At 47.8% G+C, this 283,513-nt stretch overlaps 10 protein-coding genes across 24 annotated transcripts in view; 4 read left to right on the forward strand and 6 right to left on the reverse strand.

The window, feature by feature from the left end:
• Positions 1 to 29,425: 29,425 nt before the first annotated feature.
• CRYBB2 (crystallin beta B2) lies at positions 29,426 to 32,788 on the reverse strand. 2 transcript variants are annotated; one of them, XM_026114634.2, is made up of 5 exons: positions 32,717 to 32,788; positions 32,045 to 32,163; positions 30,776 to 30,908; positions 30,049 to 30,191; positions 29,426 to 29,697 (listed from the first exon to the last, which is right to left on the reverse strand). In XM_026114634.2, the coding sequence occupies exons 1-5, from the start codon at positions 32,768 to 32,770 to the stop codon at positions 29,529 to 29,531; spliced, it is 618 nt and encodes a 205-aa protein (XP_025970419.1). In that variant the 5' UTR covers positions 32,771 to 32,788; the 3' UTR covers positions 29,426 to 29,528. The 2 variants fall into 2 exon arrangements, with proteins under 2 accessions (XP_025970419.1, XP_025970418.1); XM_026114633.2 differs by having other exon boundaries at positions 30,734 to 30,908.
• Positions 32,789 to 36,629: 3,841 nt separating this feature from the next.
• On the reverse strand, positions 36,630 to 39,670 carry CRYBB3 (crystallin beta B3). Its single transcript, XM_064521823.1, has 5 exons — positions 39,174 to 39,670; positions 37,415 to 37,533; positions 37,171 to 37,303; positions 36,899 to 37,041; positions 36,630 to 36,795 (listed from the first exon to the last, which is right to left on the reverse strand). Exons 1-5 carry the CDS (start codon positions 39,246 to 39,248, stop codon positions 36,630 to 36,632), a joined length of 636 nt encoding a protein of 211 aa, XP_064377893.1. The 5' UTR covers positions 39,249 to 39,670.
• A 2,293-nt stretch (positions 39,671 to 41,963) lies between these two features.
• On the reverse strand, positions 41,964 to 141,875 carry KIAA1671 (KIAA1671 ortholog). 2 transcript variants are annotated; one of them, XM_064521867.1, is made up of 13 exons: positions 141,815 to 141,875; positions 111,428 to 111,559; positions 109,398 to 111,054; positions 107,538 to 107,631; positions 103,215 to 106,418; positions 102,370 to 102,492; positions 58,397 to 58,515; positions 53,042 to 53,297; positions 50,776 to 50,947; positions 49,094 to 49,221; positions 48,561 to 48,700; positions 48,337 to 48,419; positions 41,964 to 47,644 (listed from the first exon to the last, which is right to left on the reverse strand). In XM_064521867.1, the coding sequence occupies exons 3-12, from the start codon at positions 110,999 to 111,001 to the stop codon at positions 48,341 to 48,343; spliced, it is 5,919 nt and encodes a 1,972-aa protein (XP_064377937.1). In that variant the 5' UTR covers positions 111,002 to 111,054; positions 111,428 to 111,559; positions 141,815 to 141,875; the 3' UTR covers positions 41,964 to 47,644; positions 48,337 to 48,340. The 2 variants fall into 2 exon arrangements, with proteins under 2 accessions (XP_064377937.1, XP_064377936.1); XM_064521866.1 differs by lacking the exon at positions 141,815 to 141,875 and adding an exon at positions 134,870 to 135,014.
• Positions 141,876 to 143,152: 1,277 nt separating this feature from the next.
• Positions 143,153 to 194,746, reverse strand: SGSM1 (small G protein signaling modulator 1). 7 transcript variants are annotated; one of them, XR_010392016.1, is made up of 28 exons: positions 194,664 to 194,746; positions 194,532 to 194,575; positions 178,321 to 178,396; positions 169,684 to 169,846; positions 168,773 to 168,925; positions 168,129 to 168,196; positions 167,481 to 167,626; positions 166,859 to 166,990; positions 166,203 to 166,327; positions 165,101 to 165,163; positions 164,218 to 164,285; positions 163,616 to 163,779; positions 162,925 to 163,054; positions 161,676 to 161,855; positions 160,431 to 160,569; positions 159,924 to 159,988; positions 159,374 to 159,519; positions 158,606 to 158,734; positions 157,918 to 158,100; positions 155,646 to 155,717; positions 154,011 to 154,595; positions 153,680 to 153,804; positions 152,110 to 152,192; positions 151,591 to 151,700; positions 151,194 to 151,290; positions 150,601 to 150,768; positions 149,893 to 150,084; positions 143,153 to 148,774 (listed from the first exon to the last, which is right to left on the reverse strand). XR_010392016.1 is itself a non-coding variant. In XM_064521869.1 (27 exons), exons 1-27 carry the CDS (start codon positions 194,680 to 194,682, stop codon positions 149,996 to 149,998), a joined length of 3,519 nt encoding a protein of 1,172 aa, XP_064377939.1. In that variant the 5' UTR covers positions 194,683 to 194,746; the 3' UTR covers positions 143,153 to 149,995. The 7 variants fall into 7 exon arrangements, 6 of the variants coding, with proteins under 6 accessions (XP_064377939.1, XP_064377938.1, XP_064377941.1 ...); XM_064521869.1 differs by having other exon boundaries at positions 143,153 to 150,084; positions 163,616 to 163,776; XM_064521868.1 differs by having other exon boundaries at positions 143,153 to 150,084.
• An 8,696-nt stretch (positions 194,747 to 203,442) lies between these two features.
• LOC112991868 (sodium-dependent serotonin transporter-like) lies at positions 203,443 to 209,859 on the forward strand. The gene is made up of 13 exons (XM_026114667.2): positions 203,443 to 203,635; positions 205,133 to 205,267; positions 205,352 to 205,571; positions 205,853 to 205,991; positions 206,197 to 206,331; positions 206,650 to 206,753; positions 206,863 to 206,990; positions 207,168 to 207,280; positions 207,483 to 207,614; positions 207,920 to 208,019; positions 208,227 to 208,327; positions 209,268 to 209,435; positions 209,779 to 209,859. The coding sequence occupies exons 1-13, from the start codon at positions 203,443 to 203,445 to the stop codon at positions 209,857 to 209,859; spliced, it is 1,749 nt and encodes a 582-aa protein (XP_025970452.2).
• A 6,154-nt stretch (positions 209,860 to 216,013) lies between these two features.
• On the reverse strand, positions 216,014 to 231,530 carry ANKRD13A (ankyrin repeat domain 13A). Of its 2 annotated transcripts, none has more exons than XM_026114649.2 (16): positions 231,370 to 231,530; positions 230,738 to 230,845; positions 228,235 to 228,367; positions 227,974 to 228,098; positions 227,460 to 227,505; positions 226,628 to 226,771; positions 225,956 to 226,151; positions 224,741 to 224,807; positions 223,198 to 223,279; positions 222,402 to 222,460; positions 221,309 to 221,439; positions 220,714 to 220,871; positions 220,107 to 220,223; positions 219,202 to 219,353; positions 218,884 to 218,948; positions 216,014 to 218,085 (listed from the first exon to the last, which is right to left on the reverse strand). In XM_026114649.2, exons 2-16 carry the CDS (start codon positions 230,831 to 230,833, stop codon positions 217,887 to 217,889), a joined length of 1,770 nt encoding a protein of 589 aa, XP_025970434.1. In that variant the 5' UTR covers positions 230,834 to 230,845; positions 231,370 to 231,530; the 3' UTR covers positions 216,014 to 217,886. The 2 variants fall into 2 exon arrangements, with proteins under 2 accessions (XP_025970434.1, XP_064377946.1); XM_064521876.1 differs by having other exon boundaries at positions 230,738 to 230,816; positions 231,370 to 231,466.
• A 135-nt stretch (positions 231,531 to 231,665) lies between these two features.
• On the forward strand, positions 231,666 to 267,640 carry GIT2 (GIT ArfGAP 2). Of its 5 annotated transcripts, none has more exons than XM_026114460.2 (20): positions 231,666 to 232,375; positions 237,696 to 237,829; positions 238,366 to 238,478; positions 239,758 to 239,863; positions 240,239 to 240,325; positions 240,478 to 240,608; positions 241,741 to 241,835; positions 242,630 to 242,675; positions 244,263 to 244,314; positions 244,982 to 245,054; positions 245,408 to 245,505; positions 245,806 to 245,917; positions 246,972 to 247,114; positions 247,934 to 248,083; positions 251,701 to 251,949; positions 253,395 to 253,484; positions 257,287 to 257,369; positions 257,487 to 257,669; positions 262,745 to 262,808; positions 264,337 to 267,640. In XM_026114460.2, exons 1-20 carry the CDS (start codon positions 232,324 to 232,326, stop codon positions 264,547 to 264,549), a joined length of 2,274 nt encoding a protein of 757 aa, XP_025970245.1. In that variant the 5' UTR covers positions 231,666 to 232,323; the 3' UTR covers positions 264,550 to 267,640. The 5 variants fall into 5 exon arrangements, with proteins under 5 accessions (XP_025970245.1, XP_025970246.1, XP_025970248.1 ...); XM_026114461.2 differs by having other exon boundaries at positions 244,266 to 244,314; XM_026114463.2 differs by lacking the exon at positions 253,395 to 253,484.
• On the reverse strand, positions 267,548 to 274,974 carry TCHP (trichoplein keratin filament binding). Of its 2 annotated transcripts, XM_064521877.1 has the most exons (12): positions 274,736 to 274,974; positions 273,968 to 274,178; positions 273,818 to 273,874; positions 273,038 to 273,106; positions 272,000 to 272,173; positions 271,352 to 271,464; positions 270,967 to 271,033; positions 270,513 to 270,685; positions 270,298 to 270,379; positions 269,856 to 270,041; positions 269,329 to 269,472; positions 267,548 to 268,617 (listed from the first exon to the last, which is right to left on the reverse strand). In XM_064521877.1, the coding sequence occupies exons 1-12, from the start codon at positions 274,942 to 274,944 to the stop codon at positions 268,585 to 268,587; spliced, it is 1,518 nt and encodes a 505-aa protein (XP_064377947.1). In that variant the 5' UTR covers positions 274,945 to 274,974; the 3' UTR covers positions 267,548 to 268,584. The 2 variants fall into 2 exon arrangements, with proteins under 2 accessions (XP_064377947.1, XP_064377948.1); XM_064521878.1 differs by lacking the exon at positions 273,818 to 273,874.
• Positions 274,975 to 276,434: 1,460 nt separating this feature from the next.
• GLTP (glycolipid transfer protein) lies at positions 276,435 to 280,842 on the forward strand. The gene is made up of 5 exons (XM_026114616.2): positions 276,435 to 276,648; positions 278,418 to 278,479; positions 278,860 to 278,993; positions 279,740 to 279,890; positions 280,467 to 280,842. Exons 1-5 carry the CDS (start codon positions 276,546 to 276,548, stop codon positions 280,647 to 280,649), a joined length of 633 nt encoding a protein of 210 aa, XP_025970401.1. The 5' UTR covers positions 276,435 to 276,545; the 3' UTR covers positions 280,650 to 280,842.
• Positions 280,843 to 281,304: 462 nt separating this feature from the next.
• The window catches only part of TRPV4 (transient receptor potential cation channel subfamily V member 4), a 10,769-nt gene continuing 8,560 nt past the window's right edge, over positions 281,305 to 283,513 (forward strand). The window contains exon 1 of the mRNA XM_064521879.1: positions 281,305 to 281,361. The gene's annotated coding sequence lies outside the window, so the exon portion shown is untranslated. The remainder of the gene's footprint in view (positions 281,362 to 283,513) is intronic.

Raw genomic sequence — 283,513 nt, forward strand, 5'->3', positions numbered from 1 at the left:
TCTTTATGAAAGTTAATGATCTGATTAGAGCTGGGTAAAGCATACAGCCGGGAGGGTTTTGCCGTGCGGCTCGTTGTGAACTGTCTGGGAACCTGCTTTTTTTGAAAACGTCAACTGAAACCGGCATTTTTCACCAGAAGGTCTTGACTGAGGCAGGTTTCCCACGGGCAGGGCGCAGGTGATGCTCGTCCCGACGGTACCCACAGGGCCGAGCTGTCCCCCGGCCGCGGCTCTCCCTCGGCCCCGCTGCCTGTCCCCGCCAGCCCTGCCTAAAGGATCCGCTAAATCTAGATAAAACGGTGGAAGCTGCGTTTTAGGTTCATGAATTCATTGAGCTGGCGGCGAAAACTGGCTCTGGCTTGCAGGCTGTGACTTGGTTTCCATGAATCCTCAGGCTCAAAGCTCAGGCCGGACCCAGTTCTCCCAGGCTAAACTTGATCTCTGTGTCCTCAACCCTGGTTCTCCTTTTTGCAGCTCTTATAATGGGGCAGACATGACACCTGGATGCAGCTATGCCAGGTTTTTTTAAGGGTATATACCATAAGGCTCGGTCCAGAGATGCTGAACGCTTTTCCCCCCGCCTGGCCCAACACTTAACCCTCGTTTTCCTGGTGTTTTCTTTGGAATTGTTAATGCACATGAAGTTACATGTCCACATGTGCAATGTTACTGTCTAATTAGTTGTGCATATGTAAGTATATGTGGTGTGCTTTACTGTACAACACTGATCTATGACTAAGGCAAAAATAAATGGTCTGCGCCTCGTCTGTGGAGTCCTCTTATTTGATAGTTTTAGCATTTTTTAAAGTTTTGATGAGAAAGGCTGGTACTGCCTAATGCTGGGTCCAAAACTATTTGGATCCGCTGTTGTAAGGAATATTCTGGTTTTTTCGCCCGAGATTAAACATTTGTCACCCTTACCACACTTTCAGCCTGTTTACTTGACCAGCCCTGTGCGTTTTGCTGACTCTGTCAAGGGGACCCTGAAGCTGTAGCTCTTGCAGTCCCGCTGTCCTCGTTCACCGTTCGTTTAGAAAGAAACACACAGATATTTTACGGAAAGAGCGCGTTTTCGTTTCCTGAAATGGGGTCAGCGAGAGAAGCAGCAGAGCTGCAATGTGGTTGTCATAGCTGACCTGACTTGATAGTGTTGCTAAACACCAAAATCACGATGCAATCGTACAGGGGAGGAAAAAACAAATAGAAACCCATTAATGCCTGCCTAGCACTGCCTTTTTGAAGAAGGCCCTTTTGTTTTCTAAAATATTTAAATGACTTTACAATGATGGTGATTGCAGTAATGGCCAAGAAAATGCCACTTAGGATTCATAATGTTCTCCTTTTATTTCTTGACCATGTTTTTACCATTATTAGCTGGATATTATTGTAATGTACACTTCAAAGAGAGTCTTTGTGACAATTTCTAGGAAGTCATGTTTGATAATGGCTAATACTAAAACCCGGTTAAAAATTTGTTCTCCTCTTAATGCTTTTGGCTTTTTATTGATGCTAGCTCACATGTAGCAGCAGCTGGAACCAAAATATTGGTGCTGCGCCGAAAGAAACGGTGTTCTCTGCACAATTTATCCCGAAAGTGCATTTGCAATGCTGTCAGAGGTCAGTAAGAGGAAAGCTTTCCTTTTATAATTACAGAAAGGGAGAGTATTTTCTTTAAATACTCTAATTACCCTGCTTATCACATAAACCTCTTGGCTGATCTAACACAGACTGACCACGGACAGCCAACAAGAACCGCGTTTGAGCAGGTACCTGGAAACAGCAGCTGTAGTTGAAAGAAGCCAGTGGTAGGAGGGGAAACACCAGGGAGATGTGGTGATTACAGAAGCAGCACAAGCAAAGTTGCTATAGTTTTGCCCAAAGTACCTACGCTGTTCTCAAACTATTTCCCAAAAGCAAAATCTATGTTACGAAAAATAAAAAAACAGAACTATACGAGGATGTTTGCAGTCCAGAAAATCAAAATGTTATTTTCAGCCTGTGTTCTGAAAAGTATCTTTTTAAAATACCGATCTTTCCAAAAAAAAAAAAAAAGATTCAGCCTGCGAATAGCACGTCGCTGAATTAATAATTTTTGTGCAGGTTACTATTAAATAAACATAATTTCTGTTGAGGACACCACCGAGTTTGCACGTTATGAATTAGATTTCACACTCATTTCTGCGTTATTAGTGCCGCCAGCAGAGCCCGTGGGCCCGCCGGCCCTCCCGCAGGGGGAAAAGCGGGCGAGGGCATCGCCAGCCCTTCGCTATTATTTTGCGCCCCTTTCTTATCGCTGGTGACCGTTAGCTCCCTTTCAAAAGCGCCTGTAGCTTAACCTTGCAACTTCCTCAGCCGGGGAGGTAGATGCACTTCTGGTTAACAGGAGTCGGACGACGCTTTTTAACGCTAATTGGAGAAAAGCTGCTGGCGAGCAGGGGAGGGAGGAGGCAGGGAGAGTCTTTCCAGGTTTCTGCTAGAGGACCGCTGACAGACTCCTGCATTTTACCGGTTTCGTATCAAGCGGCTCTGCAGGCCGCTCGGATGGGCGTTTTTGTTAAGGAGTGGAAGTGAAGCCGAACCTTTCCGAGCTGAAAGAGCAGCAGCGCCGGGCAGCGCCGTCAGGGGCCCGAAGCATTTGTGTATCCCGGTCTGAGCGTCTGCGTGTGCTGTATGTTGGGGTTTGCATTTCTGTGGCGTTCTACGTACGGTATGTTGGTTTTAGGAGGTGTGGGTTGTAGCTGTGCGTGTGGTTAGAACGGCGCCTAGCTGGGCTTGAGTGCAGGATTTCCCGTGCACCGTCGTAGGAGCCAAGAAGTCCTGCGTGCTGCCTGGTTCGCATTCCCGTGGGAGCACGGCTTTCTCCTGCCATTCGTACGCGATTTCAAGGATTAATTTTGCGCTGGAGATGCTCTGCTCCAGGGACTGGCAGGCGGTATTAAGAGAGTAACAGGTCAGAAGTGGATTTATAAGTGCTGCCTATACTAACACCGTCACATCAAGATAATGATGCAAAAGAGGACTGAGACATACTCTCTCTGCTGCCTTTACACTTGTGGAAAATCTGATATCGAACACAATCTCTGCTGCGACGTGTGGCTAACGTTAACTGTCCCACTTGAGGGAAAAGGTCATGTTAAAATTATTGAATTTAAAAAATATATGTTTGTAATATTAATATTGCCATAGATAGGTGTAGTTTTGAGATGAAGACTATTAAGAATATCAGGCAGTGGTTACCTTTAATTCCCTCCATGCGGTGCTGCTATCTCCAGCGAGAGCGAGCAGACGACCAGCAACCTCCTTTAGCCCTGGCTCTTTTCAGCAGCGCTGTTAGGGTAAAATACATTTACAGGTGATGGATCCAGATGGGTTCTGATTCTCAGCGGTTTGTGAGTGCAATAGCCAAGCAAAGAGCTTGCATTTTGCTGCTTTCTCTACTTCTGGCAGTATTATCTTATCTGGAGTGCAATTGCTCGCATGACTGAAAGTGAAATAGGAGAACCGTGTTCGCCGTGCAGCGCTCATCGAGCTCTGCTCTCCCCAGTGCCTCAAAGCGGTTTCCTACCGAGGGGTTACCCTGAGAAAAAACAAGGGCAGTAGCTGCTCCTTGGGGAGTTTTGGGGAGGATTCATTAGCTAACAGCGGTAAAGTGCCCAAAGGACCGTAAGAGATAAATAAATGCAAACTGTTCTTACTTAATTATCAAAAACAGGAAACTTAGAAGAGGAGGAAGCTCTCCCAACACTGACCTCACCATTACCAGACCAAACTCTGATCGTTCTTATCGCCGTTGGGAGAAAAGGACCTTGTAAGAGCTTCCCACACCTCTTCAGGAGCAGATTCAGGTTTCCCGGGGTACCGAGGCGGCTTTAGCCTCTCCCCACCCGCACACGGCGCGGACCAGCGCGAGAGGCACGGGCCGAGCAGAGAGCATCCCCGCGCGGCATCCGCGCCGAGGCCGAGGCTGCGTCCGACCTCCTGCGTGCGCTTCATCAAGCTACGCTAACACGCAGGGAGAGGCAACTCTGAGAACAAATAGAATAATTCATGGGCCTCGCTGCTGCCGCCGCCTTTATTCACTGACTGTTCCAAAAGGAGCGATTTTGCGGACGGCAGCTCTGCCTTCCCAGTGCCGTTGCATCAGGCACCCGGAGGGGCCCGAGCGCCGCAGGTCTGAACTCCTGGGGAGGCTCTGGGGCACCTCTGCATCGCTGCACATCCACCCACCTTCCTCCTGAATACTCTCAACGAAGACTTCAACCCCTTCTAGGTAAAGCACTTAATGCAATTTATCATCCTCACGTTCCTTTCTGCAACTAGCTGACACTATGATGAGGCTAAGTTTTAATTAGGAAATAAAAGGTAATTAAATTATGAAAATATTATTCACCACCAAACATTCGTGCTTTAATAGGCTGACTCGTAATAACGTCCTCTGGGGATGGGGATGAGAACTGAGCTGAAAGTCGTGCAATTTCTGAAGTCTTGTGGGAGGAAACGCAAGGGAGGGAAGTGAGGGTCCGGCAGTTCTCAGCTGTGTCGCATCGCTTCTCCTACTACTATCATAAAAGCAGCTTTCAAGCATTTTCCTCTCCAGATTTTCTTAAACCAACATGCCACATAAAAATGTCCTGTTTTCTGTCTTTATCCTTCCTCGGTCAATTCTTCATCATTTTAGCCGAGGCCGGTCTTTTCCCCGAGCAGCAGCGCGGAGCGGAGCCGCTGCGCCCCAGGTGTGTGCCGCGACCCTCCTGCGCTTGGGCCGTCCGGCTCTTAAACTCCCAAACGCTCCGAACGGGGCAATTTGGGAGGGTCTGATCGTCTCTCGCTGGAGCGGCAATCACGGAGGCTCTGCTGAGGCCGGCAGGAAATCCAGTGCCGCTGCTGTGCCTGGCGGCAACGCCTGGCTGCACTCCTGGCTCTGCTTAATGCTCCAGGAGGAAATACTTCTTCTTTGAAATTGACTGAGATGGTTTAAGCAGTATTCTTTAATCAAAATAAATTCTAAAGAAATAATGAATCTAATTCAGATGATGGCAACATCAGGACGTATTCTTCTGGCCCCTCGCTAATTCGATTGCCGACCTCGCAGGACATTCACCAGTACAGATCCTGTCGTAAGAACCGGGGCCCAAATCCCCAGCAGATGTTGGTTTATACGGCTCCGTCGGCGTTAGGGGCTGGTCCCGACGCGCGCGTCCCAGACGCCCGGCCCAGCGTTTCTCCCGGAGCTCGTGCCGCTCCGTTCGCGTGGGCTCTCCGACAACGGCGAAGAATGTCCTTGTCCAGGATCTGCCAGGCTGCTCTGGATCTACCGTGGGCCTGATCCCACTCACCTTGAAACCTGTGGGAGCCTCCAGCCTGGCTCCACGGGGCTGCCAAAACTGTGCTCACATGCGTAACGTAGGTACCCACCCTGCCTGAGCTCCGGCCCGGAGGGCGTTTGTTTCTTGCAAGCATTTTCAGTGGACTAAAAAGCCAAACATGTCATGTTTGTCCAAACTGTGAAGTGAGACAGGAGAAAGAAAAGAAACATCTTCTGAAGCTGCCGAACTGCCCGGCTCTGCGTGCATCCCGCACCGCCCGTATTCTGCCAGGCGCTCGGAGGGGCCTTGCGCGAGAGCACAGCTGGACACCGGGGACGACCACTCAGATTTGTTGCTCCGCACGTTCACTGGGGACTAAAATGGAGCAGGAAACCGTCACCTGCACATTTCTTTTTTTCCCCTCTGAAAAGAATGGTCTATGTCCATCAGCACTAATTATAGTAATAATCCTCTTCTTTAACAGGCCAGCAGCTACTAGTGTCATGTACCGTCCGCAGCCCAAGATATATTAGGTTCTACATCTGTCATAGATGGATGGCCTGGCTTTTGAACTGGAGAAGACCAACACTAAGAAATGCTACGATTTAGCCTCTCCGAGTGAACAGAAAAAAGTTGCATTGAATTATTACTACTGTAGCCATGAGAACATTAGTAGAGCTACCCGCTCCAAAGCCCACAGGGTCCATCCCACACCAGAGGAGCAAGGGCTTTTCTTCCAACCTCCTTTTCTTTCCTTTGCTGCGTCAGCCTCCTAAAATCTTATACCCCCACTAAAGGGGGAACCGATGCTTGCTCACAGATCCTTGGTTCAAGATATAGTACCCTCCCCAGAGACAACACCTGCTACTCCTGCATAATATTCAGGCACGGGAGCAATGGGACCTCCCACAGCCCCAGATGCTTTTTCCCAAGTGGTGCATCTGTAGCGTATTCATGCTCTACGGACCCAGCCTGCACGACCCCAGCCAAGGAGCTGGTCGCCTCCCAGGAGCTGAGCTGGCGGTTTGGTCGGACTGGTCTCATTCTTAGTTACTGGTGGTCATTAAGAGCAGTAGTAAGCATTTATTTTGTGATCGAGTTTAAATGCCCCACAGGGAAAAGCTGCCACGCTGATGGTTTGTGTACCAGCATTTATCACAACGTGGGGCTCATGACACACCTGGAGTCCTAGAAGATTTTAACCTGGTCTGTGCGTTAGGCAGAGTCCTAACGCAACGACACAAAACCACGAGGAATCCCGGTCAGGTCCATCGCTTTCTAGTCTCCCCAGTCTCTCCCAGCTCGCTAGAAACAAACTGAAACCATCCTGCATGCTCCTAACCCGAGCTGCCATGACGTGAAAAGCTCGAGGTGAGCCTGTCCTGGCTGTTCCATCATCCCTGCCTTGGGGAAGAATTTTGCTTTGAGGGATAGTCACAGAAACAGTGTTTTCAGGACTCTTCATACAGACCGAATTCGTCTTGCAGACTATCGCACATTGCAGCTTTTCTCCGGGCGTTTGGCTAACCAGGCAATCAGACTGAGCCATCTAGATGTTGCAGCTCAAGTGTTAGATGCTGGAACCCCGAACAATTAATTTCACGCAGTTAATCTGCATGTCCAAAAATTATGTACACAAATCATTTCTTAATTTTGAATGGTAAAAAGTCCCAATCCCAGAGTAAGCCAGTGGGCAACTCAGGGCCGGCAGGAGGTAAAACACTCAGTGAATTAAGTTTTCAGCCATCTTCTACTCCATACAGAGTTTTAAAAATGAACTTTCTAAAAAGCATAAGTAAATTGCCATGTGACACAGGAATTCCTGCATTATGAAGATATTTTGAAAAATGGCTGAACACAAAGTGGCCAAATTTAAGCAGCTCAAACTTACAAAGAGACATTTTTAAAAAAAGAAGGGCTCTCTTTCTCTCTTTAAATAAGCATACTGTTCCTTCCTTTGGAAGGACTCTCGATTTTTAAGACAGTCTCTACTATTTATTTCCCTTGACTTCCTTTCAGTGAAGGGATGGAATGAGACATGAATGAAAACTCAGAATGTTGGGAAGAAAATATAGAGTTTTTAAAGGCAAAAAAATTGATAGGAAATGGCTTTTTGTGGACACTGATTTTCCTTGCAGGAGCACGCCCGCTGAACGGCAAGGGCCGTGCAGACTCAGGTGAAAATCAAGAGCGAAGTGGTACAGAAGGAACCTGGGCTCATCTTTCCCCGCCTGCCTCTGCTTCGGCTTCCTCCTCTCTTTAATTCCGACCAGGAACCAGAATGCAGTTTCTCACCGCTCACACAAGTGTCTCAGCGACTAATGAAATCAGCCCTTCCTCCACCTCGCAAGTAGAGCGGAACAGCTCCAACGAGACGCAGAGAAAGACCAAAACACCAGGCACATCCGAGCAGCAGTAACATGGTATGTAGCCTTCCTGGTTTTTTTTGTGAATTCTTGGATTTTTTTTTTTTTGTGTGTGTGAATAATTTCAACACATTTTGGTTTTGTCCTCCAGCTGAATGGTAAAAAACCCAATCATCTTAAAAAGTCAAAGGGCTCGGAAAGCTAGCTCTGCCTCATCTCTAAAAACGCAGATGACTCTACTTTCCCCAGGATGCGATGCTGGTCGTGAGGCACGTTGGCATAAACCTGTCCGTGAAAGGCTGTGACATGATCGGAGCCAAGCGCCAAACCAATTTGCATGGACTAATGGCCCCAGCTCTTAATCACAGCACTTGCACGTGCCGCCTTCTCCTCGGCGACACATCACGGTTCTTTGCCCATATTCAGAACCAGAAGGTCTCTGGGGGGTTTTCCTGGTGCAGAGTTCAACAGCATCCGTTCAAAATCCAAGCATTAGGGGCTCAGCCACGTAACTTCGTGGCAAGAACAGTAATTAAACACTATTTATTTATTTATAACTGAGTTGTAAAACGAGAGTTAACAGACATTTGTGCCCTGCAAGGTGCCCTCACTGGAGACTGCCCACAGAGTTCAATTGTAAAAACATTCTTGGTATCTGAATGACCATTGCCAGCACCACATGCATGGTAAAAAACAGAGTTTTCCTTGAAAAAATGAGTGCCAGACAATCTCTCCCTCCCTCCCAGCTGTGATGTGCACCCAGTGCTGCGTAAAGCCATCGTTTCTTTCCCATAGGTTTGTTTTTGCTTTGTCTCTTTGCAGCCTGTAGCCCAACGCTCTCACTCCCTTCCCTGCATGTAGCCTGAGCGGAGCGTAACCTCTTAGCAACACACGCAGGAATGTTACTAAAACTGACCACGGTGATGAATCAGCTTTCTTCCCCACCATACACACATCTAAAAAAAGAAACGTGCCTCTGACCTGGCCGGCGGACGCTCAAGGGAAAAGGCAGGAGCAGAGTCTCCAGAGCGGTGCGGCCGTGAAGGAGCGAGGTCTGCAGAGCCGACCTGACCGCGCCAAGGAGCTCCTGCCTGGCCCGAGGGCAAGCGGCTGAGACGCCGGTCCACAAACACCCACTGTTCCTGCTGCAGGAGAAGGGCTGGCACGGGGCTTCGTTAGCTCTGCTAGCACCCAGCCATGCTTTCTGCCCTTCGTGCAGCATCACCTGGCACCAATTACACCCACCCCGGGCTGCTCTGCGGGAGGGACTGCCCTGCACCAGCTGCCACGGGGCAGCAGAAGACCGGGAGAACTTCAAGCCCATTTTACAACTAAATCTCCACCCAGATTCCCCGCACAGCACTGTAACACAGGCGCATCATCTTGCTCAGCTCTTGCCGGGGGGTTTCCTCACGCCGCTGCCCGCAGTGTTAAACGTGCCTGAAGAGCCAGGAGCGATGTGACATCGCCCTTCCTAGGAAACGCCTTGCTGGGGTTGCAGAGGACCCACCTCGAGCTCCCCTCTCCACTCCTGTGTTTCTTTACCCAGCTCAGAACTGACTTCAAGAACTGCATAACTTAACAGAAAATGTTACGATTTAGAGCAAGTAAAACCAATGATGAGCAAAACAGCAAAATCTTAAAACCCTAAAAAGAAAACTCCCTTAAGCATTATATGAGAGAGCTAATCTCAGCTGACATTAAAGCAGCTTTTTTGCTGTACAGACTGATTAGACAAACAGATGTCAGGAGGGAACCATAGAGCATTCGCTGTTCCACAGCCTGGCTTGAATGTAACTTGATATAGAAAAAAAAATCAATAATTGACTAATTTAGCTATAAATTTTGAGGGATAGAAGAAGAAAAACTGACAATCGTGCAGATATTGAAATGGCACAAGTTAATTTTGATGCTGTCACAACATCTCATGAAAGGTAAATCATGCAATGCTGAAAATAAAAGACATTATCTCTAGGGTGATTTTGCTGCCGATTGCCAGAGTATATCATCAGGATGCGATTAGCTCGGGCAGCCAGTGGAAGGGCGCAGGGACTCCGCTCGGCGAGGGAGCCCCGAGGGGCTGCGGGACGCCCCAGGAGCGGGAGAGGGGGCTGGCAGCCAGCCGCACGGGGGGTCCAGCACTGGTTCACCGAAAACCTCCCAGGGTGCCAGCACGCCTGCCTCCGACAAGCCCGGATTCGGCGGCACGGCAGCAGCCAAGCCAGCCTACTAGAAAACCTTTAAAATGCGCTCCTTGGAAACAATTCCAGTTACGTGTGAAATGCTTTCTAGTTATTTCTTTTCCCTGGCTTTTTATGCTCTATTTGCACACAAATAGGCATTTACCACCCTGGCTGATTATTCACCTGAATCCAATATTCCACATCTGGTCTCAGAACTGTCCCTGGATGCCTGATATCACTCACAGATGACAGCAATATTAGCTGGAAGATAAATAGTTGAAGCAGCCAAAGTCCAGGCTGAGGGGAGCGCAGAGCATATTGCGGTGCTCGGTGGCACAGCATCGCAGAGCTGTCCCTGCAGACGCGTCTCTCGTGCGCTGGGGAGACCTGGGCAGGGCTGCTGAGCTCTGAAATCCAGAAATCAATGAAGCACCAAAAGCCAGGCCCTCTGCGGAGCACTGACTCCGGTTGGTACGAACAGCACGCAGGTTTACGGCAGGTCTTTGGCACAGCGAGTCTCGCTACCCGGGCTTTGCTGCTTGCAAAGAGGGATCTCCTGCCTTAGGTCTTCTATCCACAGAGCGGCCGGGCCCAGGAAAGGCCAGGCTGGGTTTGTAACCTCGCAGTGAAAGCAGCACTGGGAGCCGCAGGAATAATGTCACCTTTTCTCCCGCCTGGCAGCTTAGTCTTGGTCTGGACAGAGCTGACGCTGGAAGTGTATCTCAGCATCCCCGGGCGCGTCTGCGAGCGCAGGCAGCCACGGGATGAGGCTGCCTTGTCCCTGCCCAGCAGCTGGTCTCTGCTTTGCCGCTGACGTCTTGCTGGAGAAAAGAGCCTCCCGTCAAACTGAAAGGAATGCTTTTCCCTTCAGCACCAGCCACCGCTTGCAAAGGCTGACGCGGTGCGAAGGGAGGCTCGCTTCCAGCGACCGAGGGCAGAGGCAGCAAAACGAGAGGAGGACAGCCACGCTGTCGCAGCCTCCTGCGCCTCGCTGCCGATTTCCCAGCCCTCCTGTCCTCCTGCCTGGGCTTCGTATTTAAAATTTACACGGGAAAAGTTCTTTCTCTGTGACTGCTCGCGAAGCAAGGAGGAAAGTGGAGCTATCCTGCCTGCCGGAGAGCCAGCCGTTGCGCTGCTGATTTTTCTACTTGGCTGCACCACTGCCTATTCCAGTGAAAGAAAGCAGTCCTCCCTCTGAAACGAAACCTGGGGCTTTCCATGTCTTTTCAAAGTGCTGTGACGTCCTACTTGCCCCAGCCTGCTCCTCCCGTTGCGTTACCCGTTCTCCAGGGCACACCGGGTGCCAGGGATCCTCGCCTTCGCACAGGCAAATCCCGCAAGAAACGCGGAGTAAAGACTGCAGGAATTCACTGGCAGCTTGGGAACAAAATGGCATCTAGTTTATTTGTATTTTCGTTACATCAAAGGGGCCCTTGTTTGAATTCTCCCTTTAGCCTAGAGGAGGAGAAGGGGAAAGATTGGTTCCTATTAATAGCCTCACATCCCACAAGATCTAAGCCTTGCAAGAAGCCATGGAAGACTGCGGCATCTGATTCTTTGAATAAATGAGGTAATTTTGGGAGAAGTGTGTGCTCAGCAGCCTTAATTACTGCCTTTTCCAGTTTGGTGCTAGATGACAGTGATAACTTACTTCTGTGTCAGTAGCAGCCAGGTCCTAGAAGAGATGCACAGGACCATGATGCCCGGAGAGCCACCAGCACCGGGGCAGGTACTTCCTTCCCCCAAAACTGCCTGATCTGAGAACAAACATCCCCAGAACTGACCAGACGTGAGGGGAAGGAGTGCAACAGCAGGCTGATGGCCAGGGGGAAGGGGAGGCACTCCTTGCTGGCGAGCCTCTTGGTGGCAAGGGCCTGTTGCTGCTCCTGGGGCAAAAGGATGCTTGGGAAATTGCACATACCAAGGAAAAAGAGTTGACAAGAAGCAAAAATATGTCATGGTGTGGTCTCACCTTCCACATCCACCGGGGACTGACAAGGCAGAGCAGCCCAGGGACCTCCCTGCTAAGGGGGCGAAGGGGCCGGTGGCTGCAGACAGTCCGGCCTGCTGACGTTTCAGGGACATCTGTCACCCATCTGCAGACCCTCAAAGTCATCTCATAAGAGCGGTACCAAGAGGCATCCCTCTCCATTAGCTGCAGGTAATAGCTTACAGGCAGACAGCCCTTGACGCCCACGCCTGGTTTACCAAGAGAGCACTACGGGCTCTGAATTCTCCCTGCAGCTTGTGTCCTGGAAACGTACGGAATTATGTCAGCTTTCCTTTAAGAAGATTTTCAGTATCTAGGTGCAAGGTTTAATCCAGACACCAAAGGTATATTTGGCCGCTGATTCCTCCACAGGGTAATGACAGCTGCATCACAACTCCACGCACTGACGCCAGAGGCTGAGGTTGTCTTTGCGGATGAGGCGTGAGGAAGCCAGATCCACTTAATGTGCCATCCCTGAGATGCTGCTTCTGTTCACTGTCTTCGAGCATGTTGAAGAGGGTTAAATCGATCCTCAGCTTTCTTTAAAAAACCACCTTGGTAGCTAAACTAAGCCATCTCCTGGCCAGGAAGATGCCACCCCGTGAGCCCCCAGCTGTCCTGCACTGCTCAGATGGATCCCCCCCAAAGCCGAGCAACACCGGAGCTGCCTGCACCACGCACGGCTGAGAATCAGAAGCCATGAGAGGAATTACCAGCATGAGGAGATCATGTCTGGATTAAGGGGTTGCCCTGTTGCACTCGTGGTGGGCACCCAAATCCATGACACTGCACTCAGCAGTAGTGAGGTTGCAAAAAAGGCACCTAGAGGACTCAGGGCCTTATTTGGAGTAAGGAGCCCCTGCAATCTCCATGGAGTAAAGCAGTGCTACTACTGCAATATGAATAATAACAAAGCAGAAGGATTTGCATGGACATAACCAGTCCTATCTGTGGTTCCCCATATGCCAAACAATTAATCTACCCTCCGTGTCCTTGTAAAGCAAACCAGTAAATTATCTTCATTTCACAGCTGAGGAAACTCGGTTCCAAAGAGGCCAACTTGCCCAAGGGCACACGGGAAGTCGGTGGCAGGACTCGTCATGTGGCTGGGGTTTAATTTGGAGCATTCTGACAGAGAGCTGCAGCATCCCGAAGAAAGCCGGCTCTGCGAGAAAAGGGACCATTCACAGAAAGATTTACATTTCCAAAAAACACAGGGAATAAACCATCAGTGGCCTCAAAAGCATCTTTTTTTCTAAAATGTGTTTGGCATCTTCTCATGCTAAGACCAGAGTGGGCATTTCATGTGGATTTAGCATCTTTAGCTCAGCTTGACTCATGGCCCTGTTAAAAAGCACCTCCTTTACAGGACAATTCGGAATAGTTTGTCCTCTAAAAGAAGCAACCATTACCATGCACTATCCTAGGAGCAAATCAAAACCAGACGGGATGTTGAAAAGGTGCTTGCTTCTGTATTAAGCAGTGAAAGCAACACGCTCCTTTCTGCTTGTGTAGGGCAGAGGAGGACTAAATGCCTCTAAGCCACGCACAGGAGAGTGCAAGGTGTCAGTTACTGTTGTTGCGTAGGCACATGCACCACGAACTCAGCAAATAACACCTTTCATACTGCTTTCTCCGTGCGAGAGCTACGGTGTGGTGTGTGCACCGCACACAACAGGTGCACAGAGTCTTAAACGAAGCATCCGAATCACACATGCTTACATTTCTCATGCAACAAGGGTGCTCGTTATACAAGACTTGCTGAATCAGGCCTAACTCAGGTACAAAAACCATTACTGTGTAGTTCAAAGAACTGAGCATGATCCAGAATGAAAGACGACTGAGGCATCTCTAAAGTCAATAAAGCTGATAAAGTTAAAAATGCCTTACACAGAGACAGCAGCGGGAAGTTACACTGCTCATATCACATATGTTTGCATTACGTTAATTAGCTGCAAGGTTGTGTTGCCTGCTTTGCAGAACCGGAGACTCAGATTGGAGTTATTCCCATGCCCCTCTCATGCTCCTGTCCCCTAATGCCACTGCTGTCCCCCAGGTATCTCAGCACTCCTGCAGACTGCCCGATTCCCTGGAGCAGACTGTGGAGCAAATCCCAGGCCCTTCTAGAGGTCTCCGATCAATGCGAACTGTTCCCAGATACATCAGACATAGCAGAAATAGCAGTAGAAATGGTGCCTGGTCCTGGTGCCTAGCCTGAGGGGTCTGTGTGCCCCAGCAGTCAGGAATGAACTAAACCATTGAGAATTCCCTCTTCACCCCCGCTGCCAGCCGGTCCTCGGTCCCCATCTACGGCCTCCCTCCCGTGGGGTGGGCCCTCCACGTGCTCAGAAACCTGGAGGGAAAGCACAGTTATCGCGACGCCGAGCATCACAGTCCTCTGTGGGCAGCAGGGCAAGCCAGGGTAGTGGGGCCGAGGGGAAAAGAGAGCGTGCAGAGACTTCCTACAGTCCCTGTGCAGAAGATTTTGCAGGGCTCAGTATCTAAGCAGGAGGAGAGCACTGTCCTTTGAGACACTGATGTGTTTCAGAAGAGTTTAAGAGTTAAAACATCATATTTCCCCTGTTCGCTATAGCCTCTTCCTTCAGAGCTCTTCTAGTCAGATAATGGACTTTGCCTTCTGACTTAATCTTCTGTAAATCTCTCTCTCTCAACCGCTTATCATCCGGAAACATCAGGTTAAGCCAGGAGAAACGCTTCTCTCCCCATGTGATGCGGCGGTCCTCGGCCAGCCGTGCCACGGCCCCGCAGCCAGCGCCCGCCCCGCCGCACCTCCGCGCACGCTGCGGCAGCGGCCGGCTGCACCTCGCCGCTGCTGGAGGCGGAGGGCGAGGGCCGGGCTCGGCGCCTGGCCGAGACGTCTGGAAGATGCAGCTGCAGAAGGGACAGTCCCTAGAAAGCCGGGGTCAGTTTTCGAGCTGTTTCTCTGAAGACTCTTTCATGAAGAAAATGCCAAGAGGACTTTATAGCTGCATTTCCCATAAACGATGCTGCTGAGTTTGCCATTAGCTATGTTAATGTTGTCAGGCAGCTGCACTAAAGTCTTAGCGATTCTCAGCCTAAATCGAAACTGCAGCTCTCCCTGTCAGTCTGGTAGCGTTCCCAAAACAAAGGCGATTCTGTAGCAAATGGCGAGCGTGCGGTTCCTCCTGGGCTCCTCAGGAGCCCCGACACCGCCGTGCTATTCTTCTAATAACCTTTCAGAATCATCGTTAAGTAACAGCATTACTGACTTCAAGTGGATTGTGGGAGCCTGCTGAAAAACACCACCTGAGGCAGGAAACATAAATGAGACAGACTGCTTCTGCACTTTCTTTCTGTTTTTCTGCCAGTTCAAAGCAGGCTGTTTCTGTAAATGTCACCCGAATGCAAAGCGTGAGGAGCCGGGCACTTCGTCCGGGCAAGGGCACGTCCTCCAGCGAGCACACGGAGCGGTGCCCCCAGCCCGCACCCGCTCTGAGCCCTCGCCTCAGCCCACAAACCTGCAACACTCACGTAGCCCAAGCCCCAGGCAAAGCCCTCCCGCGCGACCTGCAATGGCCCTTTTCCTTCCAGGCCTCATGTGTGCACGCGCTCGTTCACGGCTCTGCCAGGAACCTAAATCCCGACCTGGAGCTGCCTCGGTTACATCCACCGTGTCCTGACCCGCATCTCTGACAGCACGACCGCCTCCGAGCCCCTTGTGCTATCCTAGGCTCCGGCGATGGCCACGGCTCTCCTGCGCCTGGAGCCTGGCTGCTGGCGCCTGGCCTGCCCCTTCCAGCGGCCCAACTGGAGCAGCGGGAGGGAGGTTTGAGGTAGCTTGATCAGCTTAGGGCATCCGAGGACCTTTAAACATTTAAGAAAGAGTGAATGATGGGACAAAGCATAGCTGCAAGCCAGGGAAGTGGCAATGCAGCCACAAACCGAATAGTTGCGCAGAGGAAAGATGAGGTTGGTCAGCACGGGCTCCATTTCTTCCTTCGCACCGCGGCTCATGCAAAGCGCTCTATGCCCCAACCTCTTTTTATCTGTAAAAGAGCAGAGGAAATAGTTAAGAAGGCACTGCACAAATTTCCTGGTGTAAATCAGAAGCCACAAGAACCCAGACTGGCTCTTGTAGCACAAAGGTTATGTGGGGTCTAACTCAGGGCACAATCCAGAATCAAGAATTTGATTTCAGTAGGAGCTCGTGTGTCTTTAAATTAAAGACTTCTTTTAAGACGGCAGTGAGCCGCATTCTGTTTTCATGCATGTCTGAGGAGAAATCCTGTCCCTCAGATGGAAGATATCATGTGATGGGGAGGTTGCTAAGCGAACGGTTCCGTTCTTATGATGCACGACTTCATTACTAGACTCCCAAAATGGATGTTACATATAAATGACATTTGCCTTAGAGCATATGAGCATCCCGAAATAGGGCGCATTTCTGTTTTATTTGTACGGTTTTCTGAAGAATGTCCCTATTGTCTGTTCAGTTCACAGTATGTGACGACTAGAAATCTTTGCTTGCTGCTGTGCAAAACTCTCTTGTGGTGGGTCAGCTGCAGTGTGGGACGGTCTGGGAACCGTTAATCAGTCGAGCTGCTCTCATCTTGGTTCTCCATCCCAGGAGGGCCCCAGGGTGGCAATGCCGCACAGAGGGACAGGACGGGCTGGCTCATGCTCTCGTTATGAGCTGTAGAAAAGCCTTGCAAGCGAAATGAGATTCAAAGACTGAACAAAGCAGGTTTCTCTCTTGCTCTGATAATTTTTGCCTCCCTGCCTTGTATTTCCTCTTTCTTCATGCTTCACTCGATGTTTTTCCACAGGCCAAATTTTAAGAATGGAGGACAAACACCTGTGAGAAAAGCCCTCTCACTCCACCCCCAGGGAAGCTGCACAGAACCGATACCCACAGATACCTCCTCCTCCTCCTGCATGTCTGCACACACTTCCCCACAGTTGTTTGGCTAATGACTTGAAGTAAAAGGCACTGCTTTACCCCAGCAACCCAAATTCTGCTCGCACTGCACCTTCCGAACCCACCAACGTGAGCAGAGGCAGCGCAGATGTGGCACAGGGGAGACAGCCACCACCTCGCTACCCTCCAGACACCTGGATAAAGCCAGTTCACCAGGGCTGCAACCTCCTGCTGCTCAGCCACAGGCTGTGCAAACAGCACCCGAGGCATGGAAGCGGCTAGCTTTTCATGTGGCAATTTCATCTAAAATTGTCTAAATTCAACTCAGCACGTACCGTCTTTCTAGATGAACTGAACCATATGGAGAAAAGGTATGGCACTAGCTTCTGCATGTTACATAAGATACAAATTAAGAAATACAAGAGGGCTATGTCCATTCTGAAGAGAGAAATTTGTTTTTCATTTTCTCATTGATTTCGTAAGAACATCTACAGCAGCTGATCTTTGCAGTACTAACATAATCCGGTGATATATTTTAATCCCATTATGTTGCCATGTGGTTACTTGTAGTCCTCCTGGACTATGAGGAACAGATGTTTCTTAATTGGCACTTCTGCTGCCCAGGAGTTTACATCACTGAAAATAGTTTCTTTGCCTTTCATGCTGACATTCAAAGTGAGACCCTGCTATTCATTTTTACAGCCTAAAATTATATAATGGTATTGGCTGCTCATATTCCAATTACCCACCTCGAACTGCTATTTTCTCTACAAAGGCAGCAGTGCTAATATTAGGTCAGAGTGCTTTAGTACAATGGATAGGTCATTCCGAGTTTGCTGGCGATAGTTAGGGTTTAATTGCCTGCTGTAGGAGGATAAGGAAGCAATCCATGCTGCCCTGGCCACTTGCCCAGAGAGAAAGACAACATTTTCTTTTTTCAGATAAGTTTGGGTAAAGACGTTTGCTGTAAAGTCTCATCTAACAGCAGAAGGTAGCATCATTCAAAGGTGCCTGAAGGACTTTGCTGTCCCTGTTCCTGGGTTTTGGCCCCTGGATCCCAAGGTTCTCTGAAAAGCCAGTGAGCTATAAACAACGATTTTCCAACAAGGGAGCTCAGACACAACTCCTGGCATTCAGCCTGACTTAGTTTCCGTCTGCTACCTCCAGAACCTGGGCTGACAGGTCCCTGTGCCACTGGCCTGAGCTTGACTCAGACAATGAGGCCAGGGTAGCTCCCAGCAGCCGGCCTGGCCTCCCCGAGGCACGTGAAGGTGGCCCAGCACGTCCCAGGCAAGGCCAGCCAGGAGCATGGTGGTACCATGCCCACTGCTCCCGCTCAGCCCAGGAACGGGGACGCAGCTGCAGAAAGTTCATGGGAATGGCAGCATTCCTCCTCATCTCCCGGCATCGTACCCACCACTTCCAGCTGGGGCAGCTCCAAAGCCAATCCCACGGGCTTCATCTGTTGGTTGGCCCCACAGGTGCTCCTGAGCTCCTCATGCAGTTACTGTCACCGAAGAAGATTTTTGCTGCATTCCCAGCTGCTGGCTCTCACGATGCCTTTGTCAGCTAAGGTTTCATCACTGTGTTTCACATCACTTTTCCTTGCTGTGAAGGGGAGGAAGTTTCATGCAATGTGTGGTTCTTTCCCATGCATGACTCCAGACACACCTCGGAGGCAACCGCTCACTGCACCGCGTGCTGCTGCACTGGTGATGGTCTTTGGCAGACTGAGCACGTCCAGCTGCAGGTCATGCACAGGAGGCTCTTCGCTGCTAGGTGTTCGAGCACAGCCTGTTCATTATTTCCCAGTGCATACCACTGGCTTTTCAGATTATTAAAGCATTTTGTTTTTGTCCTGACTGTTGCATAATCACACCCTGGGAAAAGCGCACTGAAGGACTGACGATAGTGCATGGGGCGGGAGCAGCTCTGCTAAATCCTTACTACTGTTATAATCCCTTGATACGTTTTAATCCCATTATGTCTCCATGTGGCTGTTTCCAATTCTGGCCTTTGAAGAAATGATGTTTCTTAATTAGCATTTCTACTGGACAGGAGTTTTATTTGCTAAGAAAAGGCTAGGAAGCGGTAAAGATGTTTTTCTTCCCTTTTCCTCCCTCTTTGTACTAACATTAGGAGTAAAAAGGAGCAGAAAGATAGCACACGAGAACCTGACAGCCTGGACTACAGCGTGCATCAGTTCTGGTCATCCGCTCCCTTGTCGTGGCAGCTAAGCACTGCGTACCAAGGTGTGGTCAGGACATGTTTGTCTCACCAGTTCTGATGCTGGCCAGAACTTAATAATATCTCAATCTATAAATATAAGACATATCCTCTGCTGACCAGCACAGCCCCCTGCAAGACAGGAGAAATCGTACCTTGGGCTGGCACTAAATCCAAAGAAGCTAATAGGTTCTGTACCAATGTCTAGCAGTGATTAGTCACGGCTTACTTCCTTTCATTTTTAATCCTATGTTTTGGCTGCAGCATTCAAAGCCTGAAATGGAAAAATTATTTGAAAAAACAATTTTCACACGTGAGTATTAAAAAACTATAGCTGCAAACAAACATAGTTTTATAAAAATAAACCAACGTGAATTTCTGCTCACCGGGGCTGCACGGTCCTCTGTCCTGGTTGTCACAAGTGTCCCACACTCCTCCTGCCTTTCCGCTCCTGCGGGAACACCAGAGCTGCGTTTGACTGACACTGTCGCACTGTTTGTTGAGGAACTTCGACACAGCAGGTTCTCCCGCATGGTCTCAGGAGCTGCTTTTTCTTCCCAGCTGTTTACGCTAACCAACAGAGGGAAAAACAAGCCAACAGCCAGGAAGCGGCCCTGGTCCGATCTCAGGGAGCAGCAGCCAGCTCCGCTGTTCCGTCGTCTCACTCGGGTGATAACCTGGAAGAAAGCACCGTCTTTATCCAAGAAATATCGGCCTGCGGCTCTGGGGGCGGCACGGCACAGACAGGCAAAAACCCTTTCAGCGGCGCACCGTGCAGCCGGGGCACCTTGTCCGTGCCAGTGCCTCTGCCGTCCGGGACCCAGAGCCTCTCGGAAGGGAGCAGAGGGTCCTCCCTGATCTGGAGAAATAAAACCAGGTTACTTCATTCTTGTGCCAGTTTTACATTAATCAGAGGTGAGAGACAACATTTTCCTGTTCCACATACCTGATCCAATACTGCCAAAGCTGAGCATGGAAAAAATAAAACATCTGGCTGGAAAATGACAAACTTCTAATAATATATGCTGTGTTCTTTCTTATTTTACTTTTGTTTCCTAGGTCTTTGGGGTTTGGAGGCTTTCATCTGCACATACGTGAGGCCAGAAGCTCAATTTAATTTAAAAAATTCAAAGCTAAGAGTCTCATGTAATCACTTGGCTCCAGAAGCTGGATAATTAAAAAAATAATAATAATTTTAAAAAGACAAAATCTGTATAACCTGCAGTAAAACTCTAAAAGCTGGCAAGGTGCATTCAATACCCAAAGTATCCAGACAGCAGATAAGATAAAAATCCCCCCACTATGGTTAAGAATAAATATTTCATATTTGCAAGACTATTGTTTTTTTAGACAGTTATTTTTCTGACCTTGGCATGTCTCCCAGATCCTTAACACAACATGGCACAAAGGAAGATCACACAGCTGCAGTTGCTGAGGCTCGGTAGGCACAGAACTGCATTCGTGGAAGACAATAGAAAGGCAGATGAAAGCTAATGTGAATACACTGGTATTTTCATATTTCTTTTCATTATCCTTGCTACTTCACTAAGAGCCAACCCACTCTGCGTCTGATATGATCCCACAGGAGTGCACATTTCAAGGACAGGCAATGGCCAGTGCTCAAGTTGAAAAGTAAGAGGAAATAGGGAAAGCAGGGAACTGGGTTCGTCCCCATGCAGGCACAATTGTTTCCGTCTGTTGTGCATGGCTCTGTTATATCTTTTTGCCTGTTGCGCTGCCTTTCAAGAACAGAGATTCCTGGATCACTGAAGGTTGCGCTAGTTCCTAGGCACATTTCTGCTAGCTCTCCAAGGCAATGTTCTTCACAGAACTGGATTCCTAGTGCTCTGATACATGTAAAAGAGATGTCCTGGCAGGGAGCGACTGCTATAGGAAAAGGCATTTAGATCTGATGTGATTTAGCCATGCTTTTGCATTATTTTTATTCTCACATGAATTTCTCTGTGACAAATCACTGCTGCACTTTCCTTTTTTGGCTGACAGCATCCATTCCTGCATCCCAGCCCTCAGACACAACTCCAGGACCCTGGCACTTAGCTGAGGTTAATCTGCACAGGAGAAGCAGGTCACAGGAGGATCACCAGCTCTGGATGACACCATCACACACATCTGCAGCTCCTGCAAGGATTGGAGATGCCTAAATGACCACAGGAGTCTTTAAGGCTAGCTGAAGAGGAAGCTGCCATCTGAGGGGGAAGAAACCAACTGCGGATGATGGCAGTTGGGTTTGCAGCTCCCTATACTATTTGCCTGGTGCAAAGAATAGTTTGACAGTCTGGAGAACAGCTTTAGCTCTCTAGTCTATTGGCATAATAGCAAAACCACCCACTAGCAGGGAGAGCTGTGGGACTGCTGAAATATCACCAGCTACTACCACCGACGAGCGCTTGTTGTTCTCACAGCAGCTCTGTGGCACTGCTGGTCAGTGATGTCCGGGTAGGCAGAGGAAAGGATGAAGGTCAGAGAGACACAGCTTGGGGCATCCATGGGGCAGGATCCTAGCCCAAGCCATCGCAAGGCAGGTATCCTTGCAGGGGAGGAGAAGCAGGAAGCGAGCGGCAGGGAGAACAGAGCCAGATGGCACCTTCGCAGCTAGTGTGGGATGGAGGCGATCTTGTGCTTTTGAATAAAATTCCCCCCTCCCCCAGAAAAACCCTCACATTTCCCTCCAACCCAGCGACAGTGTCTGTTCAGCTGTGCTCTGAGGAGCTGCTCTTCAAACGACTACATCTCCTCATGCTTCTAGAGCATCTAAATAACATGGACCTAACTGCACTGTGCTCACCATATGCTGCGAAAGCAGAAGCAGGCAGCATGGGCTAGCTGCCAGCCTCAAAACCTTTGTCTGCACAGCCTCAGGTGCTACCCACCTTCTTCAGCTGACACCTAGGACACCAGTTTGAAACCATTTCTTCTCCAGCTGGTTGTTTCCTGGTTTGCCCTGTCACTTCCCTGTGACTCTCCCAAATGAACTAATGTAGAGCTCACAGGTTGAGTAATGCCAGTGCCCCCCTCATCCCCTTCCAGCTTGTTCAGTGTCGGGAAGGGGACCAGCCATAGGAAAGGTTTCCAGTTTCCATACACTGATACACAGCAGTTATGGCCAGAAGCTACAGATGTGACAGTTCAGCTATCAGCAAGACTGGTTACAGTGCATAGGTGATTCATGCTGGATTTGAGCAGATCGTTTAGAGAAATACTCGGTTCGATGGTAAAGGTTCCAACGGTGACAAATCCACCAGAAGCCGAGGGTGGTTTTTCCAAAGAATTGCCTTCACCATTCAAACCCAGCACTTATTTCTCATCTCAGTTTGTTTAGCTTCAACTGCCAGCCAGTGGATCCTGCTGTTTTGCTGTCTGTTGCATTAAAAAGCCTTCTAGTCTCATGTTTCTGTTCCCCATCTGGATTGTAAGATTTCTACAGTTTCACCAAGAGAAAAAGAGACAGGGGAATTTGGAGGAGCAAAGGAAGAAAGCATCCCAGAGGAAAACACAGAACTAGAACATACAGCCCACACTTACTTTTCCAACCCCACGCTCTTTGTATGGTAGATCAAAAAGTTTGGAAAAGTTATAAGCAGCTGAAAAACAATCCTTGCAAGAGGAATGCCAGGAGATTTCTGCAGCTAATAGCATTTCCTGTTAATTTGAGAGCTGAATCCTGGCATTCCCTGCTCCCACTGCACAGCCACGCTATAGCTAGCGGCAGGGGCTAGGGGGGCTAGTCTGGTCTCTGGACCCTCCAACTCTTACTGTCCATGCAGGGGAAGGAGAGGGTGAGTGCTGTAGCCCAGGGACTGCTCACAGAGGATGCTGTGACTGTCCTTGCCATCACCTCCTGTGCTTTTTGAACAGTTTCAGCAGGAGCAGAACATGCTGGGTCACAGCCAGAGTCCCAGCAGGTCCTGACCAGTCATCTGCTTGTAACGACTTCTTTCTTTGCATTTAGTAGCAAGAGAGATGCAAAAACCCCATGCAGCCATCCAGTTGCCCCATCCTGTGCTGGACGCATCTGCAGGAAGCGCACAGTCCCCAGTGCTTTGCGAGTTCCTAGCACCTTCGATTCAATTAAGCTGCGCACACCAGCTAAACAGGAGCTAGTAACCTGCAGTGAGCCAAGAAGGGGAGCCCTGGGCTGCGAACACTGCTGTTTTGCAGCAGGGCAGAGGAGGTATGGGCTGGAGGCACCACACTGCAGTGAGAGAGGGAGGATCCTTTTCAGTTAGCGCTTTTAAGAAAGATCACCATTTCCTTTTAAACCTGTGATCTACTTCAGAAGAGAAACCTCCAGATAGCAGAAGAAAACAAGGTGGGGCCTCAATGAGCAAACAGGACCAGCCCTGCCAAGCAGAAATAAAAAGATTGGACGTCATGTAAAGTGGGAGGGAGAGATGCTAACAATCAACCCACAGAACACTCTTCAGAAAGAAAACCTTCAAAAACAGCTCACCAAAGAGACATCCAGAGAACCATCTGCAGCAGAAATTCAGGAGGGGTACCGTCACACACTCTGGAGGACTGCTCAGCATGGAAAAAATGCATCTTTCTCTGCTTTCCAAGGACACTGGTTTCATGTGAGCTCACATGTAGGACTGCTGAGGAGGAGTAGGTGTCACTGGTAACCATTCAAGTTTTTCACATCACACAGGAGATTCAGGCAATGGGCTCCTGTCCCAGTACTTCCAGTGCATACACTGGCATGTCCTCCTTCAGGTCTGCCTCGGGGAGGATCCAGGATGGAGATGGTACCTGCGCTGCCCAACCCTTCTCCTCCAGCCCCAGGACCAACACAAAGCATTTAATGCACCTCTTCAATACGAAGATGAGGTCTGCATTCATTTCAGCCTGGGACAGAAAGCTCACTGTCTTCTTGCTCCTGGCAGTGTCATCAGAGCTACATGGCAAATCCCAGGCTCCAGTGAATATGCACCACTACAGGGCCACAGAGCAACACAGCTATTTTGTTCCTCCTTCCCCTTCCTCTCCAGCCCAAATTTGTCTCCTGCAAAGAAAACACAGATGGATTGGGCCTTTAAGGAGGAGTTTAATAATTAGAGTGCAAGCCTGCATCTGTTTGCAGAGCCTTCAGAAGACCTCAAAGATGTGAGCTGTGAAACCTTTTTAATGTACATTATGGAAACAAAAAGGAACAGCCACTTTCCATGGGAGAGACATGTTTCAGTGCTAGAGAAAAAACAGGTGCCTTTTCTCTGTTCAGACTGCCTGCGGTGATGACAGGAATTTCCTCTTCCTGAATGTCTGCAGTCTCTTGCACCACAGGGCTCTGTCGTTGGTCAAAGCCTCTGGTTGCTGATGGGCAAAATGTCCATACCTGAGATACACCATCAGCGGGCAGGGAGGAGGGATGCCTGGTTGTAACCTGGGGAGTCATCCACCGACCTGTGGAGTGCAGAGACAGGAGTGTCACAGAGTGGTGAGTCCTTTTCTACTCTCTCAGAGCCAACCAGGTCTGGATTTTGCCTCTTTCATCCGAGTCTATGCCTCTAGGAAGACTGGGAGATCTGCCCATTCTGCATGGGTTTCCTGCATTACAGGGCAGATGGCTTAACATTTGTTATCTTCGTCTGCTCAAAAATCCAACCAGATGGATGAAGTGGATCTCTCTAGAGCTATTCTTACTCACGGCAGTCAAAAACAGCACTGATACTATGAGACTGACCAGGGAATAATGCCAGTCCCACCTGACAAGAGAGCTGGGGACCTGTCAGCAGGAGCAGTACATCTTTGCTCCTCATCCTTTGCTCCAGAGGCAACTGGAACACCCTGACACCAGCGTGGATATGGGGAAGTGACGGAGCCAGGCAAGCAGGAGTCTCACAGGGAAGGCTGGCTACAATCCATGGAGATCAAGCCTTCTCCAGGGGAATGAGGCAGGGAACTGGGAACAAATGGTGCTCTAGTACCTGCATAGCACTTTTCTTGGCAGCAGGGTCCTGCCTGTCCATCCTCTCTAGTGAGACTGGTCAAGAGTGGCGAGACCATGCCTCATCTCACAAGAACTGGCTCAGCAGGGAGGATTTAATTACAGGGGTATTATCCCCATTTTAAATATACTCTGTCTTCCTGCTCCTCTTCAAAGCTCACTCCAACCAGGTAACTGTAAGGCAGCGACTTGGAATTAAACACGGACTGGAGGGACCAAGCTGGGAATAAAAGACTTGATCTGTTACCTTGAATGATGGGGGAAAAAGCACAACAATTACAAACCACAGACTGTTGCATGGCCACGACACCATTGTCACAAATACAGCTGTAGAGTCAATGTGCTTGAATTCTCTGGGCCTGAAGAGGAAGGAGCAAGCACAGCTGGCTCTCAGGTGTGCATCTGAGTGGCTCTGTGCAGGTGGGGAAGGAGAAAGCTGCGGCATGTAGCCCAGTGAAGCAGAAAAGGCATCGTCAGTGAGAGAGGGGGTTCCCCACCCACGCTGCACATGCCTGCCAGGCTGTGCCAGCGATGACAACACACTAGCACAGTTCTCAGAATGGGATTTTACTTCCTTTGGCAAATACAGGTTTAAGGGCTGGGGTTACTGGTGAACAAATGTGAGTCAAAACAGGAGCAACTGCAAAATAACAGAACCACTTGCTCAGCGCATTACACTTAGAGTCAGGAAAACACATCTCCTCCTACATTAGCCCCTGCAGAAGCCATCAGCTCTGCAGCGCTGATGCACCCACCCGCTGCTCCTCTGCGAGGGGGGGACAGCCCACCCTGCCAACGCAAAACAGCACGTGGCGTGGTCAGAGCGGGACTAGGCTGCGAGTAGGCAAGGGAGCTGAGCTCCTGCCATCACCACGGCAGGTCCACTTCCTCCTGTCTCTCACTCAGGCCAGAAGAACTCAGGCCAGTGACCAGGACACACATCCAGAAAAGGTGATGGCACATCCCCGGGTTCCTGGCACGGCACAAGTCAGGATATCTCCCTCAGCCCCAGCGTAGGGTCAGGGCATAGCTGATTCCTCTTACCTGCTAGTGTCCCTTGGGACAGTTCATCCCAGCCCACCTCAGGAGATTCCTGATGTCTGGGAGAAGACCCCAGGAGCTGCCTGTAACCAGATCCATCTCCCTATCCCTCCCTGAGCTGGGGCCAGCTCCCTGGCATCAGCAATGAGAACTGATAGCTTCACTCTGGCAGGCTGATCCCGGTGGTGTCACCTGGCCCAGGCTGGAGAGGCGGCAAGCAGAAACGAAGAGCCTGGGCTTGAGCCCATCACCACCCTGCGCAGACAGCACACGCAAGACCCACAAGACCCAACAGGAATCAGCAGCAGGGTGCCCAGGAGGAGGGGAATACTCCACCCAAAAAGCTTCGCTTGGCATGATAATTAAAAAACAAGGACACCTGCTGTGATTACAAACTACTCCTGGTCTGTTTGGCAGCAGAAAAGCTAGCAACTAATTAGCTCTGTCTCGGCACTGTCATTGATTCAATAACTCAGGAGGAGCAGGGAGAGGCGGCTGTGACAGCACACATGGTAGCTGCGAGGAGCCGGGCAGGCACTCAGCCCCAAGAAAAGCCGTGTCAAAACCGGGTCTTCTCCACGTTGGGGTGGATGAGAGCAGGGGGCAGTGGGAAAACCAAACTCAGCAGAGTAGAAGTTGCATCAGTGGGGCCAGTCTCAGCTGCCATTGCCTCCTAAGGGGATCGACCCGGATGCGAAGGAGGCTGCAGATGTGGAAATCCCTCTGGCAGGTCACAGACGCATTGCCTCTAAGCTCGTTGATGTTGTCCTCTTCTGCTCTGGTTGCTTTTCACCCTCACATCCTCTTATTCTGATAGCGAACGGGGGCTCTCCATGCCTGTCCTCCTGGTAGCTGCTCCCATCTCCAGACCAACAGGTCTCTGCTCCCTGGCATATATCTTATTTTACCAGTTTGCACCCACAGAAGACAGTGTTTGCTACCAATTCAGACCCAAAAGCCAAGAGGAGCTAATGTTCTCCTATCACCACTAGAAAGGTCTGTGTCACTATTTTTGTTAAAATCACGTTTTTCACAGCTATTCTTAGGCAGAGATTTTCAGGTCTGAGATCATTCTGAATTTTCCCTTTGAGAAAAACGGACAGATTTTCACAGGAAACCGGCTCCGTTAAGCCGGCGCGGTAGAGAACTGCCGAAGCACGACTCGAAGAGCAGCTGACATTTCAGAGTAACATTTGGCAAATGATTAATTCAGACTATCACCCGGCTGCGCGAGGCCTTTCCAAAGCGGGTGACTCGCGCGGGGGAGAGTCACTCCGAGCACGGCGGAAAAGGCCGCGAGACGCGGCGAATTCTCGGGGCGAAAAGCCGGGCGTTGGGGGCCGTGGCCGGCAGCGGCATGGCGGGGCTCTGTGCTCCTCCCTCCCAAACCCGGAGCTGCTGTCCCAGGCCGAAGGGGTGGCTGGCTCCTTCCGCAGGAAAGCTGTCCCCATGCGGGCGGCCAGGCCCTGCCGGGGCCCTTCAGGGCCTCCTGAGCACGCCGGGACCCCCAGCCCGGCTCCGGGGCACGTCTCCATGGCAACCACCCGGCCGCCATCTTGTCCCGCGGCTGACAGGCCTGAGGCCCATCTCCTCCCTTCGCCCGTGTCCCAAAGCTGGGGGTCTGTCCCCCGGCGGCCTGGGCTGGGCCGAGGTGGGTGCCAGGGCAGCTGGGCGCCATTCGCACCCACCGCCCGGCCCGGTGAGCAGGCCGTGAGCGAGCCGCCCACCCGGCCGCCCCGGGGATTTTCGCGCCTGGGCCAGCCCAGCGGGGCTCTCCCCGCTGCCGTTGCAGCGCGCTTTTGTTTTCACTCATGAAAATAACGCGATGACACAGTCGGAGAGAAGCAGGCACCCAAGCGCAAGCGCGGAGGCTGGCGAGGAGCGCGGTGTTTGCCCTCCCAGCACCTGGCTCCGGGTGAAATCCCGCGAGCGGCACGCGCCGGGGCCCTTCCCTCCCGCGAGGTCGCGGCTGGGGGCTCGGCGTGGGCGGCCGGGGTGTTTGCCACCAGCGGGTGCGTAGGAGTGGGGGAACCACCCGGGCCGGCACGGAGAGCGGTGCCGCGACGCGCAGCGGGTGACTGCCCTGGCACCGGTGTGGCCAGGACCAGGGCGGCAGCACCCATCCCCGTGTCTGCACATCTGCCTCGCACACACGCTGCTGGGGGCAAGCGGCATGCTGCAGGGGACCTGTGTTTCCCTGGGCAGCAGCAACCACCCTAACCCTCGTGGTGCACGAGCCACCGGCCACGGCTGAGCCCTCGGAGGAGCCACACTGCTCCCGGCAGCCGGCACCTCCGGCCACGCGGCAGCCGCGCATCGCTGCAGCCTCCCCGCGCGCGTTGGGCAAAGCTGCAGTGACACACAGTGGCTGCCTGCGATCCGGCAGAGCCGGCCTGGTCTGCACCGGCCGGAGGGATCCGCACCCCACCGTGTCTGTGGGTGCACGTCGCAGGCGGCCAGCGCAGAGCCGCCGAGCCAGCATCCTGCAGTGGCCAAGGTCAGCGTCAGGGCAGGAGCCCGTCAGCACCCCGGGGCTCTGCAGCCCGCGCTGGCACTGCTTCGCAGTGGTTGCTGCTGGCTATGAAAATCCTGGCAGAGCTGTAGAAATAATTCATAGCAATAGATAGATAAGGGGCACCACGGCCTCCTCGGTGATGCCCATTATACCAGCAGGACATAAGCAAGCAGGAGTCTTACACAAAGCACAGGCACTCAAGAGAAAGCCATGCTTTTCTCTGCTAGAGCCAGAATGGAACAGCTTCATTTGCTCAACTTACAGATAATAATTAAAGCAATTATTCATTTAGCTGAAAGGCTTCCTGGCTGCGAGGGCAAAACCACCAGCCCTCGCAAGTGTGTCTGCGCAGCCATCACGGCAGTTTGGGGACATCTTCGCCAGCTCCCCAGACACCGTCACCATCTGGCAGCAGGACGCCAGGCTGGAGAGGAGGCCTTCGTCCCGTGCTGCCTCTTCCTCCCGGGGGACGCCGGTCCCGGGTGCGGGGCGCGGCGCTGAGGCCCCGGCCCCATGGGAACAGCCTGGCACTGGCAGTGAAGGCGGTGACGGGCTTCTGTCCTTCCTGTTGAACTCAGCAGCTCAGCTCCCTCCCGAGGGAGAAGCTCTTTGCGCTGCGGTTTCGTATTTTATCAGCGCTGGCTGGTGGCTGCCGCGAGGATGCTGATGCTGACTGTTTTGCAGGGAGGCTGGTGGGAAGCAGGGTCACCGCTACGTGCGTTAGCTGGGGGGGGTGCAGTGACAGGCCCCTTCGCCACGTGCTAATGCTGTGCCCCAGGAGCGTGGGGGGGTCAGGAATGGCTGCCGGCTCCTCCGCCCTGCTAGCACAGACCCTGGTGCGTCTGCCCTCCTCCCCCTGCCCGCGGGGAAGAAAGGGGCCAGACCAGAGGGTTTGAAACTCAAAGCTTTATTCGGTGGCTTCAGCGGCAGCGTTAATCACACGGTGGGAGCGCGGGGCCATTGGAAAACAGCGGCGGGTCATGGGAAAGCTTGTTCCGGCTTCCTTGCTCCGCGGGGCGCGGGGACCGGCCGGGCTCTAGTTGGTGGGGTGGTAGGCACCGCGCTGATGCCACTGCATGTCCCGGATGCGCCTGACCGACTGGATCTGGGGCTGCTGGGCACCGAACTCTGCGCTGTCTTTGTAATCCCCCTTCTCAAACAGGTACTGGTAACCTCTGTAGCCTGGGTACTGGTAGCCCACCCACCTGCCAAGGCAAGCACAGCGGAGTTGGGCACCGAAAGGCACCACGCAGCAGAGAAACCCCTGCCCCAGCACCAGCCCCAGCCAGAGCCCAGGGCTCAAAGAGCCAGCGAAGCGTTGCAGAGCCCCAGGGCCTCCCGCATGGGCACTGCAGTCCCTGGGCTCAGCTAACCGCTTTCCTGCTCCACCAGAGCAGCCTGGCCACCAAGCAGGGATGCTGCTGCAGGGATACCAGGTAGCTGAGACTGTTCAGCCTCCAGCTTTTGCCCCAGGGTTTCTCATCACAGGGGCAGGGAGCCGCAGACGCATTGCCCAGGTCCCAATACATGGGGCAGACCCAACCCCGAAGTCTTACGTTCCGCTTTGCACCCGCACAGACGATACTTTCTCCTGGTAGCCATGAGCGTGGAAGCTGGGCACATCATCATCTATTATTTCAATTTTCTTGCCAGTGAAACCTGGGTTTTCGTAGAGAACAATCTTGTGCTCCTGGCTGTCCTGCACAGGTGAGACCAGAAGCAGGGGTCAGTGATTGCAACGACCCAGGGCTGGGCAGAGGGGAGGCAAAGCACTTTACAGCGAGCCCAGGGTTATGGGGAAACTGAGGCGAGGGACTGGGGCCGGAGCAGGACCTAGCAGGCTGGGACCGCATGCAGTGGCTCTTGCTGGTGCCAGAGGCACTCTGCATCCTCCCAGCTCCAAGACCTGGCTGTGTGCACAGGTACTGTGGGCACTGTTAGACTTACCAACAAGCATCCTCTGCTGTCAGGTTGTCCTGTCACCGCCCACTGTCCCTGCACTTCCCTCTGAAAGCTACACCCCGAGACTGCTCCCCGACCTAGACGTTGCCCCGTGCGTCCCCCTGTGAGCCAAGGCTACGTGTGATGCTCTGATGGAGACCTGTGCCTGCATCCGTGCCCTGGAGGACACTGGCAGGGGGGCCACGGAGGACTCAAGCAAATGGTGCAGGGGAGTTTGCTCCTCCACCTGTGAGGCTAGGGAAGGCTGGGGAAGGCTGGGGAAGACTTCTTACTGCAGACCTTGGCCTGATGGGTGGGTAGTGGCTGTCTGGGTGCTCTCACCACTTTGATGGGTCTCAGGGAAGTGATGCTGTCGCTTCTCCGGCTGTTGGTCCAGGAATCCCAGCGGGGGTACTCCCCCTTCTCAAACACAAACTGCTCTCCTTTGCAGCTTGCCTGCTCATAGCCCACCCAGCTGGAACAGAACAGAGGCTGAGCTTCAGACGGGGGCAGAGGAGCAGAAACCAGCACCCCCGACCACTGTGCTTCCCGGCAGGGAGCCCACGAAACACCTTCTCCTCTGGCCCTCGGTGTCCTCACCCCCGCGGCCCGGACGGGCGCCGCGCTCCTGCCAGAGCCGCCCTGCAGCTGCTTCCCCTGGGATGGAGGGTGCTGCTTGTCACAAGGGCAGGGAATCAGCTCCGGGGCTTTGGGAGCTGGTTTTAAGGAATTCCTCATGCACAGAGCCCCCCCCCCGCCCCCGGCTCCGGGGAGCAAACGTGCTCCGTGCTGGGAGCACACGCAGAGCCGTCGAAGGATGAACAGGGAAAGGCGGCGATGCCGGCAGAGCTTGCACAGCGGAGCGGCAGGAACTGCCTGTGCCTATCCCGACTCCAGAAAGGAAGGAAGGCAAACTGGGGGTGGCGGGGAGGTGATTAGCGGAGCAGTTAGTGCCAGAGCCTTCCTATTCCTCTTCCCACCAAGCAGGGGGGTGGGAGCACCACAGGATTCACCCTGCAGCACAGGAAATCCTGGACACGACAGGCTGAACTTCCCAGCCACGACCGGCCTCACCGTCACGGCAGAAAGCACCCGGGAGGGCTGGACACCAGGACGGGGGCGGTTCTTATTAGCTACGGCTCCCCAAAGCTAGGGGAGGGGCAGGCTGAGCCCAGGAGACCTGGTTAAGTTGTGCTCCCGCTTGCACATCTGGTGGCACCACATGTTACACATGGGACAACGGGGGCACTCGGCACAGAGCGAAGTGGGAAACGAGCCGTGCGGGGGGCTGGCGGGCGCAGAGAGGGGGCCAGCCCCAGCACAGAGCGACCGTCACGCTGCTGCGGCGGGGCCAAAGCCGGCCCGGCCGAGCGGAGAGCCAGACGCCTGCAGCCTCCAAACAGCTGGGCTGTTAACATCTTCAAGACAAGCGCTGCCCCGGGCCTGAGACGGGCAGGAAAACCGCCTCCGCCCTGCGGAAGCTGCAAAGTCTGGGGTGCTGGATCCCACCAGCAGCTCGGACCCTGCCTGCCCGGCCGCGGCTCGGCGCTCCCCCGGGACACCCCGCAAGCCTGGTCCCTTTCCTCCCCGCTCCCCCGTGCCGATACGTACGGTCCCGAGTGCACGAGGATGGAGCCCACTTTCTCCACGCCGGCTTCCTTCAGGTTGGGGCAGGCACCGTTCAGTTCATGGCAGCGGCCTTGGAAATTCTCCTGCTCGAAGATGGCGATCTAAACACAGGAGAGACGGAAGAGCAGCAGCGCATTGGCTTCAACACGAGCGCACGGGTCAGCAGAGCTGCGGGAGGCAAACGCGTTGCGTCTGCGGAGATTAGGAGTCGCCCCGTTCCCACGGGGTCACCGGGATGCCCCCGGCAAGGGGTGGCACCGATGGCTTGGGCTGTGGGAAGGGCAGAGCCCCGGCCGGAGGGGACATGACGGACAAAGCCACTGCACGGGCAAGCCCTGCTCTCCAGGCAGGCGTCAGGCTTTCCCTCCCGCTGCCAACCCCGTCACCCGCCTGACACCGGGGTGATTCCCAGGGTTTAGCCTGCTCCCTCCTCCCACCCGGCTCCTTCCCGAAATAAGTCCGTGCCAAATACCCATCTGCTAAACGGGGAGGAGGGAGCAGCTCCCAGAGGACGGGAGCAGCCCAGGCTGCAGCTCCCTGGGGAGCCCCGACCCTGGGGGAGATGCTCCGGGGAGGGGACGAGGGGCTGCGAGGGAGCTGCCGAGCCCCGGCCCAGCTGCTGCGGTGGCCCCGGGGCGGAAACCGCGCACTGACCTTGGAGCTGACTTGCTGCTGCTTGGAGGCTGGCATCTGGTGTTCGGAAGCCATGGCGAGGCGGAGGGGCTGTTCCTCTGCGGAGCAACGCGGCAGGTTAGGAGCTGCCTTGGGGGACAAGGCATCCCGCAGCGCCTGGGATGCTCCCACGGCCGTCCCCTCGCCCCACGCTCCCACAGCCATCCCCTCGCCCCGTGCTCCGCTGCTCCCTGCTCCCGCGTTGCTGAACTGTGCAAAACCGCCTGAACGGTGCAGCGGGGTCCCACCGGCGCGGGGCACGGCAGCTCTCCCCGCACGGCCCTTCCCGGGGCCGGGGCCACCAGCGAGCACCGGGGTTTGTGGCGCCTCGGAGCACGCGGAGCCGCGGTCACCGGCAAGCCGTGCAGCACTACGGGGAGCAGGGCCCTCGCGCTACGGGGACCAGGGGTGGGAGGAGGCGCAGATGCCTCGCGGAGGGCGGCCTGGGCTGAATCCCGGCTCAGGGCTTCCCACGGCCCCAGCGCGGGACCGCCCGGGGTTGGACCCAGCGAGGGGGCTCCAGCACGGGGCACACGTGAGCCCGGCGGGGACCCCGGGATGCTCGCGGCTGCTCAGCTCGGGACCTTTCCCACTGATCCTTCCCGGGAACGGCACGCCGGGAGAGGAGCTGTGCCTGGCCGCCTGCGTGCGTGCGCACGGCCCGGGGCTGCAGCGAGCTGGGGCACCGGCCGCCCTGCCCAGCCTCCCCCGGCGAGCACGCTCGCCCCCAGCCCCGCCGGACCTGCCGGGCCCGAGGGGCCGAAAACGGGCCAGTCCCGAGGAACCGGGCACAAACCGTGGCCAGGCCGGCCGCCGCTCGAGCTCGGCACTGAGGTTTCGGCTGCGGGACGCACCGGTCCCTCGGGTCACCTCACTGTGTCTATGCACCGACCTGCCACCGCCACGTCTCCTTGCGGTGCCGCGGGTGGGAGCTACTCAGCTTGGGTTGGAGTGGGAACGAAAACAAAAAAAAGAGGACAATAAATAGAAAATTCTTACCAGTAATACCAGTACCCGCTTGAGCCAGTGAAGTGCTGGGGCTGAGAGGTGGAATTTATACTGAGCCGCGGAAGAGTGGTGCCAAAACTATTTACAAAATAGTTAACGCATGATTCAAAGCAAGAATGCTGGATTAAAACTCAATGAAAACCAAGGTCAGCTGATCCGCAGCGGCCATTGTCTCCCTAAACACCAAGTCGTGGAATTATTTCATTAGCTTTCACATTCGCATCGCCCGCTTTGTTGGGTTTGTTGGCAAGGAGATTTGGAGTTTGCATGCATCAGCCGAATGCATGCCAAGACCCAGACCATCTCTTTCAAACAAAGCACCAGCCAGCCCTGCTTCAGGATTTTTGGAGCCAAAGACTTTATCCCTCTAACAAACCCACGAGCTGCCCCACAGCTCGATGCACAAAAAATTGCTGAGGTTGGCTGTTTTTGCGCACATCAGAACTGGAGCTTTCAAATACCTGGTGAATGTCTGTTTACACCCGTCTTTTCTCCCAGGGGGAAGAGAAGCCGCATGCGCTGTGCCTGGCTGAAGCGCGGCGGTGCCTCTGCCCCGTGCACGAGGCAGGGAGCACCCGAGGGTGCTTGCAAGGGTCCTGGGCGTGGGGAGAAAGCAAGGAGCAAATACGCACGGTCCTGCCCCGCTCCGCTTCCCTGCAGCCAGCCCAGGGCTCCGGGCAGGGGCAGCCCCTGACCCCCCTGCACCGACAGCGCCGTCGCTCGCGGGGCCCCACGGGGAGGGACCCAGCGGCGGAGGCTGCCGCGGCCCCGTTGGGGCAGTGCGTGGGGGCTGCTCCTGCACGGGGAGCGCGGCACCGGCCCGGCGGCCCCGGGGAGCCCGGCGTCCATGCGGTGCAGGCACCGGGTGATGGTCACCCCCTCCGAGTGGCCTCCCTCGCTCGGGGCCGGCTGCGGGCCGTGGGAAGGAGCCCTGCGACACCGAAAGCCAAGATCAACAGCGGCGTGTCCGGCTCCCGGCCCCCAGGGCCTGGCAGCACCGCGGTGCCAACGCCGGCTGTTACGGGAGCCGCGGTGCCCTGTGCTGATGGATGGACACTGCGGGGGCTCGGCGGGAGTTTCTCCTCTGTGGGCCAGGCCGAGCCCCCCGCACCGAAACCCCGGCGAGGGGCGAGCACCGGGGATGCTCCCAGCTGGCGGCAGCACCCTCGTGCCAGGGAGACGCCGAAGCCGAAGCGCGGCACCTTAACGCCTTCACTCGCCATATGCTGCTGCCGAACCTGGCAGCCGGCTCCATCCTGCATGTTTATTTCTGCTGCAGCAAAGTGGGATTTTCCCTGGGGGCTGCGGCCCCTTGCTGTGGCCGCCCCGGCAGAGCGGGGTCCTCCCGACACCCCAGCAGTGACGTGCCGCAAACCGGCCTCGTTCAGCACGGATCTGCTTTGGGATCGTGCAGTGGATGTGCCATGGGCACGGGCACCCCCCCCGCGAGGCACTCCCCCCTCCTCCAGCAAGCCCGGCCGGCGGCTCGGCTGCTTCTCCGCCCCGGGAGCCCCGCCATGGGGTATCCCCGTCCCATGCATGTTTCTTCAGCCCCTGCTCTGATCTCGCCAGGCCCAACCATGGTGACATGTGGCACAGCAGGACTTTGTGGCCAGCAGCCATCCCCCGGTGCATGGCACGGGGACCTGGCAGCCCCGCAGTGACCCCCTGGCTCCAGGGGAAAACATTTCACAGCCTCAACTTCCTCTTTCTTTGCAGCTTTAGTTTGCAAGCGAGAGCCTGCAACGGCTCCCCGTCCCGTCCCGCCGAGATCCCCGTCCCCCGACGCCCCCGGCAGCCACGGGCTCGGAGGCAGCCGGTGCCTCCGCAGGGCCAACGCGTGATCCCAGCTGCCGCAGGCACCGCGCCAGCCCTGCTCCCCCCGGGGCCAAGCCCCCGTGAGAGCCGCCCCAGGGCTGCTCTGACCACCGCGACGGCAGCCAGCACCACCCGACGCGTCCCCGGGAGCCAGCAAAAGCGGCCGCGGGCGGGAAGCTGTTAAAGGCTCCTGGAACGTGTTTGGGTCCACGCTGCACCCCCCATGTGCCCAGACCTCCTGCATTAAGGGTGCTGCCAGGCACAGCCCCAGCCCCCATGGGGTGAGGGGCCCGGGAGCCCCTGCTGCCCCCGGGGGAGAACCGAAGGGCTCAGGGGCTGCTGCTGCGGCCACGGCAGGGGAGATGCTCCCACCCCCTCTGCTCCCTGCACCCTCTCAGCACCGACCCTCCCAGCCCGGTAAAGCCGCCCCGGCTGCCCCTTGCAGCGCGGGAGCCCTGGCCCTGTGCAGGGCTGCACTATGGCCCCCGCGGCCACGAGCCCAGCGCAGCCCCGGGCCGGTGGCTGGAGAAGGGGCAGAACCGCAGCACCGGATCCTCCAGCCCCCGCGACGTCCCCGGGGCTCAGCACAGGCGGTGCAAGCACGGAGCCACAGCCAGCAAGTGCACGGCGGGTTAAAGGGATGCAGCCTCCAGGCAACACTGCTTGGTGCCTGGCTCTGCTCTGCACGGGGGATGCTGTGCATGGCAAGGGGGGGCTCTGGCATGGCCCCCTGTCGCCGCCCCGCTGCCGCGGCACCTTCCTGCTCACAGTGCCAGGCCCGGGGAGTTAAACCCGCGCCTTGGCCCTGCTCACGTGTCAGCGGGCGACACAGGGACCGCGGGAGGCTTCACACTGCCCCGGCAGCACCGGGCCGGGGGGCAGCTCCCGCACCCCCCTGCACGGCCCCAGCACCAGGCAGGCCCCAGGCAGCCTCTAGCTCAGAGCTTTATTGAGGTTTTGCACAAAAAAAAAGAAAGAAAAACAAAAAAGAACAAGGTCACGGTGTCAGCCCGCAAGGTCACTTCAGGTGCCTGCCCGCGGCGGAGGGGGCGGCGGCGGGGGGGGGCCCTCAGCTGTTCTCGAAGGCCCCGCGCTGGTGCCACTGCTGGTCGCGGATGCGCCGCACCGACTGGATCAGGGGCTGGCTGGCGTCCCACTCGTTCCAGTGCCGGTACTCGCCCTTCTCCAAGACGTACTGGCGGCCCCGGTAGCCGGGGTACTCGTAGCCCACCCACCTGCGCCGGAGAGAGCGAGCGGTGGGCGCCGGGGCCGGGGCCGGGGCCGGGGCCGGGGCCGAGCCCCCACGGCGGCGGCGGTGCCCGCGGCGGCCGCCCTTACGTTCCGTTGAGGGCCCTGGCGCTGGCCACGCGGTCCTGGAAGCCGTGGGCCCACAGGCTGGGCACGTCGTCGTCCACGATCTCCATCTTGCGCCCGGCGAAGCCCGCGTTCTCAAAGAGGTGCAGCTTGTGGTCGGGGCTGTCCTGGGGGGGCGGGGGGGGGGGGTCAGGCCGTGGGTCGGGGGGCAGCGTCCCCGCGCCCCGCTTGCCGCGGCGGGGAGGGGGGAGGCGCGTGGGGGCAGGGCCGCCCGCGCCCCCGGGGGGGCAACTCACGATCTGGATGGGGCGGATGGACATGAGGCTGTCGCTGCTGCGGCTGCTGGACCAGGAGTCCCAGCGCGGGTAGTCGCCCTTCTCCAGCACGAACTGCTCCCCGGCGAAGGCCTGCCGCTCGAAGCCCAGCCACCTGCGGGGACAAGCGAGGCGGCGGGCGGGCGGCCGGGCCGCGGACCGGCCCCGCGGCGGCGGGGGGTGGGGTGGGGGGGGCACCCCGGGCCCGGCGTCTCCCCGCACTTACGGGCCAGACTCCACCTGGATGGACCCGACCTTCTCCAGCGCCTTCTCGGCGATGTTGGGGAGCTCCTCCGTCAGCTCGCACTTCTTGCCCTGGAAGTTCTCCATCTCGTAGATGGTGATCTGAGCGGGGAGAGGCGGCGTCGCGGGGCCGCGGACACGGCCCGGGGGGGCCGGGGCTCCCCGAGGAGCGGGGACGTGCCGTGGCCGAGCAGCGGCAAAGCAAAGCCGAGGCTCCCTTCCACCCTGCGCAGAGCCGCTGCCGGCCCCGGCAGGGAGAGGGGCTGAGGCCCGTCCTCGCCGTCACACGGCTCTGCCCGGGCGGACGGCTCCCACCTCTACCTTAGCAGCCGAGCACTGACCACAAACATTGCTCTGTGAAACGGGCCGATGTTTCATCGGCAAGAGGCTGAAAGCAAGTTCACCCCTTCAAAGGCAGCATCCAAATTGCACCAGGTTTGTGTCAAGAGCCCCCGGGGACCCGTGTCGGCGCTTTCCTGCCCCAGGACCCCCTTCGCAGCCGATCGTTCCCTCTAGGTCCAAGAGCTCCTCGGCCTGGCCTGGCCCTCGGGGCAAACTCGGTCCCTGGCGTTTTGACCTAGAGCCTGCCGGGTGCAGACACCGCAAAACCTCGCCCAGAGCCGCCCCGGGATGGCGGCCGAGGCCTCCCCCAGACCCCGTCGCCCCGTCCCAGGGCTCCAAGGAAGGAGACGGCACCCGCCATCCCCAGGGGCTTCCCTGCAGCCCAAACCAGCGACAGACCACGCTCCCAGTGTCCCTCTGCCATCCGAGGCCTTTCAGGAGGCCGAGCCCAGGCTGCAGGATTCGCTCTCGTCTCTGTCCTTCCCCGGCCAAGACCAGAGCCTGCCGCTTTGCCCCCCTATTTCCCAGCTGCGGGACGGGCTGGGGCCGTTGCAAAACTCGTAGCTGATCTACCGCTCTCCCAGGCACCAGGTATTTCCTACTGACAGCTGTCACACAGCAAACAGCACTGCCCTCAAACGCAAGTAAGTAACTGCTTTAGGACCTGCTCGAGCCCTCCAAGCCCCCGCGCGCAGCGTTTTGCCTGCCGCAGCGCGGCACGGCCCCGCAGAGCTGCTGGACGTGCCCGGGGCCGGCGCGGCCGGCTCAGCACCAGGACCCGCGCCGCTGCTCTGCTCCTCCGGACAGGGCAAAGCAGGAACGCAAAGGCAGCGTCAAACCAAATGCCAGGCGCGGAGGGGTTGTCCTACGTCCACGAGGGCCGGCAAAGCCTCCTCCCTGCCGCCTCTGCCTGGGGAGGGAGCGACCCCCCACCACAAATACTGCTGGAAACGCAGCTTTTCACAGCTATAGCCCAGAATTACAACCTAAAAAACTTGGGGCATTTCACTGCTCTAACCCACAGTCTCTGCTGTGACAAAACACTTGATCTCCTGGATTAAAAAGCTGTGCAGCTGCCCGTGTCACGGACTGCCAGGCGGAATTATTTGGAGGCAACAGATGCCCAGAGAAGCTTCTCCTGCTCTCAGGCAGCAGTAAATCACCCAAGCAGAGCACCTCTCCCCAGCCCGGGGACACCACCACGCTCGGCCGCCTGGACAAGGAGCCCGTCCATCCAAGCAGCGACACCAGCGCACTGCCGCACGCGCAGAGCTATCGGCTGCCGCCTCTGCAAACACGGACCGCAGCAGTCGGAGAGACGGATTTACGCGCACGCTCCAGCGCAAGGTGACCTCCAGCCCCACGCAACGCTGCTCCGCAGCCGGCCCCTGCCAGGGTACCTTGTAATTGCCACCTCGCTCGCCAGCACCCTCCCCGGTCGCCATCTGCTCGGGGGGACTTTGCTGCTCAGTCATCGTGCCTGAAAAACCCCAAATTGCAGAAGGTTAGCACAGCATCATTTTCACGTGAGACGGTCATTAAATTATAAAACATTTAATTATAATAAAAAAAAGTGATCAAGCTTGCATAAAAACAGGTAGCAAAAAGTAGCGTTCCTGAAGACAGCTGTTTTCTGCTCTGCAAATGCACAGGGATTTCTAGGCTAGGAGCAAGCGTTCCCTCATTTATCCTCTCCGTCCTCATGGGCCCTGCATCCTCACCCAGGCTTTACGGTGCTGGGCCAAATAGCCTCGGGTTGAACCAAGTCTTCTTCCGAGAGACAAGGGATCCCTCTCTAACCCTGGGACGCTGTCCCAGTGGTTTAATGAACTCGTTTCTGACAGCCTGCCCTTTGTTCCGGCAGGAATTTGTCTGGTTTCAGCTTCCAGCTGTGACATCTTTGGCCACGAGCTTAAAAGGCCGAGCACGCTCCCGTGCTGCCGCGACCGCCGCTCTTTGGTGGCCCGAGACGCCCGGCCCCGGCAGCCACTCGGGGCTGCGTCGTCTGTCGGGACAGAGAGGGAGATGATCGACCTCTGCTCTCACATTGCAGCTCACAGCAGCACTTTCCTGCTTGAATAGGAAACCACAGGCTGACATGCCTCCTGCCTTCTCCTCTCGCCACGCTAATTTAACGGGACATCGAGAGCTTAGTAAGAGATGAATAAAGAAACCGAGTCTGACTAGAGTCCTTAAAAATCTTAAAACCCTGCAGCATCACTTCTTGCCAAACATCAGCAAAATATCCACTCTAGCAAGAGACCTCAGCTCAGACACGCACGCTAATTCGCTTTCCAAGCCCCTTCCAGCCCAGCCAGCGACGCTGCTGCTACCTCGCCTGGAGTGGCCGCGCTCTGACGGCCGGTTTTGGAGGCCGTGCTATTTATGGGCTGCTTCTGAACAGAACAGCACATTATTTGGATGCTGATGCAGCAGCTGCGTCTACTGAATTCCATCCATGAGATTTCATTTCAATAGCGCGAGTTCGCAGCGTACTATGGAAATGTTTTCAAATTTCTCCCGTCTGTCCCTTAAAAATGTGCCACTCGATTTACAGAAGATTAGCGTCAAAATTCACATCAGCATGTTCACGTTACTTCTTGCCAGGTTCTCTGGAAAACTCTCCCATCAGCAGTTAACGGGAGGGTTTAACCTAGAAACCGAGCACAGCGCAAAGCAAAAAACCGTGCAAAATATTTACAGCGCGTTTGGGCTAACGCACGACACGCGACGCGGGGCCGTCGCAGCTCCCCGGGAGCTCCGCAGGGCAGGCCAGGGTGGGCTGGCGTCGCAGCACGCACCGAGACCGGCACCTCAAGGTTGGGGCCTCGTCTCAGCTTTGACCCTTACGAGGAGCATCGTCCTCTCCAAGGCCCTTCTCCCCATCCGTGCCGCGGGTCACCGTCACCTTCCTCCCCGGGGCGCTCGGCTGGAAGTGTCTCTCCACGCACGCTCCCCCCGCCCCGAGGAGACGGGGTCTTTCAGCAGCTAAGTACCTTGTACGCAGCGGGATCTGTCTTTAGAGGCAAAGCATATAATCTGACACGGAAAGGACAGTGCTTCCTCATGCATGCCAAGCTGACAGCACTTCGCTTTGCTTATAGCAGATTTAAACCATCATTCTACAGGCGAAACTAAGCTAAGTTCAGCCCTACACAGATCTCAAGCTGCTGGAGTCAACAGGCCTCGCGAGTGGGTTAGAGGAATTCACGGAGCAGGTCTAAGGACCCAATTCAGCAAAGCACAACTGCAGGCTCAAGTCTGAGCACAGGTATCGCCTGTGCCGAATTACTGGGAATCCACGGCGGGAGCGGCAGTTCCCGCACAGCGCAGGCGGAGAGGACCGAGCGCCCTGCAGACGGGATGGCGGTGGCCCATCTTGGGGCTTCTTCAAGGACAAAGATCCAAGCAGGATGCTGACATCATTGCTTTACTCCTCCTCTTCCAGGGTTTTCTACTTGCTTTTACTAGGCCTAGTCTTGGAACCAAGCTACATACGAAACATTTCCTGAAATCATCAAAAAGCCACTTCATTACTTAGACAAACGACCAGTTTGACCATACTAAGCAACTGGCGCATAACTGGAAAATTCCCCTCGCTGCAGCATTGCCCAAGCAGAACCACCCTGAAAAGAGCTCTCTGCTGCGACTGCTGTATCGCATCCAAACGCTGCAACCATTTATGGAAAGCATCGTCATCGTTACACTGTCACTCATTTACAGCCAAACTCGTTAGGTTTCTATAGGAGGAAAAATGCCCTAGCGTGGATCGCAGCCGAGACAGATGGTGAACTGCGAAGCGATGAGCCGAGCCGGGGAAGACGGAGGCAATCCAGACGATTTCGGTCGCAACGCTACGCTCACGCTGCCCAACCCACAGCTATTTTCACCGCTGCCCAGTGCCGCAGTTCCTGATGAAGGATGAGACAAATCACTCTTATAAAGGAGTTCAGCCTTTTCTGTCAGCATTTGTTTCCCGTACCAAAGCCAGCGAGCCCACCCACGGGCCCAGCAGGGCCCCCGAAGTTACACAGCTCTGCTAAAGCAAAGCCGGGGCGGACGGGATACGGCATCCCGGCACTGCAAAGCTGAACCCGAAACGCAGCTGACAGCACGGCTCAATGCAGAGCGCATTTGCGGTCGTTATTCAATGACATCTTATATCTACAAAGACCCACCACAGACAGCAGTTTCATTAGCTCATTTTTATTGCAGTTCCTTTTCACATTTTCATCTTTTCTTTGAATTTGAAACCTCTTGGCTGTAAAATATAAAACCACTTCTATACAGAAGAAGTACTCAAAGGAGAAAGTGGAATGGATTAATTTGTGTCTTTTAACAAACATGACAGTACCTATTTCCAACAGGTTAAAAATACAGGATTTTTCTTACCAGTCCATTCCTCAGCAGCATCCCTGCCTACATTTAGTTTTGCAATGGCTACGGTGCCCATGAATCTTCATTTTCCAAACTCATGGACCTTGTTCGTTGATAAGGCAATTGCAAAAACATGACAGAAGGGACGCTAGATCTCATTGACTTTTCTTCCTTACAGAACTCAATTTCCTTTTGCTGTCAGCCTCTCAAACGCCTATGAGAAATGCTTACAGCATATGGTTAGAAAATAGATTTTTCAATAGCTGGTAAAGCTAAACTTCGAATCATAATTGTACAGTACGATACACAACAACCGGAATACCTTTATTACTTAGGAAACTATGTAGTACAAAATATTTTCTATAGCACAATATATTTGTGTGACCCATATTTACATATTCTATAAGGCTATTTAGAATGATATAAAAAATTGTTATCTATACAGTAGCTCCTTTAAAAACAGGCTCGATACTCTCATCGCGTTTAACACGGAAAGAGGAAAACCCATAAGCCATTAGACCTTGTCTTTCCTCCTTTTCCAAATCCCAGCAATAGCATGAAGAGCTATTTCGGATGACAATTTTGTGACGGTACGTGGAGCTAGGAGGGCGGCTGCCGCGAGGGGTCCCCCGTCGGCGCGGGGCAGCCCTGGGGGCCACCGACGCCCGGGCTCTGCCATCCCGGGCGAGAGGCCCCAGCGGACGGCACCCCCGGGCCCCAGCTAAACCTCCGTGGAGGCTGGTCTCTGCCCCCTAAGTCCTGTCCTCCCTAAAAGCACTTCTTTTTTTCCTTAATTCACACGAGGATCCAGGAAGAACTACAGCTGATGACGCTCGTGAGTTCAGAGGTCGAGTCAATGTGAAAACAAACATTTGCTTTTCCTTCGCAGCGTTCCTATTTCGAGCGGGACGGAGCGGCTCGACCTGGGGCCCGCCCCGAGGGCAGCGCCGGGTTCCCTTCGCTAACGCAGCGCCGCGGGCGCCCCGGCACCTGGGACGGGGGCCGGCTGCTTTGCTGCATCCGCACCACGGATTTGCACAACTGTCCCTCAGGAACGGGACAGCAGATCTCTGACCAACAGCGTCTTCTCCAGTACAGCTATAACGGCAGCACAATGCTTCTACGGGAATAGTTTGTTTTCGTTGGGGCTGATTTTGCAATAGCAGTAAATTATGCCGAAAACATGGCTACAGAAGCACATCCCTACCCCAGGACACGCCGTGGCAGGCAGGACTCAACGTGGATGCAGCTACTGCAGGAGAGCAGAGCCGTGCACCAGCCTGCTGAAACATCCCATCTCCAAGCAAACGAGCTGTCCCGGTAGGAAGTGCAGTTTTACCGTTCAAAGTTATCTACCTGCATTCTCCAGTAACCCCCTTCCACCACATCACGTGCACAGAACACATTGCTGTTTCCCAAAATGTTACATTCAACTGACTTCGCGATTCTTAACAAAACAAATCAGGCCTGGTTCATGCCAGTAATTCTGCTCTCCTCCTGCGGATCCACTCTAACCACATTTCTGGTACCGCAAAACTGGGACATATTTGGACTGGGACCACAGGATTTCTGGATATGCAATTCCTTTGGCTCCAGACAGTCAAATAAAATGTGTGCCAAAGACATTCCTGCTGTTTACAGGCAGTAATACTAAGGGCAATATCACTGTACTATCAGCAATAGGGTTTTTTTTCCCCCCATAGTAAGTGAAATGGTTAGAGACAGAAGTTCATTTCACTGGGCATAAACTTAAAGGACTGTACAAATATTAATATGATATTTGTCCTGGAACTGCTCTGATCTCCACCAATATATTTTGGTGTATCACCTCTCCAAGTAACACCAACATCAAACCACATCCACAGTTTAACTCCCTAAGACAGGAAGCATATTTCAGTATGTTTGCACACGTACTTAAGGTTATCACCTAACTGATGATGCTGCTCCAGATAAAACAACTGAATAACAGTTTGCACTTATAAATCTGACGTAAAATGCATCCAACAGTTTGCCAATAATTGTCTGCAAACAAAATACCAGAGTGAAGGAAAACCTCTGTGCAAGCATAAAGGTGGGAGGTTTGAGTCCCGCCAGACCACATTCTGAAAAGGTTTTGGAGTTCAAAGGCTGAAGAGTAGAAATGTCGCATCTTTCTATACAGTAAATAGAAGCAATACCAAAGCAGTAAACTTCTGAACAAATAACTACTAAAATTAAAGCTATACAAACTTTAGCGAGGTGAATCTGCAAATGGAAAGTGAAAAGAAAGAAATCCATAGCTGGAGGTTGCAGTAAAAAGAAATAGGAAGGCTGTCTGCATCCAAAAATGACAAATTAAAACAGAGGGAGGATTTCTGTTAATAGTAAGAGGAAAAATGCAATCAGAAAAGAAACATTTCTAAATTCCACAAACCATGTACTTTCACTTTTTAAAAAGGTGCTCTACTGACACAGCTTTTGAAGAAATAGCAGGGGAAAAAAAAGCAGAATAATCTTAAAGTAACAGATGAAATACTTCTTCTACACTGTATTCCACAGGGAATGCCAGGATCTCCATCACATCTGTTATTAAACACTGTTAGGAAAAGAGTTGAAACCTGCTCTTATGACAGACTCCAATAATTGATGAAAAAGCATATCTGAAGAAAGTGCTGAAACTAAGCTCATTCCCATCTTATATTAACATCAAATATACCATGTGGCAACAAAAGAAAAAAATTAACAAGCATTATTTGGAATTAAAATAAAATTATATAATTTGTATTACAGCATGTTCTATCATTTATGAAGTAATAACATATATATAGATCTCTTATTACATAGTGAGAACCTGAAGAGAAGGAAATAGATATTTAATTCATATACAAGAAATGATAGAGCAGAAAAAACACTTTCCCATTCAACAACATTCTAAAGATGCTTTTTAATCAGACATTTAAGCATTAACATTTCTCAGTAGTAGGTTAAACTACTAAATACAGCTAAGTTTCAGTGCATTGTCCAAGCAGATGTGGAAATGCATATACATTCAAAGGGCTTTGTGGAAACCTCATATTCTTCCCCTCAGTTTCCTCACGCACAGAGCAAATATTGCAGTTTAATTAAATAATTTCTGGCCTTCCTTTATTAGACCAAGAAGCATTAAATCCTCCAACTATTGGTAATGAGACACTGTCAACCTGCTGAATTCTAAAATTAAGCCTGTGTAAATATTCTTGTAAGCAGGGGGAATTTACCTGATTTCTAGATACTTTTTAAAGTAAGCCCCACTTGACTTGAGTAATGATAAGAAAAACAATCATTATTCCTCTATCACACCTATAAACATTGCTGCTTAAAACTACCTAAAGTGTATACATCATACATGGTATACAATTGATGACACACTTTGAATGCTGTCTTTAAAAAAAATCCCAAAAGACACATATGCAAAGCTTTTCTAAAAGAGTTGTCTTTTCCACCATCATCTAAAGAAGAGGGAAGAAAATATATACAACTCATTTTAAAATTAGTTAAGAGTAGCTCTTTAATAGTCTAGTCACCTGCAACCAAACGGAAGTCCATCTCCCATTCCCCAGGTAGCAAGCCACATAAAAGGAAATACTTGGCAGAAATCTTGGTGATAATTTCTTGATTGGTAGCAGAAAAGGGCCTAAAACAGCTCTGACATGAACTGGGGCAAGCAACGAGTAAAGACTTTTAAACTAGAGAAACATACTCATTTTATCTCCATTAAGTATAGAGAACTGCTTTGGAACTAAATCTGGGAGAGGGCTGCATATGGGACCTGTCTCCTGACACACTGCTGTGATTTCCTAAGCGCAGACTGCGAGGAAAATAAAAAAAATCACCTCATCTGTGACTTCTCCACGAGAAGAATTGGCACATGGTTTTGGCAGCTACAGGCTCGCTAGACAGCAGACCGGGCATGCCACTTCGCTGAGCAGATGCGCCCTTGCGGTAGCCCCCCAAAAATCAAGCTTTCCGAAATGCTGATCATAAGAAGGGAAAAGGAGTTCAAGTGCTGGTGCTTTATTTTGAATATTTAGAGAACCCTATCAGTAGGATGCCAGAAGCGCAGTGTAATAAGCAGCAATCTGTTTCCACTCCCGTCTCTCCTCCACCGCCACGCTGGTCACAGCGGCCTTGCCGGAGGCCCTGGCCAGACCCTTTGCTACCGAAGGGCCAGAAGAGGAAATGAGGAGAACTCATCCGACTGTCTCAGGGTTTCCACCTTGCTACTTTCTTAGCTGAGTCGTGAGGAATACTGACGTGACAGAATAAAATCCCTCGTTGGGGGACATTGTTAAAGGTTTTCTGAAAAGAGCACTTGTTCAGGAAAAGAATAAACTGTCTCTTAAATGGACATCTTGGTTGATATGTCAGAATCTGTATTCAAAGATATATTAATATATTTGTGATATCAGTGATATTCAGAACACCAGTGCTATGCATGAGATTATCTACACTGCTAATATAACCATGGACTTACCAAAAGAAGATAGGTAGTTCATTTGAGAAACTGAAAAACACACTTAGCTTATCCCGCAAAATTAGCATAGAAATAAAAATGTAAAACTGGTATTTACAGATTAATGAATAAAAATATGAAGTGGGACTATGCGAACTGCTATTAAAGTGACATTCAATAATTAACTGGAACCCTGATATGAGTTTAACATCCTCCCTCCTCCCTTCCTTTTTTGTAATAAAAAACAGTATTTACATTTATTTTTAAAGAGAACTGGTTGACATTATTGCTTGATCCTTTTTAGGAAAGACATTCCAATGAAGCAATTATTCCACATGCTGACAAAACACAGAATACCATTTGAAGAATGACAAAAATTAACATTTTGTTCATCTAAAAATTATATTCATCTGCTAGATCAGCAGATCACATGTAAATATAAGCCAATCAAAAATACATTTTACAAAAAATAATCAAGTTTCCTTTTTCAGTATGGCAGTAAACATAATTTGTTCTTTCACTCTCACCTTGCACAAACTTCATTCTAAATAGGAGCTTACTTTTTTTCTTTTTTACAAAAAAGATAAAATTGATTAAAATTGTTATTTTCATAAACAAATACAAAACCAGCCTTACACCTGACATGCCTACCAGAAGTCACACTGTTGAATTGCTGAACACGCACGTAGAAATGCAGTCTGCGCTCAACAGCGAGGGGCTTTTCTGATGCACAGCACTCCTGCATCAAACATCACCATCTCTCAAAACTCTCTGAAGTGCTAACTATGAAACACTGGTTCTTCTTCCAGGTAGGTCTAAAGTGACTATCCTCCAATCTCTGAAAAGATACAGCTTTGTATTTGACTATGAACATTAAGCAGCTTTCTCCACAAAACAGGAAGGCACCATGCACATAGCAGTTGAGGCAGGAAGCAAACAGCAGCAACATGACGTGAATTTTAGGTTCAGATGAGTTAAGGCTTCTGTTAAACTTCTATATCTTCTCCTAGTTATCATCATTATCTGGAAAAAAAAAAACAGAAGCTACTGAAATAACTCAGTGTGACATGGTTAATGAAAGAGTCAGACACCAAGAAGTGTCTGTAACGGGGAAGTCCCAGTCCATGCATGTTACTGGTGCAGTGTCATCTTGGTCTCAACTTATTTAGTATACTAGATGCCCAAGAGCTGCTCAGAATATTGCTGAAATAACATAGTCCAAAGTTTTCAAAATGCTTATTAATGCCAGTTATTCAATGGCAGACTCATTCTTGCTTAATGGAAGCATCACAGAATGGCAGCACAAATGGACAGAGTTCTGTAAAAATAAAATTGCCTGCAGAGGAAAAAGTGAAACTGTATCCCATCGGCTAACCGCCCATGAACACGGCTCTGCCTCGGCACAGAACCACTTCCCGTTCCTGGATGGACATTCCATAGTAATAGTCCGCTTTAATGTTTGTGCTTACAGAATTGTAATATTGACACATTCAAGAAACATTTTCCACATGTCTTTTTTATTGTTGTCATCTACTTAAAAGGTCTGGGTGTTAGAAATGGATCTGCTGCATGACCAACCACAGTGTCAGTCACAAAGAGTGTGTCCTTACACCCTCCTCTGCTACACCAAATGGGAAGGACACCATGTCTTCATCTAAAACAGTCCTCATAGCACATTTTCACCTAGCAAAAACCATCTTTCTTTCAGAAGGTACCTTTTCAAACCTGATTCTCATAATGGCTCTGTCTCTTCTTTGATTTCAGCTCCTTCAGCCACTGAGGAGACTTTTCTTCTGACCTAAGGTATACAAAAAAACATTTTATTCTTTAATTATGAAAGCTTATTTCAGAACCAAAAAAAGAAATACATCATTTCCTCTAGGGCCTCAGGAAGGTTAACATTATTTCTTCACCAGAATGAGTACTAGCAGTCTCTCACCTGTCCTCCTTCTCTACACTGGAGGGCAGTAGTCTGCTACCAGGAACTCCATGCTGCAACTGTGGCTTAGGGGATTTAAACAGCTGGGCAGAACTTATTTCACCAGCAGTCTCAGACTCTTGTCTTTTCCGCAATTGGGCCTAAAAAGATTTTAAAAAAAAGAGAAGTGTTCGTTTTTAAAGCAGCTTTTAGACTTTTCTGGAATCAAAACAAATCACTCAAATTTACAGAAACAAAAAACACATGCCTGAAATCAATTAAGAAATTCCTTATAAACCTATGCAGTTCTGAAAACTTATTTACTATTGCAAAGCTAATTTTTTTTCCAAATCACTTAATATTTCTATCCAAAAGTTAAAAAGTGAGAAAGACAACTGCAAGATTTCTCCACACATCATAAAGCATCACCCACCCCCCACAAACAGCCCATCTGCATAGTCATCTTCAGCTGCATTCCCTGCACTGTTTCTAAACAGCATCTCCCATTACTGAACCACTCTAAGTTTGATCTGATGTGCTCCATCAATGTTCACCTTGAGAACAGAGTGGTCCATTCCTGGAAACACAGGAAGCCTCTGCGCTTGTACAGAAGATGATTTCCCAGTACGATGTATTTTTTCTTCCTCATCAGAATCTTCCTGTTGCATAGTTTTCTTCTCTTCTAATAATCAGTTATATGAAGGAAAAGTGCAGAGAGGAAAAGAAAAGAGCAAATTAGTCAGCAAGCTTTTCATCTATACCTTTTGCTCTATGCCTCTCCTTCCATTTAAAAATATATTAAGAGTAATATTAATACACCTTAGGATTGGGTTCAATGGTCCAATGGAGGTCAGAACAACAAACATTTAAGTACTCAGCAACAGAATGATTTCTTGTTGACAGAGATGAAAAAGCAGCAGGTACCGCTAAATTAAGGTATATTGCTGCTTCTAAATTCCTCACTTGATCATAGAACATGAGATTAATTTAGATTGCAAGAGACCTGAGAAAGCCATCTGGTCCAACACTCTGTTCAAAGCAGGGCTTTGACACAAAGAGGCTGAGCAGCATAAGTCTGCATGCTAGTTGTTTATCACAGATGAATGTGCAAGAGTACAGCTGCCTTCATGTCTACTGGGTCCTTAGTCGATACTTATATTCCAGCTTCCTGTAACACATTTCTTATCAAGATAGGTCTTCAGGATATTTTAGATCTGTTAGATCAGTACCAGAGCAGCCACCACAGGCTTAACAGCATCCCTTTCCCTTAATCAGGGACTACTGGAGAATTCAGTTTGATCACACATTCTTCCCGGTATTCACAGGTTTCAAGGCAAAACAGAAATGGCAGGTCACAAAATTGACCTATTTAGTCCCTAGAGTTTCAAAAATGTCACCAGCCTCTACGAAGAACAGATTGTCTCACCAATAATTTCTCTGCTTTGAGAATGCCAAAAGGATATCTACAGTACCTATCATCATCTAAGTACTAAACAGGTGATTTATCACCAGTGCATGCATTAAGCCATTCATTCACTTGTATGAGCAAGGATTTTCAATGCCTGATGCATCTCATTGTTGTGTCCTAAAGAACAGAACAGGCCAAGAAGGGGACATTCTTAATAGGATGGTTTGAAGAAGGTAATTTATCTTTAACTAGGCTCTTTTGTCCTGTAGTACTTATAGCTGCTACAAAGAAAGAATATCTATGAGGCACCTATAGAATATGAAACATTACAGCTGCTCTCAGTCACACATAGGTTTATATATACAGAATATGCTAGAGAACGCATGCAAAAAACCACCAGCATAACTTAAATATTTAGAGAAAGGGACATTGAACTATTTTAATGAAGCCTGAAAACACTACCACCAGTAACATGGATTATCGAAACATTAACAATCTCTTATCACACTGATCATCATCATTTTTGGCCAATCAACCATAACAGCTTCTGAATTCAGTTATTTTCTCAGTGAAAAGCTTCTCTTACATCAACTGCCAGAATCTAAAGGAGAATGAATTGAAGCCCCCCTTCACCCAGGTCTGTTGCAGCTCTGGCTAGTAGGGCTTTCCCAGCTCCCAAGACTCCAAGGAATGGAGAAGATGACTTAATTTAAAGGATGACCCAGCAATGGGAAAGGAAAGCTGTTCTTAAGCCTTATAACATTCAGAAATTCCTGCCCTCACCACCAAGCTGATAACAGCTAATTATTTCAGATAGCTCACAGATACCTGTGGAATCTTTAAACATCCAGGAACTGTCTGGATCTTCCAAAGAAAACTTGTTTTCAAACTCTGTCCCTCTGCTTCTTCGAAGAGAGTGGGAAATAGGAGCCCGATGGCGTCTCTTTTTGCTGAGCTGTGCACGAGTTTTCAGTGCGCTGGAGTCCAGGATAGTGGTTTGCTATAAAAGAAAAAAAACCCTTACTTTCAACCAGTCTGAAAATAAAGTCAACTCCTCCATAATAATTTCACAACCTACTCTCAAGCATTAACCCATTTAGCTTAATTAAAAATATATTTGCCTCATTATTATTCTTGTGGTTACTTTAAAACGATATTGAGCAGAATTTATGATGAGACTATGCTACACAGTGACTAACTGGATACAATGAACTCCCTTGGCTGTAGATGCCTGATCTGCATGATTTGTTTTCATTAAATAAATTAATAAAATAACTAAACTGCAGTAAAATAGGACTTTGGTTCCTAAACAGCTTTCTGAATCTAGGCCATGCAAGCTAATAAAGGCTGAAGGCTGATCAGAAGACTGGGATCTAAAAAGAGCAACTACACAAAATTCTCTTCTTCTGCAGAATACTATAATTTCATTTCTCTCACTGGTTGCCATCCACACAAATTTCAAGCCACTCGCCAGCAACATGAAGACTGCAAGTTAAATGTTACAGCCTTTCAGAAAATGTTTATGATCAGTTATTTTAAATACGCCCACCTCCACATATGAAGGCAAGACAATTATATTTACAGAGCAAAAGGAGGAGCTGTGATTTTTCTTTTTAATGCAATTGGTTGATAGAGACTTGCCTGTACTCAGCAGACATCACTGGGCCTCTTCTCCTCCTCAAGATTTCTGGGGGCTTTGTATTTTTGCTTTGTTTTGTTTGTTTCCCCTCTCCTTTTTAACAGATTTCAGGTCAGGAATAAACTACTCTAAGTACAATCGGGAAAACACGGTTCTAATAAGTTATAAATGTTTTGAAGAGACACCTTAAGCTGTCCAGAGAACAGCACGACACAGTACCCTCTCTCCCGCGCGCAGAACCAACGACAGTAAGAGGAAATGCCAGTGCTACTGTGCCGCTTCTGCACTGCTGCTTTTCCTTAACTGGGCAACGGGCGCACTTGGGACATGCTGCCAAAGGACTATTAACTGATGCCAGGCCCAAGGCACATGCACTTAGGGATCTAAAAGCAATAAACCACCGAACGCGGCCTCCACTTCCGAGCCTGAGTGGGCTGGGAAGGGAGAGCAGCACCTACTTGCTCAAACGCAGGTTTCTGCAGTTCCCCCAGAGCACAACACCAGCAGAGAACAGAGCTCGCTGGCGGCACTTTCTAACAGCCTATGCAGGAAGCAGCTGGGATTTTAACAGTCAATTCTGCAGCAGACCAAACTGCCTCCAGCCCAAACCTGCTCGCATCCTCCCTACATTTTGCAGAGCAGTCTACCAGTCAATTCAGAAGGTGTTATGACAATAAGAGAGGCACTATGTATCCGATACCTTCGTAGCAGCTGCAAGTTCCACTAATTTGAGAATCTCACACTTACCCGTACGCCTGTCATTAGACATTATACAGTGAAAAAAGTGCACCCTCTCTTATTCAAGGAAAAGCATTACTTCCTAGATGCCGTACTGAAAATGAAAAACTACATGCCAGTTGTGTTAATGCTTTCAAAGAACACTAATCCACATTTAACTGAATAGCCAGAAATTACAGTTCCTATACTATCTACAAGATTCTTATTATGAAAAAAACCTTCAAAATATAATTTTAAGCTATTACAGAAAGACACCATCTTTAAATAAGAAAAATATTACTAAAGCCCTTTATCTGTAACCTTAAATCTGCATTTTCATAGCACAGCAAACACTAGCTATTTGTGCCATTTAATTATGTTGTGTTTGCAATGTTCACAGAACCATTTAACGCTTCTGTTGTAGCTCACTGAGGAGCAGAGAGAGAAATAGCAACTTTACAGCCATTGGCAGACATTATTCAAAGCCAATAACCCTTTGGAATGTTACAGAGAGATTCTCATCAACCTAAGTATTACAGGAATTACCAGAACTTTGTAGCTTTGATCTTAAACTTCTCATCAGACAGGAAGTCAGCTGGAAAAATTCAATGTGATAAAGAAAAGTCAAGGAAAGTCAAGTGCCAAGCTTGGAGAAAATATGGCATAGCAATGGTTAGTGCTGCTAGCAATCTAGTTAATATACAAAGAGAACACCTCTTCCCCACTGTGATAGCTTACATCAATGAACGAGAAATCAGTGGTCTTTTCTTCAGGGTAGGCGTCTCCCGGAGGAGGCAAATCAGTCCCATCGGTGGAGTCCACGTCAGTGCTGGAACGGTCCAAACTTGTGCTCCTTTGGTCTTTGGAGGAATCATGGTGATCAACCAGGGAGGCAGGCTCCGTTTGAGAGGACAGAGAAGACGGCTGGCTGTTTGGTGGTTGCTTTCTCGTTGAAGTGACATTGTTTTCTGAGGAAGGCGATTCAGGCGCAAAGCTGCAAATTAAGAAAGTGAGGTCTATGAGATTTCAGGGTGAACAATACATGCAAGGACATTTTGGATCATGCAAACCCAGCAGTCATAAGGTAATCCCACGTACTGAAGCACTTATGCACTGCCCCAAGACAGGCAGATCACACAGCACTGGAAGTGGCGTGCAGTCTGAGGAACAGGCCGCGCAGGCGTGGAAGGAAGCAGCAAGTTTCCATCGGCTGCAGAAGGGCTAATAGTGCCGGCACAGCCCTGCAGCAGTGCCCCATCTGCGGCACTCGCCCTGAGGAGAGGACACTTGATGAAGCTGCTGGCAGACTGTCAGCCCTGGTCCTACCTCAGGTGGTCAGGGACCAGCAAACCCCGGGATGTTTTCTGCAAAGAGCTTGCAACCAGCTGCATTAGGGCACAGCTAAAGACAACAGTGATGATTCTGCTGGCATAAATAAATGAAAGTCGAAACAGAAGCTGTGGCTAGAAGTAACAAATGCATCTTTGGAGGTAGCAGGTACCAGCTGCAAGTTAAAAATGAGTATTAGGAATGGTCCTTAGTTGCTGTGCCAGCTCCTGCAACACGGTATGTGCTCTATGCATACAAACCAGTAGTTATGAGCTGTCAGTAATTCCAGTTTCACATTACTCAAAAGGAACTGAAATATCTTCAGCAGTGCAGAAGATTACAACATTTTGGTATCTTTGATTTTCAGTTGTTAATAGACATTGGATTAAAAATGGCATCCCATATGTCCTGACAGACGAAGTGCCTGCATTGATGCTGTCCTGAAATTAAAAGTTGTTTCACTTCAGCTGTATGAGATTTTAACTCTGTTTCTCTTATTGCCACTAGTTTAAGTCCTTAAGAGAGAAAGAACAGAAGGAACAGGAACCATAACTGCCAAGGTGGGAAAAAGGAGAGAGGATAACACTAGTTCAAGTGGACCAGACACTATTTGGAAGTTTAGCCATTTAAAGTAACAACTTGATCACACAGAAGCGATGGAGGTTCATCAAGTCACTCTTCTTGCAGTACATGCCATGTTCTACACTGGCTTCAGCCTGGGCTGTTTTAAAGCATACGAAGAATTAACTGGCAGGGAAGGGGATTGGAAAGGGGAAGAGGGTTGGAAATCCCTACAGAAATCCCATGGGAAAGGCTGAGCCAGTGACTCCAAAAGCTCATGGGGACAAATCCCCTATGGTGTTTTCCACCATGCTGCAGAATACCACGCTCATTCGTAGCATGGGAACAAACCAAAAACATGCCCATGCAATCATGAAACCAGTTCTCCAAAACAACCATTTTCTGCTTTATGTAGGGGTTTATTTCAGAGAGCGCTGCCCATCGAGTCAAGCAGAGGTTTTTCTTTAATGCATGGTACACGGATACAAAATAAGCTGTGAGCAGCAGATGGCACCAAAAGCTAAAGCTGCACCAACCAGCTCTCCAAAAGGCACGTGCTTTTCCAAGCGGTCCTGCCGCCGTGGGGAAGACCTGCATCCCCGCAGACCTGCATCCCCGCGCGAGGATGCTTCCAGCGCATTGCTGAACATCTTCCCTTTGACTAGACTAGCAGGCAAACCAGTGGTAGCGTCAAGACTGATAGCTGTACATGGTTACGTGTCTCCCCGCGTGACGTGGGCACAGCTGGAGACTGTCGGAAGCACAGTAAGACTTTATCAGCAAACCCAGGGCTGCCCTGCTTCAAACTGTAGGAGTTTAAAAAACAAAAGCTAAAATACTGGGGGGGGAGCGGGGGCAGATTTTTTTTTCTGCTAACAAGAGTCCTTTGTTATTAAGTACTTTTTCTTGAGAACATTTCTAGGAAAACCCTTCTAAAAACAACAAAGTGAACATGTATACACATATATACTCTCTCTATACGAATATACGTGTGTGTGTGTATGAATATATATATTTTTTTGAAGGAATAGAGCATAGCATTTGATGTGGTCCACAGTGGTGACCCCTTGGAAGGAAACCACTCAGGATCCTTTTGTTGAATATCAGCCCTCCACCACGCAGCAGCGCGTGCTACAATCTCCAGTTTAGCAGAGAGAACACTGCGCTGACAGTTTCCAGGACGTGAGCAGAGTACATGCCTTTTCCCTCCTTCAGCAGGCCCCAAGATAATTAAGCAATGGCACTAATGAGCTCCAGGGGGAAGTTTTTGTTTATTCTTTCTTACTTCGAATGATGTTTGGTATCTGCAACATTAGCCTTTAGATCCACTAGAAATACGGAGAACGCAGAGACAAAAGACAATTTAGAGACTTAACCATTTTGTGGAAATTAAAACTGCATGTTAAAAGGATCCTCTGTGACTTGCACATCTCTAGGAAGCCTCTTCCCTTCTACCGCCCAAAACGTCAGCTAATACAACGCAGCGCAGTTTTGCAAAGTGAAAACATTTAGGACTGAGCAATGACAGGAATTTGGTTGCTCTCACAGAATTGATGCTGGCTGGTGGTTTCCAGCTCACAGACCTTCCCCGTGGACCCTCCTTGAGAGCTCTTGGGTGCCCGCAGCATCGTCGGGTGCTGAGCACCGTGGTAGGGCCAGGCTCCCCGTGCGGCACGGCGACGGCAGCACAGCGGCCTGCGAGGAGGAGCGATGCTTCCCGTGTGACCAGCCAGTTAGGGAAAAACCTCACATCAGAATAAGGGTCAAATATTGAAATATAAAACCTCCTTTCGGTTCTCATTCCTGAGATTTATCATCATCTTTTCTATTGCATCATTAAGATTTCAAATTTTATGAGCACATCCATATATAGTTTCTAGCAAATTACCAGCAATGTGCAACAGGTGTCATGGGCAGATACTTGCTCTTTCAAGAAATTATCTTTCACTTAGTGCACACAAACACCAGCAAAATGGATGTCACGGATATGCAATAAATTAAGTTTAATCTTCACTTTCAAATGAAATTGAATTTAATTAGCTCTCGAAAGACAGTACTAAAAGGGTATAAAAATGTGTTGCTTCCTCATGTGTAATTAGGAGTCAAAAAGCAGCGGAATCTGTTACAATAACTGCAGAAACGCGTTAGAATCGAAAGGCAGCTCTCGGTATGTACCTAGCACTGAGAAGTCCCCCATCACTCGAGATAAAAGGGAATTTTTAAAAGGAAGTTATTTTCTGTAACTGCAGGTTATCATCCCTTACAGCTAACTGACACCATAGAGGTGGGTTTCTTTTCTAAAACGTTGCCATAGTCTAGCTTGAAGGATTTTTTTTTTTTTTAAGACCATTTTTCCCTTCTGAAGACTGTTCTGATGTAGAACTAAACTTTTTTTCCATGATGTCAACTTGGTGAAGCTTACTAAAGCATTTGAGGAAAAAATAGTTTTTAGATATGCTAAGCAGCAATCCAATTAACGCCTCCACATTAAACCAGCTCCTTCCATTCCAAGCAGTTCTTGGCCAAAGCAGATTGCCAAGGAGCCGAGGAGGGCCCGGACGCTTACGGCAGCGGTGGCTGCGTTCTACTTGGAAACGGTCCTGGCTCCGCTTTTCTAGGAACTCATTGAGCAACAGGACCTTGTTTATCCTGTGGCCATGCAGCCATGGATTTTTATTTCGAAATTCTCTTCCTCCCTCGGAGGAAATGAATTCAGGTACATTAATGAAACACTCCTAAAGGTGCTAAAACAACAGCTTCGCGAGCAGGCTGGTAGCAGGGCTTTGTCCTTGCTGCCGCGCTCGTCCCCCTCTGCCACGGCCGAGCGGCTCGGGGTGGCCAAACGCAGCCGCGAGGGCGTGAGGAACCGTCCGGGGTCAGCTGTATGGTTTGCAACATAAAGCCGGAGGGAAGCGAGCCAGGCAAAACAGGAAAGCTGAATTATCAGCGTCTCCTGCAAGTTCCTGCCTCCGGGCCGGAGAGGAGGGACGCGGCTGCCCCCTCCGCACCCCCAGCCCGCGGCTGCGGGGCCACGCAGCCCCCCGCAAGATGCAGACAGTTCCCGCGCTCTTCCTGGCAGGGCCCTTCCACTTCACAACAAATAAACTGCAAATAAAATGCAGGTTTCAGCGTATTCCAGGCAAGTCTCCATTATAAATTTAATATTTAAAGGGTAAATTATTCTCATTTTTCTCCAGATGCTTGAATTAATACACCAGTAATTCCACTCCAATGAGCCACAAGTCAAGCTAAAAAGCACAGGCAAGGGAAAATGCTGAAGTGTCACTGTAGACATCACTACACTAAAAAACAAACAAACAACAACAAAAAAAAAAAAAACAAAAAAGACCACCCACCCACACCCTAAATATTTGTTACAAAGGAAACAAAATCCCAGGACATGGGGATTAAGAGTTCAATACCTTAATACACCAGAATTTATGTGAAGCTTTTCTAACCAGGAAGAAACATCCAGCTTTGAAATGTTTTGAAACATGCAAAGGGTGCCAGGTTTGTAGCTGAGACAAGTACCTTTGTTCAGAAACTGACTTCACACAGAAAACGTTTAGCATACTAAAAATCAAAGTTAAGCTTTAGAGAAGAGAGCTGGATGTTGGCATGTCATTTAGCCAGCTCACGGAGCTTCAGTGCAGTCAGCACCCTGACTTCATAAGCAATAAAATATTTATAACACACTGTTCTCAAGTGTAAAACACCAAACATAATTGACATTAATATCTATTGTAAGATCTCAACAAGCACAGCATAAAGAAAATTCAGAAAAAAGTGCTATTCTCATGCTATGTTGAGCAGATGAGATACTGGCTCACACAGTACAAATCAAGTCCAAAACACAGCAGATATTCCCTTTCATCACACCAAAACGCTTCAAAGCTAGCGAGATGTGAACATCTTACTCTAACGTGCATCACGACAGAGCAGTGAGCGCACCAGCCGACACCACAGGGCTTACTGCCTGTCCAGGCCTGTCCCGGCATCCCGAACGCCGGATTCAGGCAGGTCCGGCCATCCCACTTCTCCAGCAGTGCAATGCAAATTGGTAAGAAGACACCAAATTTATAAAACAGAGAACAGACCCAAGCAGGGCGAGTGCACCCTGCTAAGCCCAGAGCACTTCCTTCCTAAGGATCAGCCAGGCAAGAGGAGGCACGTGTCACCGAGGGGATTCCTGCCCATCCCTACCTGTCCCCGCTGTGCCGCTGCTCGTTCCAGGTACCGTACTGGCTGTCGGGCTCCCGCACCAGCGTGTCTGTGTCCTTCGCCTCGGGCGGGTGTCTGGAGAAGCACTGCTTCAGCTGATCCTGCACACAGAAAATCCAAACACTCCGTCATTCCTTTATCCCCTGCTTAAATGGCCCGCAGATTTTATTTGCAATAGTGTTTTTGAACTACAAACTAAAGTCAGACAAGATAAAACTGTGCAAATAAACTTAAACAAGGGAAATGGCTATGAACTCTGAGGGATGATTCGCTGTGAAACGAGCACTGTTTTCCTGGGCAAATAACTGGGTCTGAAGGCGGGAACAGACCGCCTTGTTCCAGTAACTCCAGGTTGCATTGAGATTATTGGTATCTTTTAGTATCACAGGTGGCACAAAGCTTTTAGAAGCATCTATGCAAATACGAGGAATTCTGCTGTGGACTATAATCTCCCGAAGCGCATGGGGGAAACATCAGTCCTACCGCTCTTTGTGGAAGTCTCCTGGATTTAATTAAAGAACTTTAACTCTTTTTTTTTGGAAGACCTTCAAATTAAAAAGTTATTTTGCCTGCTAATTGCAAGTCACCATAGCATAGAGCCAGATCCTAGAAAGCCTTTGACAAATCGATGTTTGTTAATTTAAAGCTTACATAAAATAAACCAAGTAGGACAGCAGTATATCTAACAGATTGGTTTTTTTTCTATTTTCTATCTCTGACCTTTCCTTTCCTAAATAATTATTTTGTGAAGGTAGCAGACCTATGAAATAAAGACGGAACAGTCCCTCTAAGGAACCTTCCCTTTCCGGAGGGAGAAACGAGCCCGGTGTTGTCCGGGTTGTGCTCCAGATCTGCAGCGGACCGACGCCAATTTGCCCCAGCACACAGCACTGCAGTCCCTTTTGTGCTGCAGTCGTATCGAGCTACCCACCGAAGTTAGACAGTGACTGAAATAACACATTGTGTGCAGATAATTAAATATGTTGGCCCCTTTTGCATTCATTATCCTGAAATAATACAAACATGGCTTTGAGTGCCATATCAGCTGCTGCCAGATGACATCATCATAAGCAAAGATTAGATATCATTTTCCACCTGTACTACGCTTTTTCCATACTGGAAAAAAAAAAAAAAAAACCACAAAACAAAACAAAACCCACCAAACACACTAGCCTAACCTGTTGGTCTCTTACAGTCTTCGAGGACAGTTTTGCAACATTTTGTGTGGTATCACTTTTCTTACAGGTGTTAAGTCAAAATCTTGTAATTCCCTCTATTTTTTATAATCCTATCGTGTTATTTCTAAACTCATCATACACATTGCTGTGAAACAAACTGGCAGAGGTCAATTCCGTTATATTTGCAGACTCGGTCATCAGCCGCCAGGCTACAGCGATGCTGCAGAAGGGGTGACACGGGCACGCAACGCGGCCCAGGCCTGCAGAACAAGCAACAGGCACCGAGGGGGATCTGCAACTGCAACAGGAAGAACGAACTGCAGCTCTTTCCAGGGCTGAGCATCACCTTCCTCGAGCCGCGTGCTCTGCAGACACACAGACGCTACAGCATTGCAACCGCCCTGACAGACACCGTGGCCAACTGATGCCAGTTCAGGGCTGCTGAATTAGCAATCAGGCATTAGAAAAGGGACCGTTCGGAAGCCCCTGCTGCGTGCACAGCCCTCCGGGGTTGGCACAGAAACAAAACGGCAGGCAGCATGCACCAAGGAATGGTCATGTTCAATGAAATGGGATTCCTTAATCCTACGGGGAAGACAGGAGAGAGAAAGACGCTGCACACCTTTTTCTCACGCTCTTACATTCATTAGCCTAGAGAACGCTATAGCTTCACGGCTATAAAAATATCGATGACTGAGGATAATTAACCAACACCAGCACTGGCTTCTCAGGAAGCTCGGTAACGCCTGCATCTCTAGGAACCAGTCGCTTATTGCCCCAACTATCTTCTGGCACTGCGATGGCAACTGCCGTTCTCTGGTTATACCCCCCTTTGCTACCCTGATGCCTGAAGTCGCACACTGGGTAAGGGAGCAGAAAAGACAGGTTTTCCTATCGTCTGGAGAGGTGGTGTCACGGTCACACGTGCCTTCGCAAAACTCAGGGGTAGGTCAGGAGATTTTATGCTGGGTTCAGTTTCCACAAGTCCGATTTCCTTCGGAGACATGCTGCAAACGCGGTTCCTCAAAAGGGAAGAGGCCGCTGCCACGACGAGCAGCTCCCAGCAGGTAACGCGGAGGCCGGTCTCCCGCGGCACCGAGAAGAGCAGCCCGTCTGGGCAGCTGTCACTGCCGGGCGGCTCAGGCCAGCGCGCCGCAGCAGCGCGCCCAGAGGAACGGCCTGCAGCCCCTCACTTAAATGCAAGGGGCATTACTTTAGCCATGTCTATCTTAAGTGCAGACAGGCAAGCGTCCCGTCACAAAAAGCTGCGTGAAAGAGTGCAGGGTGCAGAAGGCGCTTCTGAAATGTGTCATTTTCCTCCTAAATATTCAATCTCGCCAGTAAAACTGGCACCGGTTGGCGAGTTACCTGCAGCAGAAGTTTCCTGCCCTTCACCTTCCAGATGTTCCCACAGCCCAGTAACTCCCTGGTAGCAATTCCTAAGCTTTATAGACACACATACACGTACACGCAGAGGTAAACTGAGCTCTTGCATTTTTCATTCCAGTTACAAACTTTCAACCTTGAGAAACACATTTAATTCTAAATGCATCTAATTCTAGTTCTAGCTAGAACAGCACTAGGGGAAACTGTCTTCGATGTCTTCGCAGGCACGAGGCAGGGCTTGTGGCACTAGCTCAAACTTTTTATTAGGCCAAACAATTAGTCAGAGAATAATAAACATTCATGTATGTGAATCTCTCTTTAGGCCTGAACTATTTAAAGCCTTCTGCTTCTACCAGGCGAGAACTGCAGAGGAGCTAATGAGCTACGGCGACCTATTAAAGCACCTGAGAGAAACGGGGCAGCCGCCACAGCCCGAACAGGGAGAGGCAGCAGGGGCTGATCCTGGCCCGGCTCACGGCGGCGGTGGTGCAAGCTGGGGCGGGAGGGGAGGCACAGAGGGCTTGGACGGCCCTCGCTGCTCGGAGGAGAGGGTGTGCGTTGAAGAAAGAAGCTACAAAAACCATAAAGATTGCTCCTTCCGGTCCACGATTATTAGAAGCACAAGAATTATGAGTTTCAGTTCTGCTTTTGAACATCTCACTTATACCGTCTTTACCACGCTCCAGAAAGAGTCCAGGCAATCAAAAACACCTAAGTGCCGGGTGCTGGGACTTCGGAGGTGCCTGTGAAAAATCCATCCCGCTTCTTTTCAAAATGCTTACGCTCCAGCTATCAGCTTATTTTTAAATCCAGTAAGCGATGTTCAGGAGAGGCTAGTAGAAAAATAAATGCTTGCCAACAGCTATCACAGCTTCAAGAAAAGTTATTCTGAGAAGAAAAGCAGTCGTAATTTTGGCTATCTTTACCCTTTTGCAGCCTTCACTCTGTCTGCACAACACCTAATAGTTGCTATTAAAACTTTTGCTTGTTTGCTTATCAGTCCGATTCTCTTAGAGCTACACACAGGTACCGCTGTGCTTTATGGCTGAGAGGCTTTTAGACACGAGCAATATAAAATCAATCGGTTAGTTACGTCTGCATTTTCTGACATTAACGTTTCACTAGGAACAACCTGGTGTTACAGACAGGGACCGTGAGCGGTGAACAGACTGGGATCACAGGCTGAAAGCTCTAAAGCATACGACAGAGCAGGAAAAGCAACGCAAGACTCACTGCATGTACGAGAACGAGAGTTTCCAGGTCTGCCACGAGCCCGTCGCATCACACCGTGCCCTATATCATATTCCCTTACCTACAGAACCGTAGGAGACAGACCAAAGGACCCAAACAGACTGCCGAACACTGCTGAGCGCACACGCACAGCCCAGCACGGCGCACCGGGAAGCGGCCTCCGTCGCGGAGAGCAGCCTTCACCCAGGCCCCGGCGAAGCAGGGAGGTGCCTTCCTGCACGGACTGCTCCTGAACACGAGCAGCTTCTCCTTGGCTTTCTGCTCCCCAGCCTAAGTCCTAATTTAAAGTTCACTTCTTCAGATGGCCAAAAATAATCTTTTATTTTTTGTAAATACCTAAGCTCCGTTGAACAAGAGGTCCTACGCGATAAAGGACCAACACGTCTGGCCCAGACGCTCTTTGCTCTGAAGAGTAGATCCACTCCAAACAGAACACCTCCTCCGGACGCAGCACTGCTCATCAGCAACCCAATAAACCCATGCAGACACTCTGCAACCCATTCTTTCTTGATCCATCCTTTGGAAGAAGGGACCAAGGCCGCAAGAAGTGTAGCTAGGCCAGATGCAGCTATTTCTTCCACACAGAATATTCATCATACAGTAAAAACATACTTATCCAAGGAAAGCACAATAAAAAGAGGAGTCTGGCCTCTTCTTGGTGCACAAAATAAAACCAAATAATGAGTTTTAAGGATTTGCTTACTTACAGTCACAGAAGATGTACAAGAGAAATCTTCCCAATCAAATAAATACTACTCTCCACCCAGTATTCAAATGCTGTAATTCTCCAAGATTTGATCTTTAACTTCATAATTCTTACAGAAGTAGCCATGAAAAAAGTCAATTTAATTTTCACATGAAATAAAGCAGCAATCAGAGCTGCACATCTATCTGCATCTCGTTCTACTACTACTTCTAAAATGAGACATTAGGATTTCTATACGCCTCCTTTAGCACTCTCCTGGAATTAAGCTGGTTTGGCAGAAGTCCAGGACTGATTATTCTGGCAATCTCCATTTCCTGAAGGTGAGGCACACACACTATTGCTCCCACCAGCACAACCATTGCACATAAAGCAACTGACACCGCAGAAAGAAGAAAAACTAACCACAGCTAAGAATGGATGCACAGACGTCTGTGAAAGCCTCTTTTGCACTGATGTGAGAAAAAGACCTGACATATGAGGAGAACCAGCTGAGAGCTCTCATGAGTCACAACCTGCACAGAGAGTTTCAAAAATATCTTTGCAGAAAGAGACTGCGATATCAGACAGCCAAAATGACACCCCACAGCTTGAAGTGCAAAAATTAAGAGCTAAAATCTACCAGCATAAAACAAATATGAGCAATTAATTGCACAATGGATTGGAGTTTTGACCACCTGCCTTCTTAATACCAAACTCATGCACAGGGAAAATTTTGCCAGTTTCTTGAAAAGCTTTTTTTTAAAAAAAAAAAAAAAACCCTAAGTAAAAGGCATCAGGAATCAGAAGTTTGGTCAAATTGCCTATATTCAGAACTCCTCCATCCCTTAAGTGTGACATTGCTCATTACTTGCACTTAAGGAGAGTTTACAAGTCCTCGCAAATCCAGAAAACCTTTCCAGTCATGCTCCTGTACTACACCAGGGAGATGGTCGTACACTTTATTTTACTAAAATTTTATTCTACTATTTCACTGTTGACCCTGCTTTGAACAGGAGGCTGGGCTAAATGACTTCCAGAGGTCCTCTCCAACCGGAATTACTCTGTGATTCTCAGCAGGGAAGATGCCCCCATAGTGTTTAACGTTCTGAATCAGATTAGCACGTCCCCCGTTACTGTGGCTGCTTGTTTAAAGCAGATCCTTCATGCAGAGATGGGGCTTTGGGGATGCAGCCCAACCCAGCGCGCCCTGCAGCGGGATGTGCTCTGCCGGCCGGCCGAAGGTATGGGGAAGCAGAAGGTTGGCGGTCTCTCCATCACACAACTACCGCGGCTCAGCTCAGGTAGCAATCACGAAGCAAAGAAACAAGCAAACAAGCAAAGCTTAATTTACCCACTGGCTGTTTCACACTAGCAGAGCTCTTTGCCTCTGTCTAAGGCTTTGCGAAAGGTGGGAAAAAAAATCAGTAGCATTCAATGACGCTCTACTAGCTCCATAAATTCCTATCACTGCCTCCCTTTCTTTTCCTTAGCAACTCAACAGCTTGCACGTAGAACAGGGCCATGGGCAGAGCATCGCTCCCGTCCACCGCCTGCCCCGGCAGGAGAGAGGTCCATCGGCCAGGACACAGCTGCAGCAGTGACCGGCATCCGCGGCCTGAACCGAACAAGAGGAGGTACGCTTGGTGGAAACAAATTTAGCTCTTTCTTACGCTGAAAAGTCCAGATGAAAACAATACATTTATAAATATATCTGGAAATACATTTTGCGTGGTTATTTTTTCCCACACACACAGTTGCTCTGTAATGGCTCAATAACACTATTAGTAAAATCCTTGCCCTTAAGCAGTATGAAAGAGGAGGTGGAAGAGCCCACAGAGAAAGGAGAGGAACACAGAAACCACCCAAGGATTATTATTAAAACTATATTTTTTGGACCACTAACAAAATTAACACGAACATCAAGAACATAACTGATACTTTATAAAAAGAGAGGGCCTTAGAAACCACACAGCACTTTACAACCTATCTACTTGTCTTTATGCACGCTAAATATCTATGCAGCAAGTGGAAAGTCAAACTTAGTGGAGTCGCCATACTACTATTTCCACGTATACTTACTAGCCAGTGGATTAGTGCTGCCCACAAGGAACAAGCCATGCTTCCAGACCAATGCTTCACTTGTTTCCTAGGAATTGGGCAAGGAGATTTACCAGCTCTGTGTTTAAATAAATTTTTGTGAAGAGTAAGTGTTTTCATGCAACAGCGCAGGCAGAAGGCAGCACCCTCTGCCTCCCACCCCACCCTCCAACTGCAGGCACAGATAAACAGCTCTGTCCCCGCTGGCCAGGGAAGTTAAAACCCTCCCGCTGCCTCCGCCCACGGGCATCGACATGCAAGGACTTCCTTAGCCCTAACAAATATCCTGCTCAGCACGATAGGTGTTTCCAAACCAAGGAAGCATTTTACGACCCCTGGAGACCAAGTCAGTGACAAATGGAATTGAATTAATTCAACCTCATATCCTCAAGGATTTTAAATTAATTCTTAGACAGACATCTCTGCTCCTGCCGCCCGGTAAGGAGCCTGCAACGAGCAGCCCTGGTTTACCAAAGCGGAGCTTCCCGCCTGCCGCAGCCCCCGCCGAGCTGCGGGAAGGAGCCGGCGGGTCCAGCGCGGGCGAGCGCCCAGCTGCTGCTGCAGGGCACATCTGGAGCGGGACACGGACACACCGGCACACTCCGGCCCCGGCTTGCAAACCCTCACAGCACTTGCATGCGACATACTGGGCGCTGCCAAATCCTAGGGATCCATGCTGCTCTGCTTAACCACCCGGCAAGTTGGCGATGGTTAATTTTTCCATGTGCAGAGGAATATGTACCAAGTCCCATGGCATAAAACACTCTCACAAATTATATCAGCCACTACAGTTTCACTGTTGCTATGCAACCGTAAGACTGTCAGAGCCATATGTGTTTTCTCCACCTTTTCCACAGGGATATGCTAAGGAACAACCAATTATACTGCTAATGTTAAAAGCCAACAACATTTCCCTTATGAAACATGCACCGTTTTTAGAGGGTCACTGGTTCAATTCTCTATCTTCTCACACCAGGTTTATTGAGTTTCAGCTTGAGGTACAGGCCAGAATCCTAATCCCCCCTCCTTCCCGCCCACCCCCAAAAGGCTGGGCAAAAATCGCAGAAAAGCAGACTTGCGTCTATAGAAATAATGGACAAAACTGCCATCCCTTCCAACCACTAACTCAAAGCATCAGAATTCCAGATTTAAGTTGCAAATAGTCTTTGAAAGAAACTGGAAAGACAGGGCAGAGAAAATCCCAAATTAAATGTACTGGGAAAAAAGGAGAAGTACACGCTCTGCATCCGCATCACAGCTCCCTGGCCGCCAGGACCAGGGGAACAGGGAAATCAGCCCTCTGCTCCCCCGCCCTCTTACCAGGTCTCCCCAAAAACCAACGCCTGCCTGCGACCGCTCACATTTCCGTGGGGAGCTGTGTTCCTGGACTCCTCCTTCTGCAAAGGGACCTTAATTCTCCCCTAAAAGGGGGAGAAGGAACAGGAGAACGCAATTCCCCACGCGCAGGTAAGAAAGAAGAGAAAAGTCACCTTCTGAAGACTAGACTGGCCAAAGCAAAGGCCACCTTGCAAAAGACAGCTTTGTCAGCTTGGTTGAACCCTTGGGATATACCACACTGATTGATTTCTGCCAACACAGCCCAGACTGTGTGTCTTGCTTGGTGCTGAGCAACTACCGAAGGCAGCCGGCACTGAGGGTGCTCGGGTTTGTGCCCGGAAGCCTGGGCTCCATCCTGTCCCGGCGAGTGTCCGTTCCTGTCAAAAACGTCAAATCAATCCGAAGCTGCTCTGTCCCATGTGCACAGTTAACTCAGGTGCTTTCACTTAAAAACCATTACAGCCATTAAGGTCCCTGTCGATACTCCTAAGGCCTTCCTGACACGAAAGCCAGCTCTAATCGCGTCAGGAAAATTCTTTACTTTAGCCCTGTGCTGGAAATGAATCCAAACAAAACTGCACCCGCGGCACCATTCACTCCAACAGACTCGTCTTTCGTGTAGCAGTAACATAAAAATGAAGTCAAAGTGAAAAATAGGTACATTAGATTGATATTTTCATTCCAAGTGGGAGCAACACTAAACACTGGGTACCTGGCACAATTTCTCCATCCAGTCCAACTGTAATAAGGCGCTAAATACTAATACTCATGTCCCGCTTTACACAACATAAACGTGTAAACACACTTGTTAATATCATGCAAAAATTCTTAAAAACACAAAACCAAAAAACCACACACACACACAGTAAAAGCATCACTCGATGAGCAACTTTGTCATAGGAAGATGCTGAAATATTGCATGGGTTTTGCTAGTTCTACAGCCAAACTGCCTCAAACAAGTTTCCTGTGATTTATGTGGTATTTTATTCACACTATTCATACTAAAGTTTGTCTAAATTAAAGTTTACTAAAATTCACAAAGTATCCTAAACTGCTGGTATTAGTAAACGTAAGCTAACGGTTGCTGTCTTAGTCAATGCAGATACCATATTCTAGGCAGTATTTTCAGAGCGGTGCAGAGCGCAGCTGCAGTAATTATCACTTGCGCAAAGTAGACCACAAAAAACCTAAACGCACACCCTGCAAGCCTTCGGCACGCTCGCCTGCACGCCGCGTACGGACTCGCACGTGCTTCCTACTCCCTCTCACTTCTTCCTAGAGGGGAATCCAGCTTTTAGCCGTGTGGCATGGAGCAGCTCAGAAAACGTACCCGTCAGTTGCCTACTAAAAATGAACATAAATTCCTTTGAAATATATGCCTTGTGTTACAGTAGAAATATTTTTGCCTTAATCAAAACCCCTGAACTGTGCCACAGACCTAAATGCTACAAATAATGAAACGAAATTTCAAAGTAGGTCGGAACAGAGTGGCCTCGGATCCTGCTCTACGTCTCCCGCGTAAGAGGATGCTCATCCCTGCAAACGGCGACACGGGAGCCCGGGAAAATCCCTGCCAGCAGGTTCGGTGGTTTGGTGCCGTTTGAAGGGCACGGTCCTGGAGCACTCGCCCGGCCTGAGCCCGAGCCTCCACGAGCTGGATGCCACCACGGCCTCCTTCGCAACGCTCGGACACAAAACCGCTTTCCCTGCTTGCCTCTCTTCTGCTCATCATTTCTCTTATGCTGATGGCTCTTTCATCCATAACCAGCCGTCACGCCGTGCCTTCCAGGAGGAAAGCCCAGCTGATAGGTACGTTTGTTATTTGAAGCACAGTGGGGCAAAACAGAGACCTAAGAAGATATGGCCAAATTAGTGCAAATGAAGCCAGTTCTACCAAGAATCTGGTTAATGCTGCACAACGAAATCTAGTCCGCACTTTTGCAGTTACTCTTAAATTAACCTCCTCACTCCAGCGTGGACTTCAAAGACATCTCAGAGTGTGTCATTTTCTGCACCCCAAAAACAGCGCGGCTGCGACCCACTGCGACGGCTCGCCAGGCACGCGGCACGGGCCTCGGCGCGGGGCTGAGGACGGAGCGGGGCTGGCTCCAAGTGCTGGAAGCGGACGAGAACCAAATTCCAAATATACACTTTGCTACGGCTAAATGGACCATTACAGTACTTCTGAAGGGAATAGGGGAATAGGGGAATAGGGGAATAGGGGAATAGGGGAATAGGGGAATAGGGGAATAGGGGAATAGGGGAATAGGGGAATAGGGGAATAGGGGAATAGGGGAATAGGGGAATAGGGGAATAGGGGAATAGGGGAATAGGGGAATAGGGGAATAGGGGAATAGGGGAATAGGGGAATAGGGGAATAGGGGAATAGGGGAATAGGGGAATAGGGGAATAGGGGAAGTAGTTGGGAACATCCTTAAAATCCCTCCTGTTTCAACACATTAAAATTTTCTTTTCAGCCTTATGCAGTGAAGCTAAAAAGAAATTAAGCCCCCAAAAAGCAAATGCGGCAGGACCAGAGCCCCAGGAGCACCAGGCTGCGCATCAGAAAGACGCTGGGCAGCACAGTGCTGCACCGCTGCCGAGACTGCGCTCCCGGAGGGCACGGGCAGCTCTCGGCAGCAGCAATAAAAGTTGGCACCAAGACTTGAATAGACTCCCTCGTTTCCTACATTGCAAGAGAAACAAGCCAGAACAAGACAATTTTATACGGTTATGTTAGGAAATGAATATATTTGCTTTTTTTGAAAAGCTACATGCTTGGAATCAACACCTCCTACTTACAATACTTTATTTCACAGCTCTTCTGCACAGTTAGTTTTTCCTCATAAGACGCAAATTAAACTTCAAACAAACATTCCTGGAAAAAAAGATGCTTTAAATTTAAGTCTAGATTTTAAGACACACAGAAAGTGATAGGATTTCTTGGCAACAAATAAGTATCAAACACACAGACTTTGGAAACTGTGCATTGCTGCTTTGAACACAAATTTCAGATACCTTGACAGAAATTTTAAAAGGAAGCAGTCAAAATACACACACACACACACACACACACACACACACACACACACACACTCACACTCACTCTGAAAGAAGCACTAGTATTTCATGAAACTAACACAACCTTACAAGATTTTAATAAAAATGTATTGCCACCGTGCCAGGAGTTGTATTCAGTGATGCTTCTGTTTAATGCAATTTATTCCAGTCAGAGCTCCCTGCCCATGCCTTCATGCTTTAAAAAGCAACACGAATGAGCATAAAGTGACCAGCTCTTACAACATTTCTCTTAGCTTCTTACGCTGCAAGAACATGGTAAAAATCAACTCGTTGCAGCAAGTCCAAGTAAAATCACACGGAGTCTTTCACGTGAGTATTCCCGTCAAAATAACGAGGGAACACCACAGACTATCTACAAAATACACATCACTGTTTCGTGGCCCAGATTCACGCTGCCAGCTATGTTCATGGCCTGATAAACCAAAGAAAAGTTATTAAGAATGAAAAACCATGAACTGTTTCAGTGTTGGCCCTTGTATCTTCACTAATTAAACTAAATAGCTTTACTCTTCCCCTGACCCCGAAACAAGACAAACAGCTCATTTTTGAGAGCGTACTTTCTACGAATGTACTTCACCCTACCGCGAGAGCTCTCCGGAAATTTAAAGATTAAATTCCACTCACTGACGGAAGAAAAAAAATTTTTTTGACAGAGCAATTAATTGTGCTTTTGGTGAATATCAGGGCAAAATAATTCAGCAAATAAGATATTAGTAGGCATTTTATTGGAGGGTCTGTAGCAATATAGCGAAGCTCAGAAAGGAATGCCAAGCTGTGTTAGTGTCTTTACAAACAGGCTATTGAAGCATGTTTGCAAGCTCTTCTCCAAACTAACAAACAAAAGAGAAGGCTGTGCACAAAGCACGTCTCGCCAAAAGGACAAACACGTGCAGATAGGCCGTGGGTAAAGTTATACCAGACAGGTCAGAGCGATGCTCTTTGAAAGGCAATGACGCAAGCCCAGGAGACGCGCAGCTGAGCAAGCGGCGTGCGGGCAGGTCACCTCCGGTGCCGCGAGGCATCCTGCTCCGGCCCGGACACGCCGTCCCCGGCGAGGGTGGTTTCGGCAGCGCTTCCCCAGCCCTTCACCTGCCCTTCAGGGCCAGAGAGCGACTCTGGTCAAATGGGAAAAGCGATACTCCGCCAGCTTGCAAAAAAAAAAAGTTGACAGCACAAGTTTGTATTAGCTAAGCTAGCTTAAAAAGAAAAGTCTATAAAGAACCAAAAAATTGAGATGGGAATTTCAGCCACCAGAGCGGCTGATAATGAAAGGTCTGCAGGATGCAACGGAAACCCTCGGAAGGACCAAATGCACTCCCAGCATACCGGGGACACGTGCAGGCAAACAAAGTACTCCATTTCCATCTTTATTTTGGAACTATATTAAAACTGAATCTAAACAAAGTACCTGTGCTGCAGCCAAATCGAGTCTGAATGAAAAGGCAACTTTCATCAACTGACCGGTACAGCAGAAAGCAAAAACTGATGACATGCATTTAGGCAGTATTTTTTTAAGCACATACCAGAACTCAAGTAACGGATACACACATAAGAAACATATTGTTTACTTAAACTCATAGTCCAAGCAACCACAGAACTTACAGTTCCTATTCCATTTCAAAATCTTCTCTCAAAGAATCCAAAACACATCTGAGGGGAGTTTTTTTCCAGTAGCTTTTTTTTTGGCTGACAGTCTGAGAGTTAAATTTCTTATTACAAAGAGACAAACTGCCACACTTCTACTAGAGCGTAACGAGATAGCTAAGGAAGCGGGGGCATTAAAGCACCATGCCGGTTTTATATTATGAGAAGTATGGCAACAAAATTAGAACGAATGGCGCTGGACATGAAACCAGATATTGTACCTATAACAGAAGTACAGCTGATGTCACCACGGCTAAACAGAGGCATTGCTTAACAAAAGCATCTCTACCCCTATTTCAGCTAAGGCACAAAGCTGATGACATGAGACTAAAAAGGAAAAAAAATGTCAATTAAGATGCTGTTTAGGGAAAAAAAAAAACTCCAGTGTAAAAGGCTTTACTGTAAAGTAATAATTTCTGCAAGCTCAGCTACAGACTCCCAGATCTGATATTAAAATGCCAGAATTATGATGCAATTTAAATCGATCCCGTCTCGTTATACGCAGCCAGTTTGGCCGCCAGCTTCCAGCACACGTGACCTGGAACGGCAGGGCCCCGTCCGCCTGGGAGGCAGCGGCCGACAAGTTTCTGCAGTCGACGGTGCCACCTTTTCCCCTTAAGTTAAGGGCAGTGTGATGCAACTATTTGCAGAAACTAGTCTCAGACCAATAAAATTCACTTTTGGTGGAAAGACAAGTGACAGATTACGAGCTCTGAAGATACGGCTACATAAGCAGACTACCAAGGTGGAAAGAGCGGAGAGAAAAGCTCGCCGGGAAACAAGAATTGATCAGAAAACACAGCGTGGTCAGGGGGTGTTGAGTGAAGTCAGAACAAATCACAGTATTTGGTCTCAAGAAACAGGACTACTGTAGTGGGAAGGTAAACAAAAACCACATGCCAAACAGGCTAGCTGTTGAGCAAAGCAAAGCAGCTATTAAAAAAATATTACTGCACTTCTGCTGGTGATTTATAGGTTTGTATGTATTTAATTCTGACTACTCAGCTGCTGGTTTAGGAACCACAAGATAAAGGGTTATTAGCTCTGAGGCTCCTTTTACACTTTGATTAGCCTAGCTTTTAGGCAGCTTTTAAAAAACACATCTTGTACTTTCTCTAGATTCAAAAGCAGATTGCCCAGGGCTAGTCATTTATCTGGGTTTTAACTTAAGGCACGTGGATTTAAGTTCAAAACAAAAGCAGAGGTTAGAGGAGATCAGAGGTTAGAGGTATGAGCAGAACAACACAGCACCTCTGTCATCTCCATGCAGTTAGAGGAGTGTTTGAAAAATAAATTATTTCCTCTCTCTTGTGGGCTAATTTTTATTTTCATAAGCTCCAGCAAGGAAATCACCGATTACGTCAAATCCCTCCCAACCCCAAGCCTAGAGCTCCTCTGCGGAGGATGCAAATCTCTCAGCCAGCCCAGGAGCATCGGAATAACTTTCCATGAGCCCTTTCCCAGGTACCTAGCATGCAAAGATATGCTATAACATGTCATGAATAAGGGGCCCACCGGCCAGTTTCTCCACGTTATAAAAATTTTGACAGCTACACCCGCTTCGAGCCCGGGGGCCAGGGCCGGGTTCCCGCTGCTGGCTCCAGCGGACCGTGCGCCTAACGGCAGCCCTTTGCCGTAAAAGCTGCTACAAGCACAGGACGGCAATGGAAGAGCAGAACGAGGCAGCGACAAGACAAATTCTGAGCCTAAACATTTTTTAAATATCCAAATGGATCAATTGCTTTAAACATAATTCACTTAATTCCTCTGGAACATTTCTGAAGCAGTCACATAAGATTCATGCAAACTCTAATCTATTATTTCCATAGGTAATTTAAATCTGAAGGTCCACCAAAAGCCAACAGAAAGAAAGGCAAATGGACAGCTACATGGGGACCATGCACCGCCCAGAGCCAGCCGTGCCCGGCCCGGCAGCCGGCCCCCGCGCCAGGAGCCGGACTGCTGTGTTTAGAAGTTGCATCACTGAAGTACCAGCACGAGCGACTACCACACAGCACCCTTGAAACAGTAAACAAGTCACCGGTTTATGATGAATGACACGCTTTCTATTAATTCCGTAGTTTTTTGGAAGAAAACACCAGTAGGTCCAAGGACTAAGTAAAATCAGGGCCCTGTTCCAGCCAGATAAAAAGAGATAAAAAGAATAAACAAACACAGATGCATACACGTAACTTACTGAATTTCACTATATAATGCCTTCTGCAAACCGCCTTTGGGAAGAGATAAAGCGTCCCCTCTACAGCGGTTCAGGGTCCGCGTTCACAAGTTGTTCTGCAGAAGATGCAGCAGCGCAAGCTAAGCGCTTGCACAAGTACTGAGGCCCTACGCCTGAGCAGGGCAGCCGGGCGCTAGGGAGACTAAGAGCGTGCGTAAAGCAGGCACACGCGATCAGTGCTGCAAGAGAGGGACGGCAGCTTCAGCGACTGTCACCAGTGAACTAGCTGAAAAGGTCATCCTGTTTCTCAAGGAAATTTTCTGCCCTCTAAGTGCAAAGTGACTGCAGAGAAAATGGCACAGTGCCCTACGCAGACTCCACATTTCCATTTTCTAGTCCCATCAGCTGTACACTTTTTAAAGACTTTTCCACTCAGACGAGTCTAATATATCTAGAATGCCAAGAAAAAAAGCAAAGTTGCTCCGCCACGCTAACAGTGGTTAGCAGGTACTTTCCTTTTCATTCTTTTCTGCTCACTCGATAAGATTTCCTTCCCCAGCACAGCTGAAAGCAGACTAATAGCAAGCTGGGCCAAAGACGCTATAAACCATCACCGATGAAAAATATTGGAAATATTTCGTACACAAATGCCACACCTGCCCAAGGAATGCAACTTTACCTTGAATCACATAGTGAACAAACCTTCATGAGCCCAGAGCAGACATTTCTGTGTATTTACACTTTACAATGAATACCTACTTTCTTAAAAAAAAAAAAAAATAATAATAGTAAAATTCTTTAACCACGTCAGATAGCAAGCCATTCATGACTTACCAATATACTGGTACCAAGACTTTGACCCCGATTCCGCTGAAGTCCATCACAATATGCTCCTATTTTCAGTGGTTCAAATGTCTGTCTTAAATCAGGTTTAGGTACAACTGAGATCAAATTTGGCTCCTCTCAACACAGAAGAAACCAGACTCATTTACCTTTCAACCCACTACACTCTCAAAACATTAACTGCTTTACAGTACTTGCTGGAGCTAGAAACAATAGAAGAACATGTTCTTCCTAAATATGATACGGATTTGCCAAATAATCCCTGCAAAAAGGTGTTGGAGGCCCACGACCAGCTGCCTAACCATCATATCACCCTTCGCCATCGCTCCGCCACGGAGCGGCCGGGCCGCGAGAGCCTTCGCCCCTTCCACCGGGGAAGCAACGTTGCCTCTGCGACGAGCACTTCCTTCACCGCTCCGTTAGACCGCTTCATACAAAACTGTCCTTTCTCAGAAGGAACAGAGACCAGGAAAGGTATTTCGTTAAAAAGGAAGGGGAAGAAGGGGCTCCAGCGGCAGGCAGTCGCGGTGAACGGAGAGCTCATCCCCTTCCATTTGCTCTCGCCAAATTACTGCTCGCCTCTTGGCTCCAACTTGGCTTCCAAATTCACGCTGGTCATATAACTTGTATTTCATGACAAAGTAGCAATTACACTAAGGAAAAAACACCTCTTCTTCAATAAACGAAAAGGATAATGATCAGTTACGGCTGACTGCAGAGTGACAGCACCTAACTTTTCACAAATGCAATTTACCAGTACTTGTAATTTTTCAATTAAAAATGCTTCATACATTCAAAATCAGACCAACCAGCAGCGTTTGAAATGTCTGACAAACGCAGTTTCAGACACTTTAAGATAAACGTTTGTCCTATTTTACTGTGATGCTTTAAAAAGGATCAACGAAAATGTTCCCCATCCCCCAAACCTTGAACACACTAACTGCGTTGCCTGACAGCGAACAGAAACACCTTTCTGCGCGGCAGGAGGAAGGCAGCCGAGAGCAGGCAGCCGCCACGACCTGCGAGTGCCTGGGGGATATTTTTAAATCGCAAAGCGGACGCGGTACGGGCTGTGCCCCAGGCAAACTGCTGCAGGCAAAGCTCCAGTTTTCCGCATCGCGTCATCTGCCCTAGCGCCTCAGAAAGGTGCCCAGCTTACGAGGTCAGGCGGCTCCGAGCTGGTTGGCCTCTTCCTCAAGGACGAGAACCTCTGCTGGCTCCGCACGGAAAACCTTCGGAAGGACTCCCTGCTGCGGGAGGCAAAGTGCCTGAAGGAGGAGGTGCGCTTGAAGGGAGCCCTGCTGCCACCTTCCCCGCTCGTCCGCTCGTGAGCAACCGCAGTCGTCACTAGATTTAGGGCTTCCTGCAAAGACCGCCGCACCGTGCCCATCCACTGGGTCATGTGGGTTTGGGCCACGGTCAGTTTGTCTCCGAGGTAATCCATTTTCCAGCAGACAGGAGGAACCACCACTGAGCAGCAATGTTAAGACACGTTCTCCGTTACGACCCTGGATTTTATTCTGCAAAAAAGATCCCCCTTATAAAATAATTTCAGCTAATACAAATAGCACTAGACTAAAACATGAGCATATTTCTATATTTATGTAACAAAAGATATGTGAGGTTCGAGACTGGCATTTGTCAAGTAGGAAAACATAAAGACTTTCCCTACTTACAGTCAGATCTCCAATTAACAGAGTTCCATCACAACATGCTCAATTCAGCCATGTTAAAAAGAGAAATCAAGGTTTAACTCCTGACACAGTCGCTTGAAATGAGTCTGTTCACGAGCACGGAATTAGTCCCTTACTTTCTCATTTCAGAGCTGGAAAAGCAACTCCCTTTTATCAGAATGATGAAAAAAACTGTGTTCTTCTGGCTTGGCAGTCTGGCAGGTAACAGTACGTTAAACAAAGTTCTGATGCTCCTGTACAATCCATTTAGCAGCAAAATGATTAGATCTTCCGAACAATGAACCCAGACCTTTTCTTCACCAGCAGCTCTACCGAAAGGGATCAGTATCTGCAGGATTCCCTCCTCAGCCGTCTCCCGGCCTCCAGGAGCACGTTACAAGCTGTTCCCTTCCAGCAGCACGAATCCCCGGCGCGGGAGGCACAGCGAAGCCGCGGGGAGCCGTGTCGAGCCTGCTGCCTTCAAGACCGGACTTGCCGCCGCTCGGAGCCTGCCGGGGCTCTGCCGAACGGCATCGGCCCCTCCGCTGCCCGGGGGCCGCACGCCGGAGGCACGGGGCCGCACCGAGACCTCCCCACGCCTGTTAACGTCTCCGCACGCTGGGGAGAAGCCGGTGGATGTCAGCGCTGCCGGCGAGCCGCCCTCGGCCTCGCGGACGGCGGGTTTGCCATGCCGGGGAGCTCCCGGACGGGCGCCGGAGGTCGGGCGCTGCCGCCGGTATCCTGCTCTCCTCGCTGCGAGCCTTGCTCTCCTCTCCTCCGGGGAGGAAACAATGCGCTAGGTGCAACAGCCGCAGAGCTCTGCCCGAGGAAGGATCTGGGCTGGGCTGAGTCTAGTACAGGCAGGGTTGCCGTGGCAACCGAGGGAACAGCATCTGCTTGCTGCCGAAGCAGGCAGGAGTTGAACAGATCTATTGGAATGATTCATAGTTTGCCTATGTCACGTGTACTTACTGATTTTAACCCTTCCTTAGGGGCGCGAGAACAACATCTTGGTGAAGGAACGTTTTAGACGGCTACAAAAAACGCTCGCTGCAAAGAGCAGCGGGCTGGGACGAAACCCCCAACAGAGGTCCCGGCCGCGGATGCGGGACTCGGAGATGGGGCAATCCCGAATTACCTTCCTATTGGGTGATTTACAACGTAAAACAAGACACTTTAGTTTAGCGCCTGTGATATCGACACACGATAATGATTAACCCAGAAGCCCAAACAGAAGCTTAAAAGATCTAACCATTAGTTTAGTTTTGTATTTTAAATTAGATAAGGACTAACAGGAGCTTTCAGCTTTGCTTCTATTTCTAGAGAAAAATGAAGCAACTCTTTCCACTTCCAAACACTGCGCACAGCCTTCGGGGCAAGGGCTCGCTGGCACTCCTCCGCTTTGCCCCCTCCTCTCTGGACCACAAGTCTTTCTGCCTTCCCAGGTGGCTCCTGCCAGTTGCCCCCCCCCCCCAAGTTGTCCCCCCCAAGCTCCGGCAGCTGCCCCGCACCTCGGCAGGACCCGCTGCCCCGGCACAGCGGGGCTCGCAGCCCGGCAGAGCCCATGCTCCACTCTGAGCCTCAGCCAGAGGGCTGGCACCGGGACGTCATCCGGGCACGTATGTCCCTTGCAATGCCCCAACGCATAGGAGTAATAACAGCATATACCGGATAAAAGCACGCGACATCGAGAAGTCAGGTGTGCGCTGTCCGTGGAAATTCTGAACACAGCCCACTTGGATGGACCAGCAGCCCACCTGCACATCCCCTAGGGAACGCACCCTCGGGAAAAGGGGTTATGCCCACTTTACCATTTTCATCCTTGGAAACTTGCAAAACTGCCGATTTGAGTCTATTTGCAATGCTATATTTACTATCTTCTAGCTATCCCATGAACATGTTACTAGAGGCGTAAGTATACTCCGCAACAAATCACTGCTTGGTTTTACACTTCCATTAACATCCTGGCAAAGGGTTCGGGGGCAGAATCGGAAGCACTTTCACAACCAAATTCAAATGGATTTTTCCACCCCTTCAGCTGAAATGCAGTAACTGCATGTCCTCCTTCTTCAGCTCAGTAAAAAAAGTTGAATAAAATTAAATAGTTCAGCTGAGGATGAAAATATCCAGCCAAGTGACAAAGGGTTCAACTTAAGACAACGAAACAATAAGAACACTTTTGCCTATGTACTTAGTTAAGCAACTACACCGACAGAAATACTCCCACGGCAAGGCATTTACAAACTTTTACCTTAGTCACAACATCCTTCAAAAGATGCACATAACTGTTTTCAATACACGTATTTTGTCTGATATACAGCTGGCTGTACTTACGTTTTAGTAAACTGCCACAATTATCTTCATAATTATTCTATTTAGATACACAGAACGCCCATAAAAGGGACAAATTAAAAGATACTGCAGTGAGCCACCTCATTTAAGCCATAAAGTTAAGTTTAAGCTAACAAATCAGTTTTAATCTACTTAATTTTCTTGAAATTTTTTGGAAGAATATAAGCTTTTCTCAGCAGAAGGGAAAAGACACACTTGTCATCACTATTTTGCAAGCAGCTGTCTGGAAGCACATCTCAAGTCTTGAAAAACTGAGTGTTACCTTTCAGTGTTGGTTATTTGCACTTTCACTCTCGGCAAAACATTTTTAAGTACACACTCACTGAAATCTGAATTCAGAGATCTCTTCATAACAAGTCATATACATATACACATACATACATATATACATATATATAAAAAGACTTTCACAATCCTGGAGATCTTCACTGACTTTACACAGAGGAAACTAACTTTGCCAGCTCTTAGCTAACACCCTGGTCCATGAACTGCACATCTCGACAAGCCGATTTTGGTAATGGAGTGAGTTGTCTAATTATCCTTCCCCCAATATATAATTTCAGCTCCTCTCCCTATTCCTAACAGTACCCCCAATAACACAAAAGCTGCATCCACTCCAAAGCTACGTGAGCCAGGATGTAAAAGCCAAGTTCAGAAGCTGAGAGGAGCCTGACAGACTAAGCAGTCAAACTTAGTTTCCTTAGAAAATCCATCTGAAAAACAAGTGAGGTATGAAAGAATCTATTATTAACTGTGTGTAAATCTTTAGGATTATTTCATTAAAATGTGTCCACATAGCAATTACATGGAATAAACATCTTCAAAAATACCTGTCACTGGACATTGCAAAAACTGGAGAGATTGTTTCACAAAATTATTTTTCATCAAAAGCGTAACAGGCAGCCTCATCTGCCTATCAATCTGAGCAGAGCTCATTTTTCTAAATGGACTGCTCTTCTCCCCTCCCTTCTGTAAGCAAAACAATCCACCTAAACCTCAAAGGATATTGTTAGGTCAACCAACCAAAATTAAAGAACATTTGAAAAGTCTAAAGTGAGGAACTTTCTAAAGCTAGAAGAAATTGAGTAGAAAATTATGCTTGGGGGCTTTTCTGATTCATTTGCACGAAGAAACACCGGCCACTATTAAAAAATAATGTTAAAAGATAACAGTCAACTTCAGAATAGATTAATAAATATATTAGCCATAGAATAGAATAGATTTCAAAGCGCATGGTGACCCTGGTAAGATTTCCTGCGTGTGGGTGCAGGCAGGACGGACGCAGGCAGGACGGACTAAGGAAGCTTGTGCTCCCCGGAGAGGGCAATCGCTCCTTTGTTCTCCTTCGTTTTTTAAGGCTCCCCAGAATACGTTGCTCTCTAGCACTCCACAAAAACTTCCCAGCTGGCAAAAGCTTACAACTATATTTTAATTAAATAACAACATGTGGGTTACATTTGGGATCTCTTTACTTCCCCTTGGTGAATCCACGTACCTTCTTACCAGCATCAGTCTACAGAACACGGCTCAACCCATACCGATGCTCTGCCACCGTCTCCCAGCTGTCTCACTTTAGCAGCCTCTCTGGCTGAGCAAGGGTTTGTTTCTGCACAAGAACAGCACAAGATGATCTTCTCCCCTTGAAAAAAATACCACTGATTATCTCATGCTGCAGCAACCCTGGATTTGTCAAGGGTCTGCAGTTCCAGAAAAAAAAAGACTCCGAAAATGCACGTTTCTAACTAGTACCGCATGACTAATTACCACAGCAGCACAAGGGACTTCGTTATTCAAACACTGCTGGATACCCATTTTTCTTTTCTTATTAAGATCTCTTCCACCTACAACTCAGAAATACAATCCTGCACAAAAATAACAATCAGTATTTTTTTCCCTCTTTCAGTAGAGAACAAAATTCTTAGTAGTTAAGTTACATTTTTCCAAAAGCTTCTTTCAAGCTCATTTTGTGCTTTACCTGCTCTCGAATACATGCAATTATGCTAATGACTATATAGAATTTGAAGGTCAAATTACAACAGGCCTTCATGCAGCACAGCACATAATAAAATATACCAAAAAAAGGCCACGAGGGGCAAGCGGAAGTCACGGCGCAGTTCCGTGATGGGCGTAAGCCAGTCCAGGTCGCTGCGGTCTTTGGCAATGGCTGGTGTCTCCATCACCACCTCCTTTCTGCAGTAGCACGCATGGGACTGTGAAGACCTAATCCTACCAAAAATGTATTAGTTTTCACCTAGACTGGATCCCTGCGTGATTCTGTCAGCAAAATTAGATGCGACAGAAGACTAGACAAGATTGGTTTGAACTAATTGTGAAACCATAGCCTCAGTTTTTCTCTTGTGCGGTCCACAGTCAGAAACCCATTCTCCTGCTCATCTGCATCACAACCCACCAGTTCACTTAAGTTAGCAACTATTAATAATGCATTCATTTCTTAGGCATTTTTTGCAAGTCATCATCCTATCTTTACACAAATATCATGCTCAAGTACTTGCAAAGATTGTGACAGCTCTGATTCCATCCTGAGGGTATTAGTTTGTCCATCTCAATTACACTCAGCCTTCAGAAGCTGCCGAAGAGCAAAGCCTGCCCTTGTAAGGCTGTACTGATCGTGCATTACATAGCAACTCTTGTTCTGTTTCATTAGTAAGAGAACTGAATTTAACTTGTTGCATTTGACACTGTGGACTATTTAAAGACACAGAACTGCCCAGACCTTAGCTGCATGGCTCCAGATTCAATTACTTGTTGGGTTTGTCAGACACTATAAAAGAGCTTATGTTTTTTGATATGCCCCTTATTTTTGGCTCCATATTCTCTATTTTGACATCTGAACTGTCCTGCTCAAAAAAGGACTAGCACAGCTACAGACTACATTTCTTATATGTAACATCCCGTAATAAAAGCATTTACCTCACCACCTTCAAATTCTCATTTGAAATAGAAAGAAACACTTTAATACTTTGTCATCGGAAATACCAAGTAAAATTCAAGGCTTTCCAATGATCCGCCAGTTCCTAGTAGCCCTGCTTCCCCTCCGAAGCACTCCCCAGCAGCCCGGTAGCACGGGCAGACCTGGCAGCAGCTCCCTCGCCGGGTCTCGGGCGGGAAGGTAGAGGCCTAGGAGCTGGAGTGGGGGAAATAGGAGGAAAAAAAGGTGCATTTGTGGGGGGGAATCGCGGGGGGAAAGGAGTTCTCTTTTTCACTCCAAACCAAAACCAACCAAGCTGGTTTAAACAGTTATATCTTAGCACAGTGCATAATTTGGTAAGAGCCTGGGCAGATATATTATGTTTTCCTTTCCACATACAAAGACCAAAACTGTTTGCCTAACAACTTGGTTTCTTTAAAACAATTACATCTATTTGCCGATTCTCACGGCCCACTTTCTCTTCCAACTGGTTTGCTATTAAACAAACAAAAAAGACAGATTCCCTGGGTAAGATTTATAGAGTAGCTGGATTTGGGGAAATCGGACAAATACACGAGTTTCAATCAAGTTAACAGATTTATGAGTTAAAGACTGAGTAAGCCTGTCTGCCAGGCTGAGACCTATTTCTCTCGCAACAAGCCAGACTTACGAAATTAAAGACACTTGCTTTGCTGCTGCCAGCGAGCTGTCACAACCGTTTGCTAAAGGGCCTTACTGCACAAAGTCTTTCATTCCGATCTTTGTCCATAGCACACAGCAATTTTTTTTATTTAAGCCATAAAAATTCAACCTGGAGTTTAAGTTAGCCAAAAGGCTCAGGCTTAGGTCCGAGAACAAAAGACTGGAAGTGTCGCTCAGGCTCCTGCACCTGCTTTTACTTGACCAAGTTCAAAACACAGCATAATTTCAAAGTCACAACAAACTACGTGGTGCATGAGACAGAAGATTCCCGTGACATGCATCATCTACGGGAAACAAAGGAAAAATCCCTTGGTCCAATTAAAGTCTTTTTTGAGAGAGGAGAAAGAGGTGACACGATTCATGCCAAGGCACTCATCAGCGCTTCCCCAAAGTCAGCGGTCCCGACGGCTTTCCCGGCAGCAGGCCGGGTGCCCTGCCTGCGGTTCGGCATCCTTCGGGCTGCTCCTGCCAGGCCGTTCCCAAAGCCCGGGACACCATCGGGGCACTGCGGACTCCCGGCACGCTCGAACAGGAGCACACCACGACACGGCCCGGACACAGCTGGCACGGCCACGTAGATACGCTGCAGGCAACGAAAACGTGGCTTTGCCTCTGGCTTTTACGTAGTATCATAATCTGTGGCATCATAAAAGAACTGACATGACACAGATGTATTACAGTAAGGTTACTCCTTATTTTGTCCCTTTTTCATTTGCTGTACTTATGTTTCCTATCCCAAAATCCAAGATTCACATAAAATTTAGCACTGGCAAAGATGAGAGGGTTTAGCATTTGGGTTTTTTTCCTCCAGGTAGTACAACAAATACAAAAAGCGTTCAACACGGGACACACATTAATTCATTTAGATGTCTAAACTGCTTTTATTTGCCACATAACCCTAAGCAGCCTCTGGTCAAAAAAAGAGTTCAATGAAAGGAATGTTTTTAGCTTTGATTATAGCACAAGGACTTTGTACTGTGTCTACACACAGTGAAACCTCTTGCGTAAACCAAAAAAGCAGATATCTCATTAATATTTAAACAAAATATTTGTTTTCTATTCTTATTTTAGCTTCCTACTGACAAATTAACTTCAAATATACAGTTTTAATTTATGCTCATTCAAAACAGTCAGACAACTTGCACAGAACTTGACATTTAAGCCGTTCCCCTTATACACGTATTCTATTAAACAGACCAAAATTCTCATTTTCAGCCTATTTTTTCTTACGTTAGTTTATTTTAAAAGCCCACAGGCCTCAAATGCTAGCGGACAAGGAGCATGTGCTTTAGGAACAGGTTCTAGATCAACGTTTGGCAAGTTCACACATGCACACGCTATTACAAGAGACTGCTAAAGAAAGGTGCTGAAGAAAAAGCAGCTAACATTTTAAAATTCAGCGCTAGTGGCTTTAGAGACAAATGCTTTAAATTGTTCTTCCAAACTGAACAGCAAAATGACATTTCTGGATACTTATGCATTGTAACCACAAAAAAGTTAATGCAACAAAAGAGTGTCTGTGCAAACTGTCTCTTGAAATTCGAGCCTCATCTGATCTTTGGTAGGACACACGACTTCTATATTCATCATCCAGCCATACTGAACCTAAGACAACCTTTGCTCAGAAACTGGTTTCTGCTGCTTTGAAGATGTCACATTCCTAGTACGTAAGTGTCCACACAGAATCTAACACCTCAGGACTATCGTTCTCCACGACCCATCTCCTAGACCATGATCCAGCCACGCCGCAGCAAGGTCGGCTCAGAGGGGCACAATCACTTTGGCCATCAGCTGTTGAAAGCAGAAGTGACACCACCTGCACGTTGCACATCCTTATCCCACAGCTAGCTTATTCCTGAAGTCCACCTGTGATATTACTACTTTTATTTAATCCCTAACAGAGCTGAACTCACCTGGCTGCCATCAAGCTAGCCTACTCCAGCTGGAGCTTCCAGGATAAGGAGAAAAACCTCGATTCAAGATCAGCCAACCTGTAGAGGAGGAAGGGTGTAGGGGCAGGCTTTATTCTCCGTAACCCGACAATCCTCGCGGAGCCGTGCGAGCCCAGCAAGAGGGCAGGAATGTTACAGGGGTAAATATCTCATCCCTACCTCATGACAACCAATTAAAGCTGATGGCTTATGCCTTAACATTGATTCCTATGTCAATCATTTATTTATCCACATATTCTGACAAATAAAGTATTCTCCAGAGCACGCAATGAGAATCATCAATTGTAACTATGAAAACCAGCAAAAAGCTGTTACAGTGCTATAGCTGATTAAAATTCAATGTGCAAGAATCTGAACCATTTTTATATACAAAGAGCTACACTTTAACATCTTCTTCCATCTCTTAGAGTGATCCAGCCTGAGCAATAAATTCGAAACACAACAAGAGATAATTAGACATCCACATCACTTCCGACAAGACAAGAAGAAGATTAGAAATTTTGCTGGGACATCATCTTTTTCGTCTCACGCAAAAAAGCACGTTAGTGCGTATGAAATGAAGCTTTATATCACAGAGGAGTGTTTTGCAATGTTTGCTGAAGAAGGCCAGATACCGAATCCATCTAATCTGCCTGCAAGTGCAGTCCGTGGCACAAGTCTTTTCACCAGGAACACTTCGTCCCTGGCCGTCGCGGTCTTTGCGCCTGCTTTTGCAAGCTCACTTCAGCACTCCCCCCTCGGCAACCACCACCCTTCCTGACGGATTTTATGATATCACGTGACTGCTACATCCATTGTTTAAATTAAGAATCTTTGAGGGAAAATTTGCCTTAGTGTTTCTGAAAAGCAAATGTAACACTCAGGAGCATCAAAAAACAAAAAACACCGCTATCAACTCAGTAAGATACAATTGTGTCTCATATTCTCATTTAAGAAAAGTCACATTTAAATATGATGCTTACACTTCTTATGAATTTAAATCCAAAGAAGGGGAGAGAACAGGGGAAAGGATAAGCACAAAGTGAGTCTTGTTAAGTAAGTCCCAAGTGGATTTGAAAGCTGCATTTTCCTCTAGTTTAATCAATATTAGAGCACCTAAATAAGAAAATCAGAAACTTAAACTTGTACTTATCTTCCTTACAGAGCTATACTTATGATAAAAGAAAATAATTTTCCTGTACCTTTTTGTATTCATTTAGCAAAAGCGTGAACTGATTGACCTATTCTTTCTCTTAAATAAAGTATATATTTACAAAATTTAATAAAATATAGTAAGATGAAATAAAAGTGGGACAGAAGCACTAGGCTAGCGATAATACACTTAATATATATCTGTCTGTGCTAACATTAGCTTCCAATTGGACGTCTGTTACTCTAAAAGAAAAGGATTTCCACTACCATGTCTGTCTTTGACGGGATCAGTGAAAACCTGTGTAGTTTCTCATTCCATTTGCAATGGAAGTAGAAAATCAGCCAGCCCTTTCTCTGTACAAAGCTCTGTGCACTTTTTTCCTGTTTTAGCAGGATGGAAATAGTATTCCAAGATTAATAAAAACCATAAACAAAGTTAATTGTGAAAATAAGTCTTAACTCCAAGTTTTTAAATAATTCAAATAATGATTTTCAGTAATGATTTGCACTGACTGGAGTGCCAAAATCATTTTTCTGAAACTATGAATTCTTCTCTCCTCAAAAGGTTTCTCTTGAACTTCAGAAAGGCCCAGCTAAACATCCTGAACACGCACAGTTTTTGTACCTTGAATTGTTTCAGTGTAAAACAAAGCTATCAATGTTAAAGCTTAGAGAACAAGCTAAAAATATACCATGAGGTCTGCAAGCTTTATGTACATAATCATCCAGCACTTCCTTTTTGTCTGAACTGAGGGGGAAAACTGAAGAACAAAACAGAAACAGGAAAGTCCTACGGCACAAGTATTCTGGAAAGTACAAAAAAAATTGTATTTTCTTTACATTTGTTTACATCAAAAAAGATCACGCCAAGCAAAAGATGGGAAAATATTTACAGGTTTTTCCATTTATACAGATCTATGATGATGACCATTCCTTTTTGATAAATAGTACAATTCATTGTATTCAGACTGATGAAATTGCAAACATCCACGCAAACCACAGGCACTTAACAGCTTCTCTGAAAAGAAGTGTCCCCACATCACTTAATGTTTTTCAAAGGCAGGGGGGCAGAATAATATTTTTAAAGGATGAAAACTTAAGTTATCCATAAATTGGTGGGAAGGAAACAAAAAGGAGTAAGTTATGTTTATTTCTAATTTAACTCTTAAAGCGGCTGTTTTCCTGTATTGTTTTTTGCAGGCCAACTACACAATGCTGGCACTGTTGTTGCCACATCTCCCTTCTTCACTGTACATGTATTTTGCTGCTTCTTTATTGCCTCTGGTATCTGGTTTGTGTAAATTCTTAAGATGTAGGCACAAGATGATCTTATTGGCATATTATCAGTCCTAAAACTTTAGTAAAGTGAAAACGAAAAAAAAAATCCTTAAAAAAAAACGGGAGGAAGGGAGGGAAAACTGAAGAGCATATAGCTTGCAAGTGCACAGCAGACTGAACTCTATTAAGGTAGTCAGACGAATAAATGAATACTTCCCTCCTCTCCCAGCATAGCAAACAATTGCCTCAACCTTGAATATATATATTACCACCACATCATATTAGCCCTGATAGTAAAAATCTGCAGTCAGAGGGCAGATACTTTAGCCTCTATCATCAAAAGTTATTTAGATGTATGGGACATCCATTTCAGTGGGAGCATCTGAGAGGACGCGGACCCAGGTGACTTGCAGATGCTCACGAGGGGCCTGCAGCAAAGCAGAAGCTGAACGCGGATCTCCTGATGGACCTTCCAGACGCGAGGAGCTGTTCATAAATACCAGACTGGCATAAAGAAAACTTCATACCTAGTCTCACACATTCCTCAGAAGTTGCTATGCGACAGGTATGCTAAAATTCTCAAACAAAGCTAGGTGTTAAAGTGACATTACACTACACTTCTGTTCAATAGAGCTATTCTAGATTATGGCTAGAGGTCTGCATTTTATTTCTCCTCTGCTGGGTGACACAGCTTCACTGAACACATTGCCATTAACAGTTAGTAAAGACACAGTTTTGGCCTTATCTACAGGCATCACGACTGCAAGCACAGCAGACAATTTTAGATATGTTTCTATTTAAGAGATTAAACGTTAAATCCAAGACGCATCTGAAAACAACCTCTCTCAGCAGTAAGAACACATCTATATTCTGTACATGAAGGTGGGAGCCCTTGGCAATCATGAAAAAAGTAAAAATATTAAATATCCCTCTATCATGGGCTGAAAGCTACAAAAAAAAAAAAAACTAGCTAATAGCTTAGCAATAAGCTAACAGTTATCTTCAGTATTATCTAAAAAGGTTCTAGGGAAGTCCAGTAGCTATATCTCACAGAAGTGGAGATATTCACTATCAACAAGAAATACAATGTGAAGTTTATCCATAGGAAAAGGAAGCTATTTGCATAGAGAAATGAAGACACGATCATGTAAATAAATACAAAGCATGCTGAAAGCCAAACGCTTCTCAGACAGGCACAGCCCTTCTCCCTGACAGCCCTGTTCGATCAGGGGACGTGATCTCAGCATGAGACCGAGTCCGTTCTCCCCGCGGTCCCGTCCTTGGGTCAGGGGTATTCCAGGAGGTCACGCAGCCACGGGGCAAAGGCTTCATCCCGCACCAGGCAGGTGCAGCAGTCCGGCACCGCAGCCGGGACCTTACGGCGGAACGACTCGCATGTTAAACCCCGCGTGCTAACAGCCATTTCTCCATCACTTGATCCAGCAGAGTCTCACTTCTGAACACAGGTACCCGCAAAAGGTCTTTAGCGGAGACTTCCTGAGGACAGGACATGGCCTAAAATACCCCCAGCTACCAAGATTTCCTCTGGCAGAGGAGGTAAGATGATGAATAGTAAGAAAAATCATGGGAACATGCTGTTTCTGTTTAAAACCGTAACTGGGAACAAAAGGGGATTTAGGAAGTCTTATTCCAATGAGAGCCAGTCAGATTTATCTGCAGACAAGAAAGGACAATCCAAACGGAACAGGCAATCAGATGTAATTCCTCTTCTTCTGACCGATACAAACTACTGCCGCTAATCCAGACCCGCGTGCAGGCCGCCACTCAAACCCCCTCACTCACACCCTTCTGCAAACGCACCAAGATCCAGCCTCAGGGATAGGCTCAGGTTAACCAGCTTCATCCCATCTCCTTCAAATGTCACCATGCAATTTTGAGTCATCTAGCTAACAAAAATGCAGTCCCAGTAGTTTTATACCATTACAATTAAGCGCATATGACACTTTTCATCAGAAGCAGTAAGTCTCGGCACGTAGGCTGCACGGGATTCGGCGTTCCCACTCAGCAGCAGCAGGAATCCCCTTACGTGAGAAGGGTCCTTTTTTGCACACAGCTAGGCCTTTGGGGCAGCAGGATTTGGCCCACACATGTACATTTATAAAGCAGGGTCTAGAAGTCTGAAAATGTCTTCCCAGATCAAATAGTAAGTTAGAGTGTGGCCAATGAACACTATGCATAAAGTCAGCGTTTGTTTTAGCATACTCCAGAGGCTCAGAAAGCATTGGTAATTCGTGTGCACAGCAAAAACTGAACAATTTCAGAGAGAGTGAGAAATACAGAGATCACACATTATACTGGAGAAAGATAAGTTCTATGAAAAATTAGATTTGGCCCAAAGCACATAGCTCTTTTAAATGGGTCAGTTAGTGCCAAGTCGATCACTTCTTCAATAATGCATTTCAGTCATCCTTTTTGAGAAGATAAAATATGGAACTTTCTATTGCCATCTAGCTGGAGAAATCTGGTATTTTCCTTCTCTCACATAGGTTTGCTCAGACAATCTCCACTACTCAAGGTTCAAACCTGACTTTTAGTATTCAGAAAACACTTTAAAGGAAGAGCGTTCTTTCCTGTGAAAGGGATTACTGTCTTCAAGGAGTAATAAATACCATGAAGCTGGAAGGTAAAATTGCATCTTAAATCATTGCAGCTTTTTTCAGCATAATCACATGCCTACATAAGAACTACTTAAACCACTTTCCTACTTGACAGCTGGGAAGGACTAAGAGCCTGAATCTTCTTTCCGTTTTCTCCCTACAAACCATAATTGCATGCAGCTTTCATTTACATCATCCACTTCTTGACTGTAGTTAGAACAAATATCAGGTATAAGTTTATACAGTAGGTCCTTCATCCATTTTATCTTACAACATGCCATTTATACAAAGAAAAAGCAGCAGATACTTGTCACTTCTGCATATAAAGTACCTTGGGTGTATACACACGTCCCGTGTTTCTTAGGCTCTTTGCTCTCACCACCTCGTCTTCCCGCTCGTTCTGGCACGCAGAGCACGTGAGCTCCACGTCACCTCGTGGGAGAGCGGCTGCCCAGCCCACCCACGCTACGGCCAAATGCTCCCGGATCCCACACGAGGTGGTACGTGCACCGGTGAGGCCCCGGGACCCAGCTGACTCCGCACGTGCACCGAGCTACATCCAGCCAAAATGCTCTTCTGGAGCCCAGCGCACTAGCATGGTATGAAAGTACCCACTCGATTCTGCAGAAGGCTGTACCTTAAACTGCTTACCTTTCACTACCACAGCCAATGAAGAGCTAATTCTACCAGAATTCTCCATAGCCAGAGTGTTCTTGCATAGGTGTGGCCTTCATTTACATTTTTCAGATTAAGTGCACTATTTCCTGGCTATGTCTGGCAGCTTAATAGGCTGATTTGCTGAATACCCTTTTGCATTCTCAACTAGATTTGCTGCATTTCCTGCCCTGAATTGTGAATTACTGCTGGATTATGAAACAAATACAGAACTGAAGTTAGAGCAGTCTCCTCTGGCATCTGCAGTCTCCAACAAATCAAAACTTGCCAAACACATTACGTACTGTAGTTAGCAAATAATGCACACTGCCTCCATAATACAGCATGTATTTACTAACCTCAACCATGAATCACTAAACCAAATAGTATATTTTTCCAATCTTTATTCAGGTTTAAGATTTATCTGAAGTTCCTTTTTTTTAAGACAAGCTTTGCATTACAGTACAAAGCCATATCTTGAGGAAAGTCTACTACAAAGAACTACTTTCACCATGCTCAAGTTGCTCTCCAAAATGCCATTTCCTTTCAGTACAGTAAACACGCACTGGCTGCATTAACAAGTCACAACTGCAGAAAGAACAGAAACAATAGTGGGAACTTGGCTGTCTCCCAGCATTAACGACATGGACAACAGCATGGGAAAGCAGGAACTGAGTCAAAACAACTTTAGATCAAAATATTAGTAGAGAGGCAGTGGAGTTACCTCTGTTTTGGGCGTATAAATGAGGTTCAACAGTCCACTTCACCCTTGGTTCAGAAGTGTACTCGTTCTATTTCAGATGCCAAGAATATCAGCAAAATAAGGGGGGGGGGGGGGGGGGGCCAGGGCTCTGATGCTGGAGCGACATTACTGAAAAAAATTGCAAGGTTTACTAATGGTTACATCTTACTGAATGCAAACTTTGTTGCACCAAATTAACCTTAAACATATTGTTTCATAAAAGCATTTTATGGTAAATTAAACTTAATACCATTCCTAATTACACCAAACTGCCTCGGACTGTGCCCGGCTGCACTGGCGGCTCCGAGGCGCAGGGGACGATGGCTGGCACGGAGCCGCGGCACCGGCGCTGCGCGGCTGAACAGCTCTCCCTCGCGTCCCGGCGAGGAACACGCCTGCTCCGTCAGGCTTATTTCACCTATTTGTTTTTAACAGGGATGCAGAAGTTGGAATCTCTCTTCCCACAGCAGCACTTAGGAGTTAGTAAATGCCTTTTTGAACTGTTCCCCCCCTGTAGAAGTGCTTCATTTACTCTTACATACTTGAAAAGATGATCTGTACATTGAATTTAGCAGGGCGGCCATACCTCAGACACTGTGTGGGCGCGAGGAGCTTTAAAGTCTTTGGGGAAAAGCATGCTTCCATCTCACCCTGTCACCAAACGCAAAACCCGGAGCAGAGCGGCAGCAAACCCTGTCCACAGGAAACCCCCAGGCAGCACAACGCGCAGAGGAAAACCACACAAGATTACAAGTCAGAGCATCTTTACTTCCTTAAAATAGGAGTAACTATTACACACGGTATTGAGACCGACGATTGCAGGGTTCTTCTATCACCCACCGAAAGCTGCTGCCGTGACGCTTGTTAACCCGCTGCCACTTCCTCCAGAGTCATCGAGAATGTATCAGCACGGGTTTTACAAGGCAGTAACTGGGATCTTGTCAAAACAAACTTAGATCTTACTTATTCTTACTTAAAAAGCCCAATTTCCTTTTGATTTCAGAATTGTTGTTTAACGACTGTCAATAAAGAATAGGTAGGTCTTTTTAAACTGTCACAGTGCTGCGGTATAACACCTCATTTAAAACATGCCATTTGCTTTTGAATGTTCTCAGGATCTAGCATTTGCTCGCTATTTATATAAAGAAAAGCACCAGACTGAGAAGCAAGGACTGATGAGGAAAGGCACCAAGTATGTTCAGTAAACTCACCACCAGCATCTAAAGAACGGTCTTCCATACCAAAAGGCTGGAAATTAGGAATGAATCTGTGGCCTGGTTCCATTTCAAGTGTCTACCACAGTATTACACACGTATATCACAGAGCAACAAGATCACTTACAGATTTTGTTCTCTGATGCTAATAGGATTTTCTTGGTGATCTTCAGCACTAGAGCAAAAAATTGCTTTAGGTTAGAGAAAGGGTAACAAAAGAGGTTCAACAGAAAAAAACACCCCAACATTTCTAACCAGTCTTCTAGCCAACAGTTTGGCCATATAGCTAGGATACTTGTAAAAGAAGTTTAACTCAAAAAATTTGAAGTCCATTCTGAACTCTAACATTTAAAAAAAAAGATTTCTACAAATTTAGCACGCAGAAGAAACATTTAATTACAGGGACTCCACCTGTCTAAAGAAAGTAACTGTAAAAAAGCATTTTAAACATCAAGCCTATTAATCAAAGGTGGTCTTAATAAATCAAAAAGAACAGTAGATAAATACACTGTAAGCTTATCAGAGATATCCCATGCCACTCCACAGTTCAACTCCCAGCCTGAGCGCGGTGAAAGAATAAGCTCCGAGGGGAGGAACCCGTTCAGGGAACACACGCTGCTCCAGAGGCACGGGAAGCACTGCTGGGTAGGATAAACGCCTCCGTAAGAATGGAAACTGTACTATCTTGTGGGCTGTCAAGAATATTTTATTCATCTGCTACATGCACCACGTGCATATCCAGAACAAAGATCTAGCTTTCAACAGCAGCTCCTATTTTCACTAGAGACCACGGTGCTCCCTGTGTGTGTGTGCGGGAGAGCGGTGGTGGTGGCAGCTTTGGTAGCTACTATCAGCTCTTCCAGCTATCTCCTCCCATCTACTGACATTATTTGTCTTATCTGGACTCAATGGCAACCACCCAGCTCTCCATCAGGCCCCACAATTTTGATCGATGGGAGACACGCTGTCTCAGATAGCGCAGAAGCGCAGCTGGAGGCAGAGCGAGCACTCGAAGGTCCTGCAGCCAGTTTCTTCGCTAAGCATCGAAACAGCCAGAACTGGTGTACCTGGTGGCTCAGCAGACACGACTGCTGAGGTCACATCTGCTTCCTGAACAGGGTATTAAAAATTGCATCTAGCACAGTCCACTTCCCGGCGCCAGCCTCCCCCTCCCCGCAAGTGCTACAATGCCGCTGTTCAAAAGTCAGCTAGAGCTCCCAGGATTTACCTTCACTACCTGTTCTGGTACAGATCCCAAACTTTCCTCTCTCCTTCCAGCCCTACCCTCACTGCAAGAAGTCTCGCCTCCACTCACTCAGTTGACTCGTATTACCCACACAACCCCTAACACAGATAAGTGTTTAACAGTGTATTTCTAGAGGAGCCTCAGATACATTAATAAAGATTGCAGCATCCCACAAGAAAGCCTGGGGCAGAGCAACAACTGCTCACAACTCTGAGATTGCTGAAAACAGGAACAGAGCCAGAGAGCTCCAGCAGCAACCACGTCCACAAGCCAGCCCGCGAACGCTAGCTATCAGACAAGGGGCATCGCCAAGGCTGCTGGATGGAGGAACAGGAAGCCTTGATGCTGCGTGGCATACCTGACGTGACGGCCAGCTCGACAGCCCAACCGATGCAAGCAACTGGACCACAGCCTACTGAGCTGCACTTGAAGGACCTTTTATTTAAATCGGACCACAGACATCTCATATCAGCAGTAGCAAAGCTCTTACCAGCTATAAAGGGAATGATGAATACTCCACATCCCCCGGAAAACACTTCAATGTAGCATTCAGAGATAACCAAACACAAGGTCACTGAATGACTGGCTCTTGAATACATAATTACAGTAATTAACCAATTAAAATTGATGAAAAGATCAGAGCTAGGAGGAAGATACATGCCAGAACACAGAAGGAAATGATGACATGTGTGCACAGAGGGCTATGATTCAGCCTCCAAATTCCAGCTGCTGAGCTGGAGAACACTACAGCCTGCTTGACGATCAGCCTGCAGCGTGTTGCTTCACACTTATCCGAGGCTTTGAATAAAGGGGTCTAAATAACAAATACAGTCATTAACTGAACGTCTGACTGAAAGCAACTCAGTAAGTTTGGGTTCCTGGTTAATGGAAAAGGCAGAAAAAGGAGTCAATACTCACAGCAGTTCGATGGTAAACGGCCAGCCCTGAAAAAGCCAGGAGAAGAGCACTAACAGTAGCCTGCAGAATCAAAGAAGGATCAACATATTGCTGGAGTTACAAAAAAAGAAGTTTCTCCCAACAACCATAAGCACATTTATAGTATGAAGAGTCAGTTTCCTGTGAGCAAACTTAACTTAGAATGGTTTTCACGAGTCCTGCTCATCCGCCTCTCAAAGAAACATCAACTAATTTGACCAAAAATAGACTGTTTTCACACCAGTCAAACTTCTGGATTCTTAAACAGCCATAGTAAACAGCCATAAACACCTTACGCAGCAATCTGCAAGGCTCCACCAACTCTCCTAACTTTCCTTCTTTGTTTTTTTTGCTAGTTTGCATAGTTGCTTTCCTAGTCCATCTGCTAGTACCCCAAAATCCCACGCTCAGTCTTCCTGAGTATCCTGCTTCTCAGCAAACCATGTCTCCATGCTGTGCACCCCAGTAAAGAACACACAGACGAGGAAGAGCTGCAGGACTTCACACTCCAGCAGCACGTCATTAAGCGGGCAAACGATCAAGGTGTGATAAGCTTGCTGTCCTCATTATTACAGCTTGCACTGAAAAGCGAGCTCAAGTTTGAATTACCGCACAGAACTCTGCCTGTAGTACAACCTGCTGAACAAATAATTCTGCTTGCAAACAAAGATTAGGTATCAAAAACTTAGAGCTGTCACTCAACACACAACTGTAGGACACACATCTTTGTGGTCAGTGACCATTTAAAATACACTCAAACTGCCCAAACACTATGCTGTACTCAAAAAATACTATTAAGATGTACTTTTGACAGTTTTCCTACACATCACAACAATAAAAAACCTATTTAAAGATAAGAGGAAGCAGCAAGTAATTAGCTGATAGTTGGCAATGAGTAGGTCTACTGATGTCCAACAAATCCTCTGCTATGTAGGAGTAAATCAAGTACACAGCAGAAGAGAAGCACTCTATCAATAACTCAAAATACTAGCTTTAAAAAAAAGGGTTTTCATTATTATTTTTTTTCACCAAGACTTACAGCATCTTCAAACATGTCTACCTTACAAATAAGGTATCTTAGTTCCCTAAGATATGTTAAGTAACTTGACAACTAACCCAGACATCTCTGGTTACTCCTGAATATAGAGAGAAGTGATAAATATCTCCTTACTGGCCTTCTGCTAGGACTTCGACGTACACAAAAAGAAGTGACAAAAAGCAGCGCTGTGCAATACCTCACAGGAAGATTGTACATTTTCCTCTTGAATAAAAAAGTTATGAATATCACAACTGTTCATCCAACATTTTCTTGCAACGTAACATAAGATAGTACACTAACAAAAATGCTTAAGAAATACTTCAAGGCCTCTAAAAGAGCACATACATAGAGAGAATATAGCACACCTGATCGGTTACAGACTAAAACTGCACAACATAAGGGATCTTTCTGGTCTGATCAAAAAGTTTGGTTTTCCTGGCCTTATAAAAATCACAGATATACATGGAAGCAAAAGCATTCAGAGATCTCTTTTAGACTTCCACGCTGGCAAACCACGAAGAACCTCCAGACACTCATAGTACTAAAATCTATATCCTATGCTAACTTTTTTGTAATTTGTAATTCAAAGAAAGCTTGTCTCTGAAAAAATTAACCATAATATTAAAAAACCTAAGAAATGTTCAAAGGCTTACTTTTTTAAAAAAAACAATACAACAGTCTCCAATGGAAAACAAGCTTTTAAGAAAAATGCCCAGTTCTTCAGGTACTATTTTCTCTCTCAGCTGTACAGAATTTACAGTAGTTAATCCCACCATACTACTTATCAGAGCACATACAAGGCAAGGGTTTTAAAATTACCCTCTAAATGAGGGAAGACAACTCTGCTACAGTTTCAAAATGAACTGGCAAACAACTAACAGTGAAAAGGTTTAAGATATCAGTGTGTTCATTATGGTAATTAGAATTTACAGCTGAAAAAATTTACTAGGTTAATAGAGACAACACCACAAACAACATGAGTGAAAACACTGATACTTGATTAATACAGAAGAAAGAAAAACGTTATATATTTAGGTTTGAAGTTACATAATAGCTATTCATAAAGATTTAAAAAACATTAAACTCATCTCTTTATAAATGTGAAAATATTTCACAAATACAAACCACTGTGCTTGAAAGCTGGCAGACTATCACAGTAAAAGTCATATTAAAAATGGTATTAAAGATACTTTCATTGAGGAGGGCCTAAGGGTTGAGAAGGAAGTGCACAGTTAGAAGTGGGAAAACCTATTAAAACAGTCAAGTTGGGGGAAAAAAGTAAGGAATGGTGAAATACACAATTTTAAAAAGCCATCAGTACTGGCCATTTTATTTAAATAGCATGCAGCAGCTCTAGTTAGCACCAGGGGCAGAAATATTTTCAAAAACATCTTCACAGTCCACGGAGAGCTTTTAAAGAGACGAGGGGGAATGTTTCTAATATGCAGTAAGCAAAATCCAACTCGTAAGGTTAGATATAAACAAGGAAGAAAATCCAGTTATTAAGAGTTTGTTATACGTATTTAAATATTCTGCAGTCTCTGCTTTTTAAGCGAGTATTAAAGATAAAACATCCTTCTTACCCAAAGTAATTCCCAAAACTTTAACGTTACTCTTCAGAAAGATCAAAAAGAAACCGCAAAGCAAAGCCATTACTACATATGAACAAACTCAGGATTTTTGAGAACAGTTAAAAATGTCCAACTTGGTAAGTGCAATCACATTAAAGAATACACTTACCCACAAGTATTGCAGAAATTTTAATAAACGTGGACAGTAATAGTACTCCATTCTTCCAAAGCACAAAGCTAATGCAAAACCATCTTTGGTCGATTCGGTCTCCCCACTCTTCCCCTCCTCCAGCAGCAGTTAAAAGCCGACCAGAGCAATTAAAGGCAACATGAATAATGTACGATGTCTGTTTATCTGCATCTACGTTTCGACATTGAGCTCTGTGCCTTTAACGGATGCTGCGGCTACTTATAAGCAGTAGCTGAGCTACTGAAACCATGTGACTTTAACCACTTGTTATTTAGCATCTAACTGCTCAGTTTTCCAATATAGCTAATCCGTAATGTGTTAGTCTAGAACTAATAATAGCACTTTGGGTTTCATACGAAAAAGCCCTTCATTCCTTCATTCGGGAGGAGAAAGAAGCTTCCAAAAGCACTCTGTTTGGAGGCTGGGGTTACGAAACGCTATTAATGCCACCACAGTTGTCTGGATTGCTAGCTGACCTTATTTTTTCTGTAACAAGAAAAAAAAAACATGAAAGAAAAGCTCCTGCTTTTAAAATAAAAATCTCTTTTGTGAACGAGAAAGCAATAGGCACGACAAAGTGGCTTTTTATATACTACTGGAAGGCTCCCAACAAATGAATACTACCAAAAAAGGGAAAAAAAACCCAGACAAACTAAGTTATTAATCAGCACTCTGTCATTCTCTTCAGGGCAGGTTTTAAAAATAGGAAGTGGAGCTAAACGACCATGTAATGGTAGGTATTTTGTGAAGCACAAAAATTGGAGTAATGGCATTTCTAGCTGTTTTCACTTCTTTTAAAAAGGAGAAGAGGTATTTGACAGAAGCCCGTCCCAGAGGCTCCCCAGCTGCCTTTTCTGTCTTCTGCCAGCATTCTCCACACTCCCCCCTTTCCCAGGGCTGGGCAGCCCGTACGGGGCTCCAAACAGCTCTCCAGACCTCTACAGTCTCCTTCGCTTGAAATGTGGGTTCCAGCTGTGTGAGTAAAATACTCCCAGCTTTCTCATCACCTATAAGATCTTGTAAAGCTGACACATTCTTCTGATTTTTTAAGGCTGATTCAATTTTCAGGCTAACAGAACTATCAATATTAAACGCTTTATATAACCAGAAGATGACAATATTTGCTTTTCAATGGGCAGGAGAGACATGTCATAACTAAAACCAGCTGAGGATTTGTGACAAACTGAAGCACAAATTCATCTGCATGTATTTATAAAATGTTTATCTTCTCTCCCTTACAGTGCATTTCCAAAACATTTCTAAGAGTCAGCTCATGATTTTCTTAATCCCTTCCCACCCACACACTACAGTCTCAAATAAGTCTATGTTTATATCACTGCATTACAGATAGCAGTTTTCTTCATCAAAGGGAAAAACAAAATGGGCCATCAACAAAATACATAACCAGAGACTTCAGAAGAACTCCTACTTACACAAGCTCCAGTATCAACCAGCAATTTGGTTACAAGCTACAGCTCCCTTAGAGCTGCTCTGCTTCCAGACGAGGGAGCAAGGCACTAAAGCCTACGGGGCCAGAGCAACAGCTTCTCTTTGGGGGATGAGCCACAGCACAAATCTGTCAATTTTTTAATTCATAAGACTGGTATCAGCCTTGATGACTAATCAGGAATTGAGGTTTGTGACTTAATGTCACAGAATTACAGACCTATGTCAGCTGTAATGGAACCATTACAAGTTATGAAAGACAATATTTGAAAAAGCCTTGTGAAATCCAAGTGGCTTACCATAACACTTGGCAGTTATCCTACCTTTGAGAGGAGTCCAAAGTATTTAACGTGCCCTAGGTCTTACAACAGTCTACAAAAACAGAAAGCATCTTTATTTTACAGATAGCCACAACAGTCAGACACTCACAGTCCCTGAAATTACACACACAGTCTAAAGCAAAAGGACCTTATGGTAGTCTAGGACTGACAGCAAACCCACAGACAAGCTGTCTGTGAAAGTGGCTGCTACAAGGGATTCGGAGAGATTTGCAGCCAGCTCTAGGAGCTAAAGTCCCAGCTGTCAAGACCAAACAGGAGAAGGAGACCAACTTTATTTTTAGACCTATACTGTGATATGGGCAGGGCCAGAGCACAAGGTATGAACAGGAATATTTGCTTTCATGAAGGAGTAAGTATTTCTACAGGTTTTTTCTTCTTGATACTGTTAAATCTAGAGATTCAAACAACAAATTATTTATTCCCACAAGTTACATTCTCTTCCTTCATTCCCTAATTATTCCAGTATTAGGTGACTGTCTTTAAATCATAAGCTATTTCCTTCTTTACTAGAATAAGGATACATTAAAGGGGAAAAGGGGAAAAATATCTTATGCTGGCACACAAAGAAGTGGAAGCACTAAGCTACAGTTAGCAGTAATATTTATAACAGTCACATGTTAATACATTAAAAATGGTGAAGTTTATGATCATAGATTTATTCTAACCTCTATGAACCACGAAGACGATATTCTGCAGAGAAATTCTAAACCAGCAGAACCTGCTTTGCTGTGATCTGTACCCTTGTCACTCCTGCACTCTGGACAGCGGCAGCACATTTCAGGGCCTGACTTCAAGGATCATTCCTACGGGAGGAGGCAGCTCCTGAACATCTCAAAAGGTAGCTGAAGAGAATGCTAAAGCATCTATCTGTACAGTAAGAGGAACAGTTCTGCCGACCATGATATGCTTTTCAGTACGTGAGACCTGTAATGGTACTGAGCTCAGAGCAGCATAGTCTCAGATAAATCTGTCAGTCTTCAAATCTCCTTGGTTCAAAGGTTTTAAAACATCCTATTTCTGCAGTCTCAAAGACCATCATATTAAAATGCAAACCTCACAGAACGGTTTAATAGGGAGCAAACTTTCATTGTTCTAAACTAACAGATTTCCGTTATTCATGGGGGAGAAAAACATTTCAGGCTGTAGAACGTGCAACTTGTCAAAGTACACAGAGATGTTGTAGCCCACTTCTTCCTCAAACTATGGCACATAAACCATGGATAGTAAGATACGGTCCACTGTCCATTAATTTACCACAGTCTTTGAAGGGAGTAAAGTCTTGAAGATGCTGCTGTAAGTACAAAATACCTTTTCCTTCCATTAGGAACGTCACCTCTTTGAAATCCACGATGCTCTACCAGCCTTGCAATATTTACAAATCTTAGAATTTTCTTTGCAAAGGCATACAGAGAAAAGCATCAGCCATAGTAATGTCACAGATGACGGAAGTCTAGCCATAATGGTGGATTTTTTATAACAGCCTAATTCTGCTTTTAATCAATACAAACTCTCAAGAGCAAAAAACCACAGTCTAGATAAGTATTTACTGTGAAGAGTATCATTCTTCACAATTTCACCAGCAGTCCCAGATCAATTTTATATTGTAACTGTTTGATTTCAAATAGGTCCTACATAATATTTTTAAAAGTAAGATCATTGGAAAGTAGAATCCCTAGAATATAAACACAAAAAATCACTTATTCAGAGGTAAAATTATGCTATCACACATTGTCCTTGCTACAGCTGTGTGCGTCCATAAGAATCTAGCTCATTAACTGTCAGAGAAAATTTCCCTCGAGTAGTAGTTGCTTTTGTCATAGGCAGATGTGAAATAACAATGCAATTAATGCAACAAATGCACATTAATTTGTTTTTTCAAAGATCAAAGAACACTGGACAATTAAAGGGGATGTGCTACCTCTCACTCTGCAATAACAGTAACAAGCTCATTTGTCACTTCATTTGAGCACTACAGTCTCCTTAGAAAGATAAAGCTATCTTGAGACGACTGTAGTAACTACTGACACGGACTGTCGCATATTTTAGTCACTATGCTGCAAGAAAAAGCAGACCACTTCACAGCTAAACAGGGAGACTAGAAACTGCTCAAACAAACCTAACACTGGCAGTTTAGTTTCCTTCTGCTCCTAGCTGAAAGGGGTTTTAAGCAGCACACAGATCCCACTCAAGTGCAGAGGAAAAACAAGGGACTCTGGCTCTGCTGGGGGTAAGTGTTCACCCGCAGCACCCACCCAGCTGGCACCCCTTGACAGCCCGTCTTCTCCAGCAGAGGGAGGCACTGAAACACACCGGCGAGGAAAGTCACCGCACGGCACAACTCTGCGCTTTCTCCAAAGGAGCACAAAGCTGTGAACCGCAGAGCCAGACAAAACGCTTCAGTTTTACATAATCTGCGTGACAGCCTGCGTATCACAGAGCCTCATCCTCCCCAATAGGCCCAGTAATTTCTGCTTCATGACAGCACATCTTCCAGAAAGTCTTCTAGTCTTCACTTAGAGAAACGAAGAGCCTGATTGTGAAATAATCCATGGGGGGATCCTGCACGTTTCTGAAAACATGGAAGTAAAGCGAGTTCTCACCCTCAGGAATGCATGTGAAAACCGGTCTCTGCACCTGCGCATTCGCAGGCTACACGCGCAAAGGACAGGCCACCTTCTCGCTACCGCGACGCTGGAGAACAAAAATACACCACGGTTAGGCTGTTCGAACCAACACAAAGCAGCAAAGCACTCGGATCCCACTGCATTTCAGTGGGAGCTGGACACGCGAGCCCTGCTTAACACACACAAACACACATGCAGTCTTTCTTCCTTATTTCAAGCTATACAAGCAAAACAAAGATTTTTTCCAAGTAATCTCATATTTAAGTTCCAAGCCAGAAAATGTCATATCTGTCACATGTACTACATAAGTAGTTTTATTGTGCCAACGCTATTTCTGATGCTCACAGCACGTTTTGCCCCTCATCTCCTACCCTGACCACAGGCATCTCGGACCCTGTATATCCTTGAATGTTTGCAGAATTGACAGTTATTATTCAATCCTTAAATAACGCAGAATCCCTCACTGATGAATGTTCAATCTGAAGCCCGTTCCAAGAACTCAGAGGACTGCACAGGTAGGGACATCAGCCCTCCGACACCTTCTGTGAAGCTTTAAGAGTCAATTTTAACAGCACGAGCCTGCTCCCCAAATTCCTATCAGGACACTTGCTTACAAAATCCTTACAGACTATCGGAAGTCCTTTTGATTTTTCCGTTTCACTAGAAGATAAAGAATGAAAGGTACTGATGGGGGTGGGGGTGGAAGCTGTCTTTTTGACTGTGTTCTGCCCAAGAGCAGTGCTCAGCAGGCTCCGCGACGCGGCAACGCACTCGGTCACCGCCTGAGGGTGCCGGCGGCCCGAGAGGACCAGGGAGGGCTCATCCTGCGCGAAGCACGGCGACAGCTTTCAGTTCACCCCTACTCACACAAGCGGGGGAATTTTGAAAAAACGTGGGAAATACAGATTTTCAAAAACTACAAATATGCATATTTAGAATTATGACAGGGAAGTCAAGTGCGCTAGATCCCCTATTTTCCACGGAAAATATTGCTGTTTCAGTTACAGTGTAACTTTTGGAAGATCCAGATCTTTGCTTTGTATTTCAAAACAACATCAGGATGTAGGATGCTAACTGTTTCCTAATATAAAATATATCTGTGGGCTAAGCCAGCAGGTCCTTCACCCACCAACTTTCAATGGGAATTTACACCAAAAGTAAACATATTACAGAGACCAGCCAGACTACCAAGTCTGCTGTGATCCTTCACATAACTAACAGCTTGTGTGTTGCCTGCAGAAAGAAAATTAAACCCATCGTTCTTCATGCTATGACACGGTTCTGTCTGTCTGCACGGTTTTCCAGAAAAAAAAACTGCTTTAACCAATTTTCATTATTTAAGCTGAGAAACAAGCAAAAAACGTAATGACTTGATCCCATGTGTTAAGAGTTCAAGATGAAAACTGTTTGGGAAGAAAAGGAATTAATCATGCAGTTTGTTCATATATGTTGGAAGATCTGGCATAAGCCAGTGTGGTGCAATCCCAGGGAAAAAGTGTTCTCGGCTAGTTAGACTTCACAGGAAGTCCACCAGAAAGCCACATACTTTCTATCACAGCTACCCCGAACGGAATAAGCCAAACTACGTCTCCCTTATCTCCCCACCCCTTCCCAGGAACCTCCTCCAAAATAACATACCGTCCAGTTATCTGCCCTTCTGTCTTTATAAAAACTATGGCTTCTTCTCTGAACAGAAACCAACGTAAAGTCTGTTCCATCTGCTTTTTCCGAACTCTGCTTGGTCCACGCTTTTCCAGAAGCCTGTTTAAAAAAGTTACATATATATTATATATACATACACATACATACATATATAAATACGCCCTTTCCAATGAAGAGAGAGGAAGTTTACAGTTGAAACCGCAAAACAGAAAAGCATTATACCCATCAATATATTATGTCATATGCATTGATGTGTCATTGTGTCAGGAGAACCACCCGCATTTCACCCACATCACTGTCAGCAACGAAGCTGCAGGTACAAATGAGGCCCATTCACCTAATGAAAACGTTGCTTGCTTCAGAAAAAAAAAAGAGAAAAAAAATACCCAAAAGACCACTGTTTACTACTTGCAAAATAAACACAAACTAGTTCTTTTCAAACAATTATAAAGCTGTAAACTTAAGAATTTACCATATTAGCGTTCACAGCATTAGTAATACAATATGTAGGCACCTTGAAAGCTTTTTCTGTGCTATCTGTGGAACGTCTATACATATTTATGCACTTAAAACAAAAAGGTCTAGTCACCTATTACAATAGAGATTCCTCAAACAAATGCAGCCCAAAAGGAAATAAACTCTATTAAAACAAAAGAAAAAAAAAAAGCTGCCCTCTGTTTCTAACAGATATGCCTCTCCACACGTGCTTACTGGCAGCAAAGTCAGATCTAACACAGAAAAGTGGGACAGAAGTGTAATAAAAGCTTCTCTTCATTTTCAATTTTAGTTACAGGAAGCACTTAAATACCATTTTGTAATACCTTTTTATCTTCATGGAAGAAAGATTCTGATTGAGATGACGTCTTTTTTTTCCACCCATTTTCCATACTTTCCGGCGGGAAGCTCTGCCTGAATCGATATAGATCCTTTCTTCCCCTTGCTTCTTTCATAAGCGGTACATTGTCTTTTCCTTGGCGGCTCTTTTCTGAATAGGACCGTCTTAAATCTGGCGGTGCACTTCCTAAAGTAGATGCGTAGTTTTTCCAATCAGTTTTACTCTTCACATTGGAAAAGTCATTGTCACATGATGTCTTATTTGCGTTGTCTTTGTTCTTAGTTACAAAGCTCCTTGATACATCCTTGCTCCAGTCACCTTCTGGAGCCACCTCCAAGAACTGCTCTTTTGTGACCAACTTCTTCTGTAACTGGCCAACATCAGCCTTTACGGAGAACTTGGAAGCCAAATTAATTTCCAACTTTTGCTCTGCACCAACTGCGCGCACAGGCTGTACCTTGTCATTTGCAAATGTTGAACTTCGTTGGCTGGAAGTTAAGTTCACTTCTTGATCTTCATCAATGATGAATGTTTTTTTTCTGGTGAACTCCACAGGTGAATTTACAAACTTATCTGAAAACAAGCTGCTAGGGTTTCCCCAGTAAGGAGGGCTGAACTTTCTGTCTTTGGACTTCTGTTTATCAAATTCAGGGCCACAGGATTCCAGTTTCTCTCTGTTCTTTTCATTTAGGATTAGTTTCTCTGGCCTGTGGTACTCTTCTGCCCGGTCACCTTGCTTGTTTTTAACGGAACAGTGATCCGATCCCTTCCTCTCCTTCCCACTATAGGAGGAAGAAGTCCAATCTGACACATTTCTTTTGTTCTTTGGTAACTCCCTATTAAATAAACTGTGGTCTTCAGGGAGCTTGTCCTGAAACACCGGTTCTTCTTTATATTCTGCCATAAGTGCATCAATATCAAGAATTCGTGACCTATAGCCATGCTCAGCCTTCCCTGCAGCTAAATCATAATTACTTTCACTACTCTTCTGGTTTACTGGTTCACTGTTTTTATGCAACTGTGCAAAATGTAGGGGGGATCTGGGTTCATGGTAAGAAGAGACTTTTCTTCCACTACGTTTGAGATCAGCTTGAGGTGTATTTTCCAGGTCCCGTTTTAACATGAAAGCATCAACATCTATAATTTTCTCTTTAGAAAAATCTAGACTTCTTTCACGATACTTCTGGTTATCTTTCCCTGATATTTGAAAATTAGTGAATGAAATGTTTTTTGAAAAGTTAACTTCATTTTTTTCTTCCTCTTTGGCCCAATCCTTATTAATATATACGTCTCGTGAGTCTTCTCTACAATTTGTACGTGTTATATTTTCACTTGGTTGCTGTAATACCGGTTTGGAACTTTTGGAAAAAATAGGGTCCAAATTAGTTGTTACTATCTCACTTGAGGGAGAAATTTTACTAGTTTCACTTGCGCTAGGAGTACCAAAGCTTTTCTCTCTTCTGTCACCAGGAACCTGATAAGTAACTGCAAAATAAGTTGCCTTTGGTTCAAAAGCAGCACTCTGATTTTTCAAGTAATCGTCAGGACTGCCAAGAACAGTTTGGTTTGTCTCATTTCCTTCCAGTCCTTCTTTGCTTTTTTTACTTCTCTTTTTAACTGAACCTTCTTCCAATTGCAATGACTCTGTCCTATTCAGCCTTTTGATACTCTCAGGAGTGAGCAGGCCAACTTCTTCTGTCTTGATGGAATCCTGAGGCAAGGTCTTCCTTCTCCACCTTTCTGAAATTTTCAAGTCTGCAATGCTACTTTTGGTTCTCCTGACCTTTTCCTCTGGTTCTGTGACTCTGAATTTCTCTCTGTTTTCATGTGCTATACTATCTAAGCTAAAGCTCTGTTCTACGCTCTTTGAGTATAGACATTTCCTTAAATCAAAGGCTCTAGAGTCGTCTTTACTAATGGTTTGTGCCTCCATATCAGGATGGTGGCTACTGGAAGATTTACATACTTGTCCACTTGAAAGCACTGATGAATACTGGGCCCCATGTTTATTTACACTGGTTAAAAAAACTTCATGACCAAAGCTGGTTCTGAATTCATGGTTATCTGTTCTGCCTGGTCTTACGCTTCTTTTCTCAGAAGAGTATTTCGTCACATTAGGCCTCTCTGTTCTATCTATGGAAGAGACATCACTCGCTTCATTTTTAACTTCAGAATGCAGCTTATTTATTTGTTCATTTATTCCCAAGCATTTGCTTTTGTCTGTAGAATAATGTACTTTCTCTGCTATTAATATCGGATCAGTTTCAGGTTTACCAGAGCCTTTTTTCTGTTCAGGTAAAGTACATCCATCGGGGAAAAAATCATTAGGTTCTTTAAAAGTAAACCTGCTTGGAAAAGCTTTTGTGTCTTTAGTTTCTGAAATAATACTACCTTCTTTCAAGTAGTCAGTTTTGTCATTTAGCCTGGCTGGCTGATCAGTGTGTAAGACATCCCCATCATTTTTCTTCTCTTTCACAGATGATTTTCTAGTTCTGAGTGTCATAGCCTTTTTTTCAGGAGCCATTGTAATGGCTTCACTAAGAGCTCTTTCACCACATGTCTGAAAGATTTCATATCTTGGCTCTATTCTTTGGTAAGTTAGAGAGTCTTCTGCATTTTTAGGAGTGTGTTTTTCACTTTTCTCAACAGCAGATTTTTCTAATAGAATTGCCTGAGTCATTTTCTTGTCTTCATTTGAACAAGCTGGTTTTCCACTTTTTTCTACATCTGCTATAGGTTTTGATGAATGAAATTGTTTATGATACTGCTTTATACTAGTTGTCTCCTCCACTACTTCTCCCGCCCGTGATCCTCTGTTATGCCCCAAAGCCACCGTATCATGCTTTCTTTCAAGCTCATTATTCATCTTCAGTGCAGAATCAACTGCAGAATGACCAGCAGCAACATTATGTCTCTGAATATTATGGTCAAACATGGTGGCTCGGACAGTTTTAACACAGGTCTTTTCCATAACCGTGGCTGGTTTTAATTTTTTTTCAAAGCTGCTTGTGAACGAGACAGAATTTTCACTTTGCAGAGAAAAATGCTGACCATCTCCAAGGAAGTTTCCTTTTGTCTCTGTCTGATCAGCTTTATTTGTTAGTTTTAAAATCTGCCGGGGTTTCCAGGAATTCCCAACAGCATATGCTTCAGTGAAATCTGTGCCATGGGGAAGCTTGATCTCCTTACTCTGGAACAAGAAAATTCAACAGTTAGGGTTGTTATATATCTTTTAAATTAACTATGTACCACCTACTCTGTGAAACACAACATGCACAAGTTAAGCACACCCTTTTTCTCTAAACACAAAATCCATCAAAACAAAAGCAGTCTAAGCAGCAGATGTATAACTCCAGTCTAAATCTCTGTTATAACAGAGTATCTCATAACTTGATTTTTACTTTTAATAAAAGAAATAAGAAGTGCATTGAAAGTCTATATTTTTCTAGGCAGAGCACTGGAATGTTTTTAATCCTACTTTATTGACAGATTCTGAAAATAACACTTGCATTAACTGAAGATTTTAAAACAAGTTAGTTGTCTTCAAAATGAAATTAACCTACTAAAACTTTGTACCAAATTGTTAGCTTCCTTACCACATATTCTTATCTCAAACCTAGACTGGAAAAAAAGGGCACAACCATGAGGACTCTCAAGGAATACCCTTAAAACTACATAAAGCTCCTATTTAACAACACTAAGAAGCATCAACAGCAAGGTTACATTTTGCAACACAAAAGTTTTACTTCAGAACAAAGACAGCATATCAGCTTTTTCAACAACAGACTACAACTTTCTGTATATTTCTGTATTTCCAAAACTTCAGAGTTAAATGACTTCTCTTTGGAGACTGACATGAAACATACAGCAAGCATTTAGTACGGAGCTGTGACTTGGATGGGGAAATGCACTACACTACTAATGCTGTGCTTAGAAAGAATTAAGGACAATCACTGCACAGAACCACAACAGCCACAGTCTATTCACTACGGGGTTTTATACGTTAGAAGTTCCATTAAAATAGCATACATAATATTATTTTTGTCTATGCTGCTGCATGCATTTAAGAGTATGCAAATACAACTTTTTAAAGACTCAGCACAGACGCGATACTCCCATACTTTATCGGTGTGTCCTAAAGATAGAATTATCCAAGTAAGCCTATTAGGATTATGCCATTTTAAATACTTTCAATGCCCATTTTAAAGTCACTGATTGATAAAGACACATAGGACATAGAGTATAGTGCTATGTACACTCTACATAAAAACCTATTTGGAGATTACATTGACTGATGCCATTTTCTTACTTTTTGATTTTCTTGAATTTCACTGGTAGAGTCATTTCTTATTTCAGCAGGTTTCTCTGGCTTGACTTCACTGCTTGATGCTGGACTTGAAAACCTAAGACAAAAACTTCTATTACTTCTTTTAGTTCCAGTTAGTTGACAAGTATGCTTCTTCCCAAAGCAGATTGATGATATATTATCTCATATCATTAAAAAATATCTAATCAATTATATTTCTTAAAGGCGAAATGGCACTATTTCATATTACAATTAACTGTATTCAGTGGTTTTATTGTATCAAGACCAAAGGATTATTGTTTCATGAAAAATTGTTAGTTATGTAATTTACTGTATAATGTAAAACTTTAGAGAACCATAATGTAGCAAAATAATAATAATAAAAAGATATTCTTATGTCTCAGTTGCACTTCTTCTCTTTATTCCCATTACAATGTCAAAGGACCAAGGTTTGCTGAAAAACTATACTATTCCACTATCCCTACAGTAGATCCTTTTATCCAAATGTCTGCTGTATCCATTATGTGAAATACACTTCTGTTACACTATCAAAAAGCATTATTCCTCTGTCCTTATCTCTTTTTCATCACATACAGAACATGAGGTATCCAGGTGAGCATGAGGCCCTGCCACATGGCCTCAAGATTGTGCTTAATGCACTTTGCAGTACCGTGTCCAGCTCTTATGCACGTCACAAACATAAATCCTAATGATTATGAATAATCAATTATCCAACTTTATACTGAGAGAATACATTTTATACCAGTCCAAATACCTTTTCATTGGAAAGCTTTTTTTTCTTTTTTTTAATATATCTAACAATCATCAGGGCTCATACTGCTCTAAAAACACTGCTCCAAAACATCAGAAAGGACCTTCAGAAATAGAGGTTGCAAGATTTTGATTTACATCACTGAAAACAGAGAGCTTTCTATAACTGGCAGAGCAAGTTCTGCAACCCAACAATTCCTGAACCCGAAAGGGAAAGAAGTGCATCTTCATAGAGTAGAAAGACTCACTGGTTTATAAGAGAGGTGTACCAGGACAGGTACGTTTCAGTCACAAAGTCTGCCCCAAAACAGGATTATATGCCACTATAACCCGCCTGCCTCCTCCCATGCCAGTTGTCTTTATTATATTAATTAGTACTGTACACGAGGACATAGTACAGTACTTACCCACTCACTGTTAAAAGCAATTGTTGAATTTTTAAGCCTTGTTCTACCAAAAAAAAAAAAAAGATGCTTCCCTGCTCCCTTGCCACACCTTGGGAAGAATGCACATCACAGACCTTTAAGCCTTGATATGAAAGTAAAATAAGATGCCTGTCTGGCTGAAAACCTGGTATTCGATACCACTATCAAAGACGTGGTAAACATTTCTGCCCCTGCTGTGCCAAATAAAATGCAATTCAGAAGTATTCTGAAGAAAAAGACTTTTGTGAGGATGACAGGATGGACATTCAAAACAGCACAGTAAAACAAGGAATCTCAGCCTATTTTTTGCTTTTGACAAATATGCAAGTATGCAGGCTACAACATTTCACCTTGAGATTTTAAAATATATGAAACTTTAATAATAGCTATACAGTTACAATAACATGCAAAGGCCACATTACTGACAGCACATTTTTGCAGCTGTTCTTAAAGTATATTTAATTTGATCTTTGGGGGGGGGGGGGGGGGCGTGAAGGATAAGATTGGAAAGGGGACTTTTTTAACCCCCAAATGGATCCAGGATAATATTATAAAGAATAACTACACAGAATGGAGCCAAAATATGCAGGTATCTTACTGAATGAGCAAGTTTTAGTGAATGAGATGAAGTTTTAAGAGGATTAAACAAAACTTCTCTGAAACCTACATCTTTGTTAAGTCTGCAGAAAGTGGTCGTGATTGAAGTGACCTGCGCAGATTTCCTGGCTTAGCCTCTGCATTTTCTGTTGTCAGTTCTTTGATTCTCTGTTGGATGTTCATGTATCTGTTTTCCCTCTCAGCAGTTGATGGGAGAGGCTCTGTATCCACTGGAGGACTGGGATTTTCTGAAGCAAACAAACTAATGTGTTTTTTAACACTACCCCTTTTGATACTGTTCTCCTTTTCTGAGGAAACTGCAGGGCTTTCACGAGCTAGAAACATACATGTTTCCTTTTGATCCAATATTTTCGCCTCCTTATTAGTTTTGCTGTCACTACTAGTTTCACAGCTTCTTTCAGAACCACACAAGTTAGTCACTACTTCTGATTTTGTCTCAGTTTGTTCACTTTTACATTTATGCTGTGTTTCCCATATGAACTTCCCATCATTCAGGACGCCAATGTCCTGACTACTGCGCTTCAAGTTTGTTTTAGAAGAACTGTCTTTATTAAATTCCATTTCTTCATTTTTTGGCCCCATTTCAGACTGCTCATGACAGCTCACATCAGTAAAATAAGTTATAGATACGTTCTCCTTGCTCTCATGGGATGAGCAAGTCTTTTTGCAGGACGAAAGATCTTTATGCTCAAACTTAGCCGTCAGGTCCATGGACAAAGGCCTTGGTTTTCTAACCCAGGATTTCTCTGTAGGAGATTTTTCCTCCGAAGGTTCCACTGGGCGATGCTTTTGATCTCTTAACGATTCTAGGAAAACAGCAGATACTGGTCTATGTTTTAGCCTTTGCTGCACATCAGAAAAACCAACTTTATTGTTGATATTGTTTGTGTCGTCATTGGTTTTCTCCCCTGTAACATCTTCATAAGCATCTTTCTTTTCACGAGTTTTGAGGGAGTTCCAAGAGACCGGCCTAGGATTGGAAGAAAGTGATATTTGCCTATGAATAGATCCTTCAGCTTTCCTGGATGTCTCAGAAGGCTGAGATGGTTTCTCAAGCTTTGCATTACAGTGAAGCTCTCTTGTTTGTGTAGTACTAAATACTCTGTGGTCATCAGCAGCCCTTTTTCCTTGGGCCAGGCTGACCTTTGATTGCTCCGTGCCAGCTGTCTCAAAAAGGATGACAGTATTAGCACTGGGACCAGTGTAGAAAGTCATATTTGTGACTACTTCACTGTTAGCCTTATTTTCACTTTCAATTACTTTTTGGTCTACTAATGGAGGAACATTTCCACTTAATACCTTAACAGGTGATGTTTCTTCAGTGGCCTCTCTAATAAGATTACTTGATCTGAAAGCTGTAACAGGTGGTTTTACATTTGCAAAAGTATCTGAAGATTTCTCTTTAGAAAAAGGCTTTGGGAAAAGTCTCGGCCTTGATCCTAATGTCGGCATTGTTGCGGATCTTAAAGTGCTTGTGAATTTGCTCTTCTCTTCAAGAGTCAGTGATGCTGAAGGTTCATTTGTCTTCTTACTTGCATCTGAAAGCACACTTACATACACACGCTGTGATTTATCTTCATTTGTGATTTCATTTAAGTCAGGTACTGTCGTCAAAGACGCCAAAGTAGAACTTATTTCTATTTTTGTTGCCATAGTTGTAATTACACATTCAACAGAATTGGAAAAATCCAACAAGGAAGAAAAATCTACAAAAAAAAAAGACAAAAAAAGTATTGATGTAGAGTTAGCATGAACATTAAATAAACTAATTCTAATTCCAAAGGTCACTACATTTAAATTTTGGAGCATTTAAGATATGCTGCTTACAGCATATCACAAAATGGAAGCAGTGTTCCCAATGTTAATACACAAACCTCAACTCTTTTTTATAATTTCAATAGCTATTGAGATACATTGAGTATATATTTTCATACTAAAAAAAAACCTCAGAGATCAGAGTGACTGAAAATGTTATTTGTTAATTTTCAGTTAAGGCCACAACTAACCAATGTAAATAGTTTAATTTGTAATTGTAAATTCGTATTCTACAAAGCTCCAGCAAGCTTTGCTCCCACTTACCATAATTTGCATTTTTTGCTGCAACCGAGTTATACAAGCCAAATCACTTCTCATAGTGAAAAGCAGCGTTTGCCAAGGTCACATGAAGAACACAAGGAAAGTGATGGCTTCAGCGCTGCACGCAGACCTCTCCTGCAAGTGAACAGAGGACACTCAGCTTCTGGCACAGCACGCACCTAGATCTACACAGGTATTACCACAGAAGAGAAAACTTCAGTGTTTCAAGGAAAGAAGCTGGCTCCCACTTTCAAATACAAAATTACCAGATTTAATTGTGCAAAGTAGAGGAATGTTTAATTTTCAGACTCTTATTAAAGAATCAACAAGAAATTATCATCTAATGCCTGAAGTGTGCAACACCGGAACAAGTGCAAAGAATTTGCTTAGCACAATAACTGGACATTAAATTCAAACACAATTACATCCACATTGTTATGAGAACTGCTTGCAAATTCCAATGTTGTCAATCACTGATTAAACCCTGAGCTCTGCATTACCCTAATCTCAATTACTTTAATTTACTTTCTGTTGTAAATCTCCTCTTTGTGACAACAGTACATGAAGCGGTACCTGAAAAGCTGACCTTCTCCAAAACGCTGATTTTCAACCTAAATACGATTTTTACCATGACAAAATAATATTTCCAATATCTTGCCAACAAAGGCAGGACATTAGTTTAGACTTCAATTATATGCTTACTGCAGAGATCAGGGAAAACAGTAATAATTAGAATTTCAGCAACAAGTAACCTGAATGTTTTCAGTTTAAACTTTTTCCTAATAAAAAGTATATTTAAACTTTGTGGCAGATGCAGATGGATACACGTGGTTGCTGACGCATTATTTTTTTCCTTTGAAGGCTGTCACGCTCAGAGTATATTTCATCAACAGCCACGCCGGGCTCTGTTCTGCGGGGACACTCTCTTGCCTACTTTTGGACAGTCTCTGCAGCAGTGTCACACATGGGTCTCATCTGATCCATTTTTTATGGCCCAAAAATATGGGTATTTGCAGATTCTACGGAATATGGAACCTTCTCACATGTGAGTATTAAAACATTTTTTGAACGTTTCCTTCCCAAGTCTTCCGTCTGGAAGGTGACCTTGCACCTTCGTTAGCCTCTCTGAAGAGCCACCTGCAAAATCTCAGAGACTTCAGACACCACCATTTCATCCCACCCGTAACAAGACGGCTGCCACGGGGAACGCGGTTCCCAAGGAAGAAAGGAGGAGAAACCAGGAGAGAAAATTCATTTAAGAAAACAAAACTATTAAGGAAGAAGGATAAAAAGGGTTGAGACTCCACTGTTGTTTGAAAAGGGAAGATGTCTTCTGAGTAGTGATCCTGAGACTAGCAATGAAGTTCTGGGGAGAAAGGAAAGAGTTTCTGAGCACGGCATATTCTGCTTTGATTGCTATACTGACTTCAGAGAAACATTAGAGATATGCCAGATATGCTCACCTTGCCAGTCCCCTTTCACATTTCAACCCCCTTGAAACTCTGCCTAAACTACTTAGATGCTGGGCTAGTCCCCTCCGCGAGTCCACGACCTCTTCTTTCCAAAATAGTTACTAACCCAATCGGCTTACCAGAATCAATCTGTCCCTCCTACAGTCTCACAGATCTTAATGAAATCTTCCTCCTTCTCCCACTCCTTGTTCTAAGGAACACGATCAAAATCAGATTAATAGGCTCTCACATTCCAGAGAGGAAAGATTTTGTGAAGAGCAGTCACACTCAAGGAAAGTAGTGACACTCTCTGAAATAAGGACAATGCTAACACAAAATATCCCAAACCAAAAAATTAGATGTTGGTTTTACAGAGCTGTCTTTCAACACTTGAGTATGGGTTTTTGTTTTTTGTTTTTGTATCATGTTGTAGTTCCTTTTCTTTGGAAGGAAAGGAGGCAGCACAGAGCTTCTTAAATGGAATAAAACTTTATCCTCAACGGCACGCAAGCCAGCGAACGCACAAGGCCGGACATAATCCTCGCAATCAGCGCACAGCTCCTTTTTCTAGCCAACATGATTTATCCACTAGGATTATATCTGTTCCTGAGTTTTATTACACTACCCACCAGGCTTACACGATCCCATTTTTCAACATAATCCACTCAAGTCAGTTTTCCAGATTTTAAATTCTTATTACTCAGATCCCCTACAGCAGATACCTGGCTCGATGCAGAGAAGTGTTCAGAAGAAAACAAAACATTGGGAGGGGGAAAAATCACTCAAACTTGCAAACTGACAAAGCTACCGGAACTTGGAAAAACCACACAACTGATAAAGAGGCATAAAACAAATGAGATAAAACCTCATCACCGTTGCCTACAACCTTCGCTTATGGACAGTGCATCTCTGCTTGGAATATACATCGTGGTTCAGATAAACTTACGTATCTCTAATAAAATACTATCAATTAGGTTGGCAATTTTGAAATATTAACTGTAAACAAGACTGGCTGAGAAGCTGTAATGAACTAGCCGTAAATCCCTTACCTCCATCCACAATAAGTTATTCCCTTTCCCGGCCGGCACCGGCTCAGTGACAGCCGGCCAACATTCACGCACCTCGGCGACTGCCAAGTGGGTTACGCTGCCCGGCGCCGAGTCGCGCGCAGGTCACCACCCGGTCCAGCAAAGCACCCAAATCGCATCTTCATCGTTTCTGGGCATTATTTCTATTAATGCTCCTTACGTTTCAGCCAAATTCCTGTGAGCTGCTGGGCACACCCCGGGATGGGTCCTGTTTGCACAAATACAAGTACAAATGGCACTGAAATATCCTTTCAAAGGCTTCCTGCTTTTCACGAACGGATGCGGGTGAAGACCTGTCTTTTCCCTCGTTCATTTCTTCCTCAAATTTCAAAACACCTACAACCAGACACAATTTCTCCTGGGCCAATCTGAATCGTTACAGGATGGTACAGATGCATACACTTATACACTCTTCCACATTTAAGCTGAATTAATCTTTCTTTTTTTAATTAAACAATATATCTTTAGAAAGAACATTAATGTTGCTCATTAGAAATCAAAATGAATAATTCACTTTGCAATATTTTTGTAAAATTCATAAGGGAACACTATAACCTCTCTCCTTGGACAAGAGAAGAGCTTTATACACACAAAAAACAAACAAACCCCACTTTACTTAGCGTTTGTCTGCCACGCGCTATCCACTGACCACGCACAGAACTACCACTTGCACCAGCAGTAACTCATTGCAGACTATTAGGACAACAGCAGCAACAACCTGCAGACAAGTTTTCCACCATGAATCACATGATTATTGCCAACTTCCTTGCTCATAAATAAGAATGTTTTAAATGATGCAAAGCAACCCAGTCTATACTCCAAAGCAGATAAAGAAATCCAACTGCCTTTTGTAAGGATCAAAAGCATAAAAATTCCATGGAAAGAACATCTCTGCTGTGAAGAAACAAGATTATTCTTCCCCTTTATAAAACTGAAAGCAACCAAAAATGGCTCCAATCAAGAAAATGTGTGTCTATACTAAGAATACTCCAGTAGAAAACTAGCAAATAAACAACATCCACAAGCTCTTCCTTCCTCTAGACACAACTTTACTAGCAAATCTGCTACCAGTATAATAAAATTACTCCATTGCTAGTGCACAGCCACAGAAAGAGATGTGAAGCTTTGCATATAACGATGCATATTAGCAGCTTCTGAAAACACAGGAATATCATTCAATATATTCATCTGCTCTAGATTTTTGTTGGTACAGCAAGGCACAAAAGCTACTGAAAGCAGATGCAACCACCTCACATGCTACGCAGACACAAACCAATACCAGACTTATTCCCCTCCTTCTGCAAGAAGTTTTTCCCATTATTTACATATTATACAGTCCCAAAAATACTGTTATTTCTTTTTCTATTCTTTTTTCCTCACTGACTTTATATATTGCAACCATAAAACTGACTTTATATATTGCAACCATAAAGCCTACAGCAGTTCATGCCAGTTACCTTAAGCAATCGCCCTCCTGTTACTTCCCGCAATATGTGGAGCGTTGCTGATGGGATCTGCTCTGTTAATTCTTATTTATTCCATTCACCTACTGTGGGCATGTGAAAGGAGGAAGAGTTTAGCCGTGCGTGTGTGAATATGGTCAAGACCACAAGACTTACTATAACACAGTCACAATAATACAAACAAAAAAACCCTTTTCTGAAGATCTAAGTAAAGCAGGCACCTAATTCGGTAAATAAAGGCTTTTTCTATTCTTGGATGTAAGCCTGATTCAAGCTGTTAGTAATGTCATTCACTGAAATTGGATACATCAGCTATATTTAAGAGGACATACAGAGCCTCAAATCTTTTTTCTGATAAGAGAAAGATTAACAAAATTGTTGGTATGCAGGCTTTAATTTTTAACAATATTCCTGGGCAAAGTTATTCACAAAGTAAGAACAAGCAATAAAATATTGCAGTAAAATTAACTGGTTGCAGATCCACAGCAAGAAGTTTTCAGTACAACAAGGCTCCTGTTCTGTTCCCCAATAATCAAAATTAACAGGTTGAAATCTAAAAATATACATTCCAAATCTTATAAGGCAGGTATTTTATGACCTGTAATTCCCCGTATATCTTTACTACTAAAATTCCAAAATATTTCAAAAGGTATTTTTTCTCCATTCCCCATGTGCAAGCATATTTGAAGCCTTTACTTTAAAAAAGGACAAAATGCTGTTCTTCCTGGGTATTATGCGCTTGTCCCATCGTAAGGATGAACTCTCCACCCTGCCATTTTCTCCCGGCGCAGGAAAGGATTAGCGTTTTGCTAGACAAAGCGCCCATCCTAATAATAGCAGCATTTACAAGCACTTGTAAATCTCCCATTGCCACTGCCAGTACAATTGCATAACTATCATAACTCGTTAAAGCTGCACCCATATCTAGACCTGCGCTACAGCACACAAATACGTTCAGCTATGCTTTTGGCTAAGCACTGGCATCTCCATACCAGAGTGAAACTTTTACACCTTCTCTTTTAATATCCATTATTTTAATAGCTTAAATATTGTCACCCACTGCTACAAAGGTAAAGCAGCTAAATAGGTAACAAATTAAAGCGCTACCTGCAAGTAACTTCAGTAATGCAAACCAGTCCCACGGAGGCAAGAACATCTATGGTTAACTGGAAATTCTGCTAAATTCACCGGCACATGCAACGGATAACACACACCTCACCAGGGTTTGAAAACATTCTTAATGTGGCAGGGCAATCAATTGAATGAAGCATCACTCAGGAAAACACATTAGTTGTTAAAATAGGATTCAATGGCACAACACAGCAGTTTGTACCTGAGAAGAAACGGATTTCACCAGCTCAGGGGCAGAGGGATTCATCCTCCAAACTTCCCTGAACTTCCGAGACAAAGATCAGTCTGGAGGGGACGATTTAGGGAAAAAATTAAATGCAGTCGCCCACTGCCGCAGCTGTCGGTCCTACACAGACTTCATAGCAATGTTCATACATCACATATAAAAAGTAATCCAACAGGATTAATCTAAAAGTCACAGTCACCCCAACCGAGGGGTAACATTTCTAGTACTTGTGTGTTTCCTGTAATTGTTTTATTCTGTTCAGAGATAAAAGAACCCAGGGCTGGAATGGACTTAAAACTAGAGGGTTTTGCCTCCAGTTATTCCTAGAATTTCTGAAACTATTTTCTATCTTTAAAGTGTTTTGTTTGCTGTTGGATTATCGACCATGCATTCCTGCTTGGTTTTTCTGTTCTCCCCATCACACAGTCCAGCTTCTTCCTCACACTGTTGCTTGGACGTAACACCCACCACCTTCTCCTGTCCAAAATGTTTTCTCCTTACTAATTTCAAACTTATCAAAAACACAGTTTTAAAGCAAGAATCTGTTGTTCTTCCTAGCAAAAAACAGATACTTCCAAACAACCACTGAGATGGAGTTTTCTGCTACATGGCCATCACATTCCTCATCAATCCGCGCCCATTTGCAGGGTTTCCAGCACTGAAGAGCTCGCTGAACATTTCTGTCCCGTGAGTGCTGGCAGGCTCCTACCACTGTTCTATACACAATTAAGGGCAACAGCTTCTCTTTCAATATAAACTTTCCATCAAAACCGGATTCTTGGCTAGGGTTTTTCTTCTTTGTGTATCATTCCTAGCTTGTGCCCTTCAAAACAGAGATCCGCCAGGAGCGCGCCCCATTCTTCCATAATTTCAGTTCAGTCCCCACAAGCATTTCAAACGTTTCCGAGCAAGCTCTTCCGTCCACGTTTCACAGAGGGTCCTTTCCTGATCCCCTCCGAGTCGCTCCTTGACGTCCGTGAACTCAGCCAACACCCCCGGGCATTACACAGGCACCGCAGAAACCCTCCCTTTTTCCCAGCTGCTTCCTGCTCACAGACTACATCTTTCCTAACCTGAAAGTTTCTCATATTTGAAGATGACACTCTACAAATCCATTACGTAAACAGGACGGTTTGACAAGAACAGCTCGGTCTCAGACACAGGACTTTTTCCATTGCAGAGCATGGAAATATTTTTCCCTTAATCTTAAATCTTGATATTGGAAATATCCATCTTTTTGAATGATTTGCTTCTCCCTGAAGCGAGCTGGACGTGTGGACTTCCTAAGAGCAGCCATGCTGCATCAGGCCAAAGTGCATTATTTGTCCAAAAAAGTTTCCACAAGTACCCAGATGAATGACTACATAATGGCTACATTACCACCATCACCTGGCACAGTCCTTTACAAAATAGATTACTACTTTGCCCTAAGATTGTGCAGTTCAAGAGATCTGCATTTTTATGCTTAATTAAGAGGAGAAATAAATTCCTGAAATTCTTCAGGAAGTGAAAGCTAAAGCGTGATGATTATTTCCCAAGATAAAGAGGACAATACTGAGTTTGATCTAAAAAAGTTCTCGACTTCATAGGTCCGGTCAACTGGGCAGAAGTATTGGAAATTCATCTTAATAGAAAAAAAGCAAGGACACATGGAAAGAAACTTACTGCCGGTAGCACAAAAAGCACCAGATACAGAGCATAACTGGGAATCTAACCAAAAGAGGGCCCCACCCAGAGCACAAACTAAAGAAATCACTGATGTCCAAAGTTACACAGAAATGCCTTTTCTTGAATTAACTCAGCTTAATAATAAGGAATCTCGTGTTGTGTTTTATTTTTTTCCTTAGATAGCATTATATACCAGAAACTACCTAGAGATTTTCTTTCTAACTGGTCATGAGGTCATTGACTTTGCTCTTATTTAGCTTAAAGAGAGCTCTAGGGGGAAAAAATAGAACTTGTTCTTTTGACTGAAGCAAACACCAACTTATTTAAGCCTGCACTTGCATATATCTTATGCTGCATGGGGAGCTTCATAACACATCCATCCAACACTCGGTCCCAGGCTCCTGAGGTAAGAAGAGAACACTGAATCCTATTCAAACATGAAGAGACCAACTGTTAGTCCACACACGTTTAAAACAAAGGACAATTCTTGCGCAGGTTTCCTTATTTATTCCCATTCCTGCCACACAAACCTTGATTTTCCATCTTCTTTTGTCGAGGCAATGCATATAGATCAAGAATTCTGTTCTATACATGACAAACTGAATCTGAGTGTTACTCCTAATTTGCTGCAAGTCTCATGAGACATCATAACTAGAACAAACTTCATCCACCAAAGGAAAAATGCTTTGAAATTTTGATGAATCACTGTTTTGGAACCAGATGCTGTGCATCCTTACCCTCCTGAATGAGTCATCTTTTATTTCCAGCTAGCAGGCATCTAGAAATGCTTAAGGGGGTCCACCTGCTTCACTAATGGGTGGATATTTTCAGAAAGTCCCATTCTCTGCATTCAGCACTTGAAATAGAGAACAAAAATGAAATCTTGACTTTTGCCAGAGCAGGATGAGATTCAGCAGGAACATCATGAATTGCTGCGTAATGCTGACGTAAAGCTAAGAGCACGTCTGTGCAGAAGGTCGGTACGCCCAGCAGGTCTCAGAAAGCACTGCTTTGTTTGCTCATGTCATCAAACTTTTTTTTTCAACTCCCGCTAGCATGCTTCTAGCCTTCAGCCTCATAAGTGCGTTTCATCCTCAACCGAGGCCTGCAGATGACTTCCCCAACATTATATCCAGTTTAACATGACACACACACCCCAAAAAAAACAACCTTCCAGACACTATTATCTTTGTTTTTCAACTCTATGCCAGATGAAACATTAATGATCAGATTTTGCATGGACTTTTCCCATCGTATACAAACAAGAAGAACTGATGACAGAAATAAAAAGAGAAAGAAGTCAAACCATGCCTCTTACAGGAATGTGCTCAGTTGTTTCAGGAGGAACTCCAGCCTATTTGCAGCTCCCAAAGACAAAAGCGGTTACTTCACTAACACAAAACAGAGGATGAATAGTTTAATTTGTGATCTGGAATTTCTCCTCAAACCTTTTCACACTAGTTATTTTCCAGGATGAAGCGTACATATTAATTTGTGCAAATGACATGATCTCCTTGTTGCACAAAGTTTAATTTCACTTATAACTGTACTTAAAATAAATTTTGTTTGGAATAACTTTTTTTTGCACAGATTCCAAAGGAACAGGGTTAAATCTCTAGAGATGCCTTTTTTGTACTCCTATCAGGCTGCATATAATGATTATGATAAAGTTAATCACATACTGATTTATTTATGCACCTTTTCAGGTTTTGGTCTCCATGATGTTGCTTCAGAGGAAGAGATGAAATTTGGTCATTTCAGAAACACATCAGGTAGCTGCTGATCTGCATTTTATCGAGAGACTCCAACTTTGAGCGTGAATGCCTTCATTTGGAAGGGATATGATGGACGTGGCTGGGAGCAGAGCACGTAGACAGCTGAGCCAGCTGTCTGGAGCACAGCTACAAACAGGGGCTGGGGAGGACTGGGGGGGTTTAATAAAATAAAAGAGGACACTTTGGCACAGTCTTCCATTTGATACTTTCCCTACAGAACACTATGTTCAATACCACGTTTCAACAATAAAAGGAGCTTAGAGACCACCCACATCTTAAAATATTGACTGTAATAGTGCACCCTCCTCTTCCCCTTGGCAGGAAGGGAAGGCAAAGGACAACTGTCTCCGATCTCAGAGCCGACAGAATCACTGATATTACCACTGGATTTGCTATTTTGCTTATTGCACTTGCAACAACAGTATTATTGGGGGAGTTTCCCCCAAAACATTGCTGAAAACCATCTACTTCATGGAACAAATGTGAGGTTAAATTACCCCTCAGAGCAGCAAAAAGGCTTGCTGAGCCTGCCTGCCGATACGGAAACCAGCAGAGCGAGTGGGAGCTTCCAAGCGTACGGCACTGGGCTATGATGGGAGGTACGTCTGCTCCTGACCCAAAGCGGCAGGCGAGCCAAAGCACCAGCGCAACAGAACCGTGGGCTCTGGTTAAAAAAACACTCAACTTCTCCTACTTGTTATAAATATAGAAGAGTGCCTTCAAAGGCTATAAAGCCTTTAGAAATAAACACGACACATCACCCTGTACACCCAGGAAGAAATCAGAGGGAACAGATCATTTTGTATAAACTGAGCTTCGAAAGGTCACTATATTACAGAAATAGCACAATGTGAGAAGACGTTTCCTGCTTGCATTTATGCTTGGCAGGTGCTTTTGTGTCAGAAGAGACTGTAAGAAAGGACAAAGCCCATAATCCTCTCTGAGGATCTGATCTTCCTCTTCAAATTCTAACAGGATTTCCAGCACTGGAAAATGTATCCGTGACCTGGCCCAGTAAGCCACCTTCAGAAAGGATAAACCTACTCACATTGTTCTGCGACTGACTTGGAGCTTCCAGCACTAATTTATAAAGGCTATATCTTTTATACGACAGTCTGATTGTTGAAACGGGGTTACGGTATTACCCTACGGAGAAAAGAATAAAATAGTTGCATGAGGACTTCAGCGTTAAGAAAGACTGAAGCACGGCAGCTCTTGGCCTTGACGTACTACCTGCAACACCTTAAGAGATCACTTCGGAAGTCTAATCATCTAAAGGAAACCTAAATTCATAAAGTGAAGGACAAAAGAAACAAAGTGATGGGATACAAGACTATAGAGAATCAAAAAACAAATCCTCTTCAAGACAGAAGCTCTGGGCAAAGCAAACTGCGTGGTTTTCATGAGGAAGACAGCTTCACCCATGTTTTAGTCTCCATTGCTCTACCACGAAGGTTGAAAGCCAACTGTCTTGGGCTACTGCACAGCTACTGCTAGCATCTCCGGAAGAGGGAAAATTCTGTTCAACACCGTAGGTCTTTGGGAAAACACTGTTTGCTCACAAGGTACTACTGCAAGGCAGGACCTGTCTGAGCAGGGGGGGGAAAAAAATCATTATTCTACTCAGTAGAGCAGAGGCACAGACAGGCCAGTGCCTACTCACTGCCACAAGAAGATGAAGAGCAGCGTAACCAGTACAGCTCCAGGCCCCCACATTTGTAACGGGGAGGGAGGGAGGGGAAATGCCTAACACCTCTAATTAAGGCGTATGCATGAAGATTCCTCCACTACTGACAAAAAGGAGGATTTACACCATATTAGTTTTGCATCTGTATTTGTCTTGAAGGATAAATTCCAAAGCTGAACAATCGCTAGGTAAAAGACTCATTCAAAAACACAAACTCCTTCTACAGAAGAAAGACTGAGAGCAAAGAAATTGTAACATGCTTCCTCTAAGCTTTCACCTACTAAAAAATTGTTATCATTGCATATTCTGGTTCAGAGCAACTATATTCTGCTTCAGCTCTTGTAGGTACACTATTCAATGTCTTCATTATCTGATTTTCTGATTGTTTTCTTGAAATTATGCACTAGAAAGCTCTGTGTTCAACAGCTTTAGATTTTGCTCCTAAGGACACCTTTGCTTTCAATACAGAAAGCCAATATCGTCTCATAGCAATTCCTCCACTCATTCTATCATTCTACCTTGCAGATATTTGTGTTAGTCATAGCAGAAGCATGTAGTCTAACTTGGTTAACAAGTGACTATAATCAAGCCCAAATATTTGTTCCAAACATCACTCTAGAAATGAGCTGCAGCATAATGGGAGAAGCACGCTCTGAATTGGCCCTGCTTTAAACAGGAGGCTGGACCAGGTGATCTCCGGAGGTGCCTTCAAACCCAGGTGATGCTACATCACAAGAACAAATGAACGATTTCCAAGTATGCTCCTTGATGTTGTTGTAACCTTTATCTTAAAAAAAAAATCAAGCTTGCCACAAAACTGTACCATGGTTGGAAATATCTCAAGTGGACAATAATGATGTCATATTGTTATATTTGGAAAAGAAATACTATGATAGACTGACAGAATTAGCATTAATAAAGAACACAAATAGATCTTAGTGTGCCTCACCGACTTGCTCCCATTTCATTCTAAAAACGATCAGCTGGTCCCAAAGAACAGGCTTTGAAAGACAGAGTGAGAGCTTATACTTGTAACAATTTCTTGCATTACACTTTGTTTCCCCATGATTCATGGTATTAATTACCACAGGATGCAACTAAGTGTGCTGTGTACAAACCTTAAAAAAAAGCTGTGGGCGCTTTCCTGCAACATTTTAAGTAACAGCATTCCTAACAGCTGACTGACAACAACAATTGCAGCAGCAAACACAATACTGAGCTGCCTAGAATCAGGCAAGTAGCTCTTTTTCCGTGTCCCATGATTCGAAGACACGAGGCTGACTGGCACCTTCAAGACAAGCCCTCCCCTTTACCAAGGCTTCCTTCTGTGCACCAGCAGAAGCAGATCTGCAGACTCTTCTCCAAGATGTATGAATGCAGATGAATTTTTATGACTGACCATCTTTTGCCCATACAGACCCCATCATCCAAGAATATTTAAAACTAAAGTGGAAGGAACAGTAGCACTAGGAATGGACTTGGTTTTACAAGTTATTGACATCAATACTGAGGGAAATTTTCCAGCTCAGCAATAGCCTAACGACACTGAAAATCCCACCAACCTCAACAGGAGTTCTGGTAGGCCAACAACAAACACCACTAAAAATACCAGTCCCCGAGCTATCTTACCAAGCACTGCATGAGATGCAAAAGAAAGTTATCTGATAAATCCTCCTTTTCCCAAGTTATCGAGCCTATAGCAGCAAATCAGATGCTTTACTTAAGATGCCCCAGTTTTGAACAAGCTATTCACACTCTTCAACTGGATTAGTTCTACTGCAGTTATAGTTTTCAGGATAGAGACAGAGACTTTAAAACACGTTTAACAAACTCAAATGCATGTGAGCCTAAGAACTGGAAGTTCCATTTATCTGCAGTAAGTATTGAAAAAAATTCTAGACCAGTTAGGGAGGGCCAGATCTACTTTAAGCCAAAAATGAAATATTGTTACAAAAGCAAAATATTTGGTAGCATTCAGCATCCTCTGGGCCAAAGTGTCTTATGTCATCTCTGTTTTACAAAACAATTAAATCCTTTGAAATTAACCTGTTTGCCTCTAAGGTTGCTAACAGTTTCTAGCCACCTCTTCGGTCTCTTCCCTGTCTACTAATTTGGGTAGGATATATTGCACTGCAGCAGGCTGCTGCTCCCTATCAGGCATCAGGAATCTGCCCCAAGCTGCACACCCATAAAAAAGCTGTCACCTAAGGAACGGTTTTACGTGATAGAGGAGCTACTGCTGCTGCAACGATAAGGCTCCCATTCTCACTTCAGCAGTCCTATCTAGCTTTTCAGGTATGAGGAAATTGCATCTTCAAGCTTTTTTTCCTCACTGATACAATTGCCCGTTTCTAAAATACTGGCCGTTTATGCTAATTTGTACAGATGTTTATTTCATTACCTGTTAGCTGGTTACTGTCAGCACCAATCCGCAAAGAAAGAGTCTCCTCTTACTCCAAAGGTGACTAAGGATCTAACGCAGCATCATGAAGCTCTGTGCGACTACGCGTGGCCACTACATCTCTCCTCATACGGGAGCAAAGCGTGTTTAAGCCAAGAAGCCCGACACTAAGCCTCCACGTTAGCCGTTGCTTACGACCCCGTCCTTCATGGAGGCAGCGTTATCAGCAAAGTCTGTGGCCTGTAAGGAACTCCTGGTCACCACCCTACCCGCAAGCTTTCAGGCTACAAAAAAAGTCCCCTCTGTCTCCCTACACGCTTGAGAAAGCATAGGGGAGGGGGAATAACCTGACTATTAACCAAAAGACAATTAAGACGCTTAAAATGTTAGTGTTTTAAGAAAAAAGCAGAAAAGCAAACAAAACGGCATGGGAACCCGAACAGCGGAAGCACCGGGAGCCTGGAGCGACGGCTGCGGCCCAGCAGAGCGTGGGGGGACCCAGCCCTACGCACTAACGGCGGCGGAAGGAAAACCGGAGCGGCGATTCAAGACATTTACCTGCTTCAGCGTAACACAACAAAAGTGCATTTTTAACGCCAAGTGAGCAGTGTCCTTCTAAACTGCCCGATCGCGGCTTCTCAGGGCACATCCAAGTGGATTTTAATGGCATCATAACAAACCGGGGGTGGCTCCACCGTGACTTCGGAACCGATGTCTTCCCAAAGGCATCACAAAGAAGGTTTGTTTCATTGAAATCTTATCCAAAACAAACAAAAATAAAAGCAATACGCAGAGCTGTCTCCACTCCCCTCGCCTGCCCTCTCCAGCCCCGGAAAGCCCTACGGCAAAGCATGACTAACCGATCCCGGTTCTGGCGTCACTGTTAGCGCAGCTGGATGCATCTGGGCGGCAGGCGACGCGCACGACCCTCCGGAGTACGGCAGGTCCTGCCGCGGCCGCGCGCGGAGGTGGCACGGCACAAACAACGGGCACCACCTGCGGCCCCGGGGAGTCGGTCGAGCTGACTCTGACCAGCTTTTCATTGCTGCAGGTCTCCAAGTTCAAAATAGTGACACCACACTGCCACCAAAGCAGATAACTAGCATTAGGTCCTGAGTTCCTGCACGAGGAAGTCCATTTGAGCCAAATCAGTAACAGAGCAGAAGCCATACCAATACGAAAAGCAGAACGCTAAGGTTAAATGCATCCTAGGTTTCCCCAACTCAGTGGCAAACTTGGGAACAGAAATCCAAGGTCCACATCTCCCAGCATTTTTCAGACAGCGGATGCTTTAGGATGCTTTAGAAACAGCAGCACAAGCACAAAATGACGTTTCCTTTCAGCTTCCAGTAATCCATAGCTTAGACTTCATCAGACAGCAGCTAGGTCTGTGTTTAAAGGGAACAACCACCATCTTTTCCGAGGCCCCGGCAGACCACCAGCTACCTGCTCCGTTGAGACAACTGGAGTTGTTGCCTGTCCCGTGCTTAGGCAGCTGAAACCTCTCTGCCTATTCTGCAGCAAAAACTGATAAACCCTACAGATTTTAATGCCTAATAAAAGCCAGTTCAACTTATTGTAAACACTATCTGGCTTGCTGGTGTAAAGCCAATATTGGTTAAAGTGATAAACAGAATTCTACTAATTATATATTTTTAATATATATTCATGCCTCACAAGCCTTTAACCCCAGCTTCCTCTCAGTGCACTCCCGAGACACCATCAGGAACATAACCACTGAATCTGGACCAAAGCACGGTCTTTAGTTACATTTCAAAAACAGGTTCGGGTATTGAATCTCTCCTTATTCCGCTGGCAGCTGCTATCCCCGGTCTCGGAGCCCATCAGCACTGGCCGTGGTCACCACGCTGGGAGCAGTGTCCAGGACTCGGACTGACCCCCCAGCCCAGAGCAGCTGACCATGAAGGTGCCACACCGCCAAGCACCCAAACGGCATCCTTTGCCTTGCAACACGTGGCATTATCATTTTTAAAGGCCTCCAGATGCTTACCTGCCTTCTGTCTGCTTCATAACTTCCTTCTCCTCCACACTCCTGAAGCTGCTCTCAAAACCACCGATTTCTGGTGCCTCTCACAGATTTACAGGCTTTCTCCACAATCCCCTCAGCAACCAGAACCCTGGTGGAACCAGCGCAACGAGCAGCGTGCTGAGATATGGACCTCCACAACGCAGCTGTCTCACGGGGCTCGAAGGAGCCAATATAAGCAGAAAACGAAGGCGATCACACCGAGTGTAGGTTTTAAAGCATAAGAAAATTCTGGAATACAGAAGCCCAGGAAAGCAGATGGGCAGAAACGCAGAAGTAGCCTTGCCCTTGAGGACTGGTGGGAAGGCTGCAGACTACCACGGCTCAAGGCATGATCAGCCTGCTAGTTCACCCAGAGCAATTCCATTGAGTTTAGGTTTCCAGTATTGTTAGAAAGGAAGTTACAGACCTAAAAACACAATGATTTCTAGAAGCCAAGCTGAACAGAAAAGATGGCAAGATTTTTAACGTTGAAGTAACTATTTTCAGCATCTACATAGGCAGCACTTTGAAAGTGCACTAATTTAGGATTAAAGCTGCTACATTGTCAAAAAAGAAGTGCCATGGAGACTTTTGGAGACAATCTGAAAGGTTTGTTAGCCTGCTGCTTACAGAGCCAAGTTTCTGCAAAAATGATCTGAGCTGACCATACCCCTCAGGAACCAAACGCTTCACTAAAAATTAACTATTTGTTACGTTCCATGCAACAGTCCAGTACCAACATGTAGGACACTATGTGTGATCGTTACTTTACACTGTACACTGGAGATGCATGCATGCATCAGAAATGATCTCAAAGACGCTTCAAACATGCTGCTTAGGAAACAATACTAAGGCACATTGCTGGTGTTTAAGACCAAATATGAGAGAAAGGGCTCAGTAGTATCTGTAAGAGGTCATCAATAACTAGACCTAAAGTACACATCTGCTTCCATACGCAAGCTCCTTTCCTTTCTGTATGCACATAATCAATGAATTCAATCATTAAAGCTGCTAGACTATCTTAGCCTTTTACCCAAAGCAAGGTGCCTTCTGAAAAAGAAAATAGATACTTCATCTGAAACAAGGCCTGAACTTCTGCTTCACTGTATTACATATTACCTCCTTACTATTTAAGGATGTACTTCATTTAAAGGACTCGATATAAACTGGAATCTGCAGACTAGTTTCTTGCGTGTGATTACAATACCGTGCACATGAAAGCTTCTCCCTGTCCAAAACTAACCCTAAGTTTTCCAAGTACGGTGCAAAGGCTCCGATGGAATTTGCAAACACTGCAGAATCAAAAGGAAGCATAATTCCAATATGTTTAACAACTGAATTAGCATAATGCTCACCACGCAGAAACGAGCTTCCCTGACCTTCTTGAAATGCTGATCCGTAACTATTGAAGAGTATTTCCTATGTATATTGTGGTTCAAGTACAGCTAAGGAAGAAGTCAAGAAAACATCCGTTGCCCTGTCAACTTTAGTGAGAATAGGGTGCACGAAAGCAGAAACCTGCTCTGCAGTCTCACACAACTGTGGAGCACTACTGAATATCAATTTGCAACTAAGTAAAATTATATTTAAACAGCAACAAAAAGAATGTAAACTGAATGTAAAGATGACGAGTCAGAATTCTGCAATCCAGATTCAAACACATTTTAGAAGTACTTTGCATTAACTAAATAAATCAAGCTATTTTCTTGTCCATAACTGCTACTGTAAGCTTGAATATAACATGCAAAAGAACAATTTTGTATCACTGTGTGTACCACAAAAATGGGATATTATTAGATAAGTCTCCAACCATCATGTTGCTTAAAATATGTGCCAAGGGAAGATTACGATAATATCTGGCATTTCACAGCACTAATAAAATCAGAGCTCTGTTTGACAACAAACAATAAAAATGACATTTCTTGTAAAGTCTCTAGGTAGGCAAGGAGACAGCTGAGCTGCAGAATTTTAATGTAAATGCCCATTTTAGAACGAAATCTATACCCACACTGTTCAATGAAGATTTCTAAACGTTCTCATGAAAATCCAAGTATAATCATGGTGGCCAAAAATTCCAACCACGTTTAAAATGCATCATGGCTTTTCTGAGCTGAATGCTTTCGCTACGGATGAGGCAGCTTTGTCCATCGAAGGCCTTGTATGGTTGAGCATACTCGCAGCAGATAAACATCCCCGTTAATTTCTGGCACAACTCGCTCCCTAAGAGTCTCTGATACTAAAGCTGAACTGAAAAAGTGGCCAGACTTGAACTCCAACTGAAGTTTGAGCTCATTAGAGGAATAGAATAGAGATAAGCTTAATTTCCATTAGTATTTATAACTTTCAAGTTCTAATCAGCATTGTAGAATGAAGATTATCCCAGTTTTACAACAGCAGGAATCATAGGTTGTAGAACTGCACATTTACTAGCAATCGCTTGCTGACAGGTGCAGAATGCAAACACTAAGCCCAGAAAAAGAGTCACTATAGAAATATTAACAGAACTGGCTGATGAATATAGCAACAACATTGATTGCATCAGCAAAAGCATACTCAAATACTTCTTTTCATGCATTTCACTGAAGTACTGGCAGGTTTTTACCCTTAGAAATCAGATAGGGTAGTGTAAAATTGATGTTTTTTCTTTAATTCTAATAATGAACACAAAGCATTAGCATTTTCACTCCTCCTAAATGTGCCAAATCTAAATATTTCAGATTTAAACAGTAAGAAGCTATTTTTTTCCCTCCAGTTTCTGGCATCCATCGTATTTGCATCCAACTGCTACTTTTGTGGCAGAGAAAGTTGTCTATTCTTGGGCTGGCCTAGCTCAGAAGAGCACACGCGTTTTCCAGCAGTGCCGGAGCTCCACAGACTTCGCAGCTGAACTGTAACTGGGTCAAGCCCGGAGCCCGAGCGAACAGGCCACTCGCTCAAGGCACTGCTCTCCCCAGCCCCCATCCAAATTAACGGGGTATTTTGACCTGGAAAAGACTTCAATCTCCTATCACCCAACACTGAAGCTTAAGCTAATTCTCTAAAATAAGACACGTAAAAATTATGCAAAAGCTACAGATATTAATATGCTGCATACATATATTGTTTAAGAAAACTTCTAGAACTTGCCTACATGCTTTTTCCCTGTAAATGAAAACCGGGTAGATAACGACAACTTCAGCAATTGAGTTGTTACCCTCTTCTACCTGTCAGAGCCAGCTAACGGCCATCCAGACCCCTATTTACTTCAAAGTGCAAGAAACATCAGTTCTCACACTTGTAAGTCCAACACTTACCTTATTTCAGGCATGCTACAACTTCATTATAAGCTAAAATGTCCCATTTTAGCACTTGATGGTGATAAGAACTTTTAATTAACAGCACCACAATTGGCTTAAAGGAGCCCAGATTTCACAGCAAATGTTTCAGTGCAGATTCATAGGACAGAACCCAAGGTAACAACAACGTTCCCATGAATAATCCTCTGCAGTCCTAGACGGCACAAATCGCATCACCACAACCATACGAGCCTACAGAATCTGTCACCTTTCCTTTCCCCAAGCACGGCTTGCAAGGATGAAGAGGGTAAAAACAAAACTGAACTCCCATGTTTCAGGGGAATTTTAAAATATTCCAAAGGGCCAAAATATGTTTCAACAATTTGGAATTATTTCTCTTATTCATACACATGCACTGAAAAACAATCCTGAACAGTTTGGAAAGTTGTTTGATGGATTTTGTGCTTGCAGAAGTTCCAGCACTACACATTTCCAGAACAAGCCAAAGACAACTGGAAGCAAGAAAACAAGCCACCCCGATCTGAGGAAAGAATCTAAAGATTAAGCTGTTTACAGAGGTGTACTTCTCAAAAGATCTCCGTCTCATAAAATCATTTACTTCTAGGTCTGAAAATAACTCTCAACTCTTAAGTAGAACTGTATATTCCTTTCTGATGAGATGTTCTGGTCATATCAGCTTAATTCAAAATCCAGTAATGAGAAAAAAAGAGAAACATTATGATTTTTTCCATCTATAGCTGAGAAAAGATACATTAGTCATCATCCTAACCTTAGCATATTTTGCCGAAACTCAATATCCAATAAGAATCTGTTTTTCCCTGGCATTTACAGAACTTAAGATATGGGAAGTCCACCACGAAGACAGCTGCTTCACCTACAGAAGTCTATTCAAGGCAACTGATGCGCTTGGTTTTTAGTTGGTACCATCTTTGTTTGAAGTATTAATAGAACAGAGTTTCAAAAAAAAAAAAAAAAAAAAGAAAAAAGAAAAAAGAAAGAAAAAAAGGCCTGGGAACTTTGTAGAAATGTTTAGGAATGCCCTTCAAACCTATTAAAATCCAATTACCAGAAGGTAGAGTATGTTCTCAAAATCAGCCCTTTATAGTCACCTCTCTCTGGAAGCACATGACAACCCAGCAGCAAATTCCTGTAAAGTTGCAAGAAAAGTCAGAACATCCAACTGCGCAGGGCAGGTGCAGCTACAGTTTATCAAGTACGATGTCTCCTAGTTAAACGGTTAAATCTATGAACATTCAAAAGGTTCTGTTTGGGATTCAAGATTAATTTCAATTAGCTGCTGAGGGAATTTCACAGCTCTCCTGATGCTATTATTCCAGTCTCTTTGACCACAAACTCAACAAGACGACCACACATTGGTTTACACTGTAAAGGATATTTTCGCAACCAGTCTTAATTTAAATAGAAAGCTTAGATCTCTGAGGCAATAGCAAAGACTTTGTGGCTTTTTCTGTGAGATGTCTTTGGATGATTCCTACATACAAAACAAAAAACACACCTAAAATATTACAACATTCTCAGACTCTAGTCATCCTTGTGCATCAAACACAAAGAAATGATAAAGATTGTGTTCATAGCATCACTGCAAGCTTCACGCCTGGACTTGCAGGATCAAGTAGCTTGACTTCTCAGTCATGCTTTTACAAACAGCCCCCTGAATATAGTATGATCTCCTGCTCTGTGACCCTCACTTTGAAATACTGAGTAGACATAGTACTTTGCTCCTGAAAGTTGTCTGCTACTAAAGAATTAAACCAGAAGCCCAAAATGAACGTATCTACTGTAAGAAGTAAATTAATTATACAAATTAGCAGAAAATATCTAACACATTGAATATCTCCCTACAACCAACGCCATCATGTAAGTTTACCACGCTTTGAAAGTGAAAGAATTATTTCCAACTAGCATTATTCATATCCTCATCCTCCTGCAGGAAAACATCCTATAAAAAGAAATAGCTTGAAAACAAATTAAAAAAAGAACGGAATGAAGAACTTTTCAAAACTTGCATTTGCACACGTGCACAGACACACACCTTTTACCAGTCACATTTTAAAATAACTAAACACCATGCAACTCATCAGGACAAACTCATTTGCCAAAGGGAAACCTCCCCTGCCTAACGAGCAGTGTTAAGTTACCAGCTGCTGTGGAATATCAATTTGAGAAAACATTCTACTGTTAGAGAAAAATCTTGATATATGGGATTCATCAAGGAGAAATCAGTCCAATTTTTGCAACATACGGGCAGCTAAAGGTACCAGAGATGTAGTTTTCTGCAGCCACACTGTGCTGTGTCTCTAGTCGACCCGCTCAAAGTCCTTTCAGGTGCGACTCCAAGGACTGGAGCTACCGATTCCAGCTATTGATCTGCAGAGTATTCCCCGTAAGCACCACACCTTTAGACTTCAGTTTTCAAGATTAGGGCAAGTTTTCTTACCACAGTTTAGAAGCTTATAGACAGGAGAAAGATCACCAGGGGCTTTATCAGCTTTATTCTAGTTTATTCACTTGAAAAAGCTACCAGTAGACAGAAAGCTCCATTAGCAGAGCTAAAACAAGGAATACCCTTGAAGAAAAGACAAGGTGGTGAAGGCACCCTCATGCAGCCACACATCCTTCACCCAGGAGGAAAAGTCCATTTTTTCCTTTACAGTAACCAAGCTCAGGTGAAAGAGAAGGGAGGTGACAGGACTGACTTCAAAATTATCTAGTAGCCAGAGAAACCGAAGCGCTGAGTGGAGCAGAGTCCAGGACAACACCCGAGCCAAATCCCGGAGCTGTGCCGGGAACCCAGGGAGGTGGAATACCCAAGCGGTGCATCTCCATCCACCCGGGACCTGCTGGTCTGGACTTGCTCCTTTCACACGCCGTCTAAATTTTAAGTTCAGCCCACTGAGTAGTAAGGGCTGGCGAAGAGTATTATTAAAAAAAGAGGCAGAGAGAATGAATACCACGGTACACGTAGCTCTTGGCATGGCGGTGAGCAGAGGGGCTAAGTCATTTAAAAATTGGAGGTTTGAGTTTTCCTGATACCTGGGTGTCCAGCCAGCCACAGGAGCCCAGTCCAACGGAGGAGCGCGCCATACCCGCGGCTACGCTCTGACCCTTGTCCTCCAGCCATAAGACAGGCAGCCTCTAAAGCTGCAAAATAAGCACAGACCTCCGATCGGTGTCATTCCCATCGGTCACTATCGTGTATAAAATTAGATGCTAGAAATGCCATAACAATATCTGAACTAGAAAACAGTCCTATATTTTTACCTTTTTTTAGGGAAGGTCAATACTGTGACACTCAAGGGTCACTTTGTTCTGTCTTTTATATGTACACATGCATATATATATTTATAGGAAAAGAAATTAGTATTAAAGCAAATGGAGTATACTCAGAGAAATATTACAAGCACCATTTGAAAACACAACAGCAACTACTGGTGACTGTTCCCTTGCCACTCCTCATCCTCCTTTAAAAAGAGAAAAAATCTGCTCAAGTGGAATCACAGAGCTGATTGCCTGAATTCTTTGACTAAGTAGGAATTCACGTATTAAACAGGGAATTAGTTGAGAGCATAGTCTGAAAGGGAACAGATTAAGGCTTTACAGTTATTTTCAACAAAATATATACATATCAAAGGTGAATTGCAGGCTACGTTTTCAATCTAAAAAGCATTCTTACCTCTTTAATTATGCTAAAGGAGGAAGGCTTTAGATTTTCTTGAAAAGAAACATTATTGACTATTTTACAGTAAAAAAACACAACATATAGTGAAGAAACTCCTATGCTATCCATGGCAGAACGAGTTTGCAAATTCTCACAAGAATTTTTGGAAAATGCCTGGATTAAACTGCCAGCAGCTTAATCAATATTTCTTCCATATATCATCTATTTCTCTACCACGCTCTAAAATGCCACAGAAAAATAAACAGAACAATAATTTCCAGTATTCTTTAAGAAGATTCAAAGCTTTCTAACTTACAGAACAGAGATAAGGCAAAAAGTATTTTCGTTTCCAGAAACGAAGATTGTTGGTCTCTCCGAAGCAGCTGAATAGCTTCGGTTTCCCTGGAAACATAGTTTACCTCTCCTGCCTACCACGAAAATTGCCCGTAATTACCACGACGGAATAAAACACCAGTTTTGACAAAATATCAATTGCTACATGCCGTAATTTCATTTAACACAGCACCAATATTTCATTTTGTCACGAGCAACAGTTGATCCCGAAAACAATTTTACTGCTGGGCTCTGAAGAGTCAAGCCCGCCGGTGTAATAAAGGGTGACGATATCTCGTAATGGTGCAGAAGAGCTTCCGCCACCTGCGATGCCCCTTAATCCCGCTCCACGCACACGAATCAGTCGCACAGATTGCGCCGCAGGAACAGAAGTCAGGCCGATACCTGAACCCGCGAGATTAACCTGCTGCCTTCGAACAGGGGCAACGCGGGGATACCAGCGCTCCTGCGGACAGACCCACACGGGCAGAGCTAAGGGTGAAACCACCGAGGAATCGAGGGATCTCGCGGATCAGCGTCTCCCTCTCCAAATCCCGGTTTTGCTCTTCCACAGGGCAAGTGCACAGGTCCAGGGAAACCCAGGGAAGCGGGAACCGGTCTTTGGGTCATCTCAGCTCAAACACGGCACAGGCAGAACCGCGCATCGCTTCATCCACCCGCAAATCGCTCACATTTGGGGTTTAAAATAAAGCGCATAAAGCGTTGCGTAACACAAGACAGCGGTACGAATCCGTCCAAATCTCGGGGGCGCTTCCCGAGTGGAAGCGCACGCAGGGAGCAGTGGGCCGAGGAGCAGCGACGGGCTGCGCAGCCGGGGGGGGGGCACCCACCGGCACCGAAACCAGCCGCGGAGCGGGGAGAGGCTCCCCGCAGCCCCCGGTGACCCCCCGGGGGGGGGGGGGGGGGCGGCGCCCACAGAAGCCACCGGCGCTGCAAGACGCGGCTCGGACCCGGCGGAGCATCGCGGCCGCGGCGGGGTCTCCGCCCCCCCCCGCCCTTCCCAGCCGCTCCCGGACGCCCCTCGCCCGCGGCCCCGGCGCAGGGAGGGCGGGCGGGCAGCGGCGCTTCCCCGGCAGCTCCCGGAGCCGCGGCCCGGCCCGGCCCGGCGCCCCAATACCCCGCGCGGGGGGGGCGGCCGCAGCGGGGCCCCGGGGTGGGGGTGGGGGGTTGCGGCGCCACCCCGGCGGCAGCACTTACCGCGGCCCCGGCCCCGGCCCCGGCGCGGCGGCGGGAGGAAGTTGCCCGGGAAAGTTTGGGCACGGCGCAGCCCGCGGCCTGCCCGGCTGCGGCGCCCGGGCACGGCCGGACACCCCCACGCGGGGGCGGGGCCGAGGCGGGGCCGCCCCCCGCGCTCCCCGCGGGCCAGGGGCTGCCGGGGGCCGCCGCCAGGGAGCGGGGCGGGGCGGCGCGGCACCTCCCGGGCGCCGCCGCGGCCCGAGCTGCGGGGCGGGGCCCGGCCCGGCCCCCTCCGCCCCGGCGCCAGGAGCCGCCGGCGCCGCGGGAAAGCGCCGCTGTTGCCATGGCGACCGCGCGGCTCCGCCGGGGTGGGCGGGGCCCGCCGCTCGCCCCCCCCGCCATTCCCCCGCCGCCCTCTCAGCGGAGGCCCCGCCCCCTCCACCTGCCCCCGATGGCCCGGGCGCGGCGCCGGCGGCGCCGAGGCCGCGGGTTCGCGGCCCGGCCCTGGCGCGTCGCCAGCGCTGTCCCCTCCCCGCCGCGGTGCCGCTGCGCCTTCCTCCTCCGCGACAGAGAGCACAGCCCTGCCCCCCCCTCCCCGAGCCGCAGATGGGCGTTGGTGAGGGGCAGCCGGCGGCGCCCTCGCCCCGAGCGACCGGGCGGCCCCTCAGGCTGGGGTTTGCGTCGCCGGCGCCCGGGCCCTCAGCGGTCTGCGCAGCGCGGAGGGGCCCTGTGGAGCCTGCTGCCACCCCGCCGCGGCCTTCGTGGAGCGGCTCCCAGGCCTGGAAGCCATAGGAGAGAAATCCCGGGATTGCGTCTCCTCAGCGAGGGGACTGTGTCTCCTCAGCATGGGGACCACGTCTCCTTAGGGGATCGTGTCTCCTCAGCCAGGGGATCATGTCTCCTCAGCGAGGGGACCACGTCTCCTCAGTGAGGGGATCGTGTCTCCTCAGCGAGGGGACCACGTCTCCTTAGTGAGGGGATCGTGTCTCCTCAGCCAGGGGATCATGTCTCCTCAGCGAGGGGACTGTGTCTCCTCAGCATGGGGACCACGTCTCCTCAGCCAGGGGATCGTGTCTCCTCAGCGTGGGGACCACGTCTCCTCGGCCCGGCACCCCATCACAGCGTGGGAATGATGCCTCCTCATCAGGACTCTCCCCATGAGGAGGCAGGGCGGTGGCGGCACAAGCGCATCTTTCTGTCATTTAAGAAAAGGTGTGGCTCTGTGTGACCGAGGAGTCCAAAGTCGCAGCTGGGGCAGGGCCTGCCGACAGGCCTGTGACTCACTGCAGGCGGCCAGCAGCTGCCCTGCGCTGCGGGGACGAGGGAGAGCCGGCACGTGTTGCGGTGGCAAACGGGGACGGTTCACGTGGCCATGCGTGGGACGAGGCAGCTCCACGCCTTCGGCATCAGTCACCTTGACGTGAGCCGAGCGGCCGGAGCGGGTTTGTCCCACCACACTTTGGACTAACCCTGCCACAAGCTCTGTGCGTGCGACAGTGCAGAGATGCTGCAGCTCAGCTCGGAGCAGGACCTTGAAATGTCATGCAGCAGCTCCAGCTCCAGCCAGCGGGGAAGTTACTCATCCGCAGTTATCCACCCTTCAGGGAAGCCTAGCCAGATCCCGCTTCCGTCATGGATTTTAGGGGTCTTGGGACAAATCAAGTCGATCGTTCTGTGCCCTCTCCCCTGCCTGCACGGGAGGCAACGCTTCCCCGGCACACCTCAGCCGTCCGAGCACACGCTGCTGGCACCAGAGCTGCCTCTTAGCAGGTGCATGGATGGGGGCCAGCAAAAACGTTCCAGCAGCAAAAGCCTCCAGCTCTGCCATAGCTGCATGAATAAAAGAGAGTGCCTCACCTTCTCTTTCCATGCCCTTGCTGTATACACCCACATCCCAGTTAAATTAAGATCCGTTTCCCACAGACCCCTGGTTCCCAAATCAGGGTAATGTATGTATTTTCCCCACCTTAGCAATCCTTTTATCTCCACCACACACACAAACACAAAGGGAACCCAGTTCCATGACTCATTTACCTCTCTGTTTTCCAGAAACCAAGACACAACCCCATCCTCTCATCCACGTATCCTGCCCCCAGCAATCCCCCCGCAGCTGACTGGCAGCAGCCCCTCCGTGCCAGCCCCTTCCCCGCAGCTCTCACTGTCGGTGCTGGTAGTGACCGGCGTGGGAGAGGGTGAAACACAGCTCAGATCAGCACCTTTGTAAAGAGGGTGTTGCTGCTTCCTACCCCTTTGAAGTGGTTCATGTCCCACCCACGGCTTAGGAACCTCTGCTCTAGCACATGGGCCTTCAGAAAGTAATGTGAAACAGTGAAATTGTCTCATCAGTTATTCAGGTGCCACTCTAATGGCATCATTCTCCGCAGAAACACCTACATACAAGACAGCTGGAGACAGAGAAGGGGCGAAGCCCGGCTACCGAGGCTACACCGCCTCGGGGAGACAGCATTCAAATGGGCTGTTTCAAGGAAAAGCAGACGCGTTCTCAAGAACGCTGCCGCGTTTCCCACTGTCTGAGGAGGAACCTTTGCAAATGCCCACAGAGATGAGACTTGGGAACTTCAAAGTAGCCACAAAAGCTCTCGGTGCTTCAAGCCCCAGCAGGCCAGCAGCAGCGGCTGCACCCGTGGGATCGCAGAGCTGCAGGGGAGATGCAATGGCGCAGAGCAGGCCCGGTCTTGAGGAGCCTGCAGTGCACGCTAGCAGGGCCGTATCCCAACCCTTCCTCAGCCCGGACACATCCCCACCGCGTGGGAATGGCTCAGCAGACGGAGAGGAACCGTGGGATCCTCCAGGCCTGCTGTAAGGAGCCGGGGGCCCTGCACAGGCAGCCGCGCTCGGCAGGCATCCTGCCCTCCAGCCTGGCACACCAGCCGCTGGCACCCGGCAGGGAACCGCCAGCCCCGGCCTTGTGCCATCTCCGCTGTAAGCGCAGGGCCGGCACAGAGCTCTGCCGCGCGCAGCCTGCGGTCCACGGGAGGTCCACAGCCCTTCTCCCACCGTGTTCATCACCACGTAATTCCCTGCAGGTAACTGCGCTCCAGGGGCAGAGTTAAACACGCAGTCCTGTTCTGTCACCCCATGTATGTAAATTAGAGCTGTAATTCCACCCTGCGGTGTGGATGGCAATAGCAAACGGACACTGCCAACCCCGTTTCGCACAGACATTTGAGCTTTGAACCTTTGGTTTATGATTTCACCGGACCTGCCAGTGCCACGAATGCCGGCGCCGGCGATACGCAGCCCAGGAGTGCTGCACTCGCAATCAGTGACGGGCCTCTCAGCTCTGAGACGTTCTCGTTTTCTTACATACAACTTCCTTTGCTGCCAAACCAGCAAAAGGCTCTGCCGGGCTGATGTACCAGTTTACTAGCAGCTCTGCTTGTTCTCACACAGGTAATGTCACTGTTTCTCCTCTCTGTGGTACAACTACCTTCCAGGGCGTGTTTTTATGCCAGACCTGTCAGATTTTACCACCTGAGAAAGAGCTTTTCAGAACTTAGCTAAGCACTGTGCGAAACAGTGAATAACAGCGACCGTTGCTCGTAGGGACAGGGCTGCTCCGGCGATCCGGTTTCCCTCGCGCAGTCTGTCAGTGCCCTGCAGTGGAGAAACGGGTTAATTGCATATGCAGAGCAGGGGGCTGCCGAATGCTGCGTTGCACTCCTGCAGAGCGAGGCCAGGCCACGGAGCCGGTGGGGACAGTCCACCCCTGCCCCTTCGCAGGAGGAGCTCGTTGGCTGCCTCCTCCTCCGGGAAGACGGTCTGCTGCTGGGTCACCTGTGCCGCGACGGCAGCCGGTCTCTGCCCGACTCCACAAACACGACTGTGGGGCGCCAAGGGCAAGATTCCCTCCGTTGTTCCAGTTATTACCGATCTCCGTCACTTCCCGCTGTGCAAGTCACTCCTATTACAGGGAGGTGGGGATGCATGCAGAAACCCTTCAGCGGGACCTGGGGAACAAGCGTCTGGTCTCTTCAGACTGGTGTGGGCTTGACACAGCCAGGCCAAGCAGTCAGGCACCTTAGCGTCCCGTCTCGCAACCCTCCACCAAGCGAGCACCTCCGCAGAGGCCAAAACTCCTGCCGAAGGTTCAAGAGGAGGCCGCACGCACAGCTGGCGGGAACGCTCCCTGCCCCAGGCGTTAAGTGCTGCAGGAAGCTGCTCCGTTGCCAAATTAAAGATAATTTTCAGAAAGGAAAACAGAGCACAAAGCTTCCCTCCCTCCTCCCCATCAGCACCACAGCAGGGAGCCTTCAAAGCTCCTTTCCTGCCCCGTCACGTTCAGCCACCCGGAACATCAGTGCGCGGTACAGGGCGAGCGCGCAGGGCCAGGCCGGGAGCGCGCAGAGGCTGCGGCCCCCGCACCGCCTTTCTGGTAAAAGCACTGCTTACTGCAGACTCCTCTCCTGCCCCGAGTTTCCCTCCTGATTTAAACAGGAGCAAGACTTGGACAGGGAATGAACAAAATTCCTCCTCCTCCGAAAAGGAGACATTCATCAAGGCGGAGGTTGCCAAGCCTTCTTCATCCCTCCACCCTTGAGATCCAGCAGCACTAGCCAGAAATCCTTGACAAAAAACCAAGGATAACTGAGCATCACATTTGTATGTGTAACGCTGCTCGGCAGGAGGGAGCTGTCACAGACTGCACTGCCGCGGAGGATTTATTGCACCGGCGCGGAAAGTCGCTGGGTGTGGATTTTTGGGCAGTTACGAGCCCTGGTGCTGCTGCCTGTGCTGGTTTGGGTGAGGACGCGGGAGCCCCGTCGCTGCCCACGGCCCCGGTGCAGGGTCGGGCGCGCGGGGGCCGACAGTGAGAGCCAAGGGACGCAGCTTTCCTGGGAGCCTGTTTTTGTTTTCCCAGGCAGGAGAGTGACTCAGATTTCAGTTTGCACGCCTGTAACTCAGCCAACAACACGTTGTTAGTCAAACCGATAAGGTACATATCCCCGTACTATCTGCAGAACTAATAAAAGCTAAAATACGCTCGTCCTCCCCAGGGCAGCGGGTCCCGGGAAGGCAAAGGGGCCACGCGCTGGCGGCCGAAGCCCTCACCCAGCTCCCCAACAGCCTCTTCCTCCCACACAGCCTCCCTCAGCTCCAGGCAAACACATCTCCGGCTAAGCAGGAGAGATGATCTCAGCCTGTACGTTATCATGGTTAAGAGTTTTATGCTAAATATCAGTGAACACTTCCATGTTGTTCTAATGCAGTTGCTGAAGGTGTTGCAGAAATGCTTTCGCTTTCTGAAAAGTGCTCCAAGAACCACTGCACCTCCTCTGTGCTCCAGAAACGGCTCAACACGTCGCCGCTCTCCGGTCTCCTTCATCCGTGCTCGTTTCCCATGGCTGTGGGGTACGTTCCCGGAGGCCGTGGGGATATCACCGCGGGAATTGCTCTGTCACGGCCACCACGCGCCCAGCAAACTGCAGCACCTGCTCCCCGACCGCCGCCGGCCGTCCCTGTCTGTGCACCTCTTGTACTGGTGCAAAACGTGGCTACCGACCCGAAGGATTTGTCCAGGTGTTGCTACACCCGGGTAGGGACAAGCCTTTGTCTGATGACTTTATTCTCCCTAGAAAAAGGGCAGCTCTGGAACACGTGTTAGAACCCGTTGGACCAGGCAGATGCAGGCAGGGTGCTGCCAGGGCAGAGCACACCTCCGCGGCAGCAGAGAGCCGTTCAGACTAGAAATACTGTGCGCGGAGATTTTAACGTGTTCATTCACGCACGCTGACAACGCGCTGTAAATACTCCTCGTCCTTCGCTGCCGCTGCGGCCGGAGCACTTCACCCTCCTGCCCCAGACAGAAAACCGCGACGGTTCAGGCGCCGCTTTGCAGGCTGCCGTCCCCTCCCCGGCACCGCGGGGCGATGCCGATGGGCAGCCCGGGCTTGACTAAACTGGTGCAAAAAGCCGGACAGGTGCTTTTGTTCTGGATTAAACCAGGTTTGTTTCCACTGAGTCACACAGAATCAGCGCAAGTCTCTGCACACGCAGATCTCAGGCCTCCGTTTGCCATCCACTTAGGCCAGGGCTGCTAAGGAAAAAACCAGGCTGCAAAACTGATCCTGCAGATGCAGAACCGAGGCAGGGTCACGGGGCAGACCCGGGAGGCGCGTTACGTTTTCAGTGGCTGCGCCAGCGAAAGTGCACTTCAAAGCACAACCTCAGGATATCTGTGTTTGTGCGCAAGTATCCAAAATTAAAAATTAATGAAATTCACTTTCAGGATCATTTACTCTCCTCCATCTACACAGCCCAATTTTTGCCAGTCTCTCTGCACCGCAAATACAGGGCATTGCTGCATTTGCACACTGGGGACCTGGCCACCAGCAGCTAGATTGCCAATTAATACCAGGTAATTAACACATTCGTAAGGGTTGGTTGAATCCCATCCTGACGTTTTCCAAACTGTGTTCGAGGAGTGTCTTCATCAGCCTTTTGAAGTTCTCCACTCGAAGTTCCCTGGCTACCAATTAGCCTGCGCTAAAAACTGGTGCGGTGCCATCAGAGCAAACATGCCCCAAGAAGCAAACGTATTAAGGATTAATTAAATACCAGATTTTATTTAATTAAGCCTCTTCTAGTGAGTGTATAAAGGCAGGAATCTGGAGCTAGTATCTGATCTTGCTTTAGCTCCAATCCCATTTTTAAAAGCGCACTTAGACTTTGTTGGTGGTGTTTAAAACATCAGATCCAGGCTGACGCAAATCTGTTTCGCCCTCCCGGCGCGAGCACCAAAAGCAAAAGCACAGCATCACCACGGGAGGTGGCCGATGGCACCAAGCCCTGCCAGGGTGGGGGTCCGCTTGGCCCCGCCGCGCGCCCGTCCCCCCGCAAACCCCCTCTCCTCGGTCCAACGGTGATGCAGAATGCAACGCTGGCGTCGCCCCGTGGCCTCCCCCCGAGGACCGGGACCCCCCGCCAGCCGCGACGGCTCCTCACCTGCTCCGCCCGCGCCCCCGGGACCAGGCGCGCTGCAGCGCGAAGCTGTTGTCGACCTCCCACGGGGCGACGGATGCGCTCGGCAAAGCGGAGCTGCCGGGGGTCCGAGCTCGAGAGAAGGACAACGATGGGGCGGGTTGCAAGAGGCTGCAGCTTCCCCGCGCGGGGCTCCGTCCCCGGCTCCCTCCCTTTCCGCGCGGCTCCCACCGCGGCAGCAGGGCTCGGCTCCGGCAGAGCCCGGCGCAGACCTGCCCCGGCACTCCCGGCCCCTCGGGCTCGCCAGCGCCGAGCTCCCACCTCTGCCCCGGGCTCCCCGAGCCCACACACGCCGGCTGCCAGGGCCGTCAGGAAACTTGGCCCCGGCTCAAGCAAAGTCACGCAAGCAGCGGGGAAAGCCAGGGCCTGCAGAAGGTGCAGGCAGGCCCCCGGCGCTTGCGGGGCTGCTGGTTACTCGCTCTTGCCCCACGCGGCTCTCGGGCCTTCCCCCGCCTCCAGCCAGCGCAGCGGCACCCCATAAAGCTGCCAGCACACACGGTGCCGTGAAGGACCGCCTGCGACACTCGGAAAAGAGAAACGCATTCTCCACCACAGAAACGTTGGAGGTGGAGGGTGGAGGTTAAACAAAAGATCGTGCTCTAAAAGATCTCAGGCCCTGGAATGGTTCCTGCATTGAAAAATTCCTTGCCAACAGCTTAGAAAGCACAGAAACAGCTTAGCGCGGATTAACTCAATCTGCATCATTCTGAATTACCACTTCAGTAACCGCAGCAGCGAGCAGGGACCAGAGCAGCTTTCTCCAGACCGAGTTGGGGACTGATTACGTTGCTGCGGTGCTGAGCTCTCATTAAGAACTGAAGCATTTTTTCTAGAAACGAGGAGCAGGTATTCCAGGGAGGGAAGGAAGCAGAAGGCCGTGACGAACATTCAATTATGGTGGTGGAAGCAGCTTTATCCCCCCAGAAGCCGGGACGGAGGCACCGTGAGCAGCCCCCTGCGAGGCCAGCTGGCCGCCGCTGCCACCCGCAGCCCTCAGAGCTGGGGGCAAAGCCGGCAGCTGCCTGCGGCCGTGGCGGGACGGGAACACCCAGACCCTACAACGCTGAATACCATGAAGTCAGAAATGCCTCGGGACGAGTAGCATAGATGTGGAGACGAGGAGCAGGACAGAGCAGATGCTACACTGTGTTTTTCAAACTCTGCATTTAAGACATTTTTTTCCTGGAAGTATTTTTCCAATATGCTTCCCCCTGGTTTGTACTTCAGCCAGCTCCTGCAGCCGCTGCCCTCTCCTTTCCAGGGCGCTCCACGCTCGTCGTCTCACCAGGGACCACGCAGCCGTTTAGAACAACCAGGATTTTATTGATTTGAAAATACATTAACCATAGAGAATAGAGCTTTTGTTTTTCTTTCAGAACAACAATAAGGAACTGTTTACATAAAAAAACAAAAGCATGAATAAAATATAAAACAGATATTATACCACAGTGGGGACTTCAAATAATCTAAGAACATTAGCAGCACTTCTACAAATATATTAAAAGCTATAGTGCTCATTAATCTCAGAGCAACTCCCAGAGACCAAAATGGCATCCAACATGTAAAAGCAGCAATTCGGTGCAGGGCAACATAAAAGTCTAACGCCAGTACACGAAACACATTCCCAGCCCTGCACAGCGCTTGCGGCAGGGCGATGGTCCAGCGCTCCCCGCTCTCCCTGCCGAGCTCCCCGCAACACGTTTTAGCACGAGGGAAGTGAAATTACGGGCCTAAGGCTACGTTTGAGGTGGACTTTCAACAAAGTTTTAGATTAATTCTGCTTACGAAGAACAGCTTTCTCCTCCCTGGCTCCCGGGAATTACTCTCCAAGGAGAGACTGAAGTTCTGAGAATTGAAGTAGATCAGCTTATGTAGTCATGAAAACCAAATTTAAGCATCTCAATATCCAGTATCAAGATTTTTAATTCGTTATCTTCCTTAGCAGTGAAGCAACACGGATTCTTAAAACTTGCAGGTATTTTTTGAGATTTTGTGCATAGTTTAAATTCTAGCAGATTAACAAAAAAAAAAAAAAAAAAAAAAAAAAGATAAATGGTGCTTTTTTCCTTTTACCAGAAGTTTCCCCATTTAGCATTTTTTGGTTCCTACACAAAAGCTAATGGAAGTGGCTTTCCCCCTCCCACGGCTCCGAGCGGCAGCCGCCCAGGGAAGGTGCCCGGCTCAGAGCGGTCCCTCCCCGCCGCCAAGCGACCCGGGAGGCAGGTCCCCGCAGCGCTCCCAGGGCTCCCCGGTGCACAAAATCAATCAGGAAAAGGAAGTTGTTAAACCACTGACCTGGAATTAAAGGTTGAATGTGCTTATCGCTGGGCTAAGATTAGATACACGTTAAAAGAATGACACGGCTATTTCGAGAACACACATTGCCCAGGAAATTCAGGATTCTGATGACGTTGAGAAGAAATCCGAGCACTAAGCTGTAAAAAAGCACAGCTGCGGCACGGAAACAGCCTTAGCTCTGGCCCATGCTGCCACCATGAAACTAATGAATGAAGCTAATCATGAAACTGCGGTGAACCTAACGGGGGACTGCAGAGGCTTCGAGTACCTCGGTCACTGATGCGCGTTTTCTTCATGGCAGGCAACAAGGATAACGACCTCGAGTGGAAGTCATCTGAGTGCCTGGAATAGCAGGCAACAGTAAATGGCATTTCTATCTGCTTTAGGGCATCTGAAATAGAGTTTGAGAACTGAGTCTAGTAAAAGTTACAACATTCCCATATTGCTAGAAAACTGTCACTTCATCTGTAAGTTGTGCTCTTTTGCTATCGATTTGTGCTCAAGCAACACTGAAATCCAGAAAATGTGCCTGGAACCACTTGCTACTGGTGAAAATTCCTAAGCAGGTTATTTACTGAGCAAAAACATCTGACAAATGTACTGATGAAATAACAATCACTCTGGTCCCATCGAGGAACCGGCTCAGAGCCTACCAGCAGCTGACCACGAATGCCACAGTACAGAGCAGCAATTTACTGTATTTTAAGATTTTTTTAAAGCAAAGCTTATGTGATGAGAATCTTTAAACTGAGCCCATATCTATTTTCAGGACTGTTTGCCACAGTGGCTTCCAGTGCAGTGAATTATCCAACTGATCAAAATAAATAGAGAAAGAAAGGTAGGCCAGACATCCCAATTAAACAAAACAAAACAAAACAAAACAAAGAATCTCATCCTATGAATTTGCTCTTGGCCACCAGCCTGCCTCAAGGCTCGTGCCTCCAGCGTGGGACAAGGGACGGGCTCTCAGCTTGTCCATAGATGGATTCCCAGCAGAACTCAGATCCTAAGCTGCCACATCAGGAATAATTGCTTCTCTTGATATATTTTTTAAATTATCAGTGAAAATGATTGCAGATACCTGCGTTTCAGTTGCTGGCTTTAGCTACAATAAAAGCTGTATTTTGATATGTTAAGAGCTGTCCAAAAAATAAGAGGCTAGGTGAGAGCAGAACAGTGTGGCAGCAAGAAGTTCCCATACAGAAAACCCTCTCGATCTTCATGAAAAGTGTTAGTAGCAAAGCAATTCAGACTCCATACAGTAACAGAAAAACTCCTATAAAAATCACACATTCAGGAACAAAGACAACTTCTAAAGTGTTTACATTAGTAACACTAAAAAAATGGGTACCAAGAGTTATTTGGCAGATTGCATCAGCAGAAAGCTCAAATGCACAAAGAAAATCCATTAATAACTCCCTCAGGAGAAAACCGGGCCAGAACTCAAACATTCGCTGTATCTAAACATGGCAAGATTATTTGAGAGCTGAGCAGCTCCAGCAAAAGATAAAGTGAAAAACCCCACACCTCTGCAGATGCTCGAAGCAAAAGCTCAATGCAGAAGCCAATGTAAATTGAACAGATTAGCTCATGGCGTCAGTCCTTCAGTGCAGCTCAAGTCCGCAGTGAGCCAGGGAGGAGAGCTCAGGTCTGGGTGACGTGGGATCCAAACCTCCCTTCAGCAGACAGGAAGGAGGCAGCAGCCTCGAGCGAGAAGGCACAGCACGCCGGAGTCCCTGGGCTCGCACAGCTAACAGGCAGCTAAAGATAGCCACCAGACTTGTACTGACATTGCACGGGGTGAATTTCAGCCGTGTGCAACTGCTAGGAGAAAATATTCCTCTTGCCCAACAAGCTAGAAAAGATTACTGTATATGGGCAAGCATTCCCCTGTGAAGGGCTTTCTCTCTCCATAGTAAACAGGCAATCCTCTGGCTGCGCAGCCAAGAGCAGGAGATCTGTGCGGTCCTGCAGGCCCGTGGGAGATTCATTCTGCCTGGAACCAAGAGCGCTTGGTTTCAGCGGTGCTTTCATCTCAGGGCAGCCCACCAGAGCTACAGAGTCAGGCCAGAAGAGGCTGAGGCGGGAGAAGGCCTATGAACACTTAGATAGCAAGAACAGCTTCTTAAATTTTCAAATAGATCTCGAGTCCCAGACTCCTGGTGTGCACCTGCTCTGCGGGTCTACACGAGCACGTTAACCTACCAGACAGACAACTGCTTTCCCAGAAGAGCCACCAAAGAGCACAGCTGCTACCAACACTGGTCACAGAAACTATTACTTAGGTTAAGATGTTCACAACTGAGATGGGACCACACGTGGACAGAGGCTGTGGAAGATCAGACCACAGGCACTGTCAGCATGACCTATTTCTAATGTCCCACAGGCAGCCGGCCAGTTGGCCAACCTGCTCCCATGCCTGGATGGGATGGATGCGACAAGGACGGCAAGGGTGTGACAGGGTGACCAGCCAGAGAACAGCACTGTCCATCCATGCTGGGCCTGAAAACCATTCATGTTTTCTGCTTCACATGAGCACAGGAACATAAAACTGGACCTTTGAGGTCAGAGACTCTAGTTCTGGAACATTTTGGAGCAGAACATTTTCACTGACTTTTGCAAGAACGACATTAGAGCACTGCAAGGGGTGCACTGACTTCAGCAGACACTGACTTCTGCATTGACACTAGTTCAGAGAGCAGATCATCTCCACAAACATTCTGTGCAGGTAATTCAATACTCTCTTCCTAACAAAACAGTATGATCAGCTGCAGAGTGACATCAGTCCCAATTTAAATGTAGCCTGACATATTACTTTCTTTGGACCATCCAATTTCTTTGCGGCTCACATCAGGCCTCAACTCTGCAACTGTTCTTACCCAAGCTGATCCCTGGGCATGAACAAAACCCTGCACAGCTCGAGCAGCAGTCTGCCCATGTGGATTTTACTCAGCACCATAGCTGGAACATCAAGGCTGTGTTTCTTTTCCACAGTTCTAAAATCAGAACTAAACCCCAGCCAAGCTGGGGTCACAACGGTGGTTCTGCTCTGGGCTTCCTGTTGCCATAAAAGAACAATATCACAGTACAGGAAAGTGACAGATTGGCACATCATTGAATAGGTGCTATAGAAACCACACAGTTCTTCAAAGCAAAAGATTTCTTCTCCCCCCCCTCAAAAAATAACCCACTTAATTCACATATTTTCTCTCTACTGTATATATATATATTATATATAGACACAATTTTTGGTAAACATTTACAAGATATGTTTGCAACATTGAAAAGATATATCTCCATTTGCATAACAATGCACACTCACATAATTCAGTATACAAGGACACACAGTAATGTACAATCAATAAATAAATACGTTTTCCCCCAGAAGTTATTCAAAAAACACTGCTATTGAGCGGCCCAAAGACACTCTCAGGTAATACAGACAGCAAATATTGTGCAGATTTTCTTGGCTGTTTTTGTTTAAAAACCAAGAAAAGAAAAACTGAAGTTTGAAAGATAAAGTGTCAGAGATGTTGCTTGTTAAGACTGTATTTAAGTCAACATATTGGTTCTTGTCCCTCAGACAGGGGAGGACAGAGCTCTTTCCCTTCCCTTTTGGAAAAGGTTATGCAGTCAAATTGTTACCTGTCCCAAGACCTAGAGAGCTGCAGAGGTCTCTGAACAGGAACAGTCTGGCTGGGAGGGCACGAGCCTCACTCTGCTTTAGGGAAACATGAAAAACTCACATGCGAACTTGCAGATTTGAAGCTCAAATGCCTTTGATCCCTGTGCTACTGCACCTTGCAGAGCAAGCACTTTTTGGAGACTTAATGCATAAAATTGCCTCCAAGAATTTCCTGCTTTGTTGGTACATCTTCACTCATCAGGAATACGAGAAATAAAAGACTCCCCGTTACTCTTGCCTCCTGCTGCAGTCCTCTCACCCACAGGGCTCAGCACACACCACCCTTCCCCATTTCTGTAGCTATAACCCCCTCTGTATCCCAGTACTGCAGAAGGACTGATTTGCTCCGATGCTGCAGGCTGCTTTACCATACTTTACAGGACTTCTCTGAAGCAGCAGTTTTCTCCTCTGTGCATCTTTCTTTTTTCTACAAGCAACATCTGACACACGCCACAACTAAACACAAAATACAGTCGGCACAGACTGACGTTCCACAGAAGAAGGGAAAGGCCCCTTTTCCCTCCTGACGAGCAGCACTCCACCAGCAAGAGAAAAGCAGGGCTTTACCTTGCAGAGGGAAGGAGGGGAGCACACGCACCACACACTTCAAGGTGGGAGAACATAGATTTTTGCAGCAAAATTTGAGAGAAAGTACCCTTATAGAGAGCTACAACAAAGCATCTTCCCTGCTGCTAGAAGCACACAGTCATGGCAATCTTCTGTGGCCATGGGAAAGCCCTCCCCGGCTGATCTGCACCTACCAACAACCTACACCTCTCCTTTTCCTTTGTTGTTTTTACCTGAGTTGAAAAGTGAATCCAGACCCTCTGTACCCCAGCCTCAGCGTGACACAAAACTCAGCTCTCGCCCTGGTAGCGCTGGAGAGGCACTTCACGCAGCGCGCTCCGGGGCTGCAACGCTGCAGAGCCACTGCCGTGCACCTTCCAAAAGCAAAGACCATGCAGGGACCTCGGGCTATTTCCTTCCTCACAGGCATAACATGAAAGCGGCCCACAAAGACCTGACTGGAGACTTTCAGTGGACTTTGAAGGCTTTGCAGCCAGCCCCACAAGCACACACAAAACCCGCAGGCACTAAGGGGACTTGTTTGCACTGTCTCGCTTTAGGCAGCTGGTCACTGTAATTAATAGAGAAAGAGACGGGCACCTTCGGAGGGAAAGTCAGAACAGCCACCTAAGCCGGGAGCTTTGACTTGCCTTCCAAGGAGCTCTCCCCTACCACGGGTTGCAGGAATGACAGGGAGACCAGACTCCTAGCGCGAGCAGATAGAGTAAGGCAGGTATTGAAACCTCAAATCTAGAGTTCCCAGAAGAGGTTAGGACCAGATTTTCTAGTGCTCAGAGCCCATTATAGAGGCCGGATTTTGAAAGAAATCCAATGCTGAATTCAGAGTTCCTCTGAAAATCCATGCGCAGCTGAAACTCTGTGTGCTCAGATACTATAGTAACAAAAAACGTAAAAACCCCCAGGGCAGAACAGACCCCTAAAAAAATTTAAAGGGGATGCTATGCACCAAGGGGCAAGATCAAAAGCAGAGGAGCTTCTGTGAGCAGAGTCCCTCTCTGTTACTGGTAGAGCCTCATAATACTAGTAAGAAAAAGGATACTGAGAGCGTCCCTGTCTTGCCTGGGCTTGCACGGCTGGCTGCGTTCCCTGTGCCACAGAGTAACTGCTGTCAAAGGAAGCAGCTTTGTTTCCTTGCAACAAAGGCTGGTGAGCCCAAGTTAGCCCCAAGAAGGGCTGGCAGCACTGCTCTCCCAGACCCCAAGCTCTGACCTGGGATGCTGGCAACCGCTTTCGCAGTTGTGGTGGTAACCACACGGGCTGCACTTCTATTGCAGCAAGGCAAGGAAGTGACTGCCTGGGTTCTGCTTCCAAAGCAAGTCTTTAACAATAAAATGCAATCGTACAGATCTTTGGTTAAGTCACTGAAGAATGCTGAGAAGAATGAAGCCGGGGCCCCCTGACCTAACACTGAACACAGCATTTTGAGAGCTAAGGGTACTTCCACTTTAGAAAGCAATACGTGTCCAGCTACCTTATTTCCACAGGTGTGGCACTTCAAGAAAAAGGAGAGGGGGAGGAAGCATTGAAGGGAAGTCCCGGCTCTTCGTCTGGATGCCTCATCTTCCCCACGTCCTTCATTTGTTCTCAATCAGAGTCTGGACTTTATACACAAGATCCCGAGCCAGTTTCAGGATCTGCTTGGTGTTGTGCCGCTCAGCCATTTCTGGAACAGAGACAGGAGAAACCCATGAAGAACCTCGACCCAGAGCAGCCCAGCACCTCCAGAGCAGTCCCCCCGAGCCTCGTAGCTGTCTGCTTCACAGATGAGTTTCAGACAGTAGCTGAAGCTGCCAATTTGTGTCTGAGTCCCCAGGCACCGTCCCCTGTAAAGACATCTGACTCAGAAGGGCCATTATTAACCAGCTCATCTCTGGATGACTACTGCCAGCAGGAATCATAACCTACGCTCACAGCTCATGTTAAGCACGGTAGCTGTTTAAGCAACTTAAAGCAGGTTGTGGCCCAGGATGGCAGTCTGGCTTTCCCCGAGCACCACATGACCCCCTCAGAGCCATGCCTTTAGCATCATGTTCCAAATATCAGTGTCTCACATCCATACGCTGCTCTGTTAATTTTAAACATTTATCGGCATAGTCAGACATGTAACCTCATCACAGACATTTGCGAGTTACACCTGAGGAGCTGCCACAAATTCAGCCCAACAGAACACAAGCTGTACCATTGAAAAACTTGATGATGTCTGTAAAATCCATGTTGTTCTCCAAGATGATGTCCCGGTACATTTCCACCAAAGCCAGGGCTATGAAGAGCACATAGTGTGCAGAGGAAACGTGTGCAGCTGCCCAGATGGTCTCCCAGACAGCAAATACATCATCATACACTAGTTCTGTGAACAAAGAAAAAAGCCCAGAAGTTACTAAACCAGGCAATGGCTTGCGATCACCCCGACTCACAAAGTTCACAGCAACACTGGGAAGACAAGCTAGACAGCTTCCTCCCACAAGAGCCAGTTCCAGTTGGAGGGAATAAGTCACCTGTAGAGACAAATATTCTGGCCTGCAGCAAGTCGCAGACTTCAGGACACAAACCTGGTGGAGGTTCAGCACCAGCTCTGGGGAAACAGGCTCTATCCAGACAGAAATGTAAGCCATAAATCTTCCAGAGAAAAGCAGAACAGGAACACACAGCAAAAAATTAAGTCCAAACAACTGCAATTTCAGAGTCAAAACGTGTTTAGAAAGGTGGAAGCACAGCAGACCTAGCTTTCCCTTCCCATTTGCTGGTCTTGACTGTCTCCCTCCCTGCACACACCTCTCTTGAAGTCCAGGAGAAACCATCGGTAGCAGAAGTAGAAATGAGTGTAATCACCATTCTGGTGCATCAGCTCAAATAGCTCAGAGTCTAGAATCTGCCAAGAAAAGCAAAAGAAAGTCATCAGCGCGCATCGGAGGCACCAGCCATTCCTCTATTTCTTTCCCTCTGTTCCCACTACTCTCCTTCCATGCACACCATCTTTCATCCAGCTTCTCCCTCCTTCGCAACCCTGTCACACATTACTCCCAGGCTACCTTTACAGCCTCCCTGCTCTCCTCCTGCTTCCCACCACAGAAAACTCCCCTCAGCACCTCCCATTGAGGCTCCCCTGCCCAAGAACAGCTTTCTCTCGCTGGTCTGAGAGGCTGCCGTCCCTGCGCCAGGACCCACCTACCTGGATCAGGGACCTCATGTTAGCGAAGTGGGTGTCCATGGCTCCCCCGTGGGGGAAATTCTGATTCATCCTTTTCATAAGCTCAGTGAAACAGCTGAAAGCCAGAGCCTCTGCACGGGGGAAAAAACAGAGTCACTGCTCCGCTGGACACTGCTGTACCTATCTATACTCACGCATCGCTACATCCAGCCACCCAGGAGCAACAGAAATAGCCCTCATTTCGCGCACACAGAGGAAAGTGCCTCCACTGTCCGCACAGCAGAGACTGGCCTTGGAGACGCAGCCCACGCTGTGAAAGGTGTCTCTCAGTCCCACCACGGCAGGGTACAGAACACATACGGTCCCCAGCTTGGGCTACTGGATGTCAGGCAGCAAGAAGGACAAATAGGACCCTGCCAGTAGCTGCTCCACACCTCTGAGCATGGGACCCTCCTGCTGCAACGACGAACTGACCCAGCAAACCCTCCCCACAGAGTCCCACCAAGGTACCAAGAAAACTGAGCAGAGCCACCCACTCACCGTCATCCAGGATGACCAGGAGAGGGGCTAGCAGGTCACACATCCCCTGCACATAGCCGATCTCAATGTGCTGCCAGATGTAGCTGTGAGAGAGAGCAGGAAAGGTGGCCCGTGAGCCCTTCCCGTGCAGCAGAGCTAAGCCACTACACCTGCCTCACACACGTGGGCTCAGCCAGCCTGCCCGTGCACAAGTGCCCCAGCCTGCCTTGTCACCTGCTTGCATGTGTCCTGTCTTCACTCCTCAGATGCTGGCGCTCTGTACATGCTGCCATCAGTGCGTGACAGCAGGCAGGGCAAATCAGACCTGTTCACTCTGCTCTGCCTATGCTCCACGTCTCTACGGCCAGCCTGTCAACTATTAAGTTCTCTTGGTGACTTTCAGGTGAGCCATGCATGGCGCAGCTCTAGGTCAATGCCATGCAATGGCCATTCCAGGGAGATCAGGGCAGGAAAGGGTGAAATCAGAAAGCACAGCATACTGGGGTGGCTTGTCAAGGGACAGAGATAGGGAGAGTTGGTTAATTCAGCTCTCATCCTTCCCCCTTGCTTCATCCTCTTGGCTAGCAGAAAGCCTGTCTCTGCCCAGTATTGCCTGCTTTTGCTCCCCTGGACTCAGTGTCCTAGAGAGCAATCAGCCCTGCAGAGATATCTTCCCATATTTGGTAGCAAGTCAAAATGTGTTCAGAAAGGACTCAGATCTATTGCTGGCACAAGGAACAATCCTTTCCATCCTGCCCACTAGTCTTCCAAAATCTGCTGTACTGTGGGTCCCATCTCAGCAGAGATCTCTGACTCTGGCTGTCAGATAAAGTGACAGCTCTAATAAAATAGCTGCTTCTCCTCGTATTTGCAATATGAGTAATCAAGTTTTAGTTTTCACTGCCCCTGAAGCAGCTACAGTGACTGAGCTGCAGATGGCTGGGTCTGTAAATGTCACACAGAAACCTCTTAGTCAGAGGAACTAATCAAAACAAACAAAAAAAATCACAAACCTACCCAGGTATTCCTGTCTCCTGGGCTCTTTTTTCGGCACTAACCATGAGGCTGTTTCAGACACTTTCTCATTAGCACTAGAGCCCTGCAGGCCAGTCCTCATTACAACACATTTTCCAGGCATATTCCTAAAAGCAGCTGGGCTGCAACGTTAACACTGCGAGGCAGCACGCATGGGCAGCCCCAGGGAGCTCGCCAGCAAGGGACAGGGAGCCCTCTGCTTTGGCCCAGCGACTCAAACACGTGGCAGTCACAGGGTAAGCAGGGCCGAGCACAAGGCAGAACTGTGGGACTCCTCGACCTGGTCACCACGAGGCCCCTGGAGCCCTGTGCGTACCAGCTCGAGCGATGATGAAGGGGTGTTGGGGAAGAAATAAAGGAGGCAAAACTCAGTAACTAAAGCAAAGAGTCTCAGGCTTCAGTCTCAAACTGGGTGAAAGGTGCATTAGGATTGTAGGGAAAATCAAGAGGTGAATTCTGGGAAACCAACCACCAGTGTCAGGAGCCTGTTCCCGGACAGACCCTGTCTGCAGGGATGATTGCACAGGCCCTCACCCTGGCCCCACGCAGTTCCCACCTGCACATGATGTTGCGCAGTTTCTCCAGGTTGGCAGGGGTGAAGTACCAGTAGTTGCGGTCACAGCGCTGCACATCCTTCTCAATGCGGTGCAGGTTCACGGTGTACATGTCCAGCAGCTCTGGCTGCCCAGAACAAAAGCAAAGTTGATTTATTTTCAAATAAAAAACAGTAGAAATGTTGCAAGGGCAAAGGAGCAAAAGGGCAGAGCCTGGGTGGAAGGTGAGGAGCCACTGTGCACACACTGCAGGACTAACACAGGGCAAAGGCAGGTAAACAATGAGACATCCACAAAGAAACTAGTCAGTGAACATCACAAACAAATACTTACAGAGTAGGTAACACCCATCGAGGAGACAGGAGATGCTTCATTGTTAGCCAGATCAGTTACAGCCAGTGAATCCAGCTGTGGATACAAACTCTCCATCTCTGGCTCCTCAGAGAGGTTATCTTCACTCTCCACCAAGCTTTGCTTTTCAGCTTCGCTGTCTGCCCAGCTCTCTACCACAGTCAGGGCCACAGCACCACGAGCCTGCAGCACTCCCGCCGAGCTCTCACCCATTCGAACAAAGTCCACGCCTCCACCGGTGGGAAATTCACCTTCCAGGCTGTCTTGGCCCTGCAGCTTGTCTTCCTGCAGAGCGCTGTCCGAGTTCTGCGGGGCTGGCACGTCAGACCCGCCGGCCTTTCCCTGGGAACTGGCTGAGGATTTGTTGGTTTCCAGGGCACTGTCCTCATTGCTGAAGCTGCGTTCTGAGAATCCCGATGTGATGGAGAAGTTCTGGGAAGACGGATGGCCAGAGTCAGGGGAATACATGCCGTTGGGAACCGTCCCGTTGGGGATCTTGCTTTGTTTGCCATCTTCCAGCTGAGCATCTGCTTCAGTCTGTTCCACTTCATCAACTGATTCAAACACCTGCACAGCATAAGCAGAGAGCCCCGTGAGAGCAGGCAAACCCTCTGCGCTCAGTTCTTGGGGATGTAATGCCCACGCTCCCAATGGCAGCAGGGAGCAAGCTCTGCTCTGAAGAGGACTGTATGTAGGAGGGCTTTTCCCTACACACACGCACACACACACAAATATACTGACAGCCAAGTAAGCAGCAAATTGCTCTTGCTTTTGGTTAGCACTCCAGCCCCCAAATGGGCTGCTGACTAGCACCCACCGACCCGCAATCCCATAGGAACACCATTGGGCACGCTGATGCTCGAGCAACAGTGCAGCACACACCACAACATGTTTACACGCGAGTCCAGGGATCGCTCACTGCAGCTGGCAGCCCCGGGCTGGGCCAGGCCCTCTGACAGTCACGGTTTGTACAGGTCTCATCCAGGCAACCAGCAGAAAGAAGCTCAGAGGACTCAAAGACATTTTAACTTACCAGTGCTGCACCTGGCTGTGGCTCCGCACAGTGAAAGTCTAACTCAGCCTGTACACCTAGCTCCTCTGTCCCACTTTAATCACACACAGAGGAGTTTCTGGACACAGTGAAGGGCCAGTTCAGAAGAAGTCCCCAGCCTTTAGGCCCCCCACTTTGATTTGCAGGTCAGTGTTTGATCATTTCCACAAACCACAGCCCACAGTCCCTGCTCCAAAAAACTATGCTTTACTCAGCATGCTAGAGTGGGCAGAATGTCATTTAAACACATTGGTTAACCACATGGTTGCTAATATATGGAGCAGCCAGGGGCCCTCAAGTGTGAAGGCCACATGGGGGTAGGTCTTTCACTGAGCCCGGGCAGAGCAGACTGCTGAATATTCAACATGGCCAAGCAACACACAGTTCTGACCTCAGTGGCTCCAGACACAGGTCTGTGAGTCATTGAGCTCCCTCAAATATGGCTTAGCTTTGCCAGAAATCATTATGGTTAGACTAGGGATCAACCCAAGCTGGGGGAGGGAACCTTATGCTGTTGAGTGGCCAGCATCCGACTGGGCAAGAGGTTACGAAGCACTGCCTTTTACCTGCGTGCTGGAGCTGGAGTCGCTCTGCAGCCGGGCGTGATTCTGTCGGCCAGAGCTGCAGCTTTGCGAAGACTGCAAGAGAAAGCAAAAAGGCCAGTGAAAAGGCAAAAAGCATAGTGTCCCTGTGCTGGAATTCGAGAGAGGCTGAAGCCGCCTAACAGAGGTGGGCACATCTGCAGGTAAAGAACGAATGGAAAATGCATCCAATAAATTCTCAGGTTTGATCCACAGAACACATTCATTTCGCATGAACTCTGCTGTGCAGATTTGTCACACAGCCCAGCACCCTGCCTCAGAGAGCAACTGACATTTACTGCTGGAGAAGACGATAAAAAACAAAGTCCCAGCCCAATTCAGTTGTTCAAACACTGTTGTTTTGGTTCTGAAATGAACTGCTTTCTTCTGGCCTTCAGAGAGGTCAAGCTGTCTCCCTGGAGTGCAAGTTTCTACTAATCCCTGTCCTAATTTGGCAGCAATGCGACTCACACGATCTTAGTTTACATAAACGATGAAGTCACAGGCTATAAAACAATCCCTCTAAGCATGTTAATGCTTTTTCCTATTATTAAAGGACAAATATTGATGTTTCAAGCCAGTCTCAGTCAAGAGTCTGTCTAAAAGTCAGTGGCACCATTTTCCAGCTGAAACACAGAAGCAAGCACTAGGCTTTGCAACAGCCAGTTCAGCGCCCTGTCTTGTTGGTTCCCTCTGAGCAGCAAGCCTTCCTTTAGGAGCGAGTCCTCCCTTTATCCAAGCCACCCCTGCACAAGGCACATTGCTGCGCAACAGCCGGCAGCTGCTCGCGCTGCACACAAATCCAGATACATGGAGCGTTGCAATTACGTCACGCAGAAACAATAGAGTTTTAAGAAAACACAGCACTTTCGGAATGACAGCAGGAGTTGTCCCCACCCTAATGTTGTGGGTATTGGCTGGGAAGGGTTCTGATGGAGAGAGGAAGGGCGATAATTTTCCTCCCTTTCCATGGCAGCTTTTTATAACAGGAAATTTCAGGTTTTAAAATGGGAAAAGGGTGAAACTTTGCAAGTATTAACTCTGTCAGCTCCCCTGCCAGCACATGTCCCTGGTACAGGGCACACACAGATACAAAAAAAGTGACAGAGGAGACACTGCAGAGATGAGAATGATTCACATGGCTACAGCAATGCCGACTGAACAGCCCACTTCTGCTTGTCGCCCGTGAGAGCTGTATCATCTCAGCTCTTGCAAACGGACCGTGGCTCTGGTTTGCCTTCCCTACATCTCTCACTCTCTGTACACACACACGTAGCCCACATGGTTGGAGCCAACCTCATCTCTTTCCAAAATACCCACATCAGCTCCCAGGAGGAAGCCAGACGAAGCCTCCATGGGACAGGCACGAAGCTCAGAGTGCTGCACCCACCGGGCCCTTTTTGGCTTGGCCTGTGTTTGTCTCCTGTGGGCGAGCACAAGCTCAGACGTCCTGGGATTGCTCATCCCATTGCCCAGGGCTCCTCCTGCCCGTTCCATGCTGCTCTCCTCTGGCTGCTGGGGGCACGTGACCAGCACGTTGCCAGGCCCTTCGCAGCCCACCCTGCCCAGTCATTCTTCTCCAGGAAGAAAATCCATGTGGAAACAATCACTGGACTTTGTTCCCCAGACTGTCTTTCTTTTAAGAGGCTCTTCCCTCCACACGCTTTGGTTTGGGCTGTGGATCTGTCTCTTCACTACACCACCATAACCCAGTCCCACAGAGCCAGGTGCCGGGGGCCCGAGTCTGTCCCAGGTCCATTGCATGATGGCAAGGTGTACACGGGCCTTTCCCGAACCCCACAGCTTCCTTCAGTGTCCCAGAGCCACCCTCCTCCTCCTCCCACCCGCAGACCCCGTCCTGGGTCACAGCTGTGGGCTGAAGAGCTGCAGGTGCTACTGTGCTGCCAGAGGCAAAGCAAAGGCAGCTCACTGGATGTCCAATACACCACCCCGGCCACAAAAAGCCTCCCAGCCAGGGCAGCACAATGCAGCGTGGAAACTGGGGTGATATTGCAGCAGGTGCCCACTCCAGCTTCTAAACTCTCCAGAAGTGCAGGCAAAAGAAACAAATGAGAAAGCGCCTATCCTAACTTGCATGGATTACAGTGAGCAATGAGGCCTAAGGCCCAGACACAGGCAGAGATCAGGGAAGGAGGATGAGCAAGGCTGAAGAACTCTGTCTCCATCCCTGCCTGTAGGACGGGCTGAAATGGCGTCTGGGTGGCAACGGCCCTTCCCAAGTCCCCCACTTCCTCACCTCGTTGCTGATAGTCGAATCTCTGTGCATCATCCTCTGAATGTGGGAATCTAGACTTGCCCCAGAAGAGCACTTGGCCAGAGCCGCTGCGTGCGACTCCTTCTCCCTCTGCCGCACGATGGCCTCGCAGCCCAGCCACTCTGCCATGGTGTGCTCGTAGCAGGCGCGGATCTGGTCATCAGCCTGCAGCGTGTGAAGACAGCAGGTCTCTGAGCAGCTGCCCCTGGAACAGCCCAGAAACCTGCCCTTCCTCAACCCCCAAAACAGCCCTGCAGAGATGAGTTCAGTGCATGCTTGCATTAACTATGGTTAGATGGGACATAAAATCACCTGCTCTGACCTGCTCTCTGCCAATCAGAGAGCCTGACCCAGGAAGGCTTGCAAAAGTTAGGTTGGAAAAATGATCATCCACCTCCTTCCTGCCTGAAGGAGTTCTGGATGGGAACAGGGCACTCTGAAGCTAAGCAACTGGCAGCTGCACAGAGGGACTTCAAGCTTGGTCCTATCAGTTCCTGACCATCTGGATCTTTCTCCCATCTCCTTTCTACGACTCCAGTACAATGGGAACACAATGGCCTGTGGGCTCACAGTGTGGACTCTGGTACATGGATGCTTAGAGCTAGGAAACATTCAGGGCACACAAATGCAATGCACCAGGGTGCTGAGCGCACTGCACACCCATACAGACCTCTTTCCTTTCCGCCTCCGTCATCCCAAACTGATAGTGGCCCAAAAGGAAGGGCCAGACAGCCTTCCTGATCTCATGCTGGATCCCACCATAGTAGATCAGCCGCAGCAGCTCTTGGTCCTCGTAACTCTGCAGGGAGAGCTCTGCGTCACTGCACAGACACAGCCAGGACTGCAGCCCCTCGGCAGGCAGACAAGGGCAACCCCAGCTCGGCCACACCACCTTTCAGCACCCAGAATGCTGCTGAGACAGTGACCATCCACAGACTCACTGCCCATTCATACAGAGCTACAGATGCTCCCTCGGGTCTCCACTTAGGCCTAAGCACAGCCAGAGGCCCCACAGATAGACATTTGGGGAAATACTGGCTCATTACAGCTGGAAGTGACTCACCAGAGTAATCCAAGGTCACCGCTGTGCCTCCGTGCCCCAGCAGCACGTCAGGGCTGCAGCACCAGGCACTGCTCTTGCGCTGTGCTGCTCAAGCGACCAGGGCACGGTACCCAGGGCAGCACCATCGACACTGCTGCAAACCAGGCCAAAGTAAGAGAGCGCTGAAGAGAGACAGCAGCTTTCATTCGCTGGCTCCTGCATGTCTAGGATTGGGAGCCCTGTGCTCTGTGCAGCCTGGGACAGGCTGTATAACTTTTCTTTGGGGAAGATCTTGAATAATTTACTGTACTTCATTGTGCCACAAGCACTTTAGCGACCCTGTCCTGGACCCCCACGCCCACCAGAACTGGCATGTCCTGAGCGTGCCAGCCCTACCGTGCTGTCCTGCAGGTATCTCTGCCAGATGTCCACAGTCAGTCCCGAGCTCGCACTGCAGGGCACGTCAGGAGACACGATGTTGTGGTTAACCAATGCAGACAGGTGGGTTCGCACTGTGGACAGGTGTCTGCAGTAGGCCAGCCCTGCATCAAGCAGAAGCAAACATTCACCTGGAGCACTCAGGGGGGTCACAGGAAATATAGGATGAAGTGCAGAAAAGGGCTCTGATGAATCTGGTCCCCAAAGGACAGCCTCTGAAGCCACATCCAGCCTAACCACCAAAGCAGGGAGTCTACTGGGACAAGCCAGTATTTTGTCATCTTATACCAGCAGCATCGCTGCTCACTGGGCCAAAGTCTGAGGATCAGAGCCTGAATGTCTGCTCCCAATCCTGAACATGTCCAGGTGTGGCCCTGCATACAACAGACTGACCCAGTGCCCTTGGCTACTACCCTGCTGCCTTAGCACCACTCCTAGTCCTGAGCCCAGGACCTCACACCGGCCCATCACACATCTCAGAGGCATCATGGGGAAGACAAGTACTCACATCCATAGAAAGCTCGGGAGAGGATCTGGTACTTCATATTGTCACACAGGAGCTTCAGTGGGGCTCTGCCAATAAAAACATACGAGATGTGAGGAGAGGAAATGCTCCCATGCATGCTCTCAGCCTCTGCTCTGATCCGAGTGTTCCAGCTTTGCCTTCATAGACACCCGAAAAGGCAAGAGAGCAGGCCAACCTACTGCATGGGGTCCTACCGAGAAGCTGGGCTGGCAGGTGCCAAAGCATCACCTGCCCTGTACCTCTGCTCAGCTTGGGATCAGCCAAGACATCTCAGACCAGGAGACAATCCTCACTTCACCCAGGACACATCCCACAGGCGGCCCACAGCCAGCACAACTGCAAATGATCCCTGGACAACTGAGCCGAGTGTGAGGCTGGAGACAACCTGCACCATGACTGCACTAGTTCAGCCCTCCAAACTCACCTGGGCTTTCAACTGTAACCCTTGTTCTATTTCATGTGCATTTATCAGTGCAGCATTAGAGATACCTTTCGTGGCTGCAGCCATTGGATGGCCCACCATCAGAGGAACCACTCTGAGAGCAGGAGGAACAGGAGGACTTGCGGGTGCTAGGTTGCCACATGGGAGGCAGGCCACCCCCCTGCGTGTCCATCAGGTCCTGGGGGACTGCAAGAAGGCAAAGAGAGAGAGAGAGGAGCATCAGCTGCTGTCTTGGCACTGTCCCTGGAGTCAGGTCAACCACAGGAGGCCAATAGAAAGGCGAATTTTGATTAGTGAAAGCAGCATCCCACAGTCTTCCCAAGGAGACTCCAATAACCAGGCAGGACCCATGCCAGGTGATCACGGCACCAGCACTGATAAGCTCAGGAGAAAAGAAGGGAAAACACCTGCTCATCCTGAACTACTGAGTGCCAACCCAGGCAGAAAACGAACACCCAACCCAGAGAGACTCAAGACAAGCAGCTGCAACAGGCTCCATCACAAAGAGAAGCAATAACCTTACGAAACTTTGTCCCAGGAAGAATGGATCACTGGAAGAAAAAAGGCCCCATCTTTCAAACATCAGGATTCCATATGAGCCTCAGGGAAAGGGAGGAGCATCGAAGTCACAAGACAGGGAAAAAAGAAAAAAGAATTTGATGAAGCAGTTGAGAGCGACAGCAGGAGCAAGCAGCTCTTTATGTTGTCATTTGCTAAATCCCTGCTTAAACTCAGAAGCTCCATTGCAAAGGCCTCAGATTTTGCTTTTTAAATGCAAGGCCAAGGTACTGCCCTGCAAACTCTGCCTGCCAGGTGCAGAGGTAGTGCAAGGTGAGGAGACAGCCCTGAGACACTGAATCACCCCACCCTCACCCCTGTACAGCTTGCTTGCTATTCTGACCTGGAATGGCCCTTTAGTCTTGGGCCCCCCTAGGACAGGGGCATCATGATGAAGGTGAACTGTGGGATGCAGACAAAGATTAGGAAAGAATAATCCTATTTGTTCCTTGCTGGAAGTTAAATCATGGCAGAAATTTGAGCTTCCAGCTGGGAGAGGGCTTACTCCCTGTGAGGCTCACCAGCTCTCCCTGCTTGTGATATTGAGTAAGTGCTGATATTGGCAAGAAAAAGATTGGAATATTCTTATTAAAGCCTCTTCCCTCTCCCTCGGCCTGAGCAGGGGCTGATAGGTCTGTAACGGTCAGCACTGACAGGGGTCACCTTGCTGCAGGAATTGTCAAATGACAGCACAGGCGAGCAGTTGTACCAAACACAAGTGACAGCTGTATTACACTGATGCCGAATAGCCCCCAAAGTGGCAAGGGGAGGTCGGGACGCAGTGAGGAGACTCAGAGACCATTTGGGGATCACCACCATCTTGCTTGCAGCTGGAGTCCTCAGGATCTTCCCTCTCCCAGCAGTGACGGAGATCACAGAAGCAAGGAATGTATGAAAATTACCATTAATGGTAACTAAAGACAACACAGAGACAGGACAAAGGCACAAATGAATGGCGGAAGAAATAACATGTAAAGAACGAACTGATGCAGTTCCGCCCCTGTCCTGGGAATATCCATGGGAACCACACAGACCTCAGTGACGCCAGCTGAGGAGATTGAAACAATTCATTTAACAGAAAATTTGGCCTCCAGCATGGAATTTTATGGAGCAGATCAAACGGAAGCTACAGAAAGGACCATCTCTATCAGATATTTTAGCCTCAGTCAGATTTTTATCTGACTCACTTAACTGTGTTACTCAGCTAAAGGCAGGGGGAACTAAGAATAGTTTTTACTGATGTTATGGAGGAGTCAGGGGAGACGTGGGGCCCCTTCTAGCCTTGAAAGTGTAGGAACAGATTTTTTTTTTTTTTAATCAAGTTTCAGAGCTTTTTAAAAACACTCCAGCAGGTTTCCATTACAATCTTGGTTTCTCCTCTTATAAAAAGATCTACAATGTTTCCAGAGAGACCACTGCAAAAGTGTCCTTGGTATCCCAAGAGTGGAGACAGGGATGTATAATCAAACACACTGTTTAGATCATTCAGAACTAGATATTAAGAAAGATTTCAAGTCTGTGAGTCAGGCAGGATCATCTCCCTCGCTCTGTGAGCTAGGGAGGGAAGATACGTGGGTCAAGCTTGGTAGTACACAGAGAAGGGTGCTGCTACCACCTCTTTGCTGCGGGAGCAATGCAGAAGGAACAGCACTGGATTTAGGAGAGTGCTTGCCTAGTTGGCCTGGTGATAGCAAGAGAAGAATCGGACCCGGAGGCCTGTAATGATGAAAACTGATCCCACACATGGACACCCACTTTCTTGAAGGAGAAGGAATGCCCAAGAACATGATCAAAGTGAACACTGTTACTGAAGTTGTGTGCAAGATTTTTCTTTCCAACCATACAGGCATTCGTATCCTGTTCTACAGATGCAGAAACAAAGGATTTAGTGGCAAGTCGCAATATGTCTGTCCGTGCCGAGTCTTGGGCTTTTCATACACCCAGTGATAACCCACCCGAAACGCTCACTGCCAACACACTTACCAAACTCAGACTGTGTTCCCGGGTAGATTATTCTGAAAACATAATCTGTGGCTTCGTCATCTTCCTTGTCGGACGCAGACTCGGAGGAACCCTGGGGACTTCGCTTCCGCAGCTTGGGAAACACCTTCCCCTAGGTGAATAAAACTTGCTTTTCACAAAGCTGCCCCATGCCCTACCGGCAGGGCAGTGTGGCCGCTACCTCTCTCTCCAAATCCTGCCTGACAAAAGCATGTGCTCTGTCAGCCTGGGCTGATGTTTGCATGTTCCCTGAGCCAGAGAAGTCTTTGAGCCGACCTTTTGCTTACGCTGAGAATAAATAAACCTGGTTATGCACACAGCTGCTACAATCCAGGTAGCATGACAAGGTCCGTTGCACCTAAACCTACCACGCCTTGCGAACAGCACTCCCATACCTCCTCCCTTCCCACAGGTATGGAGACAGTACCCTTCTCATAAGGGCCATGCATTGCAAATGGTTTGTGATTAGCCCAGAAGCGTGTGTTCAGCCCCTCAAGGGCATGAGTTAAATCAGACTGCCATATTTCAAGCCTGCCCTTTCTTCCTGCTTTGGGGGGTTTGTCGTTTAAAATACAGCAGCCAATAATGCCAGGCAGAGGCATTAGATCTGCTCGGAGACGCTCCACAGGGAAACATCAGCAAGAAATGACAAGTGCAGTTCCCAAGTGCCTACCTTTCCCCGCTGCGACCAGAGGGGCGGATCCAGCTGCCCATGGGGGAGGAGGCCATTTTCCAGGCAGGACAGGAACTGCAGTAAGTGCCCTCCTTTGGGGAACCTCAGCGGAGGCCTCTGAATCCCATCCTGGCTCACCAAGACGACTGTCCCACCGCTGTCTACTATTAGCAACAGCAACAGCAGAGAGAAGATACACGCACAAGTGAGGGAAACATTAGCAGCCAGAAATGCAGAGGGCATTTGTCTTTCTGGTATACAAAACAGCAGGATTTTCCTCATTGTTTGGAATCTTTCCTGAGTCAATAACATGTCTGGGGCCCTGAACGCCAGCCTGGGAGATCGTATCCCTGAAAACCACAGAGCATTGCTCTGCAGGAAGCCCTTTCCGGCCAAGAAGCACAGACAAGAGCTGGTTTAAAGGTTTTCCTAGAAGGAGTTGCACAGCAGTGACAACTTGGCACTAAGGACATCTGCCCTGGGGCTGAATCAGGACATTCCCATAAGAGCACACCCCAAAAATACAATGATGCAAATGTCAGTGTGATAAAAGCAGCACACAACACCATCCAGCCCAGCAGCCCCCCACACTCTGGCCTTACCTTGCTGGTGACAGTGCAAGTAGACGATTTCCTCCAGGCGAATAGTCATGGCATAATCCCAGTACACACTGGAACAGACAAAGAAGAAAAAGTCCTGAACTTCAGGGATGCAAGTAGCTCTGCTTTTCTTCACATCCACTCCAGATCCTGCCCCAGCTATCCTAATGCCTTGGGGAGGTGGAGAAAGGATGTGGCCCTGGAGCAGCGTGACTGCCGCAAGGGCAGCCTGAGTCAGTAACAACATCCCTCCAGAAACAGCTACTGCCCCCCTCCTACTACAGCTCAGAGCAGGTCTAGTCCCACCTGCCTCAGGCTGTTTCTCTACCCTTGCATCATTCCCCGATATGGACAACGTGATCAGGCATCCTGGCACGTATCCTGCCCCCCCAGAGAGGGGCACAGAGCCCTAAAGAACTGCACATTGCTCTAGGCACCCTGGAAACGACTCCTGCCCTGCTGCGGTGCCAGGAGACCCCTGTGAACCTGGTATAAGCAGCTCTGGAGCCCCAAGAGAACGTGCAGTGCACTCTGAGCCTGGGCCACTGCTCTGGCGAGCTCCTTCATCCAAGGGAGAGGGAATAATCCCTAACAATTTGTGTTTTTTCAAAGCTCAGGGAAGGGGATCTCTCCAAGAGAAAAGATGCCTCATGCAGAATTTCATTTCTGAGGAGAGCTCAGCAAGAAGACTGCTCTATGAGAGTGTCAGCACGTAATAACATCCTATTTCATTGCAAAAAACCACCAAATTTCCAGACCCTGAGAATCAATATCTGTCAGTTTACAAAAATAGTGCTTAAAATAAAGGCATCATAAAACAGCTCATAGGGAGAGTTAAAGATGGTGAGGAGTGTGTAAGAGTCACTCCTAGGAGACTTATACTTACTTTGTCATCTGACTCCTCTCTTCTTTGGTCACATCTTGACACTGGGAAGTTTTAGAGCTTAAGCTGATGCCCAAGCCAAGAATTCAGAAAAGTAGTGCAGAGATGAAAACAGTAATTTAGAGGGAGGGTACCAGTCACCACGGAATGGCCCCCAGAAGCCAAGAGGTAAAGGGAAGATGAAAGGAACACAAAAACAAAATCCAAAAACTACAGTTGAGAACAAACAACCTGAAAACAAGTTTTGCTGAAGATTTTTGCCCCAGGCCAAAGAAACATGCTATATCCTAAATGCTCCAGCTTTCCTGGAGCATTTACTAGGAGAAACAGATTTTCTGTTTGTTTTGTTTTGTTTTTCAGGCAAATTGGGGCCTGGCATGATTCAGTAGTTTGTTAAAAGGATTGCTGCTGTCAAGAGAAATGCCACCAGCACATACGGCAATCCCAGATGGAGGGCCATTGCAATACACACTATCAAGTAAACCTCTCCTAAGTAGACTTCAGCCCTACTAGAGGAAAAAAATAATCCAGGGACTCCATTAAATCCAGAAGGACTTTGAATACCTCCACATAAGATCAGATGCAGACTGCACTGATAAAGAGCAGTAGGAAATGGCACATACTCTGTTACTGAGGTACAGTTATTTGGGAACTGTTCATGTCTCCTCTCTCTGCAGATACTCCTCCTCTGTTTACAAGCTCTTTGGTTCCCCAGATTAACCAGTTAATAACAAGTACGAATCTGAAAGCAGTGCAGTGTGTAGAGAGTGCATTCTCCCCAGGAAATCACGGAGGGCAATAAAGCAATTGACTTTGCATCTTTCAGAACAAACACCCTCTCCAGTTACCTTGCTGAACTCTTCCCAGCAGAGATAGGCTCTACTACAGCCTCTCGTACCAGCTCCCATAGCTCATCTCTCCCAACGCCACAGGTCTCCTTCCCTCTCCCACCCTCTGTTATAAACTCCAGGAGGATTGTTCGGCTCTGTCAAGTCAGTGGAAAAACCTCACTGAGGGCAGCAAATGCCAGATCCAAGCTCTGAACCTCCAGGGTCGTTTACCTCCCCGCTCTGCCCCATGCTAGCATGCACTTAGAGCCAGTCACCTCTTCTCATAGTCCAGATCCCCCACAGAGCCGTTCATCAGCTGATTGGGAGTCCACTTCAGTGCCATGATGTCGGCAGTCTGGTGAAGGGACAGGTATCCCGGGATTGCTTCCATGTCGTCTCGCTTTAGAAAGGTAAGGCAGGGAAAGAGTGAGCTGGTGAGGGCAGCCTGGAAGATGCCAGAAGCACACAGGCCCCAGGCTCAGTAAGGCACCTCACGCTGCCTAAGGCCGACGTACGTCCTGCAGCCCAGCTCTGGACTGTAACGTGGTGCTGCCTGCTGCCCTGAGCCCATCTACTCACTAATAGTGAGAAACCTGTGGCAACTCTGCAAAATCTCCCAGCAGACAGGACACCTCACTGCCTTGGCAAGAGGCTGAAAGCAGCTGCCTAGCTGAGGCAAACCATCAACAGCCGCATGTAAGCAGTTTGGCTTTATTTATTTGATTACGGTAAGCAGACGAGGGAGTCTGTCTGTATTCAGACAGAAGCAGAGAACTTCCAGGAGGATCCATAATGCCAGGACCTCAACAAATAGAGTCCAGGTCCTGCCCCCTCAGACTAAAATCTCCATCAAAAGAGCATCTTGGGACAGAATTACCTGAAGGGGAGCAGAGCAGGAATTTAAAGCCCAGATGCCCCATCAGGTACTTACTGGCTGTACCAGGACGTTGTTTTTGCCGTAGAGGAGTGTGGCTCGGGAGTTCTGATGCAGTGACTCCACGTAGTCCCTGGCAGATAGTGATGGCCGGTCATCCATACTGCCACTCGAATGTCTTTTCTGAATCTGGAAGAGATCAGCTATGAATGAGCTGAGCGCACACATCTCCTGCTTCAGGAAAGCTTATCCTGAAAGCTTATTCCTTCCCTCACTTACACACTTAAGAAATTCACTATTAGAACTCTTCCTTTGTATCCTCTTAGAGGATTCTTGGCTCTAGTCAAGCTCAAGTCTGTACTTACAAAAGCCCCAGGACTGCACTTTGCTTGCAGTGAACAGAGCAAGCTTCGACTGCCTTCGCTTTTAATTCACATATGCTGTTCACAAAGGGCAGAATGCCCCTACGGCTCCAGCAAGCCTGCACTCTCCACAGCCCATGCTTTCAGCTCTTCCAGCTTGAGGACCTCCAGTACCTGCACATTTCTACCTTTTCTCATCAGATGGCTTAACAGCTCTTTTCAGACAGATGAGGCTTCAAACCCTGGAGGTGCTGCCCACCCACCCCGGGAGGAGTGCTGCCGGAGGCCGTCCACCCCAGCCATCCGCCTCCACTCACACAGAGCGCAGGGCGCTTGGTCGGGGAGTCCTGGCGACAGTGCGAGCTGTGGATCCGGTGCCTCTGAACAAGCTCATCGGCTGAGGGATCTGTCCAGAAGTGATCAGCTGTCTTCATCTTGGTGTACTCCAGAGCACAGGGCCCCACTGTACAGGGAAGGAAATCGCAGACGAGGTCAGTATTAGGAAGTCATCAGTACAACGCTCTTCTCCAAGATCCACAGAGCCCAGCATCTCAGAGCAGGGATAGTGGGACGGCAAGTAGCAAGCTCCAGGCTCAGTTCACATTGCCGCATTACGTAACAGCAGCTAAGAATTCAGAGAAATTCAGCCACCCCTGGCAGCGAGCAGACAACCAACCCATCGCATGACTAGCCACACGCCTGCAGAGCGCTGCGTTACAGCGCTGTACTGCTCTCCAGGCCCAGGCTCCAGTGCTGGTTTCTGCCTGTCAGTACCCCCGAAGCCTGAGTCTCCGACCAGCAGCAGCGTGTGCTGCTCTTCACGCACACCCCACAGCCCCAGCAGCTGTGTCCAGCGCGACCAAGCTTCCCAGAGCTCTTGCTAAGGCAATTGCATTGGCGTCACAGAATGGGGAACACAGGTTTGGAAAGTCAGCTACGAAAGTCGGGTAAGAGGAAAGTGTTACCCAATAAAGATGCAAGAATTGGCCCATCCACAGGATCCATCAGCAGAGCTTCTTTCTCATAGTACTTACTAGAAGAAATAAAAGAGAGCAGAACGCTGTAGCATTTCAGCCCCCTGGGAGTGCAAAGGGATAGAGACAGTGGTTTGAAACCACAGTAACGCCCTTTTCTGAATCCCTCCTGGGTGAGGAGACAAGAAGCTTATAACAGGCTGTTCCTGCCAGCTGTGAAATTCTGGGGGAATAAACCTCCTGCAGCACATTGCAAGCATCACCATCTCTTAAGAAAGCATTCTCACATCTGGAGATGAAACCTCCCCAGGACAGGACACCTCAACATGCAGTCTCCAAAAGCTAGAGAAAGACAAGGACAATGCAACCGCTGAACACTCGGCCATCAGCAGAGCAAGCATGCCTGTCTTTACTTTAGGGAGTGTACTGTACCCAGCAGCACTGTACCAGCAGCAGGGTATCACTGGAGGCCCTGTCCTGGGCACAGCAGGGCTGTCCCATCCAGGGACCCCGCTGGCCCACCTGGCTGCAGCTCAGCCAGCAACACCTCCAACACCACCGGAAGGTGCAGCCTCTGTGGGGGCTGCTGGCGGCAAGCTGGGAGGGGCAAAGCGTTGGCCTGTGCCAGCACTCACCTGCTGTTCTCAACTAAGTAATGCACGATTTTATCCAAGACCTTTTCGAAGAGGGCTGTGCGGATCCAGAGGTGCTTGATGGCTTGAGGAGACAGGTTGGGCAGCTTCGGCACTTTGCGCACGTTCTCCGGGATGCCTTGGACTTGATTTCGTCTTTAGAGGCACAAGGCAGAAGACAACATCATCACTGGCTCACATCACTGAGCACCGCAGGAGCACGGGACCAGCACACTCACTGCACCTTATGGGGCACAAGGTCAGGCTTTCAACGGTGCTGGCTGTGGCGGCTGGGACGTGCCCAGGGAACCACGTGGGGACGGGGTTCTGGGGACTGCTCCCTTCGGGCAGCCCACTCCCTGCTCCAGAAGGCCCAAATCTACGTTTGAAAAGAGACTTTACTAAATCTGTTTTCAATAATAAAGGCCTCCTGGAAGAAGTCTCTGCCTCAGTAGAGTTCTCAAACCCACAGACCTTTTCCACTGGTGCCTGAAGACAGAAGTTCATAAGCAAAGCAGCTTATCTTAGGACAGCTTAAAGATTCCTGCCCCCAGGTAGTTGCTTCATCCCTCTCCCTGGTACCTGTCCAAGGATGAGTAAGTCACTTTCAAACAGCAGTTGAATTACTGCAGGTTAAAGCCCTGTACATTGAGGCAAATCAAATTTGGTTCCAGCTGACTTAGGGTATTTACCCATAAACTGGGACAGTTCAGGAGCGAGCATGTTTAGCAGGCCCTGAGGTATGGGACGAGGGACACAGTAAACAACTGGGGTTCACTCAAGATACCAACAGCCCAAGAAAGGACTCTGCTCCACTCAAAGAGCAATCCCCCCCTGTAGAAACTCAAGTTGAACATTGCAACCACACCAAAATGCAAGCAGTCTGTGAGATAACAGGAATGCTGGTGCCTTACGCATTCTCAATAAGCTGCTCCAGGTCTTGCACCTTCTTGCAAAGCTCCTCTGCCAGAGGAAAGCTCTTGCCCACCTTCATAAACAGAGCTGCTATCTTGTTACTGCGCAGGAATCCAGCCGCCCTCCGCTTCAGCCCATACAAGACACAGGCTTCCACAGCAGCTGCAACAAAACAAAGTCAGCACTGCAGGAGAACTCTGAGCTGTGCTGCACTTACGCCAGACTGCTTGTCCCTTGCTGCATGCATGATCCTACTCTACAGCAGAAACGTTTCCCAAGAGGAAATCAATCCCATGTTCTAGTCCCTGCCTAAACAGATAGAAGATCAAGGTACCCAGATGTCATTTGACCCAAAGCAGCAGTCCTTTCTGCCTGCAGAGCCATCAGCCCTGCTGCCTGTAGAGGTACTATTTCAGTTTTGCAAAATGGAAGATGACAAATTGGGCTAGGTGAAGTCTTTAGAAACTTGGCTAGTCTGAATAAGAGCACTACTTTAATGCAAGTCAACATGAACTGTGGGTATGCCAAGACATAAGTATTCTGAAGGAAAGTTAACTTATGCCTGTTAAAGTAGGTCCAGGGTCTCTGTGAAATCACTGAAAGGGACTAGTCAGATCGACTAGCCCATCTCAGACTCACTTTATCTGACCAGCCAACAACCTGGAGAGAGCTTATGAGATCGGCAATGAAACGGGAATGTGCAGCTTTCAGACAGAGGCGGTCCTCTGTATGACCAACAGCGAGCGGTCTGCACTGACACGCCAAGCTAGCAGCCTGGATTGCGATTTCTCAGACCACTTTGTTCATTCAGGAAACAGGGCAGGAGAAAGCACATGAACCCCTGTGCTTGCAGTTCTTTGTTCAGAAAACGCCAGGATCCAGCTCCACAAAACAGTATCCTGAATGCAAACAAATCAATGCCAGCACTGGGAAATCTCAGCACGCAGAGGGGTCACATTCTGCTTCCAGGTCACTGCCTGCGAGGTCTCTCTTATCAGAATGGTGATTTTCCCAGCAGAGGAGTGATGGGCTCAGTGTGGCAGTAATAGCACAGGTCAGGAATTGCCAAGTGCTTGTTCATACACAATCACCCCGGTAAAGTCTGTTGGAGTAAACAGTTTCTCTGTGGTTTAACGGCTTGGAGCTAAGCACTGCTGCCCATTACACAGTAACGCCTCTGGCTGTGCTCCCCTAGCTGAATGTGTTTTAAAGTGCTTCAAGCACACAGTTTGCTCATAGGGCTGGCAGTCATGGCCAAATCTGGGACTGACAGCAGGATTTCGTAGTGCCACGGGAGAAGGCAGCACTGGCAAGCTATCTGCGAGCTCAGCGGATGACTCCCCAGTGTGCTCAAGGGAAATTAGTCCACTTACTAATGATGGTGGCTGGACTGGAGCAAAGGATGGGATGTGGAACTCCTGAGTTCTCCAGAGAACTTCCCCCCCTCTTCAGGAAAACGTACATATCAGATACGTGACAACTAACAGGAAAGCGTGCTGTGTTTCCTTTAGGTGGGACAGCTGCTTTGCTATGTGAACGAAGTCGCAGTACGATTCCTTTGTGGCATGCAAACATGACAGACAGATTCTCCCCACAAGTTTCTTCAAGACTTTAAAGAAACGGAACTCACTAAAGTTTCCCTTCAGCCCAGTCTGAGGCACTGGTACACCTGGAAGAGGAGAGTTTGTTCCCGGCCCCTGTGCTGTGATGCTCCAAGTGAAAAGGAGAAAGCCAGAGGGCAAGGCACAGAGACGCTAAGCATTTCCAAAGCAGCAGAAGAAGCGGGGCAACTTTTTCACAAAAATCTGAGTTCAGACAAATTTTTTCCTGAAAAAAATCTAAAGGCAATAGAGAACCTGAGGATAAGCCACACGCAGAGGAAGAACAGGCAGCGCTAGCAGCTCAGTCTGGCTTCGGTGCCCCCTCAGGCCTGTGGTGACAGCAACGAGTGGCTGCTGGCACACGGCAATACAACCCCCCTGCAAGGCTTCACCTAATGCCCTGAGCTGGGCTTGGCTGCAAGGCAGTGTCGGGCACTCACTAAAGCTGCACCGAGTGCTCAGAAAGCACCCACCGCCCGCCCGTTCCTGCCAGGCTCCTCGGCAAAGGTGCCCAGCCAGCGGCAAAGGCCGCGGGGGAGCCCGCTGCCAGGGCAGACCGGCGATGACTCCACAGGAGGATGCACACGCATACGGGCTCCGCTGGCAAGCTGCTTGCTGGAGTCCCCTGGGAGGGCTCACGATGGATGCCTAGTATCCAACACAGACTTAAACAGGCTGATCAAAGCACCGGAAAATTACACAAACCCACAGTTCTGCAAGCGATTGATCTGGGTCCGACAGAACAGCTTGCCAGCGCACCAGCACCCCTCCTTCTCCAGGAAGCCAAATGCTGCAGACAACCGTGCTGAGCCTTCTCGGCAGCGGCCAAGCAGATGCTGATACACCTCTCGCTCGGTAAGGCATTTTTTCCTACAGCTGAACAACTCTATGAAATCATTTAAGACGACATTTCATGCAGACCCGTAAACGTCAGCTCCCAGGGCTGAGAGATGGTCTCATTATCTCTGCCCTGTTTAGTGCTATGCCCGAGTTCACCGCTGAGCAGACGGGGTTTGCAGGGCTGCGCGTCTCAGCATGCTGCGAGACACAGTCTGGGCTAAGAGCAGAAGAGCAACACGTTTGTGCCAGCCAAGTTCTGCTCACCCAAAACAGCCATTCAGAGTAGCTGGATGGATACCTAGTTTTTAAACAAAGCCATGCACAAACCCTCCTCACATCCAGACGTGCTGCAGATACCACTGCCCACACAGGCAGGAGTCTTCCCACTTGTCCCAGAGGACCATCTGCAGCTGCAAAATAAGACCCAACCGCTTCACGGCTTTGGGAGCTGACAGCTCTTCTGGGATCTAAAGACTGACAGAACGAAAGAGAAAAGACCCTCCCTTTCCAGCACACGTGCACAAATCATCCCGCTCCACATCCCTTCACTCTTTTGCTCTGTGCTCCAAGTGGCAGACACAGATGACCCTATTTGCTTGTGGCGAAACCCAGAGTCATACTGTGCCGGGCATGGAGGCAGACATCTCCACAAAGGTTAGACAGGTCTCTGCTGCTGACCTGCTGCAGGGTGGAGGAGCGATTGCCAGCCTCTGCCAAGCGGGGTGAGCAGCTGGCTGGAGTGGAATCGCAAGCAGAAAAGCCACAGGAACACCAAGCCAAAGCCACAGCTGGTTTTGGAGTGTGAGGTTATGCTGACATACAGCCAAACAAGCAAATCACAGCAGCATCTTCAAAACTTGGGGAGAAGTCTTCCCTCTCCACCAAGACTGAACCGACAGCGAGGTCTCTGCAGGACCACACTGCCCACATCAGCTCTCTAACAACGGAGACCGACTTCAGCCTGTGCTCTGGACAAATGTTTTAGATAACAAGCCAGGAGACGGCACCCACAAACACACATCACCAGGGCTGCCCTACCTCTGCAAACACACAGCTTTGAGAAGGGGCCTGGGGATCCTCCGTTGTTCACCATGCTGCAAAGCTGTGGGGGGGGGCAGGAGCAAGGGCTGCCTCCTTTCACAGATGCCCTGCAACCCTGCTGAGAGATAATCTATTTGTCCTCAAATGCTTAATATGCAGTCAACTCTGCTCTGAATTTCCAGCGATGGCTAAGAGCAAGCTTGCTCACGCAGGAAAGCCAACAGATTACTTTGTCCACACTATGGCCAAAGCAACAGATCTCCCTGTCCGATAGAGAGCAGCACTCGGGAGCAACTGAGGACTGAAGAAAAGCTTCCCAGCAGGCTCCAGCAAGACGAAGCAGTTATCAGCATCTGTCCTCAACATTGTATCCTGGACCTCTTCAAAACCCTATTCCTACTAGCAAAACTATACATGAACTTGTGGTCTACACAGGAAAAACACTCCCAGTGGCCAAGGGCTGAAACACTTGAGCACATGAACTAAGTGCACCTTGTCCACACTAAATCCCAGGGTAATAATATTTCCATTTTTTAACCTTCTGAGTTTTTGAGCCCAGTTCATAATTTACTGTCACCACTGCAGACACAGAGATAGAGACTCTCCCCATCACAAAGGATATAACCCACAGCAGAGACCACACGGTACAGGGGGTCTGCCCAGCTATGCTCAGGCAAGGTGGGAGTTTTATTTCTTGGTGAAAGGTCAGAGAGACTTCTGAGGTCCTGGAACAGAGACTCATCTTGCCCGGCACAATTAGAATTACTCAGGGGTTAAGCACAGAGGCAGTCTTAGCATCGACATGGACAACAAACCCCTTCGCACACACATGCCCCCCAGCCCTGCCGCTGGCCCTCTCATCAGCCTCCAAGGGCAGCGTGAACGTGACAGATGCCAACTTGCATTTGTCCATCTCCAACCCTTCCCTGGCTGGGAAAACAAGGCCGCTCGGGGCCGTTGCCCTTTTCTGCCAGACCACTGGTTTCATCAGCAGGGATTCGCGGTACACTGGCTATCCAACGGACTAGGAGGGCTAGATGATGAGGGCTCACCGAGGAAGAAACCTTCCCCCAGAGAAAAGAGCAGCTCTGCACAGCCAGAGCCAGGCTTGCAACACGCTCTGCTTGTCAGGGCGAGAGGTTATTTACAAGCTCACCTGGCTCAGGGACAGCCACAGCTCTGAAGAAGCTGCACACACCATTCCAATTAGAGCACAACAGCAGACAGACTGTAAGCTGTAGACACCCAAAAGCCAGTCAAAAATGCAGTAGCATCATTAAGAAACCAGAAAGAACCAGTAAGTCCTTCGTGCCTGGATGCCTCAGCTCTGTGTTGCAGAAGGCTAAAAATAATTCCAGGCTGTGAAGCCTCGTGCTGTACAGAAAAACAGAGAATGACTCACACCTCAAAATCTGTTCTGCTCTTTCGATGCCATTCTGCCAACAGCGTATAGAGATACGCAGGCCTGGAACAAGCACTCGCATGTCTTTTATCCGAGGCCCCAGGAGAAGCAGAAGGCAGCCCTTTTGCTCGCCAAAGCAGGAAAAGGAGACCACACAGCTCCTTTTTCTCTTTCGTGCATATGTCTGTGGATGCTACAATCTCATTCACTGGTGACAGCACCACATGAGTCTTCTCAGAGCAATTTCTTCAAAAGCAAGTTGTCATCACTTCTGTCATTTTCTTCCCAGCCTCCAAATTAGCAAGCTGCCCTTCAGCTATTTGTACATTCAGGAGTGCAGCTCCCCCTCCGCGCACTGCCTGCAGCACTTGCTCAGCAGCAGCCACACGGCCCCTGCCCAGGCAGCTGACTAACGCGGCAAGCGTGTCTGCTGCGAAGCAACAGTCACAGCGAGCCGAGGAGGCTCTGAACGGGCCCCAGCCTCCGCCTTCCTACCTGGAAGCCGCAGCTCCTGGTGTTGGTGCAGAACAGCAGTTCTAGCTCTCCTGGCATCCTTTCAACTGTAAGGATTTGGCCTGTGTAAGAGCCAGAGAGCTGTGAAATCTCCACCCTTGGAGATGGTCAAAACTCAACTGGATGAGGCCCTGGACTACTTGATCTGCCCTTGAAATTGGCCCTGCTTAGCAGGGGACTGGACCAGACACCTCCAAAGGTCACTTCCAACTCCAGTTATTCTGCGACTATAAATCAGGCAGCTGTTAAAGGCTGCTGCGATTGTCCCTGCACCAGAGAGATTCCCTAGCGGCTTCACTTCCAAGGCTGAGCCACAGGAAGAAGATGGAGCTTTCCATTTTCAGAAAGCTTTGGGTTTTGCCCTTTAAGGAAGACTGCTCAGCCTAGGACCCTGCTTCCAAAATGCATTCCTATCTCAAATCCCTGGAAGTGACAACGCTGAGCAGACCGTCTCGCTGAGCAGACGCCCCACAGCAGCGGAGGCTGGCTGGGCTTGCCCAGTCCCCTCTGCAGGAGCAGTGCATCCCCCTGCAGCTATGCTGGGCTTTGAGCAGGGACTGCACGGCTGTCTAGCTGTCATTTAGGGAGAAAAGGTGGCAGCCAAGAGCAAACCACAAATAAAACCAGCAAGTAGCTTTCCCAGCAATTGCTAGCGGGCTCTCCCAAGGCCCTTCAAGCCATACCTTCTGCAGGGGACAGCAGGCCTCCCTGCCTTCACGCTGCTTCTCTTCAGAAAGCAGGAAATGCTAGTCTGCATCTCTGTGCGCTGCAAAAAGGAATAGCGGTTGCTTCTGCCAGAGGCCTCATTGCATATTGGCCACCCAAATGCTTTGCAGAGGGAACTATGAAACCAGTGTGTCAGGCCTGAACAAGGGAAGAGGCCCATGAGAATCAGAGACACCAACACAAACCCACAGCAGAGGCTCGCAGCAAATACACGGCAGTCCCTCTGCAATCCCATACAAAGCCCTTCACCTCCCAGGCTCCACTTTCTCCTCTTCCCTACATCAGTGCCAGGTTCTGGGAAGACCCCTATTCTCTGGGGATCATCAGAGCACAGGAGTGGGGCAAGGAAGAGGTGCCCGAGATCTGGTCTAGGAGCACATGGGCACCACGACGAGGCCAGGCCCTGCTCAGCACTTGTGCATCTCCCAGCGATTCACCAAAGAGCCAGGACGGCAACAAGCAAAAGGGCTAAGGCAGTCAGAAAGGTTCAGGCCAAGGGAGTTCACATCATCAGCTTCACCACACAGCAGAGAGCCAGACCCAAGACCACGGCTCCGCTGCACTCTGCACCGCGATCTACCTGCTCAGCCAGCACCCTGCGTGTTGCCATAGACACTAACCCAGCAGCCCCGAGCAGCGAGAGCCAGCACACGGTAAACAGCATGAGAAATGGGTGAGTGGGCAGGGAGCAAGCACGGCTTCTTCCAGGAGGGCTCCTATGCCTCTTCTGTCTTTCTCCTCAGTAGAAATATAATACATGAAACGGAGGACAGCAGGCAAGCACGGGTGCCTCAGGCGATCACTGCATCCTGCTAAATGAGAGGGAAGGCACAGCTTCTGCCACAGAGGAGGCAGAGATCAGCCCGAGCCAAGAGAAGAACCAGCCCTACCGATGCCGGAGCTCTGCCCGGGGCATGGGCACCCCTGCCTGCCCCCCAGGATAATGCCCTTTCCAAGCAGCCAGGGATACTGAACTCCAGGACAAGACAGCGGCCAGTGAGGAGACCGAGGCAGATGGAGGGCACCAGGCACCTTGCCAAAGCACACTCTCAAGGTCTGGGTGAGTGGGTAAACACTTGACACTGACAGGGCTGCCGGCGTGCAGAAACCACAGCTCGTGCCTGATTAATGCTGTCCCTTCGTTTCCTTGCAGCCCCCGTCTGGCTCCAGCTCCATCCTACCTGCACCTCGAGCCCCAAGGGGCTGTGAAATTTTGTTCTGGTCCAAAGGGTCTGGTTCCAAAGGCTCTCCCTGGCAGCCTGGCAGTTCAGGTTTCTCAAGAACCCGCTTTACCGAGGGCATTAACTGTGGCAAAGGCAAGCACTTATTTTCCAGTTTAAACAGATGATGACCGTGAAACTTCAGAGAAGGGCCAAAACAATAGAAAAAATCTGATTTTGTCACCTTGGTTACAAAGTCTCCTCTGATGATGAGCAACAATGTTATCAGAATAGAAAAATTCTGCTTTCATCTGTCACAGAAGAGATGCCCATGTGCTGGGCATAGCTCTGTGGGTTGGTCCAGCCCCCAAGAAACCTTCTCCAAGGCAGAGGACCTGCTGAGAGGGAGCTGGGACATGGCTGTCAAGTGGGCTTGCCAGCTGCTTTGTGTTACTGTATTGTAGTCTCAGCTTGGCTGCTCTGAGGAAGCCAGCATGTCCTCCTCTCTCAGGACTACCTGCCCCGTGAACTCTGCATAAGGTGGGGATGCAGAGACATGGCACGAAACTCATGATATCTTCCAACCAGAGCTCAAGGCACCTGAAACAAAGCTGCTCTCTGTTGCCCCCAAGGTTCCTCTTAGATGCAAATACTCCTACTGCCCTCAGGACCTCTGCTCCATCCTTGCTGAAAGTCCACCTAGGTACCAGAGAGGTTATTTGAAAAATGCTTTGCCAAGATTTTGATGGGTTAATTCCAAAACACTTCCACATTCACAAAATTGCCACTAAACAGTAGAAAAAATAAGTAAAAAAGAGGTTAAGAGGAGGTCTGGCACAGCTGCCAGAAAACAGGCCCTAAACCAGCACAGTATCTGATCAGATCCTCCACAAACCCGGTTTTAAATGCTGTAACAGCTGTTAATCTTTCTTTTCCTGCATTCACTCAACCTGAAGACTCCTTTCCATAAATTCCTATTCTATAATAGTAAAGAAATATGTAGACTTAACAAATTTTCTGTTGAACTAATTCTCAAGGGGATTTAAAAAAGATTGTTTCTAGTATTGCTAAAGTGATTGTATATGCTGCCAATGTCTTTCCCTCTTCCAGCATGTCTCAATCTATTTTAAGTACAGAGCAAAAGCCTTCGGGATTCGGTTTGCTGCCAGAATAACTCCTACTCTGGGAGTAACTACCATCCAGTCTGAGCACCAAGCCCCATGAATGAAGTGTGTCCCCAGGAAATGCCTGGATCACAACACTGCACACGGCAGCGACAGCCCCACGTTAAGAGAGTGCTCAAGCCCCCAGGGTTGTGAAGCTGATTTCAGCATCCTGCTGCCAGAGACTCACCACAGAAGGAGATGATGTGGCTGCTGTCCTCGTGCACAAACTTCCTTGTCACAGCTTCCTCCATGATCTGCTTCACCTGTTGAACAGAGGCCTAGTTAGAGAAGACAAAATTTCACCTATAAACCAGAGAGCGGAGAGACCTGCGGCAGAGCGGGCACAAGATGCTCTGCTCGGGAGGCAAGAGCAGCGCCTGCCCACACAGGGAAGGAGCACAGGCTGGGCACGCACTGAGCCATCGACGGAGCAGTGTTTGTCCCCGCAAGGAAACCTCCTCCGCTGTCGGACTTCTGCAACAGCCACTGACAGAGCGTGAGGTTCCCTTGGAGAATCACTGGACCTCTGCTTGCCAAGCATCGCAGGCTATTTCAGAAAGTCAGGTAATAACAAAGGGAGAAGCAAATGTTTTGTTTTTTTGAGAAACTTCAGGCTAGGAAAACATTGGGCAGAGAATTAACTGCAGGAATCAAACATCGTTTAGATAAAAGACACTTTAATCCAGGTCACTAAATCTTATTTAATGCTTTTATAGTGATTTTATTCTCTTTCATTTTATGAGGATTTGACAAATTTCATGTCACACAGACATCCCAAATGACCTGGACCTATCTGTCAATGCCCAAGTCAGTGAATCACCACCACTTGGCCACCAAATTTGACCAGGAGTGTTATTTGCATAGCAATGCAACCAGCACTGCCCTCCAAGTGACTGAGTCTAAATTGCTCATGACACATTTTTGGCACTCATTTCTGCTCCCTTAATCAAAAGGAAATTGTCATATCAGGGGCACAGTAAGGGGAAGAAAGTAAATAGGAACCCACAGAAGTTAAGAGCACGATTTTTGCAGACACAAGATGGGATGTCAGAATGGAAAGCCAGACCTGCTAGGTGACCGAGCTGCAGAGGAGGGACTCCAGCCTCAGAGGAGCTCCCAGGGCTGCCTAGCTCCTCTGGGACAGCAGCTCTGAAGTACCTAAGGAGTTGAGGACCAGCAGAGCAACAAATCCAAGTACCCCTGGCACCAACGCTCTTCCACGAGTACCTGTGCAGTCCCATCCCTGACAACTTTCACCCTGCCCAGTCCTCCTCCATCAACGGAGTGTGTCCATTTGGAGCACGGAATACAGGACTCCTCCGACCTGTTTCTGGGATGCAGCAGCATCACCCCGCACACAGGTGCTAACAAACTCTTCGGGAGTTGATGCTGCCTGTTACACACCACCTCAGAGCCAGCAGTGCAATGGGAGTCCACGCGCTGATCCGAGACCAGCTCCCTGGCTCGGCCTCTGCAGCTCGAACGAAGCCGTGAGGAAGCCCCAGCCGCTCTAAGGGTTGTGCTGCAGGGCTCGCCTTAAAACAGCTCCAGTACAGAGCACTTCCATGGGGACTGCAGCTTCACACACACTTTTCCTTGGCAGGGCCAAAGTATAGCCGTGGTCTCCAGAGCAACTCAGGGCAGCCACAGCTCTCAAAGAACACCTCTTCCATTTGCCCCCATACCTCTGCAAGACCAGGATTTACACACAAGAGATGTGGAGTTTAATGCCCAAAGAGGTTTGAGACCTGCTCAGAAAGCGCTGGAGAAGCAGGTGTTATTAATGAAGCACGCAGCCCTAGAGTGACCACCTGCTGCTGGATACGGCCTTGGCTAGCTCTACCGGCCACCATCCTCCAGCCAGACTGCTTCCTCCATACCATGCACACCACGGCCTCTCTGCCTAAGTCCTGCCAGGTCCCAGCAGCAGACCAGAGGACCTGCTGACCCTCTGCCTGTCCCCACCATCACCCCCCGCATCCCTGCTGCGAACAGGGCAGCCCCTCCGTGCAGACCCCAGCCGGCCTCTTCCCGAGCTGCTGTGCTTCTCTCAGGCAGCCTGTCTCATGCTCTCACCCTCCCTAATCCTGCTGAAATCAGCAAAAGTCCAGCTGCATGTTTGGTCTTTAAACATTTACACTCCGAAACAGCATTTCCTTTTAAACACTGAACTGCCAGCATGCCCGGATTTCATCTTTCAGTGCCTCCAGAACATCCGGCTTTTCACGCTCTGGTTTCAGAAAACGCAGGGGAAAGAATTCACAGTGCAAAGTGGTGGGTGTAAGACAGGCTCTGCTTATCAAGGTGTTCTCTGTAGACAGGGGAGAGAGAAAACAGGAGGTCAAGACTTGGCTAAGCAAAGCCTGCCATGTATGAGAGACCTTTAACAGCATCATTTGGGGAATTAAACTCCTTTGGAAGCTATAACCAAGGTCAGTTATGCACAGCTGACAGCTTAGTAAAGGAAACCCTTTTCCAAATATGGATTAAGAAAAAGTCATACCTAAACCCAAACGAGCCCCTCTGCATGTCAAAGCAAACAGGTCAGCTCCCTGCGCTGCTCTGCTCCGACGTGCACAGTGACTAACAGAGGCTGTTCCTGAACGCAGGGGAGAGCAGGATTTGTGCAACGATTCCACCTGTATCCCCAGCAGCTCAGATGAGCTGACGTGAGTCAGGAACTTGCAGCAGGGAATGTGCCTGAGATGTGGAGGGTAGATGTTCTGGTCCACTTAAATTTGAGGGGGATGAGAACTCTGCCTGTGTGCAGGAGGGCCCAGGAAGACCGAGGCTGGGACGCTGGGACAGTGACACCACAGCACAAATGGTCCCGCCAGGCCCCAGGAAACGGGGTCAGTTAAATCACTCGTGCCCACGCACACTGCAGGCCTGATTTCCTGTGCTGCTGGGACTCCGTAGTGGGGACACGGTGGCCAAGACTGGACATGGCTCAGCGTGCTGGGAAATTCACCCGGAGTTATAGCACATAACAGTTTCTGCAGCTTCAGTGTCATGATTCTGCACCCAGAGCAGTGACTCACGGAGCTGCAAGGAGAACGCCCGAGCTGCACGGGGGTGTGCAGGGCTCAGCTGCCAGGTGCATGCGCAGATTCCTCCTCTACCTTAATGTTTTATTGCCACAAATGAGCAAAAATTGGAACTGTACCTATATTCTCAGGGCATCTTCCAGCAAGGCCAGGCCAGGTGAGGCTAGCGAGCTCCTTATTTCGTTGTGCCTGAAGCACAGTATTACCCGCTGTACTAGCTGCTGTGCACTGAACACCACAGAGTGAGGCAGGTCTTCACTCGAGCTTCAAGGCTTCAACAGTGTTTTATCTGAAACTTCAATAAAGCAGAGGGAACACTGTGAAACAGAAATGGGGACAGCACAAGTCACATCAACAGGAAAGGAGTCCCTCTTCAATTTGCTGCATTGTATCTAGGCACATCTTTTGACCTCTGCTGCATTAGAGAATCAGACATGGGAAGAAAAATACCCGGCAGCTTCTCATCCACCAGGAGCCAGTGCCCAGGTACTTACTGCAATAGATTTCTTCCTTTCCCTCAGTCTGATATTAAAGTTTCTAACAATGAAATGTCATTCCCTTGAGACATTAAACAATCCAAGAGTATCACTGAACACTCCCTCCCATGCTGTTTTTATCCTAGCCTCACCGCACTCCACCGCTTCTTCTCAATCCCATCTCAGCCCTGTGTGACACGCGACATACTCCCGGGGGGCCATCAGGGTTTCCTCAAAATTAGCACCTCCCAGCAGGCCAAGCTGCCTCTGTCCTAGGCCGCTGCCTGCCCTCACCTTGTCCGGCCGTGCTTCATTTGTCAGAGGGCCGTGGGCATTTCTCCCCCACATACTGAACCAATCTATTAGAAAATGATTAGCCCACAGAGATACAAAATGCACCTTCTTGGCAATATGGGTCTGTTCTCAGCCCCAGGAGCTTGTTCCTGCCTCAGCGCTCCGCCCAGCAGTTCGAGGGACACAGCTGATCACGGGGCCATGCTGTTAACCACGTAAGATATTTTCTAAAAACTCTCCAACAACAACAAAAGAGAAAAGGATGGGGATTTTTCAGCTCCCAATCAGTTCTCCGGATCTGGAATTTCTTCAGCAATGTTGTGACCAGGAACCATCACAGGGAACTACAGCTTCTCCATGAATCACCCAAATGTGTAAATCAACCACCCATATTTTAAACAAAAAAAATATACTTGGGAGTCAATGCACACAGTCTGTTACCATCTTCTGACTAAAACTAGGAGCATATTCAAGCTGAAACAGTATATTCAAACACTTCTCAGCCACCCTCCATCCGAGCGTCTACATCAATCCAGGGAGCAGCAACCGTCCCGCTGTTCCGATGCGATCACACCTGGAATCACACCCACCGCCTGCCCCAGCTCCCTGGGACCGCGACCATCTGTTTAGTGCAACCGGCACAGCAGGAGCCCGCTCTGCCCGGGCATCTTGGTGCCAACACAGGACAAACAACCTGCATTCAAAGGCACAAGGAAATCTTCCAAGAGATGCAGTTTAGTGGAAAATTACCCATTAAAAGAAAAAAAAAAAACAGCACTGTATTGACTGAGGTTATCAAGCTAAACAACATAAATCAAAGATATTTAAAGAAACCGAAGTGGAAAGGGCATTGTAACAAGGGCACTCACCTGACAAACGAGGAGCTAGAAGAAAACGAGAGCAGCTATACAACAAGCAGGGAGTTTAGATTGCTGGGGCCTGGACAGATAGATACGGTTTCATAAGCGAAAACGAGGGTTATATAGAAAAAGTTTTCAAACAAAGTCTTACATTTGTGCAAGACCCAGTCACAAATGGGCAAGGTTGGCACTTAAAGGACAGCTGAGTGGGACAGTGCTCCATCCAGAGAACCCCAAAACTCTGCGGGTTTAAACTGCACAAATCGGAGCTTTTCTCCTTCCCTGAACAGCTAAGGTTCAGACGGACACTAGCGGGGCTCTTACAGTCTAACGCAGGAGTGCATCTGCCTCTTGAAAATGGAGGAGAGCCAGGAGGGAGACTGCAGCCATGGCACAGAGACCTACTTGGGGAACCTGGCTTAGCAGAAGAAGTACTGCAAGATCTGTGCCGACTACAGGGGGTCATCCAAGAGAGGATACGTCCGCTGGGGCACGAGGAGCTGAGCAACGCGGAGCAGCGCCCTCCCACCGAGCCCACAACACGAAGGTGCTGTCTGCAGGTGCCCCGCGGCTCCCACCCGGACACGGGCCCCTCCGCGGCCAGATGCCATCGCAAACCCTGCGGCAGCAAGCACCAGCCAGGACATTCCCGCATCCTTTTCTAAAGGTGAAGTGCAATACGATACTGCAGGGATGGAGAATGCCAGCGAACCCACATTCAGCACAAAACACAGCCAAGGCTTAAGCAACCTCTCAAAATGCTGCATTCCACCATTTTACTGCTAATTCTCACATTGTAGCCAGAGGAATCGCAAAAGCTTTCCTCAAATGAAGCTGCCCACTCTGTAGATAAACTCAGTCTAAGGAAAATGAGATGTTTACTCTTCTATTAGAAAGGAAATTAAAACAGTGACTAACTAGCTGTAGGTAAACTCAAGAGGGAGTATTATAAACTATTTGACAATAATGCAACACTCTCCCTTCCTTAGCTGTAAACACAGAGCGCACTGCGTGCATGGAGAGAGCAGTCACACACATGCACACCCCACAACACGGCATCCACACGCACTCAGCAGCCTTAGCTCCAGCTCCAAAACTGTAAGGGAAGGTAGGCTTGTCTGGGCATCGCTTTCTGAACCACTGACTCGCATGAAGAAGCAAGCCAGTCCTTCCTTGCCTCACAGACAAAACGGAATTTTAAGGAAATTATTTTTTCCCTCCTTGCCCTATCTCCAGAACAGCTTTTACCTTTTATACAGGGCTACATACAAAACTCGCTATGTACTAATTTATACTAAATACAGCAATGGCTGCTCAAGGGACTCAGAGAGAAACAGACAGTTGCTTTCCTTTGACCTGTGTATGCAAGATCTCTTTGCAAGCCTCCTTAGGAGAGGAGAACAGTCCAACGAATCTCACCTGTTCTTAGACCTCCTGGTCCTCGGTTTTCCTAGAATGGACAGTTATTTGCAAAACAACTGTAAAGATCTTATCTTTATTTTTCATGCATGTTCTCCTGTAATGCACACAGCAATTGGAGATGCACTGTTCCTTTCAAATCTACGCACTCACTTCCTAGCCTTTTAACCTGCTCTGCAATAAATGTTTACAGGATTGGGGTCTCAAGATGCACAAGCAGGGGAGCTGTCTCACCACACTTTTAAAGAATGTATTTTACAGGATCCGAAACCCAAATGTAGTCAGGAGAGCTCTTGCATTAGGACATTCACCAGGGACATGGAAAATCCTGGTTTGCCCAGTTCAGACCAGGGATTTGAACCTGCACTCCCACATCTGGGATGAGGCCCGTGACTCCAAAGGTCTCAGTCTCTCCTTTGGCTCATACATCCCCCCTTGGCCTGGCCAGTTCCATTACAGCTGAAACACTGCCATTACATTTTTGTTTTTGACAAACTGCTTTTTTTTCCCCCCCCCTTCAAAAAAAAAAAAAAGTAAAGAAAAGAAAAGAGAGAGAGAACAAACCTTGCCTATCTAATAACTCCCAGACCCCAGTGAAGGACCCCAAGCAGGCTTAGAGCTCTCTGCTAAAAAATTCCCAGGGAGATGCTTCACCTCAAAGTCCAATCTCTCCCATTCCCGTAACACAGCTTCACGACCGTATCCAGTCCCAGCTGTCATTTACACTGGTGGAGCAAGCCAAATATTACAGCAGTTCCAATAACAGCCAAGGTGCAGAGATCAGAAGCAAACCAATAACTCTGGGTTTAATTAGTCTAAGACAATATTTACCTATAACTCTTTTCACCTGGCTGGATTTTTCCATCCAATTTGTTATACAATCTGTCCTCTAGATTATTAAGTGATGATGTTTACATTCACAATTTCCTTCGCCATCCCTCTTGCAAAGCCTTTTGCTGGTTATCAAGGCATTTGTATTGAAGCACAATATCTCCCATATGTTTGGTCACGCTCATAACTCTGCGGAGTTGTTTACAGCAAGCCAGATGCAAACAGACTGAGAAAAAGCAGCCAGCCAGCTCCTGCCTCGGGCACAGACACAGGTCCTAGCCTTCGAGAGGCAACTGCACTTGAACCAGGCTGGGGCAGCTCTCAGATCCTCCAAGCTAGACATTGGGCTGGTTCACCATTTGCACACCAAGCAGAGGAGCACAAGCTCTGAGCAAGGTGATGTGGCATATTGCTGCATCCCTCCCCTCTGTTAGCATGGACACACACCTGCTTCTTCTAGGGAGGGGGCTCCACTCACTCCATCTGATGCCTCCTGGATAACCTCCACTGATCCTCTCCACGCAGCTCTTCCAGGCTGAAGGGTCCTGGCCTACTCATTGTTCTAGTACGGGAATTGCTCCATGCCCTGGATATCCACGTTGCCCTTCTGGATCCCTGCCTGTTTCATTCCCTTTCCAAGCAGTGGGGACCAGAGCCACACGCCGTGTTCAAGATAAAAATGCAGCACACTATGGATTTAAGATCAGGACAAACATACATCCACCACGGCCACAGTGAAAGCAATCTACAGAAACTGCAGGCTTCAGCCAATACTTGGATCTAGCTCAAACTTTGACCTCAGTGAAAAGGTTTCTTGGTAAAGACCACGTCTTCTGACCCATGCCCTTCCCTCACCTAAACCACACCATTTACCAGCAGGGCCTGAGCACATTACTTCTGTTTCTGATTTCCTCCTCACCAAGGAGACATTGGATTGAACAGGTCATATTTGCCTATCAAACTCCATTTAAAGCTTCCTGCATTCATATTTTAGAAAGCTGCAGGTCCAGGTTTTTCCTTTCACAGTATTCACCTGATCCTTAGCTTTGATAGTGAGCGTGTTTCCTACCACATTAACACAAGAACCTTGTATCTACAATTCTGGCAGCGAGTTCAAGACTGTTAACCAAAGCGCATGTCATTTCCTTCTTTTTCTTTCCTAATTAAAGAAAAGGACTTTGTTCATCTTTTCAGTAACAAACAAAGCTTGAAATCTATATCCATAAAACCCACTGACGGTACAGGCCCGAAACTTAGTTTACTTTTGTGTGTTTGCTTTTCAAGTTCTTTTGTGAGTTGGTATTTACTCATTCTCATTGCAGTCTTTAAGTGCTGCTTTGATTATATGTTTGGAAGCTACTACTAGCACTGAAAAAATATCATCTTACCTGCTAGTTTTGGTGCAACAGCTCACGTGGGCACTTCTTGATGGAATCAAGCATTTCTTTAATTGCTTCTCCAAATCAAGGCCTCTTTCCAAGAATAAACTCTGCTTAAGTTCTATAGGAAATAGTTTTCCATACACAGTAGAAGATTTGTCCATACAGTGCTACAGTATTATCACTTCTCGGATATTACAAAATGCTAAAGGATCTTTTAGTGAAACAGATGCAAGATTAAGACAATCACTAGCATGTTTGTATTTGCGAGGACAGATACGATTCAGTTGCACTGCAGCTCAGCCAGTCCCACTGCAGGGCTTTGCCGCCTGGTCATGCAGCTACCACTTCCCAGCAGAAACAAGACACTGATTTTTGTCTCTGGCTCCTAGGTTGGCTTGTAGCAAAGGTGGTTCAGTGTATGAGTCAAAGCAAGTGGAGAATTTCTGTCCAGTGTTAGGACACAAAGGCATTATTCGGAGTCCTAAGTCCTCTACTTCTGCGTACACCTGAGTGGACAGCCCAGAAGTCCCCATGGAGCAGAGAGTGCTGGGGACAGTGGATGGAAAAAAAAACTATATCGAATCGCACCACCTGTGCTGCAGCTAAAAGCTGCTTTTTCAGCTAAAGCAGAATTTCTCAGTCCAAAATCTCTCACAAACTAGATTTGTATTCTCATTTGAAAATGAAATGTCTGCCTACTGCCTGTCTGGCTGCTTTAGAAGGCAAAGCTTCAACATCCTCTTTCACCAGTCGTCTTTTATAAAACTCATGTTATCAAATCTTGAGTATTACAAGATGCAGTTTCTTGTCTTTCCAGGAACAAACACCCTAATTATCTCAAAAGCGGGTGCCAGGCAGACCTTTTTGGCACCAGCGCAAGTTGCAGCCAGTCCCTGCCACTTATTTGCCTGAGAATTTACTGTCTGACCATTAAATAACGCTGAAGAATTGTGCTCTCATCAGTTAAAATACTTGTAAAGTACTATGCACATGTACCCAGAGACTTCAAGGACTCTCTCCAGCCATTTCCCTGGGCTAATAGAGAATTGGCCACAATCAGCTCAGCTGCAGACACACAGCTCGCTCAGCAGACCTTCCTCCACCGTGGGCTTTTGAATTTGAAACTGGTACATGCAGCCCAGCAAGCAGGAACGAGTAGCTGTCAATCCCTTCACCAGGCTGGAGACAGCAAGGAAAATTCTGTCTTCAGTCATGCGAGCAGTAACAAAAAGGATCTCCGGTGAAATCAGTGAGGCTGGGACAGACTTCGGCTGCATGCAAAGCCTAGTCCCCGGGCTATGTCCTCGGCTGGCAGATTGCCATTCGGGTCAGTTAAGTCTCTGGCCCGGAAAGCTCAAGAGTCAGCAAGCCAACTATTCCCATCACTTACTACTGGCAGAAGTGTTACACTGCAATGTGTCCTGTCTAGCTAACGAGCCAGACTTGCACACACGCACGCACCTCCGTCTTCTCTCCCCTCTGCCCCTACCCTCCTTTAAAAGATAAGCAGACAAACAGCCACAAGTTTTGTTCTCAGTTACAGCAGTCTAATTACAGGGTATTAGAAGTGAAAGGGAGTCACTACTGCAGATTTACAAGAGTGGATTGTAGCCCACCTGCTTTTAATCATGTTTAAATAAATCCTTTCTATAAGCCATCGCCAGTCTCAGCTCAGAGCGTGACTGCTAGGCAGGTGGCTTCTCCCACGGGAACAGGAGCATCCTCGTAAACAATCAACACCATTTTACTTGTTCTACTGCAACACACTTCTATTACCCTATTGCACTGGACACGATGGCTAAGTCTAGCAGTCATTTCTCCTCTTGCACCAGTGACAATGAAATCCAGAAGTTCATTGGAAAGAAATGCTTGCACAAACATTAATGGAAAAGAAAATGGTTTGGCAAAATTTCATGAATTGGCTCCCTCATCCCCATCTCACAAAAATCACAGTTAAATTTTTAAGCGAAGTATGTGCAGTTTTTGTTTTCAAGTATCTTCACAATTTCAAAGGACAGATCTCTTCAAAAACAAAGCCAAAGACAAGAATAATATTAAGTTTACATGTAATCTCTTGATTTTTGCAGCTGGATGTCTACAATAACCACATTTCAAGTAAATTCAGAGAGACATCCTCTGTCCAGGCATGCACTTTTCTGTACCAGCCCTGTGCACTGTTGGGCACATTCAGTTCAAAGCCTCCACGTAAAATTTTTTCTAAAGCAATTTTCAGAAACAGACGTAGAGCTAAAACTCCAACTCAAGTCACTGATGCCAAAGCTAGAAGAGAAACCCCCAGGCACCGGAGCCAGCAGGGAACTGCAGGTGCCTGATCATCAGTGAGATGGATCCGACTTCTCTAGTCTCTCCCGATCTCCCTGGCCAAGTGGTTGGGACATCTTCTCTTCTGCCACAGCACCCAGATTCGCTGCTTAGCACAATTCTCCCCAGTAGTGACCCTAATCCATCGACTTCAGCAGAGTCACCATCCACCCACCACGGGGATGAACGCTGCTCCGGGTATAAACAGCCGGCTTTCCGGCACTGCAGGGCGCGCAGCACGAGGACAGCTCTAAAGCCACCAGACCCGTTACGTACACTTGCATCTAACGCTGTTTGGCAGCTCCATATTCTTGCTGCCACAGAAACATTGATTGTAATCCTATTGACTGAGACCTTTGGCTTTTCTAGAAGTCTTGTTTAATTATTTATCAACACTTACTAAATAAAATATAACATGTCCTGCAGCTGGGGTATCATTCACATGATACACATGGGATTTTCAGGCCTGCCAACAAAGCTTACACAGGAACCATATGCACCCAAAGTTAAGAGTGAGGGTGGGGGGAGAGGATGTTACTGTGTATATATCATCTTTTTGACTTAAAAAATCTGAATATTTGGATAGTTTTCTAGAAAAGAAATCAAAAAGACATTAAGTTGAAGAGTCAGTAATACAACATTGTACTCTGGGGAGAAGAAAACAGGAATCATCCCAGTGATTTGTATTTGCAGGCAGTATTTTGCACCAGTCTGCCTGCAACCAACCCCCTTCATAGGGCATCAACTTTTGGCCCAAAATCCATATATGGACCATTAAATTAAGATTACTGCATATGTTGCAGCAGCTTCTATTCCTGTTTCGCTTGTCAAAAGCGAATTTCCATGTCCATCTGTTGGCACTGCTAGTACAGCTATCTGTAGGATGCTCAAGAGAGACACAGCAACGCTTCAGGAAAAACTTTAGTCATGTCTCTATTTTCAACGCCCCATGTGAAAGCTTTATCCTGTCTGTTTTGTTCTGCAGCCATCAAACCATAAGCTACTGTCTTCTGAGATGCTAAACTTTACGTTGACAAGTATTTTGGATTCACTTAGCAAACACAGCACAGACTGACATTATTTGCACTGAAACCAGGTGCAACTTCCAGGCCTGTCTTGCTCTGAAGTAATGAATCTGTGAAAAGCTTGGTATTTCTATGGCAACAGCCACGATGCCACAAAGACGAGAGGATGGTATTTTGGCAGCCTAGAAGACAGGCTGGGTAGGGAGGAAGGAGTCTTCCCTGGAATACAGATCTCATCCCCCTGAACATTAAGAAAGAGGCTAAAAAGAAAGAAAGAAACATGAAACCTGTCCTGGGTATGAAAGCTCTTGCCAGGGTTGTCTGGAGTATGAGAGCACCTCTGCACACCTGTGCTTTTATCTTCAAGAGGAGAGAAAATAGCCCCCAGTGATTAGAAAGACTCCTTTCAGAAGAGATCAATGCAGACAGTCCAGAAATGCTGTATTAAAGCCTTCTGTTTACTTTTGATATAGGAGCATTTTAAAAAGGCTGGCTTGGGTGCTTGAGAGACATCAGAAGGTCTTCTGCAAACGGTAACTTCCATTACAAACCTACAGCCTATCAGCCTCATCTTCATTTTGTCTGAACAGTTTTGACAGATACATAAAGGCCTTTTTTTTTAATTTGGCCCTGAAAACATTTACAGCTATCAACATTCATTTTTCAGGAGATCCGAACAGTGTTAAATTAATTTACAATTTTTCTACCGATCCAAATGAGCTAGCTGGCATGGACACCAGCAAGCTGATATTTCAGAACTAAAACACAAGACCAAAAACACAGACCCAAGTTGCCAAAACATCGCTATTACGAGGCATTCTGGATTTACTTAACCACAAACTAGACTATATGGCTGGGTAGCTGGGGCACTTCATTTAAAGTGTAGAAGAGACTGGTTGTTGCCCCTATGATCTATGATAGAATTAGTGAACAGCTATATAGTGACACCCCTTTGAGCTGTTAAAAAAGAACCAGTAAATCCGATACAGATAGAAGATCGGAGGATACCAGTAAGGGAGCAGGCTCTGGTCAATCAACAGCTGCTTAAAGAAAAATTCTAAGAACAGCAAAATGTTAAATACAGCTGAGTGGCTACTTAAATAAAAACTAAGTTTTAACAGAGAAATAAACAAGACAACTATTGCTTTCAGATTTCATTTGATTATTTAATGCACTACAACTTTCCACACAGCTAATTTTCCAGATACAGTGTAGTATAGCCTACATTTTAAGGGTAACATCAGCTTTTCCACCCATTCTTGGGTGGAAATGCAATTACCTAGAAGTAGTCAAAAATATATCACAAGCTTCTTCTCTGTTAACAGTGAAGCTTGCAAAAAGAAAAAGGGGAAGAGTATGGGTTGCAAGAAAAATATTTTTAGTTGAAAGCCCAACACCTTTTTAAATCTGGACATTTCAGAGGTTTTGCTTTTTGTTTTCTAAATAAGCCTCATTTAATTTGATTAAAAAAAAAAAATCAGAGACGATTTGCTTATGTTTCTTTTCCACAATAACAAAAACAGGATTCCTTGGAAAGTCATACAGCTGCTTCTTCCATTACAGTCTGCTGACAAATAGTCAATTTTGCAGCTTTCAGGATTAGTTTGATTTATTTTAACGATATGGACCAAACAAAAACGACGACAGTGACAGCACAACTCATTTCAGCCTGGATATCTACTGCAGAGCAAGACCTTTTAAAAATAAAAATGTATTAACCATGGCAACAACCGAAGACAGAAGTCCATTTGCTTGTTGTGGTGCTCTGGGTAGTTGCCTTAGGGAGATTTTTTTTCCCCTCATTTATTGTTTGTTTACCTTTTCTAATCAGACCTTGTCTACACAAGGTTTTACCCCTTCAGCTATTGCAGTAGGACTACAGACGTGGCATGGCTTCTGCAGTAAAATCCATGGCTGTCAGGAGGTTCAGCGCATCTCACCTACACTTGAGGATCCAACCAGATCACATAAAGCCATGGCTAAAGCCCTGGTGTAGAAAAAGCCCCACAGACAAACCAGCAATGGTCTAAAGAAACAAGGACATGCAGCCTGGTGAAAGGGGAAAATTCCAGGGGTAGGAAGGAGTAGAAGGAGATTTCTGCAGTTTGGCTCTTTCTGTTACTCCCTGGAAGTCTGCATGAGCTCCTGACTTAACCTGAAGGAAGCAACAAAGCAAAAGCATAACTAAGATGGGCCCAATGAGCAGAGAACAACGGGCAAGAGAATGGACAACCAACTCCCAATTTCAGGGGTGTTGCTAAACAATTAACCTGTGGGGTCATGTTTCCTCAATTTTTTATTAATTCTAATAGAGCAAAAAATAGATGGAAAAGAATGCAGAGAACGAGTTGAACACGGAATTCAGGTAGCTGTGTGACTCTGTACAAACAGTCTCAGCTTGCTGAACCAAGGCCTCTCTGTCACATCTCACTGCTTTCAGCAGGCACCAAGATAGGAGAAATCTGAAGGAAAGTGGAAGCACCTGGTACCTGTGTGGGCAAAGAACCAACATCCCCACAAACGTCCTGAGGCAGAGCTCAGACTGATGAGTCCACAGAAGGTCCCAACAGTAATGTAAAGTCTCTGCTCTGCATGAGCACTGCACGCTTGCTAAAGGGCTGCTGAAGAAACAGATACGAGACTGTCAAACACCGACGTCGTGAGCCCATGCTGGGTTGGCTGGCAGCTTTTCACTAGCGCAGAAAGTCTTTTCACATACCCCACCTCTCTCCTTCAATGCACACTTTATTTTTACTTGGCTCTGCCAATAAACTGTACAATATGGTTATTTTACAAAAAGCCAGGGAACTTTCCCATGTTATCAGAAGGGCATGTCATAACCCTCAGCTCTTCTCCTCTAGGCACGAGGTGCACTTTCTCCCTGCACACAGATGCCTGTCCAAAGTAAATGTATACCCAGACAAGAACGAGGCCCTGCCTGCAAAATCCAGCCCCTGGAGAAAGAGCAAAGGGTAGCTGGGAGAGAAGCCCACTACTGAATGCTGGCCCAAAAGATGCTCATGTGCAATAACAACCTGCAGAAGCCAGGGCACAGGCTCCGGCAGGAAGCTCACATTCGCTGGCCAAGCTGTTTAACTGGCACGCTGAGCACTGGGCAGTCCTCGTCTCTGATCCTGCAGCAGCCATCGATGCACAATCTGCTGTTTTGGTCTCTCTCCGTTCAGGAGGAGTTGCAGACAGACCGTCTTAATGAGATGTCAGCTTTATCTACAATGCTAAAATAAATGTCATACCCTTTTTCTGGTTTAATAGCTGTTGTCAAGGCAACAAGTAGCATTCCTCACCACCACACCCAGCACAGGATTAAAGGTGCAGAAGTGATCTGGATAAACAGCCAAACACCGCTCCATCAGATTCCCAAAACCTCCCAGCCACAGGTCTTTTCATCCTACTCAGTGCAGCGTCTCCAGCAGGGATGCTCCACTTCCCTGAGCTGTACATCAAGATGATCATAAGACCAAAACTGAAAAGACACACATCATACACCCCAAAAGCCCAGGAGAGATGACCTGCAGGGATAAACCACAGGCAGGAGATAACAACAGCTCCCCAACAAGCCTGTCCTCCATCACAAGGCAGAGCTGGAGCCCAGGTTCCTCAGCAACGGGTCCCATGAAACTCGGCCGCTTTGGACTCGGTAGTCATGGACGGCTGGCTCAGACTGCCCTGCGGGCCCACGCAGCCCAGCAAGCCGGCCACGTGGCCTGCTTCTGTCACATAAGCAACGTACAAACGACCTGGCAGATCAGGGAGGCCCAGAGACCCCCAGCTCCATGCCGAGATCTACTGTTGCTCACTGTATTGATGCTACACATATTACAAACATCGACCTTTGTCCAGCAAATGCACAGACCAAGTGAGCTTGAGGCAGCTCAGCACAACTAATAGAAGAGGTGGAAAGACGCCCGAGAAGATGCCAGAGGAATAAGCAGACTTAAAATGACACCCAACACACAAATACACATGTGCACATTTCCCATTTCCTCAGCTTGGTGTTGGAACAGCCCAGAAGCACTGTCCACGCAGGGCTCATAAGCACTAGACCATCTCCCAGTACATGAGAGGACATTTTGCTGCAAATAAGGGTTTGTCCCACCCCAGCTCTCTAGGTGGGCAGTATTTTCCCACTCAAGAGATACCCCTTTTCCCCCTGCATAAAGTCAAAGCTCGTGAGCCTGGCTCTGCCCCGAGTACAAGGCAATTTTCAAAAGACAGGGGACAAAGGAGCTGGCTTTTCTGGTGCCAAAATAAGCTGTTGCTGTGAAGATACCTCCCCTGCTGCTTATGCACCCAGTAACCGCGCAGGCACCTTTCACTCGACAGGTTCCCTCTACCGGGGCTCACGGTGGACAGACGAACGAGACGGATAAACCTGCCCGGTTTGGGCTTTTTTTTCCTCGCAGGTTGTTAAATTTGATGCAGTGAACCACAAACGCAGCAAGCGCCGGAGCCAGCGGGACCCCGCAGAGGGCCCGAGCCGGGCGGCGCGGCGGCTCCCGGCCTGCGTGGGGCGGCCCCGCGCGGGGGGTGGTCCCGCGTGGCCCCCCCTGCCCTCCCGCCGCCCCCGGGCGCTCCGAGCCGCGCCGAGGTCCCGACTGCGGCAGGGGACGATGCGAACGGGAGCGGGCGGCGGCGGTCGGGCAGGGCCGGCCCCGCGGAGCGGCCACCGCCGGGGCCGGGGGCTCCTGGCCGCGGAGCCGAGGCTCCGCCGAGGCACCCACCTCCTTCTTGACGGTGCGCAGCAGCCGCTGCCGGGTCTCCGCCTCTGTGGGGAGAAGGGGGAGAGGCCCGTTAGCGCGGCCCGCCAGCGCGGCGCCGCCGCCCGCCCGCCCCCGGCCCGGCGCCCGCCCTACCCGCCGGGGCCGCCGCCATGGCCGCGCTCCTCCGCCCCGCAGCGCCCGCAGACTGGCGGCAGGGCGAGCCGCGCGCGGCCGGCGGCGCCACCTGCCCGCCCGGGGGCGGGGCCGCGCCGCCGCCCGCCAATCCGCGAGCGCCGCCGCCCGCGCGCCGGCCCCCAACGGGCACCGGGCAACGCCCCCCCCCCCCAACGGGCAGCGGCCGCTTAACGGCAACGGCCCCAACGGGCAACGCCCCCCCCCCTCAACGGGCAGCGGCCGCTTAACGGCAACGGCCCCAACGGGCAACGCCCCCCCCCCCCAACGGGCAGCGGCCGCTTAACGGCAACGGCCCCAACGGGCAACGCCCCCCCCCCCAACGGGCAGCGGCCGCTTAACGGCAACGGCCCCAACGAGCAACGCCCCCCCCCAGCGGACAGCGGCCCCTCAACGGCAACGGCCGCTTAACGGCAACGGCCCCAACGGGCAACGGCCCCCCCAGCGGGTAGCGGCCGCTTAACGGCAATGGCCGCAATGGGCAACGCCCCCCCCAACGGGCAACGGCCCCCTAACGGCAACGGCCCCTCAACGGCAACGGCCCCAACGGGCAACCCCTCCACAACGGGCAGCGGCCGCTTAACAGCAATGGCCCCCAATGACAATGGCCCCCCCCACAACCAGGCACCCCTCACAACCCATCCCTGGGCGCCCCACAAACAAGCACCCCCAACAACTGCTCTCCCCCCTCTACTGGGCCCCTGCACCCCTCCAAAACAGGCACCTCCACACCCAGGCATCCCCCAGCCGGGTCCCAGCACCCCCAGAGTCCCCAGGGCCACCAGGCCACACGGCCACTGTGCCCAGGCCTCCCTGGGGACAGCGAGGGGCCTGGGCAGGAGGCAGCAGTGACCTGCCACCACGGAGGGGCCTCCATCGTGCGCCTGGCACCGATAGTGAGTGGTCAGCGCAGGTCTCATTCCTGCCCCAACAGGCGAGTGGCCTGTTTGCTAACATCAGGCATCCAGAAGCCATGACACAGGTCCCCACATTCCTGCGGAATGACTTGAAAAAAAATTCTGCATTGAAATAAAAATTGGGGGCTCCTTTGCCTGGTTCACTGTTGGGCGTTGGGCAGTGTTCCTCAGAAGGGATTGTCAGCTCTGTTGTCCTAGGGAGGGGAAAGCAGAGAGCCTCACGCTGAGGAAACGGGGCAGAAGGGAAATACAAAACACAACAGAAATCATGCCGATGTTGGGTGGAGGGACGATGGCCACAGGCAAGCAAAAGCAGGCTGCAGGTTGAGAGGGTCTGTGATTTAACACCAGTCCCATGGTTTTGTTTAGATGCTGGTGGAAATCTTGCAGCATCTTGCCACAAGCGGGCATGTGCTGGGGACACTGGGGCCGAGGTGGCAGTGTTTGGCAGGAACTACCCCTCGGTATCGCCCCTTTGCTGAGGCAGCCTGCCAGAGCAATCATTTCAAGGGAAGTAGCAGCTAGGAGATAATCCACTGATATCTTGGGCTTTACAGAGGCTCAGGAGCCAGAAACATAAAGCCAGATCCCGCAGGTATGAAGTGCAAAGTTCTTTCCCTTCTGCAAAGCCACATCGAGCTACACCCACCAGCCACGTGTCTGTTGGCTCTTCTGCACCAGGAAGACAATAATGAGCTGAAAAGGTCTATTCACATGGGACCTGGAGATGCCTCCTATCAAAATCATAAACACTTTAGAAAAAGCCCTGCCTAGCAGTGCTCATTAACATATTTTCTGTTTTTCTGTTCCCTCATTTGATGTTCCAGGACATTTCCATAGAAACAGGATCTTTGTTCCTTAGCAGTCCAGTTTCCAATAACTACAAACCACATTAGCGCGAGGGCAGCTGCTCCCGGCTCCACCGCACACACACAGCTCGCGGCCGTCAGCTGTTGGCAGGTCAGTGCTGCAGCCTCTGCCGGGCCTTGCTCTCCTTGCTTGGAAAGCAAGTTAATTCTGGCCATACAGAGTGCAGCAAGAGGTCTAATCACACCTGGGCGATGCTCGGAGGGGGCCTCCTGTGTCGGTGTGGAGCACCGTTCCCACTTCCTTGGGGCCTTCCTTCCGGCCGGTCTCGTGGGCCAGCGGAGGGAGCGCAGGGAGCCGGAGCGCAGAGCAGAGCAGGGCTGTGCAGCTGGGGTCCCATTCGGCAGCACTGCGATCGGCACGAGAGCAATCATGCAGCGTGGGCAGGAGTCCCACGGTCGCTCTCCGATCACCGTGGCCCGCTCCTCCAGACACGAGCTGCAAGCGAGGTCCTCCCCAGCGGTGCAGTCCCAGCCTGCCGGCTGCCATCCTGCTCATCCGGCTCCTGAATGCTGCCCTGAGAGAGGAAGCCTGTTCCCTTGCAGTCCTCCCTGGGGAGGCACAGGCGTCCTCTCGGCCTCTCGGCCGCGTTCAGGTCCTGACTGCCGGCGCATGGCAGGTGAATGCACTGTGAGGCCACGGACCTTGCGAAGTGCAGTGCGCTCACCTCCAGCCTGTTACAAATTCCCACCTCCGTGAGCTCCCTGGGTTACCTGCCATGCCTCCGCAGCACCGACCGCCTGAGCCGGGCCAGCTCTCCCTCCTCCGGCACTGCTCCTGGAGCTGGGCTGCGTTTTCCATGCAGTCAAGGCACCTGCATTTGCTGTGTGCTTGCAGCTAGTTGATGGCCCTGAAGATAGCGGGAACCACTGATCCCGACGGCCCCCCTCTGCTGTCCGTTCTGGGCATTGATCCAGCAGGATGTGGCTCTGCAAAAGGATGAGAGGAAATCCTGGACTCAGGATAAATTCACCCTCTTCTGTAGTTTACCTTTTGCACAGGCCCCTGAGAATAGCTATGCAAACTGTTCCGGAGGAAACCTGTTTCCTTTTATGTTACTTGGGGCTTGCTGCTTTTCAATGTTTATTTGCTTGCGAAATATCCTGTTGACAGAGATGATGACAGCCCAAATGTTGCTAAACTGTAGCAACAGCGCTGGCTAGCTTAGGGGTGCCCTGCTGTTGTAAAATGGGATGCAAACAGAGCCCAGCTGCGTTCTGGAACTGGGATCGAGTCTGGCCAGGACCAGATGCCACTGGGACTGAGGCCACTAACTCCTGTGAGCAGTTGCTGATTTTTGACTTGACACTCGAGATGCTCTTCTCAGACCTGGGAGTCACCCACGGCCTCCAGGCTAGCCGACCTCCAAGTGGCACAGAACTTGGCATGGCACAACACTGCTTTTGCACCTGGTTTGTCGGTACAGCAGTATTTCTGCTCCCCCAGATGCGCTGGCTGCTGAAGCCCCCGCGCAGCAAACCCCGGCTGCCTGCTGTCACAAGATGGCACCATCGCATCTGCTTTGCCGAGCAGCCTCCCGCGCGAGGGGTCTGTGCTCGGTACGGAGGGGAGAGCGGGTAAGGCCTGGTCGGATGGGCTCCCCTTCCCCGCTGAGGAGCACGGAGCTTGCCGTTGCGATGAGAAGGACCAACGCTGCTAAGAAGCAGCAGCCCGGGGCTTGTTAGCTCAAGGCCCTTAGAGCTGAGACCGGCCAAATGCTCCATGGGGAAAGAAGCAGGTGTTGAAGCACTGAATTGACCACACAAAGCATGCTCAACAGTGAAATATTCTCTGCTTTAAAGTGGGTTTCTCCTGTGCCTGTACCTGCACGCACCCCATTTAGCTGGGGACAGAAGAGTATCACAGTACTGCAATGTTCATCCAGAGGAGCTGCACGGCCTGACACAGAGTTTGTCCTCAAGTCAGCGGTTTTTTATGCAATTATCCCAGCACAGCAGGCCTTGAACCTGAACCAGGCTTTAAACCAGTGTGCAATATGCTGATGGCTCAGAAGGAGCTCGGGTTGTGTTCAGAATTAGCTCACACAACTCGCACGTGGCTTTGCTGCTGTGAGATCCTGACTGTCAGATTTATTTACGACAGCAGGTCCTATGGTGTTGCACGGACGATTAAGACAGGCTAATAAACAATCATAATGAAAGCATCAAGGCCTCATAAAACCTCGTGTAGGAGCTCCATCAGATAGCAACAGTGAATCACATCACTGAGGGCAGTGACAGCCTATCCACTCCTGTGACCCAGAGCTGTGGGTGAGACAGAGCGGAGTCATGTCTCTGCATGTCTGATGCCAAAACTGAAAAGGTGTCAGGTTCCCCAAGGGCGAAGGGATAACACGGCCGCATCGTGTCGTGTCACTCCTTTGAGTGTCATGTCGTGTCATGTCCATGTTGTGTCATGTCACTTCTTTGACCTCTGTAAGCCCTCTGGTCTGGGGTGAGACTATCTGTACCACCACACACGCTTAAACCAAAGGCATCTGCCGCTGTGCCCAAGGAGAGGAGAGGAGTGCCTGGGCTGCTCCACAAGCTTTGAGTTTGGCCTTGGGCGGGCAGGCCAGTTTCTCCTGCCTGTTTCTCATTTTTGCCACTGCGAAAATGGTATTGCAGACGTTGACCTGTCTCTTGATTTGTGTGTGAAGCTGAGTGAAGCAGCAGACCTTTCCTTCCCCATGTAGAGGGACCCGGCAAAAGCATGGAGCACGTAAGGAGCTGTTCAGGTTAGTGCCTGATCCAGGAAAAAGTCTCTGTCCAAGCTGAGCCAAAACAACTGTTCTAGAACTTATTTAGAACTTATTTTAGGGCTCAGACAACTGCTACAGCACCCAACGCAACCCTTCTGCAGCTCTGCCGCAGTGCTCGTGCTCCGACCAAGCGCTGCCCGGCCCCCCCGTGCCCGTGCGGGCAGGATCGGGCCGAAGGCGGATGCCGGGGAGCCCGCGCTCCTCTGCAGACCCGCCAGGCTCGGGGCAACGACCGGCTGGTGAGCCGGACACGGATGCGCAGCCCGCGCGGTGCGATGAAGCGCTGGCAGAGGGAAGCCCGGAGGGGCAGGAAGATCATTTTGCTTCCTGGAGATGAACCGTAGCGTCTCTGTGCAATCTGCAGTCCTGTCAATCTCCCCGCGCTGCTGCAGGCTAACCAGCACCGGGCGGGCAGCCGCCGCTCGCGCGCCGAGGGAGCCCGGGGAGGACCGGTCTCTTCCCAACGTGCTCACAGCACACAGGGCTGTCTGAGCCCACGGTCCCTTCACGGAGCCCGTAACAGAAGACTCTCACTGCTTTCACTCAGAGAAAGCCACTGCGATACGCCAGTTCCCCAACCCTTCTCCTCTGGGGTTGACAAGAGTCGCTGGCCACCAGCCTCTGCCGTTTGTTTCACTGGTCGCTCTGGACCGTTCCTCCCCGCACACCCAGCGCCTGGACGGAAACCAGGGCCTGTCCGTGCCGTGTCCCTGCAGGCCTCCATGCCGCCGTCCTCAAGCGATGGCTATTTCACCGCTTCCTAGCAATATCAGACACCTTTGCTTGAACATGGAAAGGCTTTGCCAAGGCGGTGGCTCTTCGAGGGCTCGCGGCACTTCCACCCGGGATGGCTGCTGCCGGCACGTCCGTGGGCCATGTGCCAAGCAAGGCCACGCCAGGCCGTTTGAGGGAGACGAACGGTGATTTCCGAGCCCAGCGCACACCAGGGCCCCGGGCAGCCTCCGGGTGGGCAGCAGGGCCCTCTCCCGTGCCCAGCCGCGGGGAGCTGCTCGCCCCGGAGTCACGGCCATCCCTTCTGCTGCTCACTGCCTTGGGACATCTGCTTCCAGAAAGCTTTTAGCCTGTGATAAAGAAGCAGTGACTAACACGAAGATTTTATATTATTCTAGGTCTCCAAGGCCATGAAAGACAAAAATCACATCTGCAGGAGGATGTGCACACGCACACATGCACACCCACATACACACACACGTGCACACACGCACATACACACACACACACACACATACACACACACGTGCACACACGCACGCTGCTCTCTGCACCTTAGTTCCTTACAAGCTCAGTTTGCTATCCCTTTTCTCTGGCTTCTCTCTCCCCAGGAAGACCAGTGCTACACAGAGCGCTGGGAGCTATTACGATATTATTTCCCTCCTTTGGGGAGAAATTCACTGAAACGAACACAAGGAAAAGGTCTCTATAAACCTTGCTGGGTCCTTTTCCTGGAAAATGCTGTTTCTCAGCGGATTAAAGACGAGTGGGATGCAATTGGCCCTAGTTTTCTGAAGGCTGGAGAGCTTAAACAAGAGCACGTTGATCTATACTTAATGTGATTAAGTTACATCTCTCAGTATCATGCTAATTAAATTAAACTCCCCGCTGCTGCCTCTGCGGCTTAAACAGAATTGCCCAAAGTTGTTTTAAGAGCGCAATTCACTTCTCTGCATTTCATTGCAGGGATGAGCAGGTAGGATGAAAGCAAGCTGCTAATAAATACTCACGTGGGTTAGAAACCTCTTCCAGCTCGGTGGAAGGCCGGGGGGTCTGGCGGGGCGGAGCGGGTGGTTCGCCTGGCAGGACTGGGGCAGTGCCGGCGGCTGGAAACCGATGCGGAGCTCTGCCTCTGTTCAGGGGGTTTTGGAGGGACACTCGTGGGCTGCACGTCTCCGGGCCGCGGAACAACCACGCTCGCTCGGTGACAGAGGCGTTGTGAGCATCGCCAGAGGTGCCCGGCCATCGCCGGCTCCGCGCGCCGCTCCGCAAGGTGCACACGCAGCGCCCGCCTCGAGCTCACGTCGTGCGTCATTCAGATCAGCGCAGAAAACGAGACTCTTCCCAAGAGCAGGCAGCTTAGTCTCAGAAAAATGGCAATTTTTAACCAGCCGCTTGGCCGTGAGCAAGTCTGAGGCCGGTTATGAGCCTCCCGCGCGGAGCCGGGGAGCCCCGCACACGCGGGCCTCTGCACTTCGGCACACCGAGGCCCTGCGTTAAAACACCTGGCGGGAAGAAGGGCCAGCTGTAGGAGAAGAGCGATTGTTTTTTACAGCTGCTATGGCACCAGCCGTCTTTGTGCCGTCATTTATGCCCTTAAGGTAGTCTTCAGGCAGGTGGGATCACACATTGCCCCCCCCAACGCCCTCCTCCGACGGATCCAGCCGGCAAAGGGGATTTCTCACCTGCAGCGCTAAGCAAGGGACGACACAAGAGCCTCGGCCGCTGCAGCCCCCCTCCAGCCCCCCGCAGCACCCTGGCCGTTAAGTACAGTCTTCGCTTTAATTTCCGATGGCTGAGCCCACGGCTGTATTAAAAGGACCGCGACTGAAATCCATGGCTTTGCAAAAGCCCGGGAGTGACACAAATCCTGCATAAACCCGCAGGAGATTAACCCGTCCCTCGCCTGCGCGCCGGGCCGTGGTGCGGCAGCGGGGCGGCTGGCAGGACCTGGCGGAGCCGCGGGATCCGGAGCAGCCCCGAGCCCCCCGGACCCCCGGGCGCCAGCGCGGACGGGCCCGACGCTTCCAGCCGAGCGGCTCAGCCTGGAGAACAAGCTGTCACCCACCGCTCCTCGTACACCCACAAGCAGAAAACTGTTGCATTTTCAAGCATTAAAAAGGAATTTCATATTCCATAAGTAAAGAGGGAAGAAAACCCTGCGGAAACCCACAGCTGGTGAGGATCTCTGAGCACCGGCGGGGCAGATGTTGACGGTGAGCGGCTGGACAGCTTGGGCCAGCCATGCCTGCCCCAGTGTCCCCAACAAATGGCACGGCCTCGCACCTTGGGCTGGGCCAGAGCTGCGGCAAGCCACCGTAGCTCATCCAACCTCAGCTCGTACCTTTGCCTGCACCTCGTGTAGCGTCCTGGATGCCCAGCCAGCCTCCCCCCAGCACCGCTCCCGGCAGGCAGCCGGGGCTCTCAGGGTCAGATGTGCAAAAACAATGAGACGTGCTTTTAACCGGATGCTTCTAACAGGTCTTCATGCATGTGCACAAAGTATTGAAGTGTCCGGAGGAGGGTTCCCGTGGCTGCTGCCTGGGCAAGCACGCGGCGGTCGCAGCGCAGGTGTCCCCGAGCACCCGGCACGGGCGCCACGTCGTCACAGCAACCCGCTGACCCTGCCCCTGAGAACCGCATTTCCCATTTTGATCTCTTTCGTAGTTTCTTTTAATCACAGGTGAGGGGTGCCTGGAAAAGCTGGCGCTGCTGTGGCTGGAGGGGGCTGGGAGCGGCGCGGGGGCGAGGGCGAGGGCGAGGGCTCGGTCAGCCCAGGTCCTCGTCGTGGCCGCCGTGACACCAGCAGCCCCCCGCGTGCCCGGGCCCCCATGGCCAGCAACCTGCCAGGGCTGAGCGTGGAGCAGAGCCCGGGCTCATCCCCGCAGCCTCGCCGTGCCAGCGGCAGCGCCCAGGGCGACGGCGTTCGCCGTGTGCCACCGCCTCCCCGGCGGTGCTCGAGCCGCAGGAGCCGTCTCGCTTTCGGATGGTGACGGTTCTCCGCGGCAGCTCCCGTCGCCACGCTGCGTAAAGACCCGGTGCCGGCGCCGGGACAGACGGGAAGAGCGAGTCGTGCGGCCCTTGGCGGGTCTGGTACCGCCGTCCGCACAGCCGAACGGCCAAACGCGCCAAGGACAAAGAAGTCATGATGGATAGGGAGGAAAGAGAGCAAAGCGCACCAGCACCTCTGGCTTGGCACCACGTCTGCGTGCGAGGGCGATCGCGCTCTCCCGAGCCCCGGCACGGGGTGGGAAACGCATCCCCCGGGCAGCAGCACAACCTGCGCGCCGAGGCCGGTCCCGGCGGCTCCAGCTGTGCGGGGAATCGCTCCCTCCACCCCCCCGCCATCAAAGGACGGGCTTCTGCGCCCACGGGGGGGGGAGCCACGGACCCTCCCTCCTCGGGTCTGCAGCAGCGCCAGACAGCCTGCCCGTCCCCGACCCGCAGCACCGGCGCGCGCGGGATGGCCGAGCAGCCCTGCCCAGTGCCCCGGCCGGGCCCCGCGGGCAACGCCGGCCCCGCGCCCCCGGGCCCCCCGGCCCGCCCCAGGGACCAGTGGAGCAAAAAGATGGATTTCCTCCTGTCCGTGGTTGGATTTGCCGTCGATCTGGGCAACGTTTGGCGGTTCCCTTACATCTGCTATCAAAACGGAGGGGGTAAGGACGCAGCTGGGATTATTTAAGTCTTCTTCTCGAGAAAAGAAATCTGCTTTTCACCTTTCAGACCTGGCAAACTGTTGTTTCTCTCCTTTGCGTGTCTCCGTGGCTGCCCCTCTCTGGCGAGGGCAGTTTCGGAGAGCGACCCAGCTTCTGCTGACCTTTGTCTTTTCTGTTTTGTGCCTCTTTTCCCCGAAACCCTCTTCCACCCGCTCCTTCCCTGGTGTGCTGAGAGCTGGCAGCTGGCAGCTACGGGGTGGCTAGCCTGCGTCGTACGGTTAATAGTCGTAAGATTAAACAGAGAAAACGAACACGGTTCAAACTGACTATAACGGTTAAGGTGTGGATGCGGGGTGGGGGGTTCGTGCGCGTTATGAAGCTGGCCCCCGGCGGGGCCGGCGGCAGACAGCTAGGGCACATTAGCCCCACTGAGGAAAAACCTGGAGCAAATGATAGCTAAATACACTGCAAGCAGAAACAACTTCACGTAGAATGACTGGAAAGGAATGAAAATTTTGCGCTGTTTGCAGAAACGCAGCGGATTTAATTGCCAAAGTCGTAGGCATTCGGGTAGCGTCCTCTTAGTGAGGGCGAGAATCAGAAGACGATCATTAGTGCCACACCTGCGGCTAAAACGGGGATGCCGGGCGCCCCGGCCGGAGCGCACCGCGGGGTCTGCGGTTTACGCCCGGGGGCCTGGGAGTGAGCGTTAGCCGCTCTTCACGCGCGGTTTGGGCAGAGGTTTTCCTTAACCGTGCCGTGCAAGCCAGCACGCAGAAAGCATCCCTTCCAAACAGCGTCGCTCGGCGAGGCCAGGAACGGTCCGAGAAGAAGGGGAAAAGGAGCGCAGCTCCGGGTGGTCCGGGGCGCTGGGTTCAGCCGGACACGGGCTGCTGAGCAGGGACCCGGCGCAGCCCCGCACGCCTCCCCAGCGCCCTTCCCGCGGCATCCCCCGCACCGGTCCCGCACCGCCCAGCCCAGACGTGGCCCTGCCACGCGGGAGCAGTGGTTTCCCTCTCGCGGGGGCTCTGGCAGCTCCCCTCCATCCTCCGAAGGAAAACCCTGCGTGCTGGGCGAGCTCAGCACCGGCCCGGTCCCCGAGGACAGGGCTTGGAGGAGCCGCGGGGGCTGAATTAACTGATCCCAGCAGAGCTGCTCCGACGAGCGCGGAGAGCGGTTCCCGGCTGAAAAAGCCCCGTGGGCTCCAGCGCAGCCCTGGTGCCGATGACACCGCTATGAATAATGCAGCATCCCTTATTTATAGCTCGGGGTGACAACGCGTGTGCAGGGGGCTTTTCTCCGAGCTCTCCCAGACCCGAGAGGCGCTTCGTGTCCCAGCCCGGCCCCTCGCCGCTCGCGCTGCCGCTCGCGCTGGCCGGGCCGCGTTATCCCGGCTCAAGATCCGCGGCCGCCGGAGCGGGGCTGCTCGGACCGGCGGCGGCTGAGCACGATGCTCTCCGCCGCGCCGCTCACCGCTGCGCCGCCCCCGCCCCGCAGGAGCCTTCCTCATCCCCTACGCGCTGATGGCCGTTTTCGGCGGGGTGCCGCTCTTCTACATGGAGCTGGCGCTGGGGCAGTTCCACGGGACCGGCGCCATCCCCATCTGGAAACGCATCTGTCCCATCTTCAAAGGTAAGAGCGGGCCGGCGGCGCGGGGGGGACGCGGTCCCCGGGGGTGGCCCTGGGCTGCGGGAGCCTGCCGGCCTCTTTCCCCAGGCATCGGCTTCGCCATCTGCATCATCGGCCTGTACGTCTCCTTCTACTACAACACCATCATCGCCTGGGCGCTCTTCTACCTGGGCTCGTCCTTCTCGGGCACCCTGCCCTGGGCGAGCTGCGACAACGCCTGGAACACGCCCCGCTGCACCAACTACCTCGGGGGCAGCAACGTCACCTGGACCAACTCCTCCCGCTCCCCCGCCGAGGAGTTTTACACGTGAGCGCACGCGGCGGGCGACGCCACTGAGCCGGGGCAGGTCCCCGGGGACGCGCCTGGCACCAGCGGTGCCGCGGGCGGGTGCACCGACGCACCACGGCCTCCCTTCGGGGATGCTCCTGGGCAGCTTCGGGTCCCCTCCGCGGTGCTGCGGGAGAGCGTGCCGCGATGCCGGGGCCGCGTCCGCGGTGAGCTGGGGCTGAGCCCCGGCACGCGCCGTGGGGCAGAGCCGGCGGCCCTGCGCTGAGCCCCCTCCCCGGCGCGGGGCTCTCGGGCCGCAGGAGGAAGGTCCTGGAGATCCACAAGTCCGGCGGCCTGTACGACGTGGGGGGGATCCGCTGGCAGCTGCTCCTCTGCCTCTTCCTCATCTTCACCATCGTCTACTTCAGCCTGTGGAAAGGCGTGAAAACCTCGGGGAAGGTGAGGGGCTCCGGCGTGGCGCAGGGAGGGACAACGCGGCACGGAGCCGGGCACCGGCAGCCCCTCTCCATCGGCCAAGCACGGCGTGCGCCTGGCTGCCTCGGCTGCTCAGATAGGGCTGTCGCCCCCCCGCCAGCGCCCGCGGCACGGGGGCCCGGCGGCACAGCTCTGCCGGCACCGCTGCTGACGCCCGCCCCCGCCGCAGGTGGTGTGGGTGACGGCCACGCTGCCCTACGCCGTCCTCCTCGTCCTCCTGGTCCGCGGGGCCACCCTGCCCGGCGCCTGGCGAGGGGTCGTCTTCTACCTGCGCCCGGACTGGGGCAAGCTGCTGAGCCCCGCGGTGAGTGCGCGGCCGCGGCGGGCACCCCCGGGCCACCCCCACCCCCCCGGGGCCGCGGCCACAAATGAGACCCCCCCGCAGCAGCCCTTGGAAGCGCAAATCCATAACCGCATCACCCATCTCATTTGCCGCCGGGTTTTATTCATGCTGCAGCTTCACAATAGGCTTCCCGCGGTAATTAGCACCGGGGATTCTCGTTAAGGGGGATGAGGGGCACTGCGGGCCCAGCCTGCCCGCCGGGCTGCACGGGGCTCGGGGGGACGAGGTGCCGGTGCCCGGTGCCGCCCGGGCCCAGCCCGTCTCCTGCCTCCCTGCCAGGTCTGGGTCGCCGCCGCCGCACAGATTTTCTTCTCCCTGGGCCCCGGGTTCGGCGTCCTGCTCGCGCTGGCCAGTTACAACCACTTCCACAACAACTGCTACCGGTGAGCCGCGCGGGCGGGACGCGGCGGGACGCGGCCGCGGGGTCCCCGGGCGCCAGCCGAGCTCGGGGAGGGTCTCTGCGGGCGACATGTCCCCCCGTCTGCTTTCCAGGGACGCGCTGGTCACCAGCGCGGTGAACTGCCTCACCAGCTTCCTCTCGGGCTTCGTCATCTTCACCGTGCTGGGCTACATGGCCGAGATGAGGGACGTGGAGGTGGAGGACGTGGCGAAGGACAAAGGTTCGCCTCCCCCAGGCGACGCCATCCCGTCTGCTGGGGCCGGCACGGCCGCTCCGGCTGCGGCATCTCTTCTTCCCACGGCACCGCGGGGAGCAGAGCGCGTTCCTGCCACCGCCGTCACCCGCGGTCACATCACAGCGGCCAGCGGCAAAACGAACCCGTGTTCCCCCCCCCCAGGGCCGAGCCTCCTTTTCATCACCTACCCAGAAGCAATTGCCAATATGGTGGGATCCACCTTCTTCGCCATCGTCTTCTTCCTCATGGTGATAACGCTGGGGCTGGACAGCACGGTAGGCGCCTCGGCGAGCCGCGGCGGGCGCGGGGCTGCGGCACTGCCGGGAACGGCGGCACCCGACGCCCCACGAAGAGCCGCCCGAGGCCGCAGCGCCCTGGGTGGAGGCCGGGGGGCCCGGTGCCGGGATGGAGGGGGCCGCGGGGCCGTAGCGGAGCTCCCCGAGAGCGGCACCGGCCCGGCATCTTCTTCCTCTGCAGTTCGGGGGCTTGGAAGCGGTGATCACGGCCGTGATGGACGAGTACCCGCAGGCGCTGGCGCGGCGCAGGGAGCTCTTCGTGCTCGGCCTCATCGCGCTGTGCTTCCTGGGCTCCCTGAGCACCCTCACCTACGTGAGTACGGCCCCGGCAGCCCCTCCCCAGCCGCCCGTGCATTTCTCCAACAACCCTGGGGGCAGGTTTTGCCAGAGACCTGCGAAACGCCCCAGGGGGTCTGTCGGCAGCTCTCCGCTAGCTCACCCCGCGCCCGGGAAGCCCCCGGAGATCGCGGCGGCACGGCCGCTCCTCCGCAGAGGAGCCCTCTCCGTCCCCGCGCCGAGCCTCCGGGGCACCCGAGCCTTGGCCAAAAAGCCGCGCGCGGAGGGCGAGAGGGCTCAGCGCGCGCCGGGGCGAGCTGCCACCCCGCCGTGTCCTTCCAGGGCGGCGCGTACGTGGTGAAGCTCCTGGAGGAGTTCGGCGCCGGCTGCTCCATCCTGGCCGTGGTGCTGCTGGAAGCGATAGCCGTGTCCTGGTTTTACGGTGAGAACCCGTCGTTAAGCACACGCTATCCACCCGAAAAGCCTCTGCAGGCAGGGACGCGGGGGCGCGGGGGCACGGCAGCGCACGCGGCCCTCCGGCACGGCGGGCGAGGGACTCAGGCACGGCGTTTCCCAGCGCCCAAACCCCCCTAAGCCCGGCACGCGTGGGGCTCGGCCGCGCCGCGTCCCGACGGCTCTTCCTCCGCAGGCATCCAGCGGTTCTCCAACGACGTGAAAGCCATGCTGGGCTTTGCCCCGGGGATGTTCTGGAAGGTCTGCTGGGCCGCCATCAGCCCTGCCTTCTTAGCAGTGAGTAGCGATGTCCCAAGGGACAAATCGAGTCACCAATTTCCCTCTAAACGCCAAGCAAGGGGGTTGCTGCATGGGGAACCTGCATCCCCGCTGTTTCCTCCAACACAGAATCAATGGGAAGCTCCTAAATTAATTAGGAAACATGCCAGGCTGCCCACAGCCCTGGACGGGGCATTTCTCAAAGACAGGGGGATAAAAGTGCATTTTCCAGCCTCTTCGGCTGCTCCGGGCAGCCGGGCGCACTGACCGCGCGCGGGATGCGGCCCGTTTCACCCCCTCGTGCAAGGGAGCTGCTGGCACCGAGGACGGCGGCGGTCCCCGCTCGCCCGGCACAGCCAGCCGCCAGCCCGGCCCCGAACGCCCGGCCGGACCCGCCGCCCTGAGCCCGCCCGCGCTTCGAAGGCTGCCGTCGGCGAGAGGCAGAGGGGTCTCATCTCGCCGGATTTGCAGGAGGAGAGGCCTCGTGGCGGTTAATCGTGGCTCTAAGCGCTTTGCCTAGGTTATTAGGAGAGAAGAATTATAACCAAAGTAGACAGCAAAGGTTTCATGTCACCGCGGAGACGTGCAGCCCTCGCAGGCCAGCGCCTTTGCGGTTTGTCAGCTGAAGAATTGCGAGAGTGAACTGGCACAAGCAGCCTGGAAAATGTCACTGCAAAAGCCATGTTCGACCTTAGCAGTGAGCAGCGATGGCAGAGGGATGTGGACGTTGTTAAGCCATGGGATGAGCCCAGGGCTGGGGAGATGCTGCAGCCGGTCTGCGCTCCCTGGAGAGCGAGCGGGCCGGTTCTGCCGGGGATGCGCAAGCCGCCCCGACGGGCTCTGGCTCTGCCTGCACCTTGCGCGGGGGTTTTGCTGGCTGTATACCTGTGCACGAGTGACGGCGCGGGATGTTCTGCTGCCGCCCTCCCCTAACGCGGCCCTCTCCGTTCACCAACAGTTCATCATCGCCAGCTCTCTGCTGGACCAGCCGCCTCTCGCGCTCTTCGGCTACGAGTACCCGGCGTGGAGCATCTCCGTGGGCTCCCTCGTGGGAGCCTCCTCCTTCGTCTGCATCCCCTTCTACATGGTGTACAAGCTGCTGTGGACGCCCGGGTCTCTCAAGCAGGTGAGGGGCCGGGGCCGCCCTGCGCCCGCGCGGCTGCGGGAGCGGGATCAGCTCGTAGGCAGGAGATGCACAAATCTGTCCCCAAACGTCACTCCTCGTCCGTGCCCCTTCGTGGGGTGCCTTCTCCCCAAGCGGACGGGTGGGGACAGGCGCACGGTGCCCAAGCGGTGCCAATGGCTTGCATGGCCCCAGCCCCGCTGCAGGGGACTCGGCTGCGCCAGCCCAGCGCCTCCCGGGATGCAGCCGGGGAAGAGCAGGACGGGGGGCACCAGCATCTCCCGCACCCGCCACCCGTGCGGACGGTAACCCACTGCCTTTCTTCTCGGTCTCTCCCGTCCTCCAGCGTCTGGCCGTCTGCATTCGGCCCGAGAAAACCGCGCGGGACCCGCAGGCAGAGGCGCTGCGGCTGGCGCCGCTCCTCTAGCACCGCGGCACCGCGGGGGACGCGCACCGCTCCCCGGCTCCCGGCCTGCCGCCACGCAGCAACCGCCTCCGCCCTCCCGGCCAGCGCGCCCCAGCCCCAACGGCACCGCAGCAGCGGCCGGCACCGCCAGCCTCTTCGTCGCACGCTCACAGCCAGCTCCAGCCCTCACCGCGGGCAGACACCCTCTCAGCACGGCGATGGGAGCAGGACCCGGCTTCGCACGTGCGCAAACGAAAGCCCAGCCTGGCTGGGAGCCGAGCGCCCCGATTCCCCGCGCGCTGCCCCGCCGCGGCCGTTATCCCTCGCTGATGCCTGGCCCGAGGGAGGGCTCGGCCCGCGGGACCCGCCGCCACGAGCCCCAGCGCTGGGCTCCAGGGCACTGCGGCCGCCGCGGGGGAGCAGCGATGCGACGTGGCCGGGAGAGGGAAGTGGGACCACGGTGACTCGGTTTCCCCGGCCGCCCGCAGCGCCGACACTGGCTGCGGGGAAGGTGAAACCAGCCCCAGGGTGCTACTGCCAGGCCTGTACGAACGCGACAGCCCCTTCCCACCCAGCGCGAACGGGCCGGGGGGCTCCCGAGCAAGCGTGCCCTGGCCAGCGCTCGGTCGCTGCTCAGTATCGAAGTTCCCTTTCGAAGGGAAAATGATGCCCCAGCTTGAGCAGGGCTGGGCACAGCTGGCTGGAGCATCCCTTGCTGCTGCAGCATCCCTCGCTGCCCGGAGCATCCCTCACTGCCCATGGCATCCCTCGCTGCTGCAGCATCCTTCGCTGCTGGAGCATCCCTCGCTGCCGCAGTATCCCTCACTGCCTGGAGCATCCCTCACTGCCCGCGGCATCCCTTGCTGCTGCAGCATCCCTCACTGCCCAGAGCATCCCTTGCTGCTGGAGCATCCCTCGCTGCCTGCTTCCCGAAGCCACAGCCCCAAGTTTGCAGCTGCTTGGCTCACATGGGACTAACTCCTCCCTGCGATCTGGAGCCGCGGTTCCCAGGCCCGGCAGCAGCGGGACGCACAGCCGCGTGCAGCCGTCGCAGGACGGGCTCGCCGTGCCCGACTGTGCCGGCCGTGAACGCACCTCGCTCGGGAACGCTCGCCGTCTCGCTGCGCACACCCGGCGAGCGCGAGCGCTGCATGCCTCTAGCTGTGACGTGAGTGCTGTGGAAAATAAAGCCGATACTGGTCGTTATGAGGCAAGAGCAGGGAGAGCACCTGGAGCCGCTGTGCTGATCTACGAAGCACAGTGCAGCGGGCCAGCCGCCACGCGCGGAGCCGCGGGCCGGGCAGGGGGGTGGGCTGCCCCCCTGCAGCTCGCGCCCCGGGTCCGAGCGGTGCAGAAGGTCGGCAGAGGCCTCGTGTCCCAGGGCAGGGCCCGGCGCCGCGGGCCTGGACGTCAGCGAGGGCGTCCGACGGCGCTGGGCGATTGCGCCTGGGCTCCCCCTCCGCGGACCGGCGGCCGCCCAGCATCCGTCACGGCCTCCAAATAATCCCACATCGCTTCTCCTACAATCCACCCGTTTTTCAGCAATTAGGCATGTTAGGCGCTTCCCAGCGCCCGTGCGCATTGCAGCCACGGCGAAGCAACAGACCCCCTCTGGCGCACGGTTCTCCGTGTGTCGTTATCCCTCACGTGCGCTTGATCCTCCCCGCTGCTCCCGCCCCGCCTGCCCTGCTGAGCGCCTGCTGCTTCATTTCAGCCCAACTCGGGGGACAAAGTCGCGCGGCAGAGCCGGGCGCGGTGGCACGCGCGGGTCTCCCCGTGTGTGGGGAGTGCATGGGCCGTGCACGGGCCCCGCGGCCCCGCTGTGTTTCGCCCCCCTCCTCGCAGACAGCGGCCTGGAAAGGCGGAACGGACAGCGCGGAGCCTCCCGCTCCGGGGAAAACAGGAGTTTTCCTGGGCTCCCAGGGAGCCGCGACCCCTCCGTGCGCCGGCTCCGCGGCCCCTTCCGGGGCTCTGCCCTCCCTGCCGCCCGGAGCAGAGCCGGAGCAGGGCCCAGAGCAGGGCCCGGAGCAGAGCCCGGAGCAGAGCCCGGAGCAGGGCCCGGAGCAGGGCCCGGCAGCTCCCCGCGCACCACCGACACCCCAGCGCGAGGACAGGGACCAGAGCGGGACCGGGACCCTGGCCAGGGACCCAGCTTCCCACCGGGAAGGGATCCGGAGAGGCGAGGGAAGAGGGGAGGGAAGAGCAAGGGAGGGGAAAAGGAGAGGTGAGGGAATGGGGAAGAGAGGAACGAGGGATGGGACAAGGGAAAGGTGAGGGAGTAGGGAAGGGAAGAGCGAGGAAAGGGGGAAAGGGGAGGTGAGGGAATGGGGAAGGGAACAAGAGACGGGACACAGGGAAGGAGGAAGGAAGGATGGAAAGGGGGAAACACGAGGGAAGGGATGAGGGAGAGATGAAGGTAACAGGGAAGGGAGGGAAAGAGGAAAAGGAATAAGATAAGGGAGGGAAACAGGGAAGGAAGGAAAAGGAAGGGAGCTCTGGGGGGGGAGCTGGGGGAGGAAGGGGGGAGAGGGGAGGGAGGGGGATGAGGGAGCAGGGAGGGAAGCGGGGGAGAAGCGGAGGAGAGAGGAAGGGGGAGGAAGGAGAGGGGGACAAGGGCAGGGAGCGGGGCGGGCCGGGAGGAAGGGGAGGAGGAGGAGGAGGAGGAGGAGGAGGAAGGGGAAGGGCGGGTCCGGCCGCGGGAGATGGCGGCGGTGCCGGGCTGGGCGCTGGCGGCGGCCGTGCTGGGCCCCGGCCCGGCGGCGCGGAGCCGGCCCTACGCCGTGCTGCAGAAGCAGAACCTGGGTAAGCAGCGGGGCCCGGACGCCTGGGCCCCCCGGACGCCTGGGCCCGCCGGGCCGAGCCGCCCCCCCCCGCGGTTCCCGGTAGTTGCCAGCGATTTGCGTCGCGAAGGCGTTTGGAATATGCTAAAAACACGCCGTGAGGGCTTAAAACAGCCTCTGCCATTAAAGAACAGGTTAAAAAGGGGGGAAGGGGGGAGGGAGCCTTTCCGAGGGCGTCGGGCGCCGCAGGGCTCCGGCGCGGGGCCGCGCTGACCGGCACCGTGTCCCCGCAGTGCTCATGGGCAGCGTCCTCAGCGCCCTGCTGCTCGCCATGGCCCTCATGGCCCTCTGCGTCTACAAGCCCCTGCGGCGGCGGTAGCGGCGACGGCGACGAAGACGGCGGCACCACGACGACGACGGCGGCAACAATGGCGGTGGGACGACGACGACGATGACAACAATGGCGGCGGGATGGCGGCGGTGACGGCACGCGGCGGACGCTCTCCGGCTCGATCGACGACGCCGGCCCGGCCCTTCCCCAGGCCCCGACCTCCCACGCGTCACGTCCGAGCGGCGCCGGTTCCTCGCTCGACCGCCTGGACGAGCCCGGGAGGTTTCCGGCGGAGGCTCCGAAAGAGCCGCTCGGCAGGCCAACGCCGGGCCGCGGCCGCGCGGGGCTGCTGCGCACTTGCCTCCGAGCAGAAATACCGATGCACGAGCAAAACCGGGTTTGGCGCTTTTGGGGCAGGCTTGTCGTGCCGGCCACCAGCTGCTTTTCCTCCTAACTAAACCTCCACCAACAGCCTTGCACCAAAACAGCTACGAGTCTGTTAGGAGCTTAGGTTCAGGCAAAGGTTTCTAACCTGTACTAAACGCTCATCTCTCTGGAGATGGATTTGGGCTCCCGGAGCAGGTGGGACAGGTTATGGTGATACTGGAGGCTCCTACGTTTTTCCAGAAGTCCCTGACAAGCCCGTCGTGCTTCCGAGTCCCTTTGAGCGAAGCTCGCGGACGGCTGGTCTCGGCCCTCTGGAAGCGTTTCAGCTACGGACAGACGATCTCTGTTCTGTGCATTGTATGTAATGAATTCAGGTGTTTACACTGAAATCACACTTGCATATGAATGCTGCTAGTTCTTTTTTTTTGCACTGCTATGATTAATAACTGGATTTTGCTCATATGTATTACTTTGATATTTAACATAGGGTTTTTTTGGGCTAGTAATTTATTTTAGTATTTTAAAACTTTACTTCCAGAACAGTTGTGTTGACATGTTCTCTAAAACCTTGTGTTGCATTTTATGTTTTCTGATTCAGTTTTACTTTAAAGGATACTGACCATTCCTGGTGACTTTCTTTGCTGCTCCACTATTTCAGTAACATGAGGGTGTGAGGTTGGCCTAGAGCAGATAGGACTTCTAATCCACATGAGATGAGAGGGAACAAGGTGTAACATTGCGATATTTTTTTTTCTTTTTGGTCGTAGCAGTCCTGTACCACTGCCTCTGTCTTTGATCCGCTGTGAAACTTTCTGCCTGTAGCTGCGTGCTGTTCGTGAGGGGGAAGCCTGTGTTCAGGGCTGGGGGCCTGTAGCTACAGCTCCGCGTTCCTCGTTCGCATTCATTCTTCACTCCCCGCTGCGTCTCCCTGTACAAATAAAAAGCTAAATAAGCAGTCTGGGACTCCTTTGTGTGTTTATGGACGCTCTGCTTGGTATTGCCTCTGCCGTAGCTGGGTGAAGGGATGAGGCAGCCGGTTTCCCAGCCTGCGATACAGCTTTGATAAATTTACCCTTAAAAAGCTGTTTCAGGTCAGTGTAAGGGAACAGCGAGAGGGCAGTGGTGCCATAGCACCAGCTCTTTGAAGCTGGATTTTCCTGGCTGTTTCTCAGCAAGGAACTAGTCCCTGACTGGGTGAAGTGTACTATTTGAGATCCTTCAGGACATGGGTTATCAACCGGACTACATGCTGCTGCTTTTTCTGGACAACTATTTTCTGAATTATATTCGATGTGGATGTTACCCCATGCAGGTCATTCAGATCCATAATAGCAGCAGCTGTAGCGCCCGAGCAGTAACAGCGGTTATGAAATTAGTGCAGTTTGTCCAAAAAAGTGGAAACCAAGCTTTCAGTCTTTACAGGAGGGCTGAATAGAGCTGAGCACTTCAACACTGCAATTTCAGCCAGAGTCTCAAAGAAACCTTTAAGAGAGAGGCAGCATAATAATGCTGCTAAAGTAAACTGAAAGGTAGGCTGAGCACTTAACCAGAGTGCTAGCTTAAATCAGCACGTGCAGGCCATTAAGCACAGATAGTGCTGAATCAGAGCTCAAGTTTAAAGGTGGTCCTGCAAAAAACAACTACTGACAACTCCACCGTAACAGGCAAAGTTCAATTAACGCTGTTGCTTTTACTAAGACTCTATGTTTTGATTAAAAAGTCAGCCAAAGGCAGCATGCTAATGAGAACACATCAGGAACTATTTTTGTGCATATCTTAGCTGCTTGAAATCACAGTCCAAAAGCACCAAAGAGCGCATAAGTGTTTACTCTCTCTTCCAGGAAGGGGTGGAGACAAACAGCACCGACACGGTAGCATGAGAAACTTACTGAGTTTCCACAGAACGTTCACTGATGGTACTTAAGAGCTAGTTATGGGTAAATACAACCTATAAATATTCTTAACTTTGAGTTCCTGCTTTTCTGCTGCACTGCAAAAAAAGTTAGCAGACATGAGGGTTTTTTGTACAGCAGTCTGTTAACATCAAAAATACTATGTAACCTTTTACTGTTCTTTTCCTATCTCTTTCATCAGTACTTTGTGTGTAATGCATTGACATTCCAACACTAAGATGCTTTTCATTTACTTAAAACATATTTGTATATTATTGACCTTCTTTTCAAAACAGAGAGACCTCAGAGGTTGGCCAAAAGTATCAGAAAAATGCTTCTGTTAATTATGTGTCCTTTTAAGGACAGGAGTTTAACAAAAAGCCAGATAAGGACAGTAATTAAAAAAGATAAGGACAGTTACTACGCTAGAAAAGTACTGGTGCATGTAATAAAGCATTGTGTGCTCTTGGAGGAAAGAGCAGGAGCTTGTGCACAGGGGATCAGAAGATGCCTTTTACCCATGTAGTTAAGATGTAAGCTATGATTTAAGAAAAGTGGCATCTGTTTCACAAAAGCAGGCCCCCTACTTAAAAGAAACAAAAATATAAATAAAAATGTTACAGTGAAAAACAAGGTTTTTACCTAAGCAGGGACCTTAACAAAACAGTGAAAACTGCACAATATTCTTTAGTTTATGATATACAAAGCACAGAAAATAAGTCAGCTTGAGAAAACAATCTTATTTCCTTGAAATGGTTAATAGAAATAAGCAACATCAGACATGCTTTTATAAAGGCAACAGCACTCTTTATTTCCGCTGAAGGAAAAAAAAATCTTATACCTCACAACTTGTCAAGAGCGCAATGCAAGGCTAATTCCCTTTTATGCAGCTGTGAAAGTCACAGTAATTCTCTTTTCAAAGAGCGACTCAACAATTCCAACACAGACCACTGCCAATGCGCAAGGAAGCGATGGTCAGCATCCTGCAAATATCAAATAAACTACTTAGGGATACAAGCCATACCTTTTTAAACAAATATGGTGCAGATATACCTGTTCTAGTGTACACAGAAGGAATTTTAGTCATTTGCTATGTAAAACAATGGATTACTGGTTTAAAATAGAGTTCCAGGTTACCAACCATCTCACTGGTTATGATCAAGTCTATTTTATAGTGATTTTACACTGGTTAATAGTTGGCCACACAGAACTGCCCTGTTTTGCCCAAGTAACAAGTGCAGGATTAGATAGCAATATTAGACCGTATGTACTTTAGACATTTTTTAGACCATAGGTTCTTTACACTTCTGCCAGCCGTGACTGAAAAATATTGCTCACGTTTGACTACAGTAAGGCTTTCCTGTGGATGTACATTGTGTACTTGTGGAGTGCACTTTAGAGTCACAGCATAAATACTGTAAACACTGACAGAAGTGCAGACAAAACAGCTACAAATATATAGTATGACTAAAGACCTGAGGAAAGCTGGTTAAAATATACTTTTGAATTGTTACAATACCATTTTTTTTTAAATGAGTGTACTTGTATTGGCTTGTTTTAAAATCAATAAAAAGATTCAGATAAAAAAATATATGTATTCACATGAAGGATGAACATTTGAATTTTAAAAAGCAATACACGCATTTCCCTTTCAGATGACAGAATTATTAAAACTTATTTTCCATTAAGTGTACATTAAAATTCCACCTGATTTTTTTTTGTTTAGCACCCACACGCAGGCACTCACGCATGCACATACGCACACAGAATCATCTCAAGAAGCACCTGTATCTACTAGTTATTTTCTTGCTGCCCTCTGACTATGTGAACTAGCTGGTTTTGAATCACTACAGAAACTGCTACTTTAATAGACAGATGGTCCCCATTTAGGATCTAAAATGTTACTGGCTTGTTTTGTCCTTTTTCAGAAAGCACTAGTTTAATCTTGAGCTTGGATTAGCTGTTCAAGTATAAAATTATCCCTCTTAAGCATGAGCATGTGATAAAATCTCGGTAACTAGAGAGGAAATATCCTTAGTCGTGTATAAACAAACCTAAGAGAAAACGTCTGTCAGCATGATACACTGTCAGCATGAAAAACTATTGTATGCATGTATGTGTGTGTACATATATAGATAGATAGATATCCAAGTAACAACTGGAAGAAGCACAGTCAATGGCTTTGAATTATTCAGAAATGACTAAGCAGATGACTATTTCTTTGGTAAGTAATGAAGAAGCTTCCCTCCTCAACTCCCCACAGATCATGTTGTCAGACTTGATGGCAATCCTACATCCTGATGCTAAGCAAAACTTCCATCTGCTCTTCAATAAATGTGTTTATGTAAAACTTTTCTTTCAAAGCTAAGACTGCATGGCTGGGGAGCCAAATGCAGAATCTCATGTTCTGAAACTCCCCCCATATGTAAGCACTGCACAATCTGCAAGAGAGTCTTTTTGTAGATAGCGCTCCAGCCCGCAAATCAAGGTGGAAAACCACAGCAGAGGTTCTGAACCATGTTTTTTGCTAACGATGACAATTAAGAAGGCAGGTGAAGTGTTTACTTTAGTAATCCAGGAGTAGTCCTCAGGTTGATAGCTATAAAAGCTTTCAATTTCACACTTTGGTCATCCTTATTTCAGGAGATCACTACGGAGTTATTTTTCCACAAGAGAAAGCTGTAGAACTTGCTGAAGCTCTGCGTCTTCCTCTTCTCGACGTTGCCTCTCCCGCTCCTCCTGCTCTCGGACTGACAACTCCATAGCAAGCTGCAAGTCTTTTTCAAAACTGGAAGGCTCACTAGGAGTGCTGCAGTGTGAATTACCTGAGCTTGTTAGAAAGCTCTCCTGCAGTGCCCTGAAGAAAGAAAAACAGCTTCAAGAAACAAGAGGCACAGATTCTATATCACTTCTTCTGCAATAATCCTCCTCAGCAACTGTTCTCCAATTGCAAATTTGAATCCCTTTCCTAAAGGGAAGAAAGCAGTTCTCAAGATAAGAGAGCAATGTGTTCTAACGGCCATAAAGTTCCCAAGATAAAACCTGCTCTTTGAAGGTTCCTCAGAATCTTTTATACACACTAACAGTTAAATTTTCAGTGGGCTTCTGAAAGGATTCTCACCTTGTTTAAAGGTGCCATCATTCCCATGCACACAAAGCACCAGGAGGACACAGTTATTTGTGTGCACAAACATTTCTTTGTGCGTAGCTACAGGATGACCCCACAGAATATTCTCAAGGGTCCATCAAGTATGTTGCCAAACTGGCAAGGATTACATAATGATCTTGAAATTAAGTAAGAGCTACCCTGAAGTGTTCAGTATCTAATAAACATTAAACTTACAGAGACCAAATTCACAGTTCTAAGAATTGTGCTTATTTTGTTGAGCAAAGAATCTCAGTTACATGCATCTTTCAGTCCTACAGCTGAGCGAAAGGGTCATGTTATATAAACCAGGGAGGCCTAATTGGAGGTTCTTATTTCTTGAAACAAAAACTATAAGAACAACAGGAAAAATAGGCCTCAAGTTCTGTGCATCTATACCTGGACAAGGAAAAAAAAAAAAAAAAAAAAAAAGCACAATTCCTTCATGCTACTGTTGGAAGTATTTTTGCTTCATCACAGCATGGCTTGACATGGAAGAAAAAAAGTTACCTCTGATACTGTAAATTGAAGTCCTGTGAATATGCAACTGCTCCATTGGAATGCATTCCCATTTCCTAGAAACAGTGAGGGGGGAAAATTCCACAGCAGTTAGCAGACTTGCAATGCAACTCAGTGAAAAGTAACTCTTAATTCACGCACTATTTTTTTTTTAATTTATTACTGTATTTTTCTCCTTTGAGGTTCTTAGGAAAAATAAGTCCTACATAACTTTTTTCCCCACACATTGGTGCAATTTAGAGGTGCAACTATCTCTCCGTAGTCCTTGCAAAACTTAGATCTGCACTGAGTGGATTACAACACACTTACTTTATTTCCACTGGATTCCAACAAACTCTGCTGAATAGCAAATTGCATAATCTCATTATCTTCATCCTGCACATGTATGTTCCTACCATCATCTTGGACATGGTAAGATTTAGGGATCTCAAACACTGACTGGTCAACCTCAAAAGTACCACCTGCAGAAGTCAAATATAGTTACAAATGTGACAGTGTATTTTTACGATTGTTGCTCAGAAAATTCTGATGAATGTTTACACACGATTAGCTCCAAAAATTTTGATAAGCCACCTGACTGCACATACCCAGAGGCTTTGAAAGACTTATATGGCAACCAACACAGCAGCAGGAAAGAACACGGTCTTTAGGATGCTGACAGGTTGCACAACTAAAGTCAACGTGCAGCAGAGAGCAAAGGTGGCTGAACTCTTGACAAAAAGAAAAGCAAGGTTTGAAAACAAATACTGGAGTGTCTCAGACTTCAGTGAGGATATTCCTAATGACTGGGTGTGTAACAGCTCATAGGACAGAGTATGACTGGATACATGCAGTCACAAACATCTAGCTTGAACGTAATTCCCTGTCTCCTGGGAAGGCATGCAGACTGATCTGTCACAGCACTTTAACATTGCACTTCCCAAAGCAGTAGCTTTCTCACTAGCAGCAGCACTATGATCTAATGTACCAGAATTTAGACCCTAAAACACTTTGTAAAGCTTGCTAGAGCTCAGCTTAGTCATCTGAGCAGGCTCTGAAGGGGCAGAATGGGTTGATAAGACCAATATCACACACTCCATATCAGCTATTTCATGCATTGCAGCTTCCTCTCCTCTGTGAATTTTGCATTCTCTGTAGTTAACCTGTCTCTTTCTTTGGTGGATTCCACTGACAAATATAAAAAGATGCAGCCACTGCATCTTTCCACTCCTTACCTGATGACTCACACTGTGCACCTCCGCTGATTTGTGATGATGGTTTGTCAGCTGTCCTGCAGCCATTAACATTTTCAAATGTAATTCGGGCATTCAGCACATGAAATAAGGGAATTTCTATAGGAAAGAGTACAAGATTTCTATAAAAAAAGAGAAGTCTGTCATTCACTTCCACACTTGCAGCCACATCAAACCTGTACAGGTTTATTGAATACATTTCACCATCCCATAACCACAAAGCAAACTGCAACCCACTTCAAGAAGTTGCACTTGGTCAGTCTCACTACTTCTAATTCTTCTCAGATTTTAACATAAGATTTTAATAATCTAAGACATTGGAGACAAAAGGAAAAGGCTAGCAAACAGTTAGTTCTTACTGAAACAATGTTGTCTTTAAAATTACATCACTCTGCTGGTCCTTCCGAATTTGCATTTAATGATCCCAAGCACACAAGATAATGTATATCTTGGTTCTCACTTCTAGAGATGGTCAAGATGACATTTACAAAAACTTTGTTAGCTTTTTGTTCCAGTTTTTAAACTAATGTGCTGCAAACATCAGTAGAATGGAAATGAAGATGTTAAAATAAAAAATGCTAAACATTACCAATTTTGACAGGAAATCCTGGTGGAAATTCCAAAGTGATGAAATCCCTAAGTCTAGCAAAATGAGCACTAGTTCTGGCCATCAGATCAATGATTGGAGTGACTTGTTCCATAAGAGACAAAGGAAACTCTTCACTCATCCACAAGGTTGCTTTAAATCTGTAAGATCAAGTTGCATAAAAGCATTTTAAGTTTACAGTTTTGGAACAGATACAAAGCAAAATACACAGCATTGTCCCCTGCTTCATACATCTCAAAGACACAGAAGAGTTATTCCACTGAGAAACTGAATTGCATTCTGGTCAGATTAAAGGCAATGTATAAGAGAAGTTATTAAAACCTTACAATAGGTAAGGGTAGGATTTCTAGAAAGTTACAGCACCACTCCAACTGTTTTTGTTCACTTAGTAGAAGAAGAATTAGAGTATGACTGAATAGTTCAAGATACCTCTTTTGATTCATTTTTTTTTTTTTTTAGAAAAAGCAGGGGAATTTCATCAGATATTTGTACAAAATTGTTTTCTAAAGATTAGACGATTGGGAGAAGACAAATTTGAAAGATACCAGAACAGGAAACAGTTAAGAACATTTCTCACTTCTGTGTTCTAATGGTGACTTCTTTTGGTCTTCCTATGTCTCTATCTTTCAATTCGAACTCTGGGTCAAAATATTCCTCCAGAGTAATAGCAGTAGGATTGTTAATTGTGGCATACTCTGTTGTTAGATCCTACAAGAAAAAAAAAAAAAAAATCAAAAAAGTACAGAATGAATAGGCAGTGGCTACTACAAGAAACTAAGTTACCTCTTGTGAAGTAACTTCACCTCTGTTTTAGTCACCAGCCATACATACATACATACACACACATTTAAAAGTCAGACCCAAACAAGTACTTTCTACCCAGGTTAAAAATCTCCAAGCATTTTAGGGACAACAGAATATATTTCAAAGCCCACTTACTATGTGCCAATTAAAGACTTCAAAGCTGGAAACTGACCAGAAATGCGCACACAAGCTACAACACTTCTAGGCTCCCAACCCTTTACGAAAGCCAAAACTCTGACAGGGCATTTTAAACAAAAAGCTCTAGATCCATGTTAACATCTACAACGCTATCTTGATACAGAGACAGCAGTTGGCAAATCTACTGTCTACTGTACTTAATATATACAGATTCAAGGGAGTCTTTTCTGAAGCAATATTGCAATGATTATCAACACGCATTTCAGAACAGCCAAGGATGCAACTTTTCTGAGTTGCTGGAGATCAGCATGCTACTGTGTCATTTCTGTCTCTTGTTAGTGTAGTGATCATCAGACAAATGACACCGTCTCCCAACCAAGGCTTCTGCCGGTCTGTGGCTCTTTGCCTGTGGACATTTCTTCCCAAATTATGGTTGGATACCACCAAGAACTGTGCTTGCTCAGATTTACCTCCACTGCTAATACCCAACTCTCACTTTGCTAATGTATTATGCTCTTTTCATGGGAACCTTCAGAAGGAAGCAACTGCTACTCATAAAGGAACAGCTGAGGGTTAAGAACAAAAAAAACATCCTCAGGGAAAATTTAAGCCTCAATATAAGAATTGCTGTGGAACTGAAGAAACAGGAAACAAGTTCTCACACAACTTCTATTGACACAGATCTCTACACTGTACTGACCTGTTATGAAAACAGCAAAGACACTCACCTGAGCACCATACTCATGCTCCACTGTACCCAGAAAGGATTCCAGGGGGTTCCTGTCAGCTTCAGACAATAGGAGAGAAAAAAAAAAAAAGTTATTATTGAATAGCACTAGAATTCGCGTACGTACCAGTCTAACAAGCAAAGCTTCTAACCCAAATTAAAGGAGGCAGCTCACATTCAGCAGAGAGCCCGAGTTTCCCCTAAGCTTTGCCAGAAAAGACCAGGACCAAAAGGTGACAGAATAAAATGGGTACAAGACACAGAACAGAGGAAAAAGTTTTCAGTGATTTCTATCATCAAATAACTTTATTTTTCACAGTGCCCTCCTCCTGGGCCCCAAGGTAGATCAACAAAGGGCAGGTTACCATGCAAGGTTACTGCCTGCTCTCCCTTTACTCTAATTTAAATACTACAAAGAATTAGGGAACTAAAAACAAACAAAAAGCCCAAACAAGCAAAACCCACATGAATCTTGTAGTCATGGCAAAAAGTGAAGTAAAGGCACAAATATATTCCAAAACAGGAAACAGAGATGGTGAAAGCATGGAAAGAAGTGCAGACTTTTAAAGCTTTCAATAGTTTTGAAGGGCTTCTCTTTCCTCCAGATACAGCCAGGATAAACAATGGCTCATTCATATGGTAGGAGTCAAGTAATAAGCCACCTCAGTTGCAAAATGTGAAGCTAAAGCAGGGCAAGATCAAAGTATTTCATTTTATCTGCCTAGTACTTCTGCAGCCACACAGAGAAGGTATCAGAGAGGTCCTACTTAATTCCATCTATCCTATAGGAAAATTACCTTTATATCTTTTCTTCTCCTCTTCTGTTAAATGTTCTGTTCGGATTTTTGTGACTACATTCACATTGTTTGCAGTGTACACCTAAAAAAAAAGAAAAGAAAGGAAAAAAAACCACAAGTACAACACAGGTTAAAAGATAGCCTGCTCTTTAGAGGTAGTAAAAGACCATGAACACAAATCTAAAACAAGACAGGATTAAGTAGTATTGATCTCCTCATGACAAACATCTTAATCTTAAACATATCAGTAATCAACAAGAAACACTGCACTTCAATGATTTTTCTATTCACTTTGAAACAACAGAAATTCTATATGCTGTTTTCTTGACAGTCCTGTGCTAAGGCTGAAACTGCATGGCCATCTGCTGGGCACACTGATAAAATAAGAAAACCTACAAATCCTATGACCAAGTATTTCTAGACAGCATTAATTTTTCAAGCATCTTACATCAAGATAAAAGCAGAGGAGCTTGGCCATAGATTGCAATGGCAACAGAATTCAGCTTTTCAAACAGTTTCCTGGGAAGTAGATTTATGCACTTTTAAATAGACTTTTGTTTTTCTTCAATCTGAACCAGCTTCAAAACTAGACAAGCATTTCCTATCTTGCTGAAAAGACACCCCACCTGGGCAGAGATTTTAAGAGAGAGAATGAGGAAGAAAAGTCAGACTATGCTATTTCTAAACAAAAGGTCATTGATGAGATCTTCCAAATGCAATTTACTGGATAGTTTAATTATACAGGAACACTAATGAACCCCAGTGTCCAACTGAACAGTCCTGCAGTCTTATCAGAAAAGCCTTCATATAAGTCTATGAAACTATTCAACATTAGTTTTAATGTTAAATAAAACTACAAAAAGAAGTGCTGTTTACTGCACAAATTCCAAAAACTGGAGTAAACAGAGACTTATTAGGAAAGCTAATTCTTGCAATTCTTAAATTCCTAAAACACTAAGGCTGTAAAAGCCATCTTCAAAAATTCTTCCAAAAAAGTGAGACAGAAAACAGAAAAACACTGTCATATGGAACCAATCAAAGCCACCGCCTGGCTCATCAGCAGGGTCAGAGTCCTTAGTTTACCAGCAGTCTTTTATTACTTGAATTGATGATGTAACTCATGGCAGCAGGAGGCCATCCTTTTCCTGCAGTCCTGTCACCTGTGAGAGCTCAAGGCACTGTATCAATGGGCTCCTCATCTTCTAAACAGTGAAAGAATGCCAACACTCGAGAATGAGTTCAACTCTAGTTTTTGGATAGAAGTGAGCTCTACTGGTTATGCTGAACCTTTTGTCCCTCTTCTCCCGAAGTGCTTTGATTCCTCCTCTCCCCGAGAGCCCCTGCTGACATTCTTACACACAGGCACCATCACTCCCACAAGGCTGGCACCACTGAAGTTCCTCGCTCCTGCCCAATTTTGCTGGCAAAACAAGAAAGCTCTCAGAGGAAACTCTAGAACCTGAGATATTCAGGAAATAAAGGCATAACACAATCACACTTTACTTAGCTATAAGACTTCTTAGTTGTACAGAACAGATTTTACCTTTGCTTCATAACCATTTACACCTTCTGCTTTCTCTGTCCTCCATACCCAGAATCCAGATGTGGTTCTGACAAAAAGTGAACACCACAAGCGTCTATACATTGCATTTCTACACAGTCCCCAGCCCATTTTTCTAAAACAGCTTTGAGCAAACAATAGCTTATTTGATTAGCAACCCCAGACAAAAGCACAAGCCAATCTGTCCCCACACACGCATACCAAGAGAGGGCTGAGGAGGCCATGCTGCTTCTGTTCTTATTCAGTCCATGGCCAAAGCGCAGAGGCTCAGTGAGAGATTTTAGGTTGGGATTTGGATACCTGAGCCACAGAGGAGGAGAACCTAAAAACTTACTGAATTATTTTGTCCGACAGCCTGGCCAGAGCAGCTTTAAACATACACAGTTTAATTTCAAAAGTAACTTGTCACTGAAATTTGGGGAAGCGGTCGATGGGATCATTTGTCTAGGAAACCCTGGGTCAAGTTTCTGAATGTATAGATGCTGCCGTTACTGAACCTCACAGGGACTAAGTTTTGGAAGCTTTGAAGAGTGCTTAAATATTCTGGAGAAAAATGATGGAATTATACATCTCACTTTGAAAGCACGTCTTGTTTACAATATGATCTAATCATAGGGGTGTTTTACTGTGTTTCAGAACACTTGAAAAGGAGCTTAATCAAAGGTGCTGAAACAAGCCTTTTTACTAAGCTGACAGATACCTAGATTAAACAAGTGTAATAAACAAGGAGGATGCATACAGCAGAAAGTACCATGGGAAGAGATACTATACAAGCATTTTTAATAAAAGTATTAATGTGAGATTTGATTTATTTAGCTAACATAAAACCTGTGAATTCCCTTGTGGGATCCTCAACACCCAGCTACAATCTATCCATTAGTTTTGACACTATATATACAGATTTGGGTGAACTACATACTCATAACAAGAGAGGTTGCCACTGACCCCACTAATACCACGATCCAAAAGCTTCAAGCAAATCAGTTCAACTGGAAACTTTTTGCCAAGCAACAGCAGTAAGCTCACCAAGCAAAGTTTCTTTAACTAATTGCATGTGAAGTTTAAAGTAATTTCAGACATGACCATACAACTTTTTATTAACAGGGCTTTTGAGAGTTTGTCTTTAACGCTTAATTGCAAGTATGATCGACCATAATCTTGCAGAGTCCATTTATTATGAGAAACTTCATATCTTACCTTTCAAAAGCAATATTTTTTGTATCAAGGCACGTATTAATAATTGGAGATGTAAGGCGTCTTTCCACATCTTTTCTTTTTGGTGTCATAGATCCCAATGTCAAACGCTTCATGTGTTGGGAAATCTCAAAACGCTCCGTTGTAACAAACTTATCATCATGATTGATCTCAATTAGCTCTGCCCAGCCTCCAGTATCTGTTGGAATGATATATCTCATCATCTGCAAACTTACCAATAGCATTCGAGAAGGAAAAAATGAACAGCGTATATACACACTATACGAAAATGAGGCTGGAAGTTAATTCACTGTATTTTGTAGTCAGCTGAGATAGTTTCAGATCCATCTCCAAATCAGGGTGTTTTTTTTTGCGGGGGGGGGGGGGAATTTTGGATGAGGGCAGAATAGAAAGGGAAATAGTAAAGAAGTGAATGAAGTCAAATTTTAGCCTTATTCCTGTATTTTGACCCCAGGTTTCCTCAAACCAAAGAAATCAAGCCCTTATGTTAAACCCCAAAACAGTGACTCTATGGGTCATGAAAGATACATAGAAAATTTTTGTTGAAAGGTAAGTACGCATTGTCAACAGGTCTTCTCGAGTAGAACTGGCATTTCTCCTTGTGGCTTACAATGTACTTGGTGATCAATGGTTCAGACATGCTAAAATATTTACCTTCTCCTTTGAAAATTAAACTACGTCTTCCTCTCTCCCAGCTCATATTTTCAAAACCCAATAATGTGATATCCACTCGTAGCTTGGCACCACTTTTCCAGATGCGGCAGACATCACTTGGACACACTCTAGAAACAAGTGGGACTATAAAAGAGAAAAAAAATATAAAATATCCTAAGACTAAGTGCACAGAAAGTCTGAACTCAACCAGAAGCTATATTCCTGGTATAGGAATTGCTCAATAAAGTACTACAATCATTATTCCAAAGGAGGCGATATTGATCCTCTTTACCTTTAAGAATGATGAACTTAGGGACTAGAAACACTGATTTTATTTTAAAGAGGAACATGAAAAGGAATAAGACATTTGTCTGGACTAAGAGATGTGAAACGAGATAAAACCAGTTCTCCTAGCAGTTTAATAGTTAACTGTTTGGAAAATGAAGCCAGCTGTAAGGCCCAGCATTTTTTCATTTAAAAGTAGAGCAGGGGTTTCTAGAGTAGTCTGTGCATCAATATATGAGGCATGTATCGCTGTCTTAGTCACCTTATACCCAGAGATAGGTAAACAAAGCCCTGAGGAAAGTCTCCAACAACTCTGATAACAGTTGCAGTTTCCATTAAAAGAAAAGAACAACTTATGCAACCAAAAAACAAGAGGTTAAATCAAATCTTCAAAGCTCTGAATATTTTGAGAGGTGAAGATACATATACCGGGGGCAAGCAAGGAAGATTCTAATAAGCATATTTCTCTGCCCATCTTTTGTGACAGTTGTACATGAGCAGGTCATTCTGTCTACCACTTAGAGGAAACAACGATCAAGATACTTACCCCAGCTAGTAAATTCCCATTTCATTTCCACATAAAAGTCAGGAGTCTGAAAGAAGAAAATACTTTGTGAAACAAATAGCTTTAACCTAACATTCAGTATAGCATTTCTCATATATGTTTCAGATTAAAAAAAAAAAAAAAAAAAGCAGAACTTGAGACATGACAAACGAACCTTAAAACAATGAAATTGAAACCAAGAGATATAAAAGACATTGGCCTACCACGGCTGCTTTCTAGTGAGCTATTCTTCACTTTTTTACTATAAAAGCAGTAACAGCTTCAAGATTCAGCCGCTAACGCCGCAGTTCATAACCAAGCATTTTAAAATAGTCAAGGAAAAATCTCCATCATCTCCCACAGGTCTATGGGACATACAAATTGAAATGAAGAACAAAATCACCCAACTTCAGATCAGCTGGGTTCTAATCTCTGTTCATCTGGTTTCAGTTTGCTTAACTGAAGTACTTTGAACCTCTTGCCCCAGACTGTAATTCTGATTCAACTAAATAATTACCTCGTTAATCTTTTGGAGTAATTCAGGAACTCCTCCAAGCATCATAGATGTTTGCTGATAGTCCCGATGCTGCAAAATCATATGTACCATCTCTGGATCTCCTGTACTGACAGCCTCATGTAAGACTGAAAGAAATCAAGACAAAAGCTGGTTTTAGTTTGCTTTTCCAACAAAATACACAATATAAAAAGCAGTCAAAAATACAACATTTACAAATGAAAAATATTAACATACAGTTTTTTTTCCTCAAGTTATCTTTACCTGTCCATCCCTGCGCGTTTTCTTTGGTTACATCTGCCTTGTGTTGAAGAAGGACTTCAGCAGATTCTATATAACCCAAGGAAACAGCAAGGTGCAACAAGGTCCGGCCTCGTGGATCACGTTGATCGACATCCTGTTGAGCATCCAAGACAGAAATAATACTACAGTTGTTCTATCAAATGCAGTTAATCAGAGTGCACTGAGAAGAGTTCATATAAACAAAGCTTGTCAGTAATAACGTAAAAGGAGTGAGTATTCCCATATATCAGTTTGTGACACCTAGTCAACTCAGCTTTCGTAACACTACTGTATTGCCCTTCTGCACTCCTTACAGTGCAATCTTACTTCCCTACTGAAATAAAAGAGAAGCAGAACAGGGCCCATAAATCTAACAGGATAAGAACAGATATCACTGTAAAACCTTACAGGAAAAGAAATGAGAAGTATCAACAACAACTCAGACATTATTTCCCCTTCTGTCTCCCTTCAGAAACAGTCTCTTTCAGGAGAAGACAGGAGTTCTATTCTTTGTGTTTTGCACCATGACAGTCAACAGCCTGAGAGACCACTAGAGGGTAGAACGGTATTATATGGCATATCAAATCAAAAAGAAAAAGAAAAAGCAACAGGCCATACGACACTCATTTTGTATAGCACTTTTTGAGAGTATGGAAGCAAATGGTAATTTACAAAGCATCCGCTTGACTGACACACACAGCACAATGAAGAGTGAGTGCATTATACAAGTCACAAAAAAAAAAAAAGAAAAAAAGAAAGGTAACTACACAGGCATAAATATCCAAAACATGCAAGCACAACATACTCATACCTTACATATTTTTCACTATTAGCTTAGAGATTTGAAACAGAAGAGCATCTATAACTAAAGGAAAAGGGGAAAGTCAGTAGCAGAATAAGAAAGGAAAGTTATTATGCAAGTTAACCCAGTTATCTGACAGCATCAGGTTTGAAAGATCACACATAGAGTTGGGAAAGCTTCATTGAATGCATTCTCTTTTCACTTCTGTGGTCAAATACTAATTAATTTACTTCCCCACTTCCTACAGCTCCAATGTCTACCACACTGACAGGTAATGGACTCAAAAAATCCCTCCCAATTTTCTTTGATGTTGTTAACAGGTAACCATACATTCTACTCATCATTTGCCACACCAAGTGCAGCTGGCAAGTTTCTTTTGATTCTCTCACCCACCCCTTCAAAAGCAAGAAGCTTATCCCAAGGAAGCAGGAGGCAGCCTATCTTTGGAATACTTAAAAAAAAAAGTTATTTAAAAGCAGATAAAGGAAATGAGAGACAAACATATTCCATCTTAACATGTTGCTCATTTCCTTACAATGAGGAACGTTTTGAGGTAGGAGGCAGCACTTCACAGGTGTAGGTGCTAACCAAAATGCAGTCTTAGACTAACAAAAAGCAGAATTATCCCTGTTTAATTACAAACTGTCAAGGATGAGAACATTATTGAAATAGAAATAAATACACAGAAACAACATGTCACTAAAATTAAGGATTTTGTTAAATAGGGACTAAGATTACATGAATTTGATAACTAGTAGCTGCATTCCAAAGATTCATCTAAAAAGAACAGGAGCATGCTCTGAGCAAGCATTAGTAAATTGTGGTGTACTGTTAGAACTGCAAATGCTAATCGCTAGTTAGGATGTGGCACAGCTGATCTTCAGATCTTGTGGTGTTAGCCATAACGTAATTAATACGCTCTGCTTCTGCAAACTGTACTCCATACTGATGAATGCCAGAGTTTTCCCATAACATCGCAGCAAATAGGGTGTTTGCTACAGATTTTCAGACCATTTCCTTACGTCATTACCATTTCTCCTTTGGTTGTTCCCAGAGAGGGCTGGCTTTGTGTTTTTCTACTCTACAGCATGAAACAATGATCCATTTTTTAACAGAGATGCTGAAAACATTCCAGCAAGTATAAAACTGCTGCCCCTGCAGTCCTGGACAGCAAAGAAACCATAAAAACTGCTCGTCCTCCGCAAGATAGTGGCCAGTTTAATCTTTGGCAGCAGCAGCCACCTTTGCTGCATGTTGATTTCCCACTAAGGTAAGCAGCATTTATAGCTTTTCTGGCACAGAAAATGTCAACGTTCATCATATCTGCTCTTTCTGTTCTGTTTCCATCAGTCCCCATACTTTCTATAGAGCTATTCTGAAAATCACATTGAATGCTTTGAGCACAGTTTTACAGATAAGAACTTTAAGTTAAAAAAAATACCTTATATAACAAAAAGTTTATCTCTACATTTTCTGATAGCGCTCCCTCAACCACAGTTAACTAGCTAAAGAAAAAGGAGGATAACTATCTAGCAAACAGACCTGGGTGCACAAACAGGGTTACTTCTCCCCAGAAGGGTGGTAAGTAAGGTCCATTAAGCCCTGTATGATACCACAGGGTCTTCAGGGCCACCAAGCCTGAAAGACTCCACTGACGGGTCGCCGGTTAGACGTCCGGGTTACCTTATCTTGCAGCTCCTCGTCCAGCCGCCTGTAGTCATTATTCCAGACCAGGACGTGCAGGGGAAACTTGCTGCTGGCCCTGCCAGGGGAACTCATCACGCCACACGCCTGCAGGAGCGCAGGGGAAGCGGGGTGCCTGCCCTCACTGCTTCCCCCTCTCTTTATTTTGGGGGCCCCAAACTCCTCTCGCCCTCGAGCTTCTTGTCACCCCGACACCCATCTTCTGCGGGGGGAGGAGATCTCGCAGACTCCCCAGGCCACGACCCCCTGCGGACCCTTCGCTCCACCCTGAGGGGTGCCCCCTGCCCCCCCCAGCCCCACACGCCTAGGGGTGCTCCTGCCCCCCCCCAGCCCCACTCCCAGGGGTGCCCCCTGCTCCTGCCCCCTTCAGCCCCCCACACCCAGGGCCCCCCCCAACTACAAACACCTAGGGTGGCCCCCCTGCCCCACTCCCCTCACGCCTAGGGCTGCCCCCCTGCTCCTGCCCCCCCCAGCCCCACACACCCAGGGCTGCCCCCTGCTCCTGCCCCCCCCCAGCCCCACACCCCCAGGCCTGTCCCCTGCCCCTGCCCCCCGAGCCCCACACGCCCGGGGCCCCCCCCCGCCGCCGCGCGCGGCCCCCGCGGCCTCACCCCCGCCCCCTCTCTCTTCCTTCCTTCCTCTCCAGGGCAGCGGCCGGTGCGGGGGGGCTCCCCCTCGGCGCTCCTCCGTTCTGCCGCCACCGGCGAGCTCAGGGGAAGAGGAAGTCGCTGCCGCCCGCTCCTCCCCCCGCCCCGGGCGGGCAGATGGAACGTCCCACCCGCGAGCTCGTCCCATCGCCCTCCGCGCGGGGGGGCGGCGGCGCGGGGCTAGGTGGGACGCGGCGCCCGGCGCGCCCTGCGCCCCCCCCCCCGCCCGCACCACGCGTTAGTTTCGCCCGCCAGCCCTGCCGTCCAAAGGGGCGGGAACGGCCGCCCTGTCGCTGCTATCGTGCGTGAGGGCGGCTGTCGGCACTGACGGCTCTGGGCGCCATCTTGCGCCAGGGCAGCTCTCCACGGCCGCCATGTCGGGTGAGGGCAGGGGTTTCCGGAGAGCAGCCCCTTCCGCCAGTCCTGCTACCGCCGCCGCGGTGCCCACCGCTTGGGACCACACTTTTAAAACCTCGCCTTTTCTCCTGGGTCCGCGTCTGGGTTTGTTATGAGCTTCCCGCGCGGGGAGAGTCAGCGAGGCCCACAGGGCCGCCTACAGAACGGTCTCCGCGGAAGCGCGACCACCGCTGAATGCGAGGCAGCACGGCCTGAGGCGGCCAGTGGGCAGCTCCTGCCAGGGACAAGCATGCCGGCAGCGCCGCGCGCATGGCCTCGTCCCACCCGCCTGCCGCTTTTATGCCAGGAGTGAACATGGCGGCTTAGGGCCGCCGCCGCCAGCCGCCTTCTTCCACTTGCGGAGCGCTGCCCGGCGCTGGCGTACGCTGCTTGGTGAATCGCGCCGCGGGCGGAGCGGGCGGCGCTGCCGTGCGCCTGCGCGCTGCGGGCTCGGCTCGGCTCGGCGGGGGCTGCTGGCGGGGACCCGTTGGAGCGGCAGGAAGCGCCCGGTGCCGCCGCGCCATGTCGAAGCGGCTGCGGAGCAGCGAGGTCTGCGCCGACTGCAGCGCCCAGGGTAGGCACTGGCGGCGGAGCGGGGAGGGGGGGGCGCAGGGACCCCCGCGCCCGGCCAGCCCATCCCCCCTCGCCTCAGCCCGGGCGGCGGCGCCTCCCGGCCCCGGGGCGCCGTGGGCAGGTGGCGGCCGTGAGGGGTCGCGGCGGCTCCTGTCAGCGCGGGCCGCCCCCGGGGCGCCGCTCCCCGGGGCCGGTTGTGGGGGCGGGCCGCGGCCCCGGGCCTCCCCTCACGGCCGGGGCCGGGGCGGGGGGCGCGGGCAGCCCCGCGGGCTCCGCCGCTTTGGGCCCCCGTCAGCGCTTCGGCCTCTTCCCGACGGGCCCATTTAAACCGCAGCGACGTCGCACGTACCGTATGTGTCTCACCGTAACGCTTAAAATTGCAGCGTTAAAGGTGGTGGTTTCATCTCGCCTGCTCCTTCAGGTGCTCGCGAACAGGTCTGTGCCTCACCCTGGTGCGTTGATTTTGAGTGCGAAGAGGAAGGGTCAGGTCTTACAGGAATTTGCAGGAAAAGTGGGCACCAGCTATTTATGATCAACTTTCCAACTCCTCAGCTTAGAGAAGGACACAGGATTTAGCTAAAGAAATCTTGCAGTCGTGGAGCGAAGGGACGGGAGGAGTGCGTGTGCTGGAGATGTGGCATGGAAAGGGGGCAGTGGCCGTTCGCGAGGGGCCTTGCGAGGATGGATGTGCCACCAGTTATTTTAAGGGTCTTGGAGGTGTTAACTTTGGATGTTAAAAGAAAGACTCCCTGGACTCTATAACTGTAGCTATCCCTAACTTCTAAAGAAAGGCTCTCCTAAAATGTCTAGCGTAGGCTTGGATTGCAAGTTTTTGTGGAGCAGTATATGTTCTGGATGCTGAAACGCGCATTATCTGCCTGGATAAGACTTCTGGGCAGAAAAAGAGGGTGCACCTAAGAAATCTTGAGCATGTTGTAGCTCAGGGGGCTTGAACTCTTAAATAAAAAAAAAATGTAGTTTGGAACCTTATTGAAAAAATCATGTTTTTAAAGTCAGCTGTATCTCATTCTCTGATTCTTTGTAGTTCTGCTGTTCTTGTATTTAAAACCATCCATTACACTTTTCTAAGGAGTTGACCGTGTTTCTTGTCTTCTCAGATACATGTAATTTTTTTATTTTTATTATTTATGTCTTGTGCTGGTTCTTTCAATATGATCGCTTATGTATAAGCTGAATTAAAACACTTTAATGCAGATAAAATTTGAATAGTCAGAAGGTATGACATGGGGGAGGGGATAACAACCTTTGTAAAGTGGGACTTAAAACAACAACAAAACCCCCAAACTCCAAACATACACTTTCCTAGTCTGTTGAAGTACATTTTGAATTTGTTTTAATCATCAGTGTTACAGCTTGCTTTATTGTGTTTCTATTTGTTAGCCTTGACAAGTTTTTTGGTGAAGTTTACGCAATGTGTCAGAAACACTATCGTGGCAATCTTGTAAGCTGGACCTCCTTTATTTTATCATTTCATGACATAATAGCATTGTCAGATACTTATCTGATCTTGGTGGAAAAAAATCTACTAGCTTATTCATGTAAATGAAGGAGTCTTAACTTAATCATCTCTCAACAAATACATACAAAAAACCCCCAAAAGAAAAAAACGCCCAAAACAAAGCCTTCTTTTACTTAAACCAGACAGAAGTTGGCAGGATGGTGTTCAGGAGCTGCTACGCGTGCAACTATGTCGGCAGATGTGGGGGTCCGTAACCTTTTAACCCAGATCAGCTGTAGCAAGTACAGGATGTCTGACTGCTGTAATAATTAGTACTTACCTCTTGAACTTCATCAACGTATACTTTGTCTCTATAGCTAAGTATGAATCGTTTTCTTCTACGTGACGTGATTTTTATGTGCTTTGCTAGAACATTTCCTATTCTCAGGCATGAGTTCACTTTTCAAGCTTACAGTGTCAGGCTTCTCTTGATCACACACTTCCTGTTTTGAATTACTCTGCCATGTTTCTGAAAACATGTTAACCTATCTTTCTAGCTTTTCTCCTGTTGTATCTTGGTATCAGCTTTAGCTTATTTTGATCATATCTATAATTGGATTTCTTTTAAAAATGATTCAGATAAATTGATGGAGATTCCAGTACAGACACTTTAAATTAAAACTGAACTATCAATTTTACCACAGCCTGACATGTCTCTTTGTCTTCAGACTGTCTAATGCCATATTCTTTTCCCATCCCCACCTGTTCCTTGAGTACAGATAAATCGTGCTAAGGCAGGTATGAATTGAATTGAGATCCCACAAATCTTTGTACTATTTAATTAAAAAAAAAAGAAAAAAACTTGCAGAAAATAGGTTGTACATCTAAGCTTCCCACACCTCTTTTGATCAGTCTATTCTCTAGCATGCACGTGGTCAAATCCACTATCTTCATTGTCATTCAGGCCTTCAAACTGGGGCCTCAGGTGCTAATCTATCCTCTCTCTGGTCTCTCTACACTTAGTAGCAGCTAAGAGCATTCTCTTGGCCCATTGTGCTGAACTTTCCAGGTCTCTTGCAGAGTCTGCCTGCCGGCTTTCCTCTTTTTTACTGTTGTCTTTTTTGCATCATAACATCCACGCTTCCAGTGATGCCAGTTTTTGACAGATTCTACACAAACATCTGGACTTGTTCATCTGTATGATTAAAGTAGAATGTGCACCCTGAAATTACAAATAAGGCCTCTGCTTTTCTTTTCAGAGGAATTTTAAAGCCCCATTTCTGCTATGAAATGGCCAAATCAACAGTGGTTTACTTTTATCAAGGCTAAGTGGCAATTGCTGGGAGCCAGTTCAGTTACGTACTGAGGGAGATGTAAAGAAAAAAAAGTGCTAATGACTGTTAGCCAAAACAGGGAGAAGGGTTCAGCAACAGCCTGTAACTGTAATGACTGAAACGACAGACTTAGTGGCTTTCAGAAGAATCCTGTTAGTTTGTGAATGAGTATATGATAAGGTTGCCTCTGGTAAAAAGGGACTCGACTCATTAGTCTGGAAGATTGCCTCTGGTCTTTGGTTCTTAGGTTGGAGTTAATGCATCTCATTTCATTGTTATTTTTTTTCTTTCTTAGAAGTAAAAGTTGTTAAAATAATGGAATGATTTAATAAGGAGGTTATGTGCTTACTATTACTTTGTTTTTTGACTTAGATTAGATATTTTCCCAAAGCATACACTTTCATCTGGCTCTGGGCTATGTGATAGTTATCAGCTGTGAAGAGAGGCTCCTTTCCCTCACGGGCCACGGTTTGAACAGGTTTGCCTACCTTGCATTCAGCACACACATAGCATGAGCTCTGCTTAAAAACCACAACAGTGATCAGATTTTGTGTTTCAGGGATTCGGTCAATTTATTGCATGGGTCAGAGATGTGTGGGGGTTTTTTGTTTTTTTTGTTAAATGATGCACAATTGCTCAGGTGTATTTGGATATGATGCAGACGATCTCTCATTAGATATCCAGCTTGAGTTATACTCATTATTTAGCCTCAACCTGATCTCTGGATTTGGAATTAGGCAGAATTTTCCAAATTAAGAGAGATCTTAGATGCTTTTTCTTTCCCCTAGGATGTGCTAGACCCTAAAGATCTGTCTTGCTACTCAGATTCTTGCTATTACAGGGTCCTTGGCACATTTAGTCTCTTGTGTCACTGAGAGAAAGCTGGAGTTCCTTCCCCTGAGGACAGAACTAAAGGCAATGGAGGGACCTCAGTTTAATGTCCTGTTTTGCACGTCCTCAGTTTCAGTTTGATATAACATACCTACTTGTTTTTTTCTCTTTTTTTGACATTTGAAGTTATAATAGCTAATATCTATTATTTACTGTCTTTCTCTCTGTGGAGAAGGACCTGGGAGTCCTGGTGGACAAGTTGACCATGAGCCAGCAATGTGCCCTTGTGTCCAAGAAGGCTGGTGGTATCCTGGGGTGCATCCTAATGAGTGTTGCCAGCAGGTCGAGTGAGGTTATCCCCCCCCCCTCTACTCAGCCCTCATGAGGCCACATCTGGAGTACCACGTCCAATTCTGGGCTCCCCAGTACAAGAGAGACGTGGAACCACTAGAGAGAGTCCAGCGTAGGGCTACGAAGATGGTTAGGAGACTGCAGCATTTCTCTTATGAGGAAAGGCTGAGAGAGCTGGGCCTGTTCAGCCTGGAGAAGAGAAGACTGAGAAGATCTTATCAATGTGTATGAGCATCTGAAGGGAGGGTGTCAAGAGGATGGGGCCAGACTTTCCAGTGGTGCCCAGCGACAGGGCAAGAGGCAACGGGCACAAGCTGAAACACAGGCAGTTCCATCTGAATATGAGGAAAAACTTCTTTACTGTGAGGGGGACAGAGCACTGGAACAGGTTGCCCAGAGATGCCGTGCAGTCTCCTTCTCTGGAGATATTCAAAACCTGTCTGGACGCAATCCTGTGCAACGTGCTCTAGGTGACCCTGCTTGAGCAGGGAGGTTGGACTAGATGATCTCCAGAGGTCCCTTCCAACCTCAACCATTCTGCGATTCTGTGATTACTACTGCTACTACCTTCTATCAGTTGTCATATTGGCTTGTTTATAGATGGCTTCAATTTGCACTGCAGCTACCTGGGAAAGAGACTACTTTTCAGCAAAAATACAGGATCCAGTTGGAGCTGATTGAGTTAATTTGCTTGACAAATTATGATTTTTACTGGATCTTTAACTTGACATATATGTATCTTGTTCTCTTCTTTACTAGGAAACTCTCGTGTGTTTTTTTTTTTTATTATTTACATTAATGGTCTAATTGGAAAACATTTTAATAATGTGGAATTTAATACTTTGGTAGTATCTGAAAAAGCATAATTATAGACTGATTTTTTTCAAAAAAGTAGGTATGTATCATTATTCTCAATTCATTCACAACCCTCCCTCCCACATTAGTAAAACTATTATTACAGATACTTCTGTTGAACTCCACTGAATGGTATACAAGCACTTCAAAAAGGTGATAAATCTAGTGTCTCATTACACCTACAAAGGAAAGTATTATCCCAATTTTACAACTGCAAAGTGTGTGTGTGTGTGGGGGGGGGGGGGGTGTCAGAGTTTCCACAGCAGGTCTCCTGACAGTCCTAGGGCTCCTAAGTCCCTGCTGAGTTCAAGGACTGTTACTTCCCAAGCATCCTGAAGCCTAGCAAGGTTTTAACATTTCCAAACTCATATAATGGCTAAGCATTAAAGCTAAGGATAGGATCCAGGGCTCCTAACTTTAGACTCTGTGTTCATAATATAAGATCATCTGTGTTGCCTTCTATGTTAAAAGTGTATTTAATTCTTTTTCAGATCCTTGCTGGGCATCTATAAACAGGGGAATTCTGATCTGTGATGAGTGCTGTAGTGTTCATCGAAGTTTGGGGCGTCATATCTCTCAAGTGAGACATCTCAAGCATACACCATGGCCACCAACGTTGCTGCAGGTAAAGAGTAAATGTTTGACTTCCTTCATTAAATCTATATTCTTCTACAGTTTTTACAGAATTTAAATTACTAAACTTTTATTTGGAGCAGGGTGGTCCTTTTAACCTTTTTTTTTAAAAAAAAAAAAAAGTTTTATTTCTCTTGTTTTGCCATGGTCGGTCACCAAGATCAGAATTGTCTATGAATTTTTAATTTGATACCTTTGATTTGGAAGGTCACCTTCAATTTGTCTGTCAGACTTCTGCAATGCGTCTGCTTCAACATAAATTTTCAATATACAGTGGGCTGTTCTTTTTAGTAGGGCTGCTGTTGGTGAAGAGTGGAGAATTTAAGGAGGTTCCTCTGACATTCCACCCAAGAACATACTAGGCATGGTTCTGATATCCCAGTAGGCTGTAGACGCTGGCACACAGAACATGAATCTCTCTGTGTCTGCTTGCTGTCCACTTGGAAATTACAGCTATTCGATAAGTCCATCTATGCAGCCAGCAGTAAAAGTGCTTTACTGCCCTTTTGTGTACATTTTGGATTTCAGATGGTTGAAACACTGTATAATAATGGTGCTAACTCCATATGGGAACATTCTTTGCTGGACCCTGCATCTGTCATGAGTGGAAGGCGCAAAGCTAATCCACAGGATAAAGTACAGTAAGTGGAAAAATTACAGAATTTTTCTTATTGTAGAAGCATGATTATTTTATTCAGCAGTGACAAACATAGCAATATATATATGGGAACCTAAGTTTGCTTTGTTTCTGGAAGAGAACAAAAGGAATGAACTAGTTATTTGTTCAATTTATTTATTTATTTATTTATTTATTTATTAAGACTTCTAATTCTTATGCCACATGTGCTTCACTACCCAAGGATACTAGTGTGATTGAATGTTAAGCAGTTGATAAAAAAAAAAAAAAAAAACTTTTCTGATGCATCAATTTGTCAGAGATTTAGCACTCTGTTTTAATTTTTTTGTTTGTATCTTGATGCTATAGTTTAATAGAATGACTTAAGAGAAGAAGTGCTGAGCACATGCAAGTTAAAGCAAAATGTAAATAAAAATAGTGTTCAGAACTACTCAGGAGATAAACCTTTAATTGGGACTATTCAAAATAATTAATTTTAGAGCTGAATCGATTCTTTTACTTTAATGATTTGTATGTTTGTTTTATATCTCTGTGAGTGCATATACATATATTTTTCACTAGATTGTTTTATGATATGTATATCTCATTTGATTGGAACATAGACTTCAGTGGTTTGGGTATAATTTTTCTTGGTGTTTGTCTATCACGTTAGGAACAGTAGATACCATCCTCTTGTCTCTAGTTTCATTCAGAGACTGGAGAAGGAAAGTAGGGCTACATGTTCTTTTGGTTTCTGATTAGCTTTTCAGTTGTACACTAAATAATGAAATTGGCTAAGTAGCTAAAATAAAATAATTTAGTTGGTTGTACTGAAATGCGTATTTTTTTCCTGCCTCTATAGAAGAGACTGTTGGTGTCAAAACCTGGCTTAGGACTTTAATATAGCTATTTCTAGTTACTAAATTAGTTCATTATTTACTTTATTTAAGACTTCAGCAGTGAATATGCTGCTTCATTTTAAAATGTAAATAATTGAATATAGTACCTATAGATCTTAAGTTGTCATTATTTTAAATTCAAAGTTTACTTCTAAGAAAAATACAGTGCATTCTAGAGTCTGTGTTTTGACATTTAATGAAAGTGTGCTAAGTACAGTTATAAAAACTGCATTGAGTCACCTTTTTAATGAAAACATTTCTCTAGTTTTGCTACTAGTAACATGCAAAAATCTAATGCAATGTTTATTTTCTCTAGGAAAAACAAAAATTGACATGTGTATTAACATTTTGAAAGCAGTAATATTTATTTTCTTTCACTTTTGTTGCTTTTCTTTCTCTTTACAGTCCCAACAAAGCAGAATTCATTAGAGCTAAATATCAAATGCTGGCATTTGTTCATCGCTTGCCATGTCGTGATGATGACAGTGTTACTGCCAAAGATCTTAGTAAGGTAAGTTATTGTTTGTTGGTTGGTTTTTTTTTCTTGCAGTCTGCAGAGGCTACAGCGTGTATCTAACAGAACGCTGAAATCTGATCAAATTAGTTGTTTTTGACTTACTAGCGAGATAACTATTGCTGCTTTTCTGCACTGTTATGTAAACAGATACAGCTCAATTTCAACTTGAAGCAGCTTTCTTTTCAGTAGTATATATGGTTATTGGATGGTTGAGAGGCACAGAGTTAGGTTAACTTGGAGAAAAACATTGGCACAAAAAGGATATAGTAAGAATTGTTTTATACCTGCTTCTAAAAGCATGTTTGAAAAAACAAGTGCTGAAACAAAATTATTGCCATTGTATTAACTACAATCCTGCTTGTTTTTCAGCAACTGCATTCCAGTGTAAGGACAGGGAATCTGGAGACATGTTTGAGATTACTGTCCTTAGGAGCTCAAGCCAACTTCTTTCATCCTGTATGAACACTTTTTTCATTATTTTGATATTTGATCAATTATTACAGTTTGTAATATTTATGCTGGTTTCAGCTGCTACACGTTATAGTTCGATCTTATATTCAGACTTGTTGATTATGTAGAGTGATGTGCTTTTTCTTAATAACTTGTAGGAGAAAGGAAACACCCCTCTTCATGTTGCCGCTAAGGCAGGACAGATTTTACAAGCAGAGTTATTAGCAGTTTATGGTGCTGATCCCGGTACGCAAGATTCCAATGGAAAAACTCCAGTTGACTATGCAAGGTAGAAGGCTCTGGCGTCTGTGATGTTTTTGTATACTAACTGATGTTCGTAAATCACATAATGAACCTGCTTAGTTATGTTTTTCAGTCCTGATACTAATTTGACCATTAAATACCAATGAGTACTTTTTCCAGAAAGAGCAAATATATAAAGAGCATAAATATGCATTTCTTCATTTCACAGCCTGAATGCCTGAGACAGCAGTTGGGATCCTGATGAAATTAGCTGTGCTAAGCTAGGAGCTCCCAGAAAACCAATCCAGGAAAAAGTTTCTGTGAGTTTAGCAGGTTGAATAGTCTCCAGGAGCATAGATAAGTTGTAGGAAATGGCTAGGACCACACAGACAAGCGAGGGAGTACGGTGTGGAACCAGGCCTTTTAGTGGCAGCGAACTGTTAGATAGGCTCATCCAGTCTTAAACTGCATTCCCAGAAAACCCTTCCTTTAGAAAGGCTCTAAGCTTCCCAAGAGCAGACAACAGTCATGTAAAGGGAGATCAAATATGAACAGCTCTTGCTGATCGTTTGGGCAGCAATGAGGCAGAGCAAGATTTGCAGCACAGAACCAACATGTTTAAGACTTTTTTTGTGTTTATATGCTAAATTGGACCCTACTTATCAAGCAGAAGTTGCATATTTGGATAAATAAAACATTCCTATTGCTTGGATTGCTTTTGAATGTAGGCTATACATGGATTATGAAGACTGAATATGTTTTTTTTTTTTTGTTACAGAGTGCAATATACCTGAGTTTTTTGTATTACTATTGATCAGGCACGAAGTTAGATGAATCTGGTGCATGATCTCAGCAACTGTCTAGAAAATTGTAATAGTGTATTCCAAATAGCCTGTATAATCTGATTTTCTACAGCAAGACAATGGGCAAAGCTGTTCAGGGTTTTTACTGACCCATGTTGGGGAGTTCAGAAATTCTATCTATATTTTTTGCCCACTGGAGCATTGCTGAAAATCCTGGTGTGAACTTGTATTCCACTGATACTCTGAAGTGTGTGCTATGTTGAACTTGGTGTGGCTTAGACTAAATTTATTTGTTTGAGCAGTTTTTTGAAGCTTTGTATTTTTTCAAAGTGAGTAATAAATATAACTCTTTTCCTGTGTATTTGTGTAAAACAGACAAGGTGGGCATCATGAGCTGGCAGAGCGCCTGGTGGAAATTCAGTATGAGCTCACCGACAGGTTAGCTTTCTATCTCTGTGGCAGGAAACCAGGTAAGTACAAAAAAACTGCACCCAAAGGTCTTTCAGGGTTAATTATAGAACAGTTGAAGCTATAGTATATTATGTCAGCAATGTTATTACTCTTTATATCTGTTTAAAATATTTTAACATTATATGGATTACACATGAAGTCCTAGAACTCTAAAGCAAGTGTAAAATCAGTGATATAATGCATTTAAAGTTCAAATAAAATTGCAGAATTTAAGTATCCCTAAATTAAAAATTAAGTTTCTTTCAGCTTTCCACAAATAAGTATTCTGTAAATAGAATACTTCTGAAGGCATGGAGAAACCTATTCATAAGCTGAGATGAGTATTATTTAACTTAAAGGAGTGAATCACAAGGAAAATGTTAAGTATGTAAATGTTGAATATTCTACAGAAAATACTGTAGAAACTTCTAAATAGTCTCACTGAAATGCAAAAGCAAGGGGATGCTCAATTAAATTGAAGTGTAGCGTGTACCTCTCGAACATAAGTATACTTTGAAATTTTTAGCCATAAGGTGCCATAAAAGCGCCTAAACAAGAACTTGAGCTTTTTGTTTAAAAAAAAAAAAAAAAAAAAAAAAAAAAAAAAAAAAAAAAAAGGAATTTTAATACAGTTGGCAAGGCTTAATTGGAACCTTTGATAACACTAACAAACAGTGGAGTAATCTTTCAGGGCTTGTTAGTTTCTTGTTATTGGAAACCACATGTAAAACTGATACCTGCTGTATATCCTGACAACATTGAAAACTGTAAATGAGTAACAACATATTAAAGTATAATTTATTTTCAACTCTAGAGCATAAAAATGGACAGCACTTTATTATACCTCAGATGGCAGACAGGTAAGTTGCTGATTCCATAACATGTACTAAAACATCAAAATAAGTGAATAAAAAAACCCTAATAATTAAGTCTAGAATTTTCATTGTTGAAATAACTTTTAAGCTTGCTGTAATCTTACCTTTTTATTGTGTGCCTTTTTTTCTATCTCAGAAGTTTGGGGTTTTTTTCCAGAATAGAGTATTAGAATTTAAAAAAGATCAGAAAAATAGAGAAGTTTACTGTATGTGATTTAAAAAAAATACAGAGGGAAGATGATATGTTAAAGCCCATGAGGATTTCTGGGAAACAGATTTTGTAAATAATGTAAGAATCTCCTGAGTTAATGTCTCAATACAGCATTTCAGAACTTATACTTGCAAAATAGTTGCATTTTTTTCTTGAAGTACTTGTACTTTTGGTGTTCTCAGTGCTCATAAGTTTTGGCCATGGTCAGTGAAATTGCCTTTGTATAAAAAAGATACCAAGTATTAACAAATCATAAGTCCCTATTTTTCTTTTATTGCTATGCAATTGGAAATAAGGCGGCTGTAAGTAAATTATGTTCAACTTACTGTTTGTAAAATTTCTATGAAAAACTGTAATAAAAAATGAAAAATTGTAGAGAGAAGCTATGAAATAGTAAAATGCTTAGTAGTAACTTCTATAATTTTTAGTTTGTGTTTAGATATTGGATAGAATGCTTTATATTTTCATTACAAAGCATTTTGCAGAGCAGAGTAAGTATAGTTTGCCTCATTGCACAGAGAAGAAAGCTGAGGCACAGAGAAAATGACTAGTCCAAAGATGTTTCTCAAATTGCAGACTCTGCAGTATAACTTGAGTCTCATCTCTGCCTGCTGCCCTCCACTGGACTCTTTCTTGTTCCTTGTCTAGGTGACTGTCTACACAAACTCTTCTGTGTTGTCCTTTAATCATACAGAGGTTTTATTTGAGCCTTTTCCTACCTGTAGGCCAGGGGAGTCTTCCCTGGGTGATATGAATATGGGTTCAAAATTTGTCAGCTTTCTGATCTGTGGCCTTTATGATAAATTCTGTTGAACTGCAGAATTTTATTCTTATGCCTCAGCCTCAGGGGTAGAGACTAACAAAAGAGATTACGTACTAATCAGTACAGAATAGTTTAAAGCATGACCCTGTTGCTGTAATCATTTGCCATTCTGGTGGTAACCTAGCTCCTGCATGATCCAGTGGAACAAATCCTGTGTTCTTTGTGGACTCACATTTTGGTCAGAATAATCAAATTCTTCAGGTTCATTATGGAAAGCAATTTGCTGTCCTACAACTTAGACCACTTCTCGAGGTATACAAATAGCTAATCATATTTCTAAGGATTGTTGGGATTTTTCTGTTTTAAATTTAAGCTTGTCATTTAGAAAATCTTTTACTAATATACTAATTGGTATATTCCTAATCGGAAAGATTAATGCAATAAGTATTTTTAGTCTACTTATACAATTTTAATAGATTAAATTAAGGAGTATCAAAAGTGAACTCTTCTGCAAGCATGTTTACATTTAACGATTAGAATTTGTGTTTAACAAGCTTTTTGATGCTGTAGATATAATGATCACTTTTTGTTTTCATAGCAGTCTAGATTTATCAGAACTTGCAAAAGCAGCTAAGAAAAAGCTTCAGTCTGTAAGTAAAAATTCCAATGTGTGCTGTGCAACACATTTTTCTCCTGACGTGGCAAATTCTGCGCTTCATCTTGCAAGCTTATTTTGGCTGTTGTTAATTACTGCATAAATAAATGTCACCTTTATAGCAAGAAACTTAATTCTGGGGAAAAACATGAACATGGAGCTGAAATGGAGGAGAGGGGAAGATGACAGATCTGTGGCAGAGAAGAAATATTTTTTGGCCTTGTTTGGGATAGTAGTATCTCTAGGTCTGTCCCTCTATTTCAAAACCTTTAATGTTGTAACTTGTCCTGCTAATGCATATTTAATATAAATCTGTATGTTAAATGTCACTATTTGCCTTTAACTTTCTGGGAAGCCAGAATAGTGAGATACTGCATGCTACTTAGTTCATAGTAACACCAGTTCACTAGTGTTCTTAAGGTGTTTGTGACTATATTTTTATATAAGTTAGGGTGGGATATGTTTTCGCTCTACTTAAAACTTTTGAGATAGAGTATGTCTCCTCTCCTTTGGCTATTTTTCATCCTATATAGTTCATTTCTCAGGCTGCATAGTAAAGCTGTCCATTAAGCAAAGTCGTGCACTTAAATGTTTGGAAATATAGAGGTCTTATTAGGTTTGGTTTATTTTCAAGCTGTAATTATTATTCTCTTCTGTTCTAGCTAAGCAACCACTTATTTGAAGAACTTGCCATGGATGTGTATGATGAAGTTGACAGGAGGGAAACAGATGCAGGTGAGTGAGGATTTCTGGTGTATGTATAAAATTAATTTGAATTGGTAGATTACATACAAGATGCTAGTATAAACTGCCATTAAATTTAAAATAGTTTTGTATTCGGAAATTACTGTTATAGGTAGTTTGTTTGTCTGCTGTGTTGTTTGAAGGTGTATGTTAATTGAAAAAAAGACCCTTCTATTTTTTTGGAGAGTAGAGGACCCTCTGAAAAAAAATTTCTTTAAATCAGTTGTGTTTGTGCTTGAAGTTGTGATTTTTTTTTTTTTATCCTTTCCCAAGGAACTCTGTCAAATGGAACAGAAAGATTATTCTTCTTTCTTCTTTTTTTTCTTTTTTCTTCCCCTGAACAGTTTGGCTTGCTACTCAGAATCATAGTACACTTGTGACAGAGACAACAGTGGTCCCTTTTCTTCCTGTAAATCCTGAATATTCCTCAACCAGGAATCAGGTATGCAGTCTTGTTCATACTATAAAAATATTTTCATTTCATAGGCCAGGTATTCAAAGTAATATTCCTTTACTCTGTCTCATTGCTGTAAAAGTGTTCCATGTACTTGTAAAGAGGTTACAATAGTTTCACATTAAGTCTGCCTTGGAGTCCTTCAGTTATTTAAAATCAATGCTTTTCTTTTTGCAAGAAAATTTAATTGAGCTGTCAGCTCTCTGTATGTGCTATAGTCTTTGTTTTACCTGGGAACTGTGCTGTTCATATAATAGTGTACTTTTTTTGCATTACTCTGTAATTTAGGGGAGACAGAAACTGGCTCGATTTAATGCCCATGAATTTGCTACGCTAGTTATAGATATTTTAAGTGATGCCAAACGAAGACAACAGGGGAATCCACTCACTGGTTCAAAAGGTGAATATGCTTTTGGTTGCCGGTTCTTCTATGTGCAGCATTTCAGTGATTTAATCCATACCATAGCATCATTCAGAAGTACTTAATATGAATAAAGATAGATATGCATACTACTACTTATAAATGATAACAAGAGCTAAACAGATGCATGGATAGCAGGCTATCGACAGCATACATTAGCCACCAACATGATGCCTAAATGCAGAAGATTTGACTGTTAAGATATTGGTATCACAATTAAATCAAGTGGTGTATGTGCAATTTGGGAGCATCTTTTTGAGATGGATATGATTTTATGATTACTAGGTAAAATTTTCCAGATGACTCATGAACTCTTTAGAAATCAAGAATTTTAGAGTGTTATTTCTTTTGACTGGCAGCTAAGATAATGTTAATGTTGTTAAAGACTGGCCTTCCTAGCTGCTCTCTGCATACAGGACTTCACTGTAATTGGGATGTTTTAGAACATCCTGTTAATTTGCCTAAAAATGTTTACTTTCTGTATTTCTTCCAAAGAATACAAACACCTCTCCAACAACCAGGCAGAGCTGTAGCTCTAGCTATGGAGATAGAAAACAACGTTTGAACATTCTAATTCTCCTTCTTGCAAGAACTTACTAAAATGCATTCTCAATATTTCCCTGTATCTGTCAGTTGAATGCTGATATCCATTCGGCCGTTGTAGTCTGTTTTGTACTTTTTTTTTCCTCTCCTTACGTGAATTTTATTAAACTGGTAAAGCATAATTCTGATCAGTTACTTTAACTTGCCTAAATATTTACAGGAAATGAAAAGACTAAAACATAGAACTTTGAAGTTTTGACCAGCAGATCCACATATTGAATGGATCTAAATTAATTTTTAGGACTGCACTAACCAAATGATACCTTATTCTGCCATATTTTGTATTATCGCCCTGGTCGAAGTTCTCTTCTGTTGTGTGTTTTTTGTGGGATTTTTGCTTGTTTTTGGTTTGGGGGTTTTTAGTGTGCACTTTCACTTGTCTTCCTAACTTTGTAATACAGATTTTAAAATTATGTTTTTTGATCTTCAGAAAATGTGGAACTGATACTGAAATCAATTAGCAATCAACATAGCAGTGAAAGCCAGGATAATGATCAGCCTGATTATGACAGTGTTGCTTCGGATGAAGACACAGATCTAGAAACAAATGCAGCTAAATCAAACAGACAGAAGGTAGGTTTAAAGTATTTATACACACACACCAAATTTTATCCATAAAGGTAATCTGAAGTCAGTAATCTTCCCCATTGTAAGGTAATTTAAAATGTGTATATGGTCAGAAGCCTAGTGTTTTATTTACTTTTCACCTTTATTTCAGAATCATGCCTCAGTCTATAAAGTATCTAACAAAATTATATGTCGTGGCTTAAATTTATGTTATAAATAAAATGTCCCTTTAGAAAAATAGAGTATGCCACTGAGCACATCTGGAGATAAGCTACAGACTTAATAGAACAGATGAAATAATTGAATCTACTGGAACACTGTTAATCAGTGAGTTCATTGTCTTTCACAAACATTTACTGTTTCTCACTGACCAAATACATACATCAGACCAATAGTGACTGAGTGATTTAAATCATTCCTGAAAGTAATAGAGCACAGTTTTTTTTTTTGTTTTGTTTTTTAAAAAAGAGGGCAATAAATCCCTGTGGCTCTAGTTTCATGGTAAGGTTCCCATTAGACATCTAGTAATCTGTCTTTTAGGATTTAGTAGTTCTTTATTGCATTTTTTTAAACCATTATTCTTTCACTGTTTGAAAGGCATGAGACAAGTGTTTTATGCATAGATGAGCTGAGTTGATTGACATCAGATTTCTTTTGTAATAGTCCAAAATTATTTTAATGCGTGAATGTTATTAATTTGAACTTAATTCAAACCGTGATTCCTTTAAAGTAAGCAAACAAAAACCTGTTGAAACCTCATTGTCTCGTTTTCTTCCGATAGTCTGTTTCTCAGTAGTGTAAATATTTTTCTCTTACTGTTTGTAGAGCCTAGATTCAGACTTGTCAGATGGACCAGTGACAGCCCAAGAATATATGCAAGTTAAAAATGCTTTGGTGGCTTCTGAGGTAAAGATTCAGCAGTTAATGAAAGTGAACATCAACTTGAGTGATGAGCTGAGAATCATGCAGAAAAAGGTAACAAGCACAATAATGTAACTCCTTCGTTTAATAACATTTATCTTAATTTCAGTTGACCAGAATAGCACCGCTGAAACTGAAGATTCAATAGCCAATATAAGGGTAGTGAGAAAACTTGAAATAAAGCTGTTTTGGAATCAGATATGAGACAAAAAATGTATATGTGCTAGTTTGTGCTTTTTTTGTGGAGATGTTGATGATCTTAGTTCACTTTGACATAATTTTTCCCGGTGATCGGACAGTTGTTTTAAACCATGTATACTTTTGCTATCTTAGCAGTTTTCAGCACTTATGAAGTAAGTGATAGCAGACGTGTGTGTGTGCATGTGTGTGTAGTGTACTTTTCAACTTTTCCAGTAGATCTGCTGTTTTGTTCCATTAATGGGCCTAGCTGGAATGAGGGGAAATTAAAATCCCAATGCAGTTTTATAGCAGGAAAGAATCTGAAGTGTGGCAATATAATATCAGTTATTTTTTGTATATGAGGAAGCTAAGATTTACTTGTCTGTTTGTATTCAAATCTGTGGGAAATGGATTGTAAAGAATATTGTGGATGATTTCCCCCACCCTTTTTTTTTTTTTTTTTTTCCTTATAATATTCAGCATTTGGCAAGCCCAGTTACTGCTTTAAACCTTCAGTGTGGGTTTTGTCTAAACGAGGATAAGGTAGAGGTATCTCACTTAAACTACAAGATACTACATATAGATAGTCCTGTGGAAACAGCAAAGTGATCATTTGTGCTAAAATGCTAACTTCAAAATCTGGGCTCTAAAAAGCTGTTTTAGAAGTCAAACCTTCTAGTCCTAATACAAACAAGTCATGTTGACTCTGGAAGGCCAAAAATTAGTCCTTCATGTGCAAGTGAGTAAGTCTTCATAAAAATAATCATGATAGGAGCAAAAAATCAGGATGCAGTGCATGTTTAGCTTGAAGGAAACTGGGCTTTTAGGGTTACTACTAATGTGTAAATTTGATTGCAAAAGATAACTGCTGAATATGAATATGCATAAGGCCCATTTCATCATCACTTGGGATGTGTACATCTCTTGTAGGCTATGAGTTCTTGATGCTAGGAAGTGACTACAGCCCTAGAACTGGGGTGTGTGTGCGTGTGTGTGTGAAGTAAGATGGGCTACGAAACCATTCATAGTTTGTTTCATGTTTTGCCAGTAGTTGGTGTAAATTGGGATAAAAATAGATAAACCAGCCCTTTTTTCTCGGTGGGGTAAGGGGGGAGTTATCTCTGTTGAATTTGCTATCCTGTCTGTCATGCTAGCTAAGAAAGGGCTGGCTACTTTCTCAAAGGGATTCTCTTCACTAGTGTTAGAAATTTTATTTTCCAAATAATTACAAGGCTGCAAGACTTCTATTTGCAGCTGCAGAAAGCTCTCCCTGTACAGGAAGTTTGCTTAGTAGTCTTCAAACTTTGCTATTGCAGAGGTGAACTTGTTCTGAGGGTTGCATTAGCACAAGCCGAGAATGTGTATTTTTCCCCCCTGTTCTTTTGGAGCAAAGAGGACAATACTTTGGACAGTGGTGGGGGCTGTTAAGATATTAGCACCTAAGGCCAAGCTAAGTCAGTAAATGCAAATATCCTTGTATGTCCAGTACCATCCTTCTGTTACAACTATTAGCCTTTGAGATCAGTTGGAATGAAAAATAGAGAGAGAAACAACCTGAGACGTCTTACGTTCCTGTGGTATTTTAACAACTTGTACTGCTTAATCATTTCTCGGCATCAGTTGATTTACCTTTTCACTTATATGGAGTTTCTTTAGATAGATTTAATCTTTTTCAGGAAAAAAAAAAAAGATTCCTAAGGCCTATGTATTAATGAGTCTTTTTAGTGTATTTAGGTGGTATAACGGAAAAGATATCCTTGCTCTTCTGCAATAGAATGTGTTTTGAAAGATGACACAGCTGTGGCTCACTCATTTTGAAGCTCGGTTGTGCTGATTTTATGTCCTGGTAATGTAGATAGCTGTGGGACTTCTTTAACTTAGTTTTTAATTGTCAAGAAGAGATATAGCAATGCTCTATCGCAGAAGGAGGAAGAAAGGAGAACAGCTGCATTAGCTGTATGAGGCTATTGGGAACTTCAGTACACTGTGGGAGTTCCATGGTGGCTGTTTGGGGTGAGACTTTAGATTTTTTTTTTTTTAATATATATTTTGTTTTCTAAGCACAGAGCTTAGAAGCTCATAAGCTAAAAATTCTGTCCACTTTACGCATCACCTTATTAGCCAACTACGTACCTGATCTTTTGCGTGCCAATTACTTGAGAAAGATGCTAATTAAAGAAAAGGCAAAGCTACACTGATGTATGCCACTTATGAATAGATTCTTCCTAAATAGAAATGAAAATCCTTTAATGGGCATTCTAATGAAAAAAATATATTTTTTTTTATGCTTGCATATTTGTTTATGTACCTAGAGGTGATGAGGAGACTGGTCTGAGTTTACATTAGCTGTCACCTGAAATTCCACCAAAAAGGTTTATAAAGTGTGGTGGAAGATAGGAAAACGGAAACTGCAGAGTTGACCTATGTAATTGCCCCTAATGTCGAACTTTAAAGAAATAGCTTGGCTCTTGGCTGGTGCTTGAATCTTAATATACATCAATCTTAATACACAGTACATCTTACTTGAGTCTTAATACACAGTACGTCTTACTACAGAGTACACAGAAAGAATGTGGAAGAAGCATAAATTATCTTGATAAAAGTGTGCATGCTCAATTTAGAGTTCTGGGAAGTGGTCCAGGCAAAACAGAATTTTTTAGTGGCGATAATGTTCTTGAAAGTTCATATGATGCAAAGTAAATGCAAGTAATAAATGTACAATTTCCAGATAAAAGGCCATCAGCTTTTTGAAATATACTCAATATATTGTTGGATACTGAAGTACTTTTTACATCTTTTCTTTATGATGTGTTAATATAGCAAACTTACTCTGAATAACTCCACATAAAAATTAGAATTTTTGCATTTTTACTATCCATCAAATGTATATAATAAAAAGCTAAAATTAGTTCTTGGCTTCATAGAAAGCAGTAGCTGATACTTTATTTTCATAAGCTAAACTCTCTTCTTGCTTTGCAGAGCAAGCTCTAGTTTTCTTTGCGCTGCCTCTGGCATCTGTGCTATCATTTCGGCATTTGCAGACTTCATGGACCTTACGTTAAAGTCCTCTTTTAAGTTCTTGTAGTGACTGCTGAAATGGATCGCTTCACTTAAAAAAAATTGTTTTGTTGGCAAGCCCTCCCCACATTCGCCTCCCCAGACAACCTCGCTGTATTACGTGATTCACATGCAAGTACAGTTAGGCTGGAAGGAATTGTGTACTTTTAACTGGAACAATTTTAAGGTCCAGTCTGACTTGCATCCCAGAAAAAAGTGCTGCAAATCAGCACATAAATATTTACCAGATCTGGAGCATAGATGTTTCTGTGCTTATACTAAGCAAATCAAGTAGTTTCTGAAAAAGAAATCGAACGCCAGCTACTGGTAGCTGGATTACTAGTAAAGCTGACAAGCGTGTACCTGTATATTCAGTTTGCTTTTGACGCTTGCTATTAGAAAAACAAAGTCCCACTGCTAAACATTTCTTTCAGCTTCAAACGCTACAGAGTGAAAATACCAACCTCAGAAGACAGGCCACAACCAATATATATCAGGTCCAAACTGGTTCTGAATACACAGACCCTACCAACAATTCTTCTTTAAAGCGACGACCATCTGCACGGGGTAGCAGACCCATGTCTATGTATGAGACTGGATCAGGTCAGAAACCCTACCTCCCCATGGGAGAGGTCACATACCCAGAAGAAAGCATAACGAGACTACAGCCTTTCCCTCCACATGTAAGTAAAATTGCTGATGCTTCTGCATTTTTCCTTATGTTCAGCTTTTCTGTCTATTCCAACTGTGCTCATATACTGGTGCTTCTCAACTGTCTGCTTCTTAGTAAATTTGAACTGTAAGAATTGTTACTGTTTGCTGTATTAACATGTCTGCAGGAGCTTGATGTTTGGAAGAGTAAAAGCTATAACAATTCCTGAATATATAAACCGGAGCTTTTGGCTTCTGCTCAGCTCTTTCTTTTAACCACAGTATATTTGCCAAATATATATAAATATATATTATATATAAATATATATGTGTGAATGTTCAAAACCAGGAGGGGGGGAAAAGTAGTATTTCAAGAAGGTAGGTATAGTTCATGGGTTTCTTTTGTGAGATACACAGGCATGTGCCTATTTGTGGAGCTTTAGAACCTCCTTTCAAAAACGAAATAAAACTGAAGATAACTTTTTTCATTAGGCAACTCTTTCTTATTTTGAGTTTGTGAAACCTGAGGCTGAAGACAGTGTAGACCTGTTAGCTGAACGGATTCTTCTGGATTGGTATTTTTCTGTATAGGGTACTAACAGGGGAGAGGCAGATCTGAAGCAGCCACAAGGATTCTGCGCTGAGGTGCTCACACTGTAGATAAGTGGGCCAACATGCATTAGTGCTTATTAAAGTTAATTTTTGTGGCAACTTCTTAAATTACCCTGTGAGAAGGAATATGTGACAGTATTTCTTGCAAGCACATATTTAGCATTTGAGGATTTGTTTCAGTGTGTTCCCTGTTGATAGCACTATCTTGTATTCTTCTGCCACACGAACATTTAAGCCCTTTAAAACATATCTGGAAGTTAACATTTCTTGCCTGGCATGGGGAAGAGCAAATGTTCCATGAACATCCCAAAGGAGACAGTGAGTGCCAACAGCAGTAGCGCACCAGGGAATTGGTGCAGAAATCTTAATTTGTCCTTTCCTTCAGCTGAATTAATAAGAACTCTAAAATAAATCTGTATCATTCTTAATAAAGTTGGCATGTCAATACAAAGGTGGTTCTGGCAGCAAGAAGTATAAGAATTCTTTTTTATGTGGCAGTGTAGGCAAAACACGATAGCACTTTGTACAGGTCTTTTACATTTCTCATTTGGTTTTAAATTTGGATAGCTGGCAGTAGTAGTTCCAAAGCATTGATTTGTTCTGTGGAGATTGGTTAATTTGGCATTATGGTGAATGTATTTTATTCGCTGTGGAATTTGGCACGTCTAGAATATCAGTGTTACAATTATAATGAAGTCAATTGTGTTTTGAAAGAATTAAGTCCACTCAAGCTCAGCCAAGTTCTCAATATCATTCTTGCTTTATGTCATCTCCTTGGTTTTAAGAATGTTCCTTTATTTCACTTCAGAGTTATTTGTGTTTTGTTTTTGGTTTTCCCGAGTGTTTTTTTCTTTCCCATTTTTAGATCGGGAGGAGTGCGTTTGTGACCTCCTCTTCATCTCTACCTTCCTTCCCCTCCACGCTTTCCTGGTCAAGGGATGAAAGCACACGAAGGGTTAAGTACCTTCCCAATTAGTCTTTTACCTGGAGGAGGTGGCAATCATCCAAAAAGCCCTTATGCCTCTATCCTTTCCCCTTTACGCTAACTAGCCTTCATGCCTGCATGAAGCAGCATTTCCATCATTTCAGTTTCTTCTGCCACATACTGTGGATACTTGCCTCTCTCTAACTTCACAACAGCTAAAATCTTCAGCATTTAACACCATGCACAAAGTTGCTCCAAATCACTTGTTCGACTGCATAACACTGAAAACAATCAGAAGACAAGCTGGTTGCTGTTTAAAAAGTAATTTGGTAGGCACTTTACTGATATTTCATAAGCCAATATATAACTTTTCCTACTGACTAAAACGCATTGCATGAGGCACAGGTATGCTCACTGGGTCCTAGCTTTAAAGCCTGCTTTCTTTGGGGGCTGTCAGTTTGCATCCGATCCAGAATGGTACTGATTGACAGTTTGTCTTACAGATGTTCATTAGTTTGTTTGAAGTGAGTTCTTCAAGCATCCAAACGAATAACTGTTCAGATTGCCCACCAGTTTGTTTAATATCAGCTAGCCTGCTTTCTGCTTACCTTGACAGACAAAAGACTGAAAGGGCATGGAAATTGCTTTTAGCAAGGCTCCTTTCAGATTAAAACTGAGGACATTGTGAAAGAGTATAAAGGAAGCTCATATTGGTGTTCCATGAGGATCTGCAAAACTTTGTTCTTCAGGTCTTTGTTAGTCACTATACTGACTTTAGGAAGAAAAATTGCTGTATTACTGGGAAACACTAAGTGCTTATCTCAAAGACATTATCTTTGTTGCAGCCTCATTCGTGAGCTTTAGCTATTTAAAGAAGCATTATCCAGTTTATCACACTTTTCTAAACATTGTTCTCTTTTTTTGTAGTGAGACGTTTAAATCTAGTCTTATTCAAATTCATTTGCTAGAAGTGAGCATAAAATACGACCTCACAAAACAACAAATTTAGTGTAGCTAGCAAGGTAGACAGTTTGCTAGACTAGTCTGTTTGTGACAGACAGCTTCTTAGTAGGCTACGTTTTGTTTGGGATCCTAGGAATAATTATAAATTTACATATTCAAAAGAATGCAAAAGCACGTTACATTTGCAGCTCTAGAATAACTTCTGGCTTTGGCTGTGGAAGGGCTGTGACTGTAATGGATCCAGAGTAGGCGCAGTTTAGTGTGTCACAGACAAACGAATTTAAGACGAACAACCCGATTGCTTTCTACACTTGCTGTTTGACCATCTTGGAATACCAGCTTGCACTGTTGCAGAAAGTACCCCTCAATCATCAGAGTGAGTCGATTGCATTTTGAGGACTCTATGACTAAACATCTTTAACTCTGAAGCAAACATCAATACAAGATTCTTTAGGGTGTTCTTAGATTTTTATGGCTCACTTCATAGAAAATTGAGTAGCTTATACCCATTTTGTCGTATTATTGTATGTTAAAGATTTAAACTTTGCTTATTTTGCACTAAAACAAAGCTTTCCCAAGGGAAAACTTAAGAGAGAAAAATATTCATATTTCCTTGCAAGACTTAGCTAATTTTGAAAAGATCTTTAAGAAAAGTTCTCCCTTTTAGTCTTAATATAATGAAATTGGTAGTGTCTCATTCGGTTTCTCGGACATTGCAGGGTCTCTAATCAAATTTTACTATATAATAGAGATTTTTTTCAAAAGCCAGTCTGTGGGTTTAAATATTGAACAGTCAGACCTCTGGCCTCTTTCCCTCAGCATAAAAACCCTTTTTAATTCTTGTGCCACCAGTTTATTTTGACTGTATCGTGTTTGGAGACATCAATTTAGAGAATATTAGATTTACAAGGAGTGCTAGATAATAATTTTAAGCGAATGTCCTTCTGCTTAGTCAAATGTGAATCTGGGTTTGCCTGCAGCTTGTATCAGTACTATGTTTTTAAACTATGGTGAAACCTAGAAATTTGTTGAGAGATTTTTTTTCAAGCACACACTGATTTTATTGGTATATCAAAATCCTGTTTTCTTAGTTCATTGTTGTATTTGTATTTTTGACCATAACATACAGCATTGCCACTCATCATACTGTTCTCCATTATACATCTGGGAGAAGGGAAAGGCCAGAACCTGCGTGCAATAGTTCTGTATCTTCATTGCTTGTCACTTTTTAAGATTAGTCTTTGTTTGCTATCTTGAGAGATGATTCAAAAAATACAACTTTTTTTTTTCTTCTGTGCAAAGTAACTTTAAAATGGATGGAAAGTGCTCATGTTACAAGTGCTTCAGACCAAAGATCTGTTTTTTATTTTGGGTTTCTTTTTTGTTTGTTTGTTTTTTAAACATTAAATGAGTGCATAACAAATGGAATGGGCCTTAAGCCATGAAAAATGCTTCCTCTTCACACTCCTCATCTTTCCTCAACACAAAATTATTGTCCTGACTGTATATATCAGGGATGCTAACTGAGGACATCCTTTACAATCTAACACTTGAGATTCCCTTGATCTTTACTTCAGAGTTTCTGTAAAGCTCGAAGGGTGGTTCTTCAGCTGGGATTGCAGAAGACCCTGTTAGGTGAGCAGTGCTAGTGCTGTCTGAATAAGGCCAGAGCTGATGTGATGCCAGGACTTATTAGGCTTCATAGAGGGACCTGCATGTAGAGTGACACCAATGTGCCGTACTTGCAAATGGAGGAGCTGTAGCGGGCACTTCAGAGGAGCTTTGCAGTTCTAGGACTAGAGCAGGCAGGTGCGTGGTGATCCCTGGCCTGGCCTAGCTTGGGAATGTGCCTCCAAGGGTCTTGAACTGAAAATTGATGTGAATTCTGGAGATGGGCCTAACAGTAGGTATCCGTAGCATAAGCCTGTAGGATGTATTGCCAGAGTATAAACTATACAAGAAGGCCAACCAAGGTTGGAGAAGGGAGACTAGCACTGCCTGTGAAAGCTTGCTTAAAGACAATGCTTGCCGCCGGGGCGGGGGGTATGTTAGGGTCTGCAGGGTGCTATTCTTGAGCCGTCATGACTGAGTATGCTCACTTGTGTTAACAGCCCTCTGGGAGAGAGAGAGAGGAAAAAAAAAGTCATGATAAAGGTAGTTTAGAAAAAAATAAGCAGCACCACCCTCTTACACATTGATCAGGTGCTTTACCGGGAAGTGTAGAGCTGGTCTGCTGAGGATTATGAGGTAATTAATTCTCTGACATCGTGCTTCTGAAAAAGCATGTAATTGCTCAGGGGCATGGAGCTGGGTGGCATGCTGGTCCCACACGTGGTTGCTGGGTCACTCTGTAGTATTGCCCCTTTTGAATGTCAGGTGAAACGCAAGAGGACATTGGTGCTCAGATGGCAGGTTCTGTGAAAGCTGAAGGACTCTTTCTTTTTAGAACTGCTGATGAAAGCTTGGAAAAATGTTCTCTAATACAGATCTGATTTGTACTTTAGGGAAGAATTTCTCATTAAAGAGGTAGTATTTAACTAGGGAGCTAATGGATTTCTTGTTTTGGAAGAAGAGAATGGCCTTTGGTATCACATTCACTTCAGCGCTGCTGTTGTATGCTGTAAGCATACTAAGCATCGGAGTCTATTGGGTAAAACCAAGGAAAAAAATAAATTCCAGCTGAAACAACAGTAGCTGGAAGTGTGTGAATGAGTAACCTAGAATTGAGCGGTGAATAATGATAGGGGTAGACTGAGCTTGAAAAATAAGACTGGTACAGGAACTTTTATGCAAAAGAACAAACCAATGTCTCACTGAAAAAGATCTTTATTTTAAGGACAATACTTAAATAAATCTTTATTTGTTGTAGGCATCGAAGTTAGAAAAACAGAATAGCATGCCTGAAAGTGACTATGATAATCCCACCACCAGTTTGGAGCTGGATGAGACAGGGTAGGTCTGATGACACACAGAGCTGATGCTTGTAACTTTGTGGTATCAAAAGACAATTATTTAAGCAATAATAAAATTTTGTAACACAGTGACAATGTCAATATTATTCTTTTCCAGGTCAGGTAGAAAAGGAAGGCAAAGGAGTGTCATTTGGCAGGGGGAAGGGTCTATCCCTGAAGATACTGATACAGCCCCCAGTTCCAGTTTGCCTAGTACAGAAGATGTGATTCGGAAGACTGAACAGATCACTAAAAATATTCAGGAGCTGTTGCGCGCAGCACAAGAGAACAAGCATGACAGGTAAGTGATGAGTTCCTTAAATTCTGGAGTTTTTGAGAAAATAAAGATGATCTTTAAGTGTTTTCAAAAGTACAGTTAACACGTATATTTATGCCTGGAGATACTGATTTCATGCGTATGAAGTATGTAGGTTCCTGGTGCTTTTTGGGTGTGTTGAAACTAGTACTGCAGAGTGAGTGCAGGGGAGAGTGAACAGGCATAGTCTGTGGAAACAACACCTTCCTGTCTGAAAAACCAGTACAATTCTCTGGAAATAGACTGTGGCTGGAGCACTGTCTGCTACTGACCTGCCTGTCCTACACGGAAGGAAGTAGTGCAGGGATGGGGGGAGCATTGGGAAGCAAGACTCTTGTGAAAGACCTGCTGCAAAATGTAGGCGTGTAGTGTAAGTTTTTAAGATTCAAGTCAAATGAGCATCGCAGAGAACTTGGTATGAGCAGAATTTCTCTTAGATCCTCAGTCTGCAGTTGCTTTAGGTAAGAATGCCCAAAAGAAATGTGACTGTAATACTGAGTCTTATTTCAGGAAAAATTTTCAAAGGCAGGGAGAATTTGGCCTTCATACTGAAATATTACTTCTCATTCTGGCTGTGTTTGTTATCTCTAATCTGCTGTCATGATGATTTTTGTCTTATATGGGTGGGTTGGTTTTTTTTGAAGGAAACAGATAATGTGCAAACAAAAGCTATTTTGAACTATTAGGTTTAGACACAGATAACTTGGTAAGTAGGTGACTGTTTGTCAGTACGTCAGTTAACACTCAGCTTGAGCTCCCTCATGCAATCCGTAACCAAACCTAACAATTAATTTTGCTGAATAGCCACGAGAAAGTGCTAGTGATTCTGTCACTACCTAATCATCAGGTATTTTCCTACGTAGCTTTTAAGAAGACTATAAATAGTAGTTATGTCTTCCTGTGTATGAATGTATTTTAGTTCTGAACAGTTTTGGTCTCCAAAAACCTTGCAGACTAGCAGTTCTTAGATTTGAACTGCTGTTCCTCTTTCTGATCCCAAGACCCATACAATTCTTTGCCTGTTAAGTGGCTGGTGAGTTTTGTTAAACCCTTATTTCCTGCATTATTGAGAAAGATGGACAACAATGGGGCTATTTTGTTCTGTTTTTTTTCCGTTCTTGTACTCCTCTATTTTTAGAAGGCACAGTGCATGACCTCTCGTTCTGAAACTGAATGGAGAGCTCTAGAGTGTGTTTCTGATAAGCTCATTGCCCTTGTCCATGACTTTTTCACTGACATCCTTTGATGCTTGCTTGTTCCTCTAAGATCATAAGGAGAAGCAATAGTAAGAGAAGTTTCAAATGAGTTTGATTGTTTATGTTTGTCACCATTTATGGAGTTCAAATTAAAGTAAATCGTCGAAAGAAGCAATGCAGCATAACTAGGTTTTTGCTGTTGAATTGACCAGACTGTTTAAACAACCCATTTTGTTCTTTTTTTCCCCTCTTCTCTACTGTGAGTAGTGTATGTTGTTTGCCGGTATTTAAATGATTAGACCTACAAAACACAGAGCTGTGAAACTATCGTTCTTTGTTTCCCTAATCCTTGGCTTTGTCTCAGTGGGCCAAGAGTTGCATAGCATGCATGGAGCATACGAGACAGAATGAGTAGGTTTGTTCCACCATTCTCCTTTAGCATTAGGAGAACGCTTCCTTAGCAAAGCGAAACATTCGGGGCAGTAATGATATGGCTTCCAAACTTGTGCTGGGAATGTTATAGATGCAAATGACATGCTGCATAGATAATCGGACAGTAATATATATTCTTGCATCGTTTTATTAATGAAACACCTTCTTCCTTTTCTTTTCTCACTTTTTTTCTTCCCTTTTCTGTGCTCAACTGGCCAAGTAGACCATTAGAGCGTGCAGGCATGCTCAAGCTCAGACATAGCCTCGGCTGTTTCAGTACGCTGGTTCCCTGGGCTGAGAGAGCTCCCCTGCAGCCTTTGACCATCCAGCAGCCTGATCCTACCTCCTGGTACTCTGGCCTCTGTCCCTGCCTTCCAGGCACAGTGTCCTTTCTCTTTCTCTCTGCTGCCTCTTTCCCTCATGCACCATCTGCACAGGGGTCGTTGAAGGCTATGCATGAAATGCTTTGAGTGGTAAAGAAATTGCAGGTAGCAAGTAGCCAGAGTTGTAAAGCAGTGAGAGCGCTCATTCGGTTGGAGCTCCTAGTTTGGATTTACTGGGGAACAGAACCATGGCCTAGAAATTGCAACTGTCTCTAGTTTAAGAGATTCTCCTGTCTCCATTCTGTTTATTGCCTATCAATATAAATTAACTTATGACAACTAATAGCACAATATGTTGTTGCTGTTCTTGATACTGTTGCAAAAATAGCAGAATTCTCATAGTCCCCAACATGCAACATTCAAACCTTACAGTGTAGGCCTTTAACTGTTCATATAGCTAGCATGTTAAACAAGAAGATAATCTCTATCTTGCATCAATGAAGAAAGGCTTATATGTAAAATGGTTATACCAGTCTCTTTCACCTTAAGCAAAATATTGTTTATTAATGCCTAAAATACAACCAAATTTAAACATTCTTTAAAAGAGAACTTTTCAAGTTCTGACCCCAAACATTATTGCCAGTGATAAATATCAAAATTGGAGGAAGAGGTTAACCCAAGTCTTCAGTTATTGTTAATGATGGATTTTTGTTTTCCTCCAAGCTATCACTACTTGAATATCTTCCTAAAGTCTTACTGAAATGTGTGTAAACTTACCAAATGTGACAGTTTATTTAATGAGCGTACAATGTATAGGCTAAAATAACACCATTCCTCTGAGGCATGCTAAAAACTTGGCAACAAACCCAGAGAACTAGAGAATATGTTATAAAATATGTATCTCTAATACAACTTCTCATTCATTCAGGTAATTCTTACAGCTTTTTCTGCGCTGTTAGTGGAGGGTTTAACCAGCAAACAGACTTTTATCTGAGTTAAGGTACTGTTAAGTGTGGCTTATAGGCAGCAAATTGTTAACAGCAGAATGGGAATTACAGTGAACTTCAAGTATAAAGAGATTTTCTTCCACTTTTAGTTATTTGAAAGGACTTGTGACTTGAGACATACTGAAACACTCCCTTTTTTTAAAGCAATTTTTCCTGCATTGCCCAAATGACCCCAGTGTGTTGCTTCCTTTTCAGTGCATTTGTAACTGATGTATTTTTGCACCTTTGGTATTGCAAGATAACTGCATATCATTTGATTGTGGGTTTGTTTTTTTCTTTTTCTTTTTTTTCTTTTTGCTTGAAAGGGCAACAGTGTATCATAATCAATAGATGCTGAATATTTTTCTGGTATGCCACTGCTTTGTGATTTTTACCTTAAGATTGCACTGTGTTAACTAACTTACAATGCTGAAGTTGAGTCTTTAAAGCATAAAAATGAGTCTTTTGAAATTAGACTTTTGATACACCATACCATACTAATGGAATGCTTCACAAAAGCTTATGGTCAATAGTTTTAAGATGTATTTCGAACAGACCAATTTTCATTTGGTATATAATTAAGAAGTGAAATCTGTGAGGACTAATAGCATCTGTAGTAGTTTTATTAGTTATCACTTATTAACTCAATAGGATTACTGAAAATTTAGCCTAAAATGTATACACTGTGACAGTAGTTCGTAGTTTGGAGACGCAGGTAATTGTGAGCTACTGTATGAGCCTTGTGCATTGTTCATTTATTGTGTTTAAATTCATCAGAGAAGACAGCTTGGCTTTCTTCAGTTACCTTTATATGATGTTTTACCTTTAGTTAAGCTTTATCAAAAAAATAAGGTATGAATTCCGTATTGGAAGCTTTGCATACACCATTCTCACTAGGTGTCCTGCCTTTTGATTTGTGAAAGGGGAAAAGGGGAGCTAGATGCATAATGCTGCATTCCTGACTTAAACTGAAAATGGACCGATATAGGTATGGAAATGAATGTTCTTGGAATTGAGGTGTGTCCTTAGGCTGCACCTCTGCAACAAACTAAAGAATGCTTTAAGTCCAGCTGTTGACCCCAGAGAAACACATTTTTTAGAGAGATCATTCAAAGTTTAGCTGAGAAATGATGGGTTAAAAGCTTACAGAGGTCAGACTTCAGATCCTGCTGCTAAGTGTTTGGAATATAGTTTTTTGGGTTTATTCTTTTTTGGTAACATAATACAAAGAGAAGTATTTTTGAAAAGACTTCTACTCTGTAACTTACCCATGGCAAATAAGTGCAGGAAAGTTTTCTGTATCACTTCAGAGGGATAGACAAGACAGTCCTATAAATATCTACTCTCGAGTTTTTAAATATTTTTGTTAACTGTTTGGATGGCAAAAATTCAACTCTGAAACATAAAATCATTTGAAACACCTTTGGTTTCTTTAACTCTTTTTCAGATGTTACAGGATATTTTTAGTTGCATAGAGCCTTAACAGCCTAAATACTTTTTTGCAGAAAGTTGCTTTGTTCCTAAGTACCCTTGCATCACCGTATTTTGTATAAGTGTCTTCAAACTGCAGAATTTTACTTTTACTTTGTGCCTGACTCACATGAATCAATTTACTTGTGCATGCTCTCGCATACATAACAATAATATGTTCATCCTACATAGACTGAATGGAACAATCTGAACAATTTTCTGCAGCCATTAGAGACAAATTGTAGCTTTTGAATCATTTTTAGGAAATGTCAATGTATGAATTAATGTGCAGTTAGTATTTGTAGACATGTGTTTCCATAACTCAGTAGAAATTGAGACTTTTTTCTGACAATATTTGGTATAACAGGTGTGGATGGTCATTCCTTCAAACAGATTTTGATCCAAGACAAATCAAAATTGAAGAAATAATTATTTATTAAGTTCCTTTTTTTTTTCCTGAAGTCATACAGTATGGCTATATACAAACTTGTGCTGCAGTGTACAAGGGAACGTTTAAGGAGGAGACGCTAAGCTTCACCGTAATGTGTTTAGGTTTTTGTGGCTTGGCTGTTTGAGGGAAATAGCCACTGACTAGTGAAATTGAAAAGGAAAGAGTCTTTACATGTAGAATAATATGTTGCATCTTTTTGCAGCTATATACCATGCTCGGAGAGAATACATGTGGCAGTAACAGAAATGGCAGCCTTGTTTCCGAAAGTAAGTACCTTTTAGTGCTGAAACTAGTTTGGCCTCTTTCTTCTCTTTGTTAGTAAATTTTACTGCAGTAAATGAAAACCAAAACCAGAAGGCAGGAAGAAATGACTAGGTATTTTTGTCAAATCTTGCATCTTTATATTTATTACCATCGGAAAGAGTTAATCTGTGAATCCAGGCCCTAAAGCTGAAAGTTCAAAAGTAAAATTTAAGAAGTACATGCAGTTCCCCTAATACTGGAGGATATTTGCATATAGCTTAAGCAATCATGTGGTTACACTGGAATTTTGCTAGACTAATCAGTCCCAACCTTCCATTTTAATGCCACTGCTTGGATTTCTTATTGAGACGTTTATTTAAGACTGTTAACTGTCTACTGAAGCAACCCGTTTCTTCACAGCAGATTTTAGCGAGTGAAATCTCTATAATTAACTTTCTGTATAGTCTTATCTACATTCAACATTGCTGGGATGAATAGCTTTTTGTGTCGCTAGATAAGAGGGGGTGTTGTTTGAAATCAGACAAATTCCTCTTCAGTTTGAGGTTAGAATTATCTGTAGTTAAAGTGAATTTGTCCCGCTACAAAATAATTTGAATGACCATCTCATCTTAATCTCAAATGTTTCGGAATCTGAATCAGATTTTATTCCTGCTTCAATACTACTGAAAATTCAGGTGTGTTCCTGTGTGACTCTGTTTGTGGCACAGTCACAGATTACACATCTTGATTTATTTCCCATATGAAAAGTATATTTTCAGGCCTACCTGGAGACTGGCCACCAGAAAGCCCACACGTATAAGAAGCTGTCACAATGAAGGAAGGAAGGGGTTAGCGATATGAGGGAACAGCTCTTCGGCTGCTATAAAAATCGTTAGGGACCTCTATGAGAGGCTGCACTCTGCCTGTTAAAAGGAACTAGCTGTTCATAACTCACCAGCTGTGCAGCGGTTCTGTGTACATACCCCTCTGCTGCGACTCCACAATGAACCCGATGCAGGTTTCTAAGAAAGAACCCCAGCATCAAGTTCTGCAAGTGCTGGTGATCTGAGGCAAGTAATGTTAATTGGCCTAATCCAAAAGCAGTGTTTTCACATGTAAAATTACCAGGAAAATCTCATGCTGTTGTGCCTATCTGGACTCGTCGTCTTGTACATGCTCTGTCCTGGCCTCCCCATCTGAGCCAGGGTGTGGGCTGGGAAGCAGTAAATGGGCATTAGACAATTTGTATGGATAACCTCCTAAATCAGAGCATTAAGCACTATTTGCTGCATGCTGCCTTACAGTAGTTTGATATGTCACTGGGATGAAAGAAGAGAAATTCTGGGAACTTGTTTTATCCACCCCTATCCCATGTCTCTGATTGTAGTGATTGCTCATAACAGCTCATACAGCTCAGAGAGAAATCCCAGAACGGAGAGAGCCCTAGCAGCAGCTGTCCTGTATTAAAGAACATTTGTTCACAACTACTGGCTAATTAAAAGTGATCCTAAAACAGTTTTGTTCTATCTGCTTCAACTGTTACTTTCCCAGAAACCCAAATCTGAACTGGTAAGGACTTCATTGCGTCTGCTGACATCTAGTGCCTACAGACTGCAATCTGAATGCAAAAAAACCCTTCCTGTGGAGACCTGCCCTACGACAGACATCCAGCTGGTCACTCAGCAAGTTATCCAGTGTGCGTATGACATTGCCAAGGCTGCTAAACAACTGGTTACCATCACAACCAAAGAGAACAACAACTGAGTCACCCTTGATTTTTTTAGTCTTGTTTTTTTTAAAGGTTGAATTTCAAATATAGGTGTGGAACTATTCAGATTTTTACAAGAAAACTAAAGGGGCAAAAAACTTTTCTTTTTTAATTCAGTATTATTTTTGCATGTTTTCTAACAATTTTAATGATTAATTTAACCCACTGCCTTATTTTGTGCCTGTGTTGCCAGTTTAGTTACAGATAATAGCATGTTGCAAATAGCTGTTGAGCCAATATCACATACCAACGTTGTATCAAGCTCTTATAAGAGATTTCCTTAGGGCCATATTCTGCTTTCAGATATTGCTTGCACAATTCCCATTGAAGTCAACTGCACATATCAGAGGGCAGAATCTCGCCTTTGCTCGGTACATCCTGGAGCCTCACTCGCAGTGAAACGAGGCTCTGAAGGCTCCAGGAACATAGCTGCTAAACAGCAGAAAGAAGTTTTGTAGTCCTTCTCATAACGGAATACAAGCTGAGTGTTATCTGTCCCCATATCAACTGTTGTGCAATAATACATTTTTAGTCTGCTGAAACAATAGTAGTTGTGGGCATCCAAGCTTATTAAATGTAACTATACAAGGTCTTTTGTCACTTTATCTGTTTTGGAAGGAATTTAAAATTTAATAGTTATTTCTTTTAGTTGTCACTATGCCATTAATATATATGTTTGATGTTACTTTAGGGCATTAGTGGTTAAAATACTATCCTTTGTTTCTGATTTAGTAACTCATTCTGAAGTTTCCTACAGAATTTTATTACCATTTAGTGTCATCTTCAAGGCAAAATTTTGTTTGTAGCAGCATTATTCAATATCTATTGAGAAGCAATTTTACTGAAGATCTCTGTGATAATTATGGGGGGAAAAAAAAAAAGGAAATTAGAAGAGTGCCAGTTCAAAGGAAGCTATGTCTGCCATAGTATATTGCCTTTGTACCTCAGTGTATCCAAGTGTGGAAAGATTTTATATCCAGGAACTTTCATGCAAAGTTCTCAAAATTTGACAAGCTACATGTGGAATAACTCAAGATCAGTCACCTATCAGAAATGTAGATAGATAACAAATGTCAGTGTATGTTTCATTTTTTTCAATTCCTAAGTTTATAAAAATTTCCAAAAATTGTGTAAGTCCATACTTTCAAAAATGATAGTTCCTTAGGAGTCTAAATTCCATGAAGAATCAGTGATATTTTGCCTCCTAATGTGTCCCATGTGAAAGTGTGCTGTCATTTTCAAATAGCCTGTCATGTCAGTTTAACTGGTAGCTACTTAAAGCAGTGCTTTAGCTGAAAATCAAACTTACGAAACAGAGATAATGACATGTCAGTAGTTAATATGGGAAAGTGTTTTACCTTACCAGCTTGACCCCAGAGCTGTTTCAGTGATCTGAAAACAACATCGGAAGGATCATGACGGACACATCAGTGCTGCTGTCTGTAGTGGGGCTGCACAACAGTGAGGATGGAAATTGATCTTACAATAATTTTTCATCTGGTTGAGTGTTTTGACAACTTTGCTTGCTTTGTTGCTCCACAAGTGTTGTGGAGTTCAGAGGAAAAAGATCTTGATTTGCTAACTGAAATGAGAGAACAGATGAGTTGTAGTCAGCTGCTTTTTCAAAGCAAAACCCCAGTTGATGAGTATTTTGATATTTTTGATGCTACAAGATTTCATAAATCCCGCATGTCATGCCTATTAACATATAAACATGGCAAAGCTTGTGAAATGTGAGTTTTCCACCAAACAGAAGACCTTTCCTTGTTATAAGTAATCTTATGACTCTTTCCTCTAGTTCCAAAAATTATAGGACCACAAACTATACATATATTGCTATATTCTCTGCCCTCTCTCTGTTAGCCAGCAGTATCTATGTAAGTGTTGTCATATTGTCCGTCTATATGTGAATATTCAGCCAGTCTTCACTGAAACACTTGATTCAGAAATGGCTATCTGTTTTTCCATAGACAGGTCTGGCATATTCTAGCATTATTCTTTAAGGCTTTCTGGTGAAAATCTGCCATGTTTAGGTTAACAAACAAGAACTAAACTTCAGTGGTTCTTTCCTTTTAAAATCATACTTGCGTTTGTGTGTACATACAAACATTGCCCAAGTGCCACAGTATTGTTGGATTCTTAAATGTTGTAAATAGCTGCCTTTTTAAAGTATTTTAAGTTTGAGGGAAGAGGGATGGAGAGAGATTAGATGAAAATCTAGTAAATTAATCCTCCTCATGATCTCTCTTTTCTTCCTGCACTTCTGAATCCTAGAACTGTTTCTAGATTTGCAGGAATGCAAACAGGCTGGGATTAGAACTGTAGAAAATAAATATTTAAAACCTGTTTCAGAATTATCAGTACATAATCTCCTTTTAAGATTTTTTTTCTTTTAAATTGGCATCATTGAAAGATTTTTGTGGATGGTATTTTTGAATCTCTCAGGACATCATTATATGCTTTTCTTTAACATATCCTTACCTGATTTCTAGTTATCAGTTGTTTAAACTTGCCTGTGCCAAAACAAAAGCTAACTTTAACTGCAAGCTCTTGTTCTCACTACACTAGCTACAGATTTTCTAAAATAATTTATGGCCAAACTGCAGTCAATTTCCCATTCTGTCACATAAACAACATTGCTGGTAAACTCCACCTTCTCCGGACAAATGCCTGTTCTAGATTGGTCATCATCACCGTTTGTCATTGCTCCAGAGCCAGTTTGATGTGGGATATGAAATTTTCTTAGCTATCACTAGAACAGAAGCATGGTCTGAGCAAATGCTCATGTGCTTTATCAGGTCTTTTCACAACCAGGCAGAGTGTATCAAAAATAATTGTGGAACTAAGTAGTACATTAGCCCTCAAGTTATGTAGCACTGCAGGTCAGAGGATACTGCAATACCTGAAACAACAAAGGTGATTTTTATTTTATGATTTGATCTTTCTTCCCCCTCCCTCCCCCCCCCGACAAAATGCTGCATAGGAAAGTGAAAATGCCTTTTCACAAACTTGTATTTATCAGTGTCATTCTGGCTGTACCTTCTGACAATCTTTTGTTTACTGTATTACTATAAAATGCTAAAATCATTTCGTCGTGTAAAATTATTCTGGGTTATTTGACTGCTTGTTTTGTGAAGAAAAGATACTGAAAAAGTTCCATTAGTTGAGTAAAGGCTACAGTGCTAAAATAGCACGAACGTCTAACACTCCTATGGCAACGTGACTTGCACAGATTTGAGTCTGCTTTACCAGGGAAGTGCTTGGCCTGAGCTTAAGCTGCCATTGCCCACAATGACATCAAGGAGTGAAGTGCATTATCGCTAAGACTCGCACGCTCCTGTGGCTGCAGCAGTTTGCTTATATAAGGAAACTAACAGTTGTTCAGCTTGCAATTACTCATTATTTGTAAAAACAAGAAAAAAATCCTTTACTGAAGTCCTCAACACATTCTGAAGTGGAACTGAACTGACATATTAAGAAGTAGCGCTACAGCATGCATTATCTATCTCACTGATTTGCAATATATGTTATGAAGCAATAGCTGGGCTTCTAGGGTACATACTGCTTTTCAGAGGTAGGAGTTTGACTTTAAATACAACACGCAACCCATAGTGGCTTAGAGTCACTGCTCTGCAGCAGGTGGGCATTCTTTCATATTTTTACAACCAACTGCAAGTTTTATTTCCTTTGCTGTTCTTCCTGTTGAATGTTTTGATTCACTGTAGCATGTACTAAAATAAAACATCACAACTCCTGAACAGAAAGTAACTGAAGCAGTTCAGGGTGGAGTCCTAAATGCATGCTCACACCTCTCAGTTCACTGGAGCCAGCAGAACTGTGATCTGCTGTTCAGCTAGGCCACAGCTAAATAATTTCAGATATCTTATTTCTACTCCATGTAGTCTTAGAGTCATTGTGGGTGATTCCAAAACCATCATTATATAAGGAGTTTCTTGATTCCTCAGAATTTTCTTTTTGTAGTATGCAGATTCATTCATTGCTCATTCCTGAAGTATAAAGGAGAGGAATCTTCAGGTCCATGCTGCTTTTGGATGACTGTAGAGCTAATGGAGTCAAAACAAAAAGTCATGCACACTTTAAGGACTCTAGAATTAATCTTCCATACATGTGCTATTAAGCATGCAGAGAAAATACATACAGTACAGATAGTCTTTAAAGAAAAATCTATCAGTAACTTTTAAGGGTTGAGAATTTAAGGCAATACCATCCAATTCCACACTTCTCTGGTTCTTTTAACTACTATCTAATAAATTACTAAGAAGCAAGCTACTCCATACAGTAGCTCATCATTTAGAATGAAAAATGTGATCTGCTTGGCATGAGGCTTTTAAGCAGCTTAATTCAAATACAGCTTAGTTTTTGGAACTAGACAGAATGTGATAAAGAGGGAAAAATACTAAACAGCTCTGAGATGCGCTGTAGCAACTGTTCTATTGCAGCTGCTAAGGGCTAGAATAATTAGAATGTCATTTAAGGCAGTAGCAAGAAGTCTGCCTCAAAAATTAAGAAAGTTAGGACTTTAATCATCAGTATCAGCAAAAGAGAAAAGCATTTCATGAGACAGAGCTGTAGAGTTCTGTTAAAAATAGCTCCAAGGGAAAGAATGGGTCTAGCATTCTCCTTTGGCACTGCAGGGCAACTAAGCTACCGATTAGAAATAATAAAAATCCTGCTTACATGAGGATTGTCACACTTCCTGATATGCTTAAGTATTATGATGCTGTAAGTGTAGGATTTCCCATAATGGTATTTACCCTGTTGCGATATCCTTGCTCAGCCATGCGCTTGGCCTCTTGCTGCACTAACTCCTCACAGTGCTGCTTTATTAATCTCTCTTCTTCTTCTTCCTCTCTCTGGCGCTGCTGCTCTTCTTGTTCTTGTAAGTGGCGTTCTGTCAGCTAAGGGTAGCAGAGATGTGGGCTATTAAAGCTAGATCACAGACGCACAGACTACTCCAGAAGTTGCACTTGCATTTCAAAGCAGCGCTCTAGCACTAAGGTTTCTAACACAACCAGGTTTAATGAGTGTACTGAGTATTGTCTGCCTGGTCTTTAGCTAACACGTTAAGGGACAAATCCACTTGTGTTTGGAAACTTCAGCAGAACTGGCTAGAGAGTCTGTTTGTCCACTTAGATTCTGAAGCTTCCTTAACTGACCTCTCAGAAGCCAAGCCATTTTCTGCTGTAGTACTTTCCCATGTACTTTCCAGAAGCAATAGCTAAGTGTATTGCAACAGCACCTCATATACATCTGGGGTACACACCTGAAAACTGAACCGTACCTGAGCTTCCAACTCCTGTTTGCGAGCTGACTTTAATTCCTCTTCTTGCTCTCTCTCTCGCCTAGTCAGTTCTTTGGCCTCCTCAAGCTCTTTAATCAGTTGCTCTCGATACTTTACAGACTCTTCTTGGGCCCTTCTGTTTAACTCCATCTTTTCTTGGATCTGCCGCTGTCTGCCTGCAAGGACCTTTTTGGAGTGAGGGGATTAAGGGAGAAGACATCAGTCAAGAAAGGGGTCAAACTCAGAGGCAAAACTGAAGAAATCTCAGTGTAGACAGTTGAAACAGTTCTCGGAAAATATAAAGACAAATAGAAAACTCTGTCCCTGGTACTGAACTAATTGACAGGGGGTTGTAATCCTCAGGAGTCTCGCTTTAAGTAGTACAGCTGGAATGATGGCTTCATAGAAGGGAGAGAGACACGTCATTAAAAAAGGTCATCACCTCACTCATCAGACGATCTCTGGCCTTCTTTTCTCTTTCCCATTCTTCTTCCCTCTTTTCCCATACTTTTTTAGCTTCTTCTCTAAAGGGGAGATGAAGAATTATCTCTAAGGTTTAATTTACAGTTTAAAAAAAAAGTATACTCCATGGTCATAGATGAGCTACCCTCTACGTTAGAGGAGCATTCAATTTTTTTTAAGCGTGCATAGACTCACCTAAAAATAGTCTGTAGCTCTGCTTCTCTCTCCTTTTCTAACTGGAGTTGTTCCTCGATGACACGTTTCATCCAGGCAGCATCTGCAATAGCCCGTTCTCGTCTTGCAGATTGGAGGCGCTGATCCTCATCTTCTTTCTCCAGGAGGGCTAATAAAATTTGCCTGTCTGTCTCCTAAAGAAAAGTCAAAAGATTAACAGCAATGCAACAGGCTTAACCCGTGCACCAGGCTTCTCTGTGTAAAAATTATCAGTGACACAGCGTCAAGGGCGTGCTCAGGAAAACACTCAGCCTGCCAGCTTCTCTGATCTTTGTGCTCCAGCCCCGTTCACAAGCCAGAAGGGGCTTGCTGACTAATTATCTGTAGGCAGAGGCGGCAGACACATGAAACCCGAGAAACAAGCATCTTCAATGCACAGTATCTGTGACATAAATGAAGGAGGATCTCCTCTTACCAGCTCCTCTTGTATCTGCTGGGCACGTCTCTTTAATTGAGCATTACACTGATGCCTCAAAAAGCGACTGAAACAGAAAAAAAAGAGAAAACACTCGAACTGACTCTAAAGCCCTGTATTACTGTATATACCAATATGCAGTATTACAGGCAATAGAGGTGGAGATGCTAGCAGTTCCTGCTACTTCTAATACAAACAGAAATCAAGTAATTGCACCAATGTAATTTGCTCATTTGCTGTTCTGGGTGCTTGCATCAAGAAAACCCAAATATTTAAAACCTACCACTGCTATTTGCAGTATCTCCTCATGCAGCAAGTACTATTATGGACACAGGAATAGATTCTATCCAAGCCCTACTGAAATGAGCTACACGCTATACTGTACCCAAGCTCTGTCTTCTTCCGGTGCTCTTCCATTTGTTTCCTTTCTTCTTCTAAGTTCTCCAGCTCCCACTTCTGCTTTATTAAATTCTCTTGTTCTTTTTTCAGTTTTGTTGCCTAGTATTTTAAAAAAGGGGAAAAAAACAATTAAGAAACAGCACTTTAAAGAGCTAAGATATCCCAGAGGCAGCCTTTGTACCATGTGTTTGTACCATGTTTTACCACCAGCAGCAGGAGTGGTTCCAAGAACTCGACTCCTTTGCAAGCAGACAAAATCCTCTTTGCAGTAAATATCCCACATTAAATTCACTCCTGTCTTACTGGCGCATAGCACAAGAGAGACAGTGAGCAGCTCCAGCTGAGCAAAGCCTTCAGCATGAACGTATCACAAACAGAAGTTTCTATGAAGTTTCTCATCTGATGCAACACAAAACGGCGATCACGTTTCAAGAGGAGCAAATAAAGGCTACTAGATTTCAATGAACATGGCACTGTCAAGGCAAAGGTCTACATCATGCACAGCTTATCACAGCTTACTTTGTTCCTGGTGCAATCTAACAGAAACCCGGAAGGAAAAAGTCAGGTCAGTGTTGCTGTATTCACAAGCAAAAAAACAAACTTCCTTCTCAAATGAGGAGAAACTAAAGGTTACCTCCGTCTCCTGTAATTTCAGTTCTTCTATTTGTTGAAGTAATGCCTCTGCTTGCTTCTTCTCTTCCAGCCGACGCTTTTCTTCCTCTTGTCTCATTCTTTCCAGTGCTTCCCTCCGCGCAATTTCATATTCATTTTCATATCGTTTTTTCTCTTCTTGTTCAGTTGCTTCTTGCTTATCGAGCCAAAAGAAAGCACAGCGTTTAAAGTTAGGCTAAACACAAAGAAACCACCTCTGGCTCAGGAAATCCACAAATCACAGATTCCTGCAAGCTGTAATGTATTTGGAGAACGTGGAACAAAATATTGGGAAAGAATATAAGGACAAAGCAAGACCATCTGATGACTACTGTCTGAAAGTGGACACTGGACTAGACAGAGCTTTAGCAGGACCCCGCACAGCTCTGATGCTAAGCACAGGTGATGTGGTGTTAGTCTAATGATGTTTTGTATATAAACACACTCAGTTTCTTACAAAGACCTACATTATTATTTCTGTTAGTTAACTGAAATGTTTCTTTAATTGAAGACCTTTATTATTCTTTCAAATCAAAATTATTGTATCTAGTATTTGTATATTCCAAACACCAACTTCTTGAAGTTTGGCCCTCAGTTGTGCACTGCAGGGAGCTGTCACAGAGGAGCACCGAGTGCCACACAACCATGCAACACATGTTTAGCAGACAGTATCACTGGATTTTCTAGGAGACAAATAGTATGTATGTTAGCTAGGAATGATGACTCTTAATTAAAAGCATCCTTCCTGTTAACAACTACTGTTGTTCTGTGGAAATCAGAACTTCCTATTGTTATGGGAATGAGCAAGGCAACATAAGTCATTATTTGACAACGGGTACAAAACGAAGAAGCAGGCAAATCCTCCTATTCCTTCCACGTCCTATTCACATCCTTACAGGAAGGCAAGGTGTCTGCGAACTACATTAACAGGCACGTAGTGTAAAACACGCCTCTGCTCACAGATACCACGATTCCACCGGAGACCCCCAGCGACCGCAGCGCCCGAGTGGGCCCAGCGTACCTGCTTCTTCTGCATTAGCTGATCGCCCCAAGCGTCTATCACGTGCTTCTTGTGCAGCTCTGACTCAATCTGGAAAAAACAACGTATCAGCATCACCATTAGTGCCAGGGACTCTTTGCCAGCAAGATCGAGATGGGACGATCTGGAGACCCTCCCGGCACGTCCTTAGCGCCAGGAGCCCCTGGGGATGGCCCTCCGCAGCGGCACAGCTCGTCCGGCTGCCCTCAGCCTCCACCGGACCGCGAGCTGAGGCCCGGTGCCGCATGCCAGCTCTGGGAAACAGTACAGTGACACTAAAACTGGAAATGTGGCAGCTGGAGCAGGTCAGCAGAAAAAAAGGGGCACTACAGACATTTCAGGTACAGCTTCAAAAAGCATCTGAAATTTTTACACAGGAATTTTATCCACCAAATACAGAAAAGATGGCTAGAGCTGTATTGCTGCAAAACCTCAGAAATCTTGCTGCAAAGCTTTTTTTTTTTTTTTAATAAAGCAAGAATGTCAAAAATATTCGGTTACATAAGCCACAGGCCCTGAAAACCTGTTCTCAGTGTCAGAACAGATTTCTCACGGTTTTTGAAGAATGCCTGCTTTGAAGCGAGTTCTTACACGGTTAAGCCATTTTACCTACTTCTTTGTCCTTTGCTTATCAGAACACCCAACGATTGCTCTGCTGTGATTCAAGATGAACTACAATAGTGGATACATGATACTGTTCAAATTGTAAAATCGGGTTTAATAAGTGCAAGACAGCAGGGAATAGGAAGGCAATAACGTCACCTCCCGGAGCTCAGCATTGTTCCTCCTCCAGTGCTCGTACAGCAGCTCCTCAGCTACCTGGAGACACGCGAGGGGGGTCAGGTCAGTGCACACGGTAACTTCAGGCACTGAAGCCTCCCAGCCCCGCCGCTCGCTGAGCGACGCCCTCACCTGCCGCCGCCGCTGCTCCCGGGCCGCCCGCAGCTCCTCGCTGCGCTGCCGCATGCCGGCGGGCCCCGGCGCCCGGCCCCGGCCGCGCCGCAGCTCCCGCAGCTCGGCCGCCAGCGCCTCCCGCTCCTCGGCCAGCAGCCGCCGCAGCCGCGCCCGCCGCTGCTCCAGCTGCGCCGCAGCCTCCGCCGCCTCCCGCCGCGCCGCCGCCGCGCTGAGGGGCGCGCGGCCGTCAGGGACCCCCGGGACCCCCGTCCCCTCCGGTCTCCGGTCCCGCCGGTGCTCCCCCGTTTCCAGTCTCCCCCTGTCCTCGGCCCCCCAGTTCCCCCCTGTCTCCGGTCCCCGTCCCCTCGGTTCCCCCCCGTCTCCCCCTGTCCCCTGCCCTCCGTTCCCCCCGGTCTCCGGTTCCCCCCGGTCCCTTGCACCCTGATCCCCCCCGGTCTTCGGTTCCCCCCGGTGTCTGGTCTCCCCCTGTCCCCTGCCCCCCGGTTCCCCCCGGTCTCCGGTTCCTCCCGGTCCCTTGCACCCTGGTTCCCCCCCCCGGTCTCCGGTCTCCCCCCGGTCCCCGGCCCCTGCCCCCCGATTCCCCCCGGTCTCTGGTCCCCGGCCCCCGCCCGAGGCCCCCGGTCGCCGCTTTCCCCCGGTCTTCGCTTCCCCCCAGTTCCCGTCCCCGCTCCCTCATCCCCCCCCCCCCCCGCTCTCCGGTCTGTCCCGGTGCCCAGCCCCGGTCTCCGGTGCCCCCGGCCCCTGCCCCCACTCCCCCGCCGGCACCTCAGCGGGAGGGCGCGCGGCGAGCTCCACTGGGCCTGCTTGGCGCTGCACAGCCCGGCGCGGGCGAAGTAGCGGCTGGCCCGCTCCCACTGCAGGCGGCTCCGCGCCGCCAGCTCGCGCTGCCGCGCCCGCCGCCACTCCAGGGCCCGGCCCGGCGGCGCCAGCGCCATGGCGGGGCCGCGCGCCACCACCAACGGCCGCGCCGCCATGGCAACGCTTCCGGGGCGGCTACGGGCGCCGCCGAGGGACAAGCGCGGCCGCCGCGCGGTGCGCCCGCGGGGGCTGGTGCCATGTCGGGCCCATGTCCTTCGCCGACCCGGCGGGCCTGGCCGCCGCCGTCTCCTGAGCGTCTTCGAGCCATTCCCACACCTCCACGACGTCCAAAAGGGATTTAAAGGGCTCCCTGATCTGGGCTATTGGAGACGCCTTAGATACTTGCTGCTATCTTGGGTGTTTGTTGTGCCTTAAAACCTTACCCCGTTTCAGAGCTTCCGGCGCTTTAAGCATTTATTGTGCTGTAAATATTTCAGGCAGGTTAAAGGTTTATGTTTCTGTCAGTGCCAGAACTGGCACCGGCTCAGTGCCAGCGGCGGAGTTTCATTCCATCTTCCGAGACACAAAAGCCGCATTAAAACAACAACATCGATAATTTATTATTAATCGGAAACGTTCAAATCACACGTCAGTGAGAAACAGGGGAGGTTGGGCTCGGGCACACCGCAGCATGCATCGGACCGAGCGTGGCTCCTGTGCTTCGCGGCGTAGGAGCGGGGGAGATGTTTGCACCGTCGGAGCCAGGGGAAGCCCGGCAGCGCGGCTCCCGCGGCTCCTGCCCTTCCTGGTGATACCGTGCCAACACCCTCCACGTGCTCCTGCTCAGCCAACTTTTTATTTTTCTCCGCGTGATAACATCTCTTAAGACGAATGAGCAAAGATCAGTACCCTCCCGTGACTTCTTTTTCAAGAACGGCGTGGTAAAAAATATCTGGGACCCTGTCACTGACAAATGCCCTCCCCAAATCCAGTCTTAATAGATTTAATCAGTTTTTCTGCATTTCTTACTGTCTCTTCTCCCTCAACTTTCATTTCACGATGTTCTTTTCTTCCTTCAGCTGTGGAGACGAAGTAACTGGGCAAATTCAGACCTCTCTGGGCAAGAATTTGATGTGATTTTCCCACCTCCAACTTTTGGGAGAGATGCTTAAAATGAATCACTTGCGTGTTAGGGTTTAGGTTTGTTTGTTTATTTAGCATACGCCGGATCTCGCCGAGACAGTGAGCTATGTGCTAATCAAACCATCTGGCCTATATAAAAAATTTATCCTCCCTAAATAATTAACAACTAGATGAGAAGGCTTCGTTAAGGCCAGGAAAGGGGCGTCTGGTGCGGGGCCAAGAGAGGATAAATAAAGAAGGAAGAGGAGCAAGCAGTTCTGCCAACACGCGTCGCCAGGGCGACACTGATTTCCACGCGCCGTCGGGGCTCCAGGCCCAGATTTCCACAGCTCTTCGCAACCGCTCCGAGGGCCGCCTCGCCGGCTCTGTCGCGACAGGCCGCGTCGCGACCCCGCCCCGTGCCCACCCCCGCCCCGGCCGTGGGGCGAGGCCCGCCCCCGAGGCCTGATTGGCTGGCGGTGGGGCGGGCCGTGCGCGGCGATTGGTAGGGGCGGGGCCTCGGGCCGCTCGGGGGTCTGGCGGCTGCGCCCCGCCCCGCCCCGCCCCGCCCCGCGCGGCAGTGGCGCTGCCGGTTCGGCTCGCGCTGCCGGTTCGCGTCCCGGTCCCGGTCGCGGTGCCGGTCGCGGTGCGGGCCATGGCGCTGCTGCTGGAGCACGAGTTCAAGCCGCTGCCGGCCGACAGGCAGATCGAGACGCTGCCCTTCCTGGAGGCCGTGGCGCACCTGCCGCCCTTCTTCGGTGAGCCGCCGGGCCGCCCGCCGCCGGGGGGGACAGGTGGCCGGGGGCCGCGGGACCGGGACACCGGCTACCGGGGCCCGGGCAGAGCGGCAGGGCTCGGACCCGCTGCCACACCGGGCCGAGCCGTCCCGGGCTGCGGGTGGCCCTGCCCGGGGGGTCCCTACTCCTGGGGCCCCCCCGTCCCGTCCCGGTGCCCGGGGCCGCCGAAGTCCTGGGTGTCCCCCCCGTCCCGTCCTGTCCCGGGGGCCCCGAGGTGCTGGTTTCCCCCCTGTCCCCGTGCTGGGTGTCCCCCCCCATCCCGTCCCGGTGCTGGGGCCCCCAAAGTCCTGAGTGTCCCCCCCTTGGGGGCCCCAAGGTGCTGGGTTCCCCCCTGTCCCTGTGCTGGGACCCTGAGGTGCTGGGTGTCCCCCCCCATCCCATCCTGGTGGTGGGGGCCCCCAAAGTCCTGGGTGTCCCCCCCCATCCTCTCCCGGTGCTGGAGGCCCCCGAAGTCCTGGGTGTCTCCCCCCATCCTGTCCCATCCCAGTGCTGCGGCACCTAAAGTCCTGGGTGTCCCCCCCCCCAACCCATCCCGGTGCTGGGGGCCCCAAGGTGCTGGTTTCCCCCCTGTCCCGGTGCTGGGTGTCCCCCCCCCGTCCCTGCTCTGGGTGTCCCCCATCCCGTGCCCCCCCGGCTCCCCCGTCCCGGTGCCGGGCTCCGTCGAGGCAGGCCCCAGCGCAGCCGGCGTTGCATCACGGCCGCCCCGGGCCAGGCAGACGGCAGCGGCCCGTCGAACCCGCCGAGCAGCCGCGCCAAGACGCACCCGGGAGCCGGCCCTCGTCCTCGCCAGCTCCCCCTAAACCCCCGTCTCGGCGCAGGGCGTCGAACGGGCCGTCGGCGTGTGCCGCGGTTTGGCGAAGCCCGGGGCGGCCTCGCGGAGCCCCCGCCCGCCGTGACGCCGAGCGGCCCCGCTGCCTTGGGGCGCTCGGCCTCGAGGGCCCGCGGTGCCGAGTCCCGCCGGGCCGCGCTCGTGGCGGCGCTGGGACAGCCCCGGCCTTTCGCTGGTACCGGTGGTGGGGCCCGGCGCAGCCCCCCCCGCCCGGCTGCCCCCCGCGCTGCTGCGGCCTGGTGCTGCGCGACCGCCCTCGCGCCGCGGCAGCCGGTGCCGTCCTGCTCCGGGAGCTGCCGGCCTCCCACAATGTCCGCTATTATGCTGCCGGCACTGCGAGAGGCTGGAGCAGGGTGTGGGCTGGTCGCTGGCAGGAGGGGTCCTGAGTGCCGCGGGAGCGGGCGGTGCTGGTCTGCGAAATCCCCCGAGTTTCGGGAGAGCGGAGGCTCTGGAGCCGGCGGCGAGTAGTGCTGGCGGTGCCCGGAGCAGCCCCCACCGCGGCGGCCCCCCGAGAGCAGCTTCCCTCCGCGAAAGCAGCGTCGTCGCTGCGTGTTTAGCGCGGGATATCGCTGCGTTAGCTCCCTCGGGGTAACACGCTCCCAGCCCGAGAGTGCTGGCCGGTCCTCGGAGGCTCTGCATGTCGTTGGGGTTGGGAGATGAGTGCAAAGCTAAACGACTGCTCTTTCGGCCCAAATTTCGCATCCCTGCTCCGTCGCATCCTGGCAACCCCCTCCCAGAGCAGCTGCTCCCGGGGCCTTGCGTGAAACCTGAGCGGCCCCTTCCAGCCTGATCCACGTGTCTCTTGGTGCCTTTTGCCTGCTGCTAAGGTGAAGCTTGTTGGCTTTGTGGCGTCTCTTGTGTGGCCCTAATGACCGGTTTTCCTCTCCCTCTGCTCCCGCAGACTGCCTCGGGACACCCATCGTGTACTCGCCGGTCAAAGCAGACCTAGCCGGGAATATCAAGGTATGAAAGGGTGCACGAGAGCTCTGATTCCTCACCTACGCTCCGGTCCCTCTAACGCACCTCCTCCTGCGTCAGGCGTACTTGGACGGGGTGAACTCCGCTGAGGCAGAGATGCTTTGGGAATGGAGAGGCAAGATCCGGAGGTGTTCGAAAGGGCTCCTTTCCATGGGGGCTTCCGGGCCCTGCAGTGGCTGTTCTCGGTCACGTTTATTAGCTGGGTTTATGAGCGAAACCACCAGCTAGCAGCTGTGGTGCTTGCTGCAAGCATCGCGGGACGCGTCTGCCCGAGCTGCCGCCGTAAGCGGCTGAGAGCGCTAACCCCGCTGCTCTCCTTCCCCGGAGACTCCAAACCTGACGGCTCCCTTCTGTGATCGTTTCAGAAAATCCGAGCGGTTTATGAATCCAACCCTGCCAAGTTCAAGACGTTGCAGAACATCCTGGAAGTGGAGAAGGAGATGTACGGCTCGGCGTGGCCCAAGACGGGCGCAACGCTGGCGCTGATGTGGCTGAAAAGGTGACTCACGGCGTCAGAAGCTGTGCTGGGCTCTGGGGTGTGTCTCGTGCTCAAGGAGCGATTCGAATGCCGACGGGAGGCTGTTGCAGAGAATACCTGCTGCCCTGGCTTTGGACTAGCTAAAGAAATGCTGGCGTGTGCCCCTTCCTTGAGGACCGTTTGCTCTGGGTGTGGAGGGTGTCTCGGCCTCGGAGTCCAAACCGCCCAGGCCTGGTCAGTCCCTTTGGGCTGGGCTTGAGCGAGGCAGCAAGGGGAGATGTGTTTCGCGGGAGCAGGCTGACGCGTTGGCCGCGCCAGCAGAAAAGCGCCGAGCTCCTTGAGCCAGGCAGGTCTCAGCTCCGCTCGTGCTGGAGTTCAGCAGTGTGTTTAAAGGTCTGACCTTGGCCGATGTTCTCCTTTTGACTGTTCAGATGAACACGTATTTACATTCCACTAAACTCCAGCTGGCCTTGAGGCTTCGCCACTTGCTTAAACCTCCTCCGAGCGGGATGTTGCCTGAGCCACGGGTTTCTGGAAGTGGCTGGACCACACGGGGCTCGTGAGCGCGTAGCAGGTGCGATAACTCGGGTGATGGCCTTGCTGAAGGCGGCATCGCAAACACAGGAGCCCTGTGCTCGTTGGAGTCATCCAGGCGCCCCGCGGGGCCTGCCTTTGCCGGGAGCACGGGAACCTGCAGGCGCCTAGGAAGGGTCTCATCCAGCGGACGTGGCCAGTTTCCGTGCCTGACAGCTCTGCTTTCCACACAGGGGCCTGAAGTTCATGCTAGTTCTGCTGCAGAGCATCTCTGATGGTGAGAGGGATGAGGAGCACCCGAACCTCATCAGAGTGAACGCCTTGAAAGCTTATGAGATTGCTCTGAAGAAATACCACGGCTGGATGTTGCAAAAGCTCTTCACCGTGAGTGTCTGCTTCTCCGCTGGGGCTGCCGCGGAGCCTGGCCGAAGCGGCGCTTCTTTGCGGCCAAACGCTCTGCGCTCGTAGCTCTGAGCAGGGACCTGCTTTGGGATAACTAAGGGCTTGGGACCACGCTTAGAGGCAGAGACCCGTCATTTATTCTGGACAGCGCTGCCGGGGAGCCTTGGCGAGGCTCCAGCAGGCCTCCCCCAGCGCCGTGGCTGTTTGGGGCACCCGGTCGGAGGCTGCTACCGCTGCGGTCGGCCCGGGAGCCCCGGGGAGTCCTGGCCCTGGCTCGGAGACGCAGGGGAGCAGAACCTAAGAGGGGTCTGTCACAAGGGGCTTGTGCGCAGCGGGGCCCTGCCGGCGGTGCCGGTGGCGGTGTGCTGGGATGGGTGGCTCGGAGGGTGCTGTGTGCGGAGGAAGCTGCTCTGGACTGAAGGTTTCCGCACAAGCTGACAAGCTCGGGGCGTTTATCAGCTTTGTGGGACCGGCCCTCCCGCGGCAGGTGCTCTCCCCGGCTGCCGCTGCCGCAGAGCTCTCTTCTAACCGTCTTACCCTTTTCCCCCTGTTTTGTAGGGCTCAGTCTATGCTCTTCCCTACAAGTCGGATTTGCTTAAGGCTTTAGAGAAGGGTAAAGAATTGAAGGAGGAGGAGACCATAGAGAAGATCCATCAGTTTGTATCGAGGGTCGCCCCCATCCTGGATGCGATCTATGAAATGTATATAAAAATGAACGCGGAGCTGAACTACAAAGCCTAACGCCTGCACAGCACTTGGACAGCTGAGAATGAGGTGCAACGATTACTACCTACGTCTTAATCACTGTGACAAGCAGGGCTCTTGCCCGCTGGCAGATGACTGATTCTGCTGTGGATCTGCAGTGGATAGCCCGTTTTTTAAAAAATAATTTTCTATGGGGAATACAGCAATAAAACAACGGTATCCCAAGTCATCTCAGAATTTCACAAGCTTTGTACAAAAGAGAAAAATGGGTGTTTCCAGTCCTTACCGCTGTTCATTTCTAACGTGTTGTGGGAAATGAAGCGTGGCTGGCAGCAGTGTCTAGCGGATGCTCTTTGGCCTCTGCCGGGATCCCTGGGGACCGGAGCACCCTCAGCCGTGTGTCAGCGTGATGCGCGGGAGGTGCCGGACGCGGGTCCCCAACCGCGCGGGGTGGCCGGTGGCCGGGACAGCGAGTCCCCGAGCGCGTTGGGGACCTTGTCGTGGTGGCTGCCCCTTGGGCACTGCGGGTTAGCGAGAGCACGGGGACCCGGCGTCCCCGGGCCCCCCCGACGGCGGGCAGCGCTCAGCGCCAGGGCTGGGACCAGGACCAGGACCAGCCCCTGCGCGGGGCGGGCCGGGACGCGCCGCCCCCCCCCCCCCCCCCCCAGCCGCCGGGGCGGGCAGCAGCTGGGACCAGCCCACGGCCACCGGCGGCGGCGGCGGCGGGACCCTTCGCGGGACGTGTGCGGTACGGGGCGGGGGGCTGCACCGGGGCCGGGGGGGCACCGGGGGGGTTTGGGGCAGGACTGAGCCCCGGGGCTCAGCCCCCAGCAGCACAGCGGGGCCGGGGGGTCGGGCGGGGGCTGTGGGTCCCGGTGGGGCTCCAGCCCCTGCGGTGCGGCCGGGGGCCGCCTGGGCCCGGGGGGCTCTGACCACTCCATCCGCCCGGAGCACCTGGAAAAGCTGCCTGGGGGCGGGTGGAAGCTGCCCCGTCCCCAGGGCTGGGGGACACCGCGGTGGGTCTGAGCCCGTCCCCAGGCCCGGCCGCCCGGGAGCTGCTCTGCCCCGCTGCCGTCCCGGTGTCGGGGTCTCTGCCGGAGAGCTGCGCGACGGGGACGGGGACGGACGGGGAGGCTCCGTGGCCGGGCCGCCGTGACGCCGCCGCTCGTGCCAGATGCCGGTGCGGGGCGCGTTGGCGCGGGGAGCCCGCGGGCGAGGGCTGCAGACAGAGCCGCGCTTGTTGAGCCGCCCGGAGCCGATGCGCGGCCGCGCTCGCCCAGGTGAATGCGGCCCAGTCAGGGCTGTTTGTTTTGGAAAGGAGCTGCAGCTAATTGGGGCTGCTTTGATTCAGGCGGAGAGTTTCCACCGGGGCTGAACGCGGACGTAATGTGGTTTAACTGATTCACTCCTACCTGGAGCCCTGCAGCTCGGTGGCCCTGCCCGCGTCCTGGCCCCGTGTCCTGGCCCTGCGTCCCGATGCATCCCGGCCCCACGTGCCGGTGCATCCCGGTGCATCCTGGCCCCGCATCCCGGTGCATCCCGGCCCCAAGCCCTGGCCCCGCATCCCAGTGCATCCCGACCCCATGTCCCGGCCCCGCGCCCCAGCGTTGGGTGCGAGCGAGCGTGGTGGTGCCCGCGAGCATCACGGAGGAGCGAGCTGCGCGTTGACTCATTCGCTCCGCGGGGTGAGGAAATCTGTAAAATAAAAACCCAAATAAGTAAGGAGCCAAGTCAAACCCCGTTGACACCACCTTTCCAGGCAGCGCCCGGGCCCGGGGGACCGTCTGGGCTTACGGGACGGGTCGGCGAGCCCGTAATTTCCAAAGCAAACTTCCTCCACGGGCCGCTGACACCGGCGCTCGCTCTCACCCCCCTACCTGCGTTTTCCGCTCCTGCCCCGCGCTTCCCTTTGGCTTCTCCATCGGCCGCCGCCCCATGAGCTGCCGGGAGGGTGGCTGGTGCCTGCCCCGTCCTGCCCTGCCCTGCCTGGCCTCGGCTCCCGGGGATGGGGCCTGGCGGGGGGCCGGGGCCCCCGCGCTGCTCCCGCGCTGCTCCCCGGCAGCTGCGTCCTGCTGCTCGAAGCCGACGGCGGTGCACGGGGACCCTCCGACCTGGCTTGGGGGGGGGTTTCCCACCAAGTGTCACCGTGGCCGGGCCCTGGAGGCAGATGTGTCCCTAGCAGTGGGCACGGGGGGGGCAGGGGCAGCCCTGAGCCCTGCCACGTCCCAGCCGAGCGGCACCGAGCTGGCTGCAAGGGGGGGGGGGGGCTGTGCTTGGTGCCCCTCCGCCCGCGGATGCTCCCGGCAGGAGCCCCCGGCCCGGGGTGGAGGTGCTGCAGGCCCCCCCCCCCCAGGGAAATGCCAGGGAGATCAGGTTGCCGGGAGCGTGGAGGTGCAAAATCCGCATGGATATGTTGTGTGCGCGGGTTGACCCTTGCAGCGCAGGCGCTTTGCACGCCGGCCGCCGGCTGCAGCCGCCTCCTCGGTGGGAAGCGGCAGGATGGTGGAGACAGCAGGAGGGCAGGGACAGCAGGATGGCAGGGACAGTGGGATAGCGGGGAGCGCGGGATAGCAGGGAACACGGGATGGCGGGGAGCACGGGATGGCAGGGAGCATGGGATGGTGGGGAGCACGGGATAGCGGGGAGCATGGGATAGCAGGCAGCGTGCAATAGTGGGGAGCACGGGATGGCGGGGAGCACGGGATGGCGGGGAGCACGGGATAGCGGGGAGCACGGGATGGTGGGGAGCACGGGATAGCGGGGAGCACGGGATAGCAGGGAGCACGGGATAGCCAGCAGCGTGCAATAGCGGGGAGCACGGGATGGTGGGGAGCACGGGATAGCGGGGAGCACGGGATGGTGGGGAGCACAGGATAGCAGGGAGCACGGGATAGCCAGCA

Source organism: Dromaius novaehollandiae, chromosome 17, assembly GCF_036370855.1.
Source record: "Dromaius novaehollandiae isolate bDroNov1 chromosome 17, bDroNov1.hap1, whole genome shotgun sequence".
NCBI lineage: Eukaryota > Metazoa > Chordata > Aves > Casuariiformes > Dromaiidae > Dromaius > Dromaius novaehollandiae.

Coding starts and splice junctions, on each gene's coding strand:
- SGSM1 (XM_064521868.1), bottom strand. Junction 166,991..167,480: donor CCAAGCGCCCTGCGCTCTGT/GTGAGTGGAGGC, acceptor GATCTCTTCCAG/ATTCAGAAAAGACATTCGAG. Junction 159,989..160,430: donor AATGGCTGCAGCCACGAAAG/GTATCTCTAATG, acceptor TTTTATTGGCAG/AGCCCCACTGAAGCTCCTGT.
- LOC112991868 (XM_026114667.2), top strand. CDS start 203,443: ATGGCCGAGCAGCCCTGCCCAGTGCCCCGGCCGGGCCCCGCGGGCAAC. Junction 208,328..209,267: donor TCAGCCCTGCCTTCTTAGCA/GTGAGTAGCGAT, acceptor GTTCACCAACAG/TTCATCATCGCCAGCTCTCT. Junction 209,436..209,778: donor CGCCCGGGTCTCTCAAGCAG/GTGAGGGGCCGG, acceptor CCCGTCCTCCAG/CGTCTGGCCGTCTGCATTCG.
- CRYBB3 (XM_064521823.1), bottom strand. CDS start 39,248: ATGACTGAGCAGCAAAGTCCCCCCGAGCAGATGGCGACCGGGGAGGGT. Junction 37,304..37,414: donor ATCCAGGTGGAGTCTGGCCC/GTAAGTGCGGGG, acceptor TTGTCCCCGCAG/GTGGCTGGGCTTCGAGCGGC. Junction 37,042..37,170: donor CCATCCGCCCCATCCAGATC/GTGAGTTGCCCC, acceptor CCGCCCCCCCAG/GACAGCCCCGACCACAAGCT.
- GIT2 (XM_026114460.2), top strand. CDS start 232,324: ATGTCGAAGCGGCTGCGGAGCAGCGAGGTCTGCGCCGACTGCAGCGCC. Junction 238,479..239,757: donor AATCCACAGGATAAAGTACA/GTAAGTGGAAAA, acceptor TTCTCTTTACAG/TCCCAACAAAGCAGAATTCA. Junction 251,950..253,394: donor TACAGCCTTTCCCTCCACAT/GTAAGTAAAATT, acceptor TCCCATTTTTAG/ATCGGGAGGAGTGCGTTTGT.
- TCHP (XM_064521877.1), bottom strand. CDS start 274,944: ATGGCGGCGCGGCCGTTGGTGGTGGCGCGCGGCCCCGCCATGGCGCTG. Junction 273,875..273,967: donor GGGAGCAGCGGCGGCGGCAG/GTGAGGGCGTCG, acceptor GCGTGTCTCCAG/GTAGCTGAGGAGCTGCTGTA. Junction 270,380..270,512: donor GAGCTACAGACTATTTTTAG/GTGAGTCTATGC, acceptor TCTCCCCTTTAG/AGAAGAAGCTAAAAAAGTAT.
- KIAA1671 (XM_064521867.1), bottom strand. CDS start 111,001: ATGGCAACAAAAATAGAAATAAGTTCTACTTTGGCGTCTTTGACGACA. Junction 107,632..109,397: donor TCTGCAGACTTAACAAAGAT/GTAGGTTTCAGA, acceptor TTTTTGTCTTAG/GTTTTCAAGTCCAGCATCAA. Junction 58,516..102,369: donor GAAGGGCAGATAACTGGACG/GTATGTTATTTT, acceptor TTCTGTGTGCAG/GATCAGCTGAAGCAGTGCTT.
- ANKRD13A (XM_026114649.2), bottom strand. CDS start 230,833: ATGAGTTCCCCTGGCAGGGCCAGCAGCAAGTTTCCCCTGCACGTCCTG. Junction 224,808..225,955: donor AAAAATATTGCTTTTGAAAG/GTAAGATATGAA, acceptor ACTTTTTGTCAG/AACCACATCTGGATTCTGGG. Junction 220,872..221,308: donor GTCACCATTAGAACACAGAA/GTGAGAAATGTT, acceptor TTGATCTTACAG/ATTTAAAGCAACCTTGTGGA.
- CRYBB2 (XM_026114633.2), bottom strand. CDS start 32,770: ATGGCTTCCGAACACCAGATGCCAGCCTCCAAGCAGCAGCAAGTCAGC. Junction 30,909..32,044: donor ATCCTCGTGCACTCGGGACC/GTACGTATCGGC, acceptor GTTCTGTTCCAG/CTGGGTGGGCTATGAGCAGG. Junction 29,698..30,048: donor GTGCGGGTGCAAAGCGGAAC/GTAAGACTTCGG, acceptor TTGCCTTGGCAG/GTGGGTGGGCTACCAGTACC.
- GLTP (XM_026114616.2), top strand. CDS start 276,546: ATGGCGCTGCTGCTGGAGCACGAGTTCAAGCCGCTGCCGGCCGACAGG. Junction 276,649..278,417: donor GCACCTGCCGCCCTTCTTCG/GTGAGCCGCCGG, acceptor CTGCTCCCGCAG/ACTGCCTCGGGACACCCATC. Junction 278,994..279,739: donor GCGCTGATGTGGCTGAAAAG/GTGACTCACGGC, acceptor CTTTCCACACAG/GGGCCTGAAGTTCATGCTAG.